This window comes from Bos indicus x Bos taurus, chromosome 4 (assembly GCF_003369695.1).
Source record: "Bos indicus x Bos taurus breed Angus x Brahman F1 hybrid chromosome 4, Bos_hybrid_MaternalHap_v2.0, whole genome shotgun sequence".
NCBI classification, from domain to species: Eukaryota; Metazoa; Chordata; class Mammalia; order Artiodactyla; family Bovidae; genus Bos; species Bos indicus x Bos taurus.
This window is the reverse complement of record NC_040079.1, coordinates 87,560,733-87,849,090: the sequence shown is the minus strand read 5'-3', so window position 1 is coordinate 87,849,090 and position 288,358 is coordinate 87,560,733. Positions and strand designations below refer to the sequence as shown.

Below are 288,358 nucleotides of genomic sequence, written 5' to 3'. Positions count from 1 at the left end.
AGAAGGAGGTAGTAATCTCTTCCCCAGGAGCCCCAAACAGCTGATTCGGGGTCACAAGACTTGCTGGCCTGGAGGCATTTCAATACCACGCTCAGGCCCTCGCAGAGCAAATCCCATGACTCCACGGGACTGCCCACACTCACTGTTGTGCCAGAATGCCCCTGTGAATGATATGCTGGAGTGAGTAGGTCCTGCAAAACTCTTCATATTTTATAGGAATTTTATGGGAAAAAGGTGCTCGATTTTGGTGGATTTAGTTTAGTTTAACAATTGTCATTTATTTATTGAAGTAAAACCTTTTCCAGAAAGGATATGAGATGACTTACAAAAATACACATAATAAGATTAAAACTTTATAAACAAGTAAGTGAGGAAACCAAAGCAAAAGGAAAGTGAGAAAGTGAGAGCAGGAAAAAAAAAATGGAGCCAAGAGTGAGATCTGTCACCAAAATGTATTGAGAACAGGCTCTGCAGTTGCTAACGGTGGTGGTGGAGTGGCCTCTTGGCTTCCTCACAGCAAGACAGTGAATCAGTAACGAGTGATGAGCCCATGGTGACCCTGATTTTTTTTCCTAAAAGGAGAACACAAACAAGCAGCTGCTCAGGTCAAGGCTAAGCATACCATGTGCTGAGATCAGCGGAGTTTCTAGTGGACACGTGATGCCTTCCATAAAATCCCCAGTAACGCCCCTAGGATGCACCACAGTGGCTTCACAGGGCCATTTACTACCAGGTTCTTAAGCAGAGGTGGCCAGTTGATTTTTGATAAATATCTGAAGGCAGTTCAGTAGAGATAGGACAGTCTTTGAACAAATGGTGTTAAAACAATTAGATATTTACATGCAAATGATGAACTTTGATCATCATATAAAAACTATCACATCACATCATATAAAAACTAACTCAAATAGATCACATTTTCATTTTAATTTGATAGCTTTATTGAGGCATAATAAATAGTATATTGCTCATACTTACGTGTGCAGTTACATAACTTTGACACACACACACACACCCCCCCTAGGAAAAATGGAACAGCTGCTGAGGGAAGGCAGACTATCATCAAAGGTTCAGTTGCAGAGAACAAAGTCCACTCTAACAGAAAAATCCACTCTAGTTTACACAGAAAAACATATTTCAAGGTATTAAAATGACGTATGGGATCGTTACAAGGGCAAACAATATAGGCTCTATACTGAGCTTCTAGGAACAGCTCTCAGTCTCATGACCATAGTTGCCACAGTCAGCAAGCTGCCTCTGACTAAACTAGGAAGCCACCCAAACTTCCGCTGGCCTCAGAGCTGTGCCCCTCATTAGTAAATAGATGGCATGTGTCCTGCCTCTCCTCACATCAGTTCCAAATTCAAGTCTTGCATCTGATTGTAGAAACCTAACTGACATCTCGAAATTTAGCTTCAAGAAAGTCTGGGAAATGCAGTTTTTAGATTTCTAGCTTCTGCAGTATGGGAAGGCACTTTAGAAGGAGCTTGGGATAGACATTGAACAAGCAAATCCACAATATCCATCATGCTGTGAAAGCAGTTGGTTTGAGGGGGAAAATAAGGAGTTCGGTTTTGTACATGATAACTTTAAAGTATCTTAGATATACTAGTAGAGATGTATAGTAGGAAGTGGAAGAAAATGCAGCATGAGGTAGTGGTACAAGCACAGATTCTGGGTTTGGGTTCAGTCTGGGTCTTGAACCCAGTCTGCTTGGGTTCATATCATACCTCTACCATTTATTGAGCTTCCCTCATGTAAAGAATCCACCTGCAATGCAGGAGACCCTGGTTAGGCTCCTGAGTCGGGAAGATTCCCTGGAGAAGGGATAGGCTCTCACTCCAGTCTTCTTGGGCTTCCCTGGTGGCTTAGACGGTAAAGAATTTGCCTGCAACATGGGAGACCTGGGTTCGATCCCTGGCTTGGGAAGATCCCTTGGAGAAGGGAAAGGCTACCCACTCCAGTATTCTTGCCTGAATAATTCCACGGACAAAGGAGCCTGGCAGGCCACAGTCCTTGGGGTCCCAAAGAGTTGGACACAACTGAGCGACTTTTGCTTACTTATATTAGCTGTGTGACATTGGAAAAATTACTTGACCTCCTGTGCCTCAATTTTATCACCTACAAAGTGGGAGTAGTAATAGCATTTGCCTAAGTAAGGTTGTTATGACAGCCTAAATGAGTTAAGGTTTGTAAAGTATTGTTTAAAACAGTACCTGTCACAGAAAGTGTATGTGTTTGCTAAAGTACTAACTACCATTGTTTTAATTAATAATACATTTGGCCCTCCATATCCATGAATTCTGGGAGATAATGAATTTGTGCTGTTTTAAGCCACTAAGTTGGAGTTGTTATACAGCAGCAGATAACTACAGTGGGCTAAGTATGAAGTGATATTAAGGAATTAATAAGTTAGAACTGTTACAATTTGGAGTTACAAAAAACATTCTTTTTACCCTGGGGTGCTACCTGCCTGCCTGTCCCAGGGAGCCTTAGCCCCGTGTTGGGCCCAATGACGCCACCTGGGTGGTCTGTGCTGACCGAGGCAGCCTAGTCTGTTGCCAAACGTACCTGTTCTGTCCAGCCCCAGGTCCTGGTGGCTTCTACCCTTGCCTGCAAACTCTTAGTTTTGTATGTTCCACTAACCCAGGTAGGGGTGATGGGGGCGGGGCAGGTGGAGGGCAGAGGTGTCAGGCTTCAGCTGCCTCTTAGGGCAGAACACTAACCCAGCTGTGGCAGGCTTACAGTGCTGGCCCCAATAAAAGCAATTTCAACCTTGAAAAAAAGTATTCTTTTTAATAACACATTTGGAAATAAGCAGGAAGTATCTGGGATTTATTTTAAAATAACGGTAAAGAAATAAATAGTTCAAAATACATGAAGAAAATACACTGAAATGTTAGCAATCAGTAGATCCAGGTGATGGATGTACAGTGAGTCTTTCTGCTTTTAGGTATGTCTGAAAATTTCCATATTAAAATGTAAATTTATATACATATAGATAGGTGTGTATAAAGAAAGAATTCCATCTTAAAGCCCCTTTCCCTCCTCTTCCTCCTGCCTCTCCTGCTCCTCTTCCTTGTTCGTGTTGATGTTCCTAATTGTTCCTTTCATTTGTCTCACAAAGGTATCCCTTTAGGGCCAGCTGTATTTCTGAAAGATGTACCTAGCACAGCATGTTTTTATAATCTCCTCTTAAAAGTTGGATTAAGCCTTCAAAGCCCAGCTCTGTGCGTCCTAGACTCCAGTGTGAGCCACCCAGGGGGACCTCCTCTCAGCAGGTCTGGTTGAGCCCTGGGGGGCTGAAATGTCGTTGAATAATGGCCCTTATTCGCTGCCTTTCAGGGGGCCTGGTATGCTCTCCTGGTGCCAACCCCAGCTGTCTTTTTCACCATTCTGAGCTCTCCTCCACCACCTCAGCCGAGCCTTAATTCTTTCTCAGAAACCCAGTTCCTTAGGCAGAAGCCACGTTTTCCGCTCAGGCCCCATCTGACAGCTGTGGCCCCCAGCCTGGCCCCACAGACATTCAGTGTTCCTTTCACAGGCCGTGGCGTGTTCCTGCCAGAAAAGTCCACTTCCTTTACGCGTCTCTTTTTCATGGTGTCGCTCTTTGTGGCCTTGAGTGTCATGCCAATTCCTTGCACACTTGATGAAAGGATTTGGGGGCAGAAAACTTGAATCAATGGGGTCTTTTTATTTCTGAACATCAGTAAACAGCACGAATCAGTTCAATGAGTTCAGACTCAGTTATTTCCATGCTTGCTGCAGTCTCTCTACCCAGCATTAAGTCCCACTGAAAATGCCTCTTGTTATCTCCGGCTAATGAAGAATGTCACTCTTTTTTCTTGGTTTGAACACACTCCAAAACATTGGCCTGAAAGATCAGTTTAACACTGGACAGCTCTGAATACAAAAATCTTTAACTTTCCCTTTTCTTCAGCTCACTGACATTATTCTAATCGTTTTCTTTTCTCTTCATTATATTCTGCTCACTGACAGTATTTTCATCTGTTTGGTTATACAAAATGCAATCATTTGTTTTTGAGACTAATGAAGGCATGCCAAGATCCTTTCCACTGATTAAGTTACAAATAATATAATTAGAGATGAAAAGGTTTGTTAACCAATTAATTTGTCATAGTTGTACCTCCATCAAAACCACTCCTCACCTATGTCATTCTCAACATCCAAATTCAGGAATAACACTTCACAGTATATTTAGTGGCACCAGCCAAGAATATGGCTCTCAATATTTTTTATTTAAAAATAAGTGGTGGCATATGAGTTTACTGAGAAATAAAACCACAGAAATAAATACTCCTGAAAGATTTTAAGGCAAAAAAAATCTATATATTGCTCCCTGTAATACTGAATACCCCCATATTTTGAAAATATTCAACCTTTTATAGTTAAACTAGTAATACCACTCAAGCAGAAATTGAGTGGTACCAATGATATAGCTTTATCAGGTACTTTCAATATCTAGTGAAGACTTCAGCCCTGTAAGAGGGTTCAGTGGCCGAGTCCAGAATCAGACTGCAGATGTCCAACTCTCAGTTCCAGTACTTACTGTGTGACCTTGGGCAAATTACCTCACCTCTCTGTGCCTCAGTGCCTTCATCTGAAAAATCAGAACAATGAGAGTATTCTCTTACCACCTCATCTTGGCAGGTTATTGTGAAGAAAGTAAAACTGTATTGTCCAATATATGGAAAATAATAATTGTCATTGCCATTGTCATCATTCTGGATGGAGGCCAATTAACTCTCTAATCTAGCCTCACAACTCTGCCGAAATGGTCTTCCTACAGCCCTGCTCTCATCCTTTCTCACACTTGCCCACGCTTGACAAAACCTCTGGCATTTTTTCACTCATCAAGTAATCTGCCACTCCCCCTCAGAGGAATTTTCCTTTCTGTGGCAGGATAAGTCTGCAGGCTCTCCCTCAGAAGGCAGGAATGATCAGGAAACCCCAGGTCACAACATGAAACAGATCTGGTTTTTCACGATCCTCATTAACTTAAGCTAGATGAAGAGTTGAGCTAATTTTATTCCTCTGTTTGAAGCACATTCTCATTAGTCTACACAGAAGTCTATTCCCTTGTTTTATATTTTACTTACTCTCCTACTCACTCTCCTCCCTCCCATTACACTGCCCACCCCCGACCCCAGCGTTCTGGGTTGAAGGTGACTCTCTGTTTCGGGCTTTGTGAAAAGGCTGTGTGACAGTGCTGAATGCACATGTTATATGTGTGTTACATGTCACGTTGCCCCTTCAATCTTCAGGTCCACGCTGCTGTGAGGACTTCTAGGCTTCTCTTCTCCCTACTGCCTGGTATCCTAGAACACCCATCTATATATACATCTGACTCTCCTAGTCCCCAGGTGGCAGGCACAAGTTGCCTCCAGCAAACCAGGTTAAAGAGGGCTTCTCAGAAGATGGTCCTAGGAAGTCATGCTACTACATGAATGAAAGTAAAATTGGATCCCCACCTACCACTACGTCCCAGGTAAACTCTAGATTGATTAAAGACCAGTATCTGAAAGCTGAAACAATGGGATTAATAGAAGTAAGTGTGGGTGAATATCTCAGTGACCTGGGGGAGTAGAGAACTTCTTAAACTAAACCTCAAAAGCATGAAGGTCCTTGAATACTTTTTCCTTACCTTGGTTTTCCAGTCCTCCCCGACTCTTAATCTGCCTTTCTCAATTGCCAAGAGATCATCTTTTGTTTAAAAGTAAAAGTAGTACAATAAAACTTTCAACTCTCCCTTCCTGTGAATAGTCTTTTTTTCAAGGCTTTTCCTTTGTCCAGAACAGGGGTCAGTAACTGTGGGCCCATGAACCAAGTCTGGCCTATCTCACAGTTGGTACAGCATGCTAAACAAGATTTTTAATTTTTAAATGATTGAGGGGAAAAACAGAAGAAGAATATTTTGTGACACTTGAACAACCTATGAAATGTCAGTGTCCATAAATAAAGTCCTGTTGGAACCCAGTCAAACTTGCCCCTTTCCATCTCATCTACACCTGCTTTTTCACTAGCTGCAGAGCTCAGTAGTTGTGACGGAGACTATACAACTCACAAAGCCTGAAGTATTGACTCTCTGGCTCTTCATCTGCCAACTAGATTGCAGGCCCCTTAAGGATAGAAGTCATATCCAATAGATCTTTTATTTCCCTGATGTCTTAGCACAGAGCCTTGAGGTAACCAGTGCTATTTAACACCTAGTGCTATTTATAACACCGAGGGCTATTTTTGACTTCAAGTAACAGAATATCCTATTGATAGGGTTTTTTATTCTAATGTAACAAGGGAGCCAGAGATAAGACTGGCATCGATTCAACAGATCAAGCTCTCTTGCCCTGTCCTCTCAGGGTTGCAAGAGAATAGAGACAGCTCCTCAGAGAGTTTCTTCACGTGACCATGTTCAAAGGCAGAAAACTGGCAGCAATGTGGGTAAAGAAATGACCCAGTATACCCTCCTCTTTTAAGAGAAGAAAATATTCTCTGAGATGCCCCATCCCTGAGACTTGTGCCTTTGGTATTAGCCAGAAGTGGATCATGTGACCACTGAGGCCAGGGGCTGGACCCCTGCCCCCTTCAGAGCTAGAGCTCTCCATCCAAAACTCAAGTGGCATCAGAAAATGAGGAATAAGTGACAATGACTACTGGCTGCCTAGCAGTTAACTAATGATGAGGCTGATCTTTGAACTTGGAAAGGCAGCCCAGAAATTTGAACTATTTTTGTCTGAGTGGAACCAAGCAGTAGCTTGATTCCAACCCTCCCTACCATTGATAACTCATTTTAAAAGAAAATAACTTTTCTAAGTTGTATCAAATGGTTTTTAAACTGTAGAAGCACTTAAGTTAGCTGAGTCGCTTTTACAAGTTCTGCATGGTCCTTTCTATTGAAATTTAGTGGTCCACAGTCAGGACCCTTCTATAACTGCACAGAGTCACATGGAGTGAGGTCATAAACCGAATGGCATCCCACAGCTTGCCCTCTTCTAATCAGAACTCTTACATGCATAACAGCTGGTCCACCAGGATCACAGGGGTGCTGTTTTGCAATGGTTAAACAGAAGGATAGTAGTGGCTTTCAACCAAAGCATGCTGTTGCATGTAGGAAAGAAGGGCCAGGATGTGAACACACAGGTTCCAAGGAGACACAAAGGCGGTGCTCAGCATGTGATCCAGGCCCCCGGAGTCAGAACCGCTGGCTCTGGGAGCGTGCCCCAACAGGTGGCCCCTTTGATTCTCCAGCCTCACAGGTTTCACGTTCTGTTTATGAACCTCTGCACACTCAATTGAGCGAATGAAGGCACACTCAAACGAGGACAAGCAATAACAAGCAAAGTAATATAACTTTTAAACCTGGAAATCTCAAAATGCCAACTCTGTAAAGAGAATGTTATGATGTGGTGGGTTTTATGTATTAAAAAAAATTTTTTTTTGGCTGCTCTGCTTGCTGCATATCAATGTTTCCAACTTTTTTTCCAGTCTGACTTTGTGGGATCTGTCCCCCTACTCTTGTCCCATCCTATTCCAACAGTCACACCTGCCTGTAAGACCCAGTCATGAACATAAATGAGCCAATTTACTCAGTTGTCCCCCACAGAAACTTGGGGGGGCGGGGGGCAGTGGTGAGAAATTACAAATTTGTACATAGCAAAAAAACATTGTTTCACAAAGGCAACTTCCTTGGCCAGTTCAAGGCATAGCCTTGACTCTGTAGATAAATGTTTCCAATGTCAGAAATTGGCCAAAAGAAAAACAGCAAAACATATTTAAAAATTTCAACTCTAAAGCACTGAATCCTGCCACGAACCACAGTCTATCCAAACTTCTCCAAGAAATTCAAATATGGCTATGGAGTTGCTTTCTCTGCTTCAAGTCAAACATTACACTTTTTATGACCTGTTATTATTGGCCCCCAACACACATACACACATTCATATTGGCCCCCAACACACATACACACACTCAAAAACTGTAATAGAAGTTTTGCTCTGGTAAGTGAATGAAAAGAAAGGGGATTCTTCAGAGTTGATGTCATTCCAGGTGTATCCCTTACCCTGGGTCCCTGGGAAAAGCAGGGGATGAGGCCCATGGTGCTGGGACCTAAAGCTGAGTCTGCTCATAGATGTCAGCTCAGGAGCAGAGCGTGCAGCTTGGCACACTCTTCACTGAACTGGGTTTCTTTTGCATTTCTGTGTTTAGTTCAAGGTATTGAGCAAAACCTTTGTATCATTTTCAGTCATTTCATGTAAAGGATTAGTGAATATATACCATTTAGCTCTAAAGCTACATAAGCTTTAGAATTGACATTATTAATAAAAGAAAGGTAAGTAAATGTGCGAGAAAGTTATTGTCCAAACCCACTGAACTAAGAAAATGCTGAAGGTAAAGAGAGCAAGTTGGTCGGATGGTACAGCACCCAGTTCTATAACGCTGTGATCTGTGTTTGGAAGGAAATTCTGAACAGAAGATGCATGATAAGTCATGTCATAGTTTTACATTATTCTCTGCCCTTTCCTGATGCTAATTCACACACCACTGAATTTGATAATTCAGTGTCCCTGTTGTCCCAGGAAAGATGGATATGAGTGAACCACACCTAATGAAGTCAACCCTTCATCTGTCTGATTTCTTTGCAGAGACCATCACCAAAAGAGAGAGAGAGCAAGTTGGAATGTAGCCTCCTTATAAGAACTGATTTGTTCTTACAAGAGAAAGTGTGTGAGATGAGGTTTGTTTCATTCCATTTATGTAAATGTCTTCAATGGAACCACATTCTAAACATTTTCAGAATTTTCCCATATATACTTAAATCAGAAGCTTGCCACTTTTTATGTGAAGGAAGCTTCAGTTTGTTTTATAAATTTCATGTGAGAACTGGTAATAGCCCTCTTTTACTGGCATAAAGTCTCCAAACCTAAATCAACAAGAGTGGTCCAGAGCCTGCTCTGTGCCTTGTCCTTTGCTAAGTGTTTGTACACTTACTTTTCAGTAATAGCCTTTTCAATTTAATGAATAGAAAGTTCAAAAGTTATTGGAAGATGTGATACAATAAAAAGGAAGTAATGTTACTTACACATTACTCAAAATGTAGAGTACTTAACGGAGTATGGCAAGGCTGTATATTGTCACTCTGTTTATTTCACTTATATGCAAAATACTGGGCTGGATTAATCACAAGCTGGAATCTAGATTGCCAGGAGAAATATCAACAACCTCAGATATGAAGATGATACCACTCTCGTGTTGAAAAGCAAAGACGAACTAAAGAGCCTCTTTAGGCTCTAAAGGCTCTTTATCCTCTTTATGAGGATAAAAGAGGCGAGTGAAAAAGCTGGCTTAAAACTCAACATTCAAAAAACTAAGATCATGGCATCCAGTCCCATCACTTCATGGCAAGTAAAAGGGGAAAAAGTGGAAGCAGTGACAGATTTCCTTTTCTTGGGCTCCAAAATCACTGCAGATGGTGATTGTAGCCATGAAATTAGAAGACGCTTGCTCCTTGAAAGGAAAGAGCAAACCTAGACAGCATATTAAGAAGCAAAGACATCACTTTGCCAACAAAGGTCTGTGTAGTCAAAACTATGGTCTTTCTGGTAGTCACGTACGGATGTGAGAGTTGGACCATGATGAAGACTGAGCGCTGAAGAACTGATGCTTTTGAACTGTGCTGGAGATTACTCTTGAGAGTCCTTTGACAGCAAGGAGATCAAACCCGTCAATCCTATGGGATTGGCCACCTGATGCAAAGAACTGACTCATTGGAAAAACCCTGATGCTGGGGAAGATTGAAAGCAAAACGAGAAGAGGGTGGCAGAAGATGAGAAGGTTGGATGGCATCACCAATTCAATGGACATGAACTTGGGTGACCTCTGGGAGATGGTGAGGGATAGGGAGGCCTGGTGTGCTACAGTCCAAGGGGTCAGAAAGAGTTAGACATGACTGAATGACTGGACAACAACAACAACTCAAAATGCAGAGCCTGAATCTAAGCAGGAGGAAGCATGAGATAACTCCCAAAATGAGGGGCATTCTATAGAACACTGGCCAATATTCAAAAATATTAATGTCTTGAAAGATAAAATACTAAAGAGGCACAAGAACTAAACACAATGCAGCCATGATCTTGGACTGTATCCAAAGTCAGGAGGAGGGGGCAGGGGTTGCTGTTGGGATAGGAAGAAAAATTTGAAAATAAACTAGGGATTAGATAGTAGTAGTACACTGATGTTAAACTTCCTGATTTTAACAACTGCATTGTACTTATGTTAACAGAATGCCTTATCCTTAGGAAGTATCAGTTGAAGAAAATAAGAATGAAGGAGCGTGGTGTCTGCAAGTTTGGTTCATAGAAAACAATAGGTATGTATGTATATATACACAAATAGATGTAAACTAGATAGTGTGCAAAGTTGGCAAAATGTGAAAAATGGTAAATATGGATAAAGATTATACAGGAGTTCTCATACTGTTCTTGTAACTCTCCTATGTGTTTGAATTATTTCAAAATAACCTTGAAGTTGAGAAGGTTATGGGAACATACCTTACACTTCTGAAATCAGGTGCCTTGAGAGAGTTCCCTGAACTTCACCTTTACCTTTAGCAAGGCACTGATGACTAAGTTGAGATGAAAAAGTTTCACAACCAAGTTTTGCAAGACTTATTTCCACTTTGAAAAACAACGATGGAGATGTGCAGTCGGGTGTGGGAAGTGGTCATTAAATCAATTATGTGTAATGGGATACTCGACCTCTGTTTCCTCTTCTTTATCTCCATTCCTGGGAAATCAGAGAAAAACATATCAGATGTGCATTAAAACATCCTCCCTATTACACTCCCTTTCCATCAAAATCAGGCTCCGCCCTCTGCCCTGGCTACAGGGTTAGCACATCGCCCTCACAGCTTGCAGACCTCAGCTGCCATCAGGCCATGACCCCCACCCGCAACTTGATCTGCCTGGAGCAGCATAAGCCCCAGGTCACTCTGCCCCGCCACCGTGGAAGCTCTTCCTGTCCCTCTGAAGCTGCTCTGGGTGACACAGCAGCCGCTGGCACGTGTGGCCAGTGGGCACTTGCAATGTGCCGGTCTAAACTGACACATGCTGTGAGTATAAAATACACACTGGACTTCAAAGACTTCACGTGCAAAAATACATGCCAATCATATATACAATGTCTCAGTAATAGTTTTACACGTTGATTACATGCTTGAGTGATGTTTTAGAGAGATTGAGTCAAATGAAGCATAGCATTAAAAGAATTTCAGTTGTTTCACTTTATGTTTTTTAACGTGGCTGCCAGGAAAATTTAACGTTACATACTTGACTCATATTTGTCCCGGTCAGTGCTACCCAGATGGAACTGAGCAGCCCCTTTCTTCATGTCCTTCCTGTGCACCTCGACACATTTCTGCTGTAGCATCTGTACGTGCTCCTTCACCTGGCTGCTGCCTCCAGCAGGACTGCAAGCCCCCAGAATGGTGCCCTTTTATCCTTGGTTTGTCACTTTGTGCCTGGAACACCTCACAAAGAGTGTTAATGATTTATGTTCATTTATTCTTTTTTGTAATCGGAATGAAAGTCTCATAATATTAACCATTCTAAAGTGAACAATTTACTTCTAGGACATTCACAATGTTGCGCAACCACCATCTCGATCTAGTTCCCAGACTTTTTTCCCACCAAAATATAACCCATACTCATTAAGCAGTTACTCCCCATTCTTACCTCCCTATACCCCTGGCAATCATCTGTGTTCTTTCTATGTGTTTGCCTATTCTGGGTATTTCATCTAATAGAATCATACAGTATGTGATTGTTTTGTCTGGTTTATTTCACTTAGCATATTGTTTTCCAGGTTTATCTACATTATAGCATGCATCTGTACTTCATTCCTTTTTTTTTTGTCTCACCTTGTGGCTGGCAGGATCTTAGTTCCCTGACAAGAGATCAAATTTGTGCTCCCTGCATTGGGAGTGCGGAGTCTTAGCCCTGGACTGCCAGGGAAATCCCCATTCCTTTTTTTTTTTTTTAATGTTCCTTCTTCTATTCATATTTTTCTCTCCCACCTCCCTGTGCCTCCTCTGTGCTTATCCAACGTAATTCATCACTCAAGAACTAAATCAAGTCGTACGTTTTTCATAAAGATTTCTACATCCTTCATCTTCCCTGAACCCCTTTAGCTCTATCTACATTACTTAATGTAAATGCCACACACAAGTGATGTGTAGGATTGGTTTTTAAATAATCCAGCAGGTATCAGGGTGGAGAGAGGGATGAATGAGACCAGGTTGGCCATATATTGATGATCACTGGAGCAAGGGATGGGTACATGGAGGCTGATAATGTCTTTCTCTCTATATTGTGTATGTTTGAAAGTTTCCAGAATAAAAATTTTTAAATGGTGTTTCATACTATTACCTGTTCTATGAGTCTTATCCTCCTCATGAGATCTTCTGCTCCTTTGTGGCCAGAGATTGTCATTCATGCCTTGGTTGATGATGGATGCCAGAGAAAAGCAGACCTCCACTGGTGCTTGCCGAAATGAATTTTGTCTGAGGTGTTAAAAAGTTTCATTGAGAAAAAGCCGAATTCTGACATGAGAATATAGATCTAAGAGGCTATTCCAACTTCCGTTTCCCGGCCTTTCTTCTACAGTTAAAATCCCTTTTGATTTTTGCTCTAACTTCTTTCTTGGGCTTATAATGGATTTCCAGTGAATGAGCACAATGCACTTGCTCCAGTGTTCTGAGACATTTCTGGATAATCCATAATAATCAAAAACCTGGAAGCCAGGTTTCCATTCAGATTTATGTTTTGTCCCATTTCCCTCTGCAGAGAGCCCGTTCTAGTTCTCCCTTCTGTCCCAGAGATCTACCAGCACCAAAGGTGGGGAAGAAAGGTGCCCATCCATCATTGCTTCCACATCCACACATTAAACTGTCATGTCTTACTCTCCTTCTACACTAATAATTCGGAGAAAGTACTTTGATAACAGAACTAAGACTCAGTATGATAACCCACAGTTTTCTACACCTACCACTCTTTGTAATTTCAAATGGGCAACTCTGTAAGAAGAGCCGTGTCAACAAATGTTTGTAGCCAGCGCCCCAAGAAGAAACTGCTTTATCGGAATCTAGTGTCTAGTTCCTTCAGATAGAAAAAACAGGCTGAGAATACAACAGCCATCGCAGCTTTATGATGGCAGAGGTGGCCAGAGAATGATGCACTGACCTTTTCTCCCCTTTCCCTGAAAAGTGAGGGAAAATATTTTTGTGGAAGAGTAATTTTAAAGCTTAGCAAACCTAGAAACAAGGGGGTTTAATTACTTATTCATGCAGGGAGCACCCGGACAGGAGAGGCCAAGGAACTGGACACGAAACAGAAGCCTGTGACTCATTTGTTAATGCTTAAATCTGAAAACTGTGACTCTGATTATGCAAGCATGCATGCTTAGTTGATTCAGTTGTGTCCGACTCTTTGTGACCTTGTGGACCGTAGCCGTCCAGGCTCCTCGGTCGATGAGATTTTCTCGGCAAGAATACTGGAGTGGGGTTCCATACCCTCCTCCAAAGGATCTTCTCAACCCAGGGATAGAACCCATGTCTCCTACATCACCTGTATTGCAGGTGTATTTTTTACTGCTGAGCCACTGGGGAAGCCCGTGACTCTGATTATAAAACAGGTTAAAAAGCCCACATTAGGACAAAGTAGTCACATGAACTTTCTCTCCCTCTGAACTGATTCCTTTATCTTCATTTTATTCTTGCCTTTGTGCTCTGCCAAATAACAAAGACTTTGTTTCAACAAGTCTCCTAATATTTGAGAGTTACTTCCCATCACTGTTCTTATCACATGCTCTTCTTATGAATAGAATTTTTGCTAAATCACGTGCTGGATAACTGTGATAGGCAGAATAATGCCCACTCACCCCTCTACCCAAGATATCCACAGAGCTTCCCTGGTAGCTCAGTGGTAAAGAATCTGCCTGCCAATGCAGGAGATGCGGGTTCAATCCCTGGGTCAGGAAGATCACCTGGAGAAGGAAATGACAACCCACTCCAGTACTCTTGCCTGGAAAATTTCATGGACAGAGGAGCCTGGCAGGCTGCAGCCCATGGGGGTCACAAAAGAGTCAGACATGGGACTTAGAGACTAAACAAGAACAAATGATACCCATACCCTAATCTGGGAATCTGTTAAGTTGTTCTGTGGCAAGAGAGAATTAAAGGCAGCAGATGGAATTAAGGCTGCTGATTGCTTCAAGTCAACTGACTTTAAGACAAAGAAAGTAATCTGGATTATCCAGGGGAGCCCAATGTAATTACAAGTGAGAGAGGGAGGAAGGAGAATCAGTGTTGGAGTGATTGGGTGTGAGAAAGACTTGCCCAACCATGGCTGGCTTTGAAGATGAAAGTGGACCAGAGCCACCAGATACAGGGAGGCCTCTAGAAGCTGGAAAAGGCAAGGAAACAGAGGATTCACGGGAGCTTCCCTGCTGCTGTTTGGACCTAGTGAGACCCATTTCAGACTGCTGACCTCCAGAACGTAAGGTAATAAATTTGTGTAGTTTCAAGCTTCCGAGTTTCTGTGGGTTTTGCAAACAGAGGCAATAGGGAACTAATCCAACCTCTAGCTGTTTATGAGAGCTGGGGAGAAAGGGGCTTTCTTTTTCATTTTCTTGCTCAAAAACACTAGTTTGAACTAAAAATTCCTAAAATCAAAGGGAACTCCCCTACTGCCTGCTGTGACTGATGCCTGGGTGTGGTTGCTGCCCGCCACTCCCAACGGCCCCCTTTGGGTGACTGCCCCATCATCCCCACTCAGGGGCTGCTCCTCAGGTCAGGACTGCGGGCCACCTGAGGGGTGTCAGGGGCCAGGCTGCTGAGGCATTTTGGATGTGCTCGAAAGTTGACTATTACTTTTCTCTACAGCCTTACCTGAAGGATAATCATGTCAGTAATACTGAGTAATTGAGATGCTGCCCTCTTTGAAATAACTATTTCAAATCTTTTCCACAGTTTAATTTTATTTTTCAAGGAAAAAAAAAAAAACAGGCTTGAAGATACTTCTTATCCAAAAACGTCCAGTATCTGAGTCCTACAAAGTAAACTATACGCTTTCACCTGTTGATGATCAAGGCACTGACCATCCACTGTGTAGTGCTTTGAAATTAAGCACTTCTGTGCCTTGGCCTCCGTCCCGCTGCCTGTCTGTTGCCCTGGTTGTTGCCATTGCTGTTGATAGGATAGGGAAGGAGGGAAGACGTAAAAGAGGACTTGATCGCTGTGTCTGTCACCCTAAATGAGATTTGGTTACAGAACAGTCGGACAGTTTTCTTAGAGACAGTAAGAGCTAATCTGACCAAAAATAGAAGCCAGAACTAATTGTAAGCAACAGAAGGAAATCATACTTTTCAAAAATCAATAGTAAGTTTCCCCTAAACTGAAAAGCTTTTTATAATTATAAAAGTCACTCATGTTTTCTGTAAAAAGCAAACAGAACTATGTAGATTATTCACATTACTTTAAACTAACAGCCATTTCCATCATTCACTTATTCATCAGTATTTGAAATCGGTTTTCTTTCAGTTGTGCATATGTTCCCTTCCCTGTTTTTCCACTTCACAGTTGGTTCAGAGGCTGTAAAATCAGCTCTGAAGAGCTGTGTGTGGCCTAAGGGTAGGGAGTTTCACAGATTTTTTTTTTTTTTTTAGTGGTTTATTTATTTTTTGGCCGTGGTGGGTCTTCATTGCTGCATGTGGACTTTCTCTAGTTGCAGCAAGCAAGGGCTACTCTTCATTGTCATATGTGGGCTTCTCATTGCAGTGGCTCCTCCTGTTGCAGAACAAGCTCTAGGGTGCATGGGCTTCAGTAGTTGTGATTTGTGGGCACAGGAGCTGCGGCTTGTGGGCTCTGGAGTGCAGGCTCAGTAGCTGTGGCATATAGGCTTCGTTGCTCCGAGGCAGCACGTGGGGTCTTCCCAGACCGGGGATTGAACCGGTGTCTCTTGCACTGTAAGGTGGATTCTTAACCGCTGGACCACCAGGGAATCCCACAGGCTATGTATTTCTATGCCGCACTAGCACAACTGAAACAGAAATCACTATCCCAAGGTTTCCCCTCACCCCTGGTCAGGGCTTCTGTGTGTTCTGAAAACGGTTATGTGGATGTGACTGAGAGAATGATCACGTACAGGAGAGTCATGTTGCCACATTTTCTGCACATTCTGTAGCCAGAAATGATTTGATAACAGTAATGTTCTAGGCAAGCTTATTTTTACATTTCATGTGTACTTTCTGTAACATGAAATAAATATGCTGTATGTGGCATGCAGTTTGCCCTGAGTGATACATAAATAAATGCTTTGATAGCAGTTATCAAAAATTATGCAGTTTATTCCAAAAGTTAAATGGAATTGCACAGATACACTAAATGCACTTTCTTGAGTAAATTTCTCGACTACCGGAGGCTGTGCAGCTGTTTCAGTTACCTTTTGGCACAACATATGTTTATATATGTCATCCACAATTTCAAGTGATGAAAAGATTGCTCCCCATCTTAGTTTCCTCTCGGGGGAAGGGGATGTACAAGCACTAGCTAGCACTGGGCAGAGCTGCTAATCTAAATTACAGCAAAAGAAATATAATTGTGACTTTCAACATGATCTGAGTAAGTGAATCAGCAAAGGAACTGAAAAAAGTTGATAACCAATGAGGTTAGAGACTTTACTTGGGGAAAGATATCAAAACAGGCCCTATAGCAAAGTCCCTTTAACTAGAATATAGAATAACAACACTGAAATGGTGCGCATCTAAAAAGTGAATAAATAGATGCCAAGGGTGAGTGAGTCAGAAGCACATGAGTAGAAGTGGTTGAACTCCAGAGACCAGATCAAGCAATGCTGCTTAATACCATCACATGATCCACCCCGAGGCTCAGTATTTAATTAAAATGAAGAGTGGAGCACAGCAAAAACCAGAAGAACACTGTTGTTCTTAGTGGGTGAAGCCAGAGGAGTTACAAGTTAAACCTTGATTGCCTAGGTCTGTGAGAATTCAGCATGGAATGTCTCTACTGTTTCCTGGGATTTCTGCTTCTGGCTGCAGGATTGCCACTGGATGCTGCCAAACGTGAGTAACTCTCAGTTTCTGTCTTTAACCCATTCTCTGGCTATTGGCTGAAGTGATGGGTTTGTCTGAGTCTGCAGCTGGCCTTCAGGAAGCATTCGTGCTCACTTGTTTTCTCTGGAAATGGTTGCGGATGTTGAGAGCACGGCAAAATGCATTCAGTTCCATTCTTTGCTCCAGGGTCTTAGGAAGCGAAAGACGCAGGGCCCCTCTGTTGTGGAGGTTTCTTCTATCAAAATTGCTACCTGCTCTCTTAAAGACATTGGGAGGGTGGGGGCACGAAGGGCACAGTCTCTGGCTTGAGATCACAGAAACACTACCCACTAAAGTTTGTCTGGTTTTCATCCACTGGGATAGGGCCACAGAGGAACTGAAGCCCAAGTCTGGAAACAAGCTTTCTAATAATTCCAATCCAGAAGCTGTTCCCAGTTCTGCTGAGGGAATTCCCTGGCAGGCCAGTGGTTAGGACTCTGTGCTTTCACTGCCAAGGGCCTGGGTTCAGTCCCTGGTCAGGCAACTAAGATCCCACAAGCTGCTCAGCCAAAAAAAAAAAAGAAAGAAAATCCTGCTGATTTTTCACAGACCTGCAGAGTTTGCTGCCATTGTAGTGAGGTTACTGAGAAAAGAGCTGAAGCCCTGGGTCTCTTTTCTAGTTAGAGGCTGGGGACTTCTTGACAAAGGTGATGCCCAGACCAATGAGGAGCTGGTTTAAAAAGAGGAGTTTGTGACTGGAATGGAAGCCAGAGTTGTGAACCACCAAGCTCACAGGCGGCCCACTTGTCCAGTCCAGGGGATGTGTGGCCCCAGCAGCCCCCGTCCTCCAGGCAGAGGTAGTGTGGGGTGGGAGAAGGGAGTGAGTTAGATATCACCCAGAAGGTCCACTCTGCTTCACTTTAGTAGAGTAATGACCTTTGCAGGGTGAAAGTCCTGATTTTGCCAGATAACTCCACGAGGGGGCAATAGCCGGGGGAGGGGCAGAGGGAGGTAGGTGCTGAGAAGGGGTCCAGCATGTGTTCAGTTCAGTTCGGTTTAGTTGCTCAGTCGTGTCCAACTCTTTGCGACCCCATGAACTGCAGCACGCCAGGCTTCCCTGTCCATCACCAAGTACCAGAGCCTGCTTAAACTCCTGTCTATTGAGTTGGTGATGCCATCCAACCATCTTATCCTCTGTCATCCCCTTCTCCTCCCACCTTCAATCTTTCCCAGCATCAGGGTCTTTTCCAATGAGTCAGTTCTTTGCATTAGGTGGCCAAAGTATTGGAGTTTCAGCTTTAGCATCAGTCCTTCCCATGAATATTCAGGACTGATTTTCTTTAGGATGGACTGGTTAGATCTCCTTGCAGTCCAAGGTACTCTCAAGAGTCTTCTCCAACACCACAGTATAAAAGCATCAATTCTTCAGTGCTCAGCTTTCTTTATAGTCCAATTCTCATATCCATACATGACTACTGGAAAAACCGTAACTTTGACTAGATGGACTTTTGTTGGCAAAGTAATGTCTCTGCTTTTGAATATGCTGTCTAGGTTGGTTATAACTTTTCTTCCAAGGAGTAAGCGTCTTTTAATTTCATGGCTGCATTCACCATCTGCAGTGATTTTGAAGCCCCCAAAATAAAGTCTGCCACTGTTTCCATTGTTTCCCCATCTATTTGCCATGAAATGATGGGACCGGATGCCATGATCTTAGTTTTCTGAATGCTGAGTTTTAAGCCAACTTTTTCACACTTCTCTTTCACTTTCATCAAGAGGCTCTTTAGTTCTTCACTTTCTGCCATAAATGTGTGCTACATAGTCCAGATGGTCCTGCCACTATTCAACGGGTGAGGAAACAGGAGCCCAGGTCTGGCTTTTCACCTGCTGGGCCCAGATCTAACATGGGAGGGTTCTGGATACAGATACACACATTCCTCTCACTTCTCCCTGCGAGAGAAAAAAGCCCTGCAATGAAGTGCAATCCCGGCGGGTGCTGGGTGATGGAAGAGAGGGGGCCACTGCTGGCTCACGAGCAGGCCGGCCGGTTCCCCAGGAGGCGGTGGGACTGATGGGGGAGCTGGGGGCGGAGGGCCGGCTCCCGGAGCCCGTAGTAGTGGTGAGGTCTTGGATAGCGAATGGAGCGAGAGAGAGGGAGAGCATCAGGGGGCCAGGGTTCTGCCGCCAGCACTGAGGCCGGAAGCTGGCCGACCTCCCAACCCCCACTCCCCCTCCCGCCCCCTAACCACCAAGCCAAAGGTCTGTAGTGAGCGGCCCGGGAAAGGGCCTGCGACTTCAATCAGGGAGCCCAGAGGCAACTGATGTGCCGGCGCAGGCCGGGGTTTGGCACTTGTCCGGCCGCTGAGCCGCGTGAGGCCTCGCAACATCCCAAGAGCCTGTGCAGTACCCTGTCCCAGAGGAAGGGGCGGGCCAGAAACAGTAAGGATGCACAGCAGGCAAGAGGAAGAAGGCTTTCGTGCAGACGGGACCACAGTCCTTCCTGCCAGCCCTGGATCTGGACCAGGAAAAGTGACTTAGCTCCTCTGACCTTTGCTTTCTTTGTTTGCGAAACTGAGTATCGGGGATTCTTGTGAGATCAGCTACTTGAAATTATCCTTTTTTATTTATGTGTGTGAAGACTTGTATCTTTTTCTCCCTTACTGTAATTCCTTGTGCATGGACCTGTTGTCCTTATTTATCTCTTGGCTTCTCTGTTGCCTTGGGACATGGTAGTGATCAACAAGCATTTAATAACCCATCAGTTCCCAGAGAAGAAGGCTAATGTGCTTGGAGGAGGAATTGTCTTACCTCAATGTCCACTCAGGACAGACTCCCCCAGAGCCCGCAGTTGGGGAATGGAGGGACAGAGAGGTGAGAGGTCAGCACCCCTTGCTCAGCTCAGCAGGCAGATTAGCCTGAGGTTGGGTGGCAGTTTGACAGGAGGCCCAGCCTACTAGCATTGCAACGAAACTTGCTGCGCTCCGTTTCACCTCGCCTTAAGACGATGTATCCTGGCCACAAAAAGTAAGGATGGGTAGAATTTCGTGGAATATCAGACACCAAGGTATTCCTTTCCATTTTCCAATCATAGCCGTGGTAGAAGGAGGAAGGAGAAGGTACTGACAAAGTATTAATAGCTCACAAGCAGCGCAGCTGCCATGTGACAGAGCAGGGCCTACAAAGGGGAGAGGGAACGGCCGCATGGTGCTGGGTGTGTATCCCACATCTTTCCCCACCCCACTATCTTTTAAAATCTTACCCTTGGGCTTTTGTTGTTGCTTTTGTTCTATTTTTTCATTCAGTTTTTAAATTTTGAGGCTGTTGTGGATTCACATGCACTTTTAAGAATAATACAAAGAAATCCCCATGTATGTACCCTTTACCTGGTTTCTCCCAAGGGTAACATCTTGCACAGCCATAGTACAAGGTCGCAACCAGGATACTGACATAGACATAGTCCAAACACCAAACAGTCCCATCACCACAAATACAAACCCACTTCCCTTTCTCACTCAACCCCACCTGCCAGCCCCTGGCAACCACTAATCCACTCTCCAATTTTATAATTTGGTCATTTCAAGAATGTTAGAGAAATGGAAACTTATAGTATGTAATGTGGGAGAATTGGTTCTTTTTACTCAGCATAATTTACTGAAGTTGTTGCATATATCAATATTATTTCTTTATCACTGAGCAGTATACCATACTATGTATACATACATAGTATGTATGTGGTACATATGTGGTACATATGTGGTACATACATGTACCACAGTTTATCCGTTCACCCCACTGAAAGATTTTTTTGGTTGTTCCAACTTGGGCTATTGTGAATAAAGCTGCTATGAACATTAATGTACAGGTTTTTATGTGAACATAAGTTTCCATTTTTTCTGGGACAAATGCCCAAGAGTACAACTGCTTGGTTGCATAGTAATTGCATGTTTAGTTTTACAAGGAAACTGCCAAGCTGTTTTCCAGAATGGCTACACCATTTCTACCAGCAGTGTATGAGTGATTCAGTTTCTCTGCATCTGATGTCATTTTTAATTTTAGTCTTTCTGATAGGTATACAGTGACATCTCATTGTGATTTTAATGTGCATTTACTCAGGGTAAATGATATTGAACATCTTTTCATGTGTTTACTTGCCATCTGTGCACTCTCATCTGTGAAATGTATGTTTAGATCTTTTACCCTATTATTTGGGGGTTTTAATATATATATATATATACATATATATTTTTTTTTTTTTGCCAAGTTATGTGGCATGTAGGCTCTTGGTTCCTCCCAACCAGGGATCGAACCCACACCCCCTGCAGTAGAAGCATGGAGTCTTAACCACTTGACCATCAAAGAAGTCCAATTATTTGCCTTTTTTAAACATTGTGAATTGTGAAAATCCTTTATATGTTCCAGATAGTATTCCTTTGTTGGAAATGTGGCTTGCAAGTATTTTCTCCCTGTCTGTAATTTGCCTTATTATCCTCTTCACATGATGTTGCAGAGCAGAATTTTTTAATTTTAATGAGGTCTGGCTTATCAATTTCTCTATTATAGATTAAGATTTTGGTACTAAGTCTAAAAATTCATTCTTACTTAGAGCCTGAAGATTCCTCCTAGGCTTTTTGCTTTTTTACAGCACTGTGTGTTGAAATGCTATCTTTCCTCCATTGGATTATTTTTGCAAAAGTCAACAGGGCATATCTATGTGAATCTATCTTTGAGTTCTGCAGTCTGTTCTGTGGACCTATATGTTCATTCCTTGTCACTCTCCTTTTAAGTGTGTATCTCTCCTTGACTTTTGACATTTAAAATCAGAAGAAATCAGTGTTTGGATTATGCTTCTCACTCAGAATCTGAGAAACAGGAAGGCCTTGGAAGCGTGGGAAAAAACTGATCCTGGGAATCAAAAGTTGCAAATCTTCATTTCCACTTGATTAAAGATGTCTCTGAATGAATCATGTCACATAAATGAAGGGATTTGAACTAACTAATCTTAGCTTTTTCATTGTCAAACATTCAACTGAATTTCCAGTTATGAACATATATTAATAAGCACAGATTTCCTTTGTTTCTCACTTTGTTCCTTTTTAGAAACAGATACTGTCTCACAGTATCACAGGACATTTGGTTTTTTGTCTGATTTGAAGGCCGAGAGAAGAAACGTGGCCTGAAATCCCACAGCCTGTTTCATTGTAGCAGGTTCTGTGGCTCCCAGATCAATGTTCTTTCAATGTTCATCTGCCTCCATGAAGAAGAGAATCACATGCTGCTCCCTCCTCCTACCAGCAAGGAGGAAGAGAGGCTGGTGGCATCCTTCCAGTATGGCTTCTCTGAATACCTGCTAAATGAGAGATAAGCAGACAAAATGATTTTTTTTCAAATATTGTTATAGGTTTTCATGATGTGCTGAGTAACGAAAGACCTTCTGGTTATATGCGGGAGCACAACCAATTAAGTGGATGGTCATCAGATGAAAATGACTGGAATGAAAAACTCTATCCAGTGTGGAAGAGGGGAGACTCGAGGTGGAAAAGCTCTTGGAAAGGTAAATCAAAAGACTCAAAAAAAAAAAAAGGACTCAAACAACTGTAATTTCTTCTTCTTTTCTTTTTTTTAGTTTCAAATGTATAATAGTGATTCAGTTTTTTAAATCAAAGTATTTGGTTTGCAATGTGTTAATTTTTGCTGTATAGCAGTGATTCAGATATATATGTATGTACATATTTATACACATTCTTTTTTTAAAATATTCTTTTCCATTATGGTTAATCTCAAAATATTGAATATAGTTCCCTGTGCTACACAGTGGGACCTCGGTGTGTATCCATTCTATGTGTACCAGTTTGCTTCTGCTGACCTCAAACTCCCCCACCTCTCCTCCCCCTTGGCAACCACAGTCAGTTCTCTGTCTGTGAGTCTGTTTCCATTTCACAGATAGGTTCATTTGTGCCATGTTTTACATTCCACAAATAAGTGATATCATGTGATATTTGTATTTCTCTGTCTGACTTACTTCACTTAGTATGATAATCTCTAGTTCCATCCGTATTGTTGCAAATGGCATTATTCCGTTCTTTTTTATGACTGAGTAGTATTCCATTGTGTATATGTACCATATCTTCTTTATCCATTCCTCTCTTGACGGGCATTTAGGTTGTCTCCATGTTTTGGCTATTGTGAATAGTGCTGCTATGAACATAGAGATACATGTATCTTTTTCAATTGTAGTTTTTTTCTTGCTGTTTGCCCAGGAGTGGGATTACTGGGTTATGTGATAATTCTATTTTTAGTTTTTTTATGAACTTCCATACTGTTTTCCACAGTGACTGCACCAATTTACATTCCTACTAACTGTGCAAGAGGGTTTTTCTCCATACCCTCTCAAACATTTATTATTTGTAGGCTTTTTGAAGATGGCCATTCTGACTGGTGTAATGTGGTACCTCATTGTAGTTTTGATTTGCATTTCTCTAAACATCTTTTCATGTGCCTGTTGGCCATCTGTTTGTCTTCTTTGAAGAAATGTCTACTTAGGTTTTCAGCCCATTTTCCAGTTGGATTGTTTGTTTTTTGTTGTTGAGTTATATGAACTGTTTATATATTTTGGAAATTAATCCTCTGTTGGTCAAATCATTTGCAAATATTTTCTTCCATTCTGTTGACTGTTTTTCATTTTATTTATGGTTTCCTTTGCTGTGTAAAAGCTTGTGAGTTTGATTAGGTCCCATTTGCCAAACAGCTGTACTTTGTTATTTCAGTTCGTGCTGTAGGTGGTGAACTCTATCCACGGAAGCGACCATGAGTGACAGTGCACTAGTTAGCAAGTGGGAGGCGCCCGGATTGGCCGTCTTCCCTTTATTGTCACAGTATCACTTTCTAAACTCCTCACTCTCCTCCACACAGAGTTTAATCTCCTTAGAAATGTACATTTGGTACCTCTTGGAAGATTTTGAAAAGCAAGCAGGTTTAATGGGGGAATGGTCATCTTCAAAAGTTCTGAGATTCCAGAGCACTTTGACCGGCTCAAAAGCGTGATTAGAAAGTTATTATCTTTCCATTCACATCAAAAATGAATGACTCCTTCAGTCATTCACTTTGAAATTAAAAATTACAAACCTTTAATACTTGTTTCCTCAATCAAACAGATTTTTAATTATTTAAGTAATTGTTCTCTCTGTGGTCAGAGAGTTCTTCAGTTGGTCTGACTTTCCAAGTTCATCTTCTGGAGTGTTGTACTCTGACAGCAAAAGCTGGGAATCCTGCAAATAATTTATTGTAAAGAGGCAGAAGGATCCTCTGGCCCTTATTTGTAGATTTAGCTTCCTTTTTTTATTTATCAGTGAAAAGGACAAGAGATGTTTCATCACTGAGCTCCTTGTTTCTATGTCCTAGGAGGCCGTGTGCAGGCGGTTCTGACCAGTGATTCCCCCGCACTGGTGGGCTCAACCATAACATTCGCAGTGAACCTGGTATTCCCCAGATGCCAAAAGGAAGATGCCAGTGGCAACATAGTTTATGAGAAGAACTGCAGAAATGGTAAGGAATGTTATTCACATCACAGGAATGGAATTCTGGCTTCTCAAAGAATAGTCTGATAACTCTTCGTTGATCAGATCAGTTTCTGCTCACAGAAAGAACATGGCTAGCACAAATGATAAAATGCATATATTTTGGTTTTGCTTTGCTCTTAGTTAAAGCAGAGAAGCTCTTTGTCCAAGTTAAAGAGCACAAATGATTATAGACACATCAAGGGGAATTATCTTGTTTTAGAACTCAACAGCCTTAAAAACTCAAGTAAGTACTAAAATTCTTCAATCAGAAACAAGACTAGTAAGGGCAGTGATGATCTGATTTTATTACTTAGAACTTCTATTAAACTGCCAGTGGTTTATTTCTTATTGATTCATCTTCCAATGAGGAAAACAATAAATTCTGTATAGAAAGAGTTTGATAATTTAAAAGTATTGTATTTAGTAGCCTGTAGCTTTTTTTTTTTTTTATGCTTTTTTCCCCCTAAACAAGTTGATTCTTACTAATGTTTCAAATGACAATGCAGTTCTCTTTTACATGAAAGAGTCCATGTAAAAAAACTTTTACATGGGAAGTTTTATAAAGTATCTCTCACTGTTAGAAGAAATGAGAGCTCTTGAAAGAAATGACTGATTCCAGGTGTAGGACAGGACACTAGCAAGTGATCCAGGGACATCTTGTGCCAGTAAACAAGGAAGTAATGGGGATATGTCACAGGGACACAGAGGCAGCTTGAGGGGCCCCTACTGGCCATGTGTGGGACAATTTAAGAATAAAAAATAAATAGTGGCTGTAATAGACAGATAAATAAAAGGCTCTCCATAAATGTCAATGAACATAAAAAAAAGAGGATGAGAAGATTGTTCCAGATGAAAATATATTGATCATGACTTGTTTAAAGTGGAAAATGTCATACATACAGAAAAGTAGTGAGCAAGTAGATAGTAATTCAGCAAGTTTAATGTTTTTTTTCTGTTTGCTTCCATCTATCTGTATTTCTATTTATACATCTTTTTTCCAAATCATTTGAAGATGTGAAATAGCCATGTGTAGGATGTAACCCTTGATTGGACTCTGGTAGGGATGGTAATTGGAGAAGGCAATGGCACCCCACTCCAGTACTCTCACCTGGAAAATCCTATGGATGGAGGAGCCTGGTAGGCTGCGGTCCATGGGGTCTCTGGGGGTTGGACACGACTGAGCGACTTCACTTTCACTTTTCACTTTCATGCATTGGAGAAGGAAATGGCAACCCACTCCAGTGTTCTTGCCTGGAGAATCCCAGGGACAGGGGAGCCTGGTGGGCTGCCGTCTATGGGGTCACACAGAGTCGGACATGACTGAAGCCACTTAGCAGCAGCAGCAGGGATGGTAATGGTATGCTTATGAAGGAGAATGTCTTTATTCTTAGAAGTGTGCTGAAGTCTTTAGGAGAAGAAAGTCATGATGTCAAATGAGTTAGGGGGAAAAAGCTACAGATAGAATGAATCAAAATAAAAAGATACAGCATCCCTCAGTTTGGTTTGAATATGCTTGTTATTTGGAGCCCCAATATGAAGATAAACATATTAAATGATATCTCTGAACTTTTCTGAAAAATTGCTTTATATACATATACATATATATTATGTATATATATATATATATATATACACATATACAACATACATATATTGCTTTATATGCTTAATATAACTCATTGAAATACAACATGTAGGTAGAAAAAGACCCAAATCATAAAGGTACCATTAGATGAATTCTGAATATTAGGGTGTTAATTGTCCAACTGTATCTCAGCTAGTTATGAAAAAATATGAACAGTTATTTAATTCAATGATGAACCTTGAGCATTCTGAGTCCAGACGACAATCATGGTGTGCCTCATTCTCTGTTTAGATACTGGTGCATCTCCTGACCTGTATGTTTACAACTGGACAGCAGGGACAGAGGACAGCGACTGGGGAAACGACACGAGTGAAGGCCATCACAACGTGTTCCCTGATGGGAAGCCTTTCCCTCGCCCCTGGAAAAAGAATTTTGTCTACGTGTTCCACACACTTGGTTGGGCTATTACAATCCCCCCCCCCCAGTTTCTTCTTTACCTTTCCTTAAAATTTTTAATTTTTTTTTCTTTTCTCATTCTATTATTGAGAATTACAACATCTGGCATTTAACAATTACTCTTTTAACTTTCCTTCAGTGAGGGATAAAAATAAAATCTTGGTTAGCCTTGCCGTTTTTCTAGGACATAAAATAGTTAAAAGGAGAAAAAGACAGGTTTGGCTTTCTTTAAAAAAAAAAAAAAAAACTACTCAATTTGTTTCTGTCTAAAACAGTAATATGAAAAATGATATTTGAATGGCATATGGATGGTCATTTGTTGATTTATTCTTTGATTTCTTATGTTTTAAAAAGAATTTTAAAGAATTAGACTTGTACTCTTAGTAGAAAATTTGGAAAATGCAGAAAAGTGCAAATGAAAAATCAGTCATCATAATTCATACCAGAGATTATCATTGTTAACATGATGATGCTTTCTCTACTAGTATTTCTTTCTTTTTTCTGGTATTTCTTGATTAAGATCATAACATATACACATTTTGGTCAAAATTATGAGCATTGACTAAAATTCTTATGCAACTTGCAGGATCTTAGTTCCCCAACAAGGGATCAAACCCAGGTCCTGACAGTAAAAGCACTGAGTCCTAATCACTCAAGAGACCACCAGGGAATTCTCTAAAATTCTTTATATACATTATTTTAATGACTATATAATATTCTATCATATAAAAGTAAAATAATCTAAATACTCTTCTTCTTTGACATAACCTATCTTCTTCTTTTTTTTTTACCACAAGTGGAATCCATTTTGCTTTATTATTAGTGATTATTTTTTTAGGAGGACTAAATTTAGGTTATTAGTAACAAAGCTGCTAAATTCTTAGTTTAAAATCTTAGGTTCCATCTGGTTCTGAGTGGTTCCAATTTGCTAGCCATCACACAAACTCCAAATTTCAGAATGTTTTGTCAGTCTTAATGAATTTCAGAGAGCTTTTCTTTCTTTAATTATTTACAAATCAAAGCAACATATTAATAATACACTCCAGTTGAACAAAGTACAAAATATATAACAAATACTATGCTCGTTGATTTAAAGCAAATTTTTTTCAGGGCTTTGTGGCCCTGTCAGTTAACTCTCCAAATGTCATTTCTTTGACCTGAAATGACATTTGTCATGTGCATGGAGTCACATAAGCTCACTAACACTTCAGATTCTGTTTAGCCTAGTTAACATCCATTAACTTAGCTAGTTAAGATGTCTTTATTTAACATCAGCTTTTAGCCCAGAAATTGCTGTTTTCATAACAAGATTGTTTTGAATTTCCTTTTTCTGCTGAAGTCTCAGAGTTAATGGATATTTTCTCTCAGCTAAGTGCTGCCACTGTGGTCTTACCTCTGGGTGCCAGAACTAGCATTTCCTCACGTATCACTAATTCCAAGAGACATGTCTTCCCCCTATAATCTCTAACAGAACTGCCTCTGCATTTCAAGGTAAAGGGGGATCCTGAACCTTTATTGACACTTTTTTTTTTTTTTTTTTGCCATACCTCATGGCATGTGGGATCTTAGTTCTCTGACCAGGGATCAAACCCATGCCCCCTACAGCAGAAGCACAGAGTCTTAACCCTTGAACTGCCTGGGGAAGCACCCTCTTTCCTGACACCTTTGATCATGTGATGAATGTGGTCTTTAAACATCCCCGTCTTACAAGTATCCATCTTCTAATACCTTTTGTTCCATGACACATCTATGACAGGTGCCTCAAAAAGATTAGAAAAATCTTTGAGCCCTAAAAGAGAGAGAATAACTGTCACTAGCTAGTCAGTGGTGATTAGATTTAGGTTACAGTTGGAGAAAGAAAAAGGACTCAAGGGTCCTAGAAATGTCAACGAAACTACTTCATTCCTTTTCATACCCACCATACCTGTTTCTTTTTCATCACTGCATTTTCATATACAAATATTATTATTAGAAGGTGGAGGAATCTAGTTCCCTAAAAGAAAAAAAGTTGCTCAGCAATATAGCTGAACTAGTAATATTATTGGAGAAGGAAATGGCAACCCACTCAAGTGTTCTTGCCTGGAGAATCCCAGTGCCTGGGGAGCCTGGTGGGCTGCCGTCTATGGGGTTGCACAGAGTCGGACACGACTAAAGCGACTTAGCAGCAGCAGTAGCAGTAATATTATTACAAAAATAAGGTAGATTTTTAGATATATTTTTTAACTCCCTTGGACACTTCACTGTTACATTAAATGTATTTTCTGTGGGAAACACATGTATTTCAAGTGCCAGGTCACTTACTTATAGTATTTGTCAACTAAGGACTAACAGCATTATCCCACTTAAACAGCTCTTTTCATTTTAGTCAACATATACAACTACATTTATTTATTTGTGGATTTTATAAGGTTTTATATAAAAATAAGCACTGTCTTCCTTTCTGAAGGAACCAAGACCGCATCCCCACCCTGCTTTTCCTTTCTCAAAACAATCTGTAAATGGTAGTTGTTAGTCTTTAAGGAACATCAACTTTCTATAATGATATGATGTAGCCAATAACTAAACATTTCTATCTTCTCAAAGGTCAGTATTTCCAGAAATTGGGACAGTGTTCAGTGACAATTTCCATCAACACAGCCAATGTGAGTCTTGGCCCTCAAATCATGGAAGTAACTGTCTATAGAAGACACCGACGGGCATATGTTCCCATCGCAAAAGTGAAAGATGTGTATGTAGTAACAGGTGAGTGATATGAGCTGTGAATTAACAGAGGACGAGGCGCTGAGTTCTGGTGATGTTAGCGGGTTTGAAAAAGTAGAACCAAATATTCTGGGTTAGGTTACACTTCATCTGGACTCCTTCTCAACCTCATATATTTAATAACATATTCCATCTGTGTTTTCTAAAGTAAACCGAGAAAACTCTAGAAAACTTGCATTAGAAAAGGGGAAACGATGCTGAATTGTCCCCTCGTTTTAATATCTAAACTAAAGGCACTGTTGAAGTCACCCACTTAAAATCAAGCAATCGTACCCTCTTTCTTTCTTTTTTTTTGGATGTACATTTTAGATCAGATTCCTGTATTTGTGACTATGTCCCAGAAGAACAATCGAAATTCATCTGATGAAACCTTCCTCAGGGATCTCCCCATTACGTTCAGTGTCCTGATTCACGATCCCAGCCACTTCCTCAATGAGTCTGCCATTTACTACAAGTGGAACTTCGGGGATAATACTGGTCTCTTTGTTTCCAACAATCACACTTTGAATCACACCTATGTGCTCAATGGAACCTTTAGCCTCAACCTCACTGTGCAAGCTGAAGTGCCTGGACCTTGTCCTTTGCCTTCACCCAGACCTCCAAAAACCACCCCTCCTTTGGGTAAGTGTTTTCCAGGTTAATTTTTGTTGGCAGGGCTCCTTAACAGCTAGAAAAAAATTCATGTGGTTTGTATAATTAGATCCTTAGTTAAAGAGATTATGTAAAGACTCTGCAGTGATTCCATTTTCTGCCTGTTGATTTCCTTTAGTTACTTATCATGGTGTTGTTAGAATATGGAAGAAAGGAGAATATGTTTAAAGTCACTTGGTGGCTCATATACAGTTCCTTGTTATGTGTACAGGTGCCTTCCCCCTTCCAGTCCTTCACATTTCTGTTTGCCTCCCAGTTTTTCTAGTTAAGAGGAGACACATTATCCCCTCATAAACATTCAGGCCATTCCATTGTCCTTTCTCCCTTTCCACACTCCCTCCCCCACTTCCATTCTCCTCCCCACCCTGCCCACATCCACTCCATGTCCTATGAAAACTCAACCATGTTTAAAAGTAGTTTACAAAGGGCTCAAAAAAGAATAAACCTTGAGAATATTTCTTGGCTGGCCGACTGGAAAGATTCCAGACACTAAAATTATTCTAGATATAAGGCATAGTTAATTAAATCCCAACTTCTCATAATAATATATGGGGACATTCAAGAAGTTCTTGAGCATTTACTTTGAGAAGCATTAGCTTTCATCTAATTCCGCACCCTACCCCATGCCATCACCGTCCTTCCCCACTCAGCCGTGAATACATCTTCCATCCAGGCATCCCAGGGATGGCAGTAGACTGACATCCTCTCACTGGACACAAGAGGGTGCCATCGCCAAGTACACACAGAACACTCCCTGGAGATGTCCAGACTTGTTGCAGTTGGCTTTTTTTTAACCCAAACCTATTAGATATAAATAATAAACTGTTATTAATAAATAAGTGTGTTGTTAAAAAAAAACTTATTAAGTCAAGCATAACTAATGCCAGACACTGTAAGTTGTTACTGATTTTGCTTTTTGGGGGGAAATACTTTTAATTATAAAATGAATGCATATTCCTTAGAAAAAAATTAAAATTCAGAAATTTCAAATAAAAGTGAGAGCTCCTCCTTATTCTCTTCTCCCGAGTTAAACCCTGTTAAGAGTTGGTAGTGTTTCTTTCCAGATCTTTTCTGTGCCATTACAAACATATTCCATAAATACAAATAGGATTTGTGGTCTTAATTTTTAGGTAGATGGGTTCACACAATATATATTGCTTTACAATTTGCCTCTTTTCATTTAACAAACATCACAGACATCTTTCCGTTATCAGTACATGTAAGTGTAATTCATGTTATTCAACGACTTATTTATTTAACCATTCTCTTACTGATGGACACTTCAGTTCATTCTAATTCGTATTATAAATGTAACTGCCTTGAACAACTCTAAACATATAGCTTTGTTTTGGCATTTCTGGAGAAGAGTCAGTTTATTTATCTACAAGACTTGATGGTCTTCCTTACAAATAAGGACACCAAGTGTAAAATTCAAAATAAATTACAGATGCTTGCTTTGTCTGTCTAGAAATTCCTGAGTGGTAAAGGTCTTAATGTTAGGTCATTTAATGTTAGTCTATTTTGAATTGCATTTTTATAAAGCAAGATTATTTTTCTTAGAACATATTTATATCATAACATATGCAAAAGATATTTTAAGTCAAAGAAAGAATATTTTAAGTGTGTTATTATTTTCTATAGGTTAAACCATAAGATAGAAGGTAGCAACCTTATGAATTCATTACATTTTATAGTGAAAGGAAGCTGCTTGACTTCATCTAAAGGTGTTAGATCAACCATAATCAATCCCCAAATGCCGTAAAACAACTGTGAGACTTGGAGGGACAGAAATATGTAATGGGAGCCAAGATGATGATAAGAGTCAGCCCATGACTTGAGAAAGTGGTTAGAGTGCTTGTCCTCTGGGGGAGAGAGCATTTTTAGCTACACAGACCATATTAACAGGCTGGGGTTGTTGAGCACTGGATTACTATTTGACGAAAAATTATGTTGTCTCTGCTTTGGTAAGGGGCTTCCAAATAAGTACAGCTATTACATAGAAACCAAATGCAACCACAGGAGTGAGACACAAGCAAAGTTGAAGTGGTGACTCAGGGGGATAATTACATTATAGGATAGACAGGTATGTACTAGCTTTAAACCACAGAATTCTCTTCCCTTAGCTAACAGTGCCACTGATCATTTTTCAGACTTTTGTGCACAAATCTAAAAAGAAAAACCTTTCCAAGACTGATGCTAATCAGTGTTATAATATGTATATGATATATGTATTTATGCATGGCTTCCCTGATGGCTCAGTGATAAAAAAGCTGCCTGCCAATGAAGGAGACTTAAGAAATGTGCGTTCGATCCCTGGGCCAGGAAGATTCGGTCATGGCAACCCACTCCAGTATTCTTGCCTGGAGAATCCATGGACAGAGGAGCCTGGTGGGCTATAGTCCATGGGGTCACAAAGAGTCCATCACAACTGAAGTGACTTAGTATGTATGTGTGTGTGTGTATAACGTATATATGTGTGTGTGTGTGTGTATATATATATATATATATATCATGTTGTATATATAGATCATGTTTTATATATATATGTATGTATCATATATATATATATGTCATCTATGTATGTGTGTATGTATGTGTGTGTACGTGTGTGTGTATATATATATATAAAATCTCCTTGCAGTCCAGGGGACTCTCAAGAGTCTTCCCCAGCACCATAATTCAAAAGCATCCATTCTTCAGCACTCAGCCTTCTTATGGTCCAAACTATAAAGGAGTTTTCTAGGGAAGAGGCAGCCATCCCTAATACCCTTCACAAACATATCTTTTCCTTTGGAGCTCATCCGTTAAATCTCAGAATACAGTGAATGATTACCCTGCAACTTCCAAACAACCACCTTGAGACTCAGGGAATATAGCCAACTCTGCCACAGCCTGCCCTGCTGATAAACCACACCTACATCTGAATCTGACATGGTGTCAGAACCTTTCTGAGTTTTACCCAAACAGCGTTTCCCAAAGTGTCTGCCAGAGAGCACTCATTTCCAGACTTGCTCTGAGAGCTGCACTGCGAAGTTCCCTCTGAGCATAGGAGTGTCACAGGCACACTTGTTCCCCGCTAGAGGCTCTGAGGCCCTGGAGAAATCTCCCAGTTGGCTCCATCCTTACATACTCCTGTGTTAGAGCTGCAGCTCTTATGAAGCTTCATTGCCCCCAAACTGGGTCTATTTTCATGTCTTTGGAAACTTAAGAGACAATAATGTTGTATTTTCAATATTATATTTTCTTTCCAGTCTTTTTATCTTGCTAATGGAACACCACCACCTTATTTAGAGCCTTTTAAATTATAACCAATAGAGCATTAAATTCTTTGCTCTAATCACATTCAAAGGGCTATTTTTCAAAAGTATCTTGTACTCCCTTCTTTCCTTCCTCACACCTCTGCTCATCACAGTGACTGTAAGACTTCAAGAATATAAACCTAGAATCCATGAGACATCCAAATGGGGAAAGAATTGCCCTTTTCCATGTTGTTTGCTTCTTGACATTTAAAATTACATGTCATATATGTTATAACACATCTGTATCTAAATAAGTATATATATAAGAGCATATTGGGACAAGGAAATGAATATTTATTAACTACTTCCTATGTGGTAGACATGAAAAGCATGTTTTATATGTCTTATCTATTTAAGTTTAATAGTTCAACCCTGGTAGGTCAGTAAATATTGTTCTTATTTTACAGATGGGCAAATTGAGGCAAGAAGTTAAATGATATGCCCATGGTCTCAAAGAGCTGAAAGCAAGGGGCCTAGAATTTGAGCCCAGAATACCTTCTTCCAAAATTACAATATAATTTTATCTATTGTGGCCTGCTTTATTTCATGATTATTATGTTACACATTTTAAAATGGCTTCCACCTTTCATTTACTATTTATATTTGAATAAGACATGGAACTGTGCTTGCTTACATAATTTAACAATTTTATAACATAGCTGTCACATCTCATGAATTGTTATGCATTTAGTTCAAATTTCTGAAGCAATTTAACAGTATAGAATTCTTGATGTTTTTCTAAACAGCAAGTAAACAGACATTTAGATCTTTAGTTATATCATGGACATCTTTTGCATTCTCAGCAACTAATCTAAAAATCTTTCTGTTTAAATCCTCTAGTAACTGCTGGTGACAGTACCCTGGAGCTGAGGGAGATTCCTGATGAAAGCTGCCATATTACCAGATATGGCTACTTTAAAGCCACCATCACAATTGTAGGTAAGACCATGAGGGAAAGATGTTAGAATCCACCTTGGGCTACCCACTCCCTTCCCTGACTCTGGGGAGGGGTGGGGTAGGGAAGCGAGGGCACCCACTCAAGTTGCTACCACACGTGCACAAAAAAGACTCCACTAGCTTCTAGATTTCCACTTGCCTTTCCAGCCTTCCTTAGACGTCCCTCTAAGGGATGAAACGAGATCCTCGGTGGAAACAAGCCCTCAGTGAGGCCCGCTTAGCGAGGAGCCTACGGGGGGGCCTGGACCTCCTCACCCTGTGCAGCTCAGAAATCTGAATGAATGTGGCCTGAAGGAAGGCCAGCTGCAAGTTCCCACAGCTCCTGCTTTCCTCTTCTGGGTGATTTCACAAAGTCATACCTCCTGTGTGTAAGAAAGGGGCTGAACAGAACAGCCACACAGGGTTGTGCGCGAGGGGCACTGCTCACAGGTGCCCAGCAGAGGAGTTGGGTGGGGCTACAACTCAAGCTGTATGCCCTAGGGCTGAGCCCCTCAGCAGGAGACACAGTGGATGAGGCCTCCCTTCCTCCAGGGTCATCTGCCTCCTGACACACACACAGGCTCCAGAAATAAAGGTCAAGCTTGTACTGAAGAACAGTTCAGTTTGACTTTGAAAATGCTGCCTGGACGTGTATCTGAACTCTGAGATTGCTTCCCAAGTCTAGCATGGCGAAAGGCTGTGTTCATTTTGTTTGGCCTTCTGATTTGTTAAGAAGTGGTTTGGTTTGCAATGTATTTTGATGTTTTTCTATGGGGCATTGTTCCTTTTAGAGGGCATTCTAGAGGTTAACATCATCCAAGTGACAGATGTCCCGATGCCTAGGCCACAGCCTGACAACTCCCTGGTGGATTTCGTCGTGACCTGCCACGGGAGGTGAGTACACAGTCTCCGAGGAAGGAAGGGGCCAAGTGAGAACCCCAGGCTGAACAATGGCCTTCACACACCTCCCACCTGTTAGGTTAATTTGGATTCTGTGTGCCCAGTTGCTCACTCCGTTCTGACTCTTTGCGGCCCCATGAACTATAACTTGTCAGGCTTCTCTGTCCGTGGGATTCTCCAGGCAAGAATACTGGAGTGGGTTGCCATTTCCTCCTCCAGGAGATCTTGCCAACCCAGGGATCAAACCCAAGTCTCTTAGATCCCCCGCATTGGCAGACGGACTCTTTACCACTAGTGCCATCTGGGAAGCCCCAAATTTGGATTCTAGTTCCTCACTAAGCCAGAATGAGGAAGGGCCCCCCCAAGTGCTCTCAAGTATGCACTTGCTTTGCTAGAGTTGAGCGATGCTCATCACCTTTAACTGTTGAATAATTACTGATTGGACACTTACTGTGTCCTTAACATTTTACTTCTGTTTTCATGTCAAATCCTCACACACTCATACAAGTCTTCTCATTTTACAGATTGGGTCACCAGATACACGATGATTATAGTACCTCTCCAGGTGGTGGGTACCCGGCAGAGCTAGGTTTGCAGGCTCAGAATCTCTGAAGTTCCCTGAGGCTCCTCTGGAGTCTGGGGAGCCAGTGTGGAAGGGCTGTGTCCTTGTGCTGATGAATAGCAACGCCTGATGACCCTGTCCATCTTTAAAACTTATAAAACTTTCTAATGTATTACATAATTTGACTTCCTGTGGTTTGGTTACAACTATAAACAATTGGGGCTTCCCTGGTGGCTCCATGGTAAAGAATCTGCCTTCAGTGCAGGACATGTGGATTTCATCCCTGGGTTAGGAAGATTCCCCTGGAGGAGGAAATGGCAACCCACTCCGGTATTCTTGCCTGGGAAATCCCTTGGACAGAGAAGCCTGGGCTCACAAAGAGTCAGTTGCGACTGAGCATGCGCATATATAGATAATAGACTAAATAGAAAGTAATTAATATATAAATACTATATCAATTAACCCACTAAATAGTTAAATAATTTAAATATAATAAATGAATCAAGGAATTAAAATGTATGTGTATATGATATATATGGGTTTCCCTCATAACTCAGTCGGTAAAGAGGTAAAGAATCTGCCTGCAATGCAGGAGACCTGGGTTCAATCCCTGGGTCAGGAAGATCCCTTGGAGAAGGAAATGGCAACCCACTCCAGTATTCTTGTCTGGAGAATCCCATGGACAGAGGAGCCTGGCAGGTCGCAAGAGTCGGACATGACTTAGCGACTGTATGTGTGTGATATATAGATTAGAGAATGAGCTGGTATAAAAATGAGGCCATACTTGATCCAAAGGGAGAGCTCCAGGGAATTCTCTGGTGGTCTAGTAGTTAAGACCCCGCTTCCACTGCAGGAGGCATGGGCTCATCATCCCTGGTCAGTGAACTAAGATCTGGCCAGCTGAGTGGTGTAGTGCAAAATAAGAAAGGAAGAGCTCCAAAGCTCTCTGAGTTGGGGGAGAGAATGGGAGGACAGAAAGAGAGAACATCCTGACTGGAGAGGCAAAGGTGCTGCCAGAGGCCAAGGGTGAAGAGAGCATGAACTCATCTAACTCCCTGAGCCTTTATCAGCCTAGCTTCAGAGCCTGGTCTCTCCGTTCAGGAAGTCTACTCAGACGTGAAACAGAGGCTAAGACAGTAATGCGTGGGAGCCGAATGGTTACAGGGACAGCTGTCAAATATCTTTTATGCAAATCCCAGCTCCACCTCTATCTGCTTTTGTGACCGGAGGCCAGTGAGCTCTCCTCCCAGAACTGGTTTGTCACCTGCTGCATTAGGCTACTATTGCCTCGTCAGGTTGTTGAGAGGAATAGACAAGGCTGTGTCACTTCTCTGAAACTCGGAGCCTTGCACACAGCAGGTGCTGCGTGAACAGCTCTGGTTGCTGCTGCTACTATAGTCAGATATCTGCACAGGCCCACACAGGGCCGACTGGCATTTAGTACTACCTTAGCCTAACACCTAAGCCACCTGCATCTTTGAGTCTCTAGGGAGCCAAAGAGGAGAGGCAAGTTCCCAGCAGCCCCTTGCCTTGGGGGAAATAATTTCCTCCTTCTCCTGTCCTAGGGCCTCACCTTCCTGAGCATATAGAGGAAACAGTGGCTCACACACACCCAGGTTTGTTTAAGAGTAAATTGTATGTGACAGCTTCACATCATACAGTTTGAGTAAGACTAAGGTGGGATTCAGTTTCACAGAAGTGTAATTATGTTTTCCTATTAAACTGAGATCACACTCCCCTCTCTCTCCCTCTGGATGTCGTTCATACCCCCCAGCATCCCCACAGAGGTCTGCACCATCATCTCTGACCCCAGCTGCCAGATCACCCAGAACCCAGTCTGCGACCCCGTGGCCATGGAGCTGGGTGACACGTGCTTGCTGACGGTGAGGAGAGCCTTCAGTGGGTCTGGGACATACTGTATGAACCTCACTCTGGGGAATGATGCAAGTCTGGCCCTCACGAGCACCCTCGTCTCTATCAACAGCAGAGGTAAGTTTTGTTTTATGGTTGTATGAACATTTCATGTTGCAGATAAAGCATATGTCTGATACTAAAGCTATTCAACACTTCACTCTTAATGTTTAGCTTTATTTCAGTGTAAAATTCATTGAACTGTCATTAATGTGGATTTGAAAAATGATATTACAATACAATAGCAAATCTACTTAGGGAAGGGATGAGAGAGAGAGAATGTATGAAATAATGGCCAAAGGAAAACCTTTAAATTTATTTATTTATTTATTTATGGCTGTGCTGGGTCTTTGTTGCTGTACGGGCTTTTCTCTAGTTGTGGTGAGTGGGGGCTACTCTCTAGTTTCAGTGTGAAGGCTACTCATTGCAGTGACTTCATTTCTTGTGGAGTGCAGGCTCTAGGCACTCGGGCTTCAGTAGCTGTGGTGCACGGGCTTAGTTGCTCTGTGTCATGTGGAATCTTCCCAGGCCAGGGATCAAACCTGTGTCCCCTAAATTGGCAGGAGGATTCTTAACCACCAGGACCACAAGGGAAGTCCAAGAAAAGCCTTTGATGAAAAAAATCAGCTATGATCATGGACAAGTAATAATGGGATGTGGTCACTGAATGCTTGGATAGGTTTGTATTTCAAAGGGAAAGTGTAAAGCCGAGCATCAAAAAATAACAATGTTCTCCAATTAAACTATAACAAAGGGGAGACATGAAGCCAAGAAGAGAAATGAGAAACCAGGTGGACTCTTGGCTCCCTTCTAAGTTACCATGGACCCTTCTTTTCTTTCCCAAAGTCTACCAAGCATTACACTGAGACGGAAACAAACCCGATTACCCAGTCCTTAAATGTTCAGCAGACAGACTACTCCTTGTCCCCTTAACCTCAGAGGGATAAAATGTTGACAAAGTGGATGAAGGAATTTCACTGAGAAATTCCCGCTCACTGGTGGCTGTTTATTTTCCCTAACCCCTAGGGTCTCTACCTGGTGACCCTAACTGAATTTCACATGTAACTGGCTATGTTGTAAAATATTCCTTTACTTCTTAAAAGAAGTGCTTCATGGTGGAACAGAAGGGACAGGTAAAATTGTGTGCACGTTAGAGTGTGTATTTTGCTCTTTAATTATTTATTCGTTTATTTGGCTCTGCCGAGTCTTAGTTGTGGCACACAGGAGCTTCAATCTTTGTGGCGGTACGTGGGATTTTTAGCTGCAGCATGCGGTTCTTCACCTGTGGCATGTGGGATCTAGTTCCCTGACCAGGGATCGAACCCAGGCCCCTTGCACTGGGAGCATGGAGTCTTAGCTACTGGACCACCAGAGGAGTTCCCACTTCGCTCCCTAATTTGAGTATTGTCGGGTATAATCTAATGACCAACTCACAAATAATTCTTTTGGTCTTGGAGTCTATCTTATAAAGTGAAATATACTTAAATATATATTTACTCATTAACGGTATAAAAGGCAGCTTTAATCTCATTGCAAGAAAAGCATATGTAATAATGCATATAATTATTTGCTTGAGCGTTTATTGTTGGTAAGAGCCAAGGTGTACATTAAAAAAAAAAAAAGGGATGCAAACGTATCCTGCTTCCTTGAAAGCAGGATACATGGGGCTTGGGGTGCAAGACTGGGGAGCAGGTCAAAAAGAGGTAGCCAGGGCCTCTGTATCCTACTGAATGTGGATCTCCTATGCCGTCACTTTTGGGAGCTGCTGGGGTCATTCTTCTTGTGCTGCCGCAGCTGCTTTTAAAACTGCCTTTTAGAGTCTTAACCTAGTCCATGAAGCTTCCTCAGTTCTGGCAAATCACCATTCTCTTACCTGGATTAGATGCTTGGATATTTGCTTTCCTTTAATACTTATTGTAGTTAGTGATAACTTTAGGTGTGACCTGAACTGTTTTTTTTTTTTTTTAATTTATTTATTTGGCTGCACCGGGTCTTAGTTGTGGCATGCAGGATCTTTAATTGTGGCAAATGGGATCTAGTTCCCTGACCAGGGATCCAATTGGGGTCCCCTGCATTGGGAGCATGAAGCCTTAGCCACTGTACCAGCAGGGAAGTCCCTGAGCCGTTCTATTTATTTATTTATGGTTGCGCTGAGTCTTAGTTACCGCGTGCGTGAGCTTTCTCTAGTTGAGGCAAGTGGTGGATAGTCTGCTGTGGTACTCAGGCTTCTCACTGCAGTGGCTTCTCAGAGCACAGGCTCTAGAGTGTGGGTTCAGTAGTTGTGGGGCATGGACTTGGTTGTTCTGTGGCATGTGGGATCTTCCTGGACCAAAGATCGAACCCGTGTCCCCTGCATTGGCAGGTGGATTCTTAACCACTGGACCACCAAGAAAGTCCCTCCCTGAGCCATTTTTAAAATCCAAAAAAGAAAGGAAAGAGAGCTTTTAATTCAATGGAAATTGTAAACTGATGACTTGGGTTTCAGAGTCAGAATTTCAAAAGTTGATCATTGTTTGAAGCCAAGCCCATAGACTTTTAGCTGAAATGACTTTTAATCATTGATTCACTGAATGTTCATGAATCACCTGGGATATTTTCAACAAATATTCATCGGGTATCCACTCCATGCCCAGCACAGCTCCAGGCACCACACAGACAGTTCTAGATAGAGTGGGAACAAGGTAAGGAAGATCCCCGCTTTAGTGAGCAGAAACAGGGAATAAACAAATAAAATGATATTGTGAAGACAATGAAACAAGGCATGGAGAGTGACAAGCATGGAAGAGAGGAGACAGAGGTGGACTCTCTAGATTGGGAGGTCAGGAAAGTGCTGCCAACTTGGTGGCACCCACTTGGCAAAGGGCCTCCTTTGAACTGAGACCTGCGTTTCAAGAATGAACAGCTCATCTAGATCTTTATGTGCCACTGACAGAGTTTGGGTTTATTCTGTGTGTAAGGGGAACTGCTGGCAGGGTTGAAGTGTGATCTGATTAGCACTTTTAGATGATCATTCAGACTGCTGAGTGAAGCCAGGATTATTGGAAGGTAACAGTGCAAGTGAGCAGATGATGAAGATGTCCTCACAAGAGAGAGGGCTGGTGGCTGGAACTATGATGGTGGCGGAGAAGACAGAGGGAAAAGAGACCAACTTTGCTTATACTTTGATGGCAGAGACAAGACTAGTTGATTTGCTGGGTTCTGGGAGAACAAAGAAGACATAATCCAAAGAAATAATTGTGAATACAGTGTGGTGGAGGCAAAGGAAGGGTGACTAGGAGAGACATGACAAAGGAAGGCACGACCCAGTGCCCTCATGCGTGTCTGGAAGGCGTTGCAAAGGGCTAGATGCTGGTGATGAGCATTCCCAGCAGAGGGCATGGAAATCTGAAAGAGCATGGGGAGGATGGATCTTTATCCCAGCTGGAAGGTAGGCAGTGGAAGATGAGGCCAGAGAAGTGGGCAGAAAGTTCATGAAGGCCTTTGCTGCATGGGCGTGGCTGGGTTAACTCAGACCAGAGCAGGTGTCTTCAGGACATGACATCTTCTAAGCCCTTAACACAGTGTTCCAGACGTGCTAACTCATTCTCTAAATGGAAGATAAGCTTCCCTGAAGACTATGTATTATGTAAAGGGAAAGATTACTGAAAGCTCAGAGGAGCCATATATCTTCTGTTTGCTCCCTTCCTCATTGATTTAATTACATTATAAGCAGCATGTCCTCTAGGTGGAAGCTGTCACTAATATGACCTCGCTTCTGTTTTAAGACCCAGCTTCCCTTTTAAGAACGGCAAATGGTATCCTGGTCTCCCTTGGCTGCTTGGCCATACTCGTCACTGTGATCGCCTTTTTGATGTACAAGTAAGTTGCTGGTTCTAACACTTTAAATCACTAGAGTATATTGTCAAAAATAAATGGCATATTTCTGCACAAGTGGGCTGTTTTCCCTTTTCTGCTTTGAAACATTTTGTGTGTGGGAAGAAAATCTTCTACTGAATGATGAATAGCAAACTAGCCTATTAATTTTGCTGTGGTTTTTTTTTAATCCCTAAAAATGCTACCAAATGTCAATAACTTTACCAGATCGTCAGTTTAATGCTTAACATATAATCTCAAGTTATAGTAAGCAGGCACATTTCTTGCATAAAGAAGAGAAAATGTATTCTCATAAGACAACACTGTCTTAAAAGCCATAAGTTAAATGGAATGAACGATTCTGCACTTGACTTGTGAAAGATTTGTAGAAAGCAACCTTTTCCAGCTGGAGATCTTTTTTTAATCTGTCCAACACATTGCTTTCAGAAAACACAAGGAATACAAACCAATAGAAAACAGCCCTGGGATCGTGATCAGAGGCAAAGGCCTGAATGTTTTCCTCAATCATGCAAAGACCCTGTTCTTCCCCGGAAACCAGGAAAAAGATCCACTGCTCAAGAACCAACCAGGAATTCTTTGAATCTTCAGCCTTACTTCTGACCAACAGCTCATCCTCGGCACCATTTATGTCAGCTTGCTAGAGTGGATGATGATAACTTTCTAAAAAGATTAATGTAAAATATAGATTGTGTGAGGGAGGTCCAATTTTTTTTTAATTTTTATAGGTTAAATGACATTTTAGGGACATGGCTGAGGTTGCATGTAGTTTAATTCTTTTCCATGTTATATAACTGATAAAGCCAATTAATAGAGCTTCCTTTCATGATGATTTATGTTTCACTTACAATGTCTTAGGTAAGCAGTAGGATAGATATGCTGTATTCAGAGTAGCAGGAGAAGGTACTATTCATTAGAGTCTGACCTAAGTTAACTGGAAAGAGAGGCTGGACATGTTCTAGCTTTCCATATAACCGTATACATAAAACCAGTGAATTCCTATTCTGAAGGTCATGATCCGAGCTCCGTGAATCCTGTGTCAATGAACATGCATGAGCTCCCAACAGAACAGGTCAGCTTTTAGTAAGCTGTGCATGCTTGCTATACTGAAAAAAAAAAAAAAGACTAGGCTAATAAATGTGTGAATATTATCATGACCGCCTGCCCAGTCCAAATGTGTAAAGGGTCAGTACTCGTTCATTCATTTTTCCCATGGACATTTATGTGGCACAGGCACATGGCTCTGTACTCCTATTGACAATCTTGTGGACATACCTGAATTTCTGTAGACTCTGGCACTCATAGTTGAGATGATGTGTTATGATTTCCCAAAGAAGGAAGTCTTTCTGGTTTCCCTACCCATTTCCCTATTCAAATGAGAAACTTGATAAGTAAGGATTTTACTTTAATTTGTAACTGAAACTACCCTGTGTCAGTCATGACATTCCTTTTTCCTTCCTGAAAAATAAAGTATGAGAAGAGACCAGACCTTGGGATTATTTTTCTAATTTTTGTTTGCCTTTCAATTTTCCTGTATACTTTTAACACATAAAAAGTTGTTTAACTTTGTCCCAGGGAATGCTGATAATTTCCGAGTATTTTATGTTTTTAAGTATATGAATACAATATATGAAATTTTGATGAATTTTATATATATATAATTACACCAATCTAAAAGAAGATTTTCTACAAGCAGTTGTTCTGAGTCTTTGTTTGAATAGTCAGTATTGTAATAAAAATAAATGTGAGAGGATAGTTCTAGGTCATAGATCAGCAATCATTTTCTGTAAAGGGCCAAGTAGTAACTATTTTAGGCTTCATGGGCCATATGGTGTCTGTTGCAACTACTCAACTCCAGTGCTGTAGCAGAAATGCCATCATATACATAAATGAAAAGGGCATGGCTTTGTTCCAGCCTGAGCATATTGACAAAAGCAGGTGGCGGGCCAGATTTGGCCTATGGGCTGTAATTTGTGGACCTATATTCTAGGCTAAAAGAATATAGAGACACAATAACCAAAAGCAGTTTAGTAACCTAGATTACATCCTAATATTAAAAAAAAAAAAAAAAACAGCCATGAAAGACATTCTTTGGGGCAACTGAGGGAAATTTGAGTACACTCTGGATGCCAAATGATACTAGAGAATTGTTAATTTTCTTAAGAATGGGTGAAGATTTTCTTAAGGACTTGGTGTGCTGTGCTTCCTATGCTTAGCTGCTCAGTCATTTTGGACTCTGTGACCTCATGGACTGTAGCCCGCCAGGCTCCTCTGTCCATAGGAATTCTCCAGGCAAGAATACCAGAGTGGGTTGCCATACCCTTCTCCAGGGGATCTTCCCAAGCCAGGGATTGAACCCAGGTCTCCCACATTGCAGGAGGACTCTGCATCATCTGAGCCACCAGGGAACTTCACAGGGCTCCTGCAGGCTGCTCTGGAAGAATGAATGGACATGAAAAGTACTGCGTATATGGCATAACGGTATGGATACTACATGTGGGAAGCAGTGTGAAGGGGCTTGCCATTTTTATGATAACTAGGAGGCCAGGACATTCATACCTGAAGCAGAAAAGTAATATCAAGTTGCAGCAGAATCACTTGTAGGTTTATTAAACACAGACTACTGATCCCAACCCCCCAAAATTATGGGTCCAGGCCCCATAAATTCTGTTTCTTAACAGTTCCCATGTGATGTTGGTACAGCTGCTCCCAGACCTAACTTGGAGAAAACAGTGGTCTTGAGATCCACTCTTGCCTTCTCCTATCAACAGAGGGCAGCAGAGAGCAGCAAATATACAGTCTGTCACCAGGGAAGCAGGTTGAAATCCTCAGGGAACCTCCCTCGGTTTCAATCTAACAAATGGCAGGAGAGAGAACTGAAACCGTGAATTATTTAGATTTATATTCTCTGTGTGACCTTGGCAACAAGTCATTTAACTTCCACAGAATTGCTATCTGTGAAATGGGAGAAGTAACCTAAAAGAGAGTGAAATGGCTTGATTAATGTCTGCTGAGAATTAGAACTTCCGGACAAAATTGAAATGTGTAGGTAATAAATTATTCTGGGAATTTCTTACTCCTCAGACTCTTTATAAATGTCTGCATTTTAAACACTTATGACTCATTCATAAACATTGGTTGCCCTCGTTGAATTTTCAATTGTTTAACAGTTTAGAAGGCAATACTTTAAATGCATTCATTATATCCAGAATGTGTGATAACTCCAAATCTATGCGACAGGCTACGATGAGAAGATAGCTATCCAAGGGGTGAAGGTGCCCACCTTCTGATGGGGCCTTTGGGAGGTGGGAAGTCATTTCAAGTTTTTTCAGAGTGGTCCAAAAGCTGCTGGAATAGATAACCTAAAAATTCAGAGACTGCTTCCCAGGAATCACCCCTTACAACCTGATTTTGATCCTTCAACCATCATTTACCAAGTGCCACTATGTCCCAGGCTCTGGTCTGAAGGCGAGAGAGCCATGAACAGGAAACAAGGACTCTGCTTTCTCAGAGTTTGAATTCTTACTGCAGTGAGAGCCCTACCCTCTGGCCTGAAGTCCCCGCATCCTGAAGTCCACCACATTGGCCTCATCTAATCTGCAGACTCATCTAATCTGATTCCTTTGTTACTCACAACAGAATTGCCTTTCCTTTTTGTCCTCAAAATTCTGGAATAAAATTTGCTCTGGAGATCTTCATAGGCCTTTTGGAATGTAGATGCCTTAATGGTATTTTGTATTTAACTTTAATTCTCTGTATAACTTGAGCTTACTGAATCCTTAATTTTAAGGTATTTATTAGAATAAATTCCTTTAAAGTGAAAAAAAAATGATGAACTGCTGATGAGAAATAGCAGAAGGACTTTGTGGCTGTGGATGAAATCTTAAATTTTGATTTTTGGAACTGAGTGGGGGAAGGTAGGTAGGACTTAAATCAAGACACCCAGGCTCCAGCCTGACACTGTCACTCACAAGCTGTATGGCCTGAAGTCAGGCACCAAAAGCTCCTCTGTGAAATGGAGGAGGAGAGGAAAACTAATCTGGATGAGCTCTCAGGTTCTCACGCTCTACTGCATGAAGTGGTGAGGGTGATGTTAGCCACTCACCTCGTGGTGATGTCAGGAAGATGTGTTCTAAAGCCAGGGTTGGCCAACTCTGCCTCTCTGCCTGTTTTTCTATGGCACACAAACCAAATCTGGTTTTTATATCTTTTAATGTTTGAAAAAAAGAACATGATATTTGTTTCACATAACAGTTGTATGAATTCTAATTTCAGTGTCCGTAAATAAAATTTTCTTGGCACACAGCCACGGTCATCCATTCTTGCATTGTCAGCAATGGCCTTGGCACTCCAACAACAGTGTTGAGTAGTCGGAACAGAGATGGTCTGGTCTGCACAGCCCAAAATATGGACTATGTAGTCCTTGATCAAAAAAATATGCTGGTCTGTGTTGCAAAGCACTCCTGAACTCCATTCTGAACTGAACTGAGAAAACAGAATTCTTAAGAGAATTTCAGTTCCATGAAACGTACATTTCTAAACTGAGCACTTTGAGCTCTTACCCTCAATCTCATGTCACATTATTCTGTAATGACAACACACACTGTATTATCGATCATAGTTAAGTGTACATTGCCTATAAACTGCTATGGGAAAATATCAAAAAAGGCCCTCCTGAAGAAAAAAAATCTGATAATCCTTGCAAGAGAAATTACAAATAGAATCACAATATGAATAACCAAGTGATAAAGGATTTTGTAAATCCCCAAAACACCAACTGTAAAGAAAATGATTGATATATCAAATTATGTCACAATTTTAAAGTACTGTGTGAAAAAGATGCCATAAACTTCTTGTCTAAAAACCTACAAAATTCTCAGTCTCCACTAATGAAAGTGCAAGAAGGGAAACAATTCAGCCTTTTGAAAAACAGCTGCATGGTTCCTTATAAAATTAAGTATACAGTATACCGTATCACATGGCTCTTCTACTCCTGGGTATTTACCCAAGAGAAATGAAGACATATGTTCACACAATGACTTTTATGTAAGTGTTCATAATAATGTTATTTGTAATAGCTACAAACTAGAAACTGCCTAAATTTCTGTCAACTGGTAAATGGATAAATTGTAGTGTATCCATACAATGAAATACTACTTGACGATAAGGAATAAACTGTTGAGAGGTGGAAGAATATGGATGATTTTCAAAAGCTAATATTATGCTAAATGCAACAGTCAGATACACTGAATGAGTCTGTTTGTATGATATCCCAAGAAAGACATGACTATAGTGACTGAAAGCAAATCTGTGCTTGCCTGACACTGGAGGTTGGGGAAGGAGAGCGACTGGGGACATGAGGGAAATTTGAGGGGCAAGGGAGACATTTTATGGCATGATTTTAGTGGTTAGACAACTGTATCCATTTGTCAGATAGCAAATTGTAGGTTTAAAATGGTTGTTTATTTTGTAGAAATTTGTTGTTGTTTAGTCACTGAGTCGAGTCCAGCTCTTTTTTGCTCCCATGGACTGTAGCCCATCAGGTTTCTCTGTCCATGGGATTTCCCAGGCAATACTGGAGTGGGTTGCCATTTCCTTCTCTAGGGGATCTTCCTGACTCAGGGACTGAACCCACGTCTTCTCCATTGCAGGTGGATTCTTTACCACTAAGCCACCTGGGAAACCCTTTTGCAGAAATATACCTCAATAAAGTTAATTGAAAATTGAAAGGTACAGAGTGAAAGAAGATTATTTGCAATACATGTAACTGATATAAGATTAGTACCCAGATTACATAAAGAATTGTTAGGGAAATGCAAATCATTACACAAACAGATTGGTATCCCACCCACAAGACTGGCAATGAAAAAAATCTGACAAAATCAAATATTGGCAAACGTGAGAACCCAGGATCACTTGTACTTTGCTGTTGAGAATTTAAATTGGACCAGTGCAGTGGGGAGCAATCTGGCCTTACCTGGTGAAGGTGAAGATGCACAAAGCTAGGGGCCAGTAGTCTCACTCTTTGCTGTAGAATGCCCCAGAGAAAACCACAGGTGTTCCAGGCAACGCAGACAAGAATGTTCAGAGCAACGTAAACGTCCCTCCAGTGTAGAATGGCTGAAGCAGTTGTGACGTACAGTGGAATGCTAATCATCAGTGAAAACGAATAAACCCATAGCTATAAATACCCAAAGGAAAGACTTGCAATGTAATATTGACAGAAAAAAAAATTGTAAAAGAATACATGCAATCTGATACAATTTACATAAAGTTTTCAAAAGCATGGAAAACTAAGCAATATAGGACTGCATAAAAACCTATGTAATAAACCTATGGGAAAGAAGGCAAAAGAATTGTTGTATGAACCTCAGCACAGTGGTTGCCTCTGGGGAGGAAAAACAGGGTGGGTAGGTAGTGGAGCAGTACTCAGAGCAACTCATTGCTTAAGCTGACGGATAGATTTGTTTTATTCTTCTTCTTTATATTCTATCTTCATGCTGTATGTATTCTTTAGTAGTTTTCAAGCATCGCCTTTCAAAGCATTTTTATTTTATCAGTATATTGGTGTATAATTGATTTGCAATGCTACATTAATTTCAGGTGTACAGAAAAATGATTCAGCTAAACGTACACATGTATCTGTTCTTTTTCAGACTCTTTTCCCATATAGGTTATTACAGAATATCGAGTGGAGTTCCCTGTGCTGTGCAGTAGGTCCTTGTTGACTATCCTTTTATATATAGTAGTGTGTGTATGTTAACCCCAAACTCCTAATTTATCCCTCACTGCCTGACTTTCCCCTTTGATAACTGTAAGTTTATTTTCTATGTCTGTGAGTCTGTTTCTGTTTTGTAAGTAAGTTCACTTGTGCCATGTTTTTAGATTCCACATGTGTTATCATATGACATTCATCTTTCTTTTTCTGACTTCCTTCACTTAGTATCATAATCCGTAGGTCCGTCCATGTTGCTGCAAATGGCATTATTTCATTGTTTTTTATGAAATACTACTAGGATTCGGCGCTCTCACCGCCGCGGCCCGGGTTCGTTTCCCGGTCAGGGAAGCCTTTCTTGGGCTTCCTGATTAAAGCCCAAGAGGTTAAAGAGGTTAAAGCGTCTGCCTGCAATGTGAGAGACCTGGGTTCAATCCGTGGGTCGGGAAGATACCCTGGAGAAGGAAACGGCAACCCACTCCAGTATTCTTGCCTGGAGAATCCCATGGATGAGCCTGGTGGGCTACAGTCCACAGGGTTGCAAAGAGTCGGACACAACTGAGCGACTTAACTTTCTAACTTGACTTTCACTTGTTTTTTAAGTGAAGTAGAATAACTTCTAAAAAGAAAATTTAAAATAAAGACAACTCATTATAAAAAATTGACAATGGCTTGTGAGTAGACAATCTACAGGAAATCCAAATGTTGATGCACAGATGAAAAGATGTTCAACCGTACTAGTAACTGGGGAGATGCAAATGAAGAGAACAGAGATATGTCAACCATAAACCATTGGCACAGTATGATAATATTTAGGTAAACGTTTTAAACATTTAAAACAATACTATAAATTGTTTATGCTTACATATAAAGTAACGAATAGAAACATGAATGGTAATGGTACACATCAAATTTAGGGTGGTGTTTGTCTCATTGGTGGAGGGATGCATGGGATTAGGGAGGGTTGTGATTTGCATTTCTCTAATAATCAGTGATGTTCAGCATCTTTTCATGTGTTTTTTGGGCCATTTGTATGTCTTTTTTGAAGAAAGATCTGTTTAGATCTGCCCATTTTTTGATTCAGTTATTTGGTTTTTTGACACTGAGTTGCATGATTCATTTATTTTGGAGTGCCCTCAAACTTAAAGATATTTCTGATTGGATTCATAGTGACTGTTGGTGACTAATACCCCAAATTTACTTCCCCTCACCTACAAAGTGAGGGGTCTTGACCTCTGTCACCCCAGGAGCCCCTGACAAGAGGTGACCTTAGAAGCTCCACAGCAACCGACTCCTCACAGGGTCATGGCAGAAGGCTCTGCTTGGAGAACCAAAGTCTGCTTCAGTACAGATGCTGGGTTTCCAAGCTGCCCGCTGCTGCCTTTCCTCACTTTATACCATATACTGCTATTTAGCTATTCCCCAGTTGGGCTTGAGCCCCAGGAATACAGACCATGTCCCGAGGGTGCAGCTGACTCTACAGCCAGTGACGTTTTGATTCTAGTCCTAGCCTGAGTCTCCCGTAAGCAACCCCATGAGGTTATGAAGAGAGCAATGGAAATGTGCTCAGCCATACCACTTATCCCCTGAGGAGGCCCTTAAAAATATCCTTAAATGATGAATGCTCTTATGAGGCCCTTTAAACAAGATGCACTTTTGAGACTTTTTTTTAAAAAAACAAGTTCTCACTTTTCCACTCCATTTCCATCAGGCTGTTATCACTTCAGACCCTGATTACTAATAATGCTCTCCAAATGGCTTTCCCAATTCTTTCTCTGTGTGTCTGTCTGTCTCTCCATACTCATACTGCTTGGTGCTTCCAAGGCTTTCTTTTAAAAGAAAATTTTGGAATTGTTGAGCTGGTATTAAGGAGTCTTCAGTCGCCACCCCATCACCTACAGGGACAACCAGACACCAGTGTGACCTCCAAGATTGTCTACGGTGGCAGGTTGGGAGGCGCATCATCTGTAAGTAATAAAGTGCCTTTCTTCAGATGAGGATTCAGTTTAACCCTTAAATCACTGCCTTGCCCTGGGATGAGCACGGAGCAGAACTGAGGTGATATCACAACTCGTACCTCAGGCCTGCATTTGGGTTGATGACCCACATATGATGGGCCTCACTGTGTCAAGATTGAAAAAGGGGTACAGTCGTGCTGCAGTCTGGTCCCCACCTTCCTTTCCACCTTCATGCTGTACTCCTTGCTGCCAGAACCCCACCCTATTCGCCATTTGGTTTATTCACTCTACCTAGAATCAAACATATCCAGCCTTGGGCTCCCACTGTCTTCTCCTCTCCCACCCAGCATAAAGTGCTTTCTCCTCTGTTTCAGCAAAATGTTCCTTGAGTACACATGAGCTGGGCTCTCTGCTGAACTTCTTTAGCACAATTTGAATGGTTTGTTTGGAGGTGAAGTGGGTGTCGGTTACTATGGCTGCGTAACAAACATCTCTGACTTAGTGGTGTGAAGTCGCTATTGTGTTGACTGATCCGATGGCACAGGGACTTGGACAGAGCACTACAAGGTTGGCTTTTTTCTCCTTCATGATGTCTGGGGCCTTGGTGGGAACTAGGGGCTGGAATCATCTGGAGGCTTCCCCACTCACATGTCTGGGCCACCAACTGCGATGACTGGAAGGCTGAGTTCGCTGGGACTGTGGACCAGAGCATGTTAGTGTGGCCCCTCCATGCACCCCAGACTTCTCACCATGCGGAATTTGTGTTCTGTGAGGGAATGTCCCAAGAGCAGTCATTCAAGAGAGCCAGGTGGAAGTGGCATAGCCTTTTCTAACCGAGCTTTGGATGTCACATAGTGTCACTTCAGCCATGTTTTATTGGTTGAAACACTCACAAGCCCATCCAGATTTAAGGGGAGGGGATACAGATCCCACCTCTCAATGGGAAACATATCGAAGAATTTGGAGTCATGTTTTAAAATACGCATGGCACAGCATTATGCTGTGGCAGTATGTGTGCTTTCTGTGCTTGTGCATTCAGTCGTGTCCTACCCTTGGCAACCCTACAGACTGTAGCCCACCAGGCTCCTCTGTCCGTAGGATTTCCCAGCAAGAATACTGGAGTGGGTTGCCATTTCCTTCTCTAGAGGATCTTCCCGACCCAGGGATCAAACCTGTGTCTTCTGCATTGGCAGGCAGATTCTTTACCACTGAGCCACCTGGGCAGCCCTGTTGCAGTATGTATACGGTTAGTTAAATCCTGTCTTGTTATTTTCCTACCTCACATATTTGTGTCTTTTTTTTTTTTTTTTCCCACTACAAGCTAACACAGAAAACCTTTTGGAAAAAATCTAACTGAAATCAATAATCATTAAGTGGCTGCTCTTAACTTGCTGGTTTCCTACTGTTTAAAACAGCACAAACTCCAGGTCATTAGCTAAGGTATTTGTTTCAGCACAGAATAAGAGGCTGAAGGTCAGCCACTGGGTTAATAGCATGGCTGGGGGATTATGGCTACACATAGACTAATTTTAGTCTAGTTAAAACTGCTACCACCCACACCCATGGGAGCTTCTACACAAGTTGTCATCATGTAGACAGGGGACCTCAGAGAAACATGTCTCAAGAACCCCGCATTTCAACTCTGTCACAGCCCAAGAAACAACTTTTTGTTTTGTATAGGTTTTTTTAAACTTAATTTTTATTGGAGCATAGTTGCTTTACAATGTTGTGTTAGTTTTTGCTGTACAGCAAAGCAAATCAGCTATACATATACGTAACCCCCACTTCCCGCTTTTTTAAAATTTCCCCCATTGAGGTTACCACAAAGCACTGAGTTCCCTCTGCAATAGAGAAGGTTCTCATTAGTTGTCTATTTTATACATAGTAGTGTGTATATGTGAATCCCAATCTCCCAATTCATCCCATCCCTCCACCCATGAGGTTTTTTTTTTTAATTTAACTTTTATTTCATGTTGGAGAATCCCATGGACAGAGGAGCCTGACAGGCTACAGTCCATAGGGTTGCACAGAGTCGGACACGACTGAAGTGACTTAGCACACGCGCATAGTCAGCTTACAGCGTTGTGGTGGTTTCAGGTGTACAGCAAAGGGACTCAGGTATGCATATACATCCACCTACTCATTTTCGGATTCTTTTCCCACCTAGGTTATTACAGAATCCTGAGTGTGGTTCCCTGTGCTCTATAGTAGGTACTTGTTGATTTCTGCCTGACCCAGGCATCAAACCCCGGTCTCCTGCATTGTAGGAGCCACCAGGGAAGCCCTATATAGTAGGGTATATAAGTTAATTTCAAACTCCTAATTTATCCCTCCCCCAACCTTTCCCCTTTGGTAACCAGAGTTTGTTTTTGAAGTCTGTGAGTCTGTTTCTATTTTGTAAATACGTTTATTTGTATCATTTGTTTTAGATTCCACATATAAATGATACCATATGCTATTTGTCTTTGTTTGACTTAATTCACTTAGTATGATGATCTCTAGGTCCATCCATGTTGCTGCAGAAGGCATTATTTCCTTCTTTTTAATGACTGAATAACATTCCATTGTATATATGGACCATGTCTTTATACATTTCCCTGTCAGTGGGCATTTAGGTTGCTTCCCTGTCTTGGCTGTTGTAAATAGTGCTGCTATGAACATGGAGGGGCGTGTATCTTTTCTTTTTTTAAAAAAATTTCTGTTTTATACTGGACTTCGGTTGGTTTACAATGTTGTGTTAGTTTCAGATGTACAGATCTTCTTTGAATTCTGTCAGAGTGTTCTGCCTGTGCTTTCCCCAGAGGAATCACTTTTGATGTGGTCATCTGGCAGAGGGGAGCAGACTCAGTGTGAAACAAAAGCAAAGCAGAGTTCAAGCCGTTTTGTCCTCGAGCAAGGGAAAAGCCTTTGTGTGGCTTCTCAGCGTGAGACGCGTGGGCTTTCCAGGCAGGTGCAAGCTCGTGGTGTTGTGTGTTTCTCGCGGTCGTTGCCTGTGCGGCGAGAGCCTGGGCATGTCAGAGAGAAAGAAAAGTGGAGGCAGGGGTGCCCAGTGAAAGAGAATACAGACTTAGAATGCTTCTCAACTGGAATCCTTTCAATGTGGGATTGGCTTAAATTTATTGTCTTACAGTCAGTCCAGGCCACTGTGACTTGCCCAACATGAGCTTGTCCCATCACAGCTGTTGATACTCTTAACATTTTACCATGTGTTCCCCTGGGAGAGGTGTTTGGGTCTTACTTTGATCATAACCACGTTATTTCAGAACCCTAAAGAGAGCAATGGGAATGAAAAGAAGGAAGCAAAGATTCCCACCATGGCTTCAGTCGGGAAGCCTCCCCTACCAGCAGAAGCCTCCTTCTTAGGAAATCATAGATATCTTATCTTGTAGAAAACAAAGGGCAGGGTAAATCCTCTCATTAACAACAACAACAACTGCTGCATCTTGGTATGATGTAGATTATGTAAGATTCTTGATTATTTAAGAAGCATCCTGTTTGTGTGGTACCTCCGTAGGTTTAAAGAAAAAAGTTAAAAATTGTACCCTGACTGTTATACATTGGCTTTTAGTTTTGGACTTTGAATGATCTCTAAGTGTAGAAAGTGGTCTAATTTCCTCAGTGTCAAGTTCATCTGCTGGATCCCTGCTTTATTATGTATATAAACTTGATAAACTTAAAAAAAAAAAAACCTTCAGACTTCACAGATGCTTGATTTTCAAAGGAAAAAGGGTTGTTTCCTAAGTGTTTGTAAAGTATTGGAAAGAAGAAGAATGAATGAAACCTAGAGCCATAAAAATTTTGTACTCCTTAAGTTCTTCCTTTTCACAAGCAATTAAGGCAACTTTATCCTTGGAAATGGGAATTAACAGTTAGCAACTTGAAAGTTTTTCTTTCTGGGAAAAAAGAAAAAACCCACAACTTGTAGAGTTAGAACAATAATAATCCAGTACCCCTGTGACTCTTCAGATGATTCCAAGACCTCTGGCTGGCCCTATAACAAAGGACTTTCAGAGGACTCAGGACTATCTGAGGGTACAGGGCCAGGGGTCTGCTTCCGAAGGCTTCAGAACAGTGGGGCTGAAATTGAGGCAGGCCAGATCGAGAGGGCTTACCTGCTAGTGCCCATGTCGTGAGTGATCTTCAGTGTCAGATGAAAATGACCCTTTGGGGGACTAAAAAAGATAAAATCCCAATTGTTGATTCAGTTCCCAGCATTAGATGGGCCCAATGCTCAAAGATATTCCTCCCATTACAACTCGACTGAAAATATTGAATAAGATATAAATAAGATATAAAAACATGATCAAGCCGGCAGGAAAGTAAGGAGAGGCTTTCACGACCAGAATCTATCTCAAAAGAACACAGATCTAGAGAAAACAGGAGACATCAAGCAGTGAAACCAGAGTTCTTTCTAGGGGTTTAGTGTGTGTGTACACGCATCCCTAGGATGCCAGAGCTTGGGTTTAAAGACTTGCTCTTTGGGTTAAAGATAAACACATGAAGATCAGGCAGGAGGGAAGGACAACCCCCTCCACCCGCTTCTTGCATAAAGTCAGAATTCTGGAATGATATCCTCGCTGGGTGAAATAGACAAATATGCACCTCATTGAGGTAGAGAGTAGAAATGTTTGACTGAGCTGGCTCAGGACTCTGGTGGTAGGGGTGGAAGTGAGAAATGAAATGAACAGTCCCCCTCTGAGAATTCCGAACCACAAGCCTGTACTCATGTGGTTTTAGAATTGGTATTGGTACTGAAAAAATTCATAGTTAAACATTTCATTTAAAGTGGCCCTCGGTGAGTAATGAATGGCTCCACATATCTGGCAGAAGCAATACAAACCTTCTCTTCAGGAACTCTTAAGTTTTAGAGAATTTCAACAGATAAAATCTCAAGATATATGGGATCATAATTAAAATAACAGAACAATAACTCACTAGACATATGTGCAAATAATTCTTCATGAATGAATCTGTAGACATGATAAAAAGAGTCAGGCTGGCAACCAGCCTGAATATATTGGAATGGTCAGATACAAAACATAAGTTTCGTATGCTTCATACATTTAATGCTAAAGACGAGGAAATTGAAAGTATTTTGAGGGAATGAGAGACAACCAACATTGGCTTAAATGGACTTCTTTCTATTAATAAAAGCATCTAGAATTGAGAACCATAATACTCACAGTTAGAAACAGTGAGCAGAGTTTCTGTTACTGTGGTTTTGTTTTTAAAGTAAAAAGTTTCAGATGCATGCAAAAGGAGAGAGAAACCACTCTCAAGACATTATTTTAGCTTCAACAATTACTCAACCTTAGGTTTTTGTTGGTTTGTTTACTTTCAAGACAGAAAGTTTTCCCTGGCCTCACCCACCCAGTCAGATGCTACTAATGCTCCCGTAGCAGCCTGTATTTTATACCCTTTATAGCACTTATCAGGTGGGATGGTAATCACCTGGCTTCTGCTCTTAATTGTTGTTTATTTATCTCCCAAACCAGAAAGGAAGCCCCTTCAGGCCAAGGATCCTGTCTGCAGCACCTGGAAAAGTGCCTGGAACATAGTAGGTACTGAAAAGTATGTTTGTGAAAATAAGTGAATCTGATAGAGCCATGCAAATGCTATAAATGTTATTGGTCCCTGAAAGGCTGTGCAGTTGATGTTGTCACCTTGGTCTTGACAGCAGCAGCTGCATGAGCAACAAATAACATGACCAAGAGAGTCACAAGGAAATGCAGGAGCCGCAGAAGCCACTCACACAATGACTGGCCTCCCAGCGACTAAGGAAGCCCCTCTGCATTTCAAGAAGCCTGAATGGAGCAGCCTGGAGTGCTCCTAAACTCACTGGTTACACTTCTCTGAATTTTTTTGGTGGCATAAATTTGGGAAGCCACCTAGGAGATAAGAGGATTGACCTGTTGCAACAGTGGAAAAGAATGTGTATTATCACTGCTGCCCTTTAGATGTGGTCCAAAGGTGGTTGTTGTTGCTGTTTGGTCACTAAGTCATGTCCGACTCTTTGTTACCCCATGGACTGCACCACACCAGGCTACCCTGTCCTTCACTGTCTCCCAGAGATTGCTCAAATTCATGTCCATTGAGTCTGTGATGCCATCTCATTCTCTGCCGTCCTCTTCTCCTCTGTCCTTCAATCTTTCCCAGCTTCAGGATCTTTTCCAATGAGTAGGCTCTTCGCATCAGGTGGCAAAGTATTGGAACTTCAGCATCAGTCCTTCCAATGAATATTCAGGGTTGATTTCCTTTAGGATTGACTGGTTTGATCTCCTTGCTGTCCAACAGACTCTCAAGAGTCTTCTCCAGCACCACTGTTGCTGCTGCTGCTGCTGCTGTCACTTCAGTCTTGTCCAACTCTGTGCGACCCCATTGACGGCAGCCCACCAGGCTCTCCCGTCCCTGGGATTCTCCAGGCAAGAACACTGGAGCGGGTTGCCATTTCCTTCTCCAATCCATGAAAGTGAAAAGTGAAAGTGAAGTCGCTCAGTTGTGTCCGACTCTTAGCGACCTCATGGACTGCAGCCTACCAGGCTCCTCCATCCATGGGATTTTCCAGGCAAGAGTACTGGAGTGGGTTGCCATTGCCTTCTCCGAGCACCACCATTAGAAAGCATCAATTCTTTGGTGCTCAGCCTTCTTTATGGTCTAACTCTCACATCTGTACATGACTACTGGAAAAACCATAGCTTTGAGTATATGGACCTTTGTCGGTTTTGCTGTTTTAAAGGTGAAGTTTCAGGTTCAACGAGGTGTCCCCTCAGCTCCTCTGATGGGTGCCACTCTGGGCACCCTTCTGCCAAGGTGACTTGGAGTGAGACTGCAAGCCCTCGAAGGCGGGGATCCAATCAGAGGAGGGGGCCATTGCTGAGGAGCCTGAGCTTGCTTGCTCTGAGCCAGTCCCTGGGAGGTCAGCCGTCAACAGTCACACACATCTGCTCTTCTGAATTATTCAAGTCTTGGAATAATAATTACAAAAGGGAGGCAACTCATAAAACTGGGATCAAAAAAAAAAGGAAAAGCTGAGCCAGATCTGTACTGGATTATCAAGGCATCTGATCAGAAAAGAAATCAGAGGCTCATCAGAAATCAGATTTGGGCTGAAAGAAAACAACTCATGGTCTTGTGAGGGGGCAGGGGTGGGGGGGTCTGATTTCTTGGGGGGTCAGGAGGGCCACAGAGCCTCTGAGTGATCATATAGTGCCACAGGTGGAGTTTCACGGGGGCTGTTGTTGGTCAATCACTCAAAAGGGTTGTGTAAACAAAGGAGAAACATGTCCTGTTTTTAATGCTGTTTCAGGTTCCCTGAAGAGTGTCACCATCTAATGACCAGCAGGGCTGAGCAGCACACTCAGGGGCCTTGCTCATTAGACTGTGCAGTTGAGGTAAATGTAGAGAGTTGTCTCTGAAACACCTTTATCTGAAGTGTTGCTTCAGCCGCAGGAGGGATAGCAAAACCACTTCTCAGTGTGAATCGACCCACGTTCATCGAGTTTTTAGGCATGAGTGGGATGTTCCATTCTCATGAAAATGATTCCAAAATAGCAGTTTCTCATTATCTGTGATTTATCATTTTCTGTGATGTTAGACCCAGCTTGTTGGCAACAAGTCCTTAAAGTTAGTTAATGAAAGCAATTTTACAGGTCTTCTCTCCTACCTAGTAAAGACTCAGGGGAAAGACTGTCACCCATCAGAGAGGTTCTCAGAAATGCAAAATGTCCCTGTTTGAGAACAGAGACATCTGCTATTGGGTGTGGACTTTAAGTCCTTGGTTGCTTTTTAAAGACAGAATCAGAAGGGGAGGATGGTTTGATAATCTCTCTCTTTGGGGTGCTGAGAATGGATGGCTGAAGCGGCTTCCTGAGGGCATCAGGAATTATAAATTAACCAGTGTTCATGACTACATGGACTTTGAAGTTTGTGGATCTTAATACACCCTTGGTGTGTTAACTGAGGAGCCTCCTGTTCGTTCTGTTAGCAGCAAAGTCAAGAGGGTCCTGAACTTGTTTCCTGGAGCATCGTGGGAAGGTAGGAAGGGGGGAAGCTGCAGCTAGCTTCAGGGATTGGGGAGGGGTCGGGGGTGCTGGTTTGGGAGATGAAACCAGAGGTACCTCAGGACCCTGCATCAGAGAGAACAGAGAGGAAGAAAAAGAGCAGGCTAAACTAGGGAAAGGCTGAGCAGGTTTTCCTGATAGATCCACATTTGACTCCGGGACACGTAATGCTGCAACTAATACATCTTTGTTTAATAAATGAATGGATGAATTCATACAATTTGGGGACTAAGAAGCTTATCGAGTCCAGTCTTTGCTTACTCCGTGCATGAATTTACTATGTTTCTGTGTTTCCTAATGGCTGGATCTTTTGGTTGCAAAGGATATATCACAATTCAATATAATTTTATTTAAAAGAGTTGCTTTGTTCACAGCAGCTTTTTGTCATGCATGTGTTCAATGACTAATACCTACATAGCCACAATTTTTAGTTATTCATTATAGTGAAATAGGTGGGGACCACTTCTCTGCAGCTCAGCTACCCTTCCCAACCTCACAGGGCAGCTCATTCCACAACTGGGCAGTAACTGGGCAGTTGCAGCTGTCAGCCAATATTCCTGCCTCATTTTAAGTTTCACCCATTTCCTCAGATTTCCATTCTCATTGTACTGTTTCTGCTTTCGGGAGACCTTGCAGAGGGAAGGGCTAGGATTAAAATTACCTCTTTCATAAATTAGTTCTAGAAGTGCTACATTTGTGTATTTCTATTTAAAAGTTACTTTGTCCTCCTTTTTGTAGTCTCCTGATTGGAAGAGGGAAAATCCATTTAAGCAGAAGTTGGGTGACAGGGACTCATTGTTTTATAAACCTAGAGGTCGGCACTTCTGTCTTTCTTCACCCCACCTGCCCGCAGAGTGTGGAGTCTGTGTTGCCTGCTGCTCAGATGTTTTCTGTCCATTTGCTAGTCGTGCCCTCCATGCTGCAAGGACACGAGTGCAGCCTGGAGTGGGTACTGAGGTTGGCACTGGGATGAATTGTTGGCATCCCAGGAAGCATGGAGCCTGTGGTTTAAGGGCATCACAGAGTTCCGCCTGCCAGGGGCCTCTCAAGGAGGAGGCTCCTCTGTGGGAGGAAACTCCTCCACCGTTTTTCCAATAAGCCTGTTTTTTGGGTGAAGGTGCAGGCTCACATTCCCACCTCTTGGCTTAGGCAGGTCTTTTCCCTCAGATTTCAGAACTGTCGCTCACTCCAGAGCTGGGTCTCTGAGCACCCACGTTGTTCCCTCGGTTTCCTGGGTGCTGACAGGCAACGAGGCTATCTTTTCTCCCACGGCCGACAGGAATTGATAGGGACTTGAAGGCTACCAGCCCTACACGTACTCATCTTCACAATGAAGAGTATACTTTCTTCTTACTGTGCAGCTTGCACACAGCGGGTCACCCACCTATCCAGTGGATCATACAGTAGACTTGTGATTCACTATCTTCTCAAGGAGGCTCACCAAGGTTTCCAGTGCCAGGCGCAGGGCGAGGGCAGGGAGGGGAAAGGTGAATAGTCCCTGCCCCTTAGGAGCTTTCAGACAGAAGGAGAGAGGATGAGCAGAGTAAACGTCCTCCATATCATATGGGGCTTCCCAGGCGGCGCAGTGGTAAAGAACCTGCCTACGAATGCAGGAGATGCGAGAGACATGGGTTCAATCCCTGGGTTGGGAAGATCGCCTGGATTAGGAAGTGGCAACCCACTCCAGTATTCTTGTCTGGGAAATCCCACGGACAGAGGAGCCTGGCGGGCCATGGTCCATGGGGTCACAAAAGAGTAGGACACAACTGAGCAACTGAGCGTGCGCACGCATACACACACACACACATGCACACATCCATATCATATATTTGTATTTGAAAGTCCAAAATGTTGTGGGATCGTATCAGCAGTTGTATCAGTGCTGGAAAAAGCACTGAGATGAAGTGATAAATAAAAGGCTCAAGGAGATTAATGGACTTCAGTCTTACACTGCTAGTAAACAGAAGAGCTGGAAATCTAAGTCTTTTCAAATGGGTAATATCATCCAATCAAACATGGTAAATGTTAAAGACATTTATGAATGAAGGGATGAAGGGTTTTGGAAGGACCATCTGAGAGAGTCAGGGTAGATATCTTAATGTTTAAAGTAGGTTTTACAGAGTGGGTCTGAGTTTGTCATGTGCAAAGGTGGAAGAAGGGCATTCTAGAAACATGGCATGGAATAGTATGTGCAAAGCTCAGCATGGAAAGGTTATGGCATGTTTGGAAAACAGCAAAGAGCAGATGAGGCTAAAATAATTTTAGTTAGCAGGATGGAGGATGGAAAGAATAGAGACGGATTAGAGACAGGAGACCCAGGTAGGAGTCTGTCCCAGTAATGAGCCAAAAGTTATTGAGGTCTCAGACGAAGGAAGGAACAATGAGAATGAAGACAAGAAGTTGGATTCAAAAAGTATTTTGGAAGTAGCATAAACAGGATTTGACAAGGGAATAGTTGTTGCAGAAAGATCCTGCAGTGAATGCAGTCCAGAGTTTAGGAGAATTGGGGGTGTGTGTGTGATGATCCCATTAAATGAGATGCCAAACGCAGGTGGTAAAACAGGTTTGGGATGTGAAAAACCAGTGGAACACGGAACTGATGGCAAATTCTGGGAGAAGCACCAAATTCATGTTTGTGGGGAAATGGAAGTGAAGAAGATGAGACTTAACTTAATCTGTAACACTTTATTCTTATTATTAAAAAAATAACTTGAAGCAGTGTGAATATTTGTGGTGGTACACACAGGTGCTTATTTAGTTTCTGTTGTTTTTAATTTTTAAAAATGAATGCCTGGAGTTCTTTAAAAGCAAGTAAGTAATGTATCGACCATTTGGAGTGGCTACTAGGTACTTGGCACTGTTCCAGGTACTTGAGCTATATAATATTTGCTCCCTTCATCTACTAGCCTCTTCCTTTCAGAAGTTAGCATGCTGGAGTTCAGAATCAGCTTCTGGTTCCAGCTTGGCCACAGGCAAATCAGTTTTCCTCCCTGGGTTTCTTTCAGCTCTCACATCCTATAATTCAATCCTGAACTGCAACTCAGCAGTCCTTATTCTCACTGAGGTGAGCCCCAGGGTGCAGTCCATTGGCATAAAATAAGTCCACTGGAGAGTGTAACTAAGGGCTGACCTAAACATGTGTTCCAAATGGTCCTTTCTACCTCTGCCTCCCATCCCAGGACAGCAGATTTTCCTCATGGGCTTTCCAATTTGCGAGGGAATCTTGATAATTTCTTTGGTAATGGACTATGTCCTAATTCCAATGTCATCAACAGAAGCATCTTTTGTACATTCAGCTTTAGACACCATGGAGAGAACAGTTACTAAACAAAAATTTCTGCCTTCATACTATTTACATTTTGGTGAATGGAGACATCAAGAAAAAATAATAACAATACAAAGAGGACACAGTGTGTCATTACAGTGCAAGGCAACGCAAGGTGAGTTGTGAAATGCTAGTGCTCTGACTCCTACAAAACCTAATTCCTAATCCCTAAATTCTTCTTTTGAAACTACTAGAATCCAGATGTTTTATTTTTAAATTTTATTTGTTTATTTATAAAAGATGTATTCATTGCCGTGCGGGCTTTCTCCAGTTATGGCCAGAAGGGGCTGCTCTCTGGTTGCAGTGCATGGGCTTTTCATTGCAGTGGCTTCTCTTATTGCATAGCAGGGGCTCCAGGGCACGCGTACTTTAGTAGTTACGGCACATGGGCTCAGTAGTTGCGACTCCCAGGCTCTAGCGCACAGGCTCAATAGTTATGGGACACAAGCCCAGCTACTCCAAGGCATGTGGGATCAGGGATCAAACCCTTGTCTCTGGCATTGGTAGGGAAACTCTTTACCACTGAGCCACCAGGGAATTCCCTAGAATCTAGATATTTTATTGAAAAGGAAAAATTATTTCTAGGGAAAAATTCATAGAAGGAGAATTATTTGAAGAAAGAACAGATGTATTTTGAGATTTCTGAGAAAGGAGCAGTGACATTTTACACCCCTTCACAATGTATCAGAATGCCAATCCCCTCTTGCTACTGCCACATTTTATTGATTGGTGCCAATCTCTTTGTTGCTTTTATTCGCATTTCTTTGATTGCTAATGATGTTGAAACAGTATATCAAGTTGTGAGACAGAGCTTGGAGTGAGGAGAAAGAGAAAGGCTTCTTTTTTTAAGCTTTACATTGTGATTTCTGTTATTAAAATGTGTAAAAATAATTTCTGATAAAACTCTCCCCTTTTAAACTAACCTGTCTGTTCCACAATACATTTTCTATTTAATTATCTATTTTGACCAATTTCAGATTTCTAGATGGATCTGGAGGCAAAAGGCATGGAGTGAAGCCTAAGAGATTGGGAACTTCAGGATTACATTGGATTAACTATTACATTTCCTTTTCTTTTCTTTTTTTTACATTTCCTTTTCTTTCGCTCCTCTTCTCCCAAATGTTAGATTATGAATTAGATACATATATACTGGGATAATTCTAGTCCACTTTTCTAGAAAAGTAAAAAACTCCTACTAAATTTTAAAATACTTTTGTATTGTTGCCTTAGCAGTAATAAAACACAAAGAAACCACCATTGGGCAAAGAAGGCTAATGGCAAACTGTTTCTCTTCATGTGTTTCAGCAGCTTGTATATAGTAAACATTTTTAAATGTAGAAAGAATGAATTAAGAACAAAGCAAATGAGTGTTTACTTGAAACATGTGAATGCTAGCCAGGGGGAAAAAAAAATTCATAACCAAGTAGGGAAAACTTGCCTGGTTTAAATTTATTTTATGCCTTTTTTTTTTTTTTTACTTGAAATGTTAGAAGTTTGATTCATTAGAGACTCAATTAGTAAAATATTAATTTAGAAAAGATATAATGATTTTCATATTGTTCATTACTATGGATGTTTAAGTGCCAATGTCGTTGGTCAAAAGCAAATCCGGGTGTTTGGTGGAAGACTGCTATTGAACATACAGTTACTATGGCTTAGTTAGTAATTAGGATAACTACCTATGGTGAGAAAAGTCAAAATATTATCAAAGAAAAACCTACTCTGACGAATATGCATTACTTCAGATATTTATCAATGTGTTATACCTAAACGTAAAATTAGTCCTCAAGCTTGCAATCTTATATGTTTAGAAACAGAATCATCACAGCAAAAATGTAGTGTAAATTACAAAGTCACTTCAAAAAATAATATTTGCCTAATACCTAAATTCTTCCGGGTCACTGTTGGGTTACCATCCTCCACCCCTGCCTGGTTTTCATTCTCCGCCCACGGCCCACCTTCTGGCCACGCCCACACTCCTGACGTCAATTTTCCGTGCCCAGCCGCATTGACCTAGCCAATCGAAAGCCGCATACCTGCACGAGCCCCATTAAGCCCCGCCCCGTGAGTCGACGCAAGGCTATTACGATGGGGCCCGGCAGCTCTGTGGCGCTGCGACTCTGGGTGCAGCTGTACCGCAGGGCCGTTTTCCCTCGCGCGTGGCCCGCGTCTAGTGCCGCGCCCCGTCTTCGGCTGCTGGCCGTGGGAAGGCCTACGGCGAGGGCAACACTCGGCAGGGCCTGCCTGGCCCCGGACCGAGCTCGCGGCCTGCACGGCGGGCCAGGCCTGGAGGAGCAGGCGGAGGGGACAGCCGGCGAGGGACTCCCGGAGTCTGGCACCGCAGGTACGGGCATGGAGTAGGGAGGCGGGTCCTTCGTGGATGCTGAGTTCTCCTCTCTGCATTTTTCTTGGGGTCCCAAAACTTATACAAAGCAGAACCGGAACGGCCTGCAAAGGTTGTTGGCACCAGCTTTGCATTTCACAGTGAGACCAAGAGATGAACTGAATCAGCCTCCGAAACCCCAGGCGTCCGTCTGAATAGCCACGCCGGACTCTTGGCATCACACCTTCAGAGTCCTCATCTCCCTTCACTCTCTTCCTAGGGTCCGGAGAAATGGACTTGTCAAGAGTTGTTGGGGCGTGAGAATTCTGAGGAGGAGCTGGGGGCTGGGGGCTAAAGGGTGCAATAAGAAGCGCTAATGGAGAAGGCAATGGCACCCCACTCCAGTACTCTTGCCTGGAAAATCCCATGGATGGAGGAGCCTGGTAGGCTGCAGTCCATGGGGTCGCTAAGAGTCAGACACGACTGAGCGACTTCACTTTCACTTTTCACTTTCATGGATTGGAGAAGGAAATGGCAACCCACTCCAGTGTTCTTGCCTGGAGAATCCCAGGGACGGGAGAGCCTGGTGGGCTGCCGTCTACGGGATCGCACAGAGTCGGACACGACTGAAGCGACTTAGCAGTAGCAGCAGCAAGAAACGCTAATAGGAGATATGGCCAATTTAAGGGCCTCTGATTTGTGTAAGTTTTTAGACGCTTGAGAGATGGTAAACAGATCACACCTGTGGAAGATGAGAGGGAGAGGTTAACATCTAGCACCTTGGAAGTCAACTTTAAAGCTTAAGAGAACTGTAAGTCCAGAGGCTATAATATAATACATCACGGTGACAATCCAAGTATCTAAATCTCCAGGGAGGGGGGAAGGGGGAAGATTTTCACAGATGACAGTTGTTACATAACCCAGATGACATTGTAAGAAAAGCTTGAGAGTTCAGAATGAGAACTGCTGTTAAACTTCTAGCCCTCGAATTGGTAGGTCTGGGGCCACACATACTTGGCTAGGTCCGAGTTTCTCAGATGAAGGTTGTGGGCCAGATACTACCTAAGAATTCCAGTTCCCAGTGCTAGTTCTGTGACCCTTTCTGGCTGGAATTCAGTTTAATATGTCCCAGGGTATTACCACCTCCCCAAATTGTGCTTCTGTTTTCCTCTCTTTGTGTACCTCCTCTGCTTGAGCAGTGTTACTTGTCTCTTCAAGTACTGGAACAGCAGCGGTTATTGCTGGTGTATGGTACTAGCATTTGCTAATAGGAGGGGATGTGGTGGCTCTCTGTGACCTGAGTGCCTTCCCAGAAAAATTGAGCAGTGCTATATGAAGCCAGAGCCCAGGTTCAACTTCCAGGAGGCCTGAGCCCTGTTGTTTTACAAAACATTTCAGATCTGAACACCTTCCCAGAGGAGCAGTTTTTCTGTCAGCTGCCTGCATTTCTGAGTGCACAGCACATCTGTCTTCTCTTGGCCACCTGACACAACCACATCTTTGTGCATTTCAGATCACGCTGGTCCCGAGTTTGACATCGATATGCTGGTTTCACTTCTGAGGCAAGAAAATGCAAGAGACATTTGTGTCATCAAAGTTCCTCCAGAAATGAAATATACAGATTACTTTGTGATTGGTAGTGGCACTTCCACTCGACACTTGCATGCCATGGCCCACTACATTGTGAAAATGGTAGGATGCTTTCTTTTTCTTTGACATCTTTAACTTAATGGAATAGTTTCAATGCATTAGACTGAAGAGCAGCACTTGAAAACTAAACCTGTCACAGAGATTATATAAGAAACCCAGAATTGGCACAAGTGTTTTATGTTCTTTGATGGGGAAAGTTATAAGGACCAATATCTAGCCTTAGTGGGTCAGGCTATTTCATATTCTTGTCTCTGTGACAAGGAAAAAAAGTACTAAAGTAACCTGAGGCAGACTAGAATACAGTATTACTGAGGGATTTCTAGAGCAAAACTGTCCAGTTACCCACTAGCCCTATGTGACTATGTAACTATAAATTAAAACTAAAAATTCAGTTCTTCAGCTGTACTAGCCACATTTTAGGTGCTTGGGGGCCACATGTGGCTTGTTTATACTGAACAGTGCAAATATAAAACATTTCTGCAGTTGCAGAAAGTTCTTTTGGGTAGTGCCGGCCTAGAGTTTAATTCAAATGAAAAGATTTAGTCCTTGTCTTCTGAAATCACAAGTCTAGTTGAGGAAAGAAAAGGTAGTTCATATTCCAACTAGACTGAATAGGAATCAGAATGAGGAAGAAAATATACTTGGAACCTGATTCTAATACCACTGTAGAGGGAAACAGACTTATTTCACCCTGTTGAAAATTAGGCATGGAGGGGACAGTTAAGACCAAAAGAGTAGCTGGGATTGCCTTAGAGAAGAGTGGTAAAATAAGGAGACTGAGAGCAAAACCCTGGTGCAACAGGGCAGAACAAAGGAAGATTCTTAAAAAGCGGGGTAGTTGGAGAGAGAGGACTGGGAGGTCATGGAGGAAAAAGGACCTTAGGGTCTCTGTCAGAGATAATAGTAGAATAGAGTAAGTGAGACTTAAAAGTGACCATTGAACTTGGAGATGTAAAAAGAATGAGAGATTTTTCAGAGAAAGTTTCTATGGAAGAGCAAGGGAGGGGAATAGAAATGACTTTTACAAAAATTTTAGGTGAGAAGGGAGAAAAGGGCAAAGTCAAGAAGTTTTGTTGTTCTTGTTTGTGGTAAAATGTGTATAACATGAGACTTATTTTAGTCACTTTAGGTGTGCAGTTAAGTGGCATTAGTTACATTCGCATTGTCGTAGGACGGTTACTACTATCCATCTCCAGAACATTTTCATCCTGCAGAAAACTCTGTACACGTTAGACCAGAACTCCCCATTCTCCCTGCCCCGAGCCTCTGGCAGCACCATTCTGCTTTCCGTCTCTGAACTCGGCTACATAAATAAGCACCTCCTTGAGTGGAATCATACTCTATTTGCCCTTTTGACTTATTTCACTTAGCGTATTTTTCAAGGTTTTTCTGTGTTGTCGCACGTATGAGAATTTTCTTCTTTTTGAGGCTGGATATTTATTTTAATGTATGTGTATACCGTATTGTATCTTATCCACCCAAATGGTGGGCATTTGGGTTGCTTCTGCCTTCTGACTATTGTGAATAATGCTGCTATGAACATGAGTGGGAAGTATCTGTTCGTGTTCCTGCTTTTACTTTCAGAAGTGAAATCGCCAGATCCTGGTGCTGTTTAAGTTTCGAGAAACTACCGTGCTCGGTAACGCAGCGGCTGTGCCACTTTCGGTCCCACCAGCAGTGCGCAGGCGCTCACATTTCTCACCGCGTGGTGTTTTCCAGTTTGTTGAGAAATGAGTCTGAAAGTGTGAAAGTGTTCGTTGCTCAGTCGTGTCCAGCTCTTTTTGACCCCATGGACTGTAGCCCGCCAGGCTCCTCTTTCCATGGCACTCTCCAGGCAAGAATCCTGGAGTGGGTTGCCATTACTTTCTCCAAGGGATCTTCCCTACCTAGGGATCGAATCTGGGTCTCCCGCATCGCAGGCAGATTCTTACTGTCTGAGAGAGTCTAAGGATCATGTAGTTTTCAGTGTACAAGTCTTGCTCCTTCGGTTATGTTTATTTCTAAGTATTTTATCCTTTTTTATTCTATTGCAAACGGAATTGTTTTCTTCATTCCCCTTTCAGGTTGCTTTTTAAGTGTGCAGAAGTACAACTGATTTGGGGATGTTGATCTCATATCCTGCAACTTTGCTGAATCCATTTTTTCTAACAGGTTTTTTGGGTACAGTCTTTATGGTTTTCTTTATGGTATAAGATCATGTCATCTGCAAACTGAGATAGTTTTATTTCTTCCTCTCCAGTTCGGTTACTTTTTTCTTTTCTTTTCCCTTGCTCTAATGGCCATGGCTAGAACTTCCAGTACTGTGTTGACTAGCAAGTGGCAGAAGTGGGCATTCTTGTCTTGTTCCTGATCTGAGAGGTAAAACTTTCAGTTTTTTGTCATTGAGTTTGATGATAGCTAATAGCTGTGGGCTTTTCATATATGGCCTTTATTATCTTGAGGAGGTTTTTTTTTTTAATCTTTGTTGAGTTTTTCTCGTGAAAGGCACTGAGTTTTGTTAAATGGTTTTTCTGCATGTATTTCAGACGATTATATGGTTTTTGTTCTTCATTTTGTTAATGTGGTTTATTGCATTGATTGATTTTCACATGGAAACGTCCTTACTTTCCAGAAATAAATCCCTTGTGGTTTTGGTGTATTATTCTTTTAATATGTTGAATTTGGTTTGCTAGTATGTTGACCTGCAGTTTTTTTCTCCCACCAGGTAAGCCCCACATATACGTATATCCACTCTTTTCTAGGTCATTACAGAGTATTGTGTAGAGTTCCTGTGCTATAAGTAGGTTGTTAGTTATTTTATAGTACTGTCTATATGTCAGTCCCAGTCGCCTAATTTATCCCTCTCCCCATCCCCTTAATGATAATTTAATTTTTTCTTTAATTGGGGTATAATTGCTTTACAGTGTTGTATTGCTTTCTGCTGTACAACTAAGTGAATCACTTATAAGAATACAGTATATCACCTCCCTCCTGAACCTCCATCCCACCCCTCTAAGGTCACCACAGCCCTGAGATGAGCTCCCTGCACAGGTGGGGACCTTCCCGAAGGTTCCCACGAGCTATCTGTTTTACCCATGGCAGTGTATACATGTCAGTCCCAATCTCCCAATTCATCCCACCCCTGCCCCACCCCCATCCACCTTGTGTCTACACATCTGTTCTCTACACCTCCATCTCTGTTCCTGCCCAGCAGATAGGTTCACCTACATTCCACATATGTGCCTTAATATCCAATACTTAGTTTTCTCTTTCTGACTTACTTCACTCTGTATCATAGACTCTAGGTCCATCTACATCACTAATAATGACCCGGTTTCGCTCCTTTTTATGAATGAGTAATATTCCGTTGTATATATGTACCACGTCTTAGTCCATTCACCTGTCGCTGGACATCTAGGTTGCTTCTATGTCCTGGCTATTGTAAGCAGTGCTGCAGTGAACGTTGGGGCGCATGTGTCTTTTTGAATTATGGTTTTACCAGGTTATGTGCCCAGTAATGGAATTGCTGGGTCATATGGTAGTTCCAGCCAGTCCATTCTAAAGGAGATCAGTCCTGGGTGTTCTTTGGAAGGAATGATGCTAAAGCTGAAACTCCAGTACTTTGGCCACCTCATGTGAAGAGTTGACTCATTGGAAAAGACCCTGATGCTGGGAGGGATTGGGGGCAGGAGGAGAAGGGGACGACAGAGAATGAGATGGCTGGATGGCATCACTGACTCAGTGGACGTGAGTCTGAGTGAACTCCGGGAGTTGGTGATGGACAGGGAGGCCTGGCGTGCTGCGATTCATGGGGTCGCAAAGAGTCGGACACGACTGAGTGACTGAACTGAACTGAACTGAATGGTAGTTCTAGTTTCAGTTTTTCAGGGAATTTCCATACTGTTCTCCAGAGTAGCTGTGTCAACTTAAATTCCCACCAATAGTGCAAGAAGGTCCCCTTTTCTCCACACCCTCTTAGACATTTAATGCTTGTAGATTTTTTGATGGTGGCCATTCTGAAGTGTGAGATGATGCCTCATTGTAGTTTGACTTGCATTTCTCTAATAATTAGTGAAGTTGAGCATCTCTTCATGTGTTTGTTGGCCATCTGTATGTTTTCTTTGGAGAAATGTCTATTTAGGTCTTCTGCCATTTTTTGATTGGGTTGTTTGTTTGTTTTTCGTATTGAACTGCATGAGCTGCTTGTGTACTTGGGAGATTAATCCTTTGTCACTTGTGTCCTTTGCAAATATTTTCTCCCATTCTGAAGGTTCTCTTTCTGTCCTGTTTATGGTTTCCTTTGCTGTGCAAAAGCTTTTCAGTTTAATTAGATCCCGTGTGTCTTCTATTTTTCATTTTCATTAATCTAGGAGGTGGATCAAAAAAGATCTTGGCTATGATTTATGTAAAGTAGTGCTCTGCATAGGTTTTCTTTTCTTTTTTTTTCAGTTGGAGTATAATTGCTTTATTGTGTCGTGTTAGTTTCTGCTATCCAGAAAAGAGACTGAGCTCTATGTGTAACCGTGTCTCCTTCCTCTTGAGCCTCCATCCCACCCCTCTAGGTCGCCACACAGCACGGCGCTAATTTCCCTGTGCTACACGACAGCTTCCCAGCAGCTATTGGTTTTACACGGGGTAATGTATACATTCCAGTGCTACTCTCTCAACTCATCCCACTGTGATGAATAGTGTCCCCATCCCCCACTGTGTCCACAGGTCTTTTCTCTATATCCGTGTCTGTATTCCTGCCCTGCAAATAGGTTCATCAGCACTGTATTTCTGGATTCTAATTAAGCATTAATATATGATATTTATTTTTCCTTCTCTGGCTTATTCACTCTGTATGAGAGGCTCTAGATACATCTACCTCAGTTCAACTGACTGAATTCCTTCCTTTTATGGCTCAGTAATATTCCATCGTATGTATGTACCGTGTCTTCCTATTCCTTTCATCTGAGGTTGGACATCTAGATTGCTTCCATGACTACCGTAAATAGTACAGCATCGAACACTGGGGTGCATGTGGTTTTTTTTTTTTTGAATTATGGTTTTCTCAGGTTATATGCCCAGTAAGGGATTCCTAGGGCAAATAGTAGTTCTGTTTTTAGATTTTTTCGTCATTAATGATCTTCTGTTTATTTTTTTTTTTTAATTTTATTTATTTATTTATTTTTTTTAGCCATGATTATGACCACCATCTTTCTGGACTGCACTTTGTTTTTCAGTACCAATAGCTCTCACTTCTCAGGGGAAAGGATTTTAAAACAAAAACCAGGGTAACTGATACTTTCTCTACAGTAAACCCATGTGTTACTCTACTGTACATACTGCTTGTGTTTTATCATCTAAACATTCCATGGTGGTGGCTAAGTCATGTCCGACTCATGACCCCATGGACTGTAGCCCGCCAAGCTCCTCTGTCCATGGGGTTTTCCAGGCAAGAATACTGGAGTGGGCTGCCATTCCCTTCTCCAGGGTTCTGTTTATTTTTTAATGGGCATATAATTGCTTTAAAATGCTGTGTTAACTTCTTCTGTCCAACAGTGAATCACCTATATACACGTATATCCCTTCCGTTCGGGCCTCCCTCCCACCCCAGCCCCCTCCATTCTACCCCTCCCCGTCCCTCTGGGTGATCGCAAAGCAGTGAACTGAACTCCCTGTGCTGTAGAGCAGCTCCCCACAGCTGGCTGTTTCACACATGGCGGATGTGTTTATGCAGTTCTGCCCTCCCAGTTGGTCTGACTGCCTGTCCCATGTGTCCATATGTCCATTCTCTACTTCTGCAGCTCTGTTCATGACCTGCATATAAGTTCAACTGTATCATTTTTCTAGATTCCATGTATATGTGTTAATATATGAGACTCGTTTTTCTGTTTTTGAGTTCACTCTGTATGAAAGGATGTTGCTGAACCATGAAAGACGCTGGGTTTCTTGGCCTCCGGAGGAGAAGAATTCTATCCGGGGCCAGTGATGAGGCTTGATCACTCGGAGCTTTTGTGTAATAAAGTTTTATTAAAGTATAAAAGAGAGAAAGCTTCTGACATAGACATCAGAAGGGGGCAGAAAGAGTGCCCACCTGCTAGTCTTCAGCCGGATGTTATACAGCTACTGCTGCTAAGTCACTTCAGTCGTGTCCGACTCTGCAACCCCATAGACGGCAGCCCACCAGGCTCCCCCGTCCCTGGGATTCTCCAGGCAAGAACACTGGAGTGGGTTGCCATTTCCTTCTCCAATGCATGAAAGTGAAAAGTGAAAGTGAAGTCGCTCAGTCGTGTCCGACTCTTAACGACCCCATGGACTGCGGCCCACCAGGCTCCTCCGTCCATGGGATTTTCCAGGCAAGAGTACTGGAGTGGGGTGCCATTGCCTTCTCCGAGAAAGGAGATGTCTCAAAGCTCAGAGTGGCACCAGGCCCCTCACCTACAACATGCATTTTGAAATAACATTGGCACCAGATGAGTCATCCCGGGCCATAAAATGATTGACATGAATCTTGAAGAAAGGCAGGTTTCCAAGTAAATATTTCGTTTTATTAGCATAGATTAGGAGAGCAGTGTATGAGTAAAACACACAGGTTTGTCAGGTCCATTCTGAGTCTTAGGTGGAACTGACTTGAAGACAGAGTCTGGGGTAAATGCATAGTTCATTAACATAGCTTAAGACCAACATTTCCATAAGAAAAATGCATTGGTTAGCTTATGGTTTGAGAAAAGTTAAGTTCAGGTGGAACCAGGTGTCGTCATGGCAACACAGAATTTTAAAAGAGTAGTTTGTTTCCTCCTGCTGCTTAACAGAGAGAAAAAATGTCTGACACTTGCAGCCTATTTCTTCCATTTGGAGATCCCGGCCTTCCTGCCTATTACCCTCATAAGAGTCAAGGACCATCCACAGCACTACAGATGACCCAGTTTCTTTTCATTTTATGGCTGAATAATATTCCATTGTATGTATGTACTGCATCTTCTTAATCCATTCATCTGTGGCTGGACATCTAGGTTACTTCATATCCTGGCTTTTGTAAATAGTGCTGCAATGAACATTGGGCACCACATGTCTTTTTTAAAAACAATTTTATTTATTTATTTATTTTCAGCTATACTGGGTCTCTTTTGCTGCGTGAGCTTTTCTGTAGTGAGCTTTTTCTGCGTGAGCTTTTTGTGGTGAGTGGAGGCTACTCTTTAGTTGGGGTGCGTGGGCCTCTCAGTGCATTGGCTCTAGGGCCTGTGGGCTTCGAGCCTCAGCGGTTGCAGCATGTGGGCCCAGCAGTTGTGGTTCCTGGGCCCCAGAGCACAGGCTCATTTGTTGCGGTGCACGGGCTTAGTCACGATGAAGTACCTGAGATCCTCCCAGACCAGGGATGGAGCCCATGTCTCCTTCAGTGTCAGGCAGATTCTTTACCACTGAGCCACCAGGGAAGCCTCATGTGTCTTCTTCAATTAAAGTTTTCTATGGGTGTATAGGCTGAGTAATATTCCCTTGTGTACATACATATACCACATCTTTATCCATTCATCTGTGGATGGGCATTTAGGTTGCTTCCATGTCCTGGATATTGTAAATAATGTGTTGAATATTGGGATGCACATATCTTTTTGACTTAATGGTTTTCTCAGATTATATACCTGGGAGTGGGATTGCTTGGGCATATGATAGTTCTATTTTTAGATTTTTTTTTTTTACCACATTAATGATCTTTTATTTTTTAAATTTATTTTCTAATTGGAGTACAATTGCTTTACAATGTTGTTGGTGTCTGCTGTCCAACAAAGCGAATCACCTACATGTGTACATACATACCCTCCCTTTGGGGCTCCCTCCCACTGCCATGCCCTCCATCCCATCAGCCCTTTATGTCATCACCAAGCCCTGAGCTGAGCTGCCTGTGCGTACAGCAGCTTCCCACTACTTGCCTGTTTCACTCATGACACTGTATATATTTCAACGCTTGCCTCTAAATTCATCCTGTCCTGCACTTCCCCCATGTCCGTATGTCTGGGGAAGACTTCTGGGACTCTTTTCTTGCCCTGCACGTATGCTCATCTGTACCATTTTTCTAGATTCCATATAAGTGTTAATATACAATAGTTGATCTTCTCTTTCTAACTTAACTCACTCTGTGTGACAGATTCTAGTTCCATCCACATCATTACAAATGACCCAATTTCATTCTTCTTTATCTCTGAGTAATATTCCACTGTGTGTGTATATGTGTGTGTAAACCGTATCTGCTTATCCATTCATCTGGGAATGGACACTTTGCTTCCATGTCCTGGCTCTGGTGAATACTGCTGCAGTGAACATTGTGATGTGTCTTCTTGAATTACGGTTTTCTCTGGGTATATACCCAGTAGGGGAGTCACTGGGTTATGTGATAGTTCTGTTTTTTAGTTTTGTTTCATGAATAATGGTCTTTTTTTAAAATTTATTTTTAATTGAAGTAAAATTGGTTTACATTGTTATATAGTTTCTTTTGTACAGCAGTGTGAATAAATTGTAAGTATACACATATCCCTTCCCTCCCACCCGTCTGGGTCATCACAGAGCATCGAGCTGAGTTTCCTGTGCTGCACCGCAGCTTCCCACAGCTTATGTGTTTTATACATGGTGATGTTTCTGTGGCAGCGCTGCTCTACCAGTTTGTTTCACACTCCCCTTCCCTTGGGTTCACAGGTCCATTCTCTACTTCTGCCCTGCAGATAGGATCATCTGTACCATTGTCCTGCATGCCATATCTGTATGTTAATATATGGTATTTGTTTTTCTGACTTCACTCTGTATGACAGAGTGAAGGTCCATCCACATCACTACAAATGACCCAATATTGTTCCTTTTTATGGCAGAATAATACTCCATGTGTATGTATATGTGTGTATATACACACACACACACACACAGACACCCCCCACATCTTTTTTGGGAATGATTATCTATTTTTAAATGAAACAAAGATGAATATTCTTAATGGTAAAAGGTAGAATTCACAAAGAAGATAGACATCATAAACCATTAGACACCTAATAACAAAGAAGCAAAAATACATAAAGCAAAAATCAGCAGAAAATAGAAGGGAAAAGAAAAAAATATATAGTCATAGTGAGACGTATTAACATGTCTCTGAGAATAATGGTTTTCTATATTTTAACTTTTTTTAATTGGAGTAAACTTGGTTTTGAGTGTAATTCTCTGCTGTGAAACAATGTGAATGAATTATAAATATACATATATCCCCTTCCTCTCGAGCCTCCCTGCCTCACAACCCTTTCCCCATCCTGCCATTCTGGGATATCACTGAACATGGGGCTGAGCGCCCTGTGCTGTGCAGCTGCTTCCCTCTGTGCATTTTACTCATGGTGGTGTCTATGGCAGCTGCTCTACCAGCTTGTCCCACCTTCCCCTTCCCTGTGTCTACATATTTGTTCTCTGCTTCTGCATCTCTCTTTTTCCCCTGCAAATAGGTTCATCTGTTCCAGTTTTCTAGATTCCATATATTTGTGTTAATATGTGTTACTTGATTTTCCTTGCTGACTGACTTCACTCTGAGAGTCTAGCCCATCCACATCACTGCAAATAGCACAGTTCTGTTCCTTTTATTGGCGGAGTAATATTCCATTGTATGCGTTCCACATCATTATCCATTCACCTTTAGGTTGCTTCCATCTCCTGACTTTTGTAATTAGTTCTGCAATGAGCATTGGGGTGCCTGTGCCTTGCTGAATGATGGTTTTCTCAGGGTATATACCAGTAGTGGATTGCTGTGATATGGTAGTTCCATTTTTAATCTTTTTTCAAGATTAGTGATCTTTTATTTCTTTAATCTATATGTTAATGGGAGTATAATTGCTTTACAATATTGTGTTAGTTTCTGCTGTTTAAAAGGAATCAGCTATTTGTATACATATATTCCTTTTTGGAGCCTCCCTGTACCCAGCCCATGTCATCCCACTGTTACCATCACAGAGCACCCAGCTGAGCTCCCCGTGGTACACAGCAGCATCCCACCAGCTGTCTGTGAAGGTCTCACACACGGCAGTGTATACATGGCAGAGCTCCTCTCCCAGTGCGTCCCCTCCTTCCCTTCCCTTATGACCGTATGTCCGTTCTCTACTTCTGTGTGTCTATCCTGCCTTGCAAATCGTTTCATCTGCACCATTTTTCTGGATTCCATATATTTGTGATAATGTATCATATTCGTTTTTGTCTTTCTGAGTTTTCTCTGCATGACAGAGTGAGGGACCATCCACAGCTCTACAAATGACCCAGTTTCATTCCTTAAATGGCTGAATAATGTTCCATTGTATGTATGTACCATATCTTCTTAATTCATTCATCTGTGGATGGACATCTAGGTTTCTTCCATGTCCTGGATATTGTAAATAGTGCTGCATTGAACATCGGGGTGTGTATGCCCTTTTGAATTATTGTTTTCTCAGACTTTATGCCCAGAAATGTGATTGCTGGGGCTTAAGATAGTTCTTTTTAATTTCTTTTTATGATTATTGATCTTCTTTCAGTTTTTTTAATTTGAATTTTAATTGGACTCTAATTGATTTAGAATGTTTTGTTAGTTTATATTGTCCAACAGAGCGATCAGCTGTATTTATACATAATCCCCTCCATTTGTGACTCCCTCCCACCCCCAACCTTCTTTATCCCACGCCTCTAGGAGATCACAAAGCGCCAAGCTGAGGTCTCTGGCTCTACAGCAGCTTCCCACTTCCTAGGTACTTTTCACATGGCAGTGTATATGTGCAAGGCCGCTCTCTGAATTGTTCTTACCTCCCTTCATGCATGTCCCAATGTCTCTTCTCTACTTTCGCAGCTCTTTTCATGACCTGCACATATGTTTATATGTCTGATTTTTCTAGATTCCATATATGTGTTAATAAATAGTATTTGATTTTCTGACTGACTACTTCACTCTGTACAACAGACTCTAGTTCCATCCATATCTACGAATGACCCAATTTCCTTCCTTTTTGTGGCTGAGTAATATTCCATTGTATGTATGTACCACATCTTCTCAGCCATTCGTCTTTGGATGGACATCTAGGTTGCTTCCACGTCCTGGCTTTTGTGAACAGTGCTGCGGTGAACATTGTGGTGCGTGTGTCTTTTTCAGTTATGGTTTTCTCTGGGTATATACACAGTGCAATTGCTGATTCATGTGGCAGTTCTGTTTTTAGTTTTTTCATGAATAATGGTTGTTTAATTTATATTTAATCGGCGTGTAATTGGTTCACAGTGTTGTGGTAGTTCCTGCTCTACAGCAGTGTGAAGGAAGTGTAAGTATACATAAGCCCCCTCCCTCTGGAGCCCCCCTTCCAGCCCAGCAAATCACGCCCACCTGAGCCCTCACAGAGCACGGCGCGGAGCTCCCTGTGCTGGAGCAGCTCCCAGGAGCGGTGTGTTCTACATACAGTGGTGCAGACATGGCAATGCCACGCTGCCAATTCATCCTAGCTTGCCCTTCCCCCAGGTCCACATGTTCGTTCTCTGCTTCTCCATCTGTTTTTGGCCTGCAGATAGGTTCATCTGTACCAGTTTTTTGGATTCCATGTGTATGTGTTAATATATAATATTTGATTTTGTCTTTTTTACTTCACTCTGTGAGATAGACTCTAGGCCCATCCTATCACTGCAGATAGCACAATTTCATTGCTTTTATTGCTAAAAATACTGCATCATTTCCAAATATTCCAAATTTTCAACATCTTATCCATTCATCTGTGGATGGACATTTAGATACATTCCATGCCTTGGCTTTTGTAAACAGTGCTGCAGTGAACATTGGGGTGCCTGTCTTTTTGAATTATCATTTTCTCAGGGTATATTAATAATGGGATTTCTGAGTCATATGCTATTTCTATTTTCTTTTTCATGATAAATGATCTTTTAAAATTTATTTTCAATTGGAGTACATATATGGTTTACAATATTGTAAAGCTCTCCCAGGAGAGTCATCTGTATGTGTACATATGTCCCCTTTTTTGAGCCTCCCCCCCTTCGCACCCACCCAGTCCCACCTCTGCAGGTCATCACACGGCACGTCACTGAGCTCCCTGTGCGGTACAGCAGCTCCCCACCAGCTGCCGCTTTTACACATGGCGGTGTGTACGTGTCAAGACTCCTCCCCCAATCTGTCCCCCAGCTCCCCTTCCCTTGTGTCCACATGTCCATTCTCTGCTTCCGTGCCTCTATTTTTACCTTATAAATAGGTTCACCTGTACCATTTTCTAGATTCCATGTATATGTGCTAATACGATACTCATTTTTCTCTTTCCTACTTATATCACTCTGACACTCCAGTTCCATCCATGTAACTACAAGTGACTCAATTGTGTCCATTTTATTAGTAATATTCCTTTGTATGTATGTACCACAGTATCTTATCCATTCATCTCTGGATGGACATTTAGGTTGCTTCCATGTCCTGGATATTTTAGTAGTGCAGCAGCGAGCATTGGGGTTGCTTGTGTCTTTGAATTACGGTTTCTCAGATTACATTCCCAGTAATTTATAATTACATTTTTAAAAATTGAACTATAATTGCTTTTCAATATTGTGTTAGTTTCTGCTGTCTAACAAAGTGAATCAGCCATATATATTCATAGATCCTCTCCCTTTGTGCCTCCCTGCGACCACCGCCCCGTCTGTCCCACCTGCTAGTCCTCACAGAGCACCAGGCGAGCTGCACAGCAGCTCCCCACGGGCTCCCGGGCTCACTACAGCGGTAGTGTGTACATGTCAACATTACGCTCCCAGTTCGTCTCAGCCTCCTCTCTCCCCGTGTCCACATGTCCCTTCTCTGCTTCTGCGACCGTCATATCCTGCATTGTGGTTCTTCTGTACCATTTTTCTAGATTCTATGCGTATGTGTTAATATACCATATTTGGTTCTCTTTCTGACATACTTCACTCTGTGTGACAGATTCTCAGTACATCCACATGACTGCAAATGACCCAGTTTAGTTCCTCACTGACTGATGTTCCATTCTATGTAGGACCACATCTTATTATCCATTCATCTGTGGATGAAAATCTAGTTGATTCCATGTCCTGGCTGTTGTAAATAGTGCCGCAGTGGACAGTGGGTACGTGTGTTTTTGACTTGTGGTTTTCTCTAGGTGATGTGAGATCCATCCTGTATTGTGATTGCTGGGTCATATGATAGTTCTTTTTTCCCCATAGATAATGGTGATCAGAGGATATTTGGTTTACATTGTTGTTAGTTTCTGCTATACAGCACTGTGAATGAGTTATAAGTATACATATATCGTCTCCAGCCTCCCTCCCACGCACACCTTTCCCCATCCTACCCCTCTGGCCACTGCAGAACATGAGCTGTCTGTACTGCAGTTGCTTACTAGCTATGTATTTTACACATGGCAGTGTATATATTAGCAACTCTGCTCTCTCAGTTCATCCCACCCTCCTCTTTGCCTGTGTCCACTCATCGTTCTTTCTGCTTATGTTTTTGTCCTGTAAGTCAGTTCATCTGTACCATTTTTCCAGATTCCATATTTTATATTAATTGGTCTTCCCTGCTGGCTCATTTGGTAAAGAGTCCGCCTGCAGTGAAGGAGACCTGGATTCAGTCCCTGGGTCGGGAAGATTGCCTGGAGAAGGAAATGACAACCCACTCCAGTACTCTTGCCTGGAGAATTCCATGGACAGAGGAGCCTGGGGGGGGCTACAGTCCATGGGGTCACAGAGAATCGGACACGACTGAATGACGCTTTCACTAGAAATGGCCCAATTTTGCTCCTTTTTCTGGCTGAGTTGTGTTATCCATCCCACCCTCCCCTTTCCCTGTGTCCACATGTCTTTTCTCCACATCTGCTTCTCTATTTCTGTCCTGCAAATAAGTTCATCTGTACCGTTTTTCTAGATCTCATGTATATGCTGTTATATTTTCTGATCACTGCTGTGTGACACTCTCGTCTATCCACATTTACTAAAATGACCCAAGTTCGTTCTTTTTTATGGTTCAGTGATATTCCATGGTATACATGTATCCCGTCTTCTTTATCCATTGGTTGCTTCTGTCTCCTGGCTATTTATTGTAAATAGTGCTGCCATGAACATTTGGGTGGGTTTTTCTTGTTGATTACAGTTTTCTCAGGGTATTTAAAATTTTTTTTCAAGATTACTGATCTGTTTTAAAATTCATTTTTATTTGGAATATAATTGCTTTACAGTGCTATATGTACACATACAGCCCCTCCCTTTGTGCTTCCCTGCCACCATCACTCCCCCATCCCATCCCTCTAGGCCATCAGAAAACCTAACTCTGCTCCCCGTGCTGTGTGGCAACTTCCTGGTAGCTGTTTTACACATGGCAGTGCTGCTCTCCCAATTCGTTTTAGCCTTCTGTTTCCCTACACCCACCAATTTGTTCTTCTATGTCTGTACCTTTTTTCTATATAACATAGAATATAAAATACTAGCGTTAATATATGACGTTTTTCTCTCCCTGTTTTCACTCTATTAACAGAGTCTGGGTTCATCCACATCACTACAAATGACCCAGTTTCACACCTTTTTATGGCCGAGTAATATTCCATTGTATATATGTACTACATCTCATCCATCTATCTGTGAGTGGACATATAGGTTGCTCTCATCTCCTGGATATTGTAAATAGTGCTGTATTAAATATGGGGTGCATTTGAATAGCCTGAGCCTTGAGACAGGAAGAAACATCTGCCTCCCAAGGGTGAAGGGAAGCTGTGATGGACAGAAGGAAGTTGGTGAGAACTGGGTATTGAATTTAGGCCTGTCTACCTCAGAAGCACTTTGATTGCCTATCACAATGGTTTGGGCTTCTGGAGAGAGCTGTAGGATGTGGGTAGGATTTAAGGGGGGAGTTGTTATTAAGGGGGTTGGCATAGCTGTGAGGAATGAATAAGCATGTTCCCAAATAAGCCCAAGGCTCCTCAGTAAGAACAGACGTCCTTCAACCTCTTCCCCTTTAACATGTGACTTGGCTTTTTTCAGTACAAACACCTGAAATATAAAAGTGAGCCTCATGTTAAGATCGAAGGGAAGGACACTGATGACTGGCTCTGTGTGGACTTTGGTAAGTTACTGTATCACTAATCTCAAACTATGTTCAGTTATACAAGGATCACGGTCTGGGTGTTTTTCCACAAAACGTTTTTGATAGTTGTTTTAAGTTTTCTTTGGTTTTAACCTACTCAGTCTTTTTCACATCTGAAATCCTCATTTCACCTAGTGTGTATTAAGTAGCCACACAGGTCAGAAAGCTGGTGGAGAGCAGGATGAATAACATGGGAGAGACCCCCCAAAGGCAGTAGAAGGCTCCTTGGTGTACAGAGAACCTTGGCCTTAAGTAACTCCTGTAAGGAAGGGCATTGTAGGCACAGGGAATGATAAGAAAAGCAGACTGGAATTCTGAGAAGACCTAACAGATTTGCGAATTAATATATACAGTTTCAAAGTAATTCCCCAGAATGTACTTAATGCAAAGGTAAAAACAGTGCCTGTAGAACTGTGCAGGCTCTGAAATCTTATCTTGTGAGCTAAGAGAGTTATTCGGGGGTTGATAAAACGTAGTTGTTCCTCAGCAAGAGCAGGAGCAACATCAGGCAGCATTTTTGGACTGGATGACACCTGCGCATGTAGTTCAAAGAGATGAACCCTGTGATTATGTGCACGTCTTTTGCGAGGGGCAGGAAGCAGGCCTGCAGTTACCCTGGTAGAAACACTCTCTGCCAAGGCTGCACCCGTCAGGGTTTCCCTGCCACTGTTAGCATTTGGGGCGGGGAGGAGTACTCTGTGCGTTGTAGCATGTTTAGCAGCCCCCTTTCTCCTCTCTGCACCCTGAAAAGGTGAAAATTCAAAATGCCCTGATGGACGCTCATAGTAGAGAAATGCAAATCAAAACTACAATGAGATATCACCTCAGACAGGTCAGAAAGGCCATCAAAAAGTCTACAAACAATAAATGCTGGAGGGGGTGTGGAGAAAAGGGAACGCTCCTGCACTGTTGGTGGGAATGTAAATTGATACTACCAGTATGGAGATTCCTTAAAAATCTAGGAATAAAACCACCATATGACCCAGCAATCCCACTCCTAAGCATATACCCTAAGGAAGCCAAAACTTAAAAGATGCATGTATCCCATTATTCATTGCAGCACTATTTATGATAGCTAGAACATGGAAGTAGCCTAGATGTCCATCAGCAGATGAATGGATAAAGAAGTTGTGGTACATAAACGCAGTGGAGTATTACTCAGCCATAAAAAAGAATGCCTTAGAGTCAGTTCTGATGAGGTAGATGAACCTATTATAGAGTGAACTGAGTCAGAATGAGAAAGATAAATATCGTATTCTAATGCATAGATATGGAATCTAGAAAAATGGTGCTGAAGAATTTACTTACAGGGCGGGAGGAGGGGGGAGAGGTATGGAAAGAGTAACACGGAAGCATATTACCATGTGTAAAATAGATAGCCAATGGGAGTTTGCTACATTTCTCAGGAAACTCAAAAGGGCGAGGGATATATGTATACCTATGGCTGAGTCATGTTGAGGTTTGACAGAAAACAAAATTCTGTAAAGCAATTATCCTTCAATTAAAAAAAAAAGGTGAAATTAAAAAAAAACCCCAAAGTCCCTGATTGAGAACCACTGTCGTAAGCAAACTTTCTCTTTGTTCCAGGAGACAGTATTTCTAAGGTAAAACTCTGCCAGTGCTTTGCTCACAGGCTGTGCAGAATTACAGTACTTCCGGATTGTCTACCGAGCGAACCCTGGCAGATCCCACCTTTGCTTGTGTAGGTTATCACAAGGAGTATTAAATATGATGCACTGAAAAGCACAGCATCACTTCAGTATTTTTGCTAGATGGTGTCCGCAATTTACATTTCTAATAAGTTCTCAGGTAATGCTGATCTGGGGTTCACACTTTGAGAACCACTGCTCCAATTGTCACAGATTTGTGAGATCAGAAGGATAAAAGTAAATGAACTGCTTCTTCACTTGTAATTCTTATCTGTCCTTGGTAGGCAGCATGGTGATTCATTTGATGCTTCCAGAAACCAGAGAAACCTATGAATTAGAAAAATTATGGACCCTACGTTCTTACGATGACCAGTTAGCTCAGATAGCACCTGAGACCTTACCTGAAGACTTCATTCTTGGAATAGAAGATGACACTTCATCTGTGACTCCTGTGGAGTTTAAATATGAATAAAATGAACTGCTTTAGTCATTTCAAATTTGGATTGAGTCACTTCTTTTTTAACCTAGTTAGTTGTTACGAAAACAGGTATTCTCTTTGGGTTCTAATCCTGACACATGGAAATTGCAGGTAAGTGAGCTCATTTTCAAGGGGCTCTTGAGAGTCCCTTGGACTGCAAGGAGATCCAACCAGTCCATTCTGAAGGAGATCAGCCCTGGGATTTCTTTGGAGGGAATGATGCTGAAGCTGAAACTCCAGTACTTTGGTCACCTCATGCGAAGAGTTGACTCATTGGAAAAGACTCTGATGCTGGGAGGGATTGGGGGAAGAGAAGGACGACAGAGGATGAGATGGCTGGATGGCTTCACCGACTCGGTGGACATGAGTCTGAGTGAACTCCGGGAGTTGGTGAGGGACAGGGAGGCCTGGTGTGCTGCGATTCATGGGGTCGCAAAGAGTCGGACACGACTAAGTGACTGAACTGACTGACTGAGCTGATTTTCATGCCACGAATCATTATATTCAAATTAAATATATTGTCTTTATTCCTGAGACTCCAGCAGATTGCCTACAAGTTGCACTGGCCCCTGTGTTTTTCACTTGAACTATCTGTTCAGATCGTAATCTTCAGTTTAAATCTTATTCTATAGAATAGTATAGCCAAAGCAGAAAACAAAACCACCCCACAGGTCCTGCAACTTACCTTTTCACTCTCAGTGCATATGTAACAGTAGTAATGTCAAGGTTCACAGGAAGGCCAGTAGTAGATACTGGTGCCTACCTTGAGATTGACACGGATTTTTAGTAATACTGTTTATATTTTGATGAAATTCAGGACATTCACAGTAATCTGAAAAGCCAAAAATAAAACATACTACGCACCAGGCTGCACCTAATAATGAAGTACTTTATTTTGCATCAAGGTATCTGGATAATGGAGCTGCATTTGGGGCACATTACAGATGAGGAATGATCCATATGTGGTGAGTGCAAAACTCAATTACAGAATTACTTCCTAGTATTACCAGATACTCCATTACCAATGCTTCATTGAAAGTAAAACATGATTTGCCACACTAGAAGGCTAGAAGTGAAATATGACAGAATTTAAACAGGCAGATATAAATGTAGCACCTATCTGTATTTAAAAAAAAAAAGCTTGAAAAATCAAATACTGAGGAAGAGCTCTGGCCGTAAGCCCATTATACCCAAAATCCAACCAGAAAGCCAGTCCGTTACTTCTTTTAAGCAATTCATTGTATAGAAAAAACAAACGCTTGATGAATTCAGTGACAAAAAGGGCACTTTTTGGCTAAAACTACAAAATAAACTGGTTTTCTGAAAACATTTAGAAAAACATTTCAAGTCATTTTCAAAATGTTTAATTGATACAGTGATCTTCAGAAAAACTTACCTAGTCCGTGTAGAAATTCATCTTGAAATACAAATGAAGCAAAATGATACTTTAAGGGTTATATCTGCCCTTCAGATCAGTATTATATGATGACTGTGATTATTTAATGAACAAAAGCAACACTATTCTGAGAGCAGCGTGGCCTCGGAGACCACTCACACCCATGTAATTGTACATACCAGGCTTTGCCATCAAGTTAAGGAATGGGTGAATGCGTTCAGTAGCAAAGGTCAAATGTATTATCACAGTCATTGAAATTATATTTCCAAAGTTCTTCTTTTTTCTATCTTTTGATTTATTTTCAGATAACTGGTGCAGAGAATACAGAAATCCTCCTGCACTGTATGTGATACTTTAGGTGGCCTTTCATTTATCTTGATTTATCATTGCTTAAAATCTTCAAAACAGCTTACTTTGAGGCTCATGACAGTGCCTGGCACATGGAGATGGAGCCTTTTTATTGCCTTGAAACACTGTCACACCATCTGACTGCCCCACTGGTCTTCACAAAGCAACTCTTCTGGGGTCTGCTCCAAGCATAGACCAACTGGTCCAAAGTGTATTGGCAAACTAAGCATCCTGTAAGGCAAGCTAAAGCTTTCTTCCTGCCAGTCAAGTGATTAAGTTCACGGGGGCTGCAAGTTTCCACAGATACACTTACTTTAGGTAGTGATAGTCAAAAGCACAAAGCATTTATGCATTCAATCACATAGCCAAACAGAAAAACAAGTCTCCTGAAGCCATTTAAAACTAGTCTTTCCAAAACCTCCTGCAACCACTTTGCTCTGTTAGTACCATCATAAACTTCCCTACCACAAACAAAAGGTATTTGCTGCTCTCCAAATATAGGCACTGCTCCGTATCACTGAACATTTATTGGATTTTCCAACTAATAACTGTCAGAAGCCTCAAAAAACGTGAAATTTTTCCAGCTTTACTGTCACCAGCCAGAAGTAAAATTTTTCAGTTATTCGCCTGTTAGCTAATTAAATTTATTTTTTAAAAAACAGTTGGACTTATCTTTATAAAGTATATAAAATTTTCAGAAAAAAAAAACAAAACAATTTTGCTTTCATTGCATTACTGAGTACCTGAGGTAGTTGAGTAAAAATGCACGTTTAATACCCCTGCCAACACCATTCAGCACTTCCCTTAGGTTATTTATGTTAGTGTTAAACTCAGAACAGTTTTTCTATGCTAATAGGTTAACATTTAAGTACTTGTAACAATTCTGTTCTGATCCAATTTTAACAATTGGACTTAGGAGCAATCTCGTTTTACTTGATGAGTGTCATGAATGCACCATTTAAGCCAATTTCTGGCATCATGGGGGAAATGAATGTTTTTAAAAATTAGGTATTTGTTATACTGAGAAATGCAACAAAAGGGAAGTGCAGAGTTCTTCTCTTTCCCTCCCTCCCCCCTCATTTTTTTCTTTTTTCTTTTTTTTTTTAAAGCTGGGTGTCATACATTTCAGAGAGCATAAAGTATACATTCTCACAGAGACAGGAGTTCGAAAGTTGCCTGGTCCTCAGAAACAACTGGCTAGGTAAAAACTTGTGCATGTGATGCTGGGTAAGGGGTCAGCGCCCGGCTGTTGGTTAAGCAGTCTGTCTTTGGTTTGGCGTCTGCCTCTGTGGTGGGCTGTTTCCTGAGCCTTCACTTCCGCCTTGACTGAGATGGTCCACTTTGCAGAGCTTTCTGCTGTTGGTGCTGCTTTACCTGAGTCAGAATTTCCTGAATTTTTCTCTGGGCAACCTGCAAAAGGAGGGAACCTTGAAACACCTACCTGATCAAGTATTGCAGGAAGTTATTTTACCTCTTCCATTTTTAAAATTAACTTCAAATTAAAATTTGAAGATTAAAGACATGTACTAATTAGTTTGCTAGCAGAGTCTCTAAAATCACCTGCTCAAAGGGGATTTAACGTATTAAGCATCAAACACAGCCTTGAATATTTGTACGGCATGGAGACACCCATGGGAGAATGGCTTCCATTTGCGGAGGCAGCTGTAGAGCTGCCCTGACACACGGGAGCCCACTTGCCTGGCAAGCATAGAAGTGACCAGTTATCTTGACGACCACCTGGTCATTCTCATCAGGAGTCTGGTCACGGGGAACAACAACTTCTGCACTTGACAAATTCTGGAGCTCATTCACCTGAAGGAGATAAACAGAAATCATGTTAAGTGGAACTGTTGGGGTTTTTTTATTTTTAAAAAAATTACCATTTCCTGAACGCTTGTACCAAAATATGTCTTTGTAAATCTCATCTAATATACCAATAATTCTATTTGGTTATTAGTATTGTCCCATTTCAAGATAATTAAAACTAATCCCCAAAGAAACTGACTTACCTACAGTTACATACATCAATAACAAAGCCTAATTTAAACCCTAAAAATCTGATTCCAAAACATACTTGCAGTCACTTCCAAGTCATTTTCAAAGCTGTTTACGATTTTGAAGTTATATATGTTAAAGAGAAACTGCAAACGAGTTTTCAGTTATAGAGGATGTGTAAGTTATAAAGGTAGATGACACTTTTTAAAGTTTTCATGTCATTTAGTATTTTTGCACAACAGAAATAAAAAGCTGATGTTTATCAACAGAAAAATGCAAAAGGTCCCTCAAGAGACAGTCCTCTCGCACAAAGTGGTCTGAGAGAGGTGCTGCTTTCCCCAGTGGCTGACAGCCAACCCTCAGGAGAACAAAGGGCAGTCTTCTCCAAACCTCGACCCAGGTGTCCTGCTGTTAGAAGTTAGCCCAAATTCAGGGACGGGGAACTCCTAAGTACCTTTCGATGCTTTCCCTGTCATACCACTGCACAGGTTTTGCTGAAGTACTTGCCGTTTTGCCTCCTTTTCCAATAACTCTGCCAGCAGCAAAGGACGGCACTCGGATGTGAGCTTCAAGTTTCACCTCTTCTTTAGGACTAACAAAATTTTCTTCTTTAATTTTTCCATAAATTCTTCCCTGAGCCTACAGATGAGAACATAGCCTATCAGTGTCATTCAGGTAGGAAAGGCCAAAGGTTGACTGATTTTACAGTGGGTAAAGTTAATGGCCTGGCCCCACGGGAGCAGCCCTCTGCAGGGATACATCTGCGCCTGATGGTGGCCTGCCGCCCAAGAGATGGCAGGAGCCCGAGGAAAGATGGCGACAGTGCTGACATTATCACAGCTGCGGCAGCTGAATGACTGACCGTTGGTTGGCTCTCCAGTCTTGAAAGGTAAAATTCTCCTGCTGGCAGTAAGATAGTAACTGCATTTTTCTTGAGTAACAGAGACTGAATGAACTACAGAGCCACCCACATAAGGCTCACAAGAAGCCAAGCTCATGTCTAAATGGGCCAGCAAGGAGTATTTTCTGTCAAACATTTCTTCATCTTAGCCAGATGGTTTCTACTTTGACGGAAGCTACAAAATCAAGTTAACATATACAACTGATGCACTCAAACAGATCCTGTCAATTGCTGCATACAACCAGAAATTATACATAGTAAATCTCTTTTATGTATAGCCACAAATTTGCTCTGCTATACACCAAAGGAAAAAGAAGCCAGAGTTGGTTTCATCCAACAGGCTGCCACAGTAGAGAACAAAAACACAGGTACAAAACATGTTTTCATCGGTGCAGAGATAAGCTCATTTCAGGGGGTTACAGACATTTAAAAGATTCATCTTAGTACCCTATATTTCAGTCATCCTCAAAGTCTCAGGCCACAGGTGTAATTACTAACAGTCCAGGGACACAAAGGATATATGCTGCTCCTGCTGCTAAGTCGCTTCAGTCATGTCCGACTCTGTGCGACCCCAGAGACGGCAGCCCACCAGGCTCCCCGTCCCTGGGATTCTCCAGGCAAGAACACTGGATTGGGTTGCCATTTCCTTCTCCAGTGCATGAAAGTGAAAAGTGAAAGTGAAGTCACTCAGTCACGTCCGACTCTCAGTGACCCCCATGGACTGCAGCCCACCAGGCTCCTCCGTCCATGGGATTTTCCAGGCAAGAGTACTGGAGTGGGGTGCCATTGCCTTCTCCCAAAGGATATATATTGTCCTCCAAAACAGTATTTATAATTTTAAGAGCTTATTTTCTAATATTTAGATCTGTTTCTAATACTTAGATCTCTAAAATAGTTTGTAATTATCACTGATCACATAACTGATACTGAAGCACTAGAGCTTCTCTTACATGTCCCGTTTAAGACAAGTGCACAACATGGGCAACAGAGCGTATGGAGAAACCACCTAAGTTTCCCAGCATACACGCATTATAAAAATCACAAGACCCATTTATAAAACAGTAAGAACATAACTGACGTTTGTATCCATCTTTTAATATTTCAGGCTAAAGTAACTTGTCCTGTAAGTATCTGGGGGAGGATGCATTTCTGAGTTTTGATCTGAACTGCTAGGACCACAAGGCTGGTATGAAGAAGTAAATTTCTTGCCTGAGTCTGAGCCTAGCCAACTGTACCTACATCTCAAAGCACCTCCTTTTGTTTCCTGTACCCTGTAAATGAAATGAAAAAAAAAATTCAGATTTTTAGTGAAAAATGGCCCATGGAAACAGAGGTCAAAGAAAGTGATGGTTTATAACTTAGCTACGTTTCAGGGCTAGGAGAACTAAGGCTTAGAGAGTTGTCCTGTTAACACAGCTGCTAAGTAGTAGGACAGGGGTTTCCGGTAAGTCACACTGAATTGAGTAGCTGCTTTTACCTGTGACAAACCAGACACCCTACTGAGTTTTGTGGGAGAATCATATACTCAAAGGTATGTATGTACGTGTGAATCTGGGGCTCTGGCGTGGTCTTAGTCTGATTCAGCCCAGGTCTGCTTAACACACCAGTGCATTTATGCTGTTTGCTGTGTGTCCAGCACTATTTTAACTACTTGATTTATTAAACCATATAACCTTGTTTAAACTTTGTGGATGTTTTTAACCCCAATTTTACTATGAGGAGCTAGCTAGGAATAGGTTAAGTAACTTGCCCAAGGTCGTATTACTAGTAAATGGCAGAGCTGGTACCTGAACCAGCAGCCTGGCTGCCAAGGCTCTGGTCTTCATCCCCCTACTGCACCACCTCTCAGGACAGAGTGGGAGGCATTCTGGCCCCAAGCCCCCCAAAATGACCCATGGTTCATACCAGGACAGATGCCTCAAGAGTCCCTGCCCTTTCTACCTCTAGAATTCTGAAGATTAGAGTGACTAATCGAGAAACTGTGGACCAGGGTGTTAACCGAAGTTAACTCAAGGGTTAAGAGGAAAAAGGAACATTTGAAGTCAAGGTCGAAGCTTCTTAGGGACAGGAGGAAAGATTTGAGAGTAACAAAGCATCCAAACCATTCTTAACACCTCGCCTTCACCTCTGCTAACAAGGCACTGAGCAGATTCTCCCCTGGGAGATAGGCAAACCCAACGGCCATTACACAACTCTCACACCGAGGTTTTGGTGTGTTTTTAAAATGTAATTAATGTGGGGAACGTTTTCTACTCTGTTCTCAGTCTTAGCAATTTTCACTGAGAGATTCCTTCTACTGAGTACTAGATTTATTTAAGGGAGAAGCCAGGTTATGGAGGTTCTGAAAAGAAGGCATTCGTCTGTCATCTGTGCACACGCTCCAGGGCACATACCTTGAACTGAGCCTCCGGCGGCCCGGTAATGATGACCATCCTCACTTTAGCGTCTGGTGCTTCAGCTGGAGCGATCTGTAACAGACCAGAAACAGGTCACAACACTTCCAGTTCCACTGATAACAAATGTTACACAAACTGCACATGACTTACTGAAATGCAGAAAATAAGCCTTCTGGAAGAAAGTTATAGGGAGGCAGTGATGAGTGCAGGTCCATTAGTTACGGCTCCTGTCTACACTTCACCGACAGGGAGACCAAAGGCTACAGCAGTCGTCACCTGGCCATGACGACACAGGCCAGTGGCACTGGGGGAAGAGCCACGTCTGGCTCCACCGTCACGTTGCTCCTCGCTGCACCAGCGGGTGCTCGACGTGTGGTCCTTGGTCCCACACGCAGCATCACACCCTGGGCTTCCCACAAGTGCAAGAAACTGCTCGGGTCACAAATCTACAATGTGGTATGTACACATACGTATAGATACATGGTACGTACGTCCCCCCAAAGTACACTCACTGGAGTAACACGTAGAGTAAATGTTAACCTGACAGAAGAGTGAACTCAGACTCTTCTATTTTGGCAGAGCATATGAAATCACACAAAAGGCCAGGCCAGGGATATGCTGCAGAGACTGCTGAAGGGAGAAAAATCCAGTGTTCCCTCAGTAAGCAAGGATTTAGACAGTTGGCAGGTAGGAATTGTTTGAAGAAAAATTTTTTGCTAGACATTTGCTGTGCAAGAAGCAACTCCCTATAGTAAATAATGGGAGTAGGAAGCAAAAACTACAATAAAAGCTGCCGCACTCGCCACTCAGTGTGATCACCAGCAATGGCTGACAGCCTAGTACACCCTGTCCTACCAGCTACAAATCAAGACCAGGCTTTTTCTTTTACCAGAGTCATGCTTTCTCACTCCCTGAAAATAAAGCTAACATTTCTGTTACTTAGGCCCAAAATGATACTATTCCTACTTTGGGCACTAATTTTGAATCTGTAAAAAAAAGCCAATAATTACTGTAGGCCACACTCAGAATTATTCACAGAAAACCCCTAGAGAGAAGGTATCATTCTGATTTCCCTCCCCCGTAGCCCTCACTGGGCCGCCCAGCCTGCAGGATCTCAGCTCCCTGAGCAGCGATCTAACCTGCATCCCCCTGCAGTGACAGCACGGAATCTTAACCACTGGGGGATGTCCCTGGCTTTCTTTTTTAAAAAGAACTTTTGTCTTTGTCAGTACTGGTGGTAGAGGACTGGAGGGGAGAGCACTCATATACTGAGGTTCAGTTCAGTTGTTCATCGTGTCCAACTCTTGGTGACTGCAGCATGCCAAGCCTCCCTGTCCATCACCAACCCCCGGAGTTTACTCAAACTCATGTCCATTGAGTTGGTGATGCCATCCAGCCATCTCATCCTCTGTCATCCTCTCCTCCCACCTTCAATCTTTCCCAGCATCAGGGTCTTTTCCAATGAGTGAGTTCTTTGCATCTGGTGGCCAAAGTATCAGAGCTTCAGCTTCAAGCATCAGTCCTTCCATTGAACTTCAGGACTGATTTCCTATAGGATGGACTGGTTGGATCTCATTGCAGTCGAAGGGACTCTGAAGAGTTTTCTCCACCACCACGGTTCTTCGGCGCTCAGCGTTCTTTATAGGCCAACGCTCACATCCATACACGGCTACTGGAAAGAGCATAGCCTCGATGGACCTTTGCTGGCAAAGTAATGTCTCTGCTTTTCAACATGCTGTCTAGGTTGGTCATAGCTTTTCTTCCAAGGAGCAAGGAGCCAACTTCATGGCTACAGTCACCATCTGCAGTGATTCTGGAGCCCCCCCAAAATAAAGTCTATCACTGTTTCCCCTTCTATTTGCCATGAAGTGATAGGACCAGATGCCATGAGCTTAGTTTTCTGAATGTTGAGTTTTAATACTGAGTTTAAAACTGAGGTTAGGAGTACAAATTGCTCTAATGTCTGAGAAGCTGAAAAGAAAGCACATGCCCTGAGACTCACCAGATCCATTTGTGTAAACTCATGTGAAAGAATAAGGTTGTATATGACAATATGATAAAAAGAACTTAATCCATCACTGTGCAGGAGAAATTTGGAACAATCTTAACGTCCAGTAAGTTAACAAATAACTACGGTTTGGTGATACCAGACATACAGGTACACATTAAAGTCCCTACATGGGAACTTACATTATGGAAATCTAGCCAAGTGTTAGAGTGCTAATGCACCTTTCACATTATGCACGTTTCAGACTTTTTGGAAAGAAAAACATTTTACCCTTATCATCAAAACTCCAAGAAAGACAAAGAAAAAGAGCCCGGTGTCTAAATACCCAATTCTTGTTCATAAAACATTTGCTGGAATTTTTCCAAAAACAAAGTATCTGGTAGGTTCTTTTTTGTGCACGAGCATGTTTTAATTCATTAGTCAGGAAACTAACAGGATAGTAAAGTTAGTTCACCACTTGGTCTTTTTACCAGGTCTTTTCCTTTACCTGTTTATTTTGGCTGCATTTTCTGTTCACATATTTTGTTAATCTTTTGCTGCAAGACAGCGTATGAGGGCTGTCCTGTGTATTCTGCTTTCTCATTAACTGTGTGTGTGCACACTGCAGCTCACGTGGTGGCAAATGCACAGTCGTAAGCGCACCTCAGTCAGCAGCCTACGCTCTCAACATCCCCTCCTGCTGGCTCTTTGTCTCCAGCCCTTCCTCCAGTTCCTCGCAACCGCTGATTTTTCTCCTCCATTTCCATAGTTCTGTTTTTTCCAGAACTTTCATAAGTGGGATCATACAGTATATAGCCTTTTGAGTCTTCTTTCTCTTAGCATAATATGTATGGTCTTTATCAACAGCTCCCTCCTTTTTAGTGCTAAGTAATCTTTATTTTGGACATGGGTTTGGGTGGACTCCAGGAGTTGGTGATGGACAGGGAGGCCTGGCATGCTGCGGTTCAAGGGGTCACAAGGAGTCAGACCTGACTGAGCGACTGAACTGAATCTTTATTATACAGATAAGCCACAGTTCATGCATTTCCTAGTTGACTTCCTCCCCATTTCCCAGTTGTAAATAAAGATATTATAAACACGAGTGCAATGTGGATTTTTTGGTACTATATTCGAATATTTATAAGACATAACCGAAACAAAACCTCCAGTACACTGATGTTTTCCTGACGAAAGCTATGACTATATCAAGGCTTTGTCAGTTTGTGTATTCCTTAAAACAAATGGACTACAGCCTTGATTGTTAGGACACGCAGTAGCGTCATCTGGGAGGGAGTAAGGGACTAAGGCCGCCCCGCGGATGAGCTAGAAGAAGTATGCCCAGGGGCATGGCGGAGCAGGACCCCACTCCAGTGCTGGGCTCTCTACCTCCAGACTGCTTTTTCTGGAGAGAGAATTTAGCTTACCTTGTTTAAGCTAGTGTTGTTACACGGAGTTTCCTACCACACCCTATGTAACCCCAGTATAGACTGCTACATTCAGTTCACAGAAAGTGACAGACAGACTCACATCTCTGTGGCGTGCTGTCCTTAAAGCAGAGGAGAGCCGCAGGTGGCAGGACAGTACCTTAATAGACGCTCCTGCAAAGCGAGACAGCTGTTTGATGTGCTGCCCTTGCTTGCCAATGATGGCGCCTACAGACAGTGCTGGGATGAAGAGATGGACCGTCTCCGTTTCCGACTGTTGCTGGAAAGACAGGACATCCATGCTCAGTGGACACAGATGAGGCTGTGGTGTGGGCATAGGGACGGGGGCATTCTTGTACTGTTAGGAATATTAGCATAGTTTAGGAAAAATCACCACAGTAAGTTGATATGACTCTACCTAACAGGTTGGGAAGTTCTCATATTCATCCTGAAAGCATTAGTATTTATAATAATACCACTTTTCCGTGTATAATTTCCTTAAAGCTTAGAATGTTGAGTTACAGAATTACAACAACTTTTGTGGCACTTAATGTTGACCCAGCAAATGACATGAGCACTCTTAGCACACAAAGGTTGCTAGTGTCAATAACCACTTCCTTTTCTCCCCGTAAGTCCTGTGTGGGGACAGAGAGCATGCTAAGTCTTCTGTTTCTTTCTTTGTAGTATATACAGATATTGAATCGCCTGAAAATGTATGTCAGTTATACCTCAATTAAAAAATTCACCACCCCCCCCAAAAAAAGTTTAATTGAGTCACAAAGGAAAGATGCTCTACTGGACCAAGGAAAAGAAATCAACAGCTTTGTTGTCTCATCTGCATACATCCATCTGAAGCGTCTGTAAGACACTTTCAACTGAAACTTTTAAGGATTATGAGAATAAAATAAGCACATCACAGAAAAGCTGATCCCCAAAAAACCCAATTCCTGTATCTTTCCCTGACAGTTATATTGTTGTATCTGAGGACTTTTTTGGGAACACTTCAAGAAAGTACGGTTTCCAGTTTCTCATTAATTAGTCTAACACTAGAGTCAGGTCTTTCAACATAAATCTTGTGCCCATGTACAAATACTTCTAAGATTTTATGTAATAAAAATGCTGGATTGCAGCATGAACATTTAAAGTTTATATTTCTAAACTCTCACGCTAATTATCTTACAGTCAATAAATGTGTAAAAGACAGAGGGAAGTCATTTCGGTTTAAAACATGCCTTTCCCACGTACAGAAAATTAAAGCAGCGTGTGATTCTAGACCCGATGTCTTGTTTCCTACACAGAAAAATCGGAACTCTGCTCTTCTAAGCCTCTTCCTTTTTCTGTTAACCACCCCTGCACCATGTGCCCCTTCAGTTCCTATCCAAGTTAACCTAAAATTCAACTCTAGAAAGTATTCTTGACAAAAGCCATTGTACTTTTCTCTGATCCCGACACTTTTGTTTCTTCAGCGTCAGTATAAATAGATGTGCGCACACTATATTCTTCACAACTTGGTATTTCCTATGCTTCCCAGGATGCTGTAACACTGCAGGTCTTCATACAGCTGTCAGCCTAATGAAGTCTCCCCGGGGGCTCGGTAAGCATTCTTAGAACACACAAACCAGAAGAGGTTTTGCCTCCACTGGACTCTTGCCTGTAGAGATCTCTGGAAGAGGCCTGTCCTGCACAGCCTGGCCAAACCAACTTTTACTGCTATTCATCAGGGAAGAACAAAAAATAAAATTAGTCCACCCTTCAGTATTTCCGAGTCATAGGAACAATGCCTCTTTCTGGGAAGCACCATACGTCACAGGCTGCCAGGGCGTTATGCAGTTACCATAAACTGTCCATTCCAGGGGCTTCCCAGATGGCGCAGGGGTAAAAAACCCACCTGTCGGTGCAGGAGATGCAAAAGGCATGGGTTCGATCCCTGGGTCAGGAAGATCCCTTGGAGAAGGAAGTGGCAACCCATTCCAGAATTCTTGCTGGGAAAATTCCATAGACAGAGGAGCCCAGTGGGCTACGGTCCACGGGGTTGCAAAGAGTCAGACACAGCTGAAGACAGCACACAACTCATTTATTCCAGAGGGACAATTTAAGGCCTTTCTTAGTAACTGGATAGAACTGAATTAATGATGACATTGCCTATAAACTGGGCTCCATGTTAATATCAATTTATTTTGTCATTCCGGTCCTTATATTAACCAATTTTCTGAAGTAAAGTGAAAGTTGCTCAGTCGTGTCTGACTTTTTTGCGACCCCATGGATGTTGATGGAATTCTCTAGGCCAGAATACTGGAGTGGGTAGCCTTTCCCTTCTCCAGGGGATCTTCCCAACCCAGGGATCAAACCCAGGCCTCCCACATTGCAGGCAGATTCTTTACCAGCTGAGCCACAAGGGAAGCTCTTCTAAAGTAAAGATAGGATCTATTTTGTCTCGCTAAGAACATCCATGTAATGTTCTTCTGAGTACACTTTTTTTAAGGGGGGTAGTGAGGAGTCAGGGGTCTGGCAGTAATAAAGACCTTTGTTTTTTTTTTAAGACTTTCCTAAGGATCAGACTAAATCTATCATGTAACTTGCCAAAATCTGCCCCATTGTATTTTGCCATGACTATTGTAATTATTTGCTTTCTGGGCCATGTTCCAGGAATACTTTATACTGCTTACAAAATAAAGAAGATTTAGAAAGACAAAGGAAGTGAAGAAATAAGAGCAGGGAACAGAAAAGAGAATCAGAAATGCTGCTGTTCTACAAATGTGGCTCTATGCTTCTTAGCAATTAATTAAAACTAAGAAAAAAATTAATAGCATGATTTATCATATCTTTAAGAGAAAAGCTATTTGTTTAGTAAAAACTAGTTTTCCTGGGACTGACCCCAGAGCGTAACTTCTGAATGTTCTTAGCAGCCTGAAGTACCAGGACCATCAGACCAAAAGTCCCCAAACCTCAGAGTACAGCCTGAGCATCTCAGCCTAGAAGAAACACACTGACCACCACAGCTACGAGAAAAACCCACAGGCATAACTACTGTCATCTCAAACGCTGAACAAAGCAATCATCCTTCCATACAGTGATGGGTGAGAGGCTACAGGTGCTTTTGTTTCACTGACTTTGGGGAGGTGGGAATGAGGTAGGCGATGATGAATGAATACATAGATTAAGTTGAGAAGCTGTGGGAAAGGAACGGCGGTGAAGAGACAAGGACTGAAAGGACCAAGAAGAAAGAAGGGCAAAGTCATGAAGAAAGCATTGCTATGCAGACAAAAATGTTCCACGCTGGGATGAAAGCAGAAGTAACAGAAATCTACAAGGCAGGTTAGCAGGAAGTGAAGGAAGCATGCGAGGAGGCAGTGCCCCAGACTCAGGGACTGTGGTTTGTGCTCTTGACAATGGCACCTTAATGAGAAAGTGACTCATCAGATGTCTGCAGCCTGATGAAGACTTTTCTGAATGCTCCCCAGATCCCTCTGTCCAGTTCCAAATCCAACAAGCACATCCCTGACCATGAATTACCTCCCAAGCAGAATTTCCTCGAGGAGTATAAGGCACCTCACATAAACGTCCTGTCTACCGGACAGTCATTAAACCAGCCCAGTCTTATATGGGACTCTGCATGGTAAGCCATGCTTTCAGGTTCAGTTCAGTTGCTCAGTCGTGTCTGACTCTTTGTGACCCCATGAATCGCAGCACGCCAGGCCTCCCTGTCCATCACCAACTCCCGGAGTCCACCCAAACTCATGTGTATCGAGTCGGTGATGCCATCCAGCCATCTCATCCTCTGTCGTCAGCTTCTCCTCCTGCCCCCAATCCCTCCCAGCATCAGGGTCTTTTCCAGTGAGTCAACTCTTCACATGAGATGACCAAAGTATTGGAGTTTCAGCTTCAGCATCAGTCCTTCCAATGAACACCCAGGACTGATCTCCTTTAGGATGGACTGGTTGGATCTCCTCGAAGTCCAAGGGACTCTCAAGAGTCTTCTCCAACACCACAGTTCAAAAGCATCAATTCTTCAGCGCTCAGCTTTCAGGTTGCTGCTGCTGCTAAGTTGCTTCAGTCGTGTCCGACTCTGTGCGACCCCATAGACGGCAGCCCATCAGGCTCCCCCGTCCCTGGGATTCTCCAGGCAAGAACACCGGAGTGGGTTGCCATTTCCTTCTCCAATCCATGAAAGTGAAAAGTGAAAGTGAAGTCGCTCAGTCGTGTTCGACTCTTGGCGACCCCATGGACTGCAGCCTACCAGGCTCCTCCGTCCATGGGATTTTCCAGGCAAGAGTACTGGAGTGGGGTGCCATTGCCTTCTCCGAGCTTTCAGGTTAGGACACCCAAATAAGCAAATAGTTTTTACTTATAAAGTTCAGAAGCCATAACAATGGGTTATGACAAGTCTCTTTCACCTGTGAATTTAAGACTGAGGTGGTTTTGAGAAGATTCATCAGCTTTACCTTTTCATGTTCCACATTCTTCACATGGAAGTTAATGTTCACCTGCGTTACCCTGAACCCTTCTTCCTAAACCCTCAGAGGTGAATGATACTCAGGCCACAAGCCGCTTCCCAGTGGATTTCTGCCAGATGCCTATTGGCAGCACTTCCTCTGGAGTTCTTGGCAGCCTCTGTGCTATAGCTTGAAATAACAGAAGAACAAAGCTGCTCAACTGAAAGTTTGCTTAACTGGTGAAGTCTGCCAATGAGTAATTTCTAATCATCTATCATGAGGAGATACAAGAATGAGCAAACACTAAAGTTAAGTGTATTTACTTTGTGGGGAACAGAATCTAAGACATCACAAAGGCACGGAGACAAGCATGCCAGCCAACAAGACCAGCCTCCAGGAACCTGGAAGGATGCCAGCATCTCCCTTTGGCTTGTAAGATACATACTCCTGGGGGTTTTTTGTTTTGTTTGTTGCGTTTTACTGGATTTTGGCCTGGAACTGGAATTGAGTTTACTCAACTTCATGACCTGAACAGCATATTTAAGTCTTTTTTTAAAAAGGCAAAGAAAGTTTCTCCATATACTAAGTACAAGACCTCTTCGAGATAATATATGCAATGAGTTATTTACTTTGAGATTGTTTACTAGCATATGAGTCACACCCACCATAAGACATCCTAAAGAGGAGGTCTAAGACTCCATGCAAGTCATTTGATCTAACAGTCCCTTTCAAATTATAGTTTTGCTTCTTAAAGACCACTTCAAAGTAGCTAAGACCCAAGAAAGTGTTCACCTTTCTTGTCTCTTCCATAAGCAGAAAGTTAGCAATTTTAAGATTGCACTGTTGTTCTAGAGGCTTGGGAAGACTCCAAAGGCATTATCAAAATGATGGAGACAACAGCTCCCGAGCTAACTTCTGCCAACCCCAGCGCAAGCCGCCAAACCATCCAGCTATGGGTGCTGTTGTGTGTGATGCCAATTCCAGCTCCTCCTCTGCTCACTAGCTGCCAACTGCCTCTTCCCTACCGTTTGAGCATCTCTGAAAGGAGCATTTCTTGTCATTTATAAACTCGAAGTCTGCCAATTAAGTACTGCAGGAGCCAGCTGCTAGGCAGGAACTAGAGACTTTTTGTCTGCTGGAAGAACCAACTCTTTGGCTCTATTGGAAACACCAACCTGGCAGGTTCAGGAAGAAGAGTACGTTTTAGGGGGAGGGACGGGCAAAGTTTTGGAACAGAACAGAGACAAGGAATTTATCCAAAGACGAGATGCATCAAATTCTACTTCATGTTACAAAGCAGAAGTGAGAAAACATGAGCAGAAAAATGAAACAATTCTAAAAGAGGAAGAAGCGCATAAAAATAGTCTTTGAACGATTTAGTCATCAATACCTACTCCTTGCCAGGCAATGTATAAAGTAAACACAGAGATTTGCTACTAACCTACAGGCACTGAGGATAAAGAGACTATCTTTGTGAGTAACCTGACTTCTCGGTGAGAATGTCTACAGAACAGTAATGCAGGAGTGTTGTCAAGTGCCGAGAGCAAGCACCTACCGACCTTTAATTCTCTAACCCAGTTTTTAAATACAGGCATACCCCAGAGACGCTGCAGATTCAGTGTCAGACCACTGCATTAGATGGAGTATCAGAATAAAGTGAATTCGCACACATTTTTTTGTTTCCCCGTGCATGTAAGTTTCTACTACACTGTTGCCTATTAAGTGTACAACAGCATTATGTCAAACTGTACATACCTGATTAAAAATAATGCTATGGGAAACATGGTTACTAATACATTTGCTCAATGCAGATTGCTGCAAACCTTCAATTTGTAAGAAACAATTTCAAATTCTGTAAAAATTAAAACTGCTGGAAAGAAGAGTTCTTAGAGATCATTCACCTAGCTCAGTTTCTTCACTGTGTGAATGAGCAAAGAAGCCTAGAGCAAAGAGGAGACTGACCTACAGTGAGAGAGATGGTGGGGCCCAGGGCCTCCCTCCAGGGCTCGCTTTCTTTCCACCCATCCCCTTTAGCACCAAGTTACAAACACATTAGCCACTTCACATCACTTTTAGCTGTGGTACAAAGCTTTGTGGGTGTGCGTGCTAAGTTTTCTGTTGTGTCCAACCCTGTGGGACACCACGCCAGACTCCTCTGTCCATGGGATTTCCCAGGCAAGAATACTGGGGTGGGTTGCCCTCCTCCATGGGACCTTCCTGACCCAGGGATCAAACTCGTGTTTTTTAAAATCTTTTGCTTTGGCAAGTGGGTTCTTTACCACTAGTTTAACCTGGGAAGCCCCACAAAGCTTTAGAATCAAGTCTATTCACACATGATATGAAATTCTGATACCTATATTTAGATTAAGGAGCTTTGTTACATGGTTTCTAGGCCCAAAGAGGTTTGAAGTGGCAGGTGAGCAGCAGGGGAAGATGCAAATGTCGCCAACAGCAATGGCAGAAAGACACACACTACAAGGCCAGAGCAAAAGCTAATAAGCACACCCAACAGCTGGGTGGCTTCAAGGACAGGCAAAGGAAATTCACATTCTTACAGGGATAAAATATGATCAGTCTCATAACCCGTGTTCTTTGCAGAATCCAGTGGCTTTTTATTCTACAAGTGCTCCAAGCACTAACAGAACAGAGCCCCCACCTTTTCCCTGAACACCTCCCTCAGTTTGGTGTAGCAGGTACCACTCACAACTTTATATCATAAGAAAGTCAAATAGGAAGAAAGAGAAAAGCGAATTCAAGAAGGAAGATCCTAGAATGTTAATTTTATTTCACATGATTGTCTTAAATTATTATTGATAATGCAACTGAACTGAGAACTTCTTTCCAAAAAAATTCTTGTATACAGTGTCTGCTAGGCTGTCCTTATTTTCATGCTATCACTGGCCTCCTATTTCTAACCTCAGGGAAAATGCTACTCTTAAAAAGCAAATAAAAAATTACAATTTCTTAACACAATTATTTCCTAAGGACACACCTGTTCACAAAACAAATAAAAGCTGTTTAATGTCTGCACACAAACACACATACACAGCAGATTTGTGGGCAAGACGATCTGAGCTCACCACTTAATAAAGTACAGCACGGAGAATGGAAAATGTTCAGGATGAAGGAAGCCTATTCAAAATCCTCTCCTTTACATTTAAAAATAAGAAACCTTTCCCCTTCCCCAGAGTCTCAGATTTTTCTTTTGATATCTGAAAACACATGTTGACAACCCTGCCACCCAAGAAACGTCAAAGGAAATAACTCATGTACGTCTACAAAGAGAAGGAGGTCCCAGTGACAAGAGCCGGAAAGCCAGATCCAAGCTGACGAGTGGTCCCACAGGGGTCAGGCTTCACCTTAAGATTTCCCCCAATTAGCATTTAATTCACACCACTTGAGGGCAACAGAGTCTGACCGTGTCCCTTGACGCCACACCCCCAACCATAAGGAAAGGCAGGGCACACTGTCTTACCTCAAACTGTGGGTAAGGAGGAGTTATAGCTGATGGGGGCCCTGAGGTGGGAGGTGGCATCCCAGATGTGGGTGGGAACAGACCCAAGGCGTTCAGATTTAATCCAGGAATTAGATGTGCTTGCAGCTGCAATGGTTAAAAAAAAAAAAAAAGTCCCTTCATTTTACAATTACAAGATCAAGTACAAGTGAGCATTTATATGTGATAATATCCAGATTGTGACCTCTTGTCAAGTAAAGAAAAAAATCATTTTGTGAGTTAAATTTTAAAACAAAGCAGATGTTCCATGTGATTATTCTTTGGGTTACAGGTTATGTCTGCACATAATTCTTGCTATTTTCAACTCCATGTGCTGTCTGCCTCCTCTTTGATCTGAAGGCACACTAGGTTTCTCCAAGCAGGGAACACAGCCTTCCTTGCCTTTACGAGGAGCTCTCAGTGCTCAGACATACATGTTATCTGTACGCTCTGGGCACACAGTAAAGAGACTGAGTATCCTACATGAATTGAAGAAGCAAGCAAACAAGATATGTTCATTAAAAAGCAGAACAGATAACAGATATTAAGAGATCTTTACTCCATGAAAAAAATTTGGTGGTCCTGAGTCTATAGACCTAAAACAAAACCAAGCCCTTTGGGAATCAGGTTCCATCCTCCTGTCCCTTCAGATAAACCTATCTTTGGAACAGATCCAGGAGCCAGAAATGGGATTTGGTTTTGGTTTCATTTGCCAAGGGCTGAGAAAATAAGGTGGAGAAGAGTTCAGACTTGAGCATCCTCAAGCCTGTTTTTACAAGGCCTGTGTGGGTTTGGATTTACTCCCAAGTGACCCTGACACATCTGGATGAGCAGTGATCATGTGAAGGTAGGGAGGCAGTCATGTGGGGGTAAAATGATTAGCATTTAAGGCACTTCTCACAACGGCAGTACCATTTTTACACTTTCCCTTCTTTCAGGTGTAATGTTTCAGATGGCAGGCCCAACAGGAACTTTTCTTTTTTCAATCATTTAATTGAAAATTCAAGATGGACTTTTGAAATGCTACATTTTCCATACCATTCCATCCATTATGGCACGGCAGCAATGCACTTTAATTACCTTACCTGTGCTACACAAATTGTTTTGTCATTTGAAATTCTTTTATCAAGGTTTACAAGTAACTAGGTTTTAAATTTATCTTCATAACAGTAGTTTTTTATATATGCACTGTATCTATTATAATCCTAATAAGCATGCAATGTAGGCAGTAGCCCCATGTTACAGATGAGGAAACTGGTGCTCCGAGAGACCAAGTATGTCATCTATGAGAATAAAGCTACAGCTAATAAATGGTTGAGCTAAGATTCAAACCAGTTCACACACTCTAAAGCCCACATTCCTATAATACTACAATCTCCCTCAAATTCACACTGTATGGGAGAGATTAGCCTTTTTTAGGGAGGCATTAGCCTTACCTCACAAGTAAGGAAGCTAAGGCGCAAAGTTGGCTAAAATCACAAAAGATGGCCAAGCCTGAGGTCCAAGTCTGTGTCTGCCCAACTATCCCAGGGCACTCACCCTGGTGCTCAAAGTCCATCAGAAACCACATCTAACAATGACGCCATTAAAGAAACCAATGTTAAGGCAACTGAAAACATCTTTGAACTGTTCATCAAAACAAAGACATTTCCTTCATAAGAAAACTAACATTCATAGAAGCAATATCGTTTTCGTAAGACTCCCTGATTTTCTTCATTATCTCTTCCTCAGCTTTGGCACATGTTTCCACGTTGCCTTTCACCGTAATGGTGCGCTCCGGATTGTACAGTGTCAGCTCCTGCAATCTGCAGATTGAAACAGAGAGGCAAGAAAAAGACAGGAAATTATAGGAGGGAGACAGTTAATAATAGTTCAACCACAGATGGCAATTCAAACCCAACTGTGGAGGCTGGCAATGTGTAAAAGTAGGTGGTTAGACATCATGAAAAATGAGTAAGCCCCAAAAGTTGTGAATACAAGAATTGTAAAGCTGCAGGAGAATAGAAAATACTGCCCCTCCCACCTTCTCAATAAGTATCTCTGGGTGTATGCAGTTCAATTAAGTCCATGTTTTAAACAAATTATACTTCTTGACCACTTATGGTGAGCTTTTTTCACAACTGAACAGTGAAATGTAAAGAAAATGATCCAGAGGAACCTATAGTTTTAGTGGAACCCAAGAACCAGATGAATATAACCTTTATTAAGTGCATTTCTAGTCTGCACTGACCAATTTGGGGTGTAATTGGCCTTGTCGTGCAACTGCATTTTTTGGGTCACCAAGCAAGGGATAAGCAAGAAAATATTCCAGAATGGCACCTAGAATTCATATGTCTAAGCTTATTTTTGTTGCTAATTTTAGAATTTAGATTGACATAGGCTTGAGGAAATAATACATATCAATCCATTTTGACTGAATTTAAAACATAGTCCCTTGATGATCATTTACACAACTAAAAAGCTAAGATGTAACAGCAATATTCAGAAACTCCCTGCTGTTTCAGCTCCTGCAGAAGCGTCAAAATCCACTCAGATGACACTGGGACCATCTAAGTCTCAGCCATTCAACAGCCTTGAAGGGAAACCCACGGGAGGTACTTACCATGGAAACAAGACTCAGGCAACGGATGGAAAGGATATAGAATATTGGGACAGTTTCCTTTCATATTCGTAGGGTTAAAACTCTCATTTTCACTACTAGCAAAGTGTCTCAAGCTAAACATGAGCCAGATGAATGGGATGTTATTCGTTCACTTCTTCCCATACTTGTTAAAATATAAACATCTACACAATGAAGATGCTTCGTCTCAGACCCCGTAAACAAGTTATGTCTCCTCTTCAGGCTCAACCCACTCTCCCCTGAAAAGCATTTTCTATTACAGCTTTTAAAAGAGCTGCTTCCAGAATAGCCTTTATGATGTATTTTTTCTCCTCTTAAAACCTTCCCCTTTCTGAGCATAAAATTCAAGACAGGGTAGGATCACTTGTTCTTTTTACTGTTCTGCAGTTTTTCCTTTCCCACCAACCGGGACTCTCCCCCTTCCGTTCCACCCCCACTTCTACGAAAACTCCCTGCTCCTTGAACATACTGCCCCAGTCTTTCTCTACTATTCTTCATTAGTTCGTCAGTCTCTCTCCCCCTCAACTTTTTAGGGTGCCCTGAAGGAAATAAGTCACCCTCAGAAGAGAAAGGCCTTTCCATGTAATTTCAGAGCATTCATGGACTGTACGCATGGGAACCAGCCTCCAAGATCCCCACTCCCCAGTGACCGACCTCCCACACTGACTGAAGCTGACTTGCGTCAACAACCATAGAAAAAATGGTCAAGAGAGTGACTTCTGAGACTATGTTACAGAAGACACAGCTGCTTCCATCTTGCTGTCTCTTAGGTTGTTCACTGTGAGGGAAGAGAGCTGCTGTGACTTGAAGATGCCCCCACACAGCCCTGTGGAGGCGCTGAGCTGAGGCCACATTCTAAGAGCAGCCATCAGCTTGGCAGCAACATCAAGAGACCCCCAAAGCAGGACTACCCAGTCATGCTGTGCTCCTGAATGCCTGCTCCACAGAAACCAGGTGAGCAAGAAATGTTTGCCCTTGTCTTTAGTGGCCAATGTTGGGGTAATCTGTTATACAGTGATGGATAACATGCAGGGTTATACATTCCGGCTTTCAGAGCAGATGCCAGAAAACCCCAGTAAGACTTCAGTGAGGAAATACACATGTTGGGTATTAGCGTGTCCTGCCTTTGTAGTGGGAACAGAGGACGCTTTCACCGTGGGTGACAGACAGACAGCAGGCAGGACAGAATGGGTTTGAGAACTGAAGTATAAGCAGGGTGGGACAGGCCAGCTCCAAGAGTTGTAATCCGCTTAATACATAACCTATGGCTCGGAAATGGCATTTTTGAAAGTTTTCTAATTCAAAAGAAAGCAAGGGGGCACTTACGGAGATATTGTGATTTTAGTGTCAGTGTCCTGCTCAATTTTTTTAAGATTCCGTCCTTCCTTACCAATGAGACGTCCTACAAAATTATTATGGGCTAAAATCTTCAAAGGAATCTCTTCTGTGCTGTAAAGAAAAATAAAATAAAAAGGCCATCAAATCAGAGTAAGTATACCTATTCTAGGGTAAAAGGACAATATTCGTTCATTAAACATTGACTTCCTGCCTTCCGTAGGGGAAGCATTCTGCCAGGTACACGTAAAGCTTGCTGACCATTAGCCCACATTCTAGCAAAGCATGAAGAGAGGGGGACGAAAGAACACTGGCAAGTATTTGGATAAGAGTTAATTTTTAAAAGTCTTCTTTTATTCATCTCAGGGAATGTCTTCCAATAATGGATTCTAGTTAGCTCTTTAAAAACACCTTACTCAAACTCATATTCTGAAACCCCCAATACCAGAATACCACGTACATCACGAAACAGGACAGTTTTAGAATAATGTTTAAATACCCACCTGGAGACAAAACGCATGATTTATAGAGGGAGACAGAAGAAACTCAACAGGGCTACACTTTGGAGGGAAGAGTCTAAGAGTAGGAGAGGGGGCTTTCACTTTGCACCTTTCTGACTTTCCAAGTCAGGGACATAGCACTGTGTCAACATGTCATTGGGGTCATCTAAGTGGTGGGCTTTTCCTTCACTTTTCTCTATTCTAAAAAGGAATTTTAATCTTATAACAAAGCAACATATAACACCTTCTAATTAAAATATATGTAATGTACTTCAAAGGTCCCTCCAATTAAATGCCAGTCGTTAGGCCCCCAGGCCAGGACCAGCGTCCTCCTCTGGACCCTCCCTTCAGCACACCCCTGTGCTAGATGCCTCAGGCAGCAGAGAACCAGCCTCTGCTCAAGGCTCCCACGAACAAGAGATTTAGAGCTTCAACTGGAAACACCTAAATCAACATCCAGTTTCCCACGACACAAGACTGGGGACTTCCCAGCTCCATTCTCCCTGCTCCCGGCTGGCAGACGCAGGCCGAGCTCCAACGAGCTCCAAGTATAGGAGTGAGGGTTTGGGGTCCCTGCTTTGGGTAAATCCCAGGGATGCTTCTTGGACCGTAGGTGAGCTTCCTATGACCCCAATTGCCTTCTTTTTACAGCTGGACCTTTCACATTAACACCACTCGCAACATAGCCAAACATGAATGAAAACGAAGCGTTTAAAAGACTTACGCTCTATAACCACCAAAACAGCAGTGCCAACCCTCTGTCGCTCTTCGGGACAGCGTTTCCCTTTGTCTGCTGGCAATTCCCAAAAATTATGTCAAAGAATCCCCAAAATAAGACCGCATAAATATCAACCTCCCCACCAGTTAATCCTCCTTACTCACAATTTTATATCTTGAGCTTCTTTATGCATAATCTCCAGAATAGATTTACAAGCTGCAGAGGTGCCCTCAGGGGTAGAGAGGATAGTAATTGACTTCTCAGCGGCACCTGCATTCTCCTTCCGATGGACATCAATTCTTAGGGTGGGCACAAGGGGAGAGGGAAACAAGAGCTGTAAGCGTGTATTCACAACACTCTGTCATCACCACCTATAAAGTCACAACACTTCTGGGCAGAGTGGGTGACTCACTTTCCTCAAAAGCAAGTCTTGATAAGCTGTCATCATGGATGAGGCCAATGTTAATTCCAAGAATATTCCCCTCTCTCTGCTCATGCAGGGGCATCTCCTTATTCTGCCCTAGCTGCACGTACTTAATTTTAAGTGCCACAGGTCAAACATCTCACACCCAAGAGTCTGGGTTCAAACAAAAGGCTTTCTTCCACTCAAAAAACAAGGGAGCCTGGAACACAAGACAAGTGGACTGGAGCTGGAACCCTGCAAGTCGGGGGTTACTGACTCCACTGACGCAGCGTGGCCACTGCCCGTCACGGTGGGATTTCACTCCCCGGTCTCCTCTTGCCGGGTTCTTTCTCCATGCTGCCTTCCCGATCAGGGCAAAGTCTATAACAAACAGGGACAGGAGTGGAACCCAAAGAGAGGGCGGCGGTTCTTTACCAAAAAAGGCAAATGGCCGCTAAACACGCCATGATCTTCAATCTCACTGGTCCTTATGACAAGGTGCCGTTCTCTGCCAGACCTGCACAGATGCAATTCAGTACTGGCAAGAGGATGGATATCCGGGACACGCACATCTCTGGCATGGTGCAGAGTACACAACAATCTGCTGGACTGCTTATGATCTTTTGACCCAAGAATTCTACTTCTTGTAATATCTCCTACAGATGCAGTCTCACACGTGGGCTAAGAGTGGTGTTTCTCACCCTCCGGCAGTATCGGCATTTGGGGTCAGACTAGTTCTTTGATGTGGAAGCCAGTCTGTGCGTTGCAGGATGTTGAACATCTCTGGCTTCTGCCCCGTAGACACCAGTAGCACCCCCGCCCCCATCTAGGTGTGACAACCGAAACTGTCTCCAAACACCGACAGATGTCTGCTGGGGAAAACATCACCGTGGGGGGAAGCCACTGGTGCGAGCACGTGCACCGCTGCGCTGTTTGTAATAGAAGGAAAACTGAACTATCTTGGAAATACCAATCAGGAAGAAACGGTTAAATAACATATCCGTATCACACAGCTGTTCATAAATGTGGTAACATTACAGATGCCAACAAAGCAAAAGGTCCTTGATCTTATGTGAAAAAAACAACACACTACATACCATGATATGAATTCCCTTTTAAAGTTACATGTGTTAGTAGATACGAGGAACAAGTCTTATAAAGACATATTCCCAGCTCAACAGTGGTCACCTTGGGGGTTAGACAGAGATTAACTCTTTTATTGAACGACCACTACATTTTGCCAATAAAATCAAGGCTTGGATTTCATTTTCCCAAATGCCTAATTGAAAACCCAAGATTTATCTCAGAATTAAAACCTATAGCTAAAAATAAGGGCAATGTAGAAGTGAAACAAATAAGGAATATCTAGAAATAACCAATAAAAAAGAGTATCTCATGTAACAGCTCTGATCTCAGGAACCCTCTCCAGTCACTGGTTTCCACCTCCGATCACTCTAAGTACTGCTTCTCTTCCAGTAGCTGACGTGCTCATCTCCCTCCTCCGGTTTATTTGCACCTGCTCACTGTGCTAAGGATTACTAAACTCTGATCCTCTGAGAGTAAGGAATGTTGCTTTACAGATTAGGGCAGCCCTGTGAGGCTATTCCAGAAGCAGAGCATCTGATAATGACTAGTTTCAATGGCAAGAGTTAATTAAATCTGTTGGCAGAGCTGCAAACGAATCATCGAATACAACTATCGCTTCCCTTCCCTCTCCATCCTCCATCTTCCTGCTTAAATAAAACAGTTTCATTTAAATCACAGAAGCTCTTTTCTCTGACAAGGAAATGAGCAGCTTTAAAAGGAACAACTTTCATCTGCCATGTGATGAGGAAGGGAAACGACCGAATAGTTTCTGCAGGTAACGGAATCAACGCAAGAGAGACGCTCTTGATAAGGGAATTAAAGAGAAGCTCTTGTATTAAAATGAGGCAAATCTGACATGGAAACTGACTGGGCTATGGTTCAGGTGGCGTCCCTGCCCTCTAACATGATGAAGTCAAGGCCACCGACTTTGCACAAAGGTAGCCAGCACTCTGCATCTGCCCCACTCCCAAGTGTGGCGAGGCAGGGCCAGGCGCCACTCCTCCGGGGGAGTGAGCGCATGACCACCGCCAGACAAGGTTAGCTTTGCTTCTACATCAGAAACGGGCCCGCCACCTGAAGGCTGGCATGGGGCCTGTGATCAGCGTGGACAACCTCTTAAGCCTGTTGGAACAAACACAGCACCATAGGTGTACTTTCTGAAGAAGACCCTGCTTAACTCCTTGGACCACACAAAATAATTTTTCTCACTAAATTTAAAAAGCAAAATGATCCACAGCCATCCCTGTAGCTGGCCCAAGGCCATCTCCCTGCTCTTCTGTATAGAATGACTCGAGAGGTGTGTACACACTCCCTCTTCTCTCTAGTACACCCACAGTTCTTCAGGAAATATGGTGGCAACTGTCCCAGAGATGTACCTGGTAGCAATTTACACAACGAAGGGCAAGGACAGAGTTCATCATCAAGTTGCTTTGGGTCAAATTCGTCACATACAGCATCACAGGATGGTTATTAAAGCAAAACCACGAACATATAATCACTGGAGCTCCAAAACTGAGACAGTGCCTTAGATATACTTTAACAGAATTAAACATAATTCACATGCAGTTATTTCACTCATTTGACAAAAATGAGAGCCATCAACAGGCCCAGTGTTGGGACTACAGTGGTAAATAAAAACAAACAGCTCCTGCTTTCTACTCCTAAAAAGTTAGCTCCAGTATTTGATGGAGAATCTTCTAATTCCCAAAATCTGCAAATTAAAACTATCAAACAACATCCTAAAGAAAGAACCATTCTGACTACATGGCTTAAACACAGGATAACTACAGATCATAAACTGAATTATTCTTCATTGAACTAAAGCAAAACTGAAAAACTCTTCTGTGTTGGACCCAGAAAATTACTTCTAAAAGCACAGAAGGCAGGTACCAGTGGAGGTTGGGGAGGAGGTGGGGGGAGCAGAGAACCACCTAGAGGTCAGGGCCTCCCCCATCAGGAGTATCATTTGTTTTCCATTCATGTGTGAAAATCTAAAGTTCTCTTTGAGATTAAGGTTCAGCCCCAGGTTTTTATAAAATGAGCACTAAAGATATCAAATCACAAGGTTTTTCCAGATTCCCAAGTAGCATACAAGAAGGGATCATAACCATGTCAGGAGGACATGAAGTAGCAAGCAACATACCCTGTTATGAAGATTCAAACACCCACCGTACCCCAGGAAATACTCACTTAGACTGGGTCTGTTTGGTGATATTCCGAATGGTGGCGCCTTCTTTTCCTATAATGGCTCCAACGAACTGGGTGGGAACCAGCAGGCGCAGAGGCAAGTCGCACGGCTTCTGCTTGGACACTGACCCTGGAGACCCCTGCCTTGAGGAGCCCCTCTGCCCAAACCCACGCCGGCCACGGGGCTGCTGGGAGGGGCTCTGCTGGGCCGCCATCTCATCAGGGATGTAGGCCACTCTCAGTGTGAAGTTCTCCAGCTGGAACCCATTCAGCTTGTCTAAAGCTCTGAAAGTCAACAAGGAGCAGGGGGTGGGAACAGCAATCAGGCTGAGTAACAGCAATACCACCTCTTCCACTCAGGATTCCTGGCTGTAAAGCTCATGAATAAAGCCCCTGAACAGATAGCAAATCCAGAACACACCTAATACTCCCCGCCCACATTCCCTTTGAAAGACATACGGGGAAAATAGGTTTCCAAGGGAACATATTAGCCATTTACCAGTAAAGTGGAAAAAAAACATTTTGTCAAACTCTTAACTGGGGACTTCCCTGGCAGTCCCGTGGTTAGGACTTGGTGCACTCACTGCTGAGATCTGGGTTCAATCCCTGGGCGGGCAAGTAAGATCCCAGAAGATACAGTGTGGCCAGAAAAAACCCAAGCAAACAAAAAACACTTACTAAGCTATTCACCATTAAGTCAATAACAGCATATGAGGACCCCCACAGGTCAGAAGAGGGGGCTCTCCTTCTGGCTAGTCTTTCCAAATCAGAATAGAAAAGATGTGACAATACACACCTCCCTTGCTTTAACGACTTAAAAACAAATATTTAAAGCACTTTCAGAATCAAAGGACAAAAATCTCTGAGCCACTCACTGGAGGAAGTAGAATTTAATACTCATGTTACTTACCACTATAAAATCACTCGATACCTATTATGAGCCTGTTCTTGAGGGAAAAAAGCAATCCACGACCTTGCGGAGTTTATGGTGTGATTGGAGGCAGGGAGACGGGGGTGGCGGTGGACCAGAGGGAAGAGCGAAAACCCTCCTCCCTATCACCCATCCATCCGTGTACCCACGCATCGACTTCGAGAGGGGCTTTACTTCTTTTTTTTTCCATTTTAGAGGCTTGTTATGGAAAAGTACGGCAATTAAAAGATGCTTGCTTGCTCCCTGGAAGAAAAGCTATGACCAACCTAAATAGCATATTAAAAAGTAGAGACACTACTCTGCCAACAAAGGCGGATCCAGTCAAAACTATGGTTTTTCCAGCGGTCACGTATGGATGTGAGAGTTAGACTATAAAGAAGGCTGAGGGCCGAAGAATTGATGATTTTGAATTGTGGTGTTGGAGAAGACTCTTTGAGAGTCCTTTGGAGAGCACAGAGATCAAACAGACCAGTCAATCCTAAAGGAAATCAATGCTGAATATTCATTGGAAAGACTGATGCTGAAGCTGAAACTCCAGAACTTTGGCCACCTGATGCGAAAAACTGACTCATTTGAAAAGATCCTGATGATGGGAAAGATTGGGGGCAGGAGGAGAAGGGGACAACAGAGGATGAGATGGTTGGATGGCATCACCAACTCGATGGGCATGAGTTTGAGCAGGCTTCAGGAATTGGTATGGACAGGGAGGCTTGGCGTGCTGTAGTCCATGGGGTCACAAAGAGTTGGATACGACTGAGCGAGTGAACTGAACTATGGAAAAGTACCCAATCTTAAGCAAACATTTCACTGAGTTTTCTCACAGTGAGCATGCATCTCCAGATTCAGAGCTAGGACACCCCAGTGTCCCAGAAGCCCCGCCAGGACCTCCTTCCAATGACTGCCCCTTCCCTCGGCTCCTCACACCATAGAAGGAGTCTGCCTGTTTACATTTCTATGTAAATACCATGTCTGGCATCTTTAACTTATCATTTATGAGAAAAGTGTGTAAGATTCCTAAGTTTATAAGATAAATTGGTGTGTTCTAGCTTACCTACATATTTTAAATGCGAAGAACTCAATAAAAGTTGACAGAAGATACTGCCATATAGACATCACCCTAATAATACACACTCCCAGTGCACAACAAAATTAAAAAAAAGACCTCATGCTTTCTCCAGGGTTGCTCAGAACCTTTGCTCAGATGGTACCCCAATGGACCCTGAGTTCGACCCAGGCAAGGAGAGAAGAACAGGAGTAAAATGATCTGTCTGGTTGCTCAGAATGATCGTTTGTGGTTCACGTACTGCTTTCTTTATCTGGAGATTTTTCCATTTCAAAAGGAAAGAGAATAGGCCCAGCACCAAAAAGGGTAACAGAACCATGAAACTGCATGGCAGATGTAGAAAACCAGACCAGACCCACCAGTGTCCTCAGGACTCAGAACTCTGCCCTTTCACGCGTCAGGGGCCTGCTCATCACTGTCCTACAGCTCCGTGCACACGAAATGACTCTTTAAAAGATCCCAGTCATACAGACTAACAAAGTATCAAAACATTTCTGTCACCATTACTTCCAAAACCCTTCCCAGAGTAACTGTTAACTGTGATAACTTCTGCAAACGGACCAGTTCTTTCCATCTGTTCACATAGGTGTGTAAGTGTTCAGTACCTTCTTAAAAAAGTGTAGCTAAGATCATGATATACATAGTCTTGTGATTTGTTGTTTTTCCAAATACAATATATCTTGGGATATTTCCATGTGAGTTCTTTTCCCGTGTATGTATGTGTGTGTAACTGAATCACTCTGCTGTACAGCAGAAATTAACAAGACACTATAAATCAACTATACTTCAATTTAAAAAAAAATAGCTAAAGATGGCATTCTTTTCATAAGCTTCATAGGTGATAGCAGACACACAGAAAAACTTGTTTTACCAATGCCCTGATACAAGAACCCTCAGTTAACACATTTTTCCTGCCTTCTTCCCTCTCCTTTTTTCCTAAAGAATATGTGGATTAAGGGCCCTAAAGTATTTTGGCTATTTCTAAAGGAAGACAACAGCTAGAAATTTTATTAACATCAATGATGTACGTTTACTACAGAAAGTTTGGAATTACAGGTGTTTCAACAAATGAGATAAAGCTTTTCAAAGCCCAAGAGAAACCTATCCCTGAAGGTTCTTTCAGAGACAAGAGGAGAGCTGCATGCAATGAAGGGCGCAACTCGACCTGGGACATAAAAGGCGACAGTTCACAGTAACATCCTTCCCCACTCTAAAACTGAGCACTTCAGAAGAGAGTGAGTGACTGTGCAATTAAGTCAGTAATGTTACTTTAAAAAAAGAAGTTGGGGGCGGGGGAGCCCTTCCCTGGTGGCTCAGAAAGTCAAGAAGCAGCCTGCAATGCAGGAGATGTGGGTTCCATCCCTGGGTCAGGAAGATCCCCTGGAGAAGGAAATGGCAACCCTCTCCAGTATTCTTGCCTGGAGAATTCCATGGACACAGGAGCTTGGCAGGCTACAGTCCATGTTACTAAAAAGTTAATTAGCTTCTTTCCTGATTAAGAGACATATACAGACAGACAGATATCCTTCTCCATGGAAATAAATAGAGATAAACATGTAAGTCACCAGATGCTTCTGTGTATCCAAATACAGTCATGTGTGTTCTGAGAAACAACTCTCAACTTGGAATAAACTATAACTACAACTTCCCAACTTCACTGTTCTGCTTTAAGATTTCTTTGAGGGGAAAAGAAAAGATGCTCTCCATCGGGAGGCCAGGCGGCACAGTGCTCCAGGACCCAGTGCCATCTGGGCCCCAGAGACTCCAAACTCAGGTTGTTCCAGTCAGAGAGCAGACAGCCTGCCCTGTGTATGCCCACTGCTGGCTGCCAGGGCTCCTGACCCCTCACCACACGGCACTCCACACCTGGACACAGCTGAAGGTACAGGAGTGAATAAACTGCCAGCAATGACTGTCTCATGACTGAACACTGTACACTGATGAATTTTAAGTCTACCACTGTAACCTCTCCATGCTATGTTATCTAGTGGTCTGCTGAGTTCAGGGGAAAACATTCTAGTATTTTCACCAACCTTACTGTACATGCAAGATACCTGATCAAAAATTGTCATCTAATTATTCAAAACATATGCATTCAGTTCAGCAGAACTCAAGGATGTTTATCCCACATGTGTATTACTCAGAATGCTGTTTCCCATCATTACTTGATTGCTCTGCTGTGATTTTCAGTCAATCAGAAGATGGTGAGTAGTATTTTTTGTTTTGCTTTGTTTTGGCTGCCCTGGGTTCAAAGCTAGGCCTCTAGCATTGGAAGCACAGAGTCCCAACCACTGGACCACCAGGAAGTTCCCACCCATGAGCAGTTCTGCTGGCTGGTAGCACTTAATCGCATTGCTAAGTTTATTGGGGTAGATCACAGGGTAGGACCACAGGGTAGGACTGAAAGGGCCTTGCGAGAACGAATAAGTAGTTTATCTCAAGATTAGAGAGTAAGAAGAACAGAGTCTCATAGAAGTTAAATGTATCCAATGGAACACACATACAGAGCTGAGTAGTGAATGAGAGACTAGAATTCTAAACCAGCTTGAACAGTAAGTAGCCAAAGAACCTTGGAAAGGTTGTTTTGTGATTTGGCATTAGCCTCCTCACCTGAAAAACTATAAACGACCAGATTTATGGTCTTTCGACTCTATAAATTCCATGTCTAAAATCTTTTCCTTCTTCCTAGATCTCACTGCTGGGTATCATGTAGGTCCTAACAAAATGAGGCTTAGCCATCATTGAAAAGTCACATCATTCCATTTTCTCCTTGTACCAAGAGTAAGAGGTTGAGACATACAATTCAGCAATAATTACCAAAAGCCTGGTAATACCACTGCAGGGAGGCATCTTAAGGAAACAATGAAAGACTTCATTACCAAACTAGTTCTAATGGCAAAAAACTGCAAACAACCTAGATGCCCACCAGAGGACTGGCTACACAGACTGTGGTAGGGATGCCATACCAGAGACAGACTACTAATAGTATAAATACAGCTAACGGGAAGACAGCCTGCACAATTCTACAGAATGATCTTTGGCATTTTAAAAGCTGTAATGATGACCTATATGGGAAAAAATCTAAAGACTGGATATATGTATATGCGTAACTGATTCCCTGGTAGCTACCAGCTACTAACTCAGCTGGCAAAGAATCCACCTGCAATGTAGGAGACCCTGGTTTGATTCCTGGCTTGGGAAGATTCACTGGAGAAGGAATAGGCTACCCACTCCAGCATTCTTGGGCTTCCCTGGTGGCTCAGCTGGTAAAGAAGATGCCTGCAATGCGGGAGACCTGGGTTAGATCCCTGGGTTGGGAAGATTCCCTGGAGAAGGGAACGGCTACCCACTCCAATATTCTGGCCCGGAAAAGTCCATAGACTGTACAGTCCATGCAGATGCAGAGTCAGACATGACTGAGAGACTTCCGCTCACTCACTCATAACTGATTAACTTTGCTGTATAGCAGCAACTAACACAACATCATAAATCAACTATACTCCAATAAAAATCAACTGTAAATAATAAATAGTAAGTTGTAATGCATGAGACAAAGTCTACTGAACTTGATGTCAAATTTCACACTGGTTATCTCTGAATGGCAAAAAAAGGCAAAAAACTTCTTTGTCTTGCTACTTAATCTATTGTTCCTTTTTTTAGAATAAATCTTCCATTTACATAATTTTCAAAGTTTAAGAGTCAACATCCTCCCCTTAGCCATCAGCCAAGTTGTTTCTAACACTTCTGTGTGTACTTTATACAAATCTTCAGGCTGATATAAAAAGATCTGCAATAATAGCTGCAGTATATAAACTTCATTTCTATTCCACAACAAAAAAATACACACCAGAAATAAGAATCCCTGGACAACACAGGTTCTACTGTATAACACAGGGAACTATATTCAATGTCCTGGGATAAACCATAATGGAAAATACAAAAAAGAATGTGTGTGTGTCTACACACACATATATATACATGCTAAGTTGCTTCAGTCATGTCCAACTCTTTATGACCCAGCGGACTGTAGCCCACCAGGTTCCTCTGTCCATGTGATTTCCCAGACAAGAATACGGGAGTGGGTTGCCATTCCCTTCTCCAAGGGATCTTCCAGGCCCATGGATCAAACCCTCATCTCCTGCAGCTCCTGCATAGTACGCAGATTCTTTATCACTGAGCCACTGCAGATAACTCAGTGCATTATATATAATACACACATACATATGTATGCGTACCTGAATCACTTTGTTGTACAGAGGAAATTAACACAGCATTGTTAACTGTATCAATTTTTAAAAATAAAATGCCAAATTTATCTTTAGAAAAACCTTCAGTTCAGTTCAGTTGCTCAGTCATGTCCGACTCTTTGCAACCCCATGAATTGCAGCACACCAGGCTTCCCTGTCCTGTCCATCACCAACTCCCGGAGTTCACTCAAACTCACGTCCATCAAGTCGGTGATGCCATCCAGCCATCTCATCCTCTGTCGTCCCCTTCTCCTCCTGCCCCCAATCCCTCCCAGCATCAGAGTCTTTTCCAATGAGTCAACTCTTCGCATGAGGTGGCCAAAGCACTGGAGTTTCAGCTTTAGCACCATTTCTTCCAAAGAAATCCCAGGGCTGATCTCCTTCAGAATGGACTGGTTGGATCTCCTTGCAGTCCAAGGGACTCTCAAGAGTCTTCTCCAACACCACAGTTCAAAAGCATCAATTCTTTGGAGCTCAGCTTTCTTCACAGTCCAACTCTCACATCCATACATGACTACTGGAAAAACCATAGCCTTGACTAGACGGATCATGGAAAAAGCAAGAGAGTTCCAGAAAAATATCTACTTCTGCTTTATTGACTATGTCAAAGTCTTTGACTGTGTGGACCACAACAAACTCTGGGAAATTCTTAAAGAGATGGGAATACCACCTGACCTGCCTCTTGAGAAATCTGTATATATGTCAGGAAGCAAGTTAGAACTGGACATGGAACAACAGACTGGTTCCAAATAGGGAAAGGAGTACATCAAGGCTGTATATTGTCACCCTGCTTATTTAATTTATATGCAGAGTACATCATGAGAAACGCTGGGCTGGAGGAAGCACAAGCTGGAATCAAGACTGCCAGGAGAAATATCAATAACCTCAGATATGTAGATGACACCACTCTTATGGCAGAAAGTGAAGAAGAACTAAAGAGCCTCTTGATGAAAGTGAAAGAGGAGAGTGAAAAAGTTGGCTTAAAACTCAACATTCAGAAAACAAAGATCATGGCATCTGGTCCCATCACTTCATGGGAAATAGATGGGTAAACAGTGTCAAGACTTTATTTTTTGGGGCTCCAAAATCACTGAGATGGTGACTACAGCCATGAAATTAAAAGATGCTTACTCCTTGGAAGAAAAGTTATTACCAACCTAGAAAGCATATTAAAAAGGAGAGACATTACTTTGCCAACAAAGGTCCGTCTGTCTAGTTAAGGCTATGGTTTTTCCAGTGGTCATATATGGATGTGAGAGTTGGACTGTGAATAAAGCTGAGCGCCGAAGAATTGATGCTTTTGAACTGTGGTGTTGGAGAAGACTCTTGAGAGTCCCTTGGACTGCAAGGAGATCCAACGAGTCCATCCTAAAGGAGATCAGTCCTGAATATTCATTGGAAGGACTGATGCTGAAGCTGAAACTCCCATACTTTGGCCACCTGATGTGAAGAACTGGCTTATTTGAAAAGACCCTGATGCTGGGAAAGATTGATGGCAGGAGAAGAAAGGGACGACAGAGGATGAGATGGTTGGATGGCATCACCGACTCAATGGACGTAAGTCTGAGTGAACTCTGGGAGTTGGCGATGGACAGGGAGGCCTGGCGTGCTGCAGTCCACGGGGTCGCAAAGAGCTCGACACGACTGAGGGACTGGACTGAACTGACCTAGATAATAAACAGCCCTAAATACATAAAGAAAAGAAAAGAAATAGTAACTCTAAAATAAAAAAATAACTAATATGTATAAATTCTGAAGGGTTATTTCTTTGTCACCCATGACAAATCTTCCAGTGAATTAGAGTCTTTGTTATCTGAGCATCCCTAGAAGATGGAAGGAATAGGGTACCCATGAGATCCAAGTCTGTCTTGCTTCCAGGAACAAGAAACACTAAATACATATTCCTGATTTAAATAAGTTTTCATTATTTTTACTCATTTATTATTCTAAGACATTAGTAATTTGAGGCTTGTGGTTAAAACAAATATATTATTTCCTAGTACTATTAGCACTGCTAACTTTTGATTTTTTTCTTAGCCACAAGATGGCAGGAGTTTCCAGGTTAAATTCTGTCCTATAGACAGCCTTATTGAGGAATCCTCTTAAAAGTGTCATTCATTACCAAAAAAAAAGAAGTGTGTCACTCATAAAGCTTTAAGTAAAAAGAGGCTTTTGAACTAGGTCTCTAACTCCTGAGGGTTATAATAATCCCAGTTATTATCTGAAATGAAGCATCCTGTACAATAACAGGGCATTCTCTACAGCAGTGAAAAATACTGGGAAAACGTTTAATAGCTATTGCCTTACTACCTTTGCATCTCACAGACAGGATTATATTAAGGAACATTAACTTGAGCAGAGTCACAGCTAGAAAAGTGTCACAAGGAGTCCATTCCATGGAACCAGACTCTGGAAATGAACCCTCTTAGTCTCCACACTCTACTCACACCTGCGCAAGCGCATCCCAGTTACAGAGACGCCTATGTTAACACACGCTAAAGACGTCAACTGAGAATGTCAACTCAGCCCTTATCACCTAGAGAAGTAAGCTTTGGATGGCTGCCATGGGAAAGGCAGGAAGAAATCATGCCAGCTTAGCTTAGGCAGCAGACAGTCTTGGTGGAGCCCCGAGAACAGGCTCACTGGGCTCAGCAGACAAGTCCCGAATGGATCAGCCTTCCCCTGCGCAAGGCACGACTAGCTGCTCTGTGCGTGCCCAGGACCAATGGGTTATTTACTGGGCGCCAGGCCATTTGGTAAGACCACTGTCTATATATGTGGGCATATATACACAAACATATTCGTCTCTTGTCAGCCCTCATTTTGTAGCTGAGAAAAGACACTCAGAGAGGTTAAGGTTACAGTCAGAGCTGCCTGACCTCAGAGTCCATGCTTTTTCCACTTTATCAAATGCCTTTCAAATACAATTAATTCTCCTTTAAAAATGATAGTGCACTTCCTATCTTTAAAAAAAAATTTACTAGAGAACTAATAGCTTTCATAACACTGTCCACAAAACTATTTGTCCATTCTGTTAACGTCCTATGAATACTCACTTATTGTCTAATTCTCTTTGATCTTTGAAATTCTTCAGGTGGAGAAAACCCAGGATTCTTAGAAGGAAAATTCAACTTGGACAAGAATTAAATCAAGTAATCCCTCTCCAAATATTCTCCCACCACCAGGGGCACACCCTTGAGGACAGAAACTTTGCCTTTATTCACTGGCAACCTTTGGTCAACAGCTGACACTCAATGAATGGTAATGGACTGGCTACCAGAATAAAGGACATGATGACCTTCCCTCCTGGAGATGCCCAGCTCATTTATTTAGATGCTATAGTTACGTCAACCACAAACTCCTAACAGTCTTTTCCTCCCTCATGTGATCCACAGGATCCTGACAATCTCTAACAATCATTACAAAGTACTTTTAGAATTAAATCGTCTCCATATTTGCTAGGCATGTCTTCTGCCTTGATGGGCAGTCTGCCCCGTGCCTATACACCTAATGCTTCGGAATTTTTCTAAGGGGGGTAGGGGTGCTAAGTGTCAACCTGTCCCCATCCAAGTTCACTTTAAATCTCTTCAAAGACGTTCTCCCATATGGCTAAATAACTGTTACACTAAGCATTTCCCTCTTTACCAAGCTAGCCTCAGATAATAAATCATCAAGTAAGGCAATTGGGACTGGCCTCCGACAACCCTCAAATATCCTTGGGTTTATCATGGCATCCCTTATTTTCCATCTACCAGAGAGCTGGCTCTGTCAAGTACTTAGCAGAGCTCTTTACACAACTGAATCGTGTAAATGAATGGAGCACCTGTCTTTCTCCCTGCACACTTTTACCCTCACTCTACTTCAGATATAAAATGTGAAATTTTCCTGTTGTTCCTCTCATACCATGATTAAAGAATAAACTCTGTGAGAAATCAGTTTATTTTACAACTCATACTACAATTCTATGTCTCCATATAAACTGTTGAGGCTTCCCAGGTGGCTCAGTGGTAAAGAATCTGCTTGCCAATGCAGGAGACTCCAGAGACACAGGTTCAATCCCTGAGTCAGGAAGATCCCCTGGAGCAGGAAATGGCTACCCACTCCAGTATTCTTGCCTGAAAAACCCCATGGTCAGAGGAGCCTGGTGTGCTACAGTCCATGGGGTCACAAAGAGTTGGACATGACTAAGCGACTAAGCACATAAACTGCTAACATTTATGTTAAATAAATGAAAGATACAAAGAGAAGGAACATTTGAATATTTTAAAATCTGTTAAAGAGTCTCTACAGACATGGAGACTGGACTTGTGGCTGCTAAGGGTGGGGGAGGGATGGACCAGGAATTGGGGGTTGGCAGATGCCAACTGTTACATTTAGAATGGGCAAACAAGGTTCTCCTGTTTGGCACAGGGAACTATATTCAGTCTCCTCAGATAAATCATAATGGAAAAGAATACTGAAAAAAGAATGCATATACGTGCACAACTGAGTCACTCTGCTATAAAGCGGAGTTAGCACAACACTACTAATCAACTATACTTCAATTTTAAAAAAATTTTTAATATACAGTGAAAGTCTCAAAGTGTTAAAAGTGAATCTCGAGTCTGGCTTCTGAGCAAATGCGAAATTAACATGATTAGATACTACTTTTTACTCACTTGACAGGCCAGGTTTGATAAAGCCCTGTGTTAGTGAAAGTTAAGGAGAAATGGACACTCTCGTAGTGCTGGGGGAAATTTAAACTCATTTAAGATCTAGAAAGGATAACTCATCAATATCCAACAAAAAAGGCACATCCTTCTTGACTTAGCAAATTTACTTCTAAGAATTTAACCTATGACTGTACTTATACACTTGAAAAATGACTGCAAAAGGGGTTCACTACATCTTTGTTCACAACTGCAGGAGACTTAGAAATCTAATTTGAGACTAAGACATTCCACATCTATACAACCAAATTCTATGCAACTATAAGAGAGAGGTTATATACGTTTAAAACCCTCAGATGCTATGGTATCATCTGTGTAAAACAGGAGGAAGAACACACAGATGTTCTAGCCTTCTATATGGTTATCTCCGAGGAAGCAAAGGCAAGTGGTCGGGGAACAACCCTGGAGGGAAGATATGCAGCATACGCATCTAGACTTTAAAAATTCCGAACCATGTAAATATTACTGACTTTTAAAAACAAAAGTTCCCCTTGTGTTATGCAGATTTCCATCTCTTTCCCCAGCCCTATCTTCCTTCTCATTGGCCCTCCATGGGCGAGTGCTGCCTTTGGTAACCTAGCTCTTTCCCACTCGTGACGCTGGTTCTGCCCATCCCCTTTAGGGCTCAGGGTCAGTCAGCACGGCCCTTGCTCCCCCATAGAGAGGACAGGCTGGCTCCGCCTGAACACTGAGCGCGACCCGGCACCGCGGGCGCATCCCTCCACGTCTGTGTTCTGAGCAGCCCAGTCAGAAGCAGTATTTGCGGGCACCTCATTTCTTCTCTCCAGTGGTCAGTTCGTTAGATTATTTCCAAGCCAACAGAATTATCTTTTCCTAGGGGAAATTTTTTGATCTGTGAAATTTTGCCTGTCTGTTGCACTGGAATATTTTTTTTCCACCAAATTACATTAGTGCCATGCCTACACACTTCTAAATGACATCTGGTAATCATGAGAAAAATAAGTAACAGGTAAACTTAACATTTAACACTGGTGTTGGTTTAACACATGATCAACTTACCAGCTTTGTGTAGAACAGTAGGAATGTATGTATCATACAAATAATAAGGGGAAAAAAGGTCTATTAATGTAATTTGGCAATGATATCCACGTGCAGAACACTTTGCAAACAGGATATAATTCAGCATCATAAAATAACTATTACTGGCATTAACATTATATTGAAAATGTAATAAAACTTTAACCGATGTAGATTCTTAACAGACGTTCAAACTTACAAAGATTTGCAAGGTCAAACTTCGCAAAATAAAGTTGTCTGCTACCCACTAGCCCAAAATAAAAGTACTATATTCAACCTTGTTATTACATAGAGATTAGAAGTTTCAAACTGCTTACTGTCTGGCTTGCTCCTTATTGGAATAGGTTACGTTGACAACAGCAGTTTCCGAGTCAGTGTTCACTACAGGAAGAAAAAAAGAAGAGGGAAAAGAAGTTAGTTTTCTTTCTACTTTCTTCCTTTTACAAATTTGAAAGCAATTGAGAAGACATGTACCTTGCTCACAGCTCTCCACCACTCCATACTGGACTAGTAAACTATCCAGCACCTATCAGGAGGGGGAGACAAAATTATAAGTTTTCAGTTTCCTGTGTTATCAGCAAGGGCAGGAGAAGGTTTTTAAGTAATTGTGATGGAAATGAGCCCCCCAAAATTAACTGGGGTTTGGGAATACAGAAGTGCAAGAAGGGCCCCAGAGAGAGCATCTGGTGGGTTTTCACTCCTGCCTCTCTGGAGGTCCTTGACTTCAAGTTGATCTAACCAAGATGTACGGATGTGAGAGTTGACCGTAAAGGAGGCTGAGCATTGAAAACTTGATGCTTTTGAATTCTGGTTGCTGGAGGAGACTCTTGAGAGTCCCTTAGACTGCAAGGAGATCCAACCAGTCAATCCTAATGGAAATCAACCCTGAACATTCATTGAAAGGACTGATGGTGAAGCTGAAGCTTCGATATTTTGGCCACCTGATGTGAAGAGCCAACTCACTGGAAAAGACCTTGATGCTGGGAAAGATTGAAGGCAAAAGGAGAAGGGGACGACAGAGGATGAGATGGTTGGATAGCATCACCGAGTCAATGCACAGGAGTCTGAGCTAACTCCAGGAGATAGAAGGACAAGGAAGCCTGGTGTGCTGAGGTTCAAGGGGTTGCAGAGTCGGACATGGCTCAGCAACTGAACAACAACAAAAGGCCCAGAAAGCCAGTGTGCAGAGCCACAGCCGTCTGTTCTGAGGCCGGAGGACAAAGACGCGTGTGTTTCTCACACACACCACCACCACAGTCACACTTTCTCCTTGCAGAGGAGAAGGGCCCAAGTTAAGGCTTATTTCTTAAGATTTTCCTTTTTAAAGAACTTCCTTTTACAACTTAAAGGATATATCAGAACAGACCACTCTCAAGGCAGGCTAGCAAAATGAAGAAAGATATCCTGCCTGGAATCTTGAACTAAAGACTAATCTGAGTGGTTTATCAATTCCTGAACAGTAGAAAATATAAAAAGAAGTGCATCTATACTAAGAGTCTTCTAAGCCTAGAATGGGTTGGGAAAAAGTACAACTGGACACTGTCTTTCCTGTAGCAGCATTATTACACATGCATGATGACGTAACAAAAGGCTGTGAAAACAGTCACTAAATTTTATCATACTATAAACTGCAGGCATACCTCATCAGTATAAACCAAATTCAACTATCTTTTGCTCCTAAGAACTGTTAACAAGTTTTTCTTGAAAAGTAAAACCAACTAAGCTTCTATTAGTTTATAGTAAAGCACTTACTCATCAATTTTATTGCAAAATTTGAAGGACAGCCCTTGAAAATGTTTTCTGGCCCCCCCAGGACACAGTAAACCATCAAGAAACACACTGAGTAAGTTTTAATGGCAATTTCCTACTAAATTTTAAGCAATTTCTTCTAAAGGAATGTTTATCTTACATGGTACATTTCAAGCTTTTACTTTGTCTCCTAAGTGCAGATTGAAATCTACAGCAAGGTTTGTCTGGAGATGAACTTTTAATTGTTTTTCCATTTTAAATAAGGTTAACCCCTATTTGTGAATGGAACTGTTAGTATTTTCACAGGTAAGCTTTGACATGGTGAATTTCCTGTGGGTGAGGTCTAGAAGCACAATGATCTTTGTCTCAAATTACAGCTACTGTTTAACTCATAAAGCTTCATTTGTTTAGTTTTTTGTTTTTAACTCATAACACTTAACTGACTACCTAAAATTTAATTTGTCTGTCTCAGTCACCAGAAAGCATGCTCAGTGTGAATGGGAATGTCTTTTGTTTGTTGTACTATCCCCAGTACCTAAAAAAGACATTCAAATAGTTCATAAATGAAGTGACTAGTTCTCAGGAGGAAATACTAGTATAACTTAATAGGAACAGTATTCTGATAACAGTGTTTACCTGTTCTAGAGATAAGTTTGCTATGCATGTAATGTTGGATGAGACATAATTTTTAATAAGGGCCAAAGAACAGGAAACCTTCCATAATGCCATGAAATAGGTAATATACAACACGTAATACCTTAAAAAAAAAAAAAAAACTTTAAACAGAAATCTACTTATATTTTTTAAACTACAAAAATTTTTAATAATACCAATAAATGGTTTTCTGTGTCACTTAACAGAATTCTTAAAAAATATTTAACTCATTCCAATTTAAATAATTAAAACATCAGGGAAGACATCTGCCATTTAAAATTTAGCTTTTAAATGAAAGTCACTCTAATAGTAGAGCTTTAAGGCTTCCCTGGTGGCTCAGATAGAAAAGCATCTGTCTGCAATGCAGAAGACCCGGGTTCGATCCCTGGGTTGGGAAGATCCCCTGGAGAAGGAAATGGCAGCCCATTCCAGTATTCTTGCCTGGAAAATCCCATGGATGGCGGAGCCTGGTAGGCTACAGTCCATGGGGCCGCAAAGAGCCGGACACGACTGAGAGACTTCACTTCACTTCAAGACAACTTGGGTATCTTGAGGGGCAGGGGTACTGAGGCGGCTAGAGATGGTGGAAGAGGCATGTAGAAAATAGGGGGTAAGTGCTAATTTAGTACGATAATTTAAATAAACATCATTAATTTTCCCTAAAGGCAATTTTTTCACTAAATACAGTAGTCGTCACATAATTTAGCTTATACTACATTAACTTTTACTATTACGAGAAATCACCATGAAAGTTAAATGCTCATGACTTATAAACAACGCTGACTAAACCTGCAACAATGCTCATGAAACTCATGTCTCCAAAAGGCCCGCTGGCAAAGTGATGTATGTATATATACACTGATATATGTACACACACAAACAGTATGTATTTATGTGTGAATATACATACAGACATAAATAAATACAAGCAAGTTTTTAACTAAAATTGAGGAAATGTCCAAGTTTTTCACTGCATATATTATATAAAGTTTAGTATATTCAAAACAAAATTGCTTCTAAGATTTACTCACCTTATTCCTAAGTCACGATAAATGCTACTGGTTGTCAACTATCCCATGTGTAAAATCTCTAGGAATTAGAAACTATAGCCCTTATACGTTAAAAATGGTAAATTTTTATCATATGTAAAAAATTTTTATTGTATGTAAACCTGACTCTAAAACCAGAAGAAAAAAAAAAACTATAACTCTAAAAAAGTCAAGCATCAATCTTGGTACATAGATGAGAACAATTTAACAACACAACCTAGGCGGTTTTGACCTAGACATATATGGATGCCAACTCAAAGCTTTATGGGGGTGATCACAACTGAGAGATGGGAGAAGTCTGTCTACTGTCGGTAACCTCGTCAGATTCACAAATCCCAGAAGGGTTTTCCAACCCCTAAATGACTGAGCAATGCCATGGTAACCAGTTCTAAATCTACCAGGTAGGCACCCAGACATGCTACAGGACTACTCAATTCTATCACGACACTGCAACCCACGGAACTCTCACAGAATAAACACAACTTCCACTTGATTAGTTCTAACGTTGTGACTCATCCTGCATTCACTAGGAAGAAGGACAAAGGTTCGTAGTATCTGACACAGAAACCATCCACCCCTAGGTTCTTGTCTCCTCTCCGCTCCTAGAACATCTTATATTTTCCATCTCTCCCATCTAGCTCCGGAGAAGGCAATGGCACCCCACTCCAGTACTCTTGCCTGGAAAACCCCATGGACAGAGGAGCCTGGTGGGCTGCCATCTATGGGGTCGCACAGAGTCAGACACGACTGAAGTGACTTAGCAGCAGCAGCAGCCATCTAGCTCAGCCACTAAATGTTTTCTTTTAAACACCCTTGTGTAGAAGTTAAAAACAAAAATTCTTGCACTGCTCATTTCCAACATTTTCTTGAATCTCTTAAACCCCAATTCTTATTTCTAAATACATTTATTTTACTCAAACCCGAAAGGAAATATTTCTCTATGACTGGAGAGTTTAAATTCCTGGAGGAAAAAGAAAGTATTGAAGTAAATTAAAGCCTCATAGGAAATGTCTTGGTCAAATTCTTCCTTTTTATACATTTAGGACTTAAAAATCCCAAATGTTCAACGTTATTTTAAAATATTCATCCAAATGTAGAAAACAGCAAGGAAAGAATAACAGGATAACTGCAAAGATCATTGCTTGCCATCAGAGAGCAGTAAGAATTAAACTTATAACAGACTGAAGTGGAAGCAATGTAAGTGTGCATCAGCTGATGAATGGATAAACAGATTGTGGAACAGCTACTCAATGAAATTTCATTCGGCCATAAAAAGGAATGAAGAACTGACATGTCTCTACAACGTGAATGAACCTTGGAAAACTTTGGCTTCTTTCACTTAACATAAGGTTTGCAAGGTTCATCCACGCTGTAGAGATATGTTGTAGAGACATGTCACGAAGACCACATATCGAATATGAAGTATCTGTTACGGAGAGCTCTATGGAGACAAGAAGTAAACAAGTGTTTATATAGGGCAGGTGGGGGTGGAGGACAAAGCTAGAAGTTTCTCTCTGAGGGGACGGGAATGTTCTAAAACAGACAGCGGTGACGGCTGTACATGCCTGTTAACATTCGAAACTACTGAACTGTACACTTTCAATGGGTGAATTATACAGTATGTGGATTTTATCTCAATAAAGCTGTTAAAAATAACTAAGGTCGATATGACTGGATAACAGCCTTGTTTTTTTAAACCCTGAAATATTATTGAAGCCCAACGAACTGCACAAAATTTGATCAGTTTTGCCTCTGTGTATACATTCGTGAAACCATCATAATCAACAGTTCTTCTTGCCTCTCTTCAATCTAGAATACCAAAATAAAGAACTGAAAATCTTCCTTTGAACTTTACACATCAGATTTCCTCTGCCACAGAAGTCCTCCTTCCACCCTCCCTAAAACCATATTTCAGCTGACCCCTTATGGTTGCTGTTGTTTAGTTGGTAAGTTGTATCCGACTCTTTTGTGACCTCATCATGGACTGCAGCTTGCCAGGCTCCTCTGTCCATGGAATCCGCAGGCAAGAATACTGGAGTAGGTTGCCATTTTCTTCTCCAGGGGATCCTCCTGACCCAGGGATCGAACTCATGTCTCTTGTACCTCCTGCATTGCCAGGCGGATTCTTTACCACTGGGTCAACAGGGAAGCCTGACCGCCTATGGGTGTGGTGTAATCCATGCAATGCAGATATATCTACTGCTGATGACTTATTCTTTATACCCACTGCTCAGGTCCCATCAATTCTGAATCATCTGAAGCAAGGGTCTGATTGAATTCTTTCTTCCAGCCCAGTAACTGCCCTCCTGCTGGAAGTTACTTCTCTTCAGTGTCTTCAAAATGCCAAACTTCTACCTGGTGCAGGAGGTAATCAATGATCTGGTACTGCCCACATCTCCCTCACACACTTGCTCCAGCCATACCCTCAAGACTGTGAAAAGTGTCCCCATTTCCACAGCACCTGAGCTGACCTAATCCTGGAAGAGAAAGCAATGTCATTTCATGATCTCTTCACTGATCTTTATTCTCCCACAAGATTAGTGATTATTAACCATAGTGATGTGATTATTCGTAAGTAGTGTCTCAAGTAACCTCTTCCTAAATGTTACACTGGCTCCCGTGCTCCAGATAATGGATAAGACATGCATGACCCTAGATTCCAAGTCCTCCTTACTGAACGTGTGCGTTTCTGAAGATGATAGGATAGTGTTGGGGATACAGTCTAGGAACCCTCTTCAATGGGAGCAAAGGAAACAAATTCTAGATTCACTAAAAAGTCTACAGTGATATAAAGAGATATTTATCATGAAAAGATATAAAAAGGGCTTCCCAAGTGGCACTAGTGGTAAAGAATCCATCTGCCAAAGCAAGAGACAAAGAAGCAGGTTTGATCCCTGGGCTGGGAAGATCCCCTGGAGGAGGGCATGGCAACCCACTTCAGTATTCTTGCCTGGAGAATCCCAAGGACATAGCAGCCTGGCAGGCTACAGACCATAGAGTTGCAAAGAGTCGGACACAAGTGAAGTGACACACACACATTTAAAAAAAGTACACGTGCAAAGTCACAAGCATTATAAAAGCCAGTAAAATTAAAACTAAAAGTAGGATACTCAATACTTTTGCCCCAGCACACTTTGTTCACACGTAGACACACACACAAAAACAACAGCCTCCCGAACACAAAATCAAACTCAATCTTTGAGGAGAGGTTGTAAGAATGAAGTCATTCTGCCTATTCTTCATTCCCACAGGAGCAGAAGAAAAGCCATCAGACATGAAAGGAACTTTCTACAAATACAGCTCAACACATTTTACGGCAACAGGAACCAGTTGTTGCCAGATATGGATAAATCATCCCAGGAACTTTGTTCTCTTACATCTGTCTACAGACAACCAGCTACATTAATTAAAAAAACAAAAATTCTATACTGCATGTACCAATTACATTTCTAATAAATAATGGTACAAATTTCAAATACAAGATAATTTTTAAAAATATCTACCTTAATATATATTTCTCTTAAATGTTACCATTATAACTACTTGGGTAACATTCAAACCATTCCTGTGAAATGGACTTTCAACTCAAGGGGATCAACACACACAGACAGACCAGATCACTGCCAACCTGACAAGCCATGTTGCACATCATCTTCATCACTGAAAACCTAGAGGGAGCAAATTCCCCGGCAGCGCAGTGGTCAGGACTCCACTCTCTCACTGCCAAGGGCCAGGGCTCAATCCCTGGTCAAGGAATCAAGATCCCACGGCACAGCCAAACACAAAACAAACAAAACCCACAGCTAGATGCTTTAGAAAGGGGAAACGATGGAACAATGATAGACTTTATTTTCTTGGGCTCCAAAATTGCTGCAGATGGTGACTGCAACCATGAAATGAAAAGACGCTTGCTCTTTGGAAGAAAAACTATGACAAACCTAGACAGCATATTAAAAAGCAGAGGCATCACTTTGCTGACAAAGTCTGCATAGTCAAATCTATGGTTTTTCCAGTAGTCATGTATGGATGTTAAAGCTTGACAATAAAAAAGGCCAAGCAAAGAATTGATGCCTTTGAACTGTGATGCTGGACTCTTGAGAATCCCTTGGACAGCAAGGAGATCAAAGCAGTCAATCCTAAAGGAAATCAACCCTAAATATTTGTTGGAAGGACTGATGCTTAAGTTCCAATACTCTGGCCATCTAATGCAAAGAGCCGACTCACTGGAAAAGACCCTGATGCTGGGAAAGACTGAGGGCAGGAGAATAGGGCAACAGAGGATGAGACGGTTCTATAGCATCATCAACTCAATGGACGATGGACTGACTCAGTGAATGGACTCCATGAACATGAGTTTGAGCAAACTCTGGGAGACAGTGAAGGATAGGGAAGCCTGGCATGCTGCAGTCCATGGGTTCACAAAGAGTTGGACACAACAGAGTGGCTAAACTGAATAAACATCCAGGGGGAATCTCAGCCTCCAGTGTAGCACACAGATCTCCTAGTCCTCACAACTTTCTAGCCATCCTCAACTGTCACAAGATACACTCTCTTACATGGGGAGGCGACTGTAATTTAGGATTCCATAAAAGTCATGGGATTAGAGCAATTGAGTGCAAGAACAGTCCAAGTTACCCTCTACTCACACAGACCTCAAAGTCACAGAGGAAGATGATCATCTTCTTCAGGCGATGCTTGAAACCTGACACCTGGGTCCAAGCCCAGTAGTGAGTCCCTTTCTCCTCTGTTACTACATTTCACAGTAAGTTGGCAAGACCATCTACAGTCACGTACGCTAGGAACCGTGCACTCAGCCTTGGTAACTGCACCTGCATTTCCCTCAAGCTCATCAACGGAAGTCCACCTACACAAGCTGCCTCCTACCTAATGCCCTGGGCCTGCCAGCTGCTTTCTTCTCTGCCACCACACTGCCTCCAGATCTCTCTCTGCAACATGCTCCCATGTTGTCTCCCACATTCACTTTTGTTTCCAGTTGTTCTCATAATAGATCTTCATCATCCAAAGTCTACATGTAGCTATTAAGCACTGGGGATGTGGCTAATCCATGTCCAAGATGCACTTAAGTATAAAACAAACAGCAGACTTTGAACAGCTAGTTAGTACAAAAAATACAAAATCTCAATTTTAAAAATACTAATTACATGTTAAAACTGTAATACACTGGGTTAAATAAAATATCAAAAATACTTTTCATTTCTCTTTTGCTTTTTTAACATGGCTACTAGAAAATTTTAAACTATATAAGTGGCCTGAACGGGCTTTCTGTTGGACAGCACTGGGCTAGACTAATTTTTAAAAGCTGAGCTAATCAACTCATTGTACTTGGGATACAATCCAAAGTCCCTAATAAGGACTTCCCTGGTGCTTCAGAATTCCCATGCTTCCAATCCAAGGAGTGCATGCTCGATCCCTTTCTGGAGAACTAAGATCCCACATGCCCGTGGGGTGGCCAAAGAACAAACAAAACAACAACAACAAAATCCACAAAGTCCCCAATGAGAGCCCTGAAGACTCCAGGCGAGGGGCCCATCATCTATGGCACTCTCGCTCCAACTACACTGGCCCTTTTTTGGTAATAAATTACGAGTAATAACATTTGAGTGTTTTCTAGTGGTAGCACTGTCCCAAATGTTTAATCTATTTTAACTCATTTAATCCACACAAACCCCATGGAGGTAACATCCCATTTTATAGATGGGTAAATTAGACATGAGAAGTTACACAGTATTTGAAGCTGGATAGACAGTGAAGTGATGGAGAAATGATTTAAACCCCAGCTGTCAGATTCAGAGCTCACACTCTTGAGCCCTTGGTCAAATAAACTGCCTCATTTCCCTGTACAATGAGAAGACGTATAATGGTTCAGACTGAAGCAATCTAATCCTTACTTTGCAGCAAGATCAAAATCATCTTTCAGAAGGCAAAGAACTATATCAATTCTTTGGGTCAATAAACCTCCCCACCCTGTTCAAGTGCTCAGTTTATTTTTAGGTACCTCAATCAGATGAAGGTATTAACCAGCATGAACTTGTTCTATAGTTTTACTAACAGAAATAATGGCTACACACACCCACCACACACACTCTCTAAGTGATGCAAAGTTAGGTTTCTTATTGACTAGGTAATGACTTTCAAACCAGTTATTCCCCCAAGTGCTAAGAGAAACCACTGTCAGCTTGGGTGGATCCTTCTGGATGTTTTTAGAAGTTTGTGTGCCACATGAAAAGATGCTCAAAACCATTAGTCATTAAGGAAATGCAAATCAAAATCAGTGAGATAACACTTCGTACCACTAGAATGGCGATAACAAAAAAAATTAAAAATGAAAATAACATGTCTTGGCAAGATGTAGAAAAATTAGAACTTTCATACATGCTGGGAGGAATGTAAAAGAGTGCAGCCTCTACAGCAAACAGTATGGCAGTTCCTCAAAATCTAATAAAAGAATAGAATTACCATGCGATCCAACAGCTGCACTCCTGGATACCTACCCAGAAGAATGGAAAGCAGGGAGTCAGAGATATCCGTACACCTATGTTCACAGCAGCATTATTCACAATCAAAGCATAGAAGCAATCCAAGTGGATACAGCCAGGATCACCACTCCAAACAACTACGGCAAAAGGGGAAGACATGGGCTCAGAAGCCTGATGAAGCTGCCAATATACTTCTGCGTAAACGCAATAACTAATGAAGTGACTTATCTACCTTTTCCGACCCAAGACAAAAAGAGGACACTATAATAAAAACTTTCTCTTTCCCTCAATATCTGCCTTCTTTCTCATTAAGGTAAATATCAGAAGTTCAATTTCCCAGTAATTTCTTTAAGCTTCTAAGTACTTGCTTGCATGAACTGCTTCTAGGCCCTAGGAAGGACCTTGGCAATAGATTATAGTTATAGATTATAGAAAAAATAGTTAATTTTTCTTAAAGCTGCAAAACGAACGCATACTGTGATTAAAATAAACACAGCAAACCCTTATTTCTACTCTGAACTGAACTGTCATACACCCCCTAGTGAGTGGGGCTGGAGTGAGAATAAGCATTTGGGGGATCCAGTTAGAGGGAGCTGGTTTGACGAACACCAAGTCAGAGATCAGCAGGATATCTTAAGATTCACATTCATATAGCCTATAGCTAAACTGGCAGCGGACTGGCCCCAGGGCAGCCACTGGCAGCAGAGAGACTGAGGAGCCCTCCATTCCTGGGTGTCCTCCAACACTGGCTCCAGCCTCCCCTGGACCCCCTTCCCAGCCACTCCAGCAGGGCCTCTGCCTCTACCCCGGGCCACCCTCTGATCAACACTCGACAGCCAGTGAAAGTTTCACATAGTCAACGAGGACCAGCAGTGCGACAACCAGGGCTGAAGAGCATGTCCCTGCTAGTTAGGGCCTGACAAAATGTGGTCCACTGGAGAAGGGAATGGTAAACCACTTCAGAATTCTTGCCTTGAGAAACCCATGAACAGTATGAAAACACAAAAAGACATGACACTGAAAAATGAGCCCCCCAGGTTAGTAGGTGTCCAATATCCTACTAGAGAAGGGCAGAGAAGTAACTACAGAAAGAGTGAAGAGGCCGAGCCAAAGCAGAAACAACACCCAGCTGCGGTTGTATTTGGTGGTGAAAGTCAAGTCCGATGCTGTGAAGAACAATGTTGCATAGGAACCTGGAATGTGAGGTCCGTGAATCAAGATAAATTGGATGTGGTCAAAGAGGAGATGGCAAGAGTAAACATCGACATTTACGAATCAGTGAACTAAAATGGACAGCTCTGGGCGAACTTAATTCAGATGACCCTTGTATCTACTATTGTGGGCAAGGATCCCTAAGAAGGAATGGAGTAGCCCTCAGAGTCAACAAGAGTCTGAAATGTAGTACTTGGTTGAAGTCCCCAAAAAGACAGAATGATCTCAGTTATTTTCCAAGGAAAACATTCAACATCACAGTAATCCAAGTCTATGCCCCAACCACTAATGCTGAAGATGATGAAGTTGAATGATTCTGTGAAGACCTACAAGACCTTCTAGAACTAACACCGAAATAAGATGTATCCTTTTCATCATAGGGGACTGAAATGCAAAAGGAAGAAGTCAAGAAATACCTGGAGTAACAGGCAAGTTTGGCCTTGGAGTACAAAATGAAGCAGGGCAAAGGCTAACAGAGTTTTGCCAAGAGAACACACCGGTCATAGCAAACACGCTCTTCCAACAACACAAGAGATGACTCTAAACATGGACATCACAGGATGATCAATACTGAAATCAGATTGATTATTTGCAGCAGAAGATGGAGAAGCTCTAAACAGTCAACAAAAACAAGACCAAGAGCTGAATGTGGCTTAGATCATCAGCTCTTTATTACAAAATTCAAGGCTCAAATTGAAGAAAGTAGGGAAACTACAAGGCCATTCAGCTATGACCTAAATCAAATCCCTTAAAATTGTACAGTGGAGGTGATGAAAAGATTCAAGGGACTTGTAGACAGAGTGCCTGAACAAGTATAGATGGAGGTTCGTAACACTGAACAGGGGGTGGTGACCAAAACCATCCCCAAGAAAAAGAAAAGGAAGAAGGCAAAGTGGTTGTCTGAGGAGGCATTACAAATAGCTGAGAAAAGAAGAGAAGTGAAAGGTAAAGGAGAAAGGGAAAGACATACGCAACTGAAGGCAGAGTTCCAGAGAACAGCAAGGAGAGATAAGAAAGCTTTCTTGAGTGAAGAATGCAAAGAAACAGAGGAGAACAACAGTATGAGAAAGACTAGAGATCTCTTTAAGAAAATTGGAGACACCAGGGGAACATTTCTTGCAAAGATAGACACATAAAGGACAGAAACAATATGGACCTAATAGAAGCAGAGGAGATTAAGAAGAGGTGGCAAGAATACACAGAAGAACTATATAAAAAAGCTCTTAACGACCCAGATAACCATGATGGTGTGGTCACTCATCCAGAGCCAGACATCCTGGAGTGAGAAGTCAAGTGGGCCTTAGGAAGCATCACTACGAACAAAGCTAGTGGAGGAGATGGAATTCCAGCTGAGCTATTTCAAATCCTAACATATGATGCTGTGAAAAGCTGCAGTCAATATGCCAGCAAATTTGGAAAACTCAGCAGTGGCCATAGGACTGGAAAAGGTCATTTTCATTTCAGTCCCGAAGAAAGGCAATGCCAGAGAATGCTCAAACTACTGCACAATTGTACTCATCTCACAAGCTAGCAAAGTAATGCTCAAAGTCTTTCAAGCTAGGCTTCAGCAGTATGTGAATGGAGAGAACTTTGAGATATTCAAGCTGGATTTAGAAAAGGTAGACGGAGAAGGCAATGGCACCCCACTCCAGTACTCCTGCCTGGAAAATCTCATGGGTGGAGGAGCCTGGTAGGCTGCAGTCCATGGGATTTCTAAGAGTCAGACACAACTGAGCGACTTCACTTTGACTTTTCACTTTCATGCTTTGGAGAAGGAAATGGCAACCCACTCCAGTATTCTTGCCTAGCGAATCCCAGGGACGGGGGAGCCTGGTGGGCTGCTGTCTCTGGGGTCGCATCGAGTCGGAAACCACTGAAGCGACTTAGCAGCAGCAGTAGAAGCAGCAGCAGCAGAGGAATCAGAGATCAAATTGCCAACATCCACTGGGTCACAGAAAAAGCAAGGAAATTTCAAAAAAACATCTACTTCTGCTTCATTGACTATGCTAGAGCCTTTGACTGTGTGGATCAAAACAAACTGTGGAATATTCTTGAAAAGATGGGAATACCAGACCACCTTACCTGCCTCCTGAGAAACCTGTATGCTGGACAAGAAGCAAGAGTTAGAACCGAACCTGGAACAATGGACTGGTTCCAAATTGGGAAGGGAGTACTGTCTCCCTGCTTTTTTAACTTATATGCAGAGTACATATGAAATGCTGGGCTGGATGACTCACAAGCTGGAATCAAGACTGCCAGGAGAAATATCAACAACCTCAGATATGCAGATGATACCACTTTAATGGCAGGAAGTGAAGAGGAACTAAAGAGCCTCTTGATGAAGGTGAAAGAGAAGAGTGAAAAAGCTGGCTTAACATAACATTCAAAATAAAAGATCATGGCATCTGGTCCCATCACTTCATGGCAAATACATGGGGAAAAAATGGAAAGTGTCCAATTTCACTAAGGATGGTGACTGGAGCCACAAGATTAAAAGACATTTGCTCCTTGGAAGAAAAGCTATGACAAACCTAGACAGTGTATTAAAAAGCAGAGACATCACTTTGCTGACAAACATCTGTATAGTTAAAGCTACGGTTTTTTCAGTAGACATGTGTGAATGTGGGATTTGGGTCTAAAAAGGCTGAGCACTGAAGAATTGATGCTTTCGAACTGCAGTGCTAGATAAGACTCTTTAGATTCTTATCCAAGAGCAAGGAGATCAAACCAATCAATCCTAAAGGAAATCAACCCTGAATATTCATTGGAAGGACTGGTGCTGAAGCTCCAATACTTTGGCCACTTGAGGAGAGGAGCCAACTCATTGAAAAAGACCCTGATGCTGGGAAAGACTGAGGAAAAGAGAAGGGGAGCAATGGACAAGCTGGTTGGATGGCCATCACTGACTCAATGGACATAAATTTGAGCAAACTCAGGAAGACAGTGAAAGACAGGAAGCATGGCATGCTGCAGTTCATGGGGTTGCAAAGAGTTGGACAGGACTTAGCAACTGAACAATAATAATTAAAATTGCTAGCTTCCAGAAAAACCCCTACCACCCTATGCTGCCCCGCCAGATATCTGACACAAAGTGTGCAGGGCTAGAGGTTGCGGATCATGACACAAACGCACCTACGGCCCTTCCTTAGACCTATCTGGTAAGTGGAGGAGAAACCAGGCTTATGATACATGAAATGGGAAACTAGCCAGTAGAAAATGTTTTCCAGGCATCAGAAATGTGAAACTAAGCAGAGAATTAGGTTCCCATTTTGTCTATTCAAAATGGAAGCCTTTCTTATCGGAATACAGTAGATGGTGCACTTTACATGTAAAAAAAAAAAATTTCCCACTGATTTTGTGAGAATGAGTAAAATAAAACTTTTCAGAATTCCTGTGGGAAATAAAAGAAATGACTTATCTAAAAGAGGTGAAAAATGTTCAAAATTGTAGAGGCCTTCAAAAGTGGTAGCAGACCGTCCCACTTCCCCAATTAAAGCTTATTTAAAAGTAAAAAAATAGCATCTGGAGAAGAAAAATAAAGGTTGATTCCAAAGTAAATACTGATAAAATATTTCCCATAAGAATTAGTCCTCCAGATCCACAGGAGTTCTTCTACTGGGTCTATGGGGTCTTATAGTAACTGGAACTAATGAACAGGTCAACAATACATGATATATTCATGCACTAGAATATTATCAGAGCTATAGAAAAAAAATGCAGTAGGGCTTCCCTGGTGGTCCAGTGGCTAAGAATCTGCCTTGCAATGCAGGAGACATGGGTTCGATCCCTGGTACGGGAATATACCGAAGATTCCACATGCTGAGGGGCACCTAAACCCGTGCACCGCAACTACTGAGCCTGTGCTCCAGGGCTGTGAGTCACAACTCCTGAAGTCCGTGCGCCCTAGAGCCTGTGCTCCTCAATAAGAGAAGTCGCTACAATGAGAAGCCTACCACAGCTACTGAGTAGCCCCTGCTCCCTGCAACGAGAAAGCCCATGTGCAGCAGCAGAGATCCAGTGAAGCCAAAAATTAATTTAAAAAAAGGAAGAAATGAAGTACATATTACAACATAGACGCACCTAGAGAATAGCAGGCTAAGTCAAAGATGATACGTATAATTCCATTTACATGAAATATCTAGAATAGGCAAATCCATAGAAACAGATTAATGGCTGCCAGCAGCTGCGAAGAAGCTAGAAGGGGAAGGGCAGTGCCTGTAAATGCTGTGAGTTTATTTACTCTTTGGGATAACGAAAATGTTCCAGAATTAGATAGCGGTGATGGTTCCCAGCCTTGTGAATACACTAAAAAACACTGCAAGTGAAAGAAGTGTTGGTCGCTCAGTCCTGTCCGACTCTTTGCAACCCCATGGACTGTAGCCTGCCAGGCTCCTCTGTTCATGGGATTCTTCAGACAAGAATACTGGAGTGAGTTGCCATTCCCTTCTCCAAGGGGCCTTCCTGACCCAGGGATCAAATCCAGGTCTCCCACATTGCAAGCAGATTCTTTACCATCTGAGCTCCCAGGAAGCCCAATTGTATGCTTTAAAGGGGCCTATTTTATGATTTGTACTTCATAGCCCAAATTTCCAATACAGAAAATCTTAAAACATAACAGGATATAAACAGACATGACCCAACCTTGTAAAAGCACCTACCATACTAGACTAAACCTGGAGTCCAACATTACAATGTGGCCATCGAGAAAAAGGCTTTTTCTTCTTGTCACTTTCTCAATTTTCTACAATGAACAAGTAATCTTGCAATCAGGGAAGAAAAGAGGTCATTAAATTGGATTATATTGGTCTTTACACTGTTTTCCAAAAAGGTAATACCAAGAAATGAGAGTTGGGAATTCCCTGGCGGTCCAATGGTTGGGACTCCAAGCTTCCACTGCAGAGGGCATGGTTTGACCCCTGGTCAGGGAACTAAAATCCTACATGACTCAAGGCCACAAAAAAAAAAAAAAAGAAAGAAAGAAAGAAAGAAAACGAAGGTTCTCCTGTCCTATTTTAAGACTCTCACTAGAGAGTGCTAGAGAAACAATTGAACCCAAAATTGGTTAATTCCTTAATAACCATCTTTAAAATAAAACACATTCTTTTTCAACTGAACAAACTGAATGTTTGAACCAAAAATCTGGCTTATTCCTTAATGACCATCTTTAAATCATCTTTAAAATGGAACATGTTTTTGGTTCAACTGAACAAATGGCAAAGCCACACCCATGAATTATTCGGGGACTGGGCAGAGGAAGGAAAGAGTCTACCCACACCAATCCACCGTAACAGCACTGCACAGACACCGCTGAGACAAGGACAGGGGACTAGAAGGGTGGCCTGGGGATAAAAGTCAAGTGAAATCCTTTCCCTCCATGGCTTAAGTGTTCCCTGTGACAAACATGTATGTCAGAAGTTTAGCTGCTTTTGACCAGTGGTGTGGACAAGCCATCACAGCACTGCCAAGTTAGTGACAAACGTAGCCTATACAAATGTCCTTGGCATTTCCCCATTCTGAAATGCTTTGGTCAGGTGGGGCAGGAGGTCCCCCAGGGTGACCCCACACTCACCCAGGCTCTCAGTCTCAGGCAGTGTGTGTTCAAAATCAAGGCTTTACTTGGAGCTCAGACATATATTTGCTATACTTAAAAAACTGCTAACTAAGCCCCTGAGTATTGCTTTCGGTACCAAATTCTGCTGCACGAGCTTTTCACCCAGATTGCACGCCTTGCACTGTAACATGATCCTTCTTCACTCATGCTGTTTAGAAAGATCTGGGTACCAACTTAGATAGCATCTATTACTGATAAACTGGGACTGGAAGTGGACATGCGTAAGTAACTGTAAAGGTTTTAATAAATAACAAAGTTCTATCGACAGTCAAGGCGAGGGACTTCCCCGGTGGCCCACTGGCTAAGACTCTGCGCTACCAGTGCAGGGTGCCCAGGTTTGATCCTTGGTCAGGGAACTAGATTCCACATGCCACAACTAAGACCCAGCACAGCCCCAAAAAAAGTCAAACAGAAGTTATACTTGAGGAAGACAATTTAATTAACTGTCAACTTTTCAGGAAATCAAATCTATAAAATAGCAAATTCACCTCTTAGAAGTTCTATTTATTCACCAACCAGGGTCACCTGGGGTTTAAGAAGATGCTGGGGCTCTGAGAAGAGGTGGGTCTCAATTTTCTGCTCTTCAAACTATTCCTCTGTGCTTCCTTCAACTTCAGAGATTCCCAGAGTCCTGTCTACAGCTCACCACCTCTAGCACATATTTGGTTTGGAATCTGTATGTTCCGTGGCTTCTACTTGGTCAGTTTAAAACTCCATGTACCAACTCCATGTACTTGCTGTCCACATGGCAACTCCACGTCTCTTACTGCTCACTGAATCGAAGTCTATTTTATAGGGGTATATTTTAGAAGCAAAACCATGGTCAGCTCTCTACATTCTAGTAGCAGGGGGTGTTAAAAATTTGAACACCAATTTTTAAGATGGGTTGGAAGATTCATAACCTGGTGATTTCCTCAAATATAGAAAAGCTATTTCAAAATTAATATTCAGCCATGAATACAACAAACACAGCCACTATACTATGTGAATTTTAAATTTAAAACCCTTGAACCTCCCCTTGGCTCTCAGGGGGGAAAAAAAAAAATCCCATGCAATTTAATATGGTTCAAAACATTATCACGAATTACTCTCCAACCTCATCTCTCATCAATTTTAAAAACAGAACATTTATTGGTTCTTATTATTGTCTAGAATGCCGTCCCTCAGTCTCTTGTTCTAGGTTAAAGAGTGTCTGTTAAAAATCCATGTCCACAGGTACCAGAGGTGGTTTCGTCACTAAGTCATGTCCAACTCATTGCAACCCCATGGACTGCAGCCCGCCAGGCTCCTCTGTCCATGGAACTCTCCAGGCAAGGACACTGGAGTGGGTTGCCATGCCCTCCTGCAAGGGAGCTTCCCCTTTCAGGGATTGAACCTGGGTGTCCCGCATTGCAGCTGAATTCCTTACCATCTGAGTCACCAGGGAAGCCCCACCAGTACTGTGAATGGCCTCTAACCCAATGACTGGCACCCGCTGAAGAAGAGGGGAAACTGGAAACAAAACACACAGGGGGAGCAGCACCACAGGACCACCTAGCAGAGACCAGGATGATGCAACTGCAAGCCCAGGGACACCCACGACTGCCGGCAGCCTCCAGAAGCTCGGAGAGACTCGCCACCACTGATTCCAGACTGCTGCCCTCCCGAACTGTGGGAGATGACAGTTCTCTCTTAGCTCTCAAAGTCTGCAGAAATTTGTTATGGCAGCTTTTTGAACAAACACACCCTCCCCCATCCTCCACACAGTAAGTACCTTATACTTAACTGTGGGTCTTGTCTTTCCTATAATAGGCCATTTATCTATTCACTTTCGAATTAGAATGTACTTCACGGTGCTATCTTTGCAAACAATTACAGGACTTTGCAAACAATTAGACTGGAAATTCTACAGAGCAACAGAGAACCCATGTCACGGGCAGCTCTATGTACACACAGAAACTAACCTCCAAATACTCTTTCAATTCTTCACATACATTAGCACATGTAAGATGCTTGACATCCAACATGAGTCATAAGGGAAATGCAAACCAAAACCATAATGAGGTGTCACTTTACACCACTAGGGCAGCTATAATCAAAAAGTTGGATAATAACAAGAATGTCAAAGAATGTGGAGGAACCAGAAGTCTCATACATTACTGTTAAGAACGTAAAATGGTACAGCCACTCTGGAAAACTGTTTGGCAGTTCCTCAAAACCTTAAGCAGAGTTACCATCAGTCTCAGCAATTTCACTACTTGGTATATATGCAAAAGAAATGAAAACATATGTTCACACAGCAAAAAAAATTGTACGTAAATGTTCAAAGCAATATCACTCTTAACAGCCAAAAAATGCAATCAACCCAAATATTCAACGGCAGATGAATGAACAAACATGGTATATCCATATGACTCAGTATTATTCAGCAATAAAAAGCAATACACACTACAACATGAAGAAGTCTTGAAAACATTTTGCTAAGTAAAAGAAACCAGACACAAAGGCTACAATGACTACATTTTCTGATATGTCCAGAACAGGCAAATCTATAGAGAGAGGAAGTTTAGAGACTGCTTAGGACTGAGAGAGATGGGGGTGGGGGGAGTGATAGCTAAAGAGTACAGGATTTCTTTTTTGAGGTGATAAAAACATTCTAAAATTAACTGTGGTTCCAGTTGTACATGTCTGAATATAGCAGAAAACACTGAATCGTGCACTTTAAACAGATGAATTGTTTGATATGTGAACAACGGCTCAGTAAAACTATATTAATTAAACAATAGGGAGCCAGGGGCCCTATTTGTAAGAATAAGAGACCACAAACAATCTATACACAAAATGAGATAAATAAATTAGTTTCACCAATTACACAGACATTAAAAAAAGAAAAAATGGTCATGAACTGTTCACACAGTGTACCTGGTAGGTACCCAAAACTAGCTTGCAAACAACACTGCCCGTATCATCCTCTTTGTGTGCGCCACATGTGTGTAGCCAAAACTTAAAGGATGTTCAGAAAGTCGTCCACTCAATCCCCTAGCCAACTGAAACTGTGACTTTTTGTGTGGTATTTTATCTAAGCACTGTGTATTTTCTTTACAAAAATAAGGAAAACTTGTAGTTCACAGTGTTATTTATACGTCAGCTTCCTTCCTTAATAATGAAGACAGCAGGTGTATTTTCAAAAGGACCCAGGAGCCAACTTGAAAGAACTCCCAGAGGCTAAAAATGAGACAATTTGACCAGAATTTGACCACAGTAAAGCTAACAAAAAATGGACTGAAACAGAAAGTGTTATTATAAACTCAAAATGTTTCAAGAAAAGTATCAGTTATTACTGGAGACCTTCAAGTTGGTAAATAAATATTAGCAAATACTCACCTTGCCATTTTTTAAAGAACAGAATGTCATGGTAACCACACAGTTCATCTGAGAAAGTTTCTTTTTATGAAAGTGGTTCAATTCATAAATGAAAAAATAATAAAATCAGAAAATCCCTTTGCCTTTCATGAAATAGATTTCTCAAAATCTATGGCTGCTACACCACAGAAAGAGAAAACCAGGTATGCACTTCCTGACCAAAGTCTGTGCCTCCACCTATGAATAATTCTTGCTTAAAGAGAAGAGGAGGAGGAGAGGAGGAGAAATGGAATCTGAGTATGATCAAGCCTTTTGTGGTTCTCCACCTTACCAACACAGCAGAATCACTTGAGAAGCCTAAAATACTGTGCCTAGGTCCTAATAGCCTGGAGATCAGGTTTAATTAGTCTACAATATAGCGTGAGCACTAGATTTTTTTTTTTTTTATAAAAATCCCCAATTGATTGTAACATGCAGCCAAGATTAAGACCACGGCTCTAGATCTACCTACCAATACACGGGGCTATAGAGGACTGAGAAACCAAAGTATAATGTAAAGATGAATCCGCTGATCAACAAAAAGATCGGGCAGGAACAAAAGCTGCAGCTTAACAAATGGCAAGGAAATAAGAAACAAAAAGGACTGGGTATCCCAAAGATCAAGAGGCAAAGGGGAAAAAAAGAAAAAGAATGGAAACAAAATTTTTAAATGTGTGGGGCAACTACAATATCTGAATGCTTCAAATTTTATAATATGAATTTGTGTGATGATACTGGTTTATTTCTTAGTTCTTATATTTTAGAAATACATGCCGAAATAATTATCAGTAAACTTATTTAGTAAGATTTACTCAGAATTATCTGATGGGGGAGGAAATGAGACTGACTATAAACTGATAGTTGTTAACATCAGGTGATAGGTCTATGGGATAGTCTATTATACTGGTCTCTTTACATTTGCATATGCTTTAAACTATCCATTTTGCTGCGGGTGCTGCTGCTAAGTTGCGTCAGTCGTGTCCGACTCTGTGCGACCCCATAGATGGCAGCCCACTGGGCTCCCCCGTCCCTGGGATTCTCCAGGCAAGAACACTGGAGTGGGTTGCCATTTCCTTCTCCAACGCGTGAAAGTGAAAAGTGAAAGTGAAGTCGCTCAGTCGTGTCCGACTCTTCGTGACCCCATGGACTGCAGCCTACCAGGCTCCTCCGTCCATGGGATTTTCCAGGCAAGAGTACTGGAGTGGGGTGCCATTAGAAAGCTTTAAAAAAATGAAATATTTTTGAAGTTAAAAGATCTAATGTAACTAAAGAATGAGGACACAGTTTATGCAAATCAATAAGATAATAAGAATTACCACCAATATTCTTTGAAAGACACTTTAGAACATAAGAAGACAAACTGGAGACTGCAAGCAAAGAAAATATCTGACAAAAACCCTTTATCAGAATATATATTAGAAATTTCAAAACTCAGTGATAAAACACATTTTTAAATGTTCAAAAGATTTAAACAAGACTTCACCAAAAAAAAAAAAAAAAAAAGATCTAACAATAGCAAATACACACATGAAAAAAAATTCGATTAGGGAAATCCAAATCAAAATTATAATGATACCCCTTCATACCCTCTAGGATGACTAAAATAAAAAGACAGAAAATAACTGCAGGCAAGAATGTGGAGAAATTGAAACCCTCATGCATCGCTAGTAGGAATATAAAACGGCCGTGTCACTTTGGAAAATAGTTTGGCAGTTCCTCAAAATATATTGTTGCCATATCACTCAGCACCTCCATCAAGAATTATCCTAAGTATATTATCAAGAGAACTGAGAATATATACTTACACAAAGGCTTGTATATGAAATGAATGTTCACAGCAGCATTATTTGCAATATTCAAAAAGTGGAAACCATCCAAATGTCCATCAACTGAAGAACAGATAAACTGTGGTACAGCAACACAATGGAATATTTAGCAACTAAAAGAAATGAAGTATCAGTAATACTTAGCTTAACATAGATGGTTACACATTGATATTCATGGACATTTATAACACAGGTTAGTCTATACACATGCGTGCCCTTGTTCTGTCAGCGGAGAGAAGATGAAAGCAATAAGCACCCCAGTAGCAAAGGTCATAACTACTGCCCAGATCTTGGCTTCTAATACCATTCTCAAACAAAAGGAGCCAAATCTCCGTAGAGAAATGGCTGATTCTAAGACTGTAGCAAGAATTATACAGGATGATTATGGAATATCTTCTAGTATCAAAAAGAAAGTGCTTAGCAAACAAACAAACAAGAAACCACCAAACACATACAATGGTGCTTAGGGACCCAGGAGCTAACTGAAAGTTCTCAACAACCAAAACTAGACCAACAAAACCAAGTTAACACTGGATTATAATCCAAACAAAACAAATATCCATGAGTCCAAATGACTGAATAAATGAATGGGGGAGAACAGATAAATATACATGGAAAAGAAATCCTAATAATTTACAAAGACACTCCACTCTCATGGAGGAGCGCATAACACCCTGCTCCCCTAGGCTGACTTCTTTCCAGAAGTACAGTATGAAAGGGGGTTTGGGGTGGGGAGGAGTTTTACAGTGGAGCAATCTAACATACATATTTCATCAAGGTTAGTATCAATAGCGATGTCATGCTGATGGTATGCACTCTTTTGATACGATGTAACAGGAATGGTATGTTATCTCTCTGGTCTCCCTCCCCAGGACCCATAAAACCAGTTTAATCACGGGAAAAACTTCAGACATGTCCCAACTAAGGAATTTTCTACAAATAGGTGACCAGTACTCCTCTAAACTGTCAAAGTCATCAAAAACACAAAGAGGCCGCAACAACTAAAAAGGAAAGTAAGGAGGAACTAAGGAGACAGGACAATGAAATGTCACGCAGAATCCTGTATGGATCCAGAAACAGATAAAGGTTGTTAGGTAAGAAGGAAGTAAATCTAAACAAAGTATGAGCTTTAGCTTATTATCAACCAGGACCCAACAATGTTGGTTCAATAACTATGATAAATGGGGCAAGGAGATCCAACCAGTCCATTCTGAACAAGATCAGCCCTGGGTATTCTTTGGAAGGAATGATGCTAAAGCTGAAACTCCAGTACTTTGGCCATCTAATGCGAAGAGTTGACTCACTGGAAAAGACTCTGATGCTGGGAGGGATCGGGGGCAGGAGGAGAAGGGGATGACAGAGGATGAGATGGTTGGATGGCATCACCGACTCAATGGACGTGAGTCTGAGTGAACTCCAGGAGTTGGTGATGGACAGGGAGGCCTGGCGTGCTGCGATTCATGGGGTCGCAAAGAGTCGGACATGACTGAGCGACTGAACTGAACTGGTGGTCCAGTGGTTATTAAGACTTTGTGCTTCTACTGCAGGGGACATAGGTTTGATTCCTGGTCGGGGAACTAAGATCCCACACGACTCGTGGTGCAGTCAAAGAAAAATGATAAATGTACCACAAAATGAATGAAAGTTGTTAACAACCAGAGAGACTAGCTGTGGAGAAAATGGAAACTCCCTCTTTTCAATTTTTCTATAAATCCGTAACTATTTAAAAGTTTATTTTTTAAAAAAGGAACGAGACACTAAAACACACTGCAGCATGGAAGAACCTTGAAAGTACACCAAGTGCAAGAAGCTGGCCACAAAAGCTGCATAATGTAGAATTCCATTTATATGAGATGTCCAGAACAGGCAATCTATACAGACAGAAAGCAGATTAGTGGCTGTCAGGGGCTAGTGTGAAGGGAAAACCAAGTGAATGTTAATTGCTTGTTTTTGGAGTGATGAAAATATACTCTAAAATTACACAGTGGTGATGTTCCAAAACTCAGTGAAATACTAAAAACCACTGAATCGCACACTTTAGGACTGAACCTCTCACACCCAGCTACTTTGGAAAAGTTCAGCAGTTTCTTAAAATGTTAAACATGGACTTACCATATAACCCAGTTATTTCACCCTAGAATTCCCGCCAAGAGAAATCAAAGTGTTGGGAGGAAAAAGCTTATCCTCTCCCAACTTAGGTTCAGTGACTGGTGGCTTGTGAATTTAGCTGACAACAGACAGATTAACAGGAGAAAATACAAAGTTTGTGGATATATGTGTGTTGAAGCACACAAAAGAAGTGGCTCTTGAAATAAAGATAGGCATTTATACTCCTAACTTGATGAGGGAAAAACGAGGAGGAAAGAGGTTTCACAGGAAAAACAAATGGGAGATAAAGCTTGTGATGATGTTTGCTTATAAAGGAGTGAGTGGTCTTCATTTCTTTTCAGACCAGTTAAACTTCCCAGCAAAGTATTTATGGCAGCCTCACTCCCAGGAAGAAGATTTTCTGGAGAAAATCTTCCTTCCTTTTGGAGAAGGAAATGGCAACCCACTCCAGTACTCTTGTCTAGAAAATTCCATGGATGGAGGAGCCTGGTGGGCTACAGTCCATGGGGTCACGAAGAGTCGGACATGACTGAGTGACTTCACGACACTCCCAGAAGCTTCTGCCTTTAGTCAGATAAGGAAAGCTCAGAAAAGGCTTCTTTTTGCATCTGTTGAATTTTAAATGTCTTTAGTTTATAATAAGTTTCATTATCAACCTTGGCGGTCTAAGTGAATCCCCACAAAATCATACATGCATACAGAGGCCAGCTCATGAATGCTCATATCAACTTTGTTTATAGGAGTAATCAAAACAGAAAACAAGCTAAATGTCTATCAGCAGATAAACAAATTGTGGTATGTCCACACAATGGAATACTACTCAGATTTTAAAAGGAAGGAGCTGTTGATTCACTAACTTGAGTCGAACTTAAATCATGCTGACTGAAAGAAGCCAGACCAATAGAATATATATTATATAACTCCTTATATACAACTCCAGAAAATGCAAATTAATTTTTATTGAAAGACAGCAGAGCAGTAGTTGCTTGAGGGTAATACAAAAGGGTATAAAGAAACTTCTAGGCAGTAATAGTTACACTCTTTTTTTATGTGTGTGGTGATGGTTTCATGGATACACTTATGTCAAAACTTACCAACTGCTGCTAAGTCACTTCAGTCGTGTCTGACTCTATGTGACCCCATAGACGGCAGCCCACCAGGCTCCCCCGTCCCTGGGATTCTCCAGGCAAGAACACTGGAGTGGGTTGCCATTTCCTTCTCCAGTGCATGAAAAGTGAAAAGTGAAAGTGAAGTCGCTCAGTCATGTCTGACTCTTAGCGACCCCATGGACTGCAGCCTACCAGGCTCCTCCACCCATGGGATTTTCCAGGCAGGAGTACTGGAGTGGGTCACCAATGCCGTGTCCGAAAACTTACCAAAGTAAACTTTAAAGATATTACTATAACATATAAAATATTTACTATAATGGCTTTAATTGTTATAAATTGAGAAAATAAGATTTACTCCCAACGTCTTACATGAGGAAAAACTTCTAGGGTTTTTGTTTTTGACATATAGAATGTTTAACTTTTAAAATGTTTCACACATTCAAAGAAAATGAAAGTAGTTCAATTAATTCTTGAGTGCCTATTATCCATTTTAAGAAATAAATCAAACCCATGGATCTAAAGCCACTTTGCAAAGCCGTCTTATTTCATTTTTCCACAAAGGGAACCACTGTTCACCATTTTGTGTTTATCATTCCCCTACTCTTCTTTAAAGCCTTATCACATATGTATTTATACAGAAGTAATATATTAAGATACATATTCTTGAAATTTTTTGTATTCTGTGAAAATTTTTTTTCTATTTAACATTTATGTTTTGAGTTTCACTCATATTAAAATTAGCTATTTGGGCCTTAAACATTTTTTCTTCCTCAATATTGCCAGAGACTCATCTGCTTTATCAGTTTTCTCAAGGAAATGTTTGTCTTTGCTGATTATTGTATCTTCTCACTTTTCTATTTCACTATTTTTCCTATTGTTTAAATTTTTATCTTTCTATAAATGTCTATTATAACTATACACTTATATTTCTATAAATGTCTTTCTATTCATTCTATGAATTTCTTCTATTGTTCTTCACCTAAGGTTAAAGGGGGAAAACAAAAACAGGATATTAAGTTACATGCAACAGGATCAATACTGTTTTTTAAAAATTACAAGCTGGCAGAAATGGAAAAAAGAAACAAATGGATGATAAATCTTTTAATCACAAACTCTGACACACCGTAACTACCGTATACCATAAAAGTGTGAGAAGTTATTATCAAGACATAACTGGAGAACAAAACTGACAGCTACAAATGTTAACATGCACTTCAAAATGTTCATTATTTGTCAAAGTCATGTAAATATACCAGTTGAAATAATCATGCCAAATTTTCCAAGTAAAATTGGCTAAGATTTTTAAGTACTGTAACATGAATTATGCTGGAGAGGATAAAGGTGAACAATTAGTCTCATCTCTTCATGGGGGACTTATAAAGGAGCACAAGATTTTAACCTACATTTTCTAACAGTAAATGGCCTAAAAATTCACACTCTGATCTGCCGATTCAACATGTGTATTTCTGCATAGGAATATGAAAGGTATACTAAAACTATTTTGTACTTTACTTTCTAAATATTATCCAATAAATCTGTATTTCTTATAATGGCGGTGGGAGCAGGATAGTATTTAAGTCATTCCTTTGACAGCAGCTTCTGGTGGAGAAAAAAAGCAGCTCAAATCAAAACACCAAATGAAAAAGAGTTGGCCTGTCTCTTGACTGACCAGGACATGAAGGATGAAGCCATGAGAATATTGTGAGATGGTACAAACCACCACGCCTCTTATCAGGAGCAGCTAATTGAAAGAATCAGGGAGCAGGCAACCCCTCCAGGACACCTCATTTCCGCACATGAATGAAATCCCTCAGATGCCAGCTAGAGCTAAATACAGAATCTGAAAGCACACAGCGTCCTTACCCCTTCCATCCCTCCTCAGGGTGTATATGCAGGACACAGATGCCATACCACGATTTTATAGCGCACAGGACTCTTATTTATGGAAAGCAGCCTAAAAACTTCACAGCTGCTTGTTACTTTGATTTTGTCTCTGCCTTTTCTTAGTTCTGCGGCTACTGATGTAAGATCTGTCACCCACAAATGGAGGGGGGAGCCTCTCCACAACACTTCCACTTTCCAGGGCTGCAACGACAGCTCTGACGATGATGGGCTTTGACACACAGGCAGACATTACTATTCCAGACCTATTACTGGAAGCCCACGCTACCCACTTTTAACCCCTTCAGAACCAAACCCCCAACAAAACACAAAACCCCCAACAATGGCCTTTCTTAGAATCAAATACATCACCAAAACAAGGCAGAATAAGAAAGAGACGTTTCATTCAAAAATTACAAACAAAAAAACTTTTCTGTGGGTAGAAACAAAAATAGCTAATACTGACAGATATCTGTAGACAACAATCCCAACACATACTGTGGTTGACAAAATCACAACATATAGAAAGCAGAATAAAATCAAGATGAGGAAGATGAAGCATAAGGAATGTTGTGGTTTTACAGTATCCACCACTTCTAACCCTTACTCTCAAATGCATTTAAGTTCAAGCACAAGTACATTGCTGCTGCTGCTGCTGCTGCTGCTGCTAAGTCGCTTCAGTCGTGTCCGACGCTGTGCGACCCCACAGACGGCAGTCCACCAGGCTCCCCCGTCCCTGGGATTCTCCAGCCAAGAACGCTGGAGTGGGTTGCCATTTCCTTCTCCAATGCATGAAAGTGAAAAGTGAAAGTGAAGTCGCTCAGTCGTGTCCGACTCTTCGCAACCTTATGGACTGCAGCCCACCAGGCTCCTCCATCCATGGGATTTTCCAGGCAAGAGTACTGGAGTGGAGTGCCATCGCTTTCTCCAAGTACATTGCTAAGTATCCGTAAACAAAGCTAAAACACACAGTAAAATCTCATTACTGACCACTCTAGGATATCCATGACATTAAAATACAGTGCATTCAGATTAAAATGCACAACACCGCTGTCATCTGCTACACACCTTACCCAGCTTAGCTGGCACTACAAAAATACCAAGAGACAATATTCGAGTCCAAAAATGATTTGGGAGGAAAGCATACAAAAAAGGAGAACGCTCCTCTCTCCCTTGAGAACGCTCCTTGATTGTAAATACTGGCAAATACTGCCTTCAGTACCATAGATGTGGCACAGCCAAAACTCAGGCAGACCTGCGGAACCCTCCTCATTGACCTTTGAAGAATTCCCAACGCCTGGCTAAGCCTCACATGAGAAAGGAAACTGGAGTGAGTGAACTTGTCAGAGTCTCAGATAGCACAAAGGCTCAGCTCAAGAAAAAGCTGATTCACTCAGTGCAGAAAACCATTTTGGAGGAAAAAAAAAAGTAAGGACAGTTAACAAACTCACCCTTTATATAGATAACAAAAATACCCAACTAGTAATGATAGCAACCTCTGGATAATAGCATTATAGGTTCTTTGCGGTGGGCGGGGGGGGGAGCAGTTTGATCTTTTTCCTACAATGAACACAAAATTTATTATTATAATTTTAACTGCAGCGGGTCCTCGTCGCAAGCGTCTGGGCCCCTCTGGCTGTGGTGGGCAGTCTCTAGAACACGCAGCTCAGTGGTTGCAGTGTGTAGGACCTTAGTTCCCACACCAGGGACTGAACCTGGGCCCCCTGCACCACGAGCACCAAGTCTTATCCAATGTACCACTACGGAAATCCCAACATAAAATATTTTTAATTTTAAAAATTAAAATGGACCTACACTTGTTGCTATCAAAGGCCAGTGGTCAATTTCTTAGAAGTTCATAGTGAGAAAAACCCAATTCCTCAAGGGGACACTCATCAAATCTTGTCACCTTGCTTAGAGTTAACCCACTCTAGATTCCGTGACTAAGAGCTAACTGTCCCTCCAGGGTCTCTGCTGTGGAAAGGAGAGGCAAGGCAACCCAAGTACCACGGATGTCCTACCACTGGTCCTTGATCATTGGACTGGGTCCTTCAGCGGCAAGAGAGTTGCCATAGAGTTATTGAGAGAATACTGGAGTGGGTAGCTGTTCCCTTCTCCAGGAGATCTTCCCAACCCAGGGATCGAACCCAGATCTCCCAAATTGCAGTGGATTCTTTACCAGCTGAGCCACCAGGGAAGACCAAGATTACTGGAGTGGGTAGCCTATTCCTTCTCCATGGGATCTTCCTGACCCAGGAATCAAAGCAGGGTCCCCTGCATTGCAGGAGGGTTCTTTACCAGCTGAGCTACCAGGGAAACCCAGAGTAATTGTAAGGGGTATACAAATCCATGCACACTTTCATGAATTTCTGGCAAGCTGAATGAAGGATGAATCTTACACATACGCATATCATAATTTTTGGAGGTATATATGGGTCATTTGATTTAAAAAACTGATTAGAAACTGGGACTCTGACAACCTAGAGTGGTGGGATGGGGTGGGAGGGAGGCTCATATGTGTATCTATAGGTGATCCATGTTGATGTACGGCAGAAACCAACACAATATCATAATTATTCAATTAAAAATAAATAAAGAAAAAACTAAGAGTTATTGAATCTCATTTTCTAAAGGTAGGAGACGATGAATCTACTTCATACACCAAGGCCTTCTAGCTATAGAAAAATCTGCACTTTCCAAAAGGATGAAGCAACTTACAAAGACAACATTTAAAAAATTATTTTCCACAAAAGAAAAATAAAGCCAGAGGAAGTTAAGAACTTAAACTAGTATGAAGTTAGTGAGAAAATTTAAACCAAAAAGCACACTATCAGGTGGAGGTGACCCTGAAGCTCAGTAATAGCACCAAGCTGCACCCAGGAGAAAGCAAGACTCTGTCATGTACTAAATACACAGCTCAGTCTCTGGAAGCAGAGGGAAGCACAGGACCAAAGGTCCTCTTATTAAACAAACATTAATTAATACCAAGTCAGAATAAAATTTCTGGCATATAGAAACAAAGCTGTGTCTGATTGAAGACTTGCCCATGTTTAATTAAGCAACAAAGAAACATGACTAAGGTGTCTTATGGAAAAGATATCATAAAGATTATTTAAAATAATCAGAGATATTTGTTGAGCTGGGCCGCTTCAAGTAGCATTCAACAATAGTGGAATACTGGAGGCACAGAGAACTTGCTCAAAGCTGATGGGCATCCGATTTGCTGAGAAAGGAGAACGTAGAGGTAATGATGGGTATAAAGTCAGGAGGACTTGGCGTTAATCCCCCCTAATGAGCCGAGCATCTGGGAAAACAGCCTGCTCGGCAACAGCCATTGGGAGCATCACTCAGTGATGCTTCTGACTCCTTTGTGACTCATCGCTTCAACACAAGGTCTGAGGTTTTTCTTTGGGAGGGGTGGGGAAGGGAAGAAACAGCTTTACCCCAAACACAAAGCTGAATTTTAAGGTAAAATGGTATTTAAATTATTAACTCAACTACTTGTAATATTAAAACAAGCAGCCAAAGCAAGATAAAATACCAGCCAGATTTCTCACTAAAACACTTGTTCCCTGCTAGCAAAGGGCCCCATATTGCTTGTAGCAAGATTTCAATTTGCTTCTGCCCATCCCTTTAAAAAATCCACAAACAAAAAAAGCACAAGAAACAAAATCAACATCATTAAAGTAAAAAAAAAAAAAAAAAGATTTCAATGACTCATTCCTCCTTCAGTAAACTCAATGACCTGAGACAAAAAATTTACATCGTATTTTCTTCTACCTACCCTCTCCATACCTCCCAACATTCCCCCTCTAAAATTCAGCCAACTGTTTAAAAAAATTTTTTAATCCATTACAGAGTTAAAAAAGTTTCCAGCCAAGAAATGTATGTGAATGCTGACCAGGCCTGGTAGACCAGATATTTGGTCTACACCAGGCTTGGTTCTGTCTCTTTGCTGACAGCACAGAAGACAGCCCCTGGTCCCTAAAGTGAGAGTCTGAGGGGAGAACAGAAATAAGTCAGAAGGCAATTAAAATATCAAGTGCCGAGTGGTACTATAGGGTTAAGAGAAATATAGGAGACACACCTAATTCAGATATGGCAGAAAATCAGGCTTTGTGAAAGAAATGACGTCTTAAAGGCTAAGTAATTACGGGAATTAAGGAAAAAAAGAAAGGAGCAAATGGATTACTGGCAGAGAAAACGTGTGCAAAAGCCCTGAAACGAAGAGAGTGATGGGGTTTTGGCTCCAGCAAGAACAAAATCTGTTGAAGAAGTTTATTAATTCCTACCGAACCATGGGGCGAGGCACCTGTGTTATTTGCTGGTTCTCATGGTGATCCTGAAAGGGAGAGGCTCTGTCAGGTTGAGTCACCTTCACACAAAGTTCCCAGTCTTCCACTCCATCACTCTGGGGTTAGATATTCGAACACAGAAGCCCTGTCACCTCTGCCTTATGTTCTACGAAGACAAGTCTTCAGACTTACTGGACAAAAAGCAAAGCCCTGGAAGTCTCTCCAGCTCCTGCACATAGTAAGGACTCAAATCAGTTTAACAAAGGCTTATACAAACAGACAGAAGAAGTGGGGAGGGATTGGGCTCAGCAACCCGAGAGAGAGAGAGAGAGAGAGAGAGAGAGAGAGAGAGAGAGAGAGGGGGGGAGAGAGAGAGAGAGAGGGAGAGAGAGAAATGACCCTAGGTCTGAGAGAACACAGTCACGTGGGCTGGTTAAGGTCAAACCCAAGAGAGGGCATGCACAGTACCACCATGAACGTGATGTCCGAAAAGGCACCAGTTATTCACCAGCACGTGCTTCCTTCTTCCCTGTTATCGGACAGGAAAGGTAAGTGCTCAGTGCAAAATGACAAGCTGTATTCTGAATCGAAATCTCGCTAGGTTTTGAAAAGCTTAGACTTCATGTGTTCCCCAGTGATTAGGGCCCCTCCTCTTGAGATCGTGGCCCTACCATTGATTTGACATCCCTGAAGTATCTCGTATGGCAAGCGAGACTCTGCAGACATGATTCAACTATGTGTCTTGAGCTAGGGAGCTTATGCCTGGTGATCAGAGTGGGCTGCATGTTCTCACAAAGCTCCTTCTACAAGGGGCACAAGAAGAATCAAAGCCAGAGAGATGACTGTGTGACAATACAAGCAGAGACCAGAGTGACACACTCTGAAGATGGAAGAAGAGGTCACAAGCCAAGAAATTCAGGCAGCCTCTGAACACAGGAAAAGGCAAGGAAATGGTTTCTCCTCCACATCTGGAAGGAACAGCCCTGTCAATGCCTTGACCTCTGAGACTGAGTTGAGACTCCTGGCTTCTGGAACTGAAAAGAGAATAAAATTTTGTTTTAAGCCACAGAATGAGTGGTAATTCTTACGGCACCAATAGGAGCCTAGCACACCTATTTTTATGTTTGCATGTAAAGCCAATGTTCTGTGCCAGTCAACCCTGCACTGCTTTAAAATAGTCCCCAAAACCAAAGTTAGGGGATACAGACAATAAAACAAGAACAGAATACTGATAATCTTTAAAGCTGGGTACATGGAGGTTTATTACACTATCTTCTCTATATATATGTGGAAACTTTCAAACGACAGAATTTTACAAGTCACTTTAAAATTCCTAAGGAAGATGACATACAGATGGCCGAAATGCACATGTTCATCCTGATGGATTATTAGAAAAATGCAAATCAAAACTACAATGAGGTACCACCTCTCACTGGTCACAACTGACCATCATTAAAAAGTCTGCTAACAATAAATGCTAGAGAGGGTGTGGAGAAAAGGGCACTCTCCTACACTGTTGGTGGGAATCTAAGTATGACCCACTATGAAGAACAATATGGAGGCTCCGTAAAAAACTAAAACCGGCACCCCACTCCAGTACTCTTGCCTGGAAAATCCCATGGACGGAGAAGCCTGGTGGGCTGCAGTCCATGGGGTCGCAAAGAGTCAGACACGACTGAGCAACTTCCCTTTCCCTTTTCACTTTCATGCATTGGAGAAGGAAATGGCAACCCACTCCAGTGTTCTTGCCTGGAGAATCCCAGGGACGGGGGAGCCTGGTGGGCTGCCATCTATGGGTCGCACAGAGTCGGACACGACTGAAGTGATGCAGCAGCAGCAGCATATGATCCAGCAATCCCACTCCTGAGCATATATCCCAATAAAACCAAAATTCAAAACATACATGCATCCCAATGCTCACTGTAGCACTATCTTCAACACCCAAGTCATGAAAGCAACCTAAATGTCCATCAACATAGGAATGGATAAAGAAGATGTGGTACATATATACAATGGAATATTACTCAGCCATTAAAAAGAATGAAATAAAGCCATTTGCAGGAACATAGATGGACCTAGATATTATCATACTAAGTCAAGTCAGGCAAAGGACAAACATCATATGATCACCACTTATATATATGAAATCTTACAAAAATGGAATAAGTGAACTTATTTACAAAACAGAAACAGATTCACAGCCTCTGAAAACAAACTTATGGTTACCAAAGGTGGTGGTGGGATAAATTAGGAGTTTGGGATTAACATATACACATTACTATATATAAAATAATCAACAAGGACCTACTGTATAGCAAAGGGAACTCTACTCAATAGTCTGTAATAATCTATATGGGGAGAGGATGTGAAAATGAATGGGTATATGCATTTGTATAACTGAATCACTCAGCTGTACACCTAAAACTAACACAACACTGTATACTCTAATACAAAATAAAAATTACATTTTAAGAAGTCAGTTAAGATAAAATTTCTAAGCAGAATACCACATCTCTACATTGTCCCCAACATCTTAGTCATCTCAAGGTGCTGCAGCAAATACCAGAGACTGGACGGCTTACCCAACAGAAATGGATTCCTCACAGTTCTAGAAGCTGGAGTCCCAGATCAGGGTGCCAGCCTGGTTAAGTTCTTGCTGAGGGCCCTCTTCCTGGCCTACACTCAGTCCCTTCTTGCTATAGTCTCACGTGGCAAGAGAGAAAGTGTCTCTCGTGTCTCTTCTTGTAAGGGCACCTATCCGATACATAGGGCTCTACTCTCCCTGTTAACCTAATTATCTCCCAAGGGCTCTGTCTCCAAATGCCATGACATTAGGGATTATGGCTTCAACGTGAAAATTCTGGGGAGACACAAACATTCAGTTCACAGCACACACTAAGGCCAGATGAGCCAGTTATTCCTCCAACATTGGAACAAATCGTTATTTCTTTACAGGGTCTCTCGGCTCAAGATGGCAGAGTAGAAGGACATGAGTTAACCTCGTCTTACATAAAAATCATAACCAACTGCTCGACAACCATCAACCAAAAAAACCACTAGAACCTACGAAAAGAGATACCCTACAACCGAAGACAGAGAGGCCACAAGAAGACAGCAGGAGGGCCTCACCCGAGATAAAACCAAGTCCCACAAACACCGTTATCAGCTTACTGGCTAGTGGTTACGGGACACGCGACAAAAACTGCAGAGCTTTCAACCTATCCTCAGTCTGCATGAGAGGCACACAGGAGCTGAACAGCTGAAGAATCATTCATATTTCTTGTACCCCATTTCCCTAGGATGGAGGATCGTGGAGTAAGACAATATACAGAAATTCTCCACCCAAATTATTATACTGCTCTTTACTGCTGACCACATATAGGTAAATCCATCTAAGATGAACACAGCTCAACTCCGAAAAAGTCAAAGAGCAAGATATATCTAAGCCATACCTGAACAGGTGGTTTTAGCTTCAGAGAGCCCCAGCTGACCATGCTCTGCTCCTCAGGACACGGATCTTGAGAGCCAGTGCTTTCAACAGAACTTCCCCAAAGCACACCACCACCTCTGCTACACAGCTGTCACAGCGAAAGGGGGCTGCTCCAACGAGGCCGACCTGGCCTCCCAAGGCAAGGTAGGTAACATAATTATGCCCTTCCACCAAATAGCGTGTGTACGCATGTCAAGTCATTTCAGTCGTGTCCGACTCTTTACGACCCTATGGACAGCAGCCTGCCAGGCTCCTCTGTCCACAGGATTCTCCAGGTAAAAATACTGGAGTGGGTTGCCATGCCCTCCTCCAGGGGAACTTCCTGACCCGGGGATGGAGCCCCTGTCTCTTACGTCTCCTGCACTGGCAGGCGGGTTCTTTAGGGACATGTGGGACGCACAAATAACGTTACATGCACCCCCCCAAAAAAATCTTTATGTTCTTTTTAAAAAAAATTTTTTAGCCACACCACATGGCTTAGGGATCTTAGTTCCCCAACCAGAGATGGAACCCATGCCCTCGGCAGTGAAAGCACAGAGTCCTAACCACTGGACCACTAGATAATTCCCTAATGTACCAAAACCTCAAGGCCCCAGCATTTCTGGTTCACTTCAAAAGCCACCTCGTGGTGCTGTGCCTGGGCCTACCCCTTAAACACTTACACAATCACAGGCCAAGGCCAGCTGTATGCATCACAGCAGAAAGACAGAGTGTGAAGAGTCAGCTGGAGGAGAGAAGGTATTCAAGATGGTATCACAACTCAGGTTTTTACTTACACTTGAAGGAAGAGCTCTATGAAAATCAAACAATTGTTCTGTTTCAGGGGAACCCAAAAAATAGGCAAAGGAAGCCAGTCACATTTCAGATTCGGTCACTGAGCCAAAAGCATCCATTCTCTCGGGCAGTGCTTGCAGTTTCCCAACAGATTCTCAGAACACAGGTGCAGGGCCCCTGCTGGGGGTGTTCTGCCATCAGTGTCGCCAACGTGAACTGCTGGAGGCATTTTATCATCTTGGCTTGTTGTGGAAAATGTCTTCATTCACTAAGACTCTTCACAGTATGAAAAACATTGCAGGAAGTCCTCTGAACTAAAGATTGGAAAAGTCACTGCTTCTCTATGGATCTGCATAGAGAAAATGCAGTAGACTTTAATACTAGCTCATGAGAGATCAAACCAGTTTGAGTTATGCCTGTCACACAACACTGCAAATCTGTGTCATGGAATAGGAAGTATCCCTGGATAATGAAGGCAGTTAAGTTCACTTCCAACAATAAGAATTTTTATAAAAAGTAATATTTATGGACAACAAAGGAGGTGTTGTGAATAAAACATTTTAGTGCTTGGTTAGAGAGAATGAAATTATAATCTTCCAAAAGAAAGACTTTTTCAGATACATTCATTCATTTTGGGTGACATCAGGGATAGAAAGATGGAGATAAAGAGACCATACTGTGACAAGGTAGGTTCAGAGTGAAGATTAAGTATTTAGAACTTTTATAACTTTTTACAGAAATTCCCTGGCAGTCCAGTGGTTAGGACTTAGCTAGCACTCAGTGCTTTTACTTCAAGGTCCGGGGTTTGGTCCCTGCTCAGGGAACTAATATCCTATAAGTTGCAGAACAGACAAAAGGATAAAAAGAAAGAAATTTTTATGGCAGATTGCCAGGAATTTTTTATGTCTGCTGAATCTAGTAATAAAAGTCAGGACTTGTCTTTTGGACTGACTTAAAATTTCATTTTCCTAATAATTTTTGCATTAAAAAGTCACTGATTAGAAATTTTAAAAACTCATTCTTGGAACTTCCCTGGTGGTCCAGTGGTGAAGACTCCACACTCCCAATGCAGGGAAGACATGGGTTCAATCCCTGGTCGGGGAACTAAGATCCCGCACGCTACATGGAGAGGTCAAAAACAAAACCCAAAAAACTGATCCTACCATTAAGCTGGAGAAGGAATGACCTAGAGCAGTAGTTCTCAATGGAGAAAATCTCACAACTTAGGGGGTGGTTTTAGAAATCTGTAGGCCCTCTGGGGTAGGAGAAAGGTCCTTAATCACACTGGCCAGGCAGAGACCAGATACATCACTCATCCTGACTCAAGGAGGACAACCTCACACAGGAGAGACGCCCCTGCCACGCACAGCTCTTCAAGGTCTGAACATTCACATACACAAAAAACACATTTTTTTCCTCAGGATATACCCTAAGGATTTATTGCTCAGTTTTAATATGTAATCTACCTTCCAGAACTGCAACCACCAAGTAAGTCAAGATACAATTATGCATTTTTTTTTCTTTTATTTACTTGCTGTGCCAGGTCTTGGTTGCAGCGCACAGCACGTGGGATTTTAGTTCCCCTAATGGGGATCAAACCCATGTCCCCTGCATTGCAAGGTGAATTCTTAACCACTCGACCATTAGGGAAGTCCCAAGATGCAATTATATTTCAACCTGCTTATCACCATCATTGCTGAAGAACTGATGCTTTCAAACTATGGAGCTGGAGAAGCCTCCTGAGTCCCCTGGAGAGCACTGAGACCAAACCAGTCAATCCTAAAGGAAATCAACACTGAATATTTGTGGGAAGGACTGATGCTGAAGCTCCAATACTTTAAGCCACCTGATGCAAAGAGCCAACTAATTGGAAAAAGACTCTGATGCTGGAAAGACTGAGGGTTGGTAGGTGGAGACAGGGCGACAGAGGATGAGATGGTTGGAGGGCACCCCTAACTGAATGGACATGAGTTTGAGCAAATTCTGGGAGATAGTGAAGGACAGGGAAGCCTTGCGTGCTGCAGTCCATGAGGTCACAAAGAGTCAGACACGACTGAGCAATTAATAATAAATCACCACTATGGCACTTTCCTTAGTGAAGAGGTGGCAAGAATACACAGAACTATACAAAAAAGATCTTCACAACCAAGATAATCACGATGGTGTGATCACTCACCTAGAGCCAGACATCCTGGAATGCGAATTCAAGAGGGCATTAGGAAGCATCACTATGAACAAAGCTAGTGGAGGAGATGGAATTCCAGTTGAGCTATTTCAAATCCTAAAAGATGATGCTGTGAAAGTGCCGCATTCAATATGCCAGCAAATCTGGAATACTCAGCAGTGGCCACAGGACTGGAAAAGGTCAGTTTTCATTCCAATCCCAAAGAAAGACAATGCCAAAGAATGCTCAAACTACCACACAATTGCACTCATCTCACATGCTAGTAAAGTAATGCTTAAAATTCTCCAAGCCAGGCTTCAACAGTATGTGAACAGTGGATTTAGAAAAGGCAGAGGAACCAGAGATCAAATTCCCAACATCCGTGGATCATCTAAAAAGCAAGAGAGTTCAGAAAAACATCTATTTCTGCTTTATTGACTACGCCAAAGCTTTTGACTGTATGGATCACAACAAACTGTGGAAAATTCTGAAAGGGGTGGGAATACCAGACCACCTGACCTGCCTCCTGAGAAATCTGTATGCAGGTCAAGAAGCACCATTTACAACCGGACATGGAACAATAGACTGGTTCCAAAATGGAAAAGGAGTACATCAAGGCTGTATATTGTCACCCTGCTTGTTTAACTTATATGCAGAGTACATCGTGCAAAATGCCAGGCTGGATGAAGCACAAGCTGGAATCAAGACTGCTGGGAGAAATATCCACAAAACCTCAGATATATAGATGATATCACTTTAATGGCAGAAAGTGAAGAGGAACTACAGAGCCTCTTGATAAAGTAAAAGAGGGGAATGAAAAGCTGGCTTAAAACTCAACATTCAGAAAACTAAGATCATGGCATCTGGTCCTATCACTTCATGGCAACTAGAAGAGGAAAAAGTGGAAGCACTGACAGATTTTATTTTCTTGGGCTCCAAAATCACTGCAGATGGTGACTGCAGCCATGAAATTAAAACATTTGCTCCCTGGAAAGAAAGCTATGACAAACCTAGACAGTGTGTTAAAAAGCAGAGACATCACCTTGCTGACAAAGGTCTGTATAGTCAAAGCTATGGGGGTTTCCCTGGTGGTCCAGTGGCTAAGACCCTGCGTTCCCAATGCAGGGGACCTGGGTTCAATCCCTGGTCAGGGAACTAGAACCCATCTGTCGAAACTAAAGATCCCACATGCTGCAACTAAGACACGGTGCAGTCAAATAATTTTTTTAAAAAGCTACGGTTTTTCCAATAGTCATGTGTGGATATGAGAGTTGGACCATAAAGAAGGCTGAGTGCCAAAGAATCAATGCCTTTGCATTGTGGTGCTGGAGAAGACTCTTAAGATTCCCTTGAATAGCAAGGATATCAAGCCAGTCAACCCTAAAGGAAATCAACTCTGAATATTCATTGGAGGTACTGGTGCTGAAGCTCCAATACTTTGACCACCTGATTTGAAGAACCAATTCACTGGAAAAGACCCTAATGCTGGGAAAGACTGAAGGCAGGAGGAGAAGGGGACAACAAAGGATGAGATGGTTGGATGGCATCACCGACTCAATGCACGTGGGTTTGAGCAAACTCTGAGAGATAGTGGAGGACAGAGGAGTCTATGACTTAGCAACTGAACAGTATCATCACTATATAAAAAAAAAAAAATCACTTAACGGAGAACAGCACAACAGTCACACATGTCATCCCTATTTATTAGCATTGGTTTGCCGAGGGTTATTGTGTGATAGCGCAAGTACTAGTCCTTGAGTGTTTCACTATGCCTCAAGCTCTGGTCATGCTGAAGTGTTTCTGTACTGAAAAATTATTTTATATAAACTTTTTTTTTTGTATAAACCTTTTATTTCTCCTTTCTGATATTACTAGGACACTGTATTGATTTTTAAATGACATATATTTTAAAATACTTCAATCATGTATAATTGTTACATTTTCTATGAATCTCACTTCAGCAGTATAATTGGGACATCAGAAAATATTTGGTAAAAAGAGGGTACAGGGACTGCCCTGATGGTCCAGTGATGAGGACTCTGACTGAACTTTCACTGCAGTGAGCATGGGTTCAATTGCTGGTAGATGAACCAGGATCCTGGATGCTATACAAACACAGAAACAAAAGCAGGGTGTAGGTCTGAGGGTTGAAAATGCAGGTCTATTGATTTAAGTATCTCAGTACTTATTATAGGCCAAAGATAGTAAGAAATTACAGTCTATTTAAATAAAAACATGCTGATAGAGTTGGTGTTTAAAGTCATAAACAGACGTGCTGGGACATGAAAAGTCACATTCCTGTATTTACATATGAGATGACAAAACTACTGCAGTTTAAAAAGGAAGCTTTAGGGTCAGGTTGCCTGGTGTGAATCCCACTCATACAATGTCAGCTCCAAGACCTAGGCAAGTCTCTCCATCTCTCAGCTACCTTCCCTCCACCCCACCCTGAAAGTCAGGTAGTACTATTTCCTTCCTATATCTAGGGTTGGCTGGATGCATCAAATGAGAACTCTTTAAGGAGTTTAGCATCCTGCCCTGCTCATGGTCAGGGCTTCCAATGTATACACCACGAAGCTGACCTAAAATTTAAAGGCAGAGTAGTAAAGAAAACAGGGAAATGGGAGCTAGCAAAGGGATCGTAAGCCTAAAAATGAGTAAAAAAGGACAAATCAAATATAGGACTTGTGAAAACAAAAAAAGACTGAAATGTCAGTTCATTATCATCAATTCAACTAAGCTAATTAAATAACTTTCATTTTCATACACTTGTACATGGAGAAGAAGTGACACAAAACATTAGACCAAGAAAGAATCTATTAAGATGAACACTGATGTCTATCTGAGTTATAGTCATGTCCTAAACTGCATCACATTACTTTCTCAGTTTAACCAAGGCTTTCTGAATACCTCCTTTGTCTCTACGTACTAATAGCTGAGGAATCCCGAAAAGATGTCAGTGCATATACTATACATCCAGGGACAACTACAGAAAATTATAGCTTTTCTCATCCCCACATGAAGAACTCTAAATAGTAGCCTGTATTTTGGGTAAGACCAAGTAGGCCATTCAGCAACAGAGAAACACAAAGGGAAAAAATTGCTCTGAGTACTGAGGCAACCCTGCCTCTCTGGTTGCTAATGCTAAAATTAGAAATAGGATTAAGAGTGCCCTGCCATTCCCAGTTGGTTTTTGTTCTAAACTCCTGCCTGGGAACCCTTCCCTTCCTCGTGTTAACCCTGAGTATTTTGTTCATTAACATCAGAGATGGGAAGCAATAGGGAAGAGCCAAAAGTAAAGGCTTTGATAAGTGTAAATGTGAAATGATCTCTTTTAGCATTACACACACCTTCAGTACTCGCTCACATGGACAGCTTGAATACAAGTTTCTTTTTGTATATGATAGCTAAGTTCCTGCTCAGCCTTAGTTCAACCAAGGGTTACCTATGAGAAGAAAAATAAATAACTTTAAAGCAAATTACTTGAGAATAGTTATTCTATTCTTGAGAAATAAATGATATCAAATCATTTGTCACTAATTTCACCTCTTGAAGTTTAGAAGTAACAAGAAAGCTGTAAATGGAGTGGGGATGTTCTACCCTGTTTCTCCCATGGAATGATGATAAAATCTGGACAGAACATATGAAATAACTATTTGAAGACTCTGAAAAGTGTATGACAGCAGGTGGAATGGGCAGTTTGAAGTACCACTGAATGAAAGCTGATTTATTCTGCCTTTCTTCCCTCTGGTATGCCCCAGCCTGGACTTGTAACAGTTTAAAACTTGGAAACTCTCCTAGACAGAGCTCTAGGAGAAGGCCTGTAGCTCTGGTTCGAGGAGCAGGAAAGGGTACCTAAAACTCTGATGATGGAAGGAGTCTGGTCCCCAGGGGGTGGGTTCAATCATATCGCTTTTTTGCCCCAGTCTTCCTGCCACTTAGTCACAGACATGAATGCAGTCATGAGAAACACAAAACCAAGCAGACTAACTAAGGCCGTATCTTTTCTGGCTGAAGAACCAGAAAGAGAAGCCCTTGGGAATCAAAGCACTAATCAGCTGATGCAAAAAGAGGAGCTCAGGAAAGCAACAGCATGAGGGTGTTTAGGAACTCCTGGATTTAGACCCAGCGCATACATGCTATGTCAGAACCCAAACAGCATACCCAAGACTTGGAGAGCAGAACCACGGGAGAGAGCACCACCCAGGGCCCAAACTGGCCACCACTGAGCGCTACACACAAGAGACAAATCCAGAGAGCACTTCAAAGGCTTCAAAAATAGAAGTGAAATTGCAGAAGGCTGGCTGCAACTCACAGCCTGAAGCCAACTGGGTCAAATTGCATTCGAAAATGAAATGATCAACATTCTCCACGGGATGTGAACCAAGATGCAGAGTCTTATAATACTATACTCAAAATGTCCAACACACAATCCCAAAATCACTTACATAAAGAACTAGGAAAATCTCGACTCACATGGGAAAAGGCAATCAACAAATGCAAATGGCAAGAATGACATAGATGATGGAATTATGACAGACTTTAAAGAAACTGTGATAAAAATGTTCCAAAGGGTGAGCACCCTTGAAAAGAATAGGAAGAAAATGTCCAAGAAGCAGGAGATAAAAAAGAAATAAAAATTTAGAACCAAAATAAACCTGAAGTAAACTCATGGATAAACACAATAGCAGACTGAAAACAAGAAAAAAGCGTCATTACTCACGAAGACAGATCAACAGCAATAATTTAATCTGAACAATTGAGGGAAAAAATGAACAGAGGCTCAAAGACCCATGGGAAATTATCAAAGGTCCAACTTTTATGTTATCAGTATCTCAGAAAGACAGGAAAAAAAGAAAAATGTTTGAGTAAATGGTTACTGAAGATTTTCCAAATTTGGTAAGAGATATAAACGTATAGGTTGAAAAAGTTCAGCAAACCCCTGTGAGATAATAGAAAATACATATATTGGTCTCCCTACCTCAACCTCTTCCCTTCCAGGCACAGAGCTCCTAAAATTCTTCTAATTTCCTACGTAGTAAGAGCATCAGGTATATCTCCTGTTCTATGGAGGAAACTCTAGGTAGGTTCTTGGATGGCTCGTGGTTAGAAGCTGGTCAGCCAGCCATGATCAGAAGCTTGGAATTTTCAGTCCCATCCGTCATCCTCCAGAGAGGGTAGAGGCACTGGAAATGGACTTAACTGAACCTACCTATATGATGTCCCCAAAGTATGGGGTTCACAGAGCTTATTAAAGGTGGTGAACACATCCATAGTGGGAGGGTGATGTACCCCAACTTCACAGGGACAGCAGCTCCTGCTCTCAGGACTCTCCCAGACCTTGCCCTAAGGATCCATTCATCTGGTTACTCATCTGCATTTTTTATTATATCCTTTAACAAACTGGTTGTCATTATTGTTTAGAGGTTAAGTTATGTCCAACTCTTTGCAACCCCATGGACTGTAGCCCGCCGGGTTCCTCTGTCCATGAGATTTCCCAGGCACGAATATCAGAGTGGGTGTCATTTCCTCCTCCAAGGGATCTTCCTGGCCCAGGGATTGAACCCAAGTCTCTTGTATTGCCAAGTGGATTCTTTACTCCTGAGTCAGGGTTAGAACAACACTCACCTTTGATTTAGTTCAACTGCTCTCTAATAAGCATCACAAGAAGTGAAAACTTCAATGTAGGACTACAAGTTTTGTTTTAATACAGTTCTGTGCTTTCAAAACCAGGGAGAAGAAAATAAAAAAGTAGAGGGAGGGAAAAAGGGAAGCCCCATGCCCTCCCCCCTTACCTTTCCAATGCGACTCTTACATTTGGCTATTCTTGATTTGGATCCTTTATGATAAACTGGTAACAGCAGCAAGGGGCTTCCTGGGTAGTTCAGCAGTAAAGAATCTGCCTGCCCATTCAGGAGACGTGGGTTTGATCCCTGAGTTGGGTAGGTCCCCTGGAGAAGGAAATGGCAACCTACTCCAGTATTCTTGCCTGGAAAAACCCATGGTCAGAGGAACTTGGCAGGCTACAGTCCACGGTGTCACTAAGAGTCGGACTTAGCTACCAAACAACAATGAATAAACTGGTAAATGTAAGCATATGTTTCCCTGATTTTAGTAAGCCACTAGCAAATCAATCAAAACCAAGGAGGGAGGTCTTTGCAACCTCTTATCTAATGCTGGTTGGTCAGAAGCATAGGTAATAATAACTGCTGGTTGGTCAGAAGCACAGGTAATAATAACAACCCAGATTTGCACCTAACATGTGCAGTCTCCTGGGACCAAGCCTTTAACTTCTGGGATCTGACACTTTCTCCAGACAGAAAGTATTAGAATTAAGTTAAATTATAGGACACCCATCAGGTGCTACAGAGAATTGCTTGTTGAAAGGAAATTTTCCACATATTTTGGTGACTAGAGTGACAGAAGTGAAGTGTTCTGAGTGATAAAAGAGACACTCAGGAAAGAAAACACAGAGAAAGAACTGGGTTTTTCCCAACATAGGAGGAAAACAGGGTTCCTTCTCTTTACAACCTCAAACAAGATAAACCCCCCAAAATCTATCTGAAGACATATCATAAATTGTTGAAAATCAAAGACAAAGAAAAATCTTGAAAGCAGCCAAAGGAAAATCACACATTACTTACACGACAGTGGTTCTCAGCTGGGGATTACGCTGTCCCCAAGATGATCTTTGACAATATCTGTTGACATTTTTAATGGTCACAACTTGGGGAGGCAGGGAGCTGCTGGTATCCAGTAGGTAGAGACTAAGGATGTTAATAATAAAAAGCCTACAAAACCAACTATGTGATACCTTAAAGAAACTCATTCAGGGAATTCCCTGGTGGTCCAGTGGATAAAACTCTACATTCTTAACACAGGGGGCCTGGGTTCAATCCCTGGTCAGGCAACTAGATACCACATGCCACAACTAAGACCTGGCTAAGCCTAAATAAATTAAAAAAAAAGAAAGAAACTCATTGAAACTTGAAGGTAAAAAAAATAGTGTAATAAGATACCATGCACACATTAATCAAAAGAAAGCTGGAGTGGTATTTAATCTCAAAGTAAGAGCAAAGAAAGCTATCAGAGATGAAGAAGGACATTACATCATAATAAAAGGGTCAATTCACTTTGAAGACATAGCAATCCTAAGTGTAAACAGACCAAACAACAGAGCTTCAAAATATATGAAACAAAAACAAAACTGAGCAGAGAAATAGGCAAATGATTATAATAAGAGATTTAAATACTCCATTCTCAGGAGTAGATGGAACAAGAGACCAAAAATCAGCAAACATACAGATGAACTGAACAGTATCAACCAACTGGAACTACAACATTTATAGAGCCCTCCACCCAACAACACAAAACATTTGCCAAAATATACTGTACCTATCTAAAATGAAGATATCAAACAAGTGGCAACAGATTAAGGAAACATAAGTATACAAGATATACTTACCAACTGTAGTGTAATTAAACTATTAATGCAAGTTAAGAGATTTCTCTGGTGGTCTAGAGGCTGAGACTCTGTTCCCAGTGCAGGGGAACCAGGTTCCATCCCTGATCAGGGAACTAGATCCCACATTCTGCAACTAAGATGCAATGTGGCCAAATAAATAAATAGTTTTTAAAAACCTACAAGTTATTAAGGAAAAAAGTCCATAGGTCAAAAAGGAAGTTTCAAGGGAAATCAGAAAATACTTTGAACAACAAAAAACACCCCACCAAGACTTATGGGATTAAGTTATTTAAAGGGAAATTCATAGCATCACATATCTACATTAGGAATTAAAAAAGGGTCTCCAATTAATAACCAAAGCTTCCACCTTAAACTAGCGAAGAAAAGCATAAAATAAACCCAAATCAAGTAGAATAAATAAAATAATGAAGAGTCAAATTAATGAAAAGAAAAAAGCAGGAAAAAATTAATGAAACCAAATACTGTTTCCTTGGAGAAAAAAGATAAAATGGATGAACCTATGGCAAGACTGACAAAGATAATGAGAGAAAGAGGAAGAGTGTGTGTACACAAGAGAACACATTACCAATATAAGGAATAAAGGAGATAATACTACAGACCCCACAGACAATTAAGAGGATAATGAGGGAATACTGCAAAACTTTGTGCATCTCTATTCAACAACTTGACTGAAATTAACCAATTCTGAAGCAACTACAAATCACCAAAACTACCTAAGATAAAATAGCCAAAAAAGCTCTGTAACTATGTAAAAATATTAAAATTGAACTAAAAAATAAATAAAACATCTTCTAAGGAAGAAATCTCTATGCTCAGGTAGTTTCACTGGCAAATGCTATCAAACATTTAAAGAAATACTGTCATCTCAGCACAACCTCTTCCAAAACACATAAACAAGCACTTCACAGGACAGTTTGAGACTATATTACCCTGATAACAAAGTCAAAGACAACACACACACAAAATAAAACTACCAACAAATATCCCTCAAGGACGGAGACACACTAAATCGTCAATCACAAAGTTAACAAACTGAATCAAGGAATAAGTTCAAAGAATAAAACACCACAACCAAGTGGAATTTTTCTCAGGAATCTAAGATTGGTTCAATATTTGAAGAACAATGTAATCCATCACAGTAAGAGTCTAAAGCAACTGCATGATCATATCAATGTGTGCAGAAAAAGCATTTGACACAAACCAACATTCACTCACTATAAAAACTGTCAACAAACTAGGAACACAAAGAATATCCTCAACCTGATAAAGGGAATCCACAAAAGTACTACAGCTAACATTTTACTTAAAAGTCAAAGACTGGATGTTTTCTCACAAAAGACTGAGAATTAGGCAACGTCTTATTATTTCCATTCTCATTCAAAGCCCTCATCAGTGTAACAAGGCAAATAAAAGGCATATAGAAGGGAAAAGAAGTGAAACTATGCCTATTTGCAATGACATAGTTTGTCTAAGTAGAAAATTTCACACAATCATTAACTAAAAAAAAACTTTTAGGGGAATTTCCTGGCAATCTAATGGTTAGGAGTGAGTGCTTTCACTGCCAGGACTGAGTTCAACCCCTGGTCAAGGAACTAAGATCCTTCCAGCCTCATGGAGAGGTCAAAACATTAAAAAAAACAAACACACACACACACTTTTAGAATTAGTTTAGCATCAATGTAAATACTTAACATTGCTGAACTATATGGTTTAAAATAGTTAAAATGGTGAATTTATGTATATTTTACAATTTAAAATAAAAAATCACTTATAATAGGAACCCACCCAGCACCCAATTTGAGTACATAGGTATGAATCTCACAAAAACACAAGTAAGACTTGTTTACTTCCAGTAGAATTTTTGCAGATATAGACTTCCTGGTTCTAAAATATATATGGAAAGGCAAAGTAACTAGAATAGCAGTAACAATTTGAAAAAGATTAGAACAATAACACTACCCAATTTTAAGACTTACTATTTAAAGCCCCTGCCAAGAAAGTATAGTATTGAAAAAGGGATAGACATATAAATCAGTGGAGCAGAAGAGAATGAAGAAACATACTCACAACTGTGGCCAAATGATTTGTGACAAAAATGCAAAGGAAATTCAATAGAGAAAGGATAGTCTTCTAACATACCAGTCAGAATGGCCATCATCAAAAAGTCTACAAGCAATAAATGCTGGAGAGGGTATGGAGAAAAGGGAACCCTCTTGCATGCTGGTGGGAATGTAAATTGATACAGCCACTATGCAAGACAGTATAGAGATTCCTTTGAAAACTAGGAATAAAACCATCATATGACCCAGCAATCCCACTATTAGGTATATACCCTGAGGAAACCAAAACTGAAAAAGACACATGTACCTCAATATTCACTGCAGCACTATCTACAATAGCTAGAACATGGAAGCAACCTAGATGTCCACTGATAGATGGATCAAGAAGCTATGGTACATATATACAATAGAATATTACTCAGCCATAAAAAGCAACACATTTGAGTCAGTTCTAATGAGGTGGATGAATCTAGAGTCTATTATACAGAGTGAAGTCAGTCAGAAAGAGAAAGATAAATATCATATACTAATGCATATATATGGAATCTAGAAAGATGGTACTGATGAATTTATTTGCAGGACAGATTTGAGAGAACAGACTTATGGACACAGTGGGGAGGGGAGGAAGGAGAGGGTGAGATGTATGGAGAGAGGAACATGGAAACTTACAATGCTGCTGCTGCTGCTAAGTCGCTTCAGTCATGTCCGACTCTGTGAGACCCCAGAGACGGCAGCCCACCAGGCTCCCCCCGTCCCTGGGATTCTCCAGGCAAGAACACTGGAGTGGGTTGCCATTTCCTTCTCCAGTGCATGAAAGTGAAAAGTGAAAGTGAAGTCGCTCAGTCGTGTCTGACTCCTAGCGACCCCATGGACTGCAGCCTTCCAGGCTCCTCCGTCCATGGGATTTGCCAGGCAAGAGTACCATATGTAAAATAGGAAGCCAAGTGGAATTTGCTGTATGACTCAGGGAACTCAAACAGGGGCTCTGGGACAATCTAGAAGGGTCTGATAGGCAGGGAGACGAAAGGGAGGTTCAAGAGGGAAGGGACATATGTATACCTATGGCTGATTCATGTTGATACTTGGCAGGAAACAAAATTATGCAAAGCAATTATCCTTCAAATAAAATTTTTTTTAAAAATTCATTAATTAAAAAATGCAAATGCAATTCAATGGCCAAAGGATAGTCTTCCAACACACTGTGTTGGATTAACTAGACATCTAAATGCAAAAGCTGTGTTTGCCTGAGCCTCACAAATTATACGAAAATTAACACAAAATGCATTGTAGGTCTGAATGTAAAACATGAGACTATAAAACTTCATAACAGGAGAAAACCTTTATAAAGGTTCCTGAATAAAGAGCTTCTAGACAACACGCCCCAAGTACTAAACATAAAGGAGGAACAGTCAAAGTCAGTAAGTTGGACTCTAGTAAAATTTAAAACTTCTGTTCTGATAAAGAAAAGGGGATGGGAAGAGGAGTGAATATCTGCAAATCGCATAGCTGACTAAGGACTTGTATCAAAGGATGAAGAAATCTCAAAAACCCAATAAAAAGGAAATAACCTAATTCAGTAGCAACAGACTTAACCAGACATTTCAAAGAGGATATGCAGAAGATAATCAGTACCTGAAAAATTGCTCAACATCACTGGCCACTACAGAAACATAAATAAACCAAAATGAGACACCACTACTATTAGAGCAGCTAAAATAAAAATATCAACACCAGCATCACCAGATGCTGGTGATGGTGCTGACCAACTGGGTCACTCAGATCACTGGTGGGAATGTAAAAGCAGCACAGCCACTGTGGAGACCAGTTTCTCAGTTTCCTATAAGGTTAAATGTATTTCTCATATGACCCACACAGCAAAACTCTTCAGTTGTTGGTGGAGGCAGCTGGATGTGACACCACAAGATCATCACGAGGGTGCTTTTACTGGTGTGACAGGATGGTCGTATATCCTGACTGCAAGGACAGAACACAAATATGTACATGTTAAAACTTAAAAAAAAAATTATACCCCCCAAAAAGTCCATTTTCAAACATATTTAATTTCATACTTTATTATAGTAAATTAGTTGGCAGGAAGACATCAAGAACATGATAGAGTCATAAAGAAAGCCAACAAAACTAACATCTTCCCCCACCCCCTAACCTAAGTCTCTATACATATGTCCTGTCTGACTCCTGAAGACTCCTTTTACATAGGATGAAGAAGCCAAGAGCCCCCATTTTATCTGAATGGCATGTCACTTTCAATGGATTCCAATACTCATTTATTTTAAGGGATGTTAAAAGAGATTTCCTATCCAGCACTTTGTCTGTATCTGACACAGTATGTAAGCCTTCCTGACCATCAATCTTAAAGCTTCCTCTTGGAATCTAGAAAACTGGTACTGATGAACCTATGTGCAGGGCAGCAATTGAGACAAAGACGGAGAACAGACTTGCGGGCACTGGGGCGGGGGCAGAGGGTGGGGTGAATTGAGAGAGTAGCACCGAAACATATACATTACCATATGTAAAACAAAAAGCTAGTGGGAATTTGCTGTATGATGCAGGGAGCTCAACCTGGGGCTCTGTGACAACTCAGAGGGGTGGGGTGGGATGGGAGGTGGGAGGGAATTTCAGGAGGGAGGGGACATATGTATACCCATGGCTGATTCATGCTGATGTATGACTGAAACCAACACAACACTGTAAAGCAATTATCCTCCAGTTAAAAAAAATCAGACTTATTTCTCTCCATTGTCTTCTTGGACTCAGTAACTCATCCCTATTTTGGTTATTAAATAAGCCCATGAAAGTGAAAGTGAAATCGCTCAGTCGCATCCGACTCTTAGCAACCCCATGGACTACAGCCTATCAGGCTCCTCCGTCCATGGGATTTTCCAGGCAAGAGTGCTGGAGTGGATTGCCATTTCCTTCTCCAGGGGATCTTCCCGACCCAGGAATCAAAGCCGGGTCTTCCGCATTGCAGGCAGATGCTTTACCGTCTGAGCCATTAGCCATCTGTAAATAAGCCCATATTCATCCTTAAAATACACTCAACCTTGGTTTCCAATTAAAGTATTTAAGTTATATCCCGTTAAGAAAAGGGTCTTAACAATGAAACAGAGATCCTCTGAAGAAGATAAAAAAGAAAAGTTACCTACAAGGCTATCACACTACTGTCAGCGTTTTGATTTTTGCTCTTCTGGGCTTTTCCTTTTACATACGATCGTAGATGGTTTGTATGAGTAAATTAAGCATTCTTAATTTTTTCAGTATTTTGAAATAGGTTACTGATTTTCTCCTTAAAGTGAAGTTTTCACTATTGTTTTGTTTGTTTTTTGTTTATTTATTTATTCTTTTGACCATGACGAAAGGCTTATGAGATCTTAATTTCTCGACCAGGGATGGAACCAGGGCCACTACAGTGAAAGTGCCAGTCCTAACCACTGAAGCGCCAGGGAATTCCATTCACTGCTGTTTAAAAAATAAACCCTCACTGGGTGGCGGGGGGCACACACAAATGTCCCATTAAACTGCAGGCTAACTCTCACACCTCATTTTGATGATATTCACTGAGTTTGATCCACTTTTGTATATATCACAGAATTAACAGAACAAAACTCACCTTTGATTCAGTTCAACTGCTCTCTAATGACCATCACAAGAAAGGAAAACCTCAATGTGGGACTAGGAGTTTTGTTTTCATGTAATTCTGTGCTTTCAAGAACAGGAAGGAAAAAAAAAGTAGAGGGAAGAAAAAAGGGAAAGCCTATAGGAGGGGAAGAAGCCCCATGCCCTTCCCCCATACTTAGCCCTATGCGTCCATTTCACCTGGCTGTTCCTGATTTGGATATTTTATAATAAACTGGTATTAGCAGCAAGAGGCAGGAGGCAGAGGTAGAAAGGGGAGGGGGAGCTCAAAGTACCACATGGGACACAAGCGTGACCCTCAGCCTCATTCCTAACTCGACTCCACCAGAGGTTTGGGGTTTTGGGGGGTTTTGTTTTGGCTTTCTTTTTCAATTCAAGCTACTTGGTAATCTCCTTGGTTTATGACTGCCTTCTTCTAAATTACCAGAAGGCCCCTCTACAATAAGATGGCTACAACATAAAAAGCTAGAATTCAACTTGTTCTCCCACCATTTCTACTTTGAAAAGTTCTGTGCCAAGGATGCCAGTCACTGAGGATAAATCTGTCTCCTGAGGCATAAGAAGTATGTATTTGGTCTTCGTCCCTGGTTCCCAACACACAGATCCTTTAGTTTCCTGAACAACAGGAGTGACGAGGAGTATCTTTCACCCTGACAAGGCGTGTCTCAGTGGACCCCTAGACAGCTTCAGGATGAGGGACTGGTCGTCAGAAAGACTCAGGCACAACCAGAGGTTCAGAACTTACATTCTCACTTCTCCACCCCTGGCGAGAGGAGAGGGGCTGGAGATCGAGTTAATCACTAACGGCCAATGACTTCATCAATCACACCAGCGTAAGAAGTCTCCACAGAACCCTAAAAGGACAGGGCTTGGAGAGCTTCTGGGCTGGTGACTATGTGGAGATGTGGGGAGAAGGCAAACACGGAAAGAGCATGGAAGCGCCACACCCTCTCTTCACACCCTGCACTGTGCATCTCTTCCACTCGGCCGTTCCTAGTTGTACCCTTCAGAGTAAATCGGTCACAGTAAGTAACGGACATTCCTGAGCTCTGTGAGCCATTCTAGTGAACTGTCAAAGGGTAGCAGGGTATTGTGGGACCCTCCATCCAGCTTTGTGGTCAGCCAGGAACAACTGTGAGTAGCCTGGGCATTCCTCTGCACCTGGCATCTGAAACAAGGGTGGTCCTGTGGAGTCTGATGCTAAACTGAACAACATCAGAACTGAAATGAATTGTTAAGACACTTAAGTTGGTGTTGGAGGAACAGAGAAGTGGCACTGGAAAGATGCCGTGTATTTGATATCAGAAATGTCAAGAAAATGACACGGGTCCTCTGTCTTTACGGCCTCAATCAAGTGGACAAATCTCTTACTTCACACTCAAAGAGTACCATTTTGCACCAAAAACAGCAAGGGTTAGGTCAGTGCTTTTAGGGCTCTTGGCACATTAAAACAAAGATCTATTGGAGCCTGTGCAAATAAAAGATTACAAAGCTTTAACATCTTAAAGCTTTTTAAAAGTCACTTTTTTTGGCTATGGAGCATTAAAGTTTGGATAACTATTACACTATTTCCCACCCACAAGTAGTTAACTTCTTTTCCTCTCAGTGGTTTTTCATAGGATAGCATTTATTCCTAATCACCAATCTAAACTTGAAGCAGTATAGCAATCACGTAAATCAGAAACAGAGACTTACCAATTATTTCTTCTTTAATCTCCTATGACTTGAAGTGAATACTACTGAAACTGAAAACTTCTTTTTTATGACCTTTCCTGTTTACAACCATATGCAATCTGTTTGTGGTTGTGAGTGGTTTAATGTAATTCAGACAGAAAAGGGCCAACTGTTTTCGCTGGAAGTATTACAGGACTCATCTGCAGGTTGTGAAATTGAAAGAGCTTGGCACTTGGCAACTTGGCCAATGAACATAACTTGGCACTAACACAGCATCTTAAAATTAGTGTTCAGGCACCTCTAAAAATTATCTTACAGCTTGAGAACACATGAACAGCAGCCCTCCATGGACACTCCTCCACAGGATGGTTGTGCCTACAGGCTGTTTTCCCTATTTACACATGGTGAGATGCTTTCGATGGCTGACTTAGAGGTGAATCCTCCTCAGGGTGGTAGTCAAGAAAGAAAACCAAACCAAAGGAAGCATGGGGTTGGGAGTGGAGGAGGGGTGCTTAACACCACCCAGTGCCCTGTGGTCAGAGAGCAACAGCGAGAAAGAGAATCAAGAATAACGTCAAGGCCAAGCCCAAATGACCTAAGTAATATTACATTTCACAGAGAAAGCAAAGCAACGATTCAAGAGAGAAGATTCGATTTTAGACACCTTAGTTGAATGGATATTTAAGTAAATGTTTGCTTCCAAATAGCAAAAACAAACACAGTAGAAACAAGTGGAATTTCTCAGAGAGATAAAACAAAAGAGTGCATAGAACTGTTCACATTTAAGATGGAGAAGCATGGGACTTCCCTGGTGGTCCAGTGGTTAAGACTCCGAGCTTCCAATGCAAGGAGGGCAGGTTTGCTCTCTGGTGGGGGAACTAAGATCCTGCATGCAGCTCAGCGTGGCCAGAAAAAAAAAAAAAAGAATGAAGAAGCACATGTCGGGGAATAATACACAACAGTAACCATGACTAAAGCCTGCAGGGAGAGGAACTGAGCATAAATGCTGCAAGAAAATGAAGGACTGAGGAAACACCAATGGATGTGGTCCCAAGGGATGTGATCACACTATGATCTCTAAATACCATTGCCCAAGAGAGCAGGCTTTCTGGAGCAAGGGCTTATTCCAGTCCTTGCAACAGGAAATGTACAAGACAAACTTGGAATTTCTTAAACCAACGATCGAGGAAGCTATCAACTAGTAAGGAGGCATCAGGAGGACGGGCCTCTCAGGACTGGATAATCTGATCATCAGTAAGAACGATTCTAGTAATTCTGAAAGCCATGTATGTTTCAACTCATGAGCTCACAACTACACACAAAACCTCATTGGTTCAAAAACAAAAATAACTCATTGGTTATCCCTGTAGGATGCCAAGGCACCCTATGTTTTAAGGTAGTAAATGAGTGGAAAGAATCAACCATTTTCCTTCTCTCCTACACAGACTACTGCTGTTGTTCAGTTGCTCACTCGTGTCTGACTCTTTGCAACCCCGTGGACTGCAGCTCACCAGGCTTCCCTGTCCTTCAGCATCTCCTGGAGCTTGCTCAAACTCATGTCCACTGAGTCAATGATGCCATCCAACCATCTTCTCCCTTTGTCATCTCCTTTTCGTCCTGCCTTCAATCTTTCCTTCAATAATTCAATAGCTAATAAGGACAAGTTCCTCTATACAAATGCATTCTAACTAATATATGAAGAAACAGTAGAATTAGAGTATTACCATCCTACAGCCATACAGTATTGAAATCTAAGCAATGATCAATGGCATTGCACAACCCCAAAATGCAAATTATGTTAGAGCAAGCCAAAAGTGAACTTGATTCTAATCCAAGTCCCACAAGGGTCAGAGGAACGTGTAAAGTGACCACACACGGATATAGTTCAGCAAACAATGTGAAACATTCTAAAGAATAAAACCAACTTCAACAAATACACTACACCCTCCCCAAAAAAGATGAACCTATTAACTGTGTTAAAAAAGATCCTACTTGGGTCCTGACTCAAAGAATTTTTATAAAAGATAATCAAGGAAATATGATTAGATTTGAAATGTAAGAGTTACTATTCATTTAACACATGAATTTTTTAAAGAGACTGTTAAGGACTGAATTATATCCATCCTCCCCAAAATCCATACAGTTAAGTCTTGATTTCTAGACTGTATTCCAAATATAATTCAATTGTATTTGGAAATAGGATATTTACAGAGGTAGTCGAGGTCATTAGGATGGTCCCTAATCCAATATAGCTGGTATCCTTATAGAAAGGAGACATCTGGGGACTTCTCTAGTGGCCCAGTGGTTAAGACTTTGCCTTCCAATGCAGAGGGTACACGTTCAATCCCTCGTCAGGGTGCTGAGATCCCACATGCCTTGCTGGCCAAAAAAAACAACAACACCATAAGGCAGAATCAGTATTGTAACAAATTCAATAAAGACTTTAAAAATGGTTCAAATCAAAAAATCTTTAAAAAAAAAAAAAAGAGAGAGAGAGAAAGAAATCTGGATGGACACACACACAGCAAAACCATGTGAAGGCTGGATTTAGTGTCACAAACCAAGAACTACCCGATCAGAAAGGCCCTGAACAAATCCTTCTCTCACGGCCCTCATGCACACGTGCTAAGTACGCTTCAGTCCTGTCCGACTCTTTGTGGCCCCATGGACTGTAGCCTGCCAGACTCCTCTGTCTATGGGGATTCTCCAGCTAAGAATACCAGAGTGGACTGCCATGCCCTCCTCCAGGGGATCTTCCACAGGGACTGAACCTGTGTCTTAGGCACCTTCTGCATCTTAGGCAGGCAGGGTCTTCATCACTAGTGCCCTCTGATATCAGACTTCCAGCTTCCAGAATTGTGAGACTGAAAAACTGTTGTTTAAGCCACCCAGCGTGTGGTGTTCTGCAGTAGCCCTAGCAAACTAATACAGAGACGTTAACTTTTAGAGATGAAGTCAGTGTTTACTGAATTAAGTGATGTGATGTCCAGGATGTACTTCAATAATCTGGGAAAAGACGGAAGAAGCTATAGAGTTATTTAAAAAAGAGAGAGACTGGGACTCCCCTGGTGGTCTAGTGGTTGGGAATCCACCTTGCAATGCAGGGGAGCACAGGTTTGATCCCTGGTCAGGGAACTAAGATCCCACATATCTCAGGGCAACTAAGCCCTGCAGCCGTTACAACTGAGCCCGAGCCACGACTAGAGAGTTGGTACACGGCAACGAAAGATAACTTCGTAGCACAACTGGGACCCACCTGACGCAGCCAAATGAATAATAAATACTTTAAAAAGAGAGACTGACCATACATTGATAATGGTTGCAAAGTATCATTGATTTAGCCTTTTTGTTTGATATTTTTCATAATAAAAAGTTTCGATAAAGGACCTTTGAGATGACCATCTCAGAAGAACTATGAAGCACAGGACACAAGTCCAGGCATCACATGCAAGGGCAGAGCAAACACAGATAGGGAGCTGGTTAGGACCAGAACACACGCCTCGAACACACGCCTCGTACACCAATCATCCAGGGCTGGTATTCCCCGAACAACTTGCACCAGCTCATTTCAAACAAGGCAAAGTCTGGCCCTCCCAGAGCAACGATGCATGAAGAACTCTATTGTCTACAGGTGGCTAAACAGAACAGTTTACCAATAACTTCCCCAAATAATCTGAGCCCATTCATTGCACATAACCATATATTTCCTCCAGACCCAGGGAAGATCCAGTTTCTATTGGGTTCACTGTCAAACTTTCAGGGGCATGATGAAAGCAAATAAGTGATGATCATTTCAAGAAATAGAAACTTACCTTTCAGGGGAAGTGTTCTGTTTGAGTAACCTGATTAAGAGCAGAAACTCTACCACTTTCCAGCTGCGTGACCCTGGGCAAATTACTTCACCTCTCTGACCTCAGCTGTCTCATCTGTAAAGTAAGATCATGGGACTGTGGTGAAGATTAAAACAAGTCAATTCAGCAGATCAGGACCAGAAATACTGGCACGTTAGTGCTCAGTAAGTGTCAGCGGTTTATGGCCAGTCTTCAGAGTCAAGCCATGGGGAAGAAAGATCACCTGGCAGCATCAGCGGTCTCAGTCGCCCGCTACATCCCTTCAAAATTATTTGATAGACATCAACTACTTCTAACAACTCTTCGTACTCAAATTCACTGAAGCCATGATGATTCTTCAAACAATCCAACAAACCCTCCTCTTTCAGGACTTCCCTGGTGGCCCAGTGGCTAAAGTCTCCGTGTTCCCAACGTAAGGAGCCTGGGTGCAATCCCTGGTCAGGGAACTAGATCCCGCAGGCCGCAGCTAAGAACCAGTGCAGCCAAATACATAGATAAAATACTGTTTTAGAATACATTTCCTCTTTTGGGTTGCTAGGTCCAATTCCAACACGTGGAGGGGGTGTTTCCCACACCACCAATAACCAATTCTCAGACACTAGATGCGTGTCCGATCGCTCAGCTCAATTCTGACACTTTCTCAATTCTGACACAGGTAGATAGAATCTGACTCGCAGGTTAAGGGTTCAGTCCCACAAGACTGCCCTCCACCCTTCAGAGGCCAATTCCCCAGGTTGTCATTTATGCTTCAGACCAAACAGCTATGGATATATTTCACATTAATGCCTATGACTTCTTGCTCAGTTCATGCTTAAATGTAAACCCCAAGTTTCTACAGGTATTTTTTTGCTGTTTGAGTTAAAGGACCTCACCTTGTTACGTTGTTGATTATATTTAAGATGCTCTGGTCTCATCTAATTTTTGTATGGCATTTATTCGCATACCCTTCATGGACCACGCAGCACCAAACCACACTGATCAGGGCACCAAACAGGACTCAGCATTATGAGAGATGAATATGAATGACAAATCCTGTGCTTTTAAGGACATCAGCCTTCACTGGGGACTTCACCTCACAGACTCCAAGGCCCCTGCCTAAGTTTCTTCATTTGGAAGTGACCCCACCCAAACCTAGTCTCTCAGGCAGTCGGGTTCTCAGCACACAGTCATCCAAGTCTTCCCATGAAGGAGTGCTATGAGCTATTTCTGTGCCATGCTGATATTCTATGCTATGCTTCTAACTATGCTATTATTTATTTCCCCCCAGACTAGTTAACAAGGCGTCACTACTTTCTTGCTTCCTTCCTTATTTCTAAATAAAGACCCTTTTGTTTTCCCTTCTTCTGCCAGCACCCAGCATAATGACATTGCTACTTCTATATCCCAGTAGTGAATTCAGGGAGGTCTCCTAATATCAGTCTTTCTTACTATATTCAGAGTCCACACAGAAAGAAAATAGTCTTCACTGAGATGTTACCAGCTTTAAGAAACTGTTATTAATCATATGGAAATTTCTAACATCTACAACTCACCCTCATTAGTAAGCATTTCTCCATTAGAAGTACTTGCCTCGTCTTACAAGAAGATGTCTGATCAGAGTGCATTTTTCAGTACAGTCTGAAATGCAGGCATCGCCCTGAAGTTTTTCCCTGTGCCCTTTTACCACAGTGGCCAGGACTCACTTTGGTGTAATTTACAGGGAAGTTTCGCCTCTTCATACTACATCTTACACTAATGCCACACTCCCCACCCCCGAACTTCAGAGGAAAAAAACGTCTTTTAATCACTGAAGGAAGCAAGGCTTTCTAACATTCCCTATGCCCTAGAAGTCAAGTTTCTCCAAACTAGGAGGTACGTTCAAACTAACAAACCTAAGATTTTCAATAAAGAAAGTGTTTAGTACAATCCTAGGTCCCTACAGAAAAAGCCTTTCAAGATTTCCGACAAGATCCACTTACTGCCAAAAACTGCTTTAAGCTTACACAGAAGAACCAAAGAGACCTTTGAAAGAGAAATTAAGATGACTCTGCTGAGAAAAAAAAAGCAAAGAATATCTTATATTACAATGTTCAACTTAAAACTTTGGGCTTTTATTTTCAGTGTACTGGCTACTTGCTTTCCATGCCAAGAACCAGAGGCTAATCCAGTGCTATGTCAAAAGCCTGGATGCAAGCTGAGGATGCTTTAGCTATGAAGGGGCCCCCCTTTACTTCCCTAGGTTTAGACCAGGAGACAGCTCCTACTTCCTTTATTCCATCACACCAGACAATGAACGTGGCAGAACAATGAATTTTACACTGTGGAAACCTCTTCAGAGTTTCTTCCTGAGATATTCATCTTCTCACCTCAATGAAGTCCAGGAAATATCTGATATCTGGGCCTTGAGATAAAACCAACTTATATTCTTCATTTTCCAACAAATTGTAATTTTCTTTTTTTTTAATTTTTCTTAATTAATTTACTTTAATTGGAGAATAATTACTTAACAATACTATGGTGGTTTTTGCCATACACTGACATGAATCAGCCACGGGTGCACATGTATCCCCCCCTCCTGAAACCCCCTCCCACCTCCCTCCCCACCCCATCCCTCTAGGTTGTCCCAGAGCACTGGCTTTGAGTGCCCTGCTTCATACACCGAACTTGCACTGGTCATCTATGCATTCCCCATCAGTATTTGTCAGATCACATATTCAAAATCCTGCCTCCGAAAATACAGTCACTCCAGGCAAGAGCAGACCATCACCCAACAGCTCAGTGTATTTTCCCAGACAATAACCTCTGTGAAAAAACATTATTCTACTTTCAATACGTGACCCCCAAATAAGAACCTAACTTGCCCTTTACTACAGACACTTCATTTAGGTAATTAATGGGTCTTACACTTCCCTTCAGGGGAGGTCTCCCCTTTTAACATGTTGTAAGTACTAGTAACCTTGACTGGAGAGTAGTATTAAGATAGTAAGATGAGGAGTAACTGTAAGAAGCCCTTTCCTGAGGCCTTGGCAATTTACTTTTTTAAATGAAGAAAGACACTCCTTAAACTCAGAAAATGGGACCAATTTAAGACACTGAGAAAGGCAAAAGAAAAAGGATTCTCAAGGTGTTTGTTTAAAGTCCAGTGCTCTGCTGGGGCTCTATCCCCTCCTCACCTCTTTGGTGTTTGCCCAAGAACCCTTAAATCCTTGTCCTATAAATCATGTCTATGTCTCCTGAGGCATCTGAGGATACAGATCTGTCCACCATCAAGACCATCTATCTCTAGAGGAGCCCTTCCAGTTCTGGTCACATCACAAATCTACTCTTCAAGTACTTTAGCCAAGAGGGTGGCTTGAATATCACATAATTTTGAATATGTGATCTGAAAAATACTTCAGAAATGCACACTTTAAAATTACAACTTGCTGGAAAATGAAGAATGTTGCCTTTGCCTCAAGGCCCAGATGCTTCATTAAAAGATGAGTAGGATCTCATCACATCAAGAGGATGTGATTCATGTACACAACGGAATATTACTCGGCCATAAAAAGGACGGAAACTGGGTCATTTGAGGAGACATGATAGAACTAGAGTCTGTCATGCAGAGTGAAATCAGGGGTGGGGGGGTGGGGAGGCAAACATCATATATTAGCCTACAGATGTGGAATCTAGAAAAATGGTACAGATGACCTTATTTGCAGGGCAGAAACAGAGACACAGATGTACAGAACAGGTGTATAGATACCAAGGGGTGGGGGTGGATAAATTAGGAGATTGGGATTGGCATATATATATAGTTGATACTATGTATAAAATAGATAACTAATGAGAACCTACTGTATAGCACAGGGAACTCTACTAATGCTCTGTGGTGACCTAAAAGAGAAGGAAATTCAAGGGAGAGGGGACATATGTGTACGTACAGCGGATTCACTTTGCTGTACAGCAGGAACTAACACAACATTGTAAAGCAACTATGTTCCCAAAAAAATAATTTTACGAAGTCAACTGATTTAAATAGAAAAGGCCACAGGGTGGGAGGTGGAGAGGAAACAGTTTCTCCTAGTTCCCTCTACATGCCACATATTTAGGGGAAAAAACAAACCTACCTCTCTGGCTCAGAGGTTAAAGCATCTGCCTGCAATGCGGGAGACGTGGGTTTGATCCCTGGGTCAGGAAGATCCCCTGGAGAAGGAAATAGCAACCCACTCCAGTACTCTTGCCTGGAGAATCCCATGGACGGAGGAGCCTGGCGGGCTACAGTCCACGGGGTCGCAAAGAGTCGGACACGACTGAGCAACTTCACTTTTCACTTTCACCTCTCTGGCAGCAGGTACTTCCAAAAGTTAAGTTTCCCATATTTTACCTACTAAAACACATTAGTGAAACATTTAGCCACTCCAGAGTCCTTGAGTGCACTTTATCATCATCCAAAACAAAATGGCTAGAAATCATTTAGCCCCAGCATGACGCACAAAGCACGCAGGATCCGAAGAACCCGAGTCCCCCTGTATCATTCGGTAGAATATAGTGGTGTAAAGACACTATAAATAAGAAATAGAAAGTAAGCTATCACAGTGGTATAAGGATCACTAACAATCCAGTTACAGACTTTATAAAGCGCCTCAGAGCATCATGGTCCCAGATCTGCCACTTCTTTGAGGACCTCACAGAAAACGGCCTAGAAGAGCACTAGCAGCATAGGGGAGGGATTTTTGCTTCTGAGACGGAGCTCTGACTAGATATTAAGCTCTTAGTTCCAAATTCACCTTTCAACTCTGCGATGCTGGGGGCTGGGACTTTGCACCCTGTCGCACCTTTGTCAGCGGTTTCCCACTGGTTTCTGCTGATTGAAGGCACTAGAAGGGGGACATCCCTGGTGGTCTAGTGGCTAGGACTCCATGTTCCCAATGCAGAGGGCGTGGGTTTGATCCCTGGTTGACAAACTAGATCCCACATGCTGCAACTAAAAACCTGGCAGAGCCAAATATGTACATACATATATAAAAATTTAAAATATCCAAAAAAGAAGGCACTAGAGGGAAAATGGAAGGCAGAAGAAGAGATGGCACATGTTCTTCCCCATTAATCAGCTGTTCCTCTCAGCATCATCCTAACAGCAATGGGTTTCAGACTCCAGATGCTCTGGGCATCCCCAGAACCAGCTTCATCACCTCCCTTCTTCCCCATCCCCAGCACCAGCCATGGCCAGGGAGCATCCCTTTGCTCATTCTCAGTTACTTGAGCCCTTCGTCCCAGCTTCTGGTATCTCATAACCTCAGCCTCTTCCCTTGGCCCCTCTCTCCCCCACTCAGCTCAGGGTGTAACTGCTCTCTACAGCCAGTATCTACGGGTTCCATCCTGTTCGTTCAGCACTTGTGTAACTAGCACTTGTGTAAGTCTGCACATTAAATTCCTCTTGGTGTGATATCTAGTGGTCTTCTGTGTTGTGCTGCAGGCTGGATCTGAGTTAAGCACAAGAACTTAAAGCTGGGAGGAAATGAATTCGTTGTTCATATCATAGCAAAAATGTAGCATGCACTTATATGTACTAAGCATTTTTTAAGGGCTTAAGCATATATAATCCTTCTAATGTCCACAGCAATTCAATGAAGTGGCTATTATTATCCCCATATTAGAAAGGAAGAAAATGAGACTAAAAGAATTTTTTAAAAATCACTTCAGACATCCCCTAACTAGTAAGTAGTGGAGCTGGGATACAATTGTAAGTCTGACTCCAAAAGCCTTCTGCAAAAAACAGGCTTTTCAAGATATTCCATGCTGCTCCTTCAAGACTGTTGACAAGGTTCACCAATAACTTAGTTCAGGTGTGTGATTGCTTTTTTGTTATCCTCATAAGTCTCATTCCTTAACAGTCCCCTTCCCTTTTAATATGCCATCGCTCGATGAGTAAACAATGTCATCTGTCCTGTACAATGTCCCATATACTGGAGTTGGCTATTATGTTTCTTCATGGCATCATTTCACCGGTGCCTCTCCCTTCCATACTTTTTAGAAACTCAAAGTCAGATTGACATTGAATCCCACTTAAACCTTTATTTTTTTAACAAGAGTATTTCATCTGTGTTGCTATATATTTCCTATTGTATCAAGTCAGGAAGTGTGCAATGTCTGGTCATTCCATATAGTGACTCTTAGATTAATTAGTGGAGTCAAAGTCTAACTTCTCCATTGTAGAGGGAGTCCAAACCTGTAAGTGCAAAACCTCACCTTCTATAAGGCTTTGGCATGAGACGACCGCCACAGTCAGGGTGTACAAACCAAATGTTACACAAAGGGACTCCTCAGAATAATGGAAATAAAAATGAAAATAAACAAATGGGACCTACTTAAACTCAAGACCTTTGCACAACAAAGGGAACAATAAACAAAACAAAACGACAATGCACAGATTGGGAGACAACATTTGCAATGATGTGAGCAACAAGGGATTAGTCTCCAAAATTTATGAACAGTTCATGATGCTTCACAGCATCAAAAAACCCAATAAACAAATGGGCAGAAGACCTAAATAGACATTTCTCCAGAGAAGATACAGAGCTGACCAAAAGGCACATGAAAAAATGTCCAACATCACTAATTATTAGAGAAATGTACATCAAAACTGCAATGAGATACCACCTCACACCAGTCAGGATGACCATCATCAAAAAAACCCACCAGCAACGCTGGAGAGGGTGAGAAGGAAACCCTCCTACTCTGCGGGTGGGAATTAAATAGATGCAGCCACTGTGAAGAATAGCACAGAGCTCCCTAAGAACTAACAGCAGGGCTGCCACATGACCCTGAGATCTCACTCCTGCACGTGTGTCCAGAGAAGCACATGATCCAAAAGAATATACGCACCCCAGTGTTCACCGCAGCACCGTTTACAATGGCCCAGACGTCCACCAACAGAGGAATGGACAAAGATATGGTACATATACATATGGAATATTACTCAGCCGTTAAAAAGAATGAAAAAATGCCATCTACAGCAACACAGATGGACCTAGAGACTGTCATACTGAGTGAAGTCAGAGAAGGAGAACTATCGTATGACATCCCTTACACGTGGAAATCTAAAAAGAAATGATACAAATGAAAGAGACTCACAGACTTAGATACAGAAAACGATTCACAGACAGAGAACAAACTTATAGAGGCCGGGGGTGGGGGGGCGGGGATAGTTATGGAGTTTGGGATGGACATGTACACACTGCTATATTTAAAATGGGTAACCAGCAAGGACCTATAGTACAGCACAAGGAACTCTGCTCAACGTTATGTGGCAGCCTGGACGGGAGGTGAGCGTTGGGGAGAATGGATTCGTGTGTATGTACGGCTGAGTCCCTTCACTGTTCACCTGAAAGTATCACAACATTGTTAATCAGCTATACCCCAGTATAAAATAAAAAGTTTGAAAACAAAGACCCTCAAAAATCTGACTCCTCAGAAAGGAAATAACAGATGGTGTTCATTCAAGTCTTCAAGGAAAGCAAAAATCCCAACAGTTCATCCTACTTCTGACAAACCCTCAATAAATTTTGTTAATCAGTATTTCAAACCACTCTTTAAATTTCAAAGGGATCAAAGGTCAAGAGTTTCAAAGTCTAGATCCATGCTTCTTTAAATTCTGTATCTGTTCTTACTTAGTTCTTTGAACCCTGTGGGCCCATATTTGCCTAATTGAAAATGGAGATAATGTCTCCAACTTTACTTCACCTCAAAGGACTATGGGGAGGGGAAATGAAATATAAAAGAAAAAGTTAGATATGACAAATAAAGATTTATTATCAGAGATTAAATTTTACCCAGAATAAGGAAGACTGCAATGAACTGAAAGCTTGAGAAGCCACCAAAAGTACAATCAACAATGCTTGAGAATCCACTGCGAGCGAAATTTGAAGCAACAGGATGAAGTATAAGGCAACAACCACTGCCTACAGATGCTATGCTAGTACACTAGTAACTCACTTAAAAGTGGCTGCCACCACCTGACTCTTTCATCGAAAGCCGTTAAACCAGATCTAGTTCCCAGATAGAAAATCACATTTAACGCTGCCCATATTAAAATGAAGAGATTAATGAATACAGACGCCACTACTATAAATAAACTAACAAGGACCTTCTGCGTAGCACAGAGAATTATATTCAGTATCTTATAATAACCTATAGGGGCTTCCCTGGTGGCTCAGTGGTAAAAAAATCCACTTGTCAATGAAGAAGTCACGGGTTTGGTCCCTGGTGGGTGAAGACACCCTGAAGGAAATGGTAATCCACTGCAGTATTCTTGCCTAGAAAATCCAATGGACAGAGGAGCCTGGCAGGCTACAGTCCATAGGGTTGCAAAGAGTTGGACACAACTCAGTGACTAAACAATAACAAAATAACCTGTAACAGAAACTAATCTGAAAAAGAATATATATGTGTATATGTGTGTGTGTAATACTCAATCACTTAGTTGTATACCAGAAACGAATGCAACATTGTAAATCAACAATACTTCACTTTAAAATAAATTAATAAAAATTGGGATTAAACCAGTAATCTTGATACCATAACACTCATTCAGGGACCCACCCAACAAGATACTGAATTTCCTAAACAGATGTTAAACTAAAACAAGAAAATGCATTGAGTTTAACCTAAGAAGTCACTGATTCTGTCTACAAAATATACCTTTTATACATTATGTAACTTGAAAAATGTTCAGGATAGACCAAAGAATCAAGTCCTCCTGCAAAGATTAAATTCAGTAATACTGTTCTGAAAATACATGTGCTGCAAAATACTGTGAGCATAAGCTATCTGTTACCAACTGGGACTTGGAGACCCAACTCAAATCTTTTAACCATTCTTTGCATTTTGATGAAGGTTATAGTTCAGAGTCTCTTCAAATGCCATTTTAGAAAACTAATGTTAAACACACAAACCTAGTTACTTCTGATTTTTATATTAAAAATACATAAAAGCTGAGCAGTTTTCCCTGCACTACCATCTCCGAAGTAGGTTTTAAGAATTTTCACATTCCATTATCTGAAAGAGTCAACAGACATTTTCTTTTATCTTTTCAGCTACTGGGTTCTCAAATTCTCACCTTGACATCATCAACATAGTTTGGAAACTGCTGACACAGGCTATTCAACTGTGCTAAAAGATTTGGGTTTATATACAGTTACCACAGTGCCACCATCTGAGCAAAAGAAAGCACAGTAACATTTTAAAATAAAGCATAAATAGCAGTATTTATCTTTTTAAAAAGATTGCCAGAGAACTTCATATTTAAATACAATGAGCAAAACTCATAGAAAGATCTCAAACAAGATTCTGTGGGATGTGATTGAATGACGAAGTTTGCCCAGTTATACCAGAACCTATTTCAATTTCTTAAAGTACCTCAAAGAGCAGATTTGTTTTCAAAGAAGTAATATACCCTTACAAAGAAAAGCCCAGTGCAAGACAAAGACCATAATAGAGAAGGATTGTGTTCAAGCACATCCAAGAGGTGGAAAGAGGAGGAAAATCTTCGGAAAAACTATCAACAGGCTTAGATACTAAAATCTTAGTTTTAAACATAGAAGTTCTTACCTCCCACTGTAAATGAGGCGGGATATTTCGTATCTGAAGTTTCCGAATCCTGCAGAAGAATTAAAATGTTTTTTAAAAGAAAACAAAAAAAAAAACATAAAAGCAAAAGATATTTATAGCCAACATGGATGTTTTGAAACTACCTAAGATATATTTATTAACTACATACCAATATATACTAAGAAAACACAGCCCAAGAAAGAAAAAGGAGACCAAGTTAATCACAAGATGCACACTGAGACCACTGGAAACCTAGCGTCATTGGATTGTTGTGGCTTACTCTAAAAGCCACTAAAACTGGCAGACACAATGTGTGAACACATTTCATCTAATGACTGTATGCTAAGTTCAAACCCTTTAGCCTCAAAGCAAGCATCCCAGAACACAAAGCCTTAGTCCAGATGTTCTTAATCTGAGATCACAGCCAAAGGATTCATGGACAGAATTCAACGAAGGTGGACAGGAGCGGTGGGGTGCAGACGGGTGGGGGTCATATTTATTTTCACTATCCCCTAAGTGATATTTAGCCACCTTCAATAGTGAATGTTGGAATTAAACCACAGTAGAATTACACGGCTTGTACTCTTGACATTAAAATAAGTCAGGCATTTTCATTTTACATTAAGGTGTTGCAGATCTTGTATGTTCACTACTGTGATAGTTAGCTGTGTTGCTACAACTTGTTATTTATGTATGTTAAGAAACACATGTTATTATTAGCTTTAACATTTTCTAACTGTATTTCAAAATAATTTCCTTTATAATCCTATGTGCTTTATTTTATGCATTTAAAAATATTCCAAGAGGTCCACACATTTCAGGCTGCCAAAGGAATCCAGGGTACAAAAAAAACATTAAAAATCCCCCACCTGAGTTTCAATGCCTACACATATTCCTATATATATACTATGTATATAGAACACAATATATACTTTGTAAAATAATAAAAACTATTATACTACACACCTCCTCCTCTTCTACTCCCTCCTCAAAACTATCCGAGTAAGAGAGGAAGGATGGAAAGAAGGAAGCAACACGAATTATGTGAGACTGTACTCTGGACACCACACACCAATCACCCTCTTACAAGGGAAAGGAATTTAAAGTCAACCAGCTATTTTTTAAAAAGAGACTAGCAACTGGGCATGACATCTCAAGTGAAATAATTAACCTCTAGCTCTACAGTCAATTTCCCTTTCCAGGGCCAATGATCCACTTCTAGGTACCTCAGCGCAGACTACATTGATAGTATAGTTCTTTTCCGTTCATCACAAAACTTAAATGAACGCCACCACACTGCCTATCCCCTCGCTGTTATTCAATCGCGAGGTTGAGTCCTGGCGACCCCATGGGCTGTGGCCCACCTTTAGGGAACGCTATATTAGCATGTTAATTAGCCAAACTCAGGTATGTCCTGTTTGTAATCATAAAATAGAGGATGAAAGGAAAATCATTTTTACATTATTTTTATTAGACAGTAAAACAAAGCATAATCACCAAGGGCAAGTATCAGAGATAGTGAGAGAATGTCAATTTAAGAAAACATTTTCAAACACCGTGTAGTCTTAAGATTTTACACATCCTATCCTGGAATTTGTTTAAAAGATAAATCATGCGCTAATAACTATTTAAGCTGCTGGAGGCATACTGTATCTCTGTCTTTGTATAAGTTTTATATTCTTCTATAAAAACCTTAAAAAAACACACCCTAATAAAAGTATTCCTAAAACACAGATTTCAAATCTTCCATGTACTGCTTTAGCAAGCAGAAAAGTTACTCACATTGTGTAAATATTCAGCCTGGGTAACTAAGAAGTAAGAATTATTTACTACACATTTGCAAGTACTAATCGGTCTTAATCAAGCAACTGACACATTAAGAAAAAACAGCACAGTGTTAAGAAACCCAGGATTCAATCCTAGTGGACTCTGTTTCTGGGTGTATATATATGGGTATATATATTACTAAAGAAATTTCCCCAATGCACACACAAAAGTGTACACAGACTTAAGGTCACCAAGCAGGTAATTCTTCTTTATTACAAGAACAAATACCTACTTCACAAGGCTCCCAAGAATTTCTTTAAATAGGACACCATTTTTTGTTCATTAGAAGTAATCCATTAGCCATGTTTTCCCCACATATTCTTCAAATTGTACATCTGACACCTATTTATTTATTAGAAGTTACACCAGAATAATTATTTCCCTTAACTGACTGTCCAGTTTCCATTATCTGATTCTCTAAAGTTTCACTTTAGACAAACATCAGGATTATTTTCATAAAGTTAGTATTTTGACAGGCTTCCCTGGTAGCTCAGAGATAAAGAATCCGCCTGCAATGCAGGAGACTCAGGTTCGATCCCAGGGTCAGGAAGATCCCCTGGAGAAGGACATGGCAACCCACTCCAGTATTACTGCCTAGAGAATCCCACAGACAGAGGAAGCTGGTGGGCTGCAGTCCATGGGGTCTCAAAAAGTTGAACACGACTGAAGCGACTAAGCACAGCATAGAGTTTTGACATCTAGAACTATGTTTTCCGACTTTGTTTTCCCAGCTCCCATCTCCCATCTGAGCTTTCAGAATTAGGTTATATTTAAATTAGATTCTAAATACCTAAGAGTCAAGAAAACAGATACTGGTATTTGTTTCTCCTCTGTGATTACCGAATCATTAGAGTTTAATTTTAACTACCAACAAAATAAGCTGGCATTTCACCTCCTCCTAAAACACAACCCAAGTATTATTACAAGGATCACACCCCATAGGGGCAGGGACTCGTTAGGCTGTCTTGTTTACTGTCGCAGTCACAGCCTGGAGCACTGTTTGGCAGCTGAGCAGCACTCAATTGATAGTTAAATTAACATTTGTTGTAATACAGAGAGGGGAACAAAACACAAGACTCACAGACCCACCATGCAGAAACTACGAACATTCCCAGTGACTTTATTACAGCTGATGTGATAAAGTCATGGTGGGATTACAGTGGGAAGACAGTGGGAATATAGAAAATTACAGTGGGAAGATCAACAGCCCCAGAAACAGGAGAATAAGAAGTTAATCACCTGTGCTATTTCAAAGAAAACTTTCAGGTTTTTGAGACCAGAAACAGGAGACAAAGAAGTTAACCACCTGTGCTATTTTCAAAGAAAACTTCCACACAATCTATAAGTTAATCATATAGAATTTAATTTAAGGCTTTTCTGCCAACAGGGAAAAATGAGGTAAAGTTTAAGTTCTCATTTAACCTTTTTTTTCTTTTTTGGCCTGCCACTCACTCAACCTGTGGGATCCTCGTTTCCTGATCAGGATCAAACTCACACTCCCTGCACTGGAAGCATAGAGTCTTAACCACTGGATCACCAGGGAATTCTTCCATTTAACCTTTCAAAAATGCTTATTATGCTTGAAATAGTTTCTGTAAAATCCAGTACTCACTATTTATTAAAAGTTGGTTTAAGTACAGGATTAAGAGCCAATAGAACTCATATAGACTTCTAAGGGCATCTTCAAAATTTTTAGTAATAAATAGTACAGATTTAAATTGATTTTATACAAATTTTCATGTTGACACCAAACTAGAGAAATCGTATCAACCTCCATATGCCTGTATCAGTTTATCAAGTATGATTACCTACCTAAATCTTATTTATTTCTACTCAAATGTGTACCAACAAATCCCACATACACGACCTGTCATGCTACAGTACATCTGGAAAAACCTACTAAAGGACCTTTTTGCTTTAAAAATAACTATCACCATTATAGTTTCTTAAAATGATTAACAAAAATTCCTTAACAGAACAGAACATTTTTGGTGTTCAGTCACCAAGCTGTGTCCGGCTTTTTGCAACCTCATGGAGTGTAGCACACCAGGCTCCTCAGTCTTCCACCATCTCCCTGAGTTTCCTCAAACTCATGTCCACTGAGTAGGTGATGCTATCTAACCACCTCATCCTCTGTCACCCCCTTAACCCTTAATCTTTTCCAGCCTCAGGGTCTTTGGCCAAAGCACTGGAGCTTCAGCGTCAGTCCTTCCTATTCAGGGTTGATTTCCTTTAGGATTGACTGGTTTGATCTCCTTGCAATCCAAGAGACTCTGAAGTCTTCTCTAGCACTACAATTCACAAGCATCAATATTTCAGCACACAGCCTTTTTGCTGAACCAACTGTACACACTTCATCTCACATTGTATATGATGATTGGAAAAGCCAGAGGTTTGACTATATAGACCTTTCTCAGTAAAGTGATGTCTCTGCTTTTTAATATGCTGTTTAGGTACAGAATACTTACTCTATTTCCAATTGCTTAATTGCTATCTTTTTACAGTTGACCTGATTATATCAAGATACCAACAATATGCCCACATGTGTAGAGTAGCTGTCTCTTAAGGTCTGTTTGACACAAGAAAATCCCTTCACTACATTTTCTTGCTATTAATTTGAAGGTCAAGGTCATAAATCTTGTACAAATAACTCATTCTGGGTTTTATTCATTGCATTGAGTCATTTTAAATATTAATAATTGTTTGCTATGTTGAATTTGATATATACAGATGCATAACATCTTTATATTGTTAATACAAAACATAGACATATATGAATCCACCCACCCAAATAATTAGAACAAGACAACTGAAACTACCATGCTCTTCCCTGATGCCTACCTCCCAGAATGTAACCATCATCCCCATATATTCTGTCATTCTCATGTCTTTTAAAATAGTATTTTTAGTAACTCTTTAAGTTTGTCTTTAAGTTACTCTTTAAGTAGACAAATAGCAAGTAGAATAGCAAGGAGAGAAGCCTCTTTGCAACCCCATACAGTCCATGGAATTCTCCAGGCCAGAATACTGGAGTGGGTAGCCTTTCCCTTCTCCAGGGGATCTTCCCAACCCAGGGATCGAACCCAGGTCTCCCGCATTGCAGGAGGATTCTCTACCAGCTGAGCCACAAGGGAAACCCCCTGTTGTTTGACCTGAGGCCAAACTATGGTGGAGGTAATGAAGATAACGGCTAACTTCTTCAAAAGGTCCCGTGCACACACTGCTGCACTCAGTCAGGAAACAAAAAACACACACAAACCTGCCATTTTCTGGTTTCTCACTGCCTGGATTTTGCTACTTACACTCCCCATGGTGTTTAATATGTTACTCTGACCCTATAAAAGTACTAGTTGGACCTGAAGATTTTTGTTGGTCAGGGAGAGGTTATCTCTGGCTGTCTTTCTGTGATGCTGCAGTCACTAATGATCAGTCCCTAAATCCACTGTTTCATTCAAGGTTGAAAATGGATTTCCTCATCGTATCATCGGAGAAGGCGATGGCACCCCACTCCAGTACTCTTGCCTGGAAAATCCCATGGACGGAGGAGCCTGGTAGGCTGCAGTCCGTGGGGTCGCTCAGAGTAGGATAGGACTGAGCGACTTCACCTTCACTTTTCACCTTTATGCATTGGAGAAGGAAATGGCAACCCACTCCGGTGTTCTTGCCTGGAGAGTCCCGGGGACGGGGGAGCCTGGTGGGCTGCCATCTATGGGGTCACACAGAGTCGGACACGACTGAAGCGACTTAGCAGCAGCAGCAGCAGCAACAGCAGCAGCAGCATTGTATCATGCCTTCCATACTTTTTAAATTTACCTGGAGTTCTTCCATGAAGAACAACTTTCCTTTATCACATATCTGGAGACTCTGAACCACAATGAATAGAGTGAAAGCAGGATAAACATTTGATTCTTTCCTTTCTGCAGCAGAGGGTTTTGTGCCACTTATCACATCCCCTAGCTCATCTCTGATTTCATCCACCACTGTGGGACAGCCCTGGGCACAGGGAAGTTGTCCTCCTTCTTCTATCCCTAAGCACCCCTTGCTATGCTAAGTCACTTCAGTCGTGTCCGACTCTGTGTGACCCCATAGACGGCAGCCACCAGGCTCCCCCGTCCCTGGGATTCTCCAGGCAAGAACACCGGAGCGGGTTGCCATTTCCTTCTCCAATGCATGAAAGTGAAAAGTGAAAGCAAAGTCGCTCAGTCGTGTCTGACTCTTAGCGACCCCATGGACTGCAGCCTACCAGGCTCCTCCATCCATGGGATTTTCCAGGCAAGAGTACTGGAGTGGGGTGCCATCGCCTTCTCCGAAGCACCCCTTAGGCATCTGTTTTTCCTCAGGTTTTTCACCCAAGCCTCAGCAGAGTTCAAGGATAGTCCAGAGGAAGAGGAGAGATGAAACCCTGAAGACAACCTGCAGATTACAGAGGAGAACGTGGGAACCAGTAGATAAATGCCCTTGTTCTCCCACTTGGGAGGCCTACCTGTTCATGTCTCAAAGGCCCTGTTGCCTCAATAAAGTGCCCTTCGTTGGCTTTTCCCAAGCCTCCGTTTCACTCTTTCCACTCCCTCTCTCTTGCTTCTTGAAACCATCGCCAAAATAAACCAGCTTCATGCAAACCCTCATCTCAGTGTCCTCTTTCTGCAGTTCAAAGACATTGTTATTTCAAACTTTTCAGAATAATGAATTGGTCCCCTGGCATTGTCCAAAGACGGCTAAATGCTTATTTTCTACCAGCCTGCCAATGCAGGTTAGATGAAAGACGCAGGTTTGATTCCTGAGTAGGGTAGATCCCCTGGAGAAGGGCACTGGCAACCCACTCCAGTATTCTTACCTGGAGAATCCATGGACAGAGGAGCCTGACAGGCTATATAGTCCATAGGGTCGCACAGAGTCAAGACACGACAGAAGTGACTTAGCGCACACACACAGCATTATGTATGCACGGATATTCTGTGTTTATCAACCCACTGCACGAAATCCCCCATTTTTGGCTAATCAGTAGAAGCTTCTACACACAGATCCTGCATCTTTTGAAATGATGCAGCTCTCCAGTAATCTTTGGGAGTTTGTCTGCTTTGTTATGATTATCCAGGTTCCAATTTGTATACTTCCGGCCACCATCTTCAACCAGTTCTGTCTACAAACACTGGTTCCTTTTAGTCAGAAATAATATACTGAAACACAACCTGGTCACTAGAATGCTCACTGATACTGGGCTGGTCATCGCTTCTAGGCCAGAACTAGACAATATACATTTTTTTGGAAAGAGAAATAAACCACATGTCCATGCTGATTACAGTCATCCTTCCACCATATTCAAAGGGACTGGTTCCAGTACCCCCGGCCCTGCTGGCCAGATGCCAAAGTCTACAGATGTTCAAGCCCCTTATATAAAATGGATAGTATCCCAAATACTTTAAATCATCTCTAGATTACTTGTAATACCTAATGCAAAGTAAATGCTATGTAAACGGATGTAAATACAATATAAATAAAAGGCAGATAGTTGCCCACACAAAGCAAATTCAAGTTTTCCTCTTTGGAACTTCCCGGAATTTTTTTCCCAATTATTTTTCATCTGCAGTGAGTTGAATCCATGGATGCAAAACTCACAGACATGGAGGGCCAATTGTTATTTTGTTTCTTATTTTTTTTTAATATTTATTTATTTAAATGGCTGCTCAAGGTCTTAGTTGCAACATGTAGAATCTTTTAGCTGCAGCATTCCAGATCTAGTTTCCTGACCAGGGATGGAACCCGGGCCCCCCACCTTGGGAGCAAGAAGTCTTAGCCACTGGACCAGCAGGGAAGTGCGAATGGTTATTTTCGACTTAAATTTAGATTACTAGGTTTTTGCCAAAAGTCTTTGATCTCTACTCCCCCCCCCCCCGCCCTTCACATTAAAGCCTGACACCAGGTATAAATAAGAATGTAAACAAGCAAGTGCTTTATGTCCGTTATGGACTGAATGTTTACCTTTCCCACCCCAAATTCGTATGTTGCAGCCCCTCTCCCTATTCAATGGTGTTAGGAGATGGGCCTCTGAGGATTATTTAGGCTTACTGAGGACAGGAGCATGGAGCCCCCATAATGGGACTACAGTTTTTCTAAGAAGAGAGACCAGGGCTGTCTTCACTGCACACTCTGAGAAAAGGCTATGTGACCCCACAGCAAGAAGGCATCGGTCTACAAGCCGAGAAGGGGGCCCTCAGCAAGAACTCCAAGAACCCACCTGCACCTTGACCTTGGACTCCCCCGTTTTTAGACCTGTGAGAAATAAGCATCTGTTAAGCTGTCCAGTCTATATAGAAGCCCAAACTGCTTAAGACAACGTCTGTTATCTAACCTCACAAGTCAGCATTTTACAGATTCTAAGATAAAAGCACAACTTTACCTGTCCAAGGGCTTCCCTAGTTACTCAGACAGTAAAGAATTAACCCGCAGTGCAGGAGACATGGGTTTGATCCTTGGGTCAGGAAGATCTCCTGGAAAAGGGAATGGCAGCCCACTCCAGTATTTTTGCCTGGAGAATTCCATGGACAGAGAAGCCTGGCGGGCTACCATCCATGAGGTCGCAAACATGACTGAGTGACTAACACACACAACAGTGAGAAGATTACATGAAACAACAGACTGGCTCAAACTTGGGAAGGGAGTCCAGCAAGGCTGCATATTGTCTCCCTGCTTATTTAACTCATATGCAGAGCACATCATGAGAAATGCCAGGCTGGATGAAGCACAAGCTGGAATCAAGATTCCCAGGAGAAATATCAACAAGCTCAGATATGTAGCTGACATCACTCTAATGGCAGAAGTGAAGAGGAACTAGAGAGCTTCCTGATGAGGGTGAAAAAGGAGAGTAAAAAAACTGGCTTAAAACTCAATGTTCAAAAAACGAAGATCATGGCATCCAGTCCTATCACTTCATGGCAAATAGAAGGGGAAAAAGTGGAAGCGGTGACAGATTTTATTTTCTTGGGTTCCAAAATCACTGCAGATGGTAACTGCAGCCATGAAATTAAAAGACATTTGCTCCTTGAAAGGAAAGCTATGACAAATCTAGACAGCATATTAAAAAGGAGAGACATCACTTTGCTGACAAAGGTCTGTTTAGCCAAACTGTGGTTTTTCCCATAGTCATGTACAGATGTGAGAGTTGGACCATAAAGAAGGCTGAGCACTGAAAAATTGATGTTTTCAAACTGTGGTGCTACAGAAGACTCTTGGGAGTCCTTTGGACAGCAAGGAGATCAAACCAGTCAATCCTAAAGGAAATCAACCCTGAATATTCACTGGAAGGACTGATGATAAAGCTGAAGCTCCAACTGTTTAGCCATCTGATGTGAAAAGCCAACTGGTTGGAAAAAACCCTGATGGTGGAAAAGACTGAGGGCAGGAGAACAAGGCGGCAACAGAAGATGAGATGGTTGAATGGCATCACTGACTCAATGGACATGAACGAATCTGAGCAAACTCCGGGAGATAGCGAAGGACAGGGAAGCCCGGCACGCTGCAGTCCATGGGTCGCAAAGAGTCAGACGTGACTTAGCGACTGAACACCACCATCTTGTCCAAACACACACATTAAGGAGCGGCAGAGTCAGAATCCAGCTCTGGGAATTCTGGCTCCACAGTCCATCCTCCTAACTATATTCCATCTTACTGATTTCACTTATAATCCAATCAGTAACATACCTATTATCAAGAAAACTTCAGAAAAAGTACAAGCCTACATGTCAAACCCAAAGGTCAAAGACATACCAACCTCAAGCAAAATGCTCACTTCGCCCCACAGCTTTAAAGCATACAGTCAATTCACATACTAAGAATCAATACTGACATTAAATGGACATGTGTGAATACCAAGAAAGTATGGAAACCATAGTTTCCAACTATGCTGGAAACTCAGCTAATTCAGCTGCCTCAAGATATATTATGAAAATTGTATACACTGGCACCGAGGCACTTAAAAGTTAGTCATTTCATGCTAAGTCCTACTCAAGACACAAAAGTGTATCAGACTTGCAATCTTCCATCCAAATGAGCTGTAAGTCCTTCATGTTCATTTTCTTTATTCCTCCCCAAGGCCATCTGTGCTCTTTTTTTCTACCATCTCTTAAACAAATCAAGAGAATCACCAATTTCTCACATCACAGATAAAGAGGCTGAGGCTTCAATCATGATGTAACACAGCTAACATGAGCTCAAGCTGGGAAGAAAAAACCAAATCTAACTAAACCTGTGACATATTCCTTTTTGCCTTGATTTCTTACACAAAGAGCTGGGACAGGAATTCCCTGGTGATTCAGTGGCTAAGACTCCTGAGTTCCCAATGCAGGGGGTATGGGTTCAATCCCTCTTCAGGGAACTAGATCCCACATGCCACAACTAAGGGTTCACATACAGCAGCTAAAGATTCTGCATGTTGCAACTACGACTCAGTGCAGCTAACTAAAAAAAGAGCTGGGACGCATGGTCCGTGTGTGCACTGTGCGTATTAGCTGCTCAGTCATGCCCGACTCTGCAACACCATGGACTGCAACCCACCAGTCTCCTCCGTCCATGGGATTTTTCGGGCAAGGATACTGGAGTCGGGTGCCACTGCCTTCTCCAACGTGTGCACTGGTCACTTTCAAATAAAAAACCAAGGCTGTGCTCAGAGGAGTACGGCATGGCCTCTTTAACTTGTCACCTGGAGGCACTCTTTACCCGCTGCAGATTTTCATTCTTACCTGTATCCAACCAACACAAGCTACGCCCCAAGAGGAACTTGTTCAACCTGGCCAAAATTCAATACAATTACCTGTACTAATTCCAACATTCAATAATGTACTAATAATTAAATATCTTTTCTTATTTTATACAGTTAAGAATGAGCTCCTTAAAAGGCCGACCTCAATTTATTTTAAGTAGAATATTCCAGTTAGATGAATTCCAGGGGAAACGACTCATTTCACACTGCTGGTGACGAGCACCAACCGGCATAACCTTGCCTCTTGGGTGAGCCGGCAGTCTCTTATGAAGTCCTCGCACAAGCAGCGCAGCCTCTCAAGCTTTCTCCCCTTTCATTCTCCCTCTAGGCAAAGCTGTAACAGGCTCAAAAACTTAGCTCTAAGCATGCAAATGAGGAAGACTGGGAAGAACCCAGATGTCCAGGCAAAAGGGCTACACTCAAAGGAAAAAAAGTTATCTTACCCCCTAAAAAATATAGATACACGTTCAGGGATAGAGGTGTTCCACATCTCAACAGTGGGTTGTACTTTCACAGGTGTATACAGTTGTCAAAACTCACTGCTTTGCACAGTTTAAAAAAACACGCACTTGGAGACGGCAGGGGATAAACTGGGAGTTTGGGGTTAACATAAACACACTATTACATATAAAACAGGCAAACAACAAGGACCTGCCGTATAGCACAGGCAACTTTTCCCGTATAGGCTCTCTTGTGATAACCCATCCTGGCAAAGAATCTGCCAAAGAACAGATCTATATACGCGTAACTGAATCCCTCTGCTGTACACCCGAAACAAACAACACTGTAAATGAACTATGCTCTAATTGTAAAAAGATGCACTTAGACAATAAAATCCAACAATAAAAATAAAAGAGATGCTCTCGACTGTATAAACCATACCTCAATAAAACTGTTGGACAAAAAGCTGAACAAATTACAATATATAACAAAATCTCAGAGACATTACAAATGTGTAATATTTAATCAGGACATATGTTCATAACATTGTTCATTGAAAAATAGCATATTATAAAACATGGGATATGATCTCATTTTAAAATGTGTTTTACCACAATAAATGAACAAATGTCCCCAAGTAGAAACAGAAAAAATGTGCACACATTCACATAAAGAAACAGAAATAAAGAAGAAGTATAACACCAAAATACTGACTATGATGAGCTCTGGCTGGTAGAATCATGGGCAGTTTCCAGTTTCTTTTTGCTTTTGTGTTTTATAAAATAAATGTTACTAATTGTTAAGGGAAAAATAAGATATTATTTCTTATTCATAAGATTAATCAAGAGAAAGCAGTTACAGATTCCAACAGTTCTAACTAGCTCTCTAACATCAGTTTTCTCTGTCCCCCAAAGATTTTTGAGTCTCGCAGAAGATATTAGACATTTCAGGACACTCTTCAAGAAGGGTCAGTAAAAGTGGGAAGGAGGGAGCAAGGCTGAGTTAGGAGTAAACTGAGTACACCTCAGGTTAAGAATCTCTACGCAAGACTGAATCCCATCAGTTGCACTGACAGTTAAGAAGTCACATGTCCTGTAAAGAAAAGCATATTTGCTGCAACACTTAAAGGGAATGCCAGAGCCTGGTGAATTTAATTCTGGATGGAGGAAAGGAAAAGAAAACAAACTGTCCCCTCAACTGTACCAGTAAAGAGATGTCACTCTGGAAACAGCCGAAAGGTCCATTGATAGCTGGGTGGATAAAGATGTGCTGTATAAGCACAATGGACCACTACTCAGCCATTAACAAATGGAATAAGGCCATCTGCAGCAACAGGGTGGGCCTAGAGATTTTATCACACTCAGCCAAAGGCAGTCAGAGAAAGGCAAATACCCTATGATATCACTTACATGTGAAGTCTAAAATACAGCACAAATGAACGTATCTACAAGACAGAAACGGACGCACAGACATAAAGAACAGACTTGTGGTTACTAAGGGGGGAAGGGGTGGAGGAGGGAAGTTTTGGGAGGCTGGAATTAGCAGATGCAAACTTTTATATATAGGATGAGTAAACACAAGGTCCTGTTGTATAGCACAGGGAATTATATTCAATATCCTGTCATAAGCCATTATGAAAAAGAATGTATGCATAACTGAATCATTTGCTGTAGAGCAGAAATTAATACAATATAAATTAAGTATACTTCAATAAAATTAAAAACTAAGGAGATGTCATTCCAAGTGTGGTCTAAAGAACATCCACATTATCATCACCAGGAAGGCTTACTTAAAACGAAAACGTCAGGGCCCCACTACAGACCTCCTAAATCAGGACCTCTGGGGATAGGGCAGGGAACTGCGGTTTCACACACACTTAAGTTTGGGGGCCACTGAGCACCCGCGCACCCATGAGGTCTGTTTAACAGGGCAAGTCCCCTGAAGGCCAAGTCATTTCTATCTTATTCACTATTGTATACTACAGCACTTAGCCGACTGCCTGGTTCATAACCGGCAATTACTCAAGTAAAGGAACAGCAGTCTCTTTAAACATTACAGTTCTAAATGAGAATCTAAGGTGATTCATTTTGTCATTTCCCAGCTTCCAGATCTTCATGGGAGTAACATCCATGTCCCCTTCAGGGAAACAGCGGTATTTCTCTTTTAAAGGTGCACACTCCCATCCTCATCTGTAGGAACAGTCTGAAAGCCTTAAGTGTATGGCTGGAAAGTTGGAAGAATCCAAGAAAGGCTGGGTGCTCTTCTGCGCGCCATACCGATTATTAACGTCTGCAAATATGCACTGCCATCTCTTTTCCTTGTAGGAGATTACATGTCCCATAAAGTTCTTGAACTTTATTAGGATATGTGCAAAGCAAGATTTCAGATCACTTTGAAAATTAATAGTTGAATTAACAGAACACAAATTGATCCTTGATTCCTGAATAACCAAAAGATTTCTCTAGTCTTCACACTGAGAAGCTGAAAATGTGTCTTTCACCAGAAAAGTCACCATGAGTATTTCAACCAACCAGAGAAACACACGCAGCTGAACATCAGGGGCAGTGTCTATTTAAAGAAAAGACTCTTTGCCTGTATGACTCCAAAGGGTAGCTCTTTCAAAAGTGTAATATTAGCCGCCTGAGATTCCTTATTTGAACCAGGGCACCTGCACCAACCAAGAAAAACTCTTCCCCCTTAACAGAAATTTCAATATGTAAACACACATGCTCATACACACACACATACACACAATGCTTCTATGCAGACTTATCTGCATAGAAAAATATCAGAAACAATCTAGATGTGTATCAAGAGAGGACTCACTAAATCAATTAGCTGTTACAAAAAAGAGCTAGTTATATCTTGATAGAGAAACAAATCCAAGATATGTTTTTAACTATATGGGGAAGAAAGCAAGTTGCATGGGGAAAAAACTCCATCGCTGAGTAACAAAGGAGGGAGGAAAAAAAAATGTATGTTGGTTTTTGTTTGATTATGAATAAAGAAACTACCAACAGTGGACATGTGGAAGAGACTGGGATGAAAAATGGGTGTTTGAGGTATAGGAATAAGAAAGAACTTTCTTTAATGTCTTTTAAAATATTTTAAACCATGTACTATAAATGCATTATCTATTCAAAATTAAATCTAAAAAATTTTAAGTGTTACCCAACATAGCAAATTACACATATATTCCTTAAAAAATTAGGGTGGTCACAAGGGAATGAAGTACTAAGATATGAAATCTCTACTTTGAGTCACACTGAAAATTAATCATTCCCACATTTTTCCACAGTTAAACTAATTTTATAAATACCCTTACATTTTTTTTCCAGCAAGACTCATATTTTTAACAAGTGATTTTACAAGCTGTGTATCTTAAAGCTACTCTGTCCAATGGACTTCTCACTGGCCACACCCAGTCCAAACTGAATTGTTCTAGGAGTGTAACACATTTAACAGATTTTAAAGATGTACAAAAACAGGAGTATAAAATTACTCAACAATTTTTATAATCATCCCACATTAAAGTTTTAGGTTAGACAGTATAAAACAGTAATTTCACCTCCTACTTTTTACTTCTACCTGAGGCAACTAGAAAAGTTTAAATTTTATATATATATATATATAGTTCACATCTTTCAATCAGATGAGCTGATCTAAAACTTAGTATACTTGATTGTTGTTGTTTAGTCCCCAAATCATGTCCAGCTCTTTGCAACCCCATGGACTGTTGCCCACCAGCCCACTGTAGTCTATGGGATTTCCCAGGCAAGAATACTGGAGTGAGCTGCCCTTTCCTTCTCCATGGGATCTGCCTGACCCAGGATGGAACCCGCATCTCCTGCATTGGCAGGCAGATTCTTTACCACTGAGCCACCTGGGAAGCCCAGTGTACTTGTTACTCAAAGCCAAAACTGATTTTTATTTCCATTTATCAAGGTAATTTCAGGATCTAACAACATTTTATATAGAATAGTTATTTTCCATATAAAAGTCACCATCACTAAGTGAACTATACCTACAAGAAGGTGTTCCAAGAGAACTAAAGTTTCCAAAGTTCTGTATTTTGAACATAGGGATATCCCAATATTAACATTTTATTTCATATTACTCCTACCTGGATGTGTTCCTTACCCAAGACAAATCCTTGGATTTGTGTTTTTTCTATTTTTTTAAGTGAGAAAGTTGCAGTTGGTCATTATCAAGTTATATCTTCTCATTAACTTTAGTAACTACAAGAATCTCAGTAGACCTGAGTCTGAACGATGAAGTTTAGATGCCTTGTTTCCAAGCAGAGTTACACAATGCACATGGTTTATATTTCCAACTTTATTACATTTTGTATAATCAAGCAAATAAAATAATAATTGGTATTGCTTGCAAGAGAACCTGAAAATTCTGTTTTATGTAATTGAATCTTTTTCTGATTTGGAGTTTTTTTTTAATTGAAATATAGTTTATTTACAATGTTGTCTTAGTTTCAGGTATACAGCAAATTCATTCAGTTATACATATGTATTATTTTTCATATTGTTTTCATTATAGGTTATTTTAAGATATTAAATATTCCCTGTGCTATACGGTAGGATCTTGTTGTCTATTTTATAGAGAAAAGTTGGTCATGTATCAAGAAAACAAGGTGGACAAGTTTAATCCAAGTCTCTCTGACATTCCTCATCGAAGGCAACTCAACTCTTTTTGAGGCTTTGCAAATAACCTAGATAGTCTATTAGACTTTGCAGATAACCTTTCACTGTGATAATACACAAAAGCACACTATCCATGACTAACATCTCCAAGCCCATGGAGGACACAAATCTCTCAAAGGAAGAAACTTCTGGTCATCTTTATTATATAGAGATGACTGGCCCAGAAGTTTAGCGTAAGGCAGAAGGAGAGGACACCGAGCACCAAAGGTATAAAAGACTCTCGCCTTTGCAGAGGACTCACTGATTACCTCAAGTGTACCTGAAGTCATCCACCTGCTCTCAGACTTCCTCCATAACACAGACACCGCAAGTTTTAAATGGCCCTTTCTCCCCCCACTCCCAAAATGTTGTAACCCTTTTGAAAGCTTTACTATTAGAAAAACCACCATAAACTAAATCTGTCATTAACAATCTGTACAGGACATTAAATTTTAGTGGGCTGGACTTTAGACTTTAACACCTTGTAAAAATGTTGAAATAAAAGCTTATGCATTTTCAAAACACTTAAGAACATGTAAAACAGCCAAGCACTTTAATTGGCTGAAGACTGACTTGCAGAAACAAGTGCAAAAACCTATGCGAGCCAGACAGACCATCCACCAGGGGGCAGCACACTAGGGCTCTGATACACCTCTCTCACCACCATTTGTTCACATACCAGGTCATTTTTATTTTTACACAGGCTTCAGAAAGGCTGGGCAAAGACCTAGGTCAAAATTTTAACTTTTTTTTTCCTAAGAGGTTCTACATTATACACATACACCTACATTAAGCACATTCCACTGATGATGAAAACCAGAACGCATCTTAAATATATCAGTTACATTCCTCCAGGAGTTCCTCCAGAACGCTCACTGCCAAAGGCGCAGGTTCAATCCCTGGTCAGAGAACTAAGATCACACAAAACCAAGCGATGAAGTAAAAAAAAAAAAAAAAAAAAAAAACCATCTAACACAATTTGTAAAGTTTAAAAATAAAATAAAATTTTAAAAAAAGACATCATTATAAAAACAAAACCACAAATATTGAGAATCCTAAATACCTTCCCTATACATTTATCTGTTGGACATCACTAAAATAGTTATTTACTCCTGGGTTTATAACTTTAGGTATTTGGGGACTGGGGTTAGATGCTAAATATATAGTGGGTAAGTTTTTAAAAACTAGCTACAAAATTCTATCTTCATTCTCATACAAGTAGAAAAACCAACATGAAAAATACTATATATACAACTTGGTCTATCTTTCCAAGAGCCTGTAAATTCACTCTTAACAGTTATGAGATCAAACAAATAGCTTCAAGATATCCAACCAGAAGCAGATCTGACTTATCTGTAACAACACACACGTTAAAATTGTGTAGATTCTATATAAACACTTTCAGAATCTTAACAGCTCTTCCAAAAACTGTAAATTACTTAAGCAGACCGTCTAAAAAACTCAGTCCAGCAATGCATTTAACGTTACTGCCAATTACGACAATAGCTAAAAATGTTAATGTACATATCATTCTTAAAAATTTGCTTTCTTAACTGAGTAAGATTACTATAAAATGTTAATCTTCGTCTTTCAACACTGTACGTTCCTGCTTTTGTGTCTCTCTAGCACCTGGGCACACTCAACTCACAAGCTGAAAGAAAATAAAACTGCAAAGTCACCACAGACCTTTTAAAAGGCCGTCTCTTGAAGAAAAGTTATTATCAATTGGCTGTGAATTAAAGGCATCTTGGAAATTTTTCAGTTTTGCGAAATCAGTAAAAACTTTGCGAAGTCAGAACTATGTATTTTTTTTTTTACTTTATTTTCAAAAATTTCAATTCTTAGCATTTTTGTTTTCTTCATTACTAGAATAACAAGAAATATAAATACACAAACTCAGATTTGATGAAACCAATTATGGATTCTAAAAGGTTTTAGTGTTTCAAATTTAATCAAAAAGTTAAATATTCTTTTTTAGGTATTCTGATGTTACTAAAATATTCATTTAGTCCTTTCATAAATATAGAGATTTAGGGTAGCAGTATTTAAACCAAATTAAAAATTACAATGAAACTAGCTAACTGGAATTTTATGTTTGACCAAACCATTCAGAAGTAGTTAGGTGAAATTTTAACTTTTAAATTACACTATTATAAAATTTAACACTTGTTATGAAAAAGTTAAACACTAATACTACTAATACAAAAATCTAACATGAGCAAAACTAAGATGTGTCAGATCTACATATTTAGACAGTATAAATGGTAACATTTTAAAATAAACTTAGTGAATCGTTTAAAATTCAAGACAACTAATCTTAGATATATTATGTAGTAATGAATTACCAGCTATAATTCTATTATGAGATGTTGCATAACAACTATTTTATTATTTAAAACCTATTAGTTTAAACAAGTCTATAAATTCAGAATCAGCCAGACTGATGAGAATAGAAGTCCTTCACTTCTATTTGGAATTAAAACACATCTTTATTTCATCTCACTTTTTAAAAATTCATTAACATAACTTCACTTTAAAATGTTTATAATGAAGTTTAAAAACTAAAAATAATTTCTTTATTTAAAATTCTAACCTATTACCTTTTAACTAACAAATCAGTTTCAGTATTTTCCAGAGTTTTTTAAAGATTTCTCCATAAAAAACCCTAATTTTAAATAGCAGTTTGGGAACCCAAAAAACCAATTCAAGAACACCATTAAAAAAAATTAATAAAAACAAAAAGTTAAAAGACTAAAAGTAAACTTAAAGTTTTAAAGAAATTTTCATAAACAAAATGTTGGGGGGAAAAAATCAATTAAATTTAGAGCACTCAACGAGTTCCAGTTAATCTAACATTATGTAAATACTATTTGAAAAGGACTACTTTGAGGTTTTGCAGAGGTTTGGGGGTTTTTTCGTTCTTTTTAAAATTTTTAGTTTAACATTGCACAACACATTTCTTCATTCTGTAACTGATGATAGAGGTAAGCCACATGCTGGAGTTCTCAGAAAATCAGAATAATCTATACCAAGTACTAATAATGAAACCTGACATACTGCTAACATTCTATTAATAACAAACACATTTAAACAAGCTTTAATGTATTATCAGCCCATATATGGGTAAGTATACTTTATTCTTACCCGAAGACTCCACCATTTTAATAGTACTGAACATACACTGTATTCTCACAATTTTACCCCCTCCCAGTTTCCAAAGCACCTTTAAAACTGCTCTTGAAAACATCAAAATGGTAAGGGGCAGAACTAAACTACTTTTATAAAAAGTAAACAATCATAGATGCTTGTATGTATACAAGTCTGGTCCCCAACAATAAAGCCACAAGAAACTACACAGTGGATCCATTTGGGGAAGGAGAAAAAAGATTATTGCAATCATTTTAGCCATTTTTACAGTTTAAACTTTACTATGTATGTTTTTTTAAATCTTCCAACTTTTTTAATTACCACAAAAAAAAAGAAAACTAGTTTTGCTTTATTCTGGTGGGTATTCTATATCCAATATATTATCTCCAAAAAAAGTTTAAGATTTCATTTTAGTGTGCACACTGCTTACCAACAGTTCTAAGATTAAAGAGGAACACCGAAGAAATAGATGGCAATACTCTTCCAATTTCATACCTACTATAGAATTAGTACATCAAAATGCAATCAACTGGGAAAAATACATGGTCATGAGCAAAAACAAAGTTAAAATGGGATGGAAAAAATAACCTACATATGATCAACAATTATTATAAGTGATGCACATACTAGGTGATTATTACATTTTCAGGGGCAGAGTTTAAATTATCTGAATTTAGACTTCATGTGTCATATACATGAAGAATGACCTGACTTTCACTAGTTATAAGACAGCCCCAGAACAGATTCAAATATATTCGATTTATGTAGCATTTAGGCAGCTGAAGCCTGTTTTTAAGTACAAAGCTGCTAAAATGAAGAACAAGCACGCACAGATTTCATTTGGTGTTGTGGACAGCAGATCATCACAATCATTTTTCCATGTGTGATGAATCATGTCTTCAGCACATACCACCATGCTCTGATACCTCTCACCTTACAGGCCTTCACTGTCACAGAGCAACAAAACAGCAACATGTTATCCTCTAAAATAATAATGAATCCATACTAACATAAAGGAATAGAATAAATGGAGTAAGGAAAGGCTGGGACGAATTGAGAGACCACTGACATACACACACTACCATGCGTAGAACAGATAGGAAGTTGGGGGCTGCTGTGCAAGACAGGGAGTTCAGCTCAGTGCTCTGTGACAGCCGGGGGGGGGGGGCAAGCACGGGAGGGAGGCTCAAGACTGAGGGGATACACGTATTCTTACAGCTGATTCACGCTGTTGCACAGCAGAAACCAACACAACATTGTAAAGCAATTATCCTCCAACTAAAAATAAATTTTTCAAGTTAAAAATTAAATTAATAAAACAAACTAAATGGAACAGAGAAAGTTCTTCTTTAAAGTAAAATTCTAACTCATGTAAGAAATTACAGAAGTGGAGAGTCACCATTTGGCAGCCACTACAGTTAATAGTAGTTTCAGGTAAGAATCATCAATGAAATCTAAAATCAATGAAAGCATGATGAGAACAGAATCTTTATATTGTCTCAAAATATTCCCTCACAAGAGTCTTCATACAAAGGGGAAAATAGTGACTTTACCCTGGAGAAGTCTGGCAGACACAGCTTAGCCAACTGTCAACATCTGCAGGAGTACCAGACAAAATCAGCATCTCAAACCTCCTGGTGAGATACACTGACCACATCATCACTAAAGAACATAACCAGATTGTAACCACAGGGAGATATCAGACCAACCCACACTGAGGGATATTCTACACCATAACCAGCCTACACTGATCAAAAACATGAAGTCCACGAAAGACAAAAGACTAAGGAACTGCCCCCGTTTGGGGGGGAAAAAAAAGGAACACCCACCTAAATGAAGTCTATAGTCTTGGATCAGATCCAGGATCCAAAAAGACCATTTGTGGACAAAAAGCAAAATGTGAATAACATCTGTAGAGTAAATACCATTGTCTCAATGTTAATCCTTTTTTTTTTTTTTTTAATAATTTCACTACGGTCATTTAATAGAATGTCCTTGTTTTTAGAAAATATACACAAAGTACTTAGAGACAACTTACTCTCAAATGACCCAGGAAAACTGGAGTAGTCAAAACCAATATTTGGGGAAACTGGATGGAAGGTACATGTATAATGCGTACTGTTTTTGCAACTTTGCTACAAATTGAAATAGGAAACTTTTAAAGCCCTCCTTTAAACTACAACCCCTCCAAGTACCACCCCATTTCTCTGCTGTCTTCACAGCAAATCCCGTGAAAACACATCCACACTCACTGTCGACTTCCTCTCCGTCTACCCATTCTTACATCCCCACCACTGAGGGCTCCGAGCCCTACAGTCCCGTCACCACTGCACCTGTCGGGATACCCGTGAGGACAATGCTGCCACCTCCCGCGTCCCTTTGCTCCACATCATTTGTCACAGCTTGCAACTCTTCTTAAACACCTCCTAACCACCTCCAGGTGCTTCTTTCAAGTCTCTCCTCCCAGCTCACGAGCTGTTCCTTGAGCTCCTTCCCTGCTCCCTTTCACTTCCTCTCCATCCTCTGAGAGCCCCCATTCAAACTGCCTCCTCCTCCATAGACTGTTTCTCACTGTTCTCTCTCCACGTCTTAACAGGCATCTCAAACCTGGCCAAACTGAACTCATCTCCCTCTCCCCTCATCATGATGCTCTCATAGTCTAGCTCATCACAATTAGTGGAAACATCATCCTTCCAGTTGCTTGAGTCAAGGTATCCTTGATTCTTCCCTCATTCCCTGCACCCAGTCCCTCCATGTTCAAAACACAATATTCTAACCACGCATCACCACCACCACTGCAGCCTTTTCAACTGTGTGTGCTCAATCGTTTTCGACTCTTTGGGACCCCATGGACAGCAGCCCATTTTCTCCTAACTGGCCTTCCTCATCACCCTTCATCCACCATAGTGTAACCTCAGCAGAGTTCCCCCCTTTTTTGGGCCACATCTCGTGGCATATGGGGGCTTAGTTCCCCAACCAAGGATCGAACCCACACCCCCTGCATTGGAAGCAGAGAACCTTAACCACCAGGCCGCCAGAGAAGTTCCAGCAGAATTCCCTTTTAAAGGTCAGACAGGACTTAGCGACCGAACAACATCCAAACTGTCCGTTCTGTAGACCCTCCCACGGGTTCTCCTCATCCCATCCCGCCCCGCCAGCAGGCACTCCATCTCCTACAGAGATCCCCCTTCCTGCGCTGACTCAGCCACAATGACTCCTGGGTGACTAGAAAGGCAGCGAATATGTGCAGGTGCTGGGACTCCTGGGCTCACCATCCCCTCTGCTTGCATCACTCTTCCCCAGGGCATCCACCTGCTCCTCTCACACCCCCTTACTCCCTATAAACCTTTGCTCAGGAGGCACCACATGGATGAGGCTTCCCCTAATCATTCAACATGAACAACCAAACCCAAACCCTTGCCAACTGTCCTCATCCCTCCTTACCCTGCCTTATTTTTCCCTCTGTAGCCTTTAATATGCCTCACATTGTGTATTTGTCCCTCTCATCTAAAGCAGTGCTGTCCAAGAACATAAAACAAGCCACAGATGCAATAATATTATGCAATAATATTCAATTCTCCAATACCACACTCAAGTAAAAAGAAAATAGGTAAAATTAATATAAAAGTTATCCATGAGACATTTTATATTCTCTTTTTGAAGCAAGTCTTCAAAATCCAGTGTATATTTCACACGTGCATAATCTCAGTTTGGACAGGCCACATTTTGACTGTTTGACAGTCACATGTGGCCAGTGGCTGCCCTCGTGGGCAGTGCAGTCCTAGACGCTAAACTACATGAGAGCAAGTTACTATCTTCTGTTCACTTCTGTCTCCCTAGAATCTAAAGCAGTACCTGGCAGGTAAGAAACATATATTTTGTTGAATGGATCACTTAAAAAATGCCAAGATCTCTAATACAAAGCCATTTGAGAAAGAGAGCTTGATAGCAAGCTACCAAGGTTTCTCAAGCCAATAAAAATATAAGAAATGGAAAGACTTGTGAAATATTAATACTGTGAAAGGTCCTTGTTGTATTTAATTCTTGAAAAGAAAAAAAAAATCATTGCTTAAGAGAAGAAAACTACCTCTCTGGAGATATGAACAAAAGTAGTTATTTTCTAAAATTAACTAACTTATATAGGGCAAGGAAAGCTGGCTGAAATATGTCAGAGGCTCGACTCTTCACTTGGTCACCCTTACAAATACGAGTCACCACAAGCTTCCAGCCTCAAAACATCTCAACTGCCGAAATAAACTTTGATGTTGCTCTTTCATTCTAACAGTTAGGCCTCTTGAACATTTTAGGAATAACCAAAGGTTATACTGAAGGCTGTTCGTTTTCTCAGGCAAGACTTGGAGTCACCATGTAGGGTTCACTTTGGTTTGAGGAACTGAAAGCCGAACTGTGGTTGCCCAAGTGTCCACACTCACTTCATTTTGCTCATGCACACTTAAGTGCTCCCTAACTATTTCATTATCTTGTATACACCGAGATTTTTCTTTTCATATTTAGTTTCTTGTATTTTTTTCCATCTTTTTTCTCTTTCACTCTTGTTTTTCACAGACTGATTTGGGTAAAATTCCCTATTGAGGCTAACATGTCATGGAGCTGCATAAAACCCTCACTTTCTCTTGCCATCTGTTGTGTTATGATGTAAATACATATTCACAAGAGTACCTAATCCTAATAATTTCAAACATCATACTCCTCTGTAGAGCAGCAATTCCCAATATACAATATGTGGACTCCTGGGGGTCCTGGAGACATTTTCAAAGAGGTCCAAGAAGTCAAAACTATTTCACTAAGATGTTATTTGCCTCTTTTATCGTGTTGACATTTGCCCTGATGGTGCAAAACCAGTGGTAGGGAAGCTGCTGGCACCTTAGCAGGAATTAAAGCAATGGGACTAACCTGTGGTAGTCGTAATCACAGGCACTTGCAGTATAACAAGTTGCTTTTTTTAATTTTTGGCCACACCAAGCAGCATGTGAGATCTTAGTTCCTAGACCAGGGATCGAAGCCTTGACCCCTGCATTGGAAGGCAATCTTAACCACTGGACAGCTGGCGAAGACCCTTGAGATTCATTTTTAAATGTCCTTAATAAAGCAGTAAAAATTAATTTTCTTAAGTAACCCTTGAGAACATATCCTGCTAAAACCTATGTGAAGAGAAGGGCTGTACACAGAAAGCACTTGGCTACCTAATACAGTTGTCTGCAAAAAAAGCACCATGTAACAGTGAACCACTCACTTTTTTTCATGGAGCACCACTTTTACTTGAAATAACAATAGACTAACAATGGTTATTAAGCTTCTCTGGTGGCTGAGAGGGTAAAGAATCTGCCTACAATGCAGGAGACCCAGGTTCAATCCCTAGGTCGGGAAGATCCCCTGAAGAAGGGAATGGCAACCTACTCCAGTCTTCTTGCCTGGAGAATCCCATGGACAGAGGAGCCTGGCAGGCTACAGTCCATGGGGTTGCAAAGAGTCAGACACAACTGAGTAACTAACACTTTCAGTTTTCAACCATGGTTATTAAAGATTGAGTGTCTGATAGACATTTTCTCAAAAGAGAACAAAACCAGCCAGATACTTCAAAAAAAACTAATAGCTTGTTGCCAATGACTGAATTTTAAGCTTTTAAGTAAAAATCAGAACTTCAGAAGACTTATCTACCACCTAGAGCTTCGACAGTTTCCCAATACTTCAGGATCAAAATGCAAGACGGACCAATGGATTTTAATAAGAAAGAACAAAAAATATTTACTGGAATAATTTCAGGTTCCACAATGCAACTAACCTTTAAAAAATTCCACTTGCAGAGTTTTAGTACAGGAACAAAAATACCCATAATCATGTAAAAAGACTATTAAAATACTCCTTTCTTTTTCTAAGAGTTTATCTATGTGAAGCTAGATTTTCTTCATATATTTCAATCAGAACGATATACTGCAACAAATTGAATGTTTAAGTAGTTATGAGTGTCCAGCTGTCTATTAGGGTAAACATTAAAGAAATCTGCAAATGTTTAAAGCAATTCCACTTTTCTAATTTTTATTTTGGCTTTGGATGAGTTTGTTACAAAAATCTATTGTTATGTTTATTATACTAACATATGTTACAATATACACACTATGCATTATTCATTTAAAGTAATATAAAACAGTATTCAGTTGATTTCTAATACAGTGTGTGCATGCTCAGTCCATTTGAGACTCTAAGAACTGTAACCCACCAGGCTCCTCTGTCCATGGGATTTCCCAGGCAAGAATACTGGAGTGGGTTGCCAATTCCTTCTGCAGTGGATCTTCCCACCCAGGGATGGAACAGGCATCTCCCGCATTGCAGGCAGATTCTTTATTGCTGAGCCACCTGGGGAAGCCCTCTACACAGTATGTTTCAAGAAAAAAAATAAAAGCTCTTTGAGGAGCCTGTTTTTAAGTATCAAAGAATCAAAACCAAAAAGTCTGAGGACCATTAGAATGAAGAATAAAGCCAAAGATGAGCCTCTCTCCTCCTCAGTCACTTCTTATTTGCAAAGATAACCAATCTTTTTGGTGGGTAAGCTTCTAGCCCTTTTTATGTGTTTTCATGCAAATGTGCCTATGAAAGTTCCACCCCTCCACTGCCAAACATCTATCTTTTAAGAGCTATACCATACATGCTTTTCAATTTGTTCACATGTCAGCATATTTAAATTTATATCACTCTTCATAAATGCTAAGAAATATACCACAGTATAATTTGTTAGAGTATGGTACATTTTCTTTGAGTAGACATTTCCAGTTTTCTATTAAACAATACTGGGGAGGGAAAAAAATGTCTTTTTAACAAAGACCTAACAGTTAAATGGCACCCCACTCCAGTACTCTTGCCTGGAAAATCCCATGGATGGAGGAGCCTGGTAGGCTGCAGTCCATGGGGTCGCTAAGAGTCACACAGGACTGAGCGACTTCACTTTCACTTTTCACTTTCATGCACTGGAGAAGGAAATGGCAACCTACTCCAGTGTTCTTGCCTGGAGAATCTCAGGGACGGGGGTCACACAGAGTCGGACATGACTGAAGCGACTTAGCAGCAGCAGCAGTTAAAAACTGTTTAACATTACTTCAAAGTGCTTTGAAGAAAGAAAAGCAGTTCTTGGTTCTCGTCCTCCTTTTCAAAAACCTAAAGCTCGAAAATGAGTAAATGCAAAACATCCCAGACAGCCAAATTAAGGCTAAGAATCTTCTCTGCTTGGAAAGTAGACAATAGTGGAAGTTTCAGATTATCTGATAATACCTATTAAAATGTAATAAGTAAAATAATAAAACCTGAAAGTCTATCTGCACATACTTTGGACTTCTACCCAAAGACCTTCTTCCCAAGTCCTGCCTAGCGATTTGAGCTCCTTTACAATACTGTTCATTACAACTATATTTACAGACCACACAACTATGAAGACTAGGTTGTATCCCACAATACCTGAAGGATAGTCACATTTCAGTTCTAACAGATACTCCCAAATAGCATGCCAAGAAGTCTTTGCTGTATGAATGCCCATATCTACACACGCTTGCCAATACCAGTTATTATTAATCTTGTTCATTTTTCCTAACTTGATGGGGGAAAATGGCATTACAACTGGCACTTCCCTAATGATGAGCAAGAGAGGATATCTTTTCCTAAGTAGATGAGCCTTTCAGGTATCCCTTTCTGAACTGCTGCTTATCCTGTATACATTTTTGTCATATGTTGCCTACCTTTTTCAAATTAACAGGAGTTTATCTCCTGGCCTTTTTAAAAAATAGGATCTCTCTTAAGATAATTTCCTAACTAAAACATCTTAGGGATTCCAAGACATATACATCTAAACCTAAAGTACAAACTCTTAACATCCACAATGCATTACTCATACTCTACAAAGAAGTGTCAAACATTTCCATATATCGGTAGGAAAGTATGGGATTATACAGAAATAGATACACTCATCTCTTATTTTCAATCACCACTTATAAATACACAAGCTTACTAATATGAAACAATACTACTTGTGTCAGATACTCCATGAAGTCCTTCCCAAACATTATGATTTAATTCCCAACAACCTTGTGCAATAAGGTTTATTGCTATTTACAGATAAACTTGTACAGTAAGCTTATTGCCCCTATTTACAGATAAAAAGGCAGGAGGAGAAGTGGACGACAGAGGATGAGATGGTTGGATGGCATCACCAACTTGATGGACATAAATTTGAGCAAGCTCAGGGAGATGGTGATAGACAAGGAAGCCTGGCGTGCTGCAGTCCATGGGGTCGCCAAAAACTGGACACAAGTGAGTGACTGGACTGAACAGATAAACTGAGAAGTCCAGAGTAGCATCAGTTTGCCAGGGAACACAGAGCTGAGCAAGGATTCTAACTGATGTTTGTCTGATTCCAAGCAAGAGATCACTGATCCTCCCAACAGTGTGCACTGCTGCCTCTAATTCTGCTCAGTTAATAGCACATGCACATTGAAGGGTCTCATTTTTCTCCAAAGGTTCATTACATCATTTGAGATGTCATAATAAAAATCAAATACTAGGTGCTTTAATCATCATTGATTAAAACTATGACTATCATGTGCTAAGTCTCTTCAGTCATATCTGACTCTTTGTGACCCCATGGACTGGAGCCCGCCAGGCTCCTCTGTCCATGGGACTCTCCAGGCAAAAATACCAGAGTGGGTTGCCACGCCCTCTTCGAGGGGAATCTTCCTGACCTGGGGATCAAATCCACATTTCCTGCATTGAGGCAGGTTCTTCACTCAACCTTAAAAAAAAAGCAGCTAAGGCTCAGTCAGCCTTACTATAGCGTTCTTAGCCCTCTCACGATTTACCCAAATCCCAGTTGGAGGGCTGGGAACAGTTCCACGCCCATGGAATGATTTGGGGAACAGCTGTTTCCAGGAAGCACTTATAAAGTAAAAGCAGTTGAACATAATCTCTGGTGAGCAGATCCCAAAATTAACCCCAAGCATCAAGTCTTGCATGAGATGATCCCAAATAACCATCTGTTAACCGACATAAACTGAAGTGAGTGAGCCCCTAAGTTAAACACACAAAGAATCAGAACTCCTGAAGCACACCGGCTGCTCTCGCTGCCCCTCTGGGCTCAGCCTTCACCAACATCCTGCCTCATACTCGGGTCTCTCTAATTCCAAACAGCTTGCCATGCCCCCACACACACCAGGGTATTTCGCACCTCCATGCCTTGGCTTCTGTTTCCCTTCTGCTCTGCCATCCCCACCGCACACAGCTTCAATTGCCTTCACGTGTCTTGCTCTCTGAACCTCTCTCTGGCTGGCTGTACCAGCACTCAGCTAAGGTCAACGACCCTCCTATGTTTCTGGGGTATCCCATACATACCCTATGGTGTATTTACAAACTTCTCTACCTGTAGAGATATTAATCCACCTCTGGGATCATTGGCACAGTAAGCCACTGTTAGTGTTAAGACAAAAATATCACTGAGGAATTGAAGCAGAACAAAGTGCAAGTCACTATACTCCATATACTTTTCTTCAGAAAAAGAAATGTGTTCTTCTTTCTAGCCCCTGAAATCTAGCATGGAGCTGTCTACCAGCACAGGTGCTCCATCTATGCTAGTTAAATTAAGAATTTTTATTAAGCCATAAGGAATGAATCCATTTCTGAAACTCAAAAAACTGCAGCAATAGGTAAACTACAGACCACAAAATAGAGAAATTAAAATGTTCAACCTCACTTATCTCTCCAAAGAAAAGCAAGAGCTTCTCCATTTTTGCAAGAACAGCTGACTTTTTTAAAAAAAATCAGCATTTGGGGATCACCAGAAAAAACTCAGTCACAGCTCCAACAGTTTTAACATTGTCATAGGTTCTTTTAAATAAGCTCTCCAGTACTCACCTGGCTAGCTCAAGTGGTAAGAGGAGTAAAACTTTGTTTTGAAAACTAATTTTCAATCAAATTTCTCCTCAAAATATTACTTAGTAAAGCTCCGACTGCAAAAAGATATTGTTAAGTTTCTGGGGTAAGATCCAAAATTAAAGTTGCTAAAAGAACATAAACCCCAGGTAATCAAACTCTAAGTTAGCAGATTTGGGGCTTCAGGGCACGGGGGACGGGCGGAGGAAGCATGCCAGTCAGCATGTGGGATCTTAGTTCCTTGACCAGGGACTGAATCCACGCCCCCTGCATCCTAAGCATGGAGTCTTAACCACTGGACCGCAAGGGAAGTTCCAGTTCTCAGAATTTAATCTTTATAGCTCTGACTTAATTTTTACATGCAAGGGACACAAATGAATCAGGACCTAGACTTGTCAGAGTCAGCACAACATCCATGTAGAAAGAATAAGGCTGTTCCTAAAATGACACAGCCCTCCATGCTTGAGCTCTAACCAATAGTCTCTCTACCCAACTCATTTCGAACAGCTCCTTGGTTGTCAAATTATGACTAACCGTATCAATCAGTAAATGTAGTGTTTTGAATTTTTTAACTGGAGGATAATTGCTTTACAATGTTGTGGTGGTTTCTGCTGTACAGTACCGTGAATCAGTCATAAACATATGTCCCCTCCCGTACGCCCCCTCATCCGGACCATCTAGGTCATCAAAAAGCACCCAGCTGAGCACCCTGTGTTATACAGCAACTTCCCACTATTTTACTTCATAACATATAGACGTCAATGCTTCTCTCTCAATTTGTTCCACTCTCTGTCCCCGTGTCCACAAGTCCATTCTGTACATCTTTATCTCTATTCCATTTTTCTAGATTCCATATATATGCGTTACTCTACATGACAAATTTAGTGTTTTCAGTAGAGTACTTCCAAATTTAAATGTGCATGTCTTTTGACAGCAATTTCCAGTCTAAGAATTTACCTTATAAAAATATTCAAGTAAAAAAAAAATATATTCAAGTAAAAAGAATATCCAAGAGTCCTATGACATACATACACTCATGGTCAACTGAAATCACTATGAAAAGAACATTTAATTTGTTGCACTCCTATGCAAAATGATGCAACTGCTAGTTTAAGGAGAGTTAACTATTTGTACCTACACTGAAGTTTCTTAAGGATACATTACTTAGTAAAAGCAAAAAAAAAAACCAGTATAATTGGATTACTAAAAAGTGTTTTGTGGATACATGCATAGGAGAATTTCTGAAAAATAATATACTAAGTTACCAAATGTAAGACCTGGGAAATGCATGGGAATGGGGAAGATTAAAGAAAAAGTATTTTCACATTTTCATAATTCATACTTTCAAATTAATTGAAGTGTACACATTTGTAAGAATTTATCAAGATATTTATTTAATATTTATATACTCTATTATTCCTAGGTTATACCTTTTTAAAAAAAGTAATTCACGCTCAATGAACATAAAAACACAAAAGACACCACCCAAAGATTTCTACTTTTATGAGCACTCATCCCAGAACAGAAGGAAAAATTTTTTTATTTCTGTTATTACCACCAAATAATATACATCCAGCCTTCACATTTCAACATCAAGGGGAAACACAACAGCTGATATGGGAGTGATTACTGGGTGATGCTTTATACACCTCCCCAGGGCTCTATAAGGCTTCTTTTCCACACTAACCTCCCAGATTTGATTTCCTCATCCTTAGACATTTAACATCGTGAATTCAAAAAGCAGAGATGGGATTCAAACTCAGATGTAACATTCTTCTGGCTACACTCTTCTATTCAACAAGAGGATATGAGGCAGGCATCAAGACTCTACATCAAGAGGTTTCAGCATGACTTCTCCCTCCTACTCTTTCTTAATCTTTAATATTCTAAGTTTAAGAGACGTTTCCCCCAAGGCAGGATCCTTCTAAACTTGGTGACAAACTGGGACAACCAGGCGCCATGCACTCCACCCAGGACACCTCTACATCCTTGTCATCTGGAACACGTGCTGTGAGCCACGACCACCTGCCTGGGACAAAGCCACAGCACCGACCTCTTCACGCCCTCTGTTCCACTCTCTTATCTCCTTAGGCCCCCTCCAACTTCCATGCCGTTCATTTATACTAACATGAAGCTGCTTTAAAAAAAAAAAAAAGTTTCACGGAAAAAGTAGTCTCATTTTCTATCTTAAAACAGGATGTCCGGATATTTTTACTCTGTAGTAAGCCCGGATCCAGACTAGCTGTATCTGTCCTTTTCCAAGACAAAAAAATCAACCCTTCGAAGAAGCCAAACAAGATTTCTTTTTTCTTCAGAGACACCAAGAAACAGTGTCTGCTCTGACTTGCCACTACAAACATGATCAGGCTGCTGTGTAAGCTACTTTTGAGGATTTGACAACTTTAAACGGGAGGAATGAAGACAGGGTAGAGTCACAGTTTGGAAATGGGTTCCACTAATCAGTGTCCTGGGCAAGTCACTTCTTCTCCCAGGACTTATGGCAAATAGCACTGGGGGTGGGGGGACCCTATTGTGCTATTTCATTTTTATTAGTTTTCCTCTCTTAAAACAGTAGGCGTTTAACACATTCTGAAAGCAGTATTCTATAATCAAAGGACTTGCATAGACAAAGAAAGTCTTCAGAAGAGTTATTCACACCAAGCCACCTGTCTCAAAACCAACTACTCTAACACATCACCTTGTTTTGGGGACTTCTGTGGCCAAAGACGGAATTCATAATTTGAGGAGGCGGCTACTTTACCAAGGACCAGATTTTTTAATACGCAAAAATGAGGGAATTTAGGGTACTTCAAGGGTTTCTTACATTTCTTACAACTTCATTGTTATGAATAAAATACATGGAATGTTTTACTTATTCTAGTATACTAAAATGACAAAGTGAAATATTTTAAACCTAGCCCATAATATTCATATTGTGACCATTAGTTTCCAACATTGTCTTTAATCAAGTATTTAGACAAGCACATGAAGCACTGGACTTTGTCTGCACTGTTTTGGAACCAAATATGTACTAATAAAAAGCAGAAGGGGTTGTCTTTGAGAAGGCGAGCTCAGTCACCCAAAGTGTCAAAACAGATGCCAGAGGGTAGGTCAACTGTCTTCAACGTCTTGTCCACTGAGCAAGAAGAGGATCTACTAAATGTACGAGCCTCTTCCATCTCTAGCAACTTATAAACAGAATATGCTTCTAGATGTTTCCAGAACATTAAAAAAAAATGAAAAAAGAGCCTAATACATGAATTCTGGAAGAGAGGCTGTATTTCAGGTTGCTCCAAAATTCATAAATCACTCTACATTTATTCACAGCACAGCCAGAAGGCTGAGACTTAACACCGCCCTCAGTCACTTACTCATCCATCTAAAGCACACTCGCTCAGAGATAGTCTACACAGTGGATTAAGCTCTCCTCCACAGGCTTTCCTCACTTCTCTCTCAGGAACAGTTTACTGTGCTTGACTTCCACTAATCACTGGCCTCCTTCACTCTTCTCTGCTAGCCCCTCTTTTCAAGAGTTCCACACTTATTTCTTTGATGACCTTGTCCAATTCCGTGACTTCAATATCATAAGCTAACAAAGCCTCTAATTTTTCACCAGTACTTCCCACCTTCTCTTGGGCTCCAGACCAATATATCCAACTATTAATATCTACTCAACTTCATCATTTCAAATTTCTAATAAGAATTAGAAACATAATACGCCAAAAAGTAAAGCTCCTAATTTCCACCCAAGAACCTATTTGTCACACAATACCCTCTATTTGGGTAAATGGCACCCCCCTTCCACCCAACTGTTCTGGCCAAAAAACCTTGTCATCCTTCTCTCTTCAAACACCCCTCATTTAACCCGTCAGTAAATCCTACTAGCTGTTCCCTAGAAATAAGCCGAGACTGACCACTATTCATCACCTCTGAGCTAACACGATCCTCTCTTGCTAAGACATTACAAGTCAATTGGCTCCCCATTCCTAGAGCTAAATACAATTTTCAGATATTTTATGCTCTAAGCATTTTCAAGCCAAAATGTACGTGGGATGCTTGTGGATCCTTCAACTTGTAGAAGAACTACACAGATTGCAACCACCAATTCCTCCTCTCTGAACATGCATGCGACTCTACCATTAACTTCTTTCCACATTCCCCTGGAACCTGTGCTGGCCTCATGGCCTGCCTTAATCAACAGAATGAAATTAAAAGCAATACAGTACCAATTCTGCACCTAGCCTTCAAAAGGCCCAGGAGTTTCTGCTTTCACTAGGGGTAACCAGCCAGGGGCCACTATTGAGTAACAAGATACCATATGGTGAAAGATGACCTGGACAAGTACCAAGAGGCCAGACATGTGAGTGGAGTCTTCTTGGACCTTTTAGCCCAGCTTAGTAAATGACCCAAAATGATACCAAGTGGAACAGAACTAACCACCTAGCAGACCCATATGATCACAGAGAAGCACAATAAAATACCCTGAAAACTGGTGGCTCAAGACAACAGCAACTTACTCTTCTCCAGGGGATCTTCCTGACCCAGGGATCTAACTCACATCTCTCGTGTCTCCTGAACTGGGGCAAGCAGTTTCTTAGACTTACACTAGATTCCTCAAATAATACGTCTCTAATTTCAAACTATTTCTTAAGCAAGTTAAATAGTCTCGGCATAATTCTCTAAAACACATAATTTATGTACTATAGATTCCCCTTCAGGGCAACAAAATTCACATACTATATTGGTATTTTAACTGTGTGTATTTACCAATACCGAACACTTACCAAACAGCAATTTTGGACCATGATAAAATACACAGTTTTAATATAGTGCTGAAAACTATGTTTGCAACCAGCTTCCAAACAAAACTCCACAGTCAAAGCCCACTAGTAAACATCAGATTTATGGGGCAGACATCCTAACTAAAAATGCCAATTCTATCCCTTGGTCATTGCTCCCACACTGCCACCCTCCTGTCTTATGACTCTACAAGCCTGAATCAGAATCAACAGCTGATAAAGGAACCTCCACTAAAAATAGTAGATTCTCTTTCCTCCCAGACCAAACCAACTAACTACCAGTGTTCCTGAACGGATAATTCACACTTATCAAAATTACTGCTGGAATAGTTGCTGTCCGAATGCTGTTAAAGAATGTTAAAATGGAGCTGCTTCAAAATATACATCAAGGTGGCTCAACAGCTTCACTTTAATATGGAATCCCAGACCTACAACAACACATGAACTGCAGTGGTGTGACTCACAAAAGCCTTTCAAAGTATGATGAAGATTGTGTCCCTCATGCTGACTGCCCAAATGAGGTACAGGTGCAAAAGCAACTAAGCTGCCATACTACAGAAAAGAAATGCAAGCCCCTTACAGGGGAAAGCCCATCTCTCTGTAATTCCAAAATACACCTTTAAATCTTAGCTGGTAACTCACTCATTTCAAGCAGAACTCAAAACTCTGAACAAAGCATGCCCCTTGTTAGTTTATTATAATGGCGTTTGGCATGAACAGAGAATGTAAGTCATCCCACAAATCAAAAGGAAGCCAGAAACAGAAGCCAAGATTCTCAGTTCCCACTGGCTCCAGGCACATGTCATGTTTTCATAACGTCTTCCTTGTTATCACGGACAGACACACAGAAGCTACTTATCAAAATTTTTTTAAAAAATCTAATAAAGTGAGAAAGAAAAGCAAGAAATCTTCCTAACTTTCTCAAACTGTACTGAGAAAACAACATGAAATCAAGAAAAATCTCATTGGCTACAACCACTTAAGCAGTCATGCATTACCGATCTTAAACCCTGCATTGCAAAGATAACCTTTACCAGCCACAAAAGTTTCCTAACATTCAGAACCTTACGTCTATGAATGTGTGAGAAATTTCCCTAATGCACAAGATTCACCTGGACCACCACTGATAACCCAGGAGCATTCCTGTTAAAACACCTTGGGGCATATCCTGTTAAAATATTTACCATTAAAAACAGCTTTTAATGTCCTGAGACACCAGGGTCTTATGCCCTGGTTAACTGGCATATGGCTACTCCTGGTACCATCCTCATCTATACTTAACCACTTTTATATAAAATGCAGCACTAGCTTTTACGTAGCCATTTAAAGTAAGATATATTTAAAACCCCAGTAACTTTTATACATGCTCTATCCCATTTATATGCTAAACACAAGATTCTAATATTGAAATAAGTTATCCATTTAATTTCCTTTCTTTAAAAATTATTGCAAGGAAGCAAAAAACAAAGATACTTGAGCTTAGGCACCACCGTTTATTTTAAAAGATCCTTCCTGGAAAAATATTAACTATAATATCCCACTATTTTTTATTTTTTATTCAAATATGTTTTTGGCTACATACAATTCTAATCAAGGTTAACAGCTAAAGCATGAGGAAGTTTAAGCTAGAAAAAGTTGGAAAATGTGACAATTTTCGTAATTTAAAAGTAGTGGAAACAAACCACCATCCTCTAAGTTCCCCAGTGTCAGCGACTTTCTTGTTCCCTCTCCCATGCCCAACAGCCCACAACATAACAAAAGGAAATCAGTGCTATTTACATAAATATATAGGGGCACATACAAGGTCCCACAAGACACCAGTGACTCTTCCAACCCAAAGTCAGCTATGGCCTTCCGAAGCCACGACAATTTTCACACCCAACTTTTCCCCCAGGGGTAGGGAAGGAAATTTTTTTAAAGTTTATACCTCCAGAGTGAAGCCAAGTCGTCCTGTGTTGTATCTGTCACATTTGGAACAAAAAGTGCAATACTATCACAGGTACTCTATGCAATGTTCTCTTCATTCTGAACGCAGAGGATCTCAAACTGAAGCACTGCTATAATCTCCCCCAACTGAGGGGTATCTGAATCCAGAAGAGCAACATTCCTTCCACATTCCCTTCAGACTTCAGTAATCAGGAACTAAGCTTGGTCTGAACCAAACTCTGCAAGGCCCCTTCCAGCAAGGGTCCGCCCACCTCTGCTCCCCGGCAGAATTTTGGCCAGCCTACCACGCGTCACATCACATCACCTCACCCATTGGCCTGCTCCCCTATTTAGCTGGTACAAGCCCATTCATCCATCTCAGAGTGCTGCCATAAGCATTCTTCAGCCTAGGGCTCCCAACATGCCTTGCACAGCAGGTATAAAGGTCACTGTTGCACATGTGGGTGTGCCTGCCTCAGATGCCCACATGATGGGATGGAATGCAATGACTGCTAAGCACAAAGAACTCCACCCAGAAGTCCAGCAGGCTCACCAGCAAGGACTGGGCTTCAGTATTCAAGTCACTCTCATCAATACCACCTGACCACCCTCTAGGTGCTGGATATGTGGATCACCAAGGTGCCTTCTCTGCTCTCTCCCAAAGCCTATTCAGACAGTAGAACAGTCCAGATAAGGAAAACTGCAAAACCGTTTCAAGGTTCAGTTAAATCCAAATTGTAATAGAGGTTTCCAGCAAATCTCCCTGGGCAGAAAAATCAAGCTCCATTATTGGTTTTAACCACTTCAATACAAGCAAAGGGCTTCCTTGACAGCTCTCTTAATAAATCAGTAAAAAAAAAAAAAAAAGTTGTCTCTAATGTACTCACTCCTATTTACTTTGCTAGTAACGCTGTATGGTTCAAAATCCTGAACATTTCAATGACTAATGAAAATCAGCTATAAAATTTAATCTACCAAGTTCATCAGTGGAAGCTTCTCCAGTTTAATACTTGCTGCCACTAGAAACATTTTACTTTATGTGCTTTCTTCAATAGTTACTTGTTACTTTATGACAAAGAGGCTGCTAAGTATGTTTTTAGGTTGGGCAAAAGCCTTTAAGAATAAAAGCAGTCTATTACCAATGTTTTTAATTCCCTACACATGAGGAACAAACTCACACAAGGTTAGAGAAGAAAAATCAGGAGAATAAGACAAACTAATTGCATTCACAGGCAGGTCAATACATTTAAAGTTTAAATTTAGCAACTCCTGAATGTTAAAATGTCAGTTCTTCAACACAACTATTTGCCTATTTCTTATTCAACAGTTGAAGAAAATTAATAAGACACAGCGGCTAAACAAAAACCAATTAGAATTCACAGAATATGCTTACATTTTTTTCCAGTAAGGAAACAATTCAGACTATCTCTTTTAATTTTTCAACTGATATTAAACTGAGATCAATTTAGAGTTTTCACTACACACTGTATTGTTTTAGATGCTTTCAAAATTCCATTCTGCTATATAAAATAATTTGACCACTACCAAAATTCCCAGCTAGAACTAAATCACTTCCCAACTAATCCTAATGAAAATTAAGTATAGTACATGAAGATAAACCCACAAGAATCCCACAAGCTCGTGAACAAAAACACAGTTGGTGGAAATTATTTACCTGGAAGAAAACTCCATCTACAAACAGGCTTAAGATTGACCTATTGGGTAGCCAATTCTCCAAGTCAAGCACCAGGGAAATGCATATCAAACCCTTTCAGCCCTCCAGCATACACACTCGCACCAATACCTAACCAGATGCTGCTCCCCCTCCGGCTGCTCTAGTTGAAATTAACTTCCAGTTTTCCGCTGGGTCAAGGGTTGGGAGTGGGGGATGGGGGAAGGCAGAAACCCTAACCCCACTGGACAGAAGCCAGCAAGGCACAGGCCAACCCCGGTACCCACTGGGAGGAAGCAGGGCCTTTCCAACCGGAGTTAGAGAGCCGGGATCTGGCCTGCTCGGGAGAAAGGAGCCATTTCTCCAAAATAGTCCAGGGATTAAAAGTCTCCAAACGCTTTGTAAACTGACACACTACACATGCTTTCCAAAAAGTGCAACCCCCGCCCCCCCCCCCGCCCCCGCCTTGTTGAGGAAGCAACAATCTTCAACCTTCTCTATCTCTTCGTGGTTTATCTACAAGCCAAATATTTTTAAAATTGAGGAGCAGGGTAGGGGGGAGGCCGGGAGACAAAGGCGGGTTTGCAGAAAACCGTCTTACTCTGCAGGAACTGAAAGGCGCTTTGGGGCAGGAGAAACCCAGGCGTTCCCTCACGGGGAGCTCCCAGGGTAAAGGCAAATTCCTCTCCCCTCAGATGCGCGGACGGCCCCCCAAGACTCTTGCCCGCCACCGTGGGACAGAGAAGGGAAAGGCACGCCACACCCGCGCGCGGCCGCTGCTGCTTTCGCCTCTCCTATGGTTTAAGGGGGGAGGGGGGGGGCGGTCACCCACTGCTTCCCAATTCCCACGGATGCCCAGAAACTGCCCTCGGAGACTCTTGATTTCCTGTTGCACCAACCTGACCTGTTCTCTGCCGGAGAACATTTAACCGAAAGAGCTTCCTTAAGCGACTTTAAATACCAGTATAAACAATCCGGTGGCAGGGCCACAGACGAGCTGTCTATTCCTACAGAGCAGTGTGCACACACACACACCTGCCAGAAACATAAATGCAAAAGAAAACGAGAAACGCCAAGCCACACAGCAACCCCAATAAGTGGAAAAGTTGTTTTCAGCTGTGTTCTCTCCTCCCAATGGCCGAGAAGGGAATCAATGAGGACATGCTAAGCAAGCTCACCTCTGCCTTTTGGGGACCGAGTGCTCAACTTCTATGAGTTTTCCGTGCAGTTCCACTTTACCTGCGGACACACAAGAGGTGCAGGACAGTTGGCCGAGTTGAGCGGCTCTCTGGGCCTTCTCAGACCCCGAGCGGCTCGAGGCCGAGACAGAAAGCGTCCCCGCGCGGGTGGGAAAAGAGAAATCAATGGGCAGAGGTCGGTAACACTCTCCCCGCCCCCCTCGGCCTTCCCCGCCCACGTCCCCCGAGACCCTAGCAGACAAACTCGGGGCAAAGGGCTGCGTGGGCTTTCCTCAGCTGGGGGCGCCTAGGCCCTTCTCCCGGGGGTTTCGGCCCAGGCCCGCCGGGAACAGGCAGAGAGTGGCGGGAAAGGCTTAAGGACCGCCGGGCAGGCGCCGAGAGAGCGAACGTCCAGAGGCGCAGCTGGGCACCAGAGGAACCACGCGCGAGGGACGGCGTCCGCCACCCCGAAAGGCACGCGGCTCTGAGCGGGACCCGAGCGCATCCTTCCCCCGCGCGCGCCCGACCAGCCCGGAGGCCGCGGCCCGAAACCCGGCCTCGCATGGGGACGGGCTCCCAGGCGACCCCTGGTCGCCCGCGCCCACCTCCCCTGTAGCTCGTCAGACCCGGGAAGATGGAGCCCAGAACCCGGGGGTTGCCCTCGCCCGCCTCCCCCCAGGGTCGAGGGGAGCGCGGGGCCGCCCGTGCGCGGCACCAGCCCCGCGGCCTCGCTAGGCAGCGAGGTCCAGGCCACTTTGGAGTTCTCCCTCGGCCCAGCTCTGGGGGCGAGAGAGGAGGCAGCGAGTCCACCGCCAGAACCCCCCCGCCCCATACACACTCACACACACACAGAGGGTAAGAAAGGAACGAGAATCGGGCGTTCGTTCCCGGCCCCCAAGGCCCGGCGTGCCGGAGCCTGGAGCACGCGCCTGGGCCCGGGCGGCGCGCGGGGCGAGCTTCCCCCCTCCCCGCTCCAGCACCCCAACCCCGGTCCCCGGCGCCGCACGGTGCCCCCGCTCCCCTCCAAGCCCGAGCCGGGGTTTTCTGGACAGCGCGCTCGCCCTTCGCCCGCAGATCCGGGCGGGGGAGGGGAGCCGCGGGGCCGGGTAGGCGCCCCGACTTGGGGAAGGGCCCCGACCCGCGCGTGCGGGCGCCCGGGCCTCGGCTGCTCTCCACAGGCGCACCCGCACCCGCCCAGGCCGGGGCCCGGTGCGGACAGTACGGTGTGGGCTGCCGCGGGCCCGACCCCGGCAGGCCCGGCCCGGGGCCCACCTGAAAGCGCCTCGATGGCCTTGAGGGCCCAGCTGTCGTCCGGACAGTCCACGAACGCGTAGCCCGTCTTCACCAGGAAGGGTCCCGACACCGGGATCTTGGCGTCCTTGAAGACGCTTTCTAGGTCCGAGGGGACGGCGTTCTCGCTGAGGTTTCCGATATACAGTTTGTTCATTGTGAAGAGTGGTTGTTGCTTTTAAGAAAAAAAAAATTAGGAGAAAAACGAAAAATTAAAACCACCCACAGCGATGGATGGATCCGGCGAGTTCCCCTCCTCTTCTCGCCGTTAAAATACACAAACACAGTAAGAACCAAGGACAGGAACGAGAAGCGAAAAAAATCAGATCCGAAGGTTCCTGTTTTTTCCTTTTCTAGGTATTAAAAGAAAAAAGAAAAACCCTAGCGACAACCCAAACGCATCCAAGAGTCTTCCTAACTCGGAGGAGGAGGCGGGATTAGCGAGAAAAAGGAGGAGAGGAAGGAGGGGGGAAACTACTTTTTGTCTTTTCCTCCCCAAACCCTCTGGCATCGACCGACGGACTGTGAAAATATCACACTACGAGAGGGCAAGCGCCGCCTCCCCATAAAAAAAAAACCCAGAAGGGTGACTGGCAGGAGGGAGGGGAGAAGGGGTGGAGGGGAGGAAGGCGCAGGAGGCGGAAAAAATCCGCTCCGAGTGTCCGGCTTTTTGAATGAGCCACGTGTTCAAACTACAAATCAACGTCTCACGTGAGGAATCCCAGCGCCTCAATTTCAGTGGGTTTCGCAGGAAAAAAAAAAAAAAAGAGCTAGCAAGAGGAGGAAGAGGGGGAGGGGTAACGAGATTGAGCGAAGGACCCTGCGCAGGGGCGGAGAAAGAGGGGCGGAAAATGCTAAAGAAGCCGCAGCCGGGGTCGCGGAGGGAAGCGCGGCTAGGGGAGCTGATGGTCATCACAGAGTTTAGAAAGGGTTATCTGGTCGGGGCGGATCCTCCAGGAGGGTAAAGGGGGCGGGAGGAATATTGATTTTTTTTTTTAATGTGATTGGAGTGGGGGTGCTAACTAGGCAATCCCTCAGCTCTATTTACCCGAGTTTTAAAGACTCGATTTTTAAAAATAGGCAATCAAACAAAGCCAAAGAGTCACAATTCCGAACTCGCCTTGTGGCTTCGATGACAGAAGTGTAACCTCGGCAAACCGCGAGCACCTTTCCAGGGGTTGGCGGGGACGGAAACGCAGCGAGGGGGTGGGGGGGGGGTGTGAGGGAGCCGGAGAGGCGGGCCGACGCGCCCCACCCTATGCACCCTTTGCTGGCGCGGGCACCGGCAAAGTGGGGCGGCCCCGAGCCAGGCCGGTGGGGGGATGGGAGCCCGCGGCGTCCTGGGCGGGTGTCTGGGCGACACCTCCTCCGCCTCCGCCTGCGCTCGCGGTGGCTTTGGGCTTCGCGTTTGCTATTGGTTGCGCGATTCAGAAAAGGCTCCGGGATCAATGAGGCCGGGGGCGGGCTTGGCCACCGGTGGGGGAGGGGAGCGCAGGGGCCGAGGTTTCTGGCGTTGGGATGGGGGCGTCCCGGGCCTCGGAGGCCGGAGCAGAAAAGTCAAAGTGGGAAAAGTCGGTATTTAAACGGAAACCATTTCTTCCTGTAGTTTCCAGAGGAGGAGGAAGAGGAGGAGTGGGGTAGGCTGGTACTTTTATTTAAAGAATTTTAGTTGGAGAACTTGGGACACTTAAAACAGGAACACCGCTGTGCGTTACCCCTAAGTGGTAACTTGCACTTGAAAAATTGCTTGAGTCTCTTTCTGCTGCTTTTCTGCCTGCATTTGGCCATTATAACCGTTCATAATTTCCCTTGTATGTAACGAGTACAATGGTGGGCGGTGGGGGAGGGTCTGGGCCCGATGGAGCCTTACAGGGCCAACGAAATGAGGACTGGAGACAAGGAACACGGAAATGAGTGCTGGGTTTCTTTTCGAAATCGCCAAGAGTCGTTTATTTTGTCCTCCACTCAAAGGCTTCATTTGCACCAGGATTCTTGTGGTATATTTTTAACAGGTATTCTATGGAAAAGAATGCTTATTTTTTTTAAATGATTGCAATTATATATATTAATAGGATGGAAATTTAAGCAGTCTTTATAATCACTTAATACTCTTATTATTAGAAAAATGTGTAGTAGAGAAAATACTGTTTACACTATATCATCAGTAATTATGATAATTGATAAAGTTCATTTCTTTTGGTCAAACCCATGCATTTAAAGATGTATGTTTTCCAACTGAAAGATGAATGGAAAATTATTTTTTCAATATGTGGGAATGGTTGTATGATATAAAGAGCATTTACATTTTTTATTTTAAAAAGAACTTACAGTTTTGTGTTAAGAAACCGGAAGGTGTCAGATCATCCATTTTAAATGCAACTGTTCTTTCTAACAGGTTTTTCTTTCCTGCCAAGCTAATCCAACTTTTTAAACGTAAACTCACTTTCACAAATATTTTCATTCATGTTTAATTTAGTGAAATGTTTTTACTTTATGATATGGAGGGTGTAAACATGTTCCTCAGTGTTTACAACTGTATTATGAGCAGTATCTTCAAAGAACATTTAGGTGGTGAAATTTTAAATTTATGATTATAACTTTTTAAAAAAGCTTACTTATTTTTCCTTTTCATATTTTTGAAAAGAGAACCTTCATTCCAAGAAAGAAAAAAGCACATGTATTCTTTGTCATATTCAAAATGTAAATATTAAATTATAAGTTTTATTTACCTGTTGCATGTGATCAAAAGCTATAGAAATATACTTTTCATTCACTTAGTAATATTTGCTTTTCTTTAAATTTTATAAACTAGTCTGTTGATCATTTAAGTTTTAGTAATTTTTCATAAAAACAATTTTATATGTTCAGCATGCTTTCAAAAATCAATTGAATGGTGCCCTCTGGATTGTTGACTGTATTTGCTTTTACTAAAACTGAGACCTAAGAAAATATCTACTTCTAAAGCATGGGATAAAGTGTTTATTTTCCATAAATAGTAGTCCATGCCTGTCTTTCACTATCAAACAAATCTAACAGCTGGGATTTAAAACAAGTGTGTGCAGTTTTGATGAAATATGTTCCTGGGGCTCTTGTGAACTTAATGTGTGTATTATTATAACAAACTGGATACTCCGTCTAGGACCTTAAAAACATACACGAGTTACGTAAGTTCAGCCATCAAAAAGGGAGTTAAATATAGCCCACTCCACTTCGACTCGTCCATGCATTTGAGGAATCAGTAATATAATCAATGGCTGAGTAAAAAGACCATGGGTAATTGTATTTTTTTACTGACATTTCAAGTGTAAAAATACCTTCGGTGGATTTTCAAGAATGATTATAAGGTTAATCTAACTTCCAGTCTTAATGAGTGTCACAAGAAATTAACCGTGTGTATAGGCTACACCAAGTTCTTTCTGAAGCAGCAGCAGCTCCTAGTAAATGTTGAGTCCACGAAGGACTCCCACCCATTGTATGTGCTCTGATACGGTTGAGGCTTTCCAACTGCAGCCTATTTACCCTTTGGACAGCTGCACCTCCTCCTGATCTCCTGACCTGAAGGCAATAAAAATGTTTCTTATGGGTCAGTGTAATATTAAAGGAGAAAAGCCGTCTTTAGAAGGTCGGTTACCACTGCTGTACCTACAGGTTATGAGCGACGGCTTAGCAGATAGAGGAGGGGGAGAGGGCATTCTTGTTGCTAACCCTAATTCCCGGCTTCCTCTGAGACCAGCCCAGAGCCGAAGTCCTTAAGGCGGGTGGGCACGTAATGCCGCGTCGCCTGGGCCTCATAGAAGGTATTTTTTAACATACTCTTGCTCCTTCGAACAGCTCTCCTGGACTCTGATCTGTTAAAACCAGATGCATAATAATTAGCGGCAGCCTGGCTCTTCGCTCTCTTCGGAATATGCCTTCAGTGATTTTTATTTAAAATAAAAGATGGTGCCCTGAGAGATGTTTCCTTTCCCCCTGCGGTTCTGCCGGGAGAAACTGGGCGGGATCCTTGCAGCTCACACTCGGGAAGATCCTTCGTCGGCCGCTGCTCGCCTCGGAGGCCCTAGACCACCCGTCCGCCCTAGCCCCGCTGTGGGACAGGCGCCTTCTGGCTGCGTCTCGGATTCGGTCCCCGCGCGCGAAGCCGCGTGAACGCGTTAGACGTGGGGGCCCAGGCAGGGGAGCCTGTGTCCCCCTCGCCGCACTACCCGACCTGAGCACTTCCCTTGCCCGCCGGGGCGAACCTGGCAGCGTGTTTGGCGACCCTGCCGCACTTCCGGCCTGTTTAGTGTGTGCGAGGGGCTCATCGGAGCTGGGGGATGTTTGGTACCCACGGAGAAAAATCGCAAGGAGCAGTCGCTGAACCCTCTGCCTCTGGCCGGGGCGGGGCGGGGCAGTGAGAGGGGAGCGCTAGGCGCGCAAACGCGGCTCCGGGGAGGAGTTTCGCGCTCCTAGGGGCCGACTCGCCGAGCCCGAGTTAGAGCAGCCGGCTTGGAGAGAGACGCCGCCCCTGGCTGCGGAGGGGGTAGGGGGCTTCTCTCACCCGATTGGTGGATGGAGGGAGCCTATCACCGTCGGCTGCCGCCGCCGAAGCAGTTTGCTGGTTTCCATTCATTGGCCCCCGAGCCGCCCTTGGATTTCCATCTTTTGTGGCGCGAAAATAACCCTTTGCTCCCTCTTATTGGTTTTGTTCTTGTTGAGGGGTGAGATTGGCTTCCCCTCTTAGTACTCTGATTTTTCCTGCCCTTTAACTGTGAGTCCAGTCCTAACCCCCAAGGAGAAAAGAGGGAGATAACTGAGGAAGAATGAAAAATAGTTGTGCATGTGAATTCCGCCCCTGGGGTGACCGCGTGGTGCCCGCTGAGGCCCTTCCCTTCCCCCAACGTCCAGCGTCCGGAGGTCGTAGGTTTGCTCCTTGCTCCGCCACTGAAGCCACATCGTTTCCCTGCTCGACTCCACCGACGTTTTAGAATTTATATGTCTTTTTTAGTTAAATTAACAATACGTTTCCAGGTGCTTGATTTTTCCGGGGCTTCTAGAGAAATCTACGTATTCCGCCCCCTCATTTCCTAACCCCCTTTGTGGTCCACAGCGTTGTTTCACACAAAACCAAACAATCCCCTCCAAAAAAAGCAAACGAAAAATTCCTGGTAAAATCAACTCTACGGAGACCACGTTTTCGTTAAAGCTTCCCTAAGACTAAAGAGCTGAGACCGACCTTGAAGGATTAGAGATTTCTGTAGCTGAAATGTTCTAATTTTACTGACGTTTGGTGGAGACGGTGAGAAAAAATAAATATGAATTTATCTTGGAAAAGCACAGAACAAACGAATGATCGTATTTAATTAGATTAAACGAAAAAGCTACCAGCAATAGTGATGTGTTCTAGGTAGTGGTGTGTTCGATACATTTGTAATTTATATATAAGTTGCTATTGGTCTCGAAAACAAATTGAAAATCAGAATTCTGATCATTACAGAAGAGGGAAGTATGAATTTGTTTGGTATATCTAATTCCATAACAGGCTTTTCAATTCTCTGCTTATTTAAAGAAAAGGAAATGTATCAGAAATATAACAATAATTTGTTTACAGATAATTTTGTGGTTCTTTGTAAGTCTTGACAAAATACTTGATTTGGTTTAAAACTAGTAAAACGAAAATAACCTAGTAAATATTTTAAAACTTTGAGAGAATTGGCTGAAATCAGAGGGTTCAGATTTTTTTTCTATATTGTTAACTCTTAGCTAGTAGTCAAGTTACATCATCCTCTAAAGTTCATTTGGAAAAACTACTTAGTTCTGTATTTTTTTTTCCCTTTTAGTCTCTTAAAACTATCTAATTGAAGGAATATAAATATAAATTGTACATGGCAATTTATATTTTAAAGAGCAGCTCTTGAAAACAAATTTTTAAAACTGACTTATTAGTAAAGAAAAACTTTTAAAATGCATTTTGTTTACATTTTGTATGATTCAACAACATTTCACTAACGTGGTTAATACTTTTGAAGTTTTCGTGTAAAATTATTTCTCAGAAAGCAGAGTAACTTACAAATGGCTTACTTTGACTTGAAATTAAAGTTTAGAGACTAAATTAGAGTGTAAATACTGAAGATTACAGAGCTAATAATTTATATAAATCTTAAACAGCTAAGAAATTTAAAATATGAAGATACAATTATTTGTAAAATGACCCTAGATTTTGATTTATATATTGTGTAATTTTTATATTTTGAAAATGATACAGTAAATTTCAGTTGTTAAAAAAAGTTCCAAAATAATCTGGACGAACCAAAACTCTAAAACCCGAGCTATTTTCAAATGTTTTCTCGAATTCAAAGATTTATATAACCAATATTTTATTTAAGAAAACTTTTTTCTGGTTAGAGAACTCTATTTCTTTTTTTAAATTTTCAATTATTAAGTCAGGAATTGGAATTTTCATCCATCTGGTAACTTAAAACATAATTGTTAAAGCAGTAGATAAATATGATTCCTTTTATTGCAATTATATTCTTGTTTTACTGCTTCACGTGAGTGAAACTTAAAAAAAAATATTCATTTATTATTACTACTCTAGGGGATAAGGGGATGAAACTTTTAGTGAAAAGACTCTTTGGCAATTGATGTGTATATAAGCTTTTGCAGACCAGCCATAGGAAACAAAGAAGATAGGCTTTTGTTTGTTGGGGGAGGGGTATAGGGAGGCTGAGAAGACTTGGATATTTAAACTTGTTTCTTGGTTGCAACTCATTTATCCTGCAGGTTTTCCTGCTAAGGGTGTAAGATGGTAGTAGAGAGAAAATGTATTGACTAATGGAGTAAAATGGGACAGTAATCCAAGCATGAAATCCCACTGGAGAGAACAATAAAGAGCCTCCTCTCCCCACTAAAATAATCCAAAAGCAAAGCACATGCTGAGGTTATAACTAGTTCTCAGCATTTTCTAACACATTTAAAAGACACATCTTAGGTTACCATTTTCACATTGGGACCCTTTGTTTTCCTGACATTATTTTCCAGAATCCCATTCAAAGAAGAAGAAAAATAAAAAGGGATTATAGTTCCCTTAATGAAACAGCAGATTTCATGACATGTATATACAAATCAGCTTTAGAGATAAATTGATGAAGCCCTCATGCTGTCTATAAATCAAAAGTTAATTTTAAGATTTAATAAGGCAGAGTATATTTATAAGTTCCTTACTTGCAGGAATGATGTCAGACCATTATCATTTACACTTTGAGTCTTTAAAATTCATTCTTTCTTGAGTTCACTTTACATTTTGATCCTGAGCTTTTCTAGCAGGATGATTCCAGCTTTAAAGATGGAAGCAGCAGGCTAGGTGAAGATTTTATTATTATTTCAAAACATCTCAGCTAAAATTCATCAGAATCTGAGAACATAAGATACAGCAGGGGTGGGGGGACAAAAAACAATACCTAGTCTAAGGGTTTTATCAAAATTGTCACTATAAAGATTTGTCTTAAAGTTCATGCCTAACACACTTTTGTTGAAACATTTAGTTCTTTTTTGTAGTAGGTTGTTTAAACATACAAAAGTTGGTAGTATTCTTTGTTGCTTTTCTCAAATGACGTATTTACTGATCAATTATTTTTTAAACTAATAGTTCTATGCCTTCTCAAAGGCAAGATTTTGCTTTAACTGAGGTTTAAATTTAATATCAATAATTGAAACTGTTTGAAATAATTACCCCTTATTTAATTTTGGTTTGGTTTGTGCCAGTCATTGAAGTAATTTTTCTATTTTTTAAGTTATTTTTCTTTGTAAACTATTCCTATCTTATTGTAATCTAAAAGTATTTTTCCAAGACTTGGAGAAAAATTTAAATATAACTAAATCTTATTCTGTAAAATATTGTTAAGACATAAAAATGTGTATAATTTGATACAAGAAACATATTACTATTAAATATTTTCCATTAAGCTACCATAACTGAATGGTTCCTCTTTTTAATTCTAACCCATTCTAATTCTAATCCAGCTATCAAAAATTTAATTCATAAAAAGGACACTAACAAAGGTCATAAAAAACAACAAAAAATCAATTTTGTTATATAAAAAAAGTATGATTTCTGTTATACTGTTAACTAACATTTTGTTCTGAGTCAAGTAAATACTGAATGATATCACCATCTTTTGCTTTCGTTTGTTGAAAATTGCCCAGAATTTTGCTCCTTGATTCTGGTACCATATGCCTTATGGTAATTCATTTGCTTTTGCATTTCTTTCCTACCAAGATTCAAATGCCATTTTTTGGTTTTGACTTAAATGAATAGCCATGCATAAAAAGCCACATAAAAATTATCTAAAATTTTGGTGTAGTGTACTATAGATGCTCATCTCTGGCAACCGTAGAGATATATTCCAATTTTATCTTAATCCACAGCTGATATCATGACTTTGCAGATTAAATTGAATTTTGTTTTAAAAATTAATAACAACAAAAAAAGTTGAGAAAGTGTTTAAATCCAATTAGACAACAGGGTTAAAAGGTGACATTACTCTTTCCCCTCAATATCAACAAATCTTCCAGTTGAGGGCAGTTTTGTCGGGTATGGAAGGTATGGAATGCAGTCAGTGTGTGCAGTTGGACAGGAGAACATATGTACATATTCCTGCTGAGAAGTTTTTTGTAGAGATTTGTGGAGTAAAGCAAGATAGAACTTGTGTTCAGTTCTCAAGTTGCAGGTTAAAAGAAGCAAGGTAAGCACTGTTTTACTAAGTTTTGTCTTTAACCATCAGAATACTTAAGTATGATGCTTTTAACAGTGGGAAGAGAAGAGTAATAATACAGACTGAACTGGAATTAGGATGTCATTAGTACATCAACATTAGAATTTAAGTAATACAAGTATGTTTGGAATTTTCTGTTTTTCTTTGCCTTATTACCTATTTTTTAAAAACTATTATACCTAGTTTAAAAATATCAAATAACATTATTAAAACATACGTGTAATGAATGTTTAAACTTATAGAATAATATCACATATTTTTTAAATGATAGATGTTCAATTTACTGAAATAATATTATCACAGATCCTTTCTGTCAGATTATTCTACCACTTCCTCTGTGCATATGATCCATATATGGAGGGTTCATTTTAATCCGAGGTAATAGCATTATTTGAGAAAATATCCCTAATTTTAGAAAAAAGCCAAAGGTATGATGTGCTGTTACTGTGAAAACAACAATGTGTTTTGAAACCTATAGAGAGGAAATTCAGATTTTAAGTGAATTTTTACTTTATTATTTACTGCATTTTGTCTATTTATTGAGGAATAGGGAAACAGATTAAACTATAATGTTTAATCTTCAGGGCCGACCACCAATAAAGTTTTTAGTGGCTATAAATAAAGTATGTTGTTTCAATCAATGATAGCCCCTTCCTATTACTATTCTCAGAAAAGTTTCTCTTTCCTTGATTATTAAATATCCCTAAATTATTTCTTTACAAAGTAGGGGGAAACTCATGTTACAGTAGGGTAACCAAATATTTTTAACACTTTGAGCTTTTGACAGATGAAGAATGACCACTGCTTTTTAAATAAAATAGTGTCTTTTGTTGTCATAAGTGATGTATTTATTTTCTTTCCTTATCTCTATCAATGTTCTGCTAATACAGTAATAAGCTGAATTTACTCTCAGATGTGATAGTTAATGGAAATAAATATATTACAGCCAAAGTGCAGAGAAAATATATAAGCAAGAAAAAGATCAAAATCAGCATGTCTTGATTAAGCTAAAAATTAAAGTATCTTCCCACAAACAAACCCAGTGATCAAGCTTATAGTTTTTATTATTTAAAGTCTGTAACGGTTAAAATTTGAGTGTATTGTTGGTTTGCAGTTATTACGAATCATGAGTAGAATCTCTTCAAAAGTTTGTGGTTTTATTTAATGTAACTTTATGTGATATAAAAATCAATTACTTTAAAAAAATTTTTTTCATATTTCCTTGCAATAAATTTGAAAACATGAAAGTTAAGCTGAATACTACTATTTTGTTAAAATCTATAATCTGTGGATTAAAATATGGTCTTTTCCATCTAATTTTTCCCTGAAAACTCAAAATATAACCTATTAAAAACCAGGAGATGTAATGGCATCTACAAGCCCATGGAACAGGTTTTGCTGATTTTTTTTTTTAAATAACCTTGCAGGTAACTTACAGATATTAGAGAATTTGATTTATGTATATGCAACTAATTGAAAGTTGGACATTTAAACAGAAATGGATTTTGAAAACAATATAATTTAAGCAAATTGCTGCTGAGTGGCATTACCAAAGTGATTATGCAATGTAAAATGAGGTTATATACTGGATTTTAAATTCCACTATGAATATACCAATATAAATATGCAAATTATTGTTTTCAAAAGCCCAGGCTAAATGAATGTAACCTCAAAAAAGCAGACTCTGTGGTGTAAAGGGAAGTCAAAATGTTTGAAGCATTTTAGCAGGAAAAGGCTGTGTGAACCGGAAGATATCTAGATTCACTATAGCAGATAGTAAGTTAGGATATCTCTAAAATGTAATTTTGGTAGTTAAAATTTGGTCTTTGGATATGTAAACTCTTAGAACTTTTTTATTTAATGGAAACAGAGATTGAGGCAATTCATATTAGAACTTAGTCCTAAAAGATCCAAAGTGGGAATATAGCCTTTTATATATTCCAGATTCTTGGATGTTTGAATAAAGAAGTTTGGACTTTCCGTTTGTGTCGTTAATTAGGGAATTGTGCAGAGTATCTTCTCTCTTACATGTCTTTCAGTTGAACTTGTTTCATTATAAAACAATTCTAAAATTTGAGGACTGGGAATACTTTTAGAGATCTGCTAGGTTTTCCTTTTACATTTGAGGAAATTGAGGCCAGAGGAGGTCAAAGCAGGCAGACACCCAGCTAGTTTGGTGGCAGGGCAGAGGTGTGTTTATCACTGAATGAAACCACATGACAGTCCTAAGTGGAAGGTGGTAAAAATGCTTTTTCCAAATTTTGGTGCTAAGAAAACCCAAGGTGAGGTTTGTCCAGACCCAGTATCATTACTTTAAAAACAACAAACAAACAAACACCTGCATTTATTGAGATCAGAAGTTCTGCAATGTCATTAAAAGGGAAAAGATTGAAGGCAGAAGAAACCTTGGAAAAAAAAAAGTTACCTGATTCATCTCAGTCACTTTACCCAGGATCTCATTTAAACCATCCCAAACAAGTAAACAAGTTTAGTGTGAAAAGCTGATAAGGAAGAAGATTTTTCTTCTCTCAAAAGCTTGACTCAAGGCCCAGCCATATCAGAACCTTCAGGAGCCAAGAAATCTGTATTCACAGCCGCCTTACACACTCTCAGCAGCAAGCTAAGAAATCCCTCCTCATATCAAATTTTAAAAATGGTATGTTAGGATTTAGTCCAAATGAGCGATAGTTTTTCATTGGGTTTGAATTTTATTTTCTTTTGCTTTAGTGAAATTTCAGAGGGTGGGGGAGGTGAGTGTGTATATATATACACACATGCATCTGTTTGTATGTATCTCCCCCATGGTGTAGTTCAGACTTTCCTTATCTCCTGCAGGATGCAGAACAACTGGCAGAAACCCACCCTGCCCCTAGCTCTTTTCTTATTCACTCACACCAGGACAGAGTGGTGGTACTGGCTATAATGCCTTCGAGTTTCCCACCCCTCACTAGACATGAGCCACAACCTTTTCTCAGAGCTCAAAGTCCTTGGCTGTACCTTTGAATTAAAAGCTACACTTAAGGAACTTCTTGTACCTGTAAGTCTGTTGATCTTCAGAAACCATGGATGCCACAGAGGAGTCTGTTTTCTCTGTGTTGCTGACCCTGCTGTGACCCTGGGTCGGTTTTTTTTTTTTTTTTTTTTTTACCTCCTTGGTCTTGTTTCCACAGTTGTAAAGAGAGTTAAACTATTTATACCATCCTTTGCCTTTTTCACAACAACAGAACACTTAGGAGGCTTTCTACAAATATTTGTGGTATTTTGTTTTCAGAAAAAGGACTAAGGTTGGAAATATCAATGAAATTATCGGACCACTTCAGAAAGTTCTATCAAATGCAAGGGGGGAAGGGATTATTGCTTGACACTGGAAAATAATGGAGATTTTGTGTGTATGTAACTAGTATCAGAGAAAAGAAAACTTATTTAAATACCTCAGCTAAATAGGAGTTGGTAGTGAAAGCAGAATACAAATGAAAAACTATCCTCTATAAAGGAATTCCTTACTGATGCCAACCACCATCACAAGCCAGTGTCTTGACCAGAGATTGTATGAAATTTGTCTCAAATCTCCAAGTAAACCAATTTATTTCCATAAATGGATTTCTTCTGTTAGAGCCTCATGCTTCATATGAACTTAGATGAGAAATTATTACCATCATACAGAGTTTATAGGTAAAAGAGAATTAACAAGGAGAAGCAAAACATCAAAATTTTGGAACTGATGAATCAAATATCAAATTACTGGATGATGTATCAGTCAGTATGAATGTTTACTAATAACTACATTTTGCCTTTAAATTAATTTTCTGACCGCTTCCCGTAGATTACTAAAGAGTGTATCAACTTGGTCATTTTCATTTTATAGAAACAAAGATAATTAGAACAAAAACTGGAGCCTTTTGAGACCAATTGGAAAATATACTAGACCAAACTAAAGGTAAACAAAATATCTTTAGGTTTAGACCATGTACATTGAATTTAAAGAATTTAAAGTGCTCAGTTATAATGTCCATGTTTATTTCTGTTCCTGGTGGTTTCTTGAAATATTTTGTAGGAATTAGAAAAAGAGAGAGACGTAAAAATTTCATTTGTGCTAAGGTGACTATCCCTGGATTGGCTTTTCTTCCTCTAGACTGGAAATGTTCATTTGAGCAACACTTTCAAGAGAAGTTTTTCCTAAAATTAAAGAACTTCAGCATAGTTGCTCCCTCATGTTAAACAGCTTTAGGAGTGGTGACTTGAAAAGCTGGCAAGAATAGTGAGATTAGCAGGGCTCTAAGAGAAAAGAAAAGATCCTACAGATGATTCTTTATTTTCAGTATTTGAAATGAGTACCATGATAAGATGCAGCTTTAATACTTTGTGATTAGGAGTATCCCTGTGCATTCTATCTGTTTAATTCATCCTCATAAAATGAAGAAGAGAAAAGCTCAGTGGAACAAACTGAGTGATTTTGGAGCCATTTCTATTCGTCACTTATTTAAAATAATAAGTTCCAAAGCAAACAAAAAGTAATTTATTGGAAATTATTGTGCTTTTCCCCTATGATATTTCAAATTTTTTCAGAGACTTAAAATTTTTAGAATCCATGCAAATTGAGAATATATTTTGTTAACAAAAATTTTGTAATATGAAAGTAGATGAAGACTCTCATTGATAATCGCAGAGAAGATTATTTAGCTTATTTAGTTTATACCTCCAGTTCTTACCAAAATAAAGCTTTTTAACCTGGCCCTGCAACTTTGAAGTTATTTATAATGTAAATATAGAAGATATTTTTACTTTATAAAATTTCTGTTCCACTGCAATAATTTATATTTTTAACAAGGAAAGTCCTTATGGTCTAAAATCAGAACGAATAACGTTTGAAAACAAAGAAGCCAATCACATTTGGGTTGATTTTTCCTTCTACCTCTTGTGCTGTTGCGTTTTTCATGTTGAAAATCTTTCATGCTGATGACACATTCAAAAGTAGACACACTGTACTTTACATTTTAAGCTTACCTCATTTTACTTTGTTCTTTTTATTTTGTAATGTAATGAAATAATTATGTACCACTTATTCATAGCTTAGACTACACATGTAGGCTGGTCTCAACTAAGTCATTATTTTCCATGAATCCTGTGATTCTTGACACTAGAAATAACCTCTCACTCCTCTGATGTTAGGGTTTTGAAATGTGAATTTGACATAGCACTTTTTATATTGTAAGAAATTTATCATTAAAATTTTTTATACTTATGTCCTCTATCGTTGTAAACTGATTAGCAAGTCTGATTTATCCTTGTAAATAAAGTAAACTCCAAGTTTGCAGAGGTGTTTTGTTCGATTTGGTTAGGTCTATGTTGGTTATTGCTAATTTCCCAATACCTAAAATTATGCTTGACACGTAGTATATACTCAATAAGTATTTGTTGAATGAATGAATGCATGATACTGTCTAACATCCAGCCTTTTATGAAGCAAGTCTTCAGTTTAAGTTGTAGAACATAGAAATGCTGGGGTTTGGGGGTACAAATTCACACTATTCCACCGTCTAAAAGACATGTGGTAACCCTGTTTCAAAGAAGAAAACTAGTTACTTTGGGGATTGAGCATATAGACTAACTGCAACAAAATAAATCAAAACTATTTAAGTTTCCAGTTTTGTGAGGTGCTGAAGAATCTGATTAGCTCTATTATCAGTACAATCACATCAGATAGAGCCTCATAAACTTTAATCACTTCATGCACAGGCTAACTTCTAAAAAGTAATAGAGAGCAGAACTGAATTCAGAGGAAACTTTTGAGACTTAGTTGTATGAATGATTTTGTGGCATTTGGCAACTTACATTGAGTAAGTATAAGGTTTTATGATACAATCCTATTTGAAGAGAAGAAATCATTTTTTAAAAATTGTCCAGAAAAAGAACCAGTCTATGATCAAAAGCTCTAAATTATTACACAGTCATTTTCACGTTAAAAAAGTAAAGTTGTCTAGAACCTCATACAGATTATCAAATGGGATTCTGGAAAGTTACTGTGAAGTCTTCCCCTTCTACTTTGAAAGAACTGTGGTTTTTCAGGTATGGAAATCTATGCTTTGATTTTTATGGAATCCTTAACTTTTATCATTTCATGATGGGCAATATCAAACAGTTAGCATTATCCAAAATGTAGTAGTACAAAGCCATATGGTTTTATTATGTGGTTAGCTAACAAAAATTGTTTATAGAATCACTAGATTCTGAAAATAATGAATCTAGTGATACGTTTTTCTGTAAAGACTTTCACGTATTGGGTATATTTTGAACTGAACTTATTCATGTCTACAATTCTTCCTTTAATATATGTTGTATGTGTGTGTGCTCAGTCATGTCTGACTCTTTGCCATCCCCAAGGACTGTAGCCTGCCAAACTCCTCTGTCCATGGAATCTTCCAGGCAAGAATACTGGAGTGGGTTGCCATTTCCTTCTCCAGGGGATGTTCCTGACCCAGGGATTGAACCCGGGTCTCTTACTTACATCTCCTGCATAGGCAGATGGATTCTTTACCACTGCGCCACCTGGGAAACCCTAATCAGTGTCATCAAAAAACATTTGGCATAGTAGTGCTTTCTTATTTATTCAACAAATATTTGAGCCCCTAAAGGTGTAGGACATTGTGGAAGGCAGAAATTGACATGTGAGATGTGGTCCTTTCTCATTCTGGAGGAGGAGCACATAAATGCCATTTATACAGCCCTTAAAAAGGTCAGTGACATACCCCAAAAGCCCTTAACTTTCTTTAATGGCCCATAAAGATTGTTTTTAGGAATTCTTGCAAACCCTTCTTGAATATATCTAAATATGAAATATCAAACTACCTTCAGAAAACAATGACTATTAAATAAACTAAAAAAATTTTTTTTCTCAGAAGTTTTTTGGTTCATCATGTCCTAACAGAGACTGGCAGTAGAGGTAAGAAGAAACTCACTGCTGTTGCTGCTGCTGCCGCTAAGTCACTTCAGTCGTGTCTGACCCTATGAGACCCCATAGACGGCAGCCCACCAGGCTCCCCCGTCCCTGGGATTCTCCAGGCAAGAACACTGGAGTGGGTTGCCATTTCCTTCTCCAATGCATGAAAGTGAAAGTCAAAGTGAAGTCGCGTCCGACTCTAGCAACCCCATGGACTGTAGCCTACCAGGCTCCTCCGTCCATGGGATTTTCTAGGCAAAAGTACTGGAGTGGGGTGCCATTGCCTTCTCCGAAGAAACTCACTACCTACCCTCTAAAGAACTTTGTTTTTTCCAAAGATCTCTCAAAAGTGAAAGTACACTTTCTAAATACCAAATTCACACTCATTCCACCAGTCCTTTCAGCAATTTTTGAACCCTAATCATATAACCTCTTATTTTAATGTTCTAGTTTATAGTGTCCTGGTTCTTTCAGTCTAGGATCTTAAGATACTCATTGATGGCTATCTTTGATTATTTATTGCCTTTTTCTAGACTTACGTCTTCCTTTCGTTGTTTACAGAACAATAGTCAACATCCAGGCAGGGGTTCACTATAATTTCATGAAAGGAGAATTTCTGTTTTTTCATCTTGCTTTAGTAATGTGCGAGTATACCCCTGAGTGGATAGATTTCAGACTTCTTGGACCTGCATCTTGGGTACACACTAACTTCTCAGTCTCTTTCTGGGGTATTGGTTATTGCTTGGATCAGAGCTCCTCATTTTTCCTCTTACTTACACTGAAGCTTATTTTGTACTCTTTATGTTCTTTTTTTAAAGTCTTTATTGCTTCTGTTTTATATTTTGGGTTTTTTTGCCTCGAGGCATGTGGGATCTTAGTTCCCTGACCAGAAACTTCCCCCTGCATTGGAAGAGGAAGTCTTAACCACTGGACCACCAGGGAAATCCTTGCAGCCCTCCAGGCTCCTCTGTCCATAGAATTCTCCAGCAAGAATACTGGAGTGGGTAGCTGTTCCCTTCCCCAGGGGATCTTCCAAACCCAGGGATCAAACCCAGGTCTCCTGAACTGCAGGCAGGCTTTTTACCATCTGAGCCACCAGGGAAGCTGGTGAGTCAGAAGACACATTTATAGGAATGGATGGAGGAAAAGAAAGAACTGTAAACCAGTGTGTTAATGTGGTGAAAAAAAAATCATCAGCCCTGTTCTATCCCACAGATGATACTGTTTGCTGTTGTTGTTGTTGTTTAGTCGTGCCTGACTCTTGTGACCTCACGACCTGTAGCCTGCCAGGCTCCTCTGTCCATGGGTTTTCCCAGGTAAGAATACTAGAGTGGGTTGCCATTCCCTTTTCCAGGGGATCTTCCCAAACTAGGGATTGAACCCCTGTCTGCTGCATTGGCAGGCAGATTCTTTGCCGCAGAGCCACCGGGTAAGCCAAGGATACTCTTACCTACTAAAGATGAACGTATCAGGTTCATCTCAGTGGTGTCACACGCAAGCTTAACCTTATAATTTTATCTAGCTGTTCCCTGGACTAAGTGATGTTTAAAGCCCTTTTGAACTCTAGTATTTTACTAAGTCTCCTGAAACAGTTAATTGCTACCCCAGGCTGACTTTCCTTATAGCTTATTTGTTGCTGTATAGTATTTAAATACTCTCTAGAGAAACTGTTATCACAAGAATACTGGAGTGGGTTGCCATTTCCTCCTCCAAGGGATATTCCTGACCCGGGGATTGAACCCATGTCTCTTGTGTCTCCTTCAGTGCAGACAGATTCTTTATCCACTGAGCCATCAAGGAAGCAAAGGGAAGCATTACAGCCAACACAGAGACATAATTCAGTTGATTTTTGTGGGAACAAATGCAGAATACACAAGAGGATAATAATTTCCATCTAGAGAGTTGTCATCATAGCAGAATTCATTTTTTGAAAAACCTCACTTATAAATAAGGGTGAGAGGAAGAGGGAGTGAGCTTTTGTCCCCCAGGCACCAGCCTTTAGAAATTCTAGCATCACTTTAAAAAAATTAACCATTTGACCATTAACCACTTTGTATTAAAATGTACAATTCAGTGATGTTTACTACATTATGTAGTTATGTGACCTTCCCATTACTTAGTTTTCAAACCTTCTCCTCACTCCAAGAAGAAACCTGACCTAACACTACTTTTAAGAACCGAGGGAGCCAACATTTCACAGACCCTTGGTCGTCATTTGCTCTTTTGGTTCTACTACATATAAAATTTTTTTTTTCTTGTTTTTGTTTTTTGTATTTTTTCTTTTTTTTGGAGATATGATCAGCTGCTCTCCCGAAATAGAGCGTGACTTTATACATACAGAAACTTGTACATTACCCTCTTTTTTTTTTTTTTTTTCTTCCATATAAAATTAAACATGAGTTCTACCCAAACTTTAGTACTCAACTTCACCTTCTGTAGGCTGAAGCTATTAAGATTCCAGAAACAAAGACTAATTAAATTCATACCTTAAATAGACAAAGTATTAAATAATGAGAGAGTTGAATCTAAAGTCAATATATTGTCTATTATGTGATGGTTTTATCTGGTGATCTTTAAAATTTTTTTAGACTATTCTGTTTATATAGTACACAATTTGCTACTAGTTGCACTTTTCTCACACTATGAGACCATAATTTGTTTTCTAAAGGATTAATCTGTTGAAAAAGATTTTATACCTACTTGCATTATAGTTAGCTAAGTGAAATTCCTTGTGCTAGCCAGGAATGGTAATTCACACCACATATGCTATAAAAGGGCTTCTCTGGTGGCTCAAATAGTAAAGAGTCTGCCTGCAATGCAAAAGACCCTGGTTCAATAAGATCCCCTGGAGAATGGAATGGCTACCCACTCCCGTATTCTTGCCTGGGAAATCTCATGGACAGAGGAGCCTGGTGGGCTATAGTCCATGGGGTGGCAAAGAGACATGACAGAGAGACTAATACTTCCACTTCACACATGCTACAGAAATGCTCTTTGAAGAACTGGGTTAGTCATCTCCTTTTTGTTTTACTTTTTTTTTCTTTCCTTTTTTGCTGCTGAAAACTGGGATTATTTTTACTTTCAAAGCTAAGGTTTTTTTCCGGTTTTTTAAAAAAATTATAATTATGGTTTAGCCACAGTTGTCTCCTTTTTAAGTTATAGGTTGGAAACATTTCAATTTTTATTTAAATAAATTTGTACTTATACAAACTTTGAATAGTACAGTGAATCCATATACCTTTTTGATTTGTGTGTATATATATATATATATATACACACACATTGGTTTTTTTGTATGAATTATTTGAAAAAGGCTTCAGTCATCTTGACACTTCACCCTTTCAATCTGGACCTTCTAAGAATAATAATATTCTCCCTTAGAATCATTATGCTATTTTTCACAGCTAAGAAAATTAACATTCATTCAATCATATTAGCTAATATGCATTATTCAAATTCACTTTCCCAAACTGACCCAAATACCTTTTGTGGATATTTATTTATTAGGGTCTAGATGCAATCAACGGAGAAGGCAATGGCACCCCACTCCAGTACTTTTGCCTGGAAAATCCCATGGATGGAGGAGCCTGGTGGGCTGCAGTCCATGGGGTCGCTAAGAGTCGGACACGACTGAGCGACTTTGCTTTCACTTTTCACTTTCATGCATTGGAGAAGGAAATGGCAACCTACTCCAGTGTTCTTGCCTGGAGAATCCCAGGGACGGGGGAGCCTGGTGGCTGCCGTCTATGGGGTCACACAGAGTCAGACACGACTGAAGTGACTTAGCATAGCATAGATGCAATCAAGTTTTAAGTATAGCCTACAGAAATCATATCTTTTCAATGTGTTTTAATCCATACCATTCCAGCCTTTCAGGCTGGTTGTTTATCGAATTTCTCACATTCTGAATTTGTCAAATTAGTTTCTCCAAATTAGATTCAGGTTAAACACTTTTGGTAAGAATACTCTTAAAGTTGTAAACCCTACACTTTATTACAATACAGGTTCATGGAGCGCTTATGTTGTTCCATTATTAATGTTGCTAAATTTGGTTCTTTTATTAATGTGGTAACTGCCAGCTCTCTCCATTGTAAAGGAATATTGCTTTCTTTTATGATTTTTTTTCTTTTATGATAATGTAGCATGAAACTTTGACTCCATGCAAATATCCTTTTTTCCAACAACCATTCATCAAAGGGTTTTAGAATCCATTGCTAATTTATGTGAATTTGTTATTATATTGAGGAATAGATGATGACTTTCAAATTCTATCAGTTATACATTTACTAACTGTCATCACCTGTAAAGAACTATCCCATACTTTCTCTGTGTGTGTGTGTGTGTGTGTGTGTTAGCCTTCATTTTTAAGATTTTGTGGTGGGGGTTGTGTGTGTGTGTGTCAAACATGAAGTTTGACCCTTTAATATATTTACAAATATTTTCTGCCGTTTATCATTTTCCTTCAATTTTATGGTATTTGTCATACAGTTTATGTCTCTATGTGATTTAATTTATCAATTTCTTTTATTGCAAATGGATTCTGAGTCATAATAGAAAGGATTCTCTCACACTTAGATTATAAAGAAATTTAGTTATGCTTTTTTTCAAACTGATATGATTTCATTCCTTTCATTTAAATCGTTGCTTCATTCAAATAAAAAATAAAAACAGAACTACAAAAAAGAGCTATTGAGAAAATTCCCTGGCAGTCCAGTGGTTAGGATTCTGCATTCTTACTGCCAAGGGCCCAGGTTCAATCCCTGGTTGGGGAACTAAGACCCCACTAAGTCATGTGGCATGGCCCCCAAAAAAAGAAAAAAAAAAAAGGACAGTTATTGAATTTGTCAAGAGTCATTAGACAGCTGTGGAGATAATCATATGATTTTTCTCCTTAGACTATTACTATGATGAATTTACTATTAAACATCCTTGTATATATAGAATTAATCCTCTTTGGTACATTTGTTTTAAATGCTGTTTAGATTCTACTTGCTAATAACTCATTCAGACTATTTGCATTGTCATCTTAAATGAAATTTGTCTGCAGTTTTCTGTTTTGTGCCACTTTTAAGTTTAGATATCAACGTTAAACTTACTTCACAAAACAATTTGGATTTTTAAAAAAGTTTTCTGAAATAATCTGGATAACCGTGGTATTATCTGGTTTTTGAGTCAGAATTACCCATGGAAATCACCTGGGCCTGGCACTTTTTCCTGAATTAGTTCTTTAATAAATGTATCTATTTCTTCTAGAAATTGGTGTGTTTAAGCTTTCTGTCACTGTGGAGGGCAGCACTGATGAAAGGAAGTATATTTCAACATGAGTGAGCTCCGTTGATCGGAGAAGGCAATGGCACCCCACTCTAGCACTCTTGCCTGGAAAATCCCATGGACCGAGGAGCCTGCTAGGCTGAAGTCCATGGGGTCGCTAAGAGTCGGACACGACTGAGCGACTTCACTTTCACTCTTCACTTTCATGCATTGGAGAAGGAAATGGCAACCCACTCCAGTGTTCTTGCCTGGAGAATCCCAGGGATGGGGGAGCCTGGGGGGCTGCCGTCTATGGGGTCGCACAGAGTCGGACACGTCTGAAATGACTTAGCGGTAGCAGTAAGCTCAGTTGATACCTCCAGTTCAAATCCATCACAGCAGAGATCTCCATCACCTTCCCTTACTCTTTCTATGTATTTCTATCTTCCTTCTCTCACAAAAAGAAAAATATGGGCTGCCAACATCAGTATTTCCACTCATTATTTTCAAATTATGCACAGCTTCAATTTTGTTAAGTCCAAAAGGCCATGCTTTTTTAATTTGGGGAAGGTTATGAACACCTTTTAGAATCTAGTGGGAGCATTAAACTCTTAAGAAAAATAAACACAAACACAGCTAGTTCTGAGTACTTATTCAAAGGCTCAGGATTTCTCTTGACACTACCCCCAAGCCAAGGACCCTAGGTTAAGACTCATTTCCTTAAACTACCTCCTGTAAGGAGTATCTTATTTTAAAGAAAATTCAATTATTAGATGGAGAGTTGGGTTAGATCATTTTAAGACATTACTCAACCCTGAGGTTCCAATTTAGAATGTTTGACTGAATGGTAAAACAAAATAAAGCAGTGTAAAAGACTGACCAAGCATTTATGGACTACTTATTCAAATGACCAATTTTAAGAATGGCAACTGAGAGATGCTTCCAGGTAAGAGGGTCCCTCTCTTTTCTTGAATAATTTTCTACAAAAATTTGGGTTTTTCCCAGATATTGAGAATTATTTTTCACTGAATTTGATGAAGTATACCTACCACTTCGTATTTTAAAATTCTACATTTTCGGAGTTAAAAAAATAATCACAATTTGATTACATTATTTTAGATAGATAAAAACACCTATGTTTTTACAATTCAAACAGTACTAAAAAAGGTACTGTGAAATTTAAGCCTTCCTTCGGTATGTGACCTGCAGTCAACTAGTTTCCCTCCCAAGAGGGAATGTCCATGTCATATGTATTTCCAGAGTACTACTTACAGCAGGTATTTTCGTATTTCCATTTCATGGGTGAACATACTTAGAGATACAGGAATGGCAGCATGGAATATATATTGTACCACACCTTGTTTTCCACTTTACCGGTATATTTTGATGGTTATATCAGTACATATAGATTGTATCATTTTCTTAATGTTTTTCATTTTTTGAATGACTAAAGAGTTTTGAGTAGGTTGCCATAATGTATTTTTTTACTAGTTTACTGTTGATGGACATTTAAGTTGCATCAATAAGGAATTTCATATGTGAATATTTGTGCCCATGTTCGTGTGTATCTATTTCTAGAAGTATCTATTAAAATTATTTTGGTTGTTTTTGGTGGTGCTGCTCAGCTTGCAGGTATTTAGATCCCAGATCAGAGACTGAACCCAGGCCCTCAGCTGTGAAAGTGCTGAGTCCTAACCACTGGACCCTCAGGGAAGTCCCATTATTTAAATTTAAAAGCAAACTTTTCATGTTATATAGTTTGGCAATTATTAAGTAAAATAAGTGTATATCTTTGGTGTATCTTAAGATATAAACCCAATTTAAAATGTCAATTAGTTTTTAAAATGTATTAGCATCCTATTCTCCAGAGATGACTAGAATTCTAATGTCCAATTCAGATTTGGAGTACTGTATACTATCAACATATTGAACTCAAACTTTGGCCCATTTCTGTGAATATTCATGTTAAGATTTGGTAAAGTTTTATTTATTTTTAATTTTTTGGCAGCATGCAGGATCTGGGCAGGATTTCCTGTGCCCGCTGTGCCCATTGGAAGTGTAGAGTCTTAACCACTGAAACAGCCAGGGAAGTCCCAAGATTTAGTAGAGTTTTGATCAACTCTTGGAGTGATCTGGTTAATTAAATCTCTCATCAATTGACTTTTAGTCAGAAACTCTTTTATTTCAACTCTTAAAGTTTTAAAAATGTTTGCTTCCTGCTTTTACTCCAATAAACAACTTTTAACAATCTACACACACCTTAATGTCTAACTGTATTTTATTGTGGAAATTATAGGACCTTTACTAAACAGTCTAAAAGTCATGGAATGAAAATTGTTTCACTAAATAAGATTTTAGCACTTTGTTTTTTTTATGACACATCTCTTGTGTCATAAAAGTAGAATAGGTGACATCTCTGTCACCTAAAAGTAGAATAACCCTTAGCTTAGTAAGAACTTAACTTCTGTTCTGTGCTGTCGCTCAGTCGCGTCTGACTCTGCAACCCCATGGACTGTAGCCCATCAGGCTCCTCTGATGTCATGAATCAGAATGTCCATGGGGATTCTCCAGGCAAGAATACTAGAGTGGGTTGCCATACCCTCCTCCAGGGAATCTTCCCAACCCAAGGATTGAATCCAGGTCTCCTGCATTGCAGGCAGATTCTTTACCACCTGAGCTACCAGGGAAGCCCTAATTAACTTTTACTTAAATACAACATTCTTTTTTTACACCAATTCAGTCTGTCTGGAAAGCCAATTTGCAGCATTTATTCTCTAATACAGCTACGGCTAAGTCACTTCAGTCGTGTCCGACTCTGTGTGACCCCATAGACAGCAGCCCCCCAGGCTCCCCCATCCCTGGGATTCTCCAGGCAAGAACACTGGAGTGGGTTGCCATTTCCTTCTCCAATGCATGAAAGTGAAAAGTGAAAGTGAAGTCGCTCAGTTGTGTCCGACTCTAGTGACCCCATGGACTTCAGCCTACCAGGCTCTTCCGCCCATGGGATTTTCCAGGCAAGAGTACTGGAGTGGGGTGACATTGCCTTCTCTAATACAGTAGGTACTAAAAAGTACTAAGAATAATTATTGATATGAAAAGGTTTCTGTGCTCTGTAACTGTTGAAGTACATTAAAAATATAAACTCTGACTGTACATATTTAATAAAAAATCATATTATACACTTAAAAGTGGTGAATGTACTTTTATGTAAACTATACAATAAAGCTGACTTAAGGAAGAGCTAGAGGAATGATTGATCAATGGTATGCATCCCCATGACTGAACACAATGAAACTATCTAAAAGTCATATTTTAAAAAGAATAAAAGACAATCCTAGATCATGGTTTGCATTTTATGTCTTTTTAGTTTCCTTTATTCCTCAGTCTTATCTTTCATGACGTTGGCATTTTTTTTTTTTAAACTTTACACAATTGTATTAGTTTTGCCAAATATCGAAATGAATCCACCACAGGTATACATGTGTTCCCCATCCTGAACCCTCCTCCCTCCTCCCTCCCCATACCATCCCTCTGGGTCGTCCCAGTGCACTAGCCCCAAGCATCCAGTATCGTGCATCGAACCTGGACTGGCATCTCGTTTCATACATGATATTTTACATGTTTCAATGCCATTCTCCCAAATCTTCCCACCCTCTCCCTCTCCCATAGAGTCCATAAGACTGATGTATACATCAGTGTCTCTTTTGCTGTCTCGTACACAGGGTTATTGTTACCATCTTTCTAAATTCCATATATATGCGTTATTATACTGTATTGGTGTTTTTCCTTCTGGCTTACTTCACTCTGTATAATAGGCTCCAGTTTCATCCACCTCATTAGAACTGATTCAAATGTTTTCTTTTTAATGGCTGAGTAATACTCCATTTGAAGCATATAGTCATTTTATAGAATGCTTCTCAGTTGGGAGTTACTTCTCCCATGATTAGTCAAGTTATGTACATTTTGTGGACTGTCACAAAAGTGATATTGCCATTAGTGTTTCGTATCAGGAAGCACGTGATGTCCATCAGTTCCTTTACTGTGATGTTACCTTTGATCACTTGTTAAAAGATCTCTGCCAGGTTTCTCCAGTATACAATTAGAGTTGACTTTTGAACAACGTGAATTTGAATTGTACAGGTCCACTTTTATGTGGATAGTTTTCCAGTAGTAAATACTACAGCACTACGTGGTCCTGGTTGGCTGAATCCGAGGATACAGAGGAAGTGCAGATACAGAGGGTTAACTATAAACTGTACAGACTAGCCCCTGTGTTGTTCAAGGGTCAACCGTACAAACTGTTTCTCTTCATAATTAACAATTATCTTCAGGGGAAAGATTTTCAGACTCTTGTTTTTCTCATTATTCCTCACACCTTTACTCTAGTTTTGGCATCCATGAAAGAGTCTTGCTTAATTATTACTATCATGGTTGCCAAATGGTAACATATAGCTTCATTTTTCACATTTAGGCATCTAATCCACCTGTTCAGTTCAGTTCAGTTGCTCAGTCATGTCCGACTCTCTGCGACTCCATGGACCACAGCAAGCCAGGCCTCCGTGACCATCACCAATTCCTAGAGTTTACCCAGACTCATGTCCATTGAGTTGGTGATGCCATCCAACCATCTCATCCTCTGTCATCCCCTTCTCCTCCTGCCTTCAATCTTTACCAGCATCAGGGTCTTTTCAAATGAGTCAGCTCTTCGCATCAGGTGCCCGAAGTATTGGAGTTTCAGCTTCAACATCAGTCCTTCCAATGAAGGACTGATCTCTAGGATGGACTGGTTGGATCTCCTTGCAGTCCAAAGGACTCTCAAGAGTCTTCTCCAACACCACAGTTCAAAAGCATCAATCCTTCAGCACTCAGCTTTAATAGTCCAACTCTCACATCCATACATGACTACCGGAAAAACCACAGCCTTGACTAGACGGACCTTAGTTGGCATTAACTTCGTACAAGCCAAGGGTTTGTCTTCCAAATGTGGGGTAGGTAGCTCAGACCGTAAAGCGTCTGCCTACAATGCAGGAGACCTGGGTTCGATCCCTGGGTCAGGAAGTCCCCCTGGAGAAGGAAATGGCAACCCACTCCAGCATTCTTGCCTCGAAAATCCCGCGGACAGAGGAGCCTAGTAGGCTACAGTCCACGGGGTCGCAAGAGTCGGACACAACTGAGTGACTTCATCTTCCAAGTAGTCAATTTTACCATCTCTTAATTTTTCTACCAAAATGAAATGTCATCTTTATAAAGTCTCCAATGTAGTTGAATCTATTCTGGATTCTATTCCTGTTTATTCATTCCTATGTACATTCTTCCATCTGGTCCTTGAATAATTTCATCCACTCCTCCCAAACTGCCAATCTTACAGATGTTATTATAGGCAGTTACCAGAACCCTTCCCCCTTTTGCATGTTTTTACATACATAGAAATTCTGTGTAAGGATTGCAGTATTTATACTACTAGGTCTTCCCATTCAATAATGTATAATGGTGTAGGGATCCTGGTATACAAGACAACAAATGTTTTTGGTTTTCTTCATTTCTTCTTGGGTTTGCACCTATTAAATTTATATTAAAAAGTGAAAACCCTAAATAATTTAGAAACCAGATCATGCAACCCATACTTTCAAAAGTTAAATTGTATTAAAAGTATATGCCTTCACAAGTAATTTTTTTAAGGAATACTTGTTAATGTAACAGTACTTGAAAATAAAATTCATGTCCCTTTTTATGTTTCAAAAACCATTTTCCATTGACTACTCTGCACTTGATTTTGTAAATATCAAATAGAATACTTCAATTATCCGACACTAGGAATGTTTTGGGTAATTGAATTTTCAAGGTGACTTAAGCACCAATACTTTTATTATAATTTTTTTTCTTTTTCTGGCCTGCACGATGTAGTTTGCAGAATTCTTAGTTCCCTGACCAGGCATAGAACCCAGGCCCCTGCAGTGAAAGCACTGAGTCCTAAGCACTGGACTTCCACAAAAAGTCCGTAATTATAAAATTGCCTCTTCCTTTATTAAACAGATTTACGTTAAAAGTGATTCTTAATCCATTTTTAGGGTCATCATGATTCAGCCTAGACTCCTTCTGTCATATCCCTTTTATACTTCAATTTTAACGATGGAAATTTTGGACTGGAATTTCATCAATTAGCAGGCTCCACCAATGATTTCCCTGTTAACTCACTCATTTATATATGTATTTATTGGACACTTACTCCATCAGGAATAACAGGTACTATAATACCTCATTGTTTACGAATGTGTTGACAAAGAGAAACCTGGCAGGCTACAGTCCATGGGGTTGCAAGGATCGGATGCAACTAAACAACAAACTATACATAAAAGTTACCATTTTTAAGTGCACAGATCTGTAGCATGAACACAACCACCTTCAACTTTTTCATCTTCTGCAACAGAAATTCTATTTAAGTTAAACTCCCTACTCAACCCTTTATTTGTCCTTTTAATTTTTCCTAATTAAAGTGATCAGAGCCACATTTGACACTCTAAAGCTGTCACACTTCACTTACCAATGTGTCCCAGTTGACTTTTGAGGGAAGAGTAGGATTAGGCCCTCTCTTTGAAGAGTCTCAATTTTTCCAAGTTTGTCACCTTTATTCACAACTCACTGTTAAAGGATGTTGCCAGTTACATTCCCTCTATCAAGGAAGTATCCTCTCAAATTTACAAAGCAGGAATTGTAGCAGTCTGAAAATCATGCCCTGAAAATCTATTCCTGGATTAAATTACCATCAGAGATACAACAGTCCCTCCTTTCACTTTCTGTAGTTTTAATTACCTAAAGTTGACCAAATAATCCAAAAATATTAAAAATTCCAGAAACAATTAGTAGGTTTTAAATTGTAAGCCACTCTGAGTGATGAACTCTTGCACCATCCTGCTTCATTCATCCTTCTTAGGGTCTCCAACCATCAGCATCATCGTAAATCCAAGATCCAGCATTACCTGGAGCACATGATCCTCCTTCTGACGTATTATCAGGTCGACTGTAACCTAACAATGCCTTTCATTCATCTCACTTAATTCATCACATGGGCACTGTATCATCTCACACTACTACAGGTTTGAGAACACATTCATGTACCTTTATTACAGTATGTATGTATGTGTGTATAGTTTTTTTTTTGGCCACACTGTGTGGTTTGTGGAAATCTTAGTTCCTTCACCAGAGACTGAACTTTGGCCCTCAGCAGTCAGTGGAGTCCTAACCACTGGACTGCCAGGGTATTGTATTCTCTACATACTGTGTCTTCAATCGTGTTCAGTATCTCTTTATGTGGCTATTAATTCTCTTCCACATTTTGGCTAACATTTTACTTTTTGATGATACATAAATTTTTAAAGTATTCCTACAGTCAACAAATTAATGTTCTCATTAGGGCAATGATTTCCAGTCTTTAAATAACCCGGCTTAAACAACAAAAGTCCTGTAGGGACCAACAAGAGAGAGCTTTATTCTCTAAGACAGCCCTTAGTGGCAAGTTAGCTTTTTAATAAAGATATCCGCAGTACTTGTATTCCATAGATCTCACTGAGCTAGCATACAGATCATAATAATCTAATTTTATTCCCAATGATTTGAGGGAGAAAACAAAGGAGGCTCACGTTCCTATACTTTTTATTAAAGATCACCTGAAAAATCATCCACCTCTTCATTCGTACAGCCTCCCCTTTCATTACAGTCATTTAAGTGTTTTCCCATTAGAATGTGGGCTTCTTGAAGAAATAAACCATACTATTTATCTTTTCTTCAACACTGAATACTATCAATATTGGTAGTTGACAAAAAAAGGGAGGAAAGAAAAGGGTTTTTCAAGACTGAAGAAGAGACACAGATTATACATTTAGGTGCATGCAAAAGTACTAGGAAAAAGGAAATCCAAATTAATCCAGTTATATTTTCCCACTCTACCACAATAAAGAGAGAGTCCCATTTTCAAAGAAATTAACTTTTATTTGAAAGAAAGACTACCCCCCCACTACTTCTAAGAACTCTATACAAACAGCCTGCCTAAACCATTGTCCCAATACCAAAATTTCTAATAGCAATTATACAATTGCTCTAAGTAATAAATAATAAGGGCTGTCCTTCACTGATTAATAAATTCAACACAAAAATCACACTTTACGTTTTTAAGTTTCAACAAATGTATTTTAAATACATGTTTTATAGGAGTCCACAAGCTTTTCATTTCTAAAAAAAGATGTAATTTTTAGGGTTCAAAGATTCTGTTCTTCAAAAGAAATGACCAAGTAAGTGTTTTCTTCTATAGCTTCAAACTTTCTACACTCAACTATTTGACTGTTCCATGCCACCCCAGACAAACTTGACCTGACTGAACTACTACTAACTTCCCCAAAAGAAAAAGGAGTTTGTAGTAAATGCAGACCTCTAATACAATGTCTAATACAATATCTAACACAAAAGAAGCTTTAAAAAGATCATTTCTTTCCTCATTTTGATAAGCTAGGAGTGAATTTTCCATAAAAGCAAAAAACAAACAAAAAAATCATTTACAAAGCATAACACGGGGGTTCCTTTTTTACTCAAGATGTTTAACTACTCAAAAATGACAATTACATCTTTAAGAATATAATAAAAGGGGTGGAAAATAGCAATACAATTGACAAAGTGTAGATGCTAAACAAACCAAAGATTTTTTAAGGGTTCTTTTTGAGGAGTAGGAAGGATTAGAAGCTTGGGGAAATCCAGAATTAAAAAAAGAGAAAAAGATGTCCTCAACTGCGACCACTCTGCTTATTAATAGCGTCCTGCAAAAGAGTAAAAAAAAAAAAAAAAAAAAAATTAAGTCAAATGACAATTACAGTTTCACTTGCCTAATATTTTCCCAACTATTAACAGTCACCATACACCCTAATTTTCTAAAATAAGCCATTAATTACAAATTAGGTTTTTAATGTGACAAAAGCAAAAGTATACATACTTGGGCTGTAGGATCGAGATCTTGATCGTGATCTGTATCGACTGTAATAAGGAGAAGGTGATCTTCTTCTGTAGGAAATAAAAGATTACTTAGTAAAGCACATAATCACTACACTGAAGCAGATAAAAACAAAAATTTCATCATTCAAAATAGTAGCAGATCTAAGATAAGCTATTAATTTTTCAATGCACCAACTATACAAGGTGAGTACTGGCCAATACAAATACACATGCCTCTTCATTTCAACTACAGAGTATCAACCACTGGACTGCCAGGGAAGTCCCATATTTCACTCATTTTTATCAATACACATTAAACAAATTAAAAGTGCCAATACTACTATTATCATCTAATTCAGAACAGAAATCGTAAGTTACAACATTACCTGTACCGGTAATCATAGTCTTCATATCTGTCGTACCCACGATCATATCCTCGATCATAGTAAGAATCTCGACGTCTGCCACCTCCTCCACCTCCACCACCGCCGCCGCCGCCGCCGCCACCACTGCTGTAGAAAAAGGTGCAAATTCCACATCAACAGGAATGATTATTTTCTATTATCATTTAATACAAATAGATACTTAAATAAAATGGAAGAAGCTAAGAGAGAAACAATAACCCTTTCATGCCAGTTACTTCAATGTCTTACTTTGTTGACTCCTATGATATTCTGCTTCATATTTATAACAATAAATAGCCAGGAATAATTTCACTAACTACAAATTATAAGGCCTTAGAATGCACTATCCAAATCAGTAAGACCTTTTCAATAAGGTGAAAAAAAGCACTGTGCTGAGAAAAAGTACCTAAGTACTAAGATGTATGTTCTATGACCAATTCAAAAGCAGTTAATAAACCTCAAGAATTTAAAAGTATCCAAGCCTGAACACCAAAGAAAACTAACTACTTTATACTGAAGTCCAGCACTAAATGTTAAGGTCTGGTGTTCAAACGTCTATCAGTGAATTTAAATTCTAAGCCCTCTTTTCCTTGTTGTTTTCCTAACTCTTAATCATATGGACATTATTTTCACTTTAGTTTTCAGTGGGCTCTCCTTGTCAAATCTTTTTTCCCCAAGAGGCTTCACATTAAATGAAAGCTTATATTCCTTCTTTCACTCTCTGGTTTTAATATATTAAAAAACTTTTTCCTACACACATAGGCTTCCAAGGTCACATAAACAGAACGAGAAGTATTTAAAAGCATACTGTATTTTTCTAGCATTTAATAATTCTATTGTACAAGAAAAGAGGTAGGAATGCACTTCAACTAGTTTTAATTTGTCTCCTTGATCAAATATACATATAAAAAATGAAAGTGATTCAAATAACACACACACACACATACACACACACATTAAATAACTTTCAATTCTAATTACAGGGGGAAAAAGTTTTATCTTTTGATTAACCAAAGATGTGCACACATTTCTGGTGGCTTTCTGACTCTTAAACTCAGCTTAGGAAACTGGAAATCTTACTGAGTTGGTCTGCCCATGTATATGCCTGGTGTTGGTGTGTGTGCTCTCTTAGTGATAGAATAATCCACCCGAATTCTTCTACCATCCAGTTCCATTCCATTTGCCCTTTCCATAGCCTATAAAAGAGAACAGGCACAGAAAGTCATGCATAATTTACCAAGGGGAAACTTTCAAAACTGAAAATTTGGTAAACATTTCTTTCAAGTAAAAACAGCAAGGACCTGACATATTAATTCCTGCTATATGCCTGTCAATAATGAATTTTCAATGTACACAAGAACACTTACACAGGCTTGTGTTAAAAGTTATAAAGAAGCAACCACAGAACCTGCAGAATTCTGAGGCTTCAGAATCTAGCTTCAGTCTGAGCAACTCAAAGCAGAAAGTGCAATTCAGTGAACAGGTCTAAACTTGTCAAGCCATTCCTAAAATACCATACTGCCACCTAGTGAGCTTCAGATACAAAGGAACTTTCTAATCTGCACCAAGATTATACCTGTGCTCATATTCTCTACCATTCTGCCCTTTGGTACTAATACTAATAAAAGCATTAATAAATCAACCACTTTAACACATTTTAAGAAGCATTTTGGAACTAAGTGAGGCTGTCATTCCATTTTACCTCATTCAGAAATAAACAAAGCAGGGGCGTCAAAAGGCAGGGCAAACAAGCTTCATATTTACACAAATTTTAATTGTGATATTGTCTGCACTTTTACTTCAGGTCAGATATCCTGGTATTTCTAAATTTACACCTTTATCCTTTAATTGAGAACAGGAAAAAACAAAACACAAATACGCAACAATAAAACCCCACTAGTGTCTATTAGTATGTCTATCATATAAATGCCTTCAACTGAGAGCATTATTTTGTTAGACTTATCCAGGTTTTCCAACAACACTACCCCTGACATTTGGCAGTGGTTAATTCTGTGTTGTCGGTGGCTATCCTGTGCAGTGCAGAATGTTTAATATCATCCCTGCTTTACCACCAGATGTCAATAGCATCTATTACTGTTGAAAGATATGCTTTTGACTGTTTATACTGTAACCAAACACTATTGATACAAAGAGCAATAATGACCTACACCCAACTACTGTCACATATAAAATGGTACAAAAAAGACAAGCCAGTACCTTCCGTTCTTTAACAAATGAGCTTCAAAAATTCCTTAAAATGGAATTTTCAATTCAATCACCATGAACTTTTGAAGGCAAGCCTACTGCTTCCTCTACAATCCATTACCTAGTACATTAGAACAACACTATTTCAAATCTCTGACATTGACTGGGATCATTCTGTTAGGCATATTAAGGGCACTAAACAAAAATGAAAAGGTACCAACTCTTTCCATGTATTATTTTTCATTTATAGAACAGAATGATAGATGAATATTAAGAGAATAGAAAAACAAAGCTCTTGTATAGACAGGGAGATAATCAGACACACAAAAAATTAAACAGATTAAACCTAAACACAATTTTTTAAAAGTCAATGTAATCATTTGCTTAGAGCCATGAATAAGGCTTTTTCAAAAGCGAACACTTATATACACTTCACCTTTTCCATTTAACTCATACACTACTTCACAAGGCCAGATTTTAATCAGGATATGCCTATACGCATTTTAGCTGGAAAGTGAAACTGAACATTCCAATTTTAACACTAACAGAAGAGTTTAAACTATGTCAGAGAATTAAAGAGCACATAATGTTTATGGAACTGGAAATTTATTAATCAACTTTCAAAAGTAACTCAATACTAAATAATGCACATCAGAAATTTTTCAAAGTGACAAAAATAATTACAAAAAATTACCTCCTTTGAGTCATCTATTCTCTCGAAATAAACAAAAGCAAATCCCCGTGACCGTCCAGTTCGCTGGTCATAAACCACATTGACACCACTCAATGGTCCATATCGAGAAAATACTTCGCGAAGATCTCTCTCTGTTGTGTACAAACTGAGGCCAAACACTCCTAGACAAGTATTGGGATCAGGATTTGCCTGTTGAATAAAGATGTTATTTAAGTTCCAAATTAAAAAAACAACAACAAACATACAGAAATACTTCTGCTTAGGGCACTTCATCCAATACACAAAGTCACCTGGAAACATGAATTTAAAAGGAAAAAGCCAGATGAGCTATATTTTACAGTTTACAGTACACTCAAGCCTTCTTTAGAACATACTTCAGGTTATAGACTGAATAAAAATGTCACTAATTCACTAGTCCAGCAATTTTCAGAATACTAAGAATTTATCTTTAGTTTAATGTCTATTTCTAGTTTATTCAAATGTTTTATATCCCTTATAGATCTGTACTCAACCTGACTTCATCTGCAATTGCTGATTAGACTCCCCTCTTCTATTTTCACTCTTTAGCAAGGATATTCCTTCCAGATTTGAAAAATTAATGTGCTGATTTCAAAACACCATTAAATAATAGCAGATTCCATCACTGTTAAATAGAATCAAACCTCATATCCAAGACTCAATTTCTTTATCAATAATAAGATAACCTGTCTCATGGAAAGGTTAACTGCATTTATTAACACACTGAGGAACTTTGCATATTGCTCAATATAAGTGTTTGCTTAGTATTTCCTTGCTACCCTCTTCCCATGGTAAAACTTTTAATCTCAATATTTTCAAGTTAGCTTTTTATTTCCATTCTTGCAACATGTCTTCCCCCAAATTTCTTTTAATGACTCAAAAGTCAAGAAAAGAAAATACAATTGAATGCATATAAACAATATTCATATAGCCAAGGATGTTTCTAGAGTACCACTTTTAAACAGTGCTCTAGCTCTTACAAAAGCAAGATTTTATACTATGACTAAAGACACAGGAAATACATAAAAGGTTTTCATTAACTTAAAAACCATATACCCTGCTGCCTGTATGTCTTCTCCGGTTAGACATTGGAGAATGACTTCGGCTCCTTCGACGCCGGTATTCTGGTGTATATGACCTACTTCGAGATCGTCTCCTATGAGAGTGAGAATGGGATCTGGATCGAGTGTAACGTCTATGAGAATGCCTCCTTGACCTCGACCTTTGAGAGAAATAAATTTAGGTAAAAATATTGGAACAAAATGGCTAACGCTGTTAAAAATAAGAACACCAATTGAAGGCTCTCTGGACAAAAACAGATGAGTCAATAATTTAATCATCAAATACTTAAAGACATCGCCTGCTCACCATTATAAGCTGCTTTGTATTAATAACAACACACCACTGAGCCTCATTCCATGTTTGGTTTGAGTGCTCCCTATTTGTAAACTGTCTTTTTGGTATGTGCACAGTAAATTTTTACAAATTTTGTTAGTGATTCATTAGTTTTACTTTAGCTTTCTGAACTTTTGACAATTCCAAGGACCTATACGTTTATCCCTGCTTGTTTTCAGCTTGTTTATCCTTTTAGAGGAAAAAGTATTTTTCCTCTTGTAGACTATATCTCCTCGTTTCCAGTTAACTCTTTTCACCTTACCTTACAATCATGTTAAGGCTCCACCTTCTTTAAAAAGAAGGATATCAACTAGCACTAGAAAGAAAATTCTTTAATACTCTACAACATGGATAAACCTTGAGGACATTATGCCAAGTGAAATAAACCAGTTATAAGAAGACAAATATTGTGATTTCACTTGGATGAGATACTTAAAAACAGTCAAAATCATAGAGACAGAAAGAAAGATGGTGGTTTGTCAGTGGCTGGAAGGGGAGGAGAATGAGAGTACTTGTTTAACTCGCAGTTTCAGTTTTACAAGATAAGAATTATGGAGATGGATGGCTGTGATGTGTACAACAATATGAATGCATTTAATACCATACTCTTAAAATGGGGAAAAAAAAAAAAAAGACCTCACAAACCACCAACCAACTACCATCACAATAAAACTGTTTGAGTCTTATTACCTTTTCAGTATTGTCCTATATTCCCTTCACGGTTACGTATCATTTCCTCTCCAGTCTTTCCTTAGCCTGCTGCAATCTAGCACCAGCTAAATTAACTCATCACAACCTAAACTGCCCACCTCACCTAACAGTCCTCATGTTTAATGGTCTTCATTTTTTTCAAACCTTCTACAGCATCTCACCTATTTTTCTACTGCTGATTCCCTAGTTCATATACTGTTTGATTATTTCCAATTACTCACATTCTTCCCATTGCAAAGAAAATGGAATTTCTTATTACTATTCATCTCATCCATCCTTAAACACCCAGACTAGCAGTGATGACAGTCATACAAAATAACTTCTACGAGGCATTCAGTAAATGTTATAAATGCTGAGGGCCAGAAAATTTAAACAATAAAGCTGGGAGATTTTACCAGGCAGGCAGGGGAAAAGTGTTCTAGGAATACCAAGAGCAAAGGTTCCTGGGCAAACAATTCCGAGTTGGAATGAAAACAACAACATGAATGGCCTACTATCCAAAAGAAATTAATCATGGGGAGGTGGGGTAGAACTAGAAAAAACTTGTGTCCATATAGGAACACTGAACAGGGTTTTCTATTTTCCTTAGCATTAATTTATAGTTTCAATTTAAAAAATAAAAAATATTAATAAAGCTAGTTGTTACATAAAATACCAACTGTTACATTTAAATGTGTTGGTCCTGTACGGAGGTATGGAGGGCTGACTGTACTATGCCATTTTACATGAGGGACTTGAGCATCTGAGAGGGGTTTCCCAGGTGGTGCTAGTGGTGAAGAACACACCTGTTAACGCAGGAGACTCAAGAGACAAAGGTTCAACCCCTGGGTCAGGAAGATCCCCTGGAGGAGGAAATGGCAACCCACTCCAGTATTCTTGCCTGGAGAATCCCACTGACAGAGGAGCCTGGTGGGCTACAGTCCATAGGGTTGCCAAGAGTCAGAGACGACTGAAATGATTTAGCATGCACCCACGAGCATCTGAGAATTTGGTATGCACAGGAGCATCAATCCTGCCCCCCCACCAACAGGTACTGAAGGAGGACTAAAGTAATGAAAAGTGACGTGAGTGCTTATCCTTTCTCTAAGTCAGATAGTGATAAATATCATGAAAAAAAATTAGGAGTAAGGGAATAGTGTGTGTGCACTGGTATTTAATGTTCTCCAGTGATACAGGAGCATAAAACTGAATCAAGTGATGACTTGAGAATATCATGAGGGAAGAATATTCTAGGCTGAGAGTAGCAACCAGAAAGTCCTAAAATTAAAATATGCTCACTTCTGTTTCCACACCTGAATTCTATGGAGCACAATTCTGCACATGTGGATTCAGTTAAATATACAGAGTGGTTAGCAAATCAAGCACTAGGCTGGATCCTGGATACAACAGAGAAAAAGAACCAACTGTAGACTACAAGAAAAGTACAGCCTTTGATTCTTGTTTCATGTCCCCTTGCAAGGATACTCTATTCAGAGACATAAATTATGTGTTTTACTCAAGAAATTACAATGACTTATCAAAATAAAAATAACTGTCCAGATTGCTTTTAACTGTTCATCCCACCGCTCCACAACAGTACACCTAAGATCTCTGAAACAGTGAACCCTGCAAGGGCTCACTAGTCTTTGCTGTAATCAGGGGGAGTGGCTAGAACTCTGAATCACTCCAGCACCACTTTCCAACAATTTATCTGATCAGAGGATCAGAGTTCCACCCCGGACCTAATGAGTCAAAATCTTCAGTTAAAGAATGTAGCTGTAATGTGAAACTTGAAAAAGCTTCTCAAATCCTTCTGATAACCAGTACCACGTACATATATCAACCTTTTCTGCATTAAATTGTAAGCCAAGTCTTCAATGGAGAAAATTATCTTTTTGTTGTGCAAATACTGCTGAAATAATATAAAACAATAACCCAGCACATTTAAATCAACACATATTTAATTTGTATTAATAACGAGTAACAGCTCTAGATTAATAGAGCTAACAAATTATTCTACCTTATCTAAGTCTTTATATCTGTAACATACCACTGATTTCTAAACTCCATTGTTTTAAAAAAAAAGTCATGATTTTGAGCGAAATTTCTAGGAAAAAATTACAACAAAAATGAGGGATTTGGTACAAACCACTTTGCCCAGAAAAATCCAAGAAAAGCATTTTAAACATACTCACATATTAAACACTCACCTGGATTTTGATCTTGATCGAGAATGGGATTCAGAGTGTTTGGAAACCCTTGATGGACTACGAGATCCTGACCTGCTCTCCGATTTTACACGAGCAGGAGTTCCCGTTGGAGATTTTGACTGAGAGCGAGACTCCTAACAAAGAAGACAGTATTACAAATGGCACTGGTCACATAGATGCCTAACACCTAACATTTAAAGTACCGTAATTATTTATATTGATTGCTCCTGAAAAACAAATGGTTAGGCAACACCCTCCAGAAAAAATTTCAGCTCATTAATAACCCATTGTTAATACTGCTAACTGTCCTCAATAATTCCCTACTTGAACCAGATCACCAATTCTCTATTAACTAAGTAATCATGCAAATTCATCTACAACTTGATCATACAGACACTGGAACATAAACCATACATTTACTTAACCTAGGACCCATTCATTCTTCCAGATTCTTTTAATTCTACTTCACTCTTGCTTTCTACTTCTCTTCATTCTTCATTGAGTTTTTCATTTTTCATACTTCGTGTATTCTTCCCCAAAACAATTCAAAATAGCCTTAAAAAAAATATTCAAGTGCTTCTATCTGACCAATCTTCTGTTCAATTTTTTCCCCCATTCAATTTTAATTTTCTGATCTTTAATACTTTTCATTAGCCTTCTTTTATCTTGATTTATCTTCCACATTCTTGGAAAAAACTCTTCAATTTCTTCACGAACATTAACCTTAATGGAAAAAGAACATTTAGTATATTTAAGCACGTGGGGATTATAAAACTCTGCTGGAGTTCAGAATGTTATCTACCAAATGGAAAAGCCAGCAGGTAAAGTGCAAATAACTAGTTTATTAAAAAAACAATTTTATAATCTTTAAAATTGTTCAAAACTCTAGTTTCTAACAATTAAAGAGAATTTACTGAATTTCTCTAAATGTTTTTTACCATACTGTTCACCCTCCTCCCCTTTCAAGTTTCATCCTAGTTCCTAAAATGTGAGCAGTTTTAATATAAATACTTAATTCAAGCATAACTCTAACATTAACTGTAACCCCCCCATACCTATGTCTTAAGTATTCACTAATTTATAACCTGAAGATTCCCAATGATCTCAAAATAAGCTTTCCCTAAGCCGGGCTACGATACTAAGATATAGTTAAAGCAAAGCATCACAGGCTGGAATATCTGAACACACCTATCTAAACTCACCTATTATAGGACACATGCTGAGGTTCAGAGAAGTAAAACACAATTAGTAAAATTACTAACATTTCCTGATTGTTTGACCACTATCTTTGCTTACTCTGACTTTAACCAGAAAGATACAATCTGAAATAAAACAAGCATACTAAAAAAAAAAGGGAGGGGGGGAATATGAAATTAAAAATTTCCCCTTTGGCTTTTAAGTTCCTAGTGGTTGTAAATTAGTATCATGGTCTTTATTGTTTATCCTACCTTTTTCATAGTTTTTGCGTATTTTACATAGTTATGCATACTTATATTCCCTTCAGTGACTATATCATTTATCAGAAATCTGACTGGCTTCTAAAAAAATTGGATATAAATCAAAACTTTCCAAATCATTTAAAACTTATTAGAAGCCTGTTTTTAAAATTTTGATAGACATGAAGAACTTATGACCAAAGTAGGATGGACAGTTTGGTTTCTCTGTCCACTTGACCCTTGATTATTAGTAAAAACAAACCCATTTTCCACCAATTTTCATTTATGTCATTAAGATTATCACCCAACTTCCTTGAAGTTTTCCTTCAGGCTTATTTTTCAAAAATGGTACTACTGATGCTACCAGGCCCATTTTTTTTTTCAGATGAAAACAAACTGAAATACATAGCCACCCTTCTGTTCAACATCCACCTTCTCCATTTATTTACCTACAGAAAGTCTTTCACCACATCTCAAATACTTTCTAAATTTCTGGACAGATGCCTGGAGCAGGCATAGCAATTTAGGTTTTTTCATTCACTGAAACTGTAAAAGCAGCATATTCAGGACTAAAAACAAAAGTATGGCCACTCATTTGTAATTGAAGTCTCATAGGCCAGTTCATTACCTATATTTTATTAGGTAAAAATACCTAATACCGCCCCCCCCCCTCTTTTGGCTTTCCCTTATATAAACAGATCCCTTGGTATAAATCTACAAACATCACTACAGCCCTTGTTATATATGCAAAAAGCTTTGTGTTCTGTGTGCTGTGATACTCTTACAACCTTTAATTTTTAAGACAGAAATAAGTTTATATATTAAAGACTTCTATCATAAAAACAATTGTAGAAAATTATTCAATAGTGCTGAAGGTAACCACTTTTTAGGTGTTAACATTAACAAGGTAACCCAGTAACAATTTAAATTTTAAATCTCATTTCTGGCATAGCAACCCACTGGAAAATGTATAATTTTCCTTTTACTTTGTTCGTAAAAGCTATGACATGACAGAATATCTTTTGCTTTTTATTATCCAAGGTGTCACAAATACCTAACCTCCTCTGTTACCTACCCTTCAATTTTTATTTCAGGGAAACCTCAAAATGCATATATTTTTTTCATGGAATCATTCAAGGTTAACAAAGAGTGCTCATAACTCACCCTTTAACTTATAAAGATGTCAGTCATTTTAACTTATAAAGATGTCAGTCATTTTAACTTATAAAGATGTCAGTAACTTCCAAAAACAATTTAGAAACATCTAGCTAAAAAGGTAAATCAACAACTGTCAATAAACTTAAACTAAAAAATAAAACTACAGAGCATAAAAAACTTTTACTCTTCACTGCGCATTAGAAATTAGACTATAATAAGCCCTTTGTGGACAAATGCTAGATTATTCTTTTCCATCTTTGACTATCTTCATTATGAAATGGTAATATCAACTTTTCCCAAAGAAATTCATACAACTATTCAGAATTTGGAAAAAGAATCGAAATTGCAAAGAGAAAAATAGACATTGAGAAGGGTGTTATCTGTCCCGTTTGACTAGAGACTACTTAACCTGCTCTTAAATCTGTCAAGAAGTTCTGCAAATTCCTAAGTAACCTGCATCTGGACCCACCAACCAACACAGTGCCTACTTGAAATGGGCAGATTAATGACTCAACCAAATCATATCACAAATTTTAATAGAAATATATCTTAAGTAGCCTTCTAGTCTACTTTACCTACTATAAACCAGGAGCTGGGCAGAAAGTTCTCACAGCACAACCTGTTTAAATCATGTTGTTTTTTTTTTTAAACTATTCTTTATTAACAAGATGCCTCTAGTGGTAGCTGAAGTACACAGCCAAAAATAAAAAGGAGCTAACTACGATTTCTAAGAAATACTATAGTGTATCCCATACAAGCAGGGGATTGTCTAAAAATTGTCTATGTATAAATATACCATGACCATGTACTCAATCTAAGAATTATCTATGTGTAAAAATATTATAACCATGTACTACTTTTTAATCAGGAAAAAGGTTATTAAATATGCACATGTAGTTGCAGAACATGAAAAAATCCTACAGCAAATAACTGCAGTGTCTTTTAATATACCTAGTATATTATAGATGGAAAACAAATTCCAACCATATGTATGCTTAATACTTAAAGCCCATTAAAATAAACCAATAAAAATGTTACGCTATAACCCATTCTAATATTATGACAAGGCAAATGCCAAGTAACAGTGCCAAGTTTACAGAAGTTCAAGTCTATATGAATATAGCCTAAGTTTTTAAAACAGATTCTCAAAACATATTTCCCTACTACTTTGTAAAATTGAGAGATTTCCATAGAAACATACTAGTGCGTTTAGGTGAACTATACTTGGGGGTGGGAGGGATTTAAATTACCCAAATAACTTATATTTATTGTACTAAGAACTTCATTCTTCAGGACTTGTAGACAACAGTCTGTGTTTATTCAATTCATGTATTTCAGTCTTTCAGTTTTTATAGCAGTTCTGCTTCCTTCCTTTTGAGTATTAAGCTGTTTCTTTTACAGATCCTTAAGCTTACAAAAGAAATATTTTCACTCTTTTTAATCCATAACTAGTATTAGAGCAATTTCTTAAAAAGCAAATACCAACTGCTCAAAATATTAGCTATTTTAAAATAATTTACCTTCTTTTAAAGTCCAGTATGCTGCATTTTAAGTGAGATTAAAGTGATTTTTTTATCTATGAAGGCTCACAGATCTTCTAACTTGTATGTCTTTACAGTCTCTAAAGTTTGGAATAATTCTGGCAACGTGTTAAGACAATTTATTAAAGAATTGGCAGTTAAATTTAAACTCATGTCACACTGTGAAATTACCTGTAAAACTTACAAATCTTTCATACAAATTTTATTTATTTAGGCCATGCCATGTGGCTTGTGGGATCTTAGTTCCCTGACCAGGGATTAAACCCTTGATCCCTGTGAAACATGGATTCCTAACCACTGGACCACCATGAAATTTCCTTCTGTACAAACTTTAAATGTGGTTCATAAACCAGTCAGCTTACACGCTATGATCAGTTGTCCAAAAAACCAGTGTGTAAGTGGCAACTTTAAAGGTATAGAAAATAAATGTAAAAGGACTAAAGTAGTTTAGCTATATTAAAACAAACCACTAAGAACCCATTACAAAATTTCCTACTTATGTTTTCATCTTTTAGTGTTACGGAGTATTTACAAATCTTGAGTAAGTAAGACTACAGGGCCTTAGTTTCAGGGAAAAAACTTTACTTTTCTTCTGCCTCAGACTGTTCAGGCCTAGTCTCTTATACTTTGGTGAAAATCATGAGACAGTAAAGATTATACAGAACTACATTATGGCAGTAACTTAAAGGAAGGAGGGGAAACCACATTTTCTTTCATTATTTCCTTCTCAATTTTTTTCTTTTTACAGTGTTTACTGATTTCCCATCCAATCATTACCATTTTCTCATCTTCACGTCTATCCTACTAAACTGTTTACGATGTGTGAATAGTAACTATTAACTCACTCAGCTTAGGAGAGGGGGTCTCAGGGTTAGTTACATGATGACTGAGCACCCACTGATGTTATCAACAGATTTTCACAGTATTTACAAGCTCTAAAAAACTTATGCTGATTACTCAAGGCCATTTTTACACTTGTATACTACACACTATACCATAAGGACGTAACTTCATTTACAAAATTAAGTCCATAAACAAAGTTTATCTGTATTTAAAAAAAATGACTCTTATCTCTAAATGTTACCCTTGATAGTCTTTCAGATCCCAAGACTCTTTATACTCATTTTAGGAATGCTACAAATTATAAGTAGTAACTATGGCAAATCTGTAGAAGTACAGTTAGGCATCCTGGGTACAACTGGTTGTACTGTTCCCTTTAAAAATCCCACCTTCTAGCTTAGATTGAGCAAATGAGCACCCTTCAGGGAAAGAATCTCAAATATAAAAATTTGAACATTTTCTGAAGTTTTACAAATTCTCTGCTTAAATAAATAGATGGGGAGAACAAAAAAGTATTAAAATTGGACACATATTATTTCAGAAAAAAAATTAAACTCAAGAGACACAGACTATTCCCTAAGTTCAATAATACTCCTACTAAAAGAATGGAAGCCTTACTCTTCTGCAACAGGTTGATATGATGAGATATGTAAAACTAAACTGCTGAAGAAGCTGGACTAACTTTTTTTTTTATTTAAACCTAAACTGCTAACATCCTTATCTATAAAATAGGATTTCAATTTTATTTGTATTCATTAAAAAAAAAAAGACAAGAGGGGTTTTTAAAAAAAAAAAAAACTAGTGGCCAAGCTGGGTTTTTAATGGCATAGTCATCACCCTTATTATTACAAAACAGGTTTCAATTAAGAAAAAACAAAAACAAAAAACCTTCCCCTATTTTTGATATTCTTTAACAAAATATCTTAACACACAAATTTAAATTCCAACTTGATAGATGAATTTGCATTTTGCTCTTCACTTTTATTATCCAGTTAATCATCTCATATATTAAGAATGGGAATACTAGGGTCTCTTAAAATATCCCAGCTACTCAAAAAGCCAGAACAAGCTCTCAAAACAGGATGCCAGAATAAGTAGTACCCTTCCTCTTCAGCAATTCTACTAAGTATACACAATCATGGAATTACAAGATAGACTCCTAAATGATAAAGGATCCTTAACCTAGATTAAAAACTCAGGGCCATTGTTTTAAAAAAAAAAAATTGGACTCAATGTTTTTCTAAGTTTCATTTAAAAATTTTTTTTTAATTTTAAATTTAAAGAGGGGAATAAGTAAAATAACAAGAAAATATTAATTTCCATTCCCCTTAATTTCTATCAAGGATACTAAAATTTTTTGAGATTGAAATCCTAATTTTAGTTGAAGTTGTACACAGCAAACTATTCATTATTTTTATGAAGATGACATGCAAAGAAAGTCAGCTCAAGTGCCAATCTCACTCCTAACTCCAAATAAAGATAGTTCCACTTAAAATTCTGTTAACTTGATGCACATGCCAAGAAAACTGCTTAAATGGACTTATTTTAGTAAGTATCGCTATTCTTCTGGATCCCCTGAAATTCTCTTGCTCATTCTTTACATCCCACTGCTCTCCAGTTTAGATAAGACTTTTCATAAGCTCCTTCCTTAAATATTTTAAGTGTACCCTGCTGCTCTTCCTCTGCTATTTTCTGTTCTAAAGAAATAAATTCCTTTCATTATGCTACTCTCATAAGAATCTATCGATGGCTCCTTACCACATATTGGATTAAGTCCAAATTCCTAAATCTAGAAATCACACTCCTCCACTATCTGACTACACAGTCAAGCCTATGTAGTCTAGCAACCTCCCCATTGTCTCATTCTTACAATCAATATTCGTATTTCCCTTATCATAATATGCAACGTTAAGTTTTACATACTAAATAAAACTTTTCCTTTCCTCTGGGCTCACAAAATCATTCAACTTCATTTTCTGAATTTCTTATTAATTCTATCACACAGTACTTGACTATATTCTGACTTTTACCCAGATTTGAACTATCAGTTATCACAAATCAGACTCCAAATTCTCTCCTTTGAGAACATCTGGTCTTTACAAAAAAGGTAAGAGATGCTTAATACTTTCGAAGGGAATATGACTGATTAACTGCTAGGGTGACTTTTAACAAAAATTCAGCAAATTATATTTTCCTTTATAAAGCTCTTTTATGTTTTAGGAAACTCAAGAGGTAATTATCTATAATGGAAAATTAAGTTCTTGTAATTGTTTTTAGCAAACTCCATTAACAGCTCTGAGACACTGACATGGAGTGTGCTCTTTTAAGAAAAATAATCAAAATATATACATAGCATATTTTTTGCAGGCAATAAGCAATGGATCGGGACTTGCAAATCTCAAGATTCCTGGCTGTATTGTCTTTTTGGGCATCAGTTTTTAATTTCTAAAATGTTAAGAGTTCTCCAGCCATTGTAAATTAGAAAATATATCAAAGATGGTGAGGGGGGAGATTGTAAAATGCTACAAAAGTAGGAACTATTAGTTTCAATCCTGTTTCTTTAATATGTTTCAAGGTTTCCATAGAGTCATTTTAAATATCTTTTCAATAAGATATGGTTAACATATGTTGTTTATTCCTTACATAAAGGAAATGAAATCTGAACACTGACCCATTGATGTTTTGTTTTAATAAAAATGTTTGAAGTATAACAACTACTTAAAACATTTCAGAAACACCATTTAAAAATCCTTTTCTGAGACTCTCTAAAACGTTATGACATTTATGTACAAAGATAACACACAATTTTATTTTATAAAACCAAGGGCACTATAGTTTAAAAACTAAAAGCACTGCTGAATATGAAACTGCTTTAAAAGAACAACAAAAAAAAGTATATCATCAGAAAACTGTCTCCCACTCTTCTAATTCTTCTTCCAATTATGAACAAAGACAATTACTTCAACCTACCAAAAAAACCCAAAAAACAAAAGGTAACTGGTGAACATACTGAGTTCATTCACTTGGGTATCAGATGTGAAAATATTTTCTATGACCACGAACACTGTAAAAGAGGAAAAGGTAAAAATGCCTTTTCCTATTAAAATATATAGTTAATGCCTACATGCGTTTTAGCTTAAAATTGGGTAGGAATCTTACATATATTACTTTCTTAGCTGGGTAAGGTAACAATTACCTAGAATTTGCCAAATTTCTCAATTTGATGACCCCTCCCCCCCCAAAAAAAGGTAAGACCTCAAAGGAAAATAAGGTTCCCAAAGTAGTTCTCTTCAATTTCCCACAAACCAAAACAAACATTAACTCCCCAAAATTGTACTTAACTGACAGTAAAATTTCTTCCCATTATTAGCTAACATTTTCAAAACAAGCAGCAGCTTACGACTACTTATTACCAAGTATTACATGATTTTTTAAAAAGTTTTGTTGGGACCATCAATACCTCATCCTACAAAATGAGCAGGTAATTTCATTGATATCTACAGACTTCAGATTTTAATAGAGAAAACCAATCTTAAAGGCATTCAAGATAGCTTTTTTGTCTTAACCTCAAAAAGAACAAAAGTCTAATTCGACCTTCTGGTTTATCTGTTTCCAGATGCTTATGAGCGTCTAAAAAAAGACAAAACTTATTCTGCACCTAGTGATTTTGATGCGTTTCCCCTAGTGACCAGAATGCCAACACAGGAGCCAGAAAATGCTGTCTGGGGATTGTTTTCTTCACACGGTTTTACACTAACTCAGTTCCATCAATTTTCACTACGAGAGTAACTTCCGAAATATAACCCAATCACTGCTAAACTTCCTAGTATCTTTAAGCTGAGGATAAGGTATCTTTGTGATGTTTATATTCATCACACCCAAAATAATGAAAAACTTCGAGCCTCTTTGCTGGAGGATGGGTCGAGAAGAGAAATGGGAGAGAGAGGGGCTGGAATTTTCAGGTAACCTTTTTGAATTAAGAGAATAGCACAAACTATTGTAAAAATACTGAGCAATGAAATTTGTTCAGTTATGTAAGATTAAGACAGAAGAGTCCTTTTTGTTTTTTACCGTAAAAACCTGTAAAGGAGTGGTGTTTAAAGGTCATAGGAGGAAAAGCATTGGAAGTTGAGATATAGAGAAGAAAGAAAGAAAAAAAAAAAGCCCAACATTAAGGAATTAGAAAAATAAGGCGTTATAGCATTTCCACATTCATTTTGAAGTGAAAAGAAAGCAGAAGGGACATTAAAGGAGAAGGGCTCCTTGCGTAGTTTTCCCCTCACAGCTCTCGTCTTAAGAACGCTTAAGGGTCGGTGCGGTCGTTGACTAACCACTTCATTAGGCTCGTCCCACCTTCAACCTCAAGGCTTTCGCCTTTATAGACGCAACGCCGCCGGTTCCGACAGAGACGCGGCCGCTCACTGCAATAGAGAGCCAAGGAGACACAGGCCCCAGCTAGTCCCGCGCCAGCTTCTCCCCGCCCGGACAGCAGCCCCGCGCACTTTCGACCCCGAGACCCTCTACGATGCTCGGGGTCGACAGAAACGCCACCGCAGGAAGCACCTACCACTATCCGGCCGGAGGGGAACTCCCTGCCGTCTCCTCCCGCCCCACCGCGACGGGGACCCACACCTTGGAACAGCGATAAGGAAGCCTCGGGGTGGGGAGAAGGCAAGGTGCCCCGCGGGGGGGGTGGGAACCGGACCCAGGAGTCCGGCTATCAGTCAGTCTCCAAAAAAAGGGGGAAGGGGGGTGATCCGTGGTATTTGGGGCAAGAGTGTAACCCAGAAGCCATCTTGGGATGTGAAGAAGCGACCTCGATGGCTCCAGAGGCTGCTCCCAGCGGGCCCCCGCAGGACTCCCCGCAACCCCGCCCGACCGCGCTTGTCCCCGTGAAACCCCGAGCATCGGGGCCGCCGCCAAAGACGGCTCCCGCGGCTTTGTACTCACTCTGCCCTCGAAGTTGTTCTCCTCTACATCACTCATGTCGGCCAGGCGCTCCCCAGAACTAAATAAGAGACAAGTCTCGGCTTGAGGGCCGATGGCCTAATCAACCCGCTGACTGGACCGTGGGGAGGAGAAAAGAGTCGGCAACAACGGCCGCTCCACTCCACTCCCACTCGGTCGCAGGCTCCAGCAAAATGGCGCCGGCACCGCCAGAAATCTTCTGGCCTCCCTAGTGTACGACGTAAGGGGCGGAGCGTCTCTGTGACGTCAAGAGGCCCCGCCCCCAAGGAGGCTTTGTGGTTGCCTGGGCCTAGCAACGCCCGCCGCAGAAACTCTGACGCTCTGCGCCTCGGAACCGACTGCCCACCTGACGTTCGAATTTCAGACTCCTTCTTAAGCGTCAGTCCTTTTAAAGATTTTCAGTCACCACATAAGTTTTTATTGACTTTAGTCCCTTTATATGTTTTCCAAGTGGATTTAGATGGAACAGAAAAAACTGGAATCGTCTTCATAATTAGTAGGCTTTTTATTTTGAATGGTTTTAGTCAGCACTTCGGAGAAGGCAATGGCAACCCACTTAAGTACTCTTGCCTGGAAAATCCAATGGATGGAGAAGCCTGGTGGGCTGCAGTCCATGGAGTCGCTAGAGTCGGGCATGACTGCGCGACTTCACTTTCACTTTTCACTTTCATGCATTGGAGAAGGACATGGCACCCCATTCCAGTGTTCTTGCCTAGAGAATCCCAGGGACGGAGGAGCCTGGTAGGCTGCCGTCTATGGGGTCGCACAGAGTCGGACCCGACTGAAGTGACTTAGCAATAGCAGTCAGCACTCAACTTTTCTTCAGCATTTGCTGTCATGCTATTGAAGTAATTTGTCAGTTTTCATTCCAATCCCAAAGAAAGGCAATGCCAAAGAACGCTCAAACTACCACACAATTGCACTCATCTCACACGCTAGTAAAGGAATGCTCAAAATTCTCCAAGCCAGGCTTCAACAATACGTCAAACGTGAACTTCCAGATGTTCAAGCTGGTTTAGAAAAGGCAGAGGAACCAGAGATCAAATTGCCAAAATCCACTGGATCACAGAAAAAGCTAGAGAGTTCCAGAAAAACATCTATTTCTTCTTTATTGACTATGCCAAAGCCTTTGACTGTGTGTATCACAATAAACTGTGGAAAATTCTGAAAGAGATGGGACTACCAGACCACCTGACCTGCCTCTTGAGAAACCTGTGTGCAGGACAGGAAGCAACAGTTAGAACTGGACATGGAACAACAGACTGGTTCCAAAGAGGAAAAGGAGTATGTCAAGGCTGTATGTTGTCACCCTGCTTATTTAACTTCTATGCAGAGTACATCATGCAAAACGCTGGGCTGGAAGAAGCACAAGCTGGAATCAAGATTGCTGGGAGAAATATCAATAACCTCAGATATGCAGATAACACCACCCTTATGGCAGAAAGTGAAGAGGAACTAAAAAGCCTCTTGATGAAAGTGAAAGAGGAGAGTGAAAAAGTTGGCTTAAAGCTCAACATTCAGAAAACTAAGATCATGGCATCTGATCCCGTCACTTCATGGGAAATAGATGGGGAAACAGTGCAAACAGTGTCAGACTTTATTTTTGGGGGCTCCAAAATCACTGCAGATGGTGATTGCAGCCATTAAATTAAAAGACACTTACTCCTTGGAAAGTTATGACCAACCTAGATAGCATATTGAAAAGCAGAGACATTGCTTTGCCAACAAAGGTCCGTCTAGTCAAGGTTATAGAGAAGGCAATGGCACCCCACTCCAGTACTCTTTGCCTGGAAAATCCCATGGACGGAGGAACCTGGTAGGCTGCAGTCCATGGGGTCGCTGAGACTCGGACACGACTGAGCATCTTCACTTTCACTTTTCACTTTGATGCATTGGAGAAGGAAATGGCAACCTACTCCAGTGTTCTTGCCTGGAGAATCCCAGGGACAGGGGAGCCTGGTGGGCTGCCGTGTATGGGGTCGCACAGAGTCGGACACGACTGAAGAGACTTAGCAGCAGCAGCAGCAGTCAAGGCTATGGTTTTTCCAGTAGTCATGTATGGATGTGAGAGTTGGACTGTGAAGAAAGCTGAGTGCCGACGAATTGATGCTTTAGAACTGTGGTGTTGGAGAAGACTCTTGAGAGTCCCTTGGACTGAAAGGAGATCCAATCAGTCCATTCTAAAGGAAATCAGTCCTGGGTGTTCTTTGGAAGGAATGATGCTAAAACTGAAACTCCAGTACTTTGGCCACCTCATGTGAAGAGTTGACTCATCGGAAAAGACTCTGATGCTGGGAGGGATTGAGGGCAGGAGGAGAAGGGGACGACAGAGGATGAGATGGCTGGATGGCATCACAGACTCGATGGAGGTGAGTTTGAGTGAACTCCAGGAGTTGGTGATGGACAGGGAGGCCTGGCGTGCTGCGATTCCTGGGGTCGCAAAGACTCGGACACGACTGAGGGACTTAACTGAACTGATTCACAGATGGGATTTATAATGAGTTCACTCCTCCCTGAGACAACTGTGTCAACTTTTTAATAATACTTATTATTATTTAATAATTATCCCCTTATTTTCCTTATTATTATTTAATAATGCTTATTTCCCTTATTAAATTAAATTAATTTATTTAATTATATATTTATTTTTGGCTGTGTGGGTCTTAGTTGTGGCATGGGGACTCTCAGGTTGAGGGGCGCTGGTTCAGTAGCCATGAGACATGTGGGATCTTAATTCTCGAACTATTCAAACCATGTCCCCTGCACTGGAAGGCAGATTCCTAACCACTGGACCACCAGGGAAGTTCCCTAACTAATCTATTTTAACTCAGATGTTTCTATAAATCTTCATAGTCAAAACTCCCAAATCTGTTTGCTGCTCCTGCTGCTGCTGCTGCTAAGTCGCTTCAGTCGTGTCCAACTCTGTGCAACCCCATAGATGGCAGCCCACGAGGCTCCCCCATCTCTGGGTTTCTCCAGGCAAGAACACTGGAGTGGGTTGCCATTTCCTTCTCCAATGCATGAAAGTAAAAAGTGAAAGTGAAGATGCTCAGTCGTGTCCGAGTCTCAGCGACCCCATGGACTGCAGCCTACCAGGTTCCTCCGTCCATGGGATTTTCCAGGCAAGAGTACTGGAGTGGGGTGCCATTGCCTTCTCCGCCAAATCTGTCTCATTTCAGTTCAGTCACTCAGTCGTGTCCGACTCTTTGCGACACCATGAATCGCAGCACACCAGGCCTCCCTGTCCATCACCAACTCCCGGAGTTCACTCAAACTCACGTCCATCGAGTTGGTGATGCCATCCAGCCATCTCATCCTCTGTCGTCCCCTTCTCCTCCTGCCATCCCTCCCAGCATCAGAGTCTTTTCCAATGAGTCAACTCTTCACATGAGGTGGCCAAAGTACTGGAGTTTCAGCTTTAGCATCATTCCTTCCAAAGAAATCCCAGGGCTGATCTCCTTCAGAATGGACTGTTTGGATCTCCTTGCAGTCCAAGGGACTCTCAAGAGTCTTCTCCAACACCACAGTTCAAAAGCATCAATTCTTCAGCGCTCAGCTTTCTTCACAGTCCAACTCTCACATCCATACATGACCACTGGAAAAACCATAGCCTTGACTAGACGGACCTTTGTTGGCAAAGTAATGTCTCTGCTTTTGAATACTTGGTTTCAAATTGTGGTGATACTTTATGAGATGACTTTGAGCCTTATTTTCATTTTGCATTTTTAAAATTAGTTTCCTCATAAAACTTTTTTTCCCATAATACTTTGTGATGAAAGGTTGATGTGAACCTTCAACCACAGATCTATGTTAGGAAAAGTAATTGAAAAACATTATTAAGATTGCTACCCCTGGTCTAGATTTCAAGACTTGACTGTGTCTGCTGTTGATAGAGCTGAACATATATACTATCTGCTTTAAAATTTTATTTATATTTTTGGCTGTGCTGGATATTCGTTGCTCCGTTGGCTTTCTCTAGTTGCCAAGAGTGGGGCTACTCAAGCACGGCCTCTAGGGCTTGTGGGCTTCCGTAGTTGTGGGGCAGGACCATAATTGCTCAGTGTACTGTGGAATCACCCTGGACCAGAGATTGATCCGATGGCATGTCCCTTGCATTGGCAGGTGGGTTCTTCACCACTGGCCCACCAGGGAAATCTTACAACATTGGCTTTGTAAAAAAATATTTATTGAAATATAGTTGATTTATGACATTGTGTTAGTTTCAGGTGTACAGCAAAGTGATTCGGTTATCTATATATAAAATTCATTTTTTACACTCTCTTCCATTATAGGTTTTTATAAGCTATTGAGTATAGTTTCCTGTGCTATACAGTAGGTCCTTGTTGGTTATCTATTTTATATACAGTAGTGTGTGTATTTTAATCCCAAACTCCCAATTTATCCTCCACCTTTTCCGTCTGGAGCTATGAATTTCCAAACTGTATGACTGTGAGTCTATTTCTGTTTTATAAACAAGTTTATTTGTATTAATCTCATTTTTTAGATTCCACATATAAGCGATATTATATATTTATCTTTCTCCATCTAGCATGATAACCTCTGAGTCCATCCATATTATTGCAAATAGCACTATTCCATTCTTTGTTTTTAATTTTAAATTTATTTTTTAATTGAAGGATAATTGGTTTACAGAGTTGTGTTCACTGTGTGTGTATATATATATATACACACATATACATACATATATATGTATGTTGTTGTTTAGTCACTAAGTTGTGTCCAACTCTTTGCCATCCCATTTTCTTCTCCAAGGTGTGTGTGTGTGTATATATATGTGTATATATATACCACATCTTTATCCATTCATCTGTCAATGAACAGGTTGCTTTCATGTCTTGGGTATTGAAAGTAGTGCTGCAATGAACATTGGGCTGCATGAATCTTTTCAAATTATGATTTTCTCTGGATATGATTTTCCCAGGAGTGAGATTGCTGGATCATATGGTAGTTCTATTTTTAATTTTTAAAGAAACCTCCAAACTCTCCACCAATTTACATTTCCACCAACAGTGTAGGAGGGTTGCTTTTTCTCCACATCCTCCCCAGCATTTATTATTTGTAGACTTAAAAAAATATTTATCCATCTACTTGGCTGTGTTGGGTCTCAGTTGTGGCGCGTGGGCTCAGTAGTTGTGGCACAGGGGCTTACTAGCTCCACAGCATATGGGATCATAGTTCCCTGACCAGGATCAAACTGTGGTCCCCAACCATGCAAGGCGGACTTTTAAGCCATTTTTTGATTGAGTTGTTTGTTTATAACATCTACTTTTAAAAAAGATAGATGGAATCGGCCAGATACCATTTGAACCTCCCTTCACTGGGTCTTGTTGCAGCATGTGGGATCTAGTTCTCTGACCAGGAATCAAACCTGGGCCCCTTCCACTGGAAATGTGGTGTCTCAGACACTGGACCACCAGGGAAGTCCCTCAGTCGATCTTAGTGCCATTAAAAGTGAGATACTTCTTGATGTGATCAAGTAAGAACTACAAAGCACCTTCTTTAAGTATTCATGATTCCTCCAAATTCAACTCAAATCTGATTAAGGCTTAGACTTAACCAGCAATTTATATGAAATGTAGGTGATAGAAAAATATGTTTTAAAAAACCGACCAAACACCAAGAAGATGTAATCAGGTTTCATAGGACAAATAACCTAATTTCTCCAACAAATTAAATAAATTTAAAAAGAAGGGTGTAAGGGGAAGGTGGGCTATCAAAAAGTAAGTCTTAAGAGACATAATCAAATATGTGCCTCATGATTTTGATTCAAACCAACTGATTCAAGACACCAAAATTTGAATTAAGCCTGGAATTTGATCATTTTCAGGAATTAATATTAGTAGATGTAATTATGTTAAGGTGGATATGTTCAAAGGAAAAAATCTTTACCATAAAATGATGTCTTTGACTTGCTTTAAATTATTCCAGAAAGAACCCAAATAAATATATATTGTGAATATAATGAGGATACTTATTGTTAAAACTGGGTAATGGATATGTAAGAGGTCATGATGGAAACAAACGGGTTATTCCCTCCACTTTTTTGTTTGAAATTTTCCATAATAGTTTTTTTTAAAAAGTATTGCAAGAAACTGCTTTTCTTGTGTCACATTATACTGATACAGAAAGCACTTTCAAAAGAAAAAGTCAAAAACTGTTTTTACAACTTTATAATAAATAACATTTCAGAGACAGTATTTTGAAGGATAATAATTATTTGAACAAAGTTCTATTTTTCTCTTTTCATTTTGAAATAATTTCAAGCTTATTGTTTTTTAAAGTTGTAAAAATAGTACAAAGAATTCTCTTCACTCAGCTTCCTAAGTGTTTTGTGTTGCATATTGTCGTTGTCCATTTGCTAAGTCTAGTCTGACTCTTTGCGACCTCATGGGCTGTAGCGTACCAGACTCCTTTGTCCTCCACTGGCTTCTGGAATGTGCTCAACTTCATTGAGTTGGTGATACTATCTAACTATCTCATTCTCTGCCACCCCGTTCTCCTTTTGCCTTCAATCTTTCCCAGCATCAGGGTCTTTTCCAGTGAGTTGGCTCTTTGCATCAGGTGGCCGAAGTATTGGAGCTTCAGCGTCAGCAACAGTCCTTCCAATAACTAAGTATTCAGGGTTGATTTCCTTTAGGATTGAGTAGTTTGAATTTCCTTGCAGTCCAAAGGACTCTCAAGAGTCTTCTCTAGCACCACAATTCGAAAGCATCAATTCTTTGGTGCCCAGCCTTCTTTATGGTCCAACTCTCACATCTGTACATGACTACTGGAAAAACTATAGCTTTCCTATACAGACCTTTGTGGGTATAATCATCAAAACCAGGAAGTTTACATACTATTAACTAATCTGCAGACTTTATTCAAATTTCATTAATTGTCCTACTGGTCACCCTTTTCTGGGCAAGGATTTAATCTAGGATTATACATTGCATTTAATTGTCATCTCCCTTTAATCTGGATAGCTTCTCAGTCCTTGCCTTTCACCTAAAGTCATTGAAAGTTTTGAAGAATACTGGTCATCTGTTCTATAAACATACCTCAAATTGGGTTTGTCTGACATTGTCTTCTGATTAAATCAGTGTTACGCATTTTGGCAAGAGTATCACAGAAGTGATGTTGCATTCATCTCAGTGTATCATATCTAAAAGGTTCATAATGTCAGTATGTCTTGTTACTGGTGATGTTAACCTCAATTACTGTTTATCAAGTAGTAGTTGCTGGATTTCCTCACTGTAAAGTTACTTTCTTTCTCTTAGTAATGAAAAAGTATCTTGTGGGGAGATCTTTTTTGAGACTCTGTAAATATCCTCCTTCTCAATATTTTCTTGCCAGCAACAAGAATTACCCTACCATTTGTCAAACATTGGTTTTATATTTCCATCCTTTCTTCTACATTTATTAATTAGAATTCAATTCTAAGGAAAACCTTTCTATCTTCTCCCATTATTCTTCTCCCATTATTTCTCTTTTCTCAGTTATTCATTTTTATCAGCATGGACTCATGAATATTTATTTCATTCTATGTGTTCTAATCCATTGCTATCATTTTGTTGCTCAAATTGTCCTCGATTTGTCCATAAAGAGTCTCTTTAAGTGAACTATTTATGAGTTAGTTTAAAATTTTTAATTTTTTATGTTTAAACATACATATTTATGTCTTTATATCTTTTTTCCATTTTCCTATTGGATTTGTCCCTCAATTTTGAAGAGCTTTTTTATGTATTAAGATATTGCCCTTTTATCTGTGATGCATGTTATAAGAATTTTCTCATAGTTTGTGAGTTGCCTTTTGGTTTTGGTTGTGGCATTTTTTGCATACAGTTGTTTTACCTACAGTTGTTTACATGTCAGATTTGTCATTTATTATTGCTTTTGATTTTACATAATAGAAAACCTTACACTAGGGTTAAAGGAGAATTTACTCATGTTTTCTTGCAAGAGTTATATAGTTTCATATTTTATATTTAGGTTCTTGATCCATTTGGAGTTTATTCTCATGTATGGTGTGACATATAGCTTTTTCCAAATAGCTACCCCGTTGTCCCAGCAATGTTTATTAAAAATCTCATCTTTGCTGCAATGATGTAAGATGCCACCTTTATTATATGCTAAATTTCCTTATGCATTTAATTTTATTTCTGCATTTTCTATTCTGTTTGCTTAGTCTTTTTGTCTATTCATGCATCAGTACCATACTATTTTAATTATAAACATTTTTAAGTTTTAATGACCGATAGGGCAAGTCCCCTTCTTATACATTTTTATGTTTTTTTAACTTAGCCTGATTACTTAACAGCCACAGTCTTTTTTATGGGGAAAGTATACCTTTTTAAAAATTTTTATTTAGTTATTTATTTTTGGCTGTGCTGGGTTTTCGTTGCTGTGTGCAGGCTTTTGTCTGGTTGTGGCGAGCAGGGGCTACTCTAGTTGCAGCGCTCAGAGTTCTTCTCATTGTGGCTCGCCGGCTCTAGAGCCCAGACTCAATTGCTGTGGCCCTCGGGTTTAGTTGCTCTGTGTCATGTGGGATCTTCCTGGCTCAGGGATAAATGATACCTTTTTATTGCTGCCTTCCTGACAAAGGAAAAAAGCAATCTGCCTAGTTCTCTCCTTATTATCATTACCATGATAGCATTTCTACGATCATCATGATGTCATCCACATCAGCTATACTATCTATGTACTAACCATTTTATGCACATTTTCTCATTAATAAAGCATCAGTACTCAGGTAGATTTTGGGAGGAATTGAAAATATGTTAAGTATCTTTTCCTTCCCCAAGCTCACCTCCTCATTCTTAGCATGTGAGGAGGTTTTGGTTATTTGAATCTAATTGTCCTGTTCATATCTGTATTCATGGGAGTTTAGAAGAGAATCCTTTTTGATTGGAGATATTAGAAATAGATGGTATCTCCAGTTTCCTCATTTTAAATGCAGACATGAAGGCTTGGGGAAGGGAAGTCACTTACACCAGTAGAGAGAGATGGAAACAAGTTTAGAAATAATCTAATCCAATTTTATGGCAAATAGATGGGGAAACAGTGGAAACAGTGGCTGACTTTATTTTTTTGGGCTCCAAAATCAATTCAGATGGTGATTGCAGCCATGAAATTAAAAGAGGCTTACTCCTTGGAAGGAAAGTTATGACCAACCTAGACAGCATATTAAAATGCAGAGACTTTACTTTGTCAACAAAGGTTCGTCTAGTCAAGTCTATGGTTTTTCCAGTGGTCATATATGGACATGAGAGTTGGACTATAAAGAAAGCTGAGCGCCGAAGAATTGATGCTTTTGAACTGTGGTGTTGGAGAAGACTCCTGAGAGTCCCTTGGACTGCAAGGAGATCCAAACAGTCCATCCTAAAGGAGATCCAACCAGTCCATCCTAAAGGAGATCAGTCCTGGGTGTTCATTGGAAGGACTGATGTTGAAGCTGAAACTCCAATCCTTTGGCCACCTGATGCGAAGAGCTGACTCATTTGAAAAGACCCTGATGTTGGGAAAGATGGAAGGCAGGAGGAGAAGGGGACAACAGAGGATGAGATGGTTGGGTGGCATCACCGACTCAATGGACATGAGTTTGGGTAAACTCTGGGAGTTGGTGATGGACAGGGAGTCCTAGCATGCTGTGGTTCATGGGGTTGCAGAGTCAGACACAACTGAGCGACTGAACTGAACTGAACTGAACTGAATCCAATTTCTTGGTTTTACAGAGGCAGAAGTTTGAGTGACCCACCCAAGGTCTTATAGCAATAATAATACCGGTGGGTCCTCACCATGTATCAGGCACTGTTCTAAGAAATCAATATAGTTTATCTCACTTATTACTCACAGCAACCTGAAGAATTATTAATATTATTACCTCCAGTTTGTAGATAAGAAAACTGAGGCTGAAAGTAGTAGAGTAATTTGTTCAAGGTGAGCCAGCCAGCTGGCACAAGGCAGAGTTGGGATTTAAACTTGGGTGGGTTACCCACCAGACTCCAGTGCCCCCAGCAATCCTCTGGCATTGCAGATACAGAGCTCAAATGAGCAGACCCAAGGTTAGTGTTCAATCACTCAAAACTTGCTTATTTTAACCAAGAACTAATGTTGAGATTATACAAAACTTTTCCGTAAAAGAAAAAGCAAACACACAAAATAGTTTATATTGTTTTAACAGTGCAGCAGGAGTGTCCAAAAAGTTCATTATCCTGCAGTGATAGTTTTTTTTCAACATACAAAGTTTTAATTTGCTTTAAACATCCACACGAAAAAGACAGGCTAGTATAATGCTGAAGTGTTTTAAATTAAATTGAAATACTCTGATATTGCATAACTGTTTCAACATGCGTATCTTAAAAAATGAATTTTCTTATATAACTGCAATATTATTTCCTACAATATCACTATCACACCTAAAATTAAAAATTTGCCTAATAGTCCATTCTTGAATTTCTGCTATTGTCTTAAAACTCTTAAAATTTTTTTTTAAAGTTTGGGTCTAATCAAACACCAAGATTGCTTTTTCTCATTTTATCTTTAATCTCTTTTATTTAGAATGATCCAATTATTCCTACCCTCTCTTTTTCTTTCTCCCTTCCTTACTTCCTTGCCCTCTAACCCTGCCCCTCCCCCCCCACACCTCTCTATTTCTTTTTTTTAAGTGACATTCACTTGTTAGAGAGACCTGGCCTGCAAACCTGTGCTAAGTCCATCTTTTTAGGTATATCTGTTTCCTCATAATGTCATTTAATTGGAGGAGGAAATGGCAACCCACTCCAGTATTCTTGCCTGGAAAATCCCATGGCAGGCTACAGTCCATGAGATTGCAAAAGAGTGCGACATGACTCGTCAAATAAAAAACAAACAGCAATGTCATCTAATGGGACTTTCCTGGTGGTCCAGTGGCTAAGACTCCACCCTTACAAGGCAGGGGGCCCAGGTTGGATCCCTGGTTAGGGAACTAGATTCTATGTGCTGCCCCTAAGACCCAGTGCTGCCAAATAAATAAGTAAAAATAAGTACTGAAAAAATAATAATGTCATTTAATTTGCTCCTGTATTCTCTATACTTCCTAATTTTGAATGGCTTGATTAGATTCAACTTAAATATTTTTGGCAAGATTATTTCATGGGTGAAGCAGTATGTTATGTATCAGAAGCAACCTGGTGTCAAGTCACCCCATCAGCATTGACACCAAGACAAGGTTTTTTTTATTTTGGAGAAAATATTTGCAATACATGTATTTGCAAAGGGTTACAGTTGTATCCAGACGTACAAGTGTTGTTGCTGTTGTTCAGTTGATAAGTCCTTTCTGACTCTTTTGCAGCCCTGTGGGCTGTAGTGCACGAGGCTTCCCTGTCCGTGGGATTCTCCAGGCAAGAATACTGGAGTGGGCTGCCATTTCCTTCTCCATGAGTCAAGGTTTTAATACACAGATCCCTCCTCTGCAGAACCACATTCTACCATTTTGACCAGCAAGCAGTCAGGGACTGATATCTCCACACCATCCAAATATATAATTTCCCATCAGCACTTCATATAATAGGCTCAGTATCCATTGGAAATCCTTGCCTATATCAATCATTTTATTCAAAATGGCGACTTTCCCCCTCCGTCTTATCTCTGTGCTCACCAGCTGGCAATGTTCTGGTAAAACGATAGCTTTTTTACCCTTTTGAGTTTTAATTCATTTTTTGTTTTTTGTTTTAATTTTTTTCTAATAATAATCTTTAGAAAGAGCTTTCTTCATAAACTGTAAATTATTTGACTACTTTGAAATATATTTCCTACTAAAAAGGATAAATGCTTAATTTTTTACCTTTAATTGTCAATTTCAGAGTAAAGTGTTGATATAAGTCACTTCCAAAAGTGGCACGTGAGGTTTTTCAATGATAAAAATGAAAGGGATTTCTACTTGCAGTGCTTTTCCACTGAGATGCATTTTATCACCTAGGGAGCTCATAGCAGGTCACTGCCAGATTAACCTATAACAGTTTAGCCAGTTCTGAGGAACTAGATTTTAACATTGACAAGTAAAAGAAAGGTCAATATCAATCAGAAAAAGGTAGGTAAATGAGATTAAAAAAATAAAGGGATAAATTTTTAAAAATTGAAGTATAGTTGATTTACAAAGTTGTGTTAACTTCAGGTGTACAGCAAAGTGACTAAGTTTTATTTATACAAGTACATGTATGGGCTTCTGTGGTAGCTCAATTGGTAAAGAATCTGCCTACAATGCAGGAGACTCTGGTTTGATTCCTGGGTTGGGAAGATCCCCTGAAGAAAGGATAGGCTACCCACTCCAGTATTCTTTGGCTTCTCTGGTGACTCAGTTGGTAAAGAATCCACCTGCAATGTGGGAGACCTGGGTTCCATCCCTGGGTTGCAAAGATCCCCTGAAGGAGGGCTACCCACTCCAGTATTTTTGCCTGGAGAATCCTCATGGGCAGAGGGACCTGGCGGGCTATAGTCCGTGGGGGTTGCAAAAAGTCGGACACAACTGAGAGACTAAACACAGCACATGAACATATATATATGTGTATTTTTTTCAGATTCTTTTCCATTATAGGCTACTATAAAATATTGAATATATTTCACTGTGTTATATGGTAGGTCCTTGTTGTTTATCTGTTTTATATATAGCAGTGTGCATACGTTAAATCCAAAACTCTCAATTTATCCCTCCCCCCAAAATTTTTAAAATTTTCTGTGTCAGAGGACATTATCAACAGAGTGAAAATACAAATCACAGAATAGGAGAAAGTATCTGCTAGAGTTTAGTATCTAGACTATATAAAAACGCTTACAACTCAACAAAAAAAGAAACCCAAATGATTCAATTAGAAAATGGGCAAAGGTCCTGAATAGTCATTTCTCCAAAGAAAATATATAAATGGCCAATAAGCTCATGAAAAGATGGTCAACTTTATGTGTCATTAGGGAGATGAAAATGGAAACTACAAGATACCACTTATACCCACTCAGATGGTTAGTAATTTTTAAAAACCATAACTATACTCCAATATAAAATAAAAAGAACAGACAATCACAAGTGTTGACAAAGATGCAAAGAAA

General features: G+C 40.7%; 4 protein-coding genes and 2 long non-coding RNA genes across 19 annotated transcripts; 4 read left to right on the top strand and 2 right to left on the bottom strand.

Moving 5' to 3' along the window:
• Positions 1 to 2,007: 2,007 nt before the first annotated feature.
• Positions 2,008 to 11,930, top strand: LOC113891630. The gene is made up of 3 exons (XR_003510826.1): positions 2,008 to 8,752; positions 10,298 to 10,384; positions 11,367 to 11,930. It is a non-coding gene; the product is annotated as an uncharacterized LOC113891630 (long non-coding RNA).
• Positions 11,931 to 16,850: 4,920 nt separating this feature from the next.
• Positions 16,851 to 43,092, top strand: GPNMB (glycoprotein nmb). Its single transcript, XM_027539931.1, has 11 exons — positions 16,851 to 17,151; positions 22,517 to 22,669; positions 24,517 to 24,660; positions 26,551 to 26,715; positions 29,299 to 29,457; positions 29,785 to 30,096; positions 34,266 to 34,364; positions 35,153 to 35,255; positions 37,598 to 37,812; positions 41,499 to 41,592; positions 42,034 to 43,092. Exons 1-11 carry the CDS (start codon positions 17,082 to 17,084, stop codon positions 42,185 to 42,187), a joined length of 1,668 nt encoding a protein of 555 aa, XP_027395732.1. The 5' UTR covers positions 16,851 to 17,081; the 3' UTR covers positions 42,188 to 43,092.
• Positions 43,093 to 43,942: 850 nt separating this feature from the next.
• LOC113891622 lies at positions 43,943 to 45,909 on the top strand. The gene is made up of 2 exons (XR_003510821.1): positions 43,943 to 44,085; positions 45,059 to 45,909. It is a non-coding gene; the product is annotated as an uncharacterized LOC113891622 (long non-coding RNA).
• A 12,266-nt stretch (positions 45,910 to 58,175) lies between these two features.
• On the top strand, positions 58,176 to 82,863 carry MALSU1 (mitochondrial assembly of ribosomal large subunit 1). Of its 4 annotated transcripts, XM_027539927.1 has the most exons (7): positions 58,176 to 58,311; positions 61,634 to 61,777; positions 62,640 to 64,006; positions 65,499 to 65,677; positions 70,157 to 70,249; positions 80,615 to 80,696; positions 82,651 to 82,863. In XM_027539927.1, the coding sequence occupies exons 3-7, from the start codon at positions 63,751 to 63,753 to the stop codon at positions 82,836 to 82,838; spliced, it is 798 nt and encodes a 265-aa protein (XP_027395728.1). In that variant the 5' UTR covers positions 58,176 to 58,311; positions 61,634 to 61,777; positions 62,640 to 63,750; the 3' UTR covers positions 82,839 to 82,863. The 4 variants fall into 4 exon arrangements, with proteins under 4 accessions (XP_027395728.1, XP_027395729.1, XP_027395731.1 ...); XM_027539928.1 differs by lacking the exon at positions 61,634 to 61,777 and having other exon boundaries at positions 63,666 to 64,006; XM_027539930.1 differs by lacking the exon at positions 58,176 to 58,311 and having other exon boundaries at positions 60,118 to 61,777; positions 82,655 to 82,683.
• Positions 82,864 to 83,713: 850 nt separating this feature from the next.
• On the bottom strand, positions 83,714 to 228,553 carry IGF2BP3 (insulin like growth factor 2 mRNA binding protein 3). 4 transcript variants are annotated; one of them, XM_027539923.1, is made up of 15 exons: positions 227,789 to 228,544; positions 226,517 to 226,577; positions 188,151 to 188,199; positions 122,529 to 122,580; positions 122,372 to 122,435; positions 110,070 to 110,351; positions 106,555 to 106,689; positions 105,164 to 105,286; positions 102,887 to 103,022; positions 101,200 to 101,325; positions 93,452 to 93,571; positions 89,878 to 89,952; positions 87,091 to 87,222; positions 86,287 to 86,400; positions 83,714 to 85,998 (listed from the first exon to the last, which is right to left on the bottom strand). In XM_027539923.1, the coding sequence occupies exons 1-15, from the start codon at positions 227,961 to 227,963 to the stop codon at positions 85,900 to 85,902; spliced, it is 1,743 nt and encodes a 580-aa protein (XP_027395724.1). In that variant the 5' UTR covers positions 227,964 to 228,544; the 3' UTR covers positions 83,714 to 85,899. The 4 variants fall into 4 exon arrangements, with proteins under 4 accessions (XP_027395724.1, XP_027395725.1, XP_027395727.1 ...); XM_027539924.1 differs by lacking the exon at positions 93,452 to 93,571 and having other exon boundaries at positions 227,789 to 228,548; XM_027539926.1 differs by lacking the exons at positions 226,517 to 226,577; positions 227,789 to 228,544 and adding an exon at positions 225,342 to 225,425.
• A 27,823-nt stretch (positions 228,554 to 256,376) lies between these two features.
• TRA2A (transformer 2 alpha homolog) lies at positions 256,377 to 275,475 on the bottom strand. Of its 8 annotated transcripts, XM_027539920.1 has the most exons (10): positions 275,261 to 275,475; positions 274,642 to 274,731; positions 265,761 to 266,058; positions 265,336 to 265,469; positions 262,097 to 262,262; positions 261,023 to 261,211; positions 259,204 to 259,319; positions 258,106 to 258,231; positions 257,721 to 257,788; positions 256,377 to 257,547 (listed from the first exon to the last, which is right to left on the bottom strand). In XM_027539920.1, the coding sequence occupies exons 5-10, from the start codon at positions 262,127 to 262,129 to the stop codon at positions 257,537 to 257,539; spliced, it is 543 nt and encodes a 180-aa protein (XP_027395721.1). In that variant the 5' UTR covers positions 262,130 to 262,262; positions 265,336 to 265,469; positions 265,761 to 266,058; positions 274,642 to 274,731; positions 275,261 to 275,475; the 3' UTR covers positions 256,377 to 257,536. The 8 variants fall into 8 exon arrangements, with proteins under 8 accessions (XP_027395721.1, XP_027395718.1, XP_027395723.1 ...); XM_027539917.1 differs by having other exon boundaries at positions 265,336 to 266,058; XM_027539922.1 differs by lacking the exon at positions 265,761 to 266,058.
• Positions 275,476 to 288,358: the final 12,883 nt, after the last annotated feature.

What these genes read in the sequence shown, in the direction of transcription:
- GPNMB (XM_027539931.1), top strand. Translation starts at nt 17,082, where the DNA reads ATGGAATGTCTCTACTGTTTCCTGGGATTTCTGCTTCTGGCTGCAGGA. An exon ending in CTACGTGTTCCACACACTTG is followed by an intron (nt 26,716 to 29,298) that starts GTTGGGCTATTA and finishes ATCTTCTCAAAG; the next exon opens with GTCAGTATTTCCAGAAATTG. An exon ending in AGCCACCATCACAATTGTAG is followed by an intron (nt 34,365 to 35,152) that starts GTAAGACCATGA and finishes TGTTCCTTTTAG; the next exon opens with AGGGCATTCTAGAGGTTAAC.
- MALSU1 (XM_027539928.1), top strand. Translation starts at nt 63,751, where the DNA reads ATGGGGCCCGGCAGCTCTGTGGCGCTGCGACTCTGGGTGCAGCTGTAC. An exon ending in AGCTATTGGTTTTACACGGG is followed by an intron (nt 70,250 to 80,614) that starts GTAATGTATACA and finishes GGCTTTTTTCAG; the next exon opens with TACAAACACCTGAAATATAA. An exon ending in CTGGCTCTGTGTGGACTTTG is followed by an intron (nt 80,697 to 82,650) that starts GTAAGTTACTGT and finishes TGTCCTTGGTAG; the next exon opens with GCAGCATGGTGATTCATTTG.
- IGF2BP3 (XM_027539923.1), bottom strand. Translation starts at nt 227,963, where the DNA reads ATGAACAAACTGTATATCGGAAACCTCAGCGAGAACGCCGTCCCCTCG. An exon ending in GAAGCTCAAGATATAAAATT is followed by an intron (nt 105,287 to 106,554) that starts GTGAGTAAGGAG and finishes TTTTCTTTACAG; the next exon opens with CACAGAAGAGATTCCTTTGA. An exon ending in ACGATATTGCTTCTATGAAT is followed by an intron (nt 101,326 to 102,886) that starts GTTAGTTTTCTT and finishes TAACCATTGCAG; the next exon opens with CTGCAAGCACATCTAATTCC.
- TRA2A (XM_027539915.1), bottom strand. Translation starts at nt 275,296, where the DNA reads ATGAGTGATGTAGAGGAGAACAACTTCGAGGGCAGA. An exon ending in AGAACAACTTCGAGGGCAGA is followed by an intron (nt 265,470 to 275,260) that starts GTGAGTACAAAG and finishes CTTCTTTGTTAG; the next exon opens with GAGTCTCGCTCTCAGTCAAA. An exon ending in GAAGACATACAGGCAGCAGG is followed by an intron (nt 261,212 to 262,096) that starts GTATATGGTTTT and finishes TTTATTCAACAG; the next exon opens with GCAAATCCTGATCCCAATAC.